This window comes from Gopherus evgoodei, chromosome 1, assembly GCF_007399415.2.
Source record: "Gopherus evgoodei ecotype Sinaloan lineage chromosome 1, rGopEvg1_v1.p, whole genome shotgun sequence".
Taxonomy (NCBI): Eukaryota; Metazoa; Chordata; order Testudines; family Testudinidae; genus Gopherus; species Gopherus evgoodei.
The window spans coordinates 254,821,537-255,109,894 of record NC_044322.1 but is presented as its reverse complement, the minus strand read 5'-3'; the positions used below and the strand labels follow the sequence as shown (position 1 = coordinate 255,109,894).

Below are 288,358 nucleotides of genomic sequence, written 5' to 3'. Positions count from 1 at the left end.
CTATTCCAGAGCTTCACTACCCTTATAGTTAGAAAGTTTTCCCTAATATCAAACCTAAATCTGCCTTGCTGCAGATTAAGCCCATTATATCTTGTCTTGCCTTCAGTGGACATAGAGGACAATCAATTATCGTCCTCTTTATAGCATCCCTTAACATATTTGGTGAATGTTATCAGGTTGCCCCTCAGTCTTCTTTTCTCAAGACTAAGCATGGCCAGTTTTTTCATCCATTTGTCATAAACCTTCTATCATTTTTGCTACTCTGCTCTGGACTCTCTCCAATTTGTCCACATCTTTTGTCAAGTGTGGCGCCCAGAACTGGACACAGTGCTCCAGCTGAAGTCTCACCAGTGCTGAGTAGAGCAGGCCAATTACCTAGCGTGTCTTACCTATAACACTCCTGTTGATATACCCCAGAATTATAACAGCCTTTTTGGCAGCTGCATCAGATTGTTGACTCTCATTCAATTTGTGATCCACTATAACCCCAGAAGTTAAAATCCCGCATTACCATCAGGTCTTGAGTTTTGGATATTTCTGTTGTTTGTTCTAAAACTTCCTCATCCATCCCCTCTTCCTCATTTGGTAGTCTATTGACAACCCTACCGTGACATCTATTTTTACCTCTTTTATCTTTAACCAGAGACTCTCAGCTGGCCTTCTGGACCTCAGCACAAATGTATATGTTCTTGATGTACAATGCTACACCTGCTCCCTTTTTACTCTGCCTGTCCTTCTTGAACATGCTCTACCCCTTTATACAGTAACTCTTCACTTAAGGTCGTCCCGGTTAACGTTGTTTTGTTATGTTGCCGATCAATTAGGGAACATGCTCGTTTAAAGTTGTGCAATGCTCCCTACTAACGTCCTTTGGCAGCCGCCTGCTTTGTCCACTGCTTGCAGGAAGAGCAGCCTGTTGCAGCTAGCTGGTGGGGGCTTGGAACCTGGGTGGACCAGCAGCCCCCCATCAGCTCCCCACTCCCCTAAGTTCCCTGTGCTGCAGCCGCCCGGCAGGCTAGCAATTGCAGCTATCCCTCCCCCCACTGCCATGTGCTGCTCCTGCCCTCTGCCTTGGAGCTGCTTCCCAAGCCTCTTGCTTGCTGTGCAGGGAGAGAAGAGGGGGCTGTCAGGGTGTCCCCCTTCCACCCTGCTCCTGCATCCCGCTTACCCCTTCTCCATATAGAGCAGGGAGGGGACATCAATGGAGAGAGACAGAGAGCTTGGGGCAGCAGCTGCTGTCTCAATTTCCTGATCCACTTAAAAAGACAATGCACTTAAGAGTGAGTCAGCTTACTTAAAGGGGCAGTGTGCATCTCTCTCTCTCTCTCTCCCTCTCTCTCTCTCTTCCACACACAAGATGTGTGTCTGTCTCTGTCTTCTGTGCTGTCTCCCCTCCCTCCTGTTCATGCTGCCTTGTGTGAGAGGCTACATTAACAACAATGTGTTAACCCTTGAGGGCTCAGCCAAGTGCTAGTTCATCATTTAGCAGGAAGACATTCCCTGGGAAATATTACTCCCTCTTCCACCCTCTAACTTCACCACCTCAACCAAGCTTCACAATCATCATAGCTGTGAACAGTATTAAATTGTTTGTTTAAAATGCATACTGTATGTATGTCTATATAATACATAGTTTTTTGTCTGATGAATTGCTTGTATTTTTGTATTTAATTATTCTGTTTGTCTGTAATGCAAGGAACTTACAAGCCTGTATCCTGCATGATTAGCTTAAGGAAGTTAACATAAGTATGGTTAAGGAGGCTTATGAACTTTTGCCCTTGGGGAGGGATAGCTCAGTGGTTTGAGCATTGGCCTGCTAAACCCAGGGTTGTGAGCTCAATCCTTGAGCAGGCCATTTAGGAAACTGGGGTAAAAACTTGTCTGGGGATTAGTCCTGCTTTGAACAGAGGGTTGGACTAGATGATCTCCTGAGGTCCGTTCCAACCATGTGATATTCTGTAATATATAAATGGCCTAACAGTCACCCTTGTCAATTTTGGGAAACTAGACATGTTTACCTAAGAAAATCAAGGCTTAACAGTGACCACAGAAACATGGAAGTAACAATCAGAAATCAGTTCAGGCAAGATGGAACAGGTTTTGAGAATGAGCTAATTTGACCTTTCAGCTCTATTATTCACCATCAATCTCAAGCATTGAGGAACCTGGACCATCCCTCAGTTGGCATGCCAGGGATGAAGCTAGTCCTTTGTCTCTTACCACCAGTTCCCCAAGGAACTTCTGTAAGGGTAATACTATAGGTACTCCCAGAATTGTACTATTCCCTTTTGGTTCTGTGGTTTGGAACTTTGGTAACCTTTTCACTTATTTTAATAAAAGTCTCTAAGGCTGCTTTGTCTTCAGCTTGAGTGTTCTTGCCATAAACCCCAAGGGTCCTTACAAGATATAGAACACAGTGTAGCCTGATTCTAGAACAAGAACCTTATTATCTTCTGGTCAGATAAATTGGAGAGCTTATAACAATATACTGACCTCTAAAAATCAGACAGTGTGGTCCTGGAACCCGCCCCTTCATCTCTGGCCAGAAGTTCCTGCCTCTGCAGGATCTATGCAAGGCAGCACTTGTATGCTGATAAAGCAATTCTTCTGACATAAGAATTTGCCAGCTCCTCACCAATAAGAGAGAGGGAAAACGTAAGTTCTTACCAGTTGCAGAATTATCACTTTAAATTTGGCAAACCCATGCAGCTGCAGACTTCAAAGGCCCAATCTAGAAAGGCAGGAAGTTCTAAAAAGGAAAAAAGTTCCTAAGAAAGAAGTGCCATGCCAAGATACAGTACGATTAAAAGGCACAGTTTATACAATGGTGACTTGTCCTGGCAATGAGTGTTGGGCAACAAAGAAGAAATGTGAATGTTGGGAAGGATGAGTGGCGAAAATAAGAAAGACCATGTGAGGAATGTAAATGTAAGAGACATGCTCAAAGTAATATCCACAAATGAAAAAATGAGGGGGTGCAGGCTCAGTAGGTTTGGTCATGCAAAGTCCAGCAGTGACAACTACATAGGTGAGAGAGTCCAAAAGATCAAGACTGAAAGAAAAAGACAGAGGCCGACCCAAGAAGAAGTGGTGGCTGTCATAAAGGAAGTCTGGATAGCATGCAGTATGATAGAGGATATGGCACTGAACAGAGCACTTCAGAGAGAGAGGACTCATAAAGCAGACCCCATTTGATGGGATTAATACAAGGAAGAAGTAGTGGTGATGTCCTGCCTAAAGCCACTTTACCCCAGGTCAATGGGAAAGTTCATTTAAAAGAGGAACACAATATACCAACGCTCCCAAGACATGGTGCTCCCATTTTTCTACTTTCACCCCAAGCGCAATCCAGAAGACAGATGTGTAACTGTGTAACTAGCCTAGTCTTCTCCTCAGCTTGTTTACGATCCACTGCCATGCCCACAGTCTCTTTTGAGGCAGTTGTATTGACCAAACTTAAACAAAACTCAAATAAGCCAAATTCCTCAGTTCACCCTAGGCTACAATCCCCAGGGGACTTTTCCCCTTTACTAGTCGGCTTTCACTGTCTATCCTCCCAGGGGACTCTGGCAGTCCTGCTGCTTCCTGCAGCCTTTTTTAGCTCTGAATCACCTAGTGTCACTCTTCCTCAGCCCAAGTACCTGCTTTTAAAGCCTAATATGGACCAATTGATGCAGCACAGTTGCACTGATGTTAAAAAGGCTAGCACCATGCTGTACATGTACATCAACAGGACTAAGGGTATGGCTACACTTGAAATTTCAAAGCGCTGCCGCGTGTTGTTGGAGCTCCAGCGCTGGGAGAGAGCTCTCCCAGCGCTGCACGTAAACCACATCCCTTACAGGTGTAGCTTGCAGCGCTGGGAGCCGCGCTCCCAGCGCTGCAGCACTGATTACACTGAGGCTTTACAGCGCTGCATCTTGCAGCGCTCAGGGGGGTGTTTTTTCACACCCCTGAGCGTGAAAGTTGCAGCGCTGTAAAGTGCCAATGTAGCCATGGCCTAAGCTATTTTTATTCTCATTAATACATCCTAGTTGCAGGGGACAGAACGCTCACAAGAATGCTATATCCACCTGGATATGCATAACTGAATTACACACAGGAAGGAGATTTAAATCCCCCAGAGGAACTGCAGGCACACGCTGCTCTATAAAACTGTCACTTCTTGGGACAAAATAGCCTCGTAATTAGCAAAGGAAATTTGTGAAGCAGCCAGATAGTTCAACACACTTATCTTCACCAGACATTGAAAACTAGATTCTTATCAAATGGTGCAGCAGTGAGCAGGAACATTCTGTGGTAACCCACTAAGCTGCACACTGCTACACTGAATTTCTATGATCATCTCCCGGTTTATTTTGATATTTTATTTGGTTACATCTTGTTCAGCCTTTGAACACACATGCTTAACTTCCATTGGCTTCAATGGGACAGGGCGAGGGGCATCTGAGGGTGGAATATACCTGTAAGGCTTCTCCAAACTATGGGCCAGATTCTCAGCAGGAGTGAATTGTAACTAGGTGGACTTCAGTGGCCCTACAATAGTTTGCACCAGCGGAGGATCTGCCCCATTTTCCAATGTTCCATTTTCATACTTTATAAACAGAGAACACATTTCTTTTTTTAAAGACCATACTTCTTCTAAATCCAGTGTTAGCAGCTTTTGGAGAAACGGAGAGATCAGGGCTGGTAACTCCAGACAATGCTTGAGGTTAATCCATTGTTTTCTTGCCTTGTGGATTCAGGAAGTGAATATTCGACCACTTTGTGCAATTGACTGTGAATGCAGTGGCCTAAGAACTGAGGCCTCCCAGGGTCACCAATTAGCACTTTAGTTCCATGAGTCCTGATGCATTTCCTCAACCAGTGATGAAGACGGTTTGCAAGTTGTTCATCATAAAACATATCCCCCAAAACAATGAGGTCCCAGTTGTCCAGCTCTGTATCAATGATGTTCTTAGTTAGAACAGGGAAGGGGTTCACATTGTTCAGCTCACAATTTAATACCATGGCCATTCCTGCAACTGAGAACAAGCACAAAGTACATGAGAAGTGATTTAGAATTCTATACTTAAATGCCATCTGTAGTGGTAAACTCTTCTAATATTTTCACAAATTCTTTGTTTAGATAATCTCTTAAATATCAGTATCAGAGGGGTAGCCGTGTTAGTCTGGATCTGTAAAAGCAGCAAAGAATCCTGTGGCACCTTATAGACTAACAGACGTTTTGGAGCATGAGCTTTCGTGGGTGAATACCCATTTCTTCAGATGTATGTGGTGGAAATTTCCAGGGGCAGGTATATATATGCTAGCAAGCAAGCTAGAGATAATGAGGTCAGTTCAATCAGGGAGGATGAGGCCCTGTTCTAGCAGTTGAGGTGTGAAAACCAACTACAGAACCAGTTTCTCCTCTCTTGGTTTTCACACCTCAACTGCTAGAACAGGGCCTCATCCTCCCTGATTGAACTGACCTCGTTATCTCTACCTGCCCCTGGAAATTTCCACCACATGCATCTGATAAAGTGGGTATTCACCCACGAAAGCTCATGCTCCAAAACGTCTGTTAGTCTATAAGGTGCCACAGGATTCTTTGCTGCTTTTAAATATCAGTGTTATTCTATTAGGTATCTATATAGCCTTCATTAAGGTAATAATTTAGTACCTCCCAATCACGGATGGATTTGATTCTCATACCATCCCTGTTAGGCATTATCCCCATTTTACAGATTGGAACTGAAGCACAGTGCAGATGAAGTGACTTGCCCAAAGTCACATAAGGAATCTGTGGCAAAGCGAAGAATTGAACTCACTAGTGCAAATCCCAGTTCAGTGCCTTTGCCACTAGACAATACTTCCTCCCTAGTCAACAGAGAATGTTAAGTACAATTAATAAGAATAAATCAAATGTAAAGTGTGCCAAGGGGAAAACAAGTAAAAATAACATGTAAATTGCTATTAGCCACTTAATCAGAAAATAATTATTAAAACATGTAAATAAGGGACAAATCATTCTTGGTGTAACTTCCCAGAAGTCAGAGTTACCCCAGGGATGGAGACGGGATCAGTGTGGTTTATTCAAAAATAAAATCCATAAAATAAAGCTCATTAGTCTCTTTCCCTAAATAAGGCAACTAAAACCACAGGCCAGTTGTCAAAATTGTGGATGTGCAACCCCTTAGAAAATCAGCTCACTCACTTAAGTGCTGAAATATGGATAAAGTGCATAAAAGTTAGGAATCAGGAGCTAAATGCTCAAAGGTAACAGGGCCTAATGTCAGAGGATGGGTACTCACATCAGTCCTTTAAGGTGTCTCAGACTGGACACCCCAAAACTGAGACATTCAAAATCAATCACTTTGAAAATAAATCAAGCCTTAAAGTATAAAAATGTAGTTCTACATTTCCTATGTAAAAAGTGTTAATTTTTAAATTCCTCTAGAAGCTGTGTGTGTGTTGGGGACAGGAGGGGCATGTGTGTGTAATCTGGCTTTAACTTTAATTTCTTGATGATTGAACGTTTTTTTGTTACAAGTCCAAAGCAGTGTAATCCTGCCGACTGAAGAGTGTGGGGAACACTTTGGTAGTCATAATCAGCAGTCATCTTTCAAATATTAACTTGGATTATTTGGACATACTTTAGAAATCAAGTCTGGGTTTCTTTGACCTAAGTATGAAGAACAAATTGTTAAGGACAAGACTTATCCCATCCTATAGGTGATAACAGGGCCCGCTCTAGCCATTTCGCCGCCCCAAGCACGGTGGCACGCTGCAGGGGTGCTCTGCTGCTCGCTGGTCCCGCGGCTCTGGTGGACCTCCCTCAGGCATGCCTGCGGACGCTCCACCAGAGCCACAGGACCAGCGGACCCTCCGCAGGGATGCCTGCGAGAGGTCCACCAGAGCTGCCTGCCGCCCTCCCGGCAACCGGCAGATTGCCCCCCCGTGACATGCCACCCCAAGCACACGCTTGGCACGCTGCGGCCTGGAGCCGGCCCTGGGTGATAAGCTGTTTCAAAACAGATACAGAAAATATTTGATTAAGACAGTATAAAGATAAATACTGAATAGACTGTTTTCAATAGAAATTGGAGAGAATAGATCTATTTCTTTACCAAAATGTATTAGCAAAGAAAGGTTCATAAATGCAAGTAAACCTGTTGACTGACCACCTAGGTGAAGTCATTTAGCTGCTAACCAATGGTGTATAGTGAGTGTGACACAGTATTGAGTTCAGATACATGACTGCTGCTACATGGAAGCTGTGGTTAAAAAGCTGCATATCCAAGTTACCAAGGGAATGCAGACATTTAGGCAAGATTTCCAGAAAATAGAAGCAGAGACTTGCGAAGGTATGTGAGGTAGGCAGGGAGGCTTTTTGGCATCTCTTATAAAAGAAATCACCATCCAAGTATCTGTCAGGTTTGAAGGTGACTCTGTGAGATAGCTGAAAAAATATATTAACTCTGACATTTTTATTGTTACAAGAGGCCTTGAGCAAATTCACAGAGCCAGTTTTGCATCAAGTTTTAATGCTGCAGAAGACATTAAAGGCATCACCAGTTTTGATGTGATCCAGGCTGTTAAAGACTTATACTTGTTATCCCATGACAGATAGTTGCAAGGGCCACTGTGAAAAAATAATGCGTGTTTATGTGTAAAATTACTGTGCACTTTCAGCCAGAGAACTCCAAGAGTTTTACAAACATTAAGCCTCATAGCACCACTCTGATAAATATTATCCCCATTTTTACATCGGGGAAACTGAGACACAGAGTAGTTAAGAGACAAGGTCAATGTGCAAGTCAATGCTAGTGCTGGAAATGGAACCAAGTTCTCCTGCTAATCCTATGGTCTATCACTAGACAGCCTTCCACTGCAGTCCAGTTCCTAGTGACTTGGTGCCCACAACACAAAAAGCACCACTAAAATTTGCAGGCTTGGCAGAGAGGTCAAGGCCTGATTTAGAAGAGAGACTAAACTACCCACTTCCCCTGGAGGGTCTTCCAAAACAGGAAGCCATCCTGCTAGGACAGTACATTAGAAAATGTGCCCTCCCATTCATTTCAATGGGCATGATCACAGAGTGAGGTACTACTTAGGCCATGTCTGCACTACCACTTATGTCGGCAAAACTTATGTCACTCAGGAGTGTGAATATTCCACCCCCTTGAATGACATAAATTACGCCGGCATGAGTAGTAGTGTGCACAGTGCTATGTCGGTAGGAGAAGCTATCACCGCTCATTGGAGGTGATTTAATGATGCTGATGGGAGAGCTCTCAGCATAGAGCTCTACATGAGAGATCGGTACAGCTGTGCCACTGTAAGCTCTGTAGTGTGGACATGGCCTTAGTCATGTGAGTAAGGATGACAGAATCTAGTCCTTAATTTTTGCCAAAGGTGCTAGAACAGTGGTTCCCAACCTTTTTCGTCTAGCGGGCGCCAGACAACGAGCCACTGAGGACTGTGGCCAAGCATCCACCAAAATGCCACTGAGAAGCGGCAACGTCAATAGGCGGCACCACTGAAATGCCGACAAGCATCATCATCCAGAGAGGTTGCTGCCAAAAAGCGGCATTTCGGTGGCGATGCCTCTGGATGACACTTCTTCTTGGTGGCATTTCAGTGGATGCTCGAATGCCAGACAGTACACAGGCACACACAGATGCCCTGGCGGGCACCATGGCACCCGTGGGCACCACGCTGGGGACCACTGCGCTAGAGTGATAGTCAGGGCCTTTCCTATGGGGGGCCCGGGGTGGAAGTGATGTCACCAGAAGGGACCGACCACACTGAGGGCAGGTAAGGGAGGCTGAGGGAAGTGGTGCCTCCCCAAAAAAACAGGCGTGGCCCTGTGTGCACTCTACCCCCATAGGGCCCCTTTTTGGCAGCACTGCTGGGCTCCAGGGGGCTGGAGCCACGGTGCCCCACCACCACGCGCTCTCTTCCTCCCGGTGCGCTCTCACTCTGGTGGAAGGGGCGGGGCTGGGGGAGGCAGTTCATCTACCACCTATGTGGCGCCAGCCAATCACACGGACCGCGGGCCCCCAAAGTGTGGTGCCTGGAGCAGTCTCCCCCATTCGCTATCCCCTAGGGACAGCTCTGCTGATAGTGTTGTAAACTGAAGCATTGGGCAGGACCTGTGTAACTTTTGTGCTTCCTTCTAATTTTATTTGAAACCATGAATTTCTCCAAACAACTGAAAGAAAAGCTACTCCTCAAATGTGCTTGAAAAATGGCCTTTTGCAGGGCTTGGAAAGAAGCGTCTTACTGGGGTCAATGTCATTAGCCTGGACCTGTGATGCACCACTCATCACAGCAGCGATTGCTGTTGCTCCGCATCCACTTCCGAGATCTAGTACTGATCCCATTCTGACAGCATCCGGGTTATCTAAGATATACCTGAGTATAAAATGAAAACTGTGTGAGCGTCCACTTCATAGATGTAATGATACATGATATTAATTCAGAAGATATTCCATGTATGCCCTTGCACACAGTCTCTCATGCAAACCAGCATGTCTGTGCTAATAACAAAAACCACCAGAGGGTGCACGCAGTGAGATAATAGCAACAAGCTACAGCCTTCATTTCAATCAATCAGATCATTCTCTCTGTTTAAAACATGGAATGAACAGGTTAAAACTGGATGGTGGCTATGAAGTTTGACACTAAAAGCAGGAAATGGAACAACTGTAGTTGATAGTAGTGAAATTACAGTTACAACGATCAGTACAAATATGACTGTTTAACAGCAAGGTCTGGATAGTTTGATGCAGCACTCAGCCTCTGAGAGATGTAAGTTCTATAACTGAAAAGCAACTCACTCACTCATGTCTTACCACATGATTTATCTGACAACTTGCAACAAGAGCTCCTTTTCTGGTTTTTAAGAGCCACATGCTCATATTCCACTGAAATACGACACAAACAGGAATGACTGGAAAAATAAGACTAACGATGAATGTGAGATTATGCTAGGCACCACGACAGCCAGAACCATCCTGCTGTGAAGAATCAGCAAACAAACAAATACCTCTAACCTGGAACTGAAGAGGAAAATCCTAAAGACTATATAAGAGCTAGGTATTATTATTATTAAATACAGTGTGTAATTTGCTCCCCTACATGCGAGGGATCTGATGAAAGTTGTCCTAGCTTCATAGGAGCTATGACAATATACACCAGGTGAGAATCTTCCCCATAGGTTTCTTCAAACTATTCTGCCATGGGGATAGGGTTTACCAACCATCCTTCCCTTATTCCATAAAGTGGGCAGGCAGCATAACCCTCCTAATGTGCAGATGTTCTGAGATCCACAGGGATATTCTGTAGATCAGAGGGCACCAACAAAAAAGGCACTGGAATTTATGTGGTGGCCCAGTAGCTCTATTGCCTGGTACCCTGGGCCGGATTAACCCATGGGCTAAGAAGGTTATAGCCTTAGGCCCTCCTAGTTTTAGGCCCTATTTTAGGTCCTAATTTTTAGGCTCTCCATTCCATATTGAAGTAACAGCTAAACGATGGTAGAAGGGCCATCGGAAATTTTTTCTCATTCAGTATTGGTCCGTACAGATTAATCTATCAAGATTGTGAATTCAATTTATGGTGGTTGTGATTTTGTCTTTGTGGGCTAAGCAAGTGTTTGTGGGCCCAAGCAATATTGAACTTTGTACACAGTAGGCGTACCCTGGACAATAGAAACCATGTCGAAGAAAGGAGGATGGCAGAAATTGAAGGAGGGCAAAGAAAGATGGCAAAGACAAGATGTAGTACTTAAAGGTATTCCTTCGCTCCTAATGTTTTTTTCTCCTACTAAGTCTGGTGGTGAGGAAATCCAGGAGAATACCAGTCCAAGTGAACCTGCTGGGCCTGCCCTTGATGAAAAGGAGCAGCCTACTGTGACTTCTCTAGCTGCAGTCTCTCTCAAGACTTTCCCAGTGATAGTAATACAAAAAGAACAGGAGTTCTTGTGGCACCTTAGAGACTAACAAAAGCTTTCGTGGCCTACAAATATGCTCAAATAAATTTGTTAGTCTCTAAGGTGCCACAAGTACTCCTGTTCTTTTTGCAGATACAGACTAACAAGGCTGCTACTCTGAAACCTAATACAAAAATATCCTTCTCCAGCCATCTGGGCATGTGGGACATAACTTCTCAAGGTATCATTGCATATTGGACTGAGAAGGGCTCACAGAAATGCCAGAATCTAGATACTGACTTGTCACTGACAAAGAGAGAGTACACCAATGAGAGTCATTATCTGATCAAATCAATGTTTGAATATGTGAAGCCTAACAAACAGATTGGCGAGCGAGAATGGCTCATCTATTCGCCTTCTAAGAAAAAAGTGTACTGTTTTTATTGCGGTCTGTTTTCTGATACCAAAAAGTGGGGAATGTTCTGCAAAGGCTTCAGTGGTTGGAAGAATACTGCATACATTACCAATCATGCAATGAGTGAGCAGCATACATTGTCAGCAGCTACCATGCCCGAAAGGAAGTTAGCGGCAGAATTGATACCCAAATGGAAAACCAGTTTTTGGAAGCTCATGCTTTTTGGAAGAATATTCTCAGATGCGTAATTGAAACCATAATTTTTCTTGCAGAGCGTGGTCTGCCATTCTGTGGCTCAGATAAGACTGCTGGATTGAAACACAATGGCAATTACCTTGGTGTTCTAGAGCTAATTGTTAAGTTCAACCTTTCTTAGCTCAGCACATTAATGAAGATGCAAATTGTGGAAAAGACCATGCATCATATTTATCAAAGACTTTGCAATAAATTCATTGCACTGCTGGCAAAGAAGATTCTATAAGACATGTAGATGAGATCAAAGATGTGGGATATTTTTCAGTATCTGTTGACTCAGCACCAGATATGTCACATGTAGATCAGCTGACTGTCATCTTGCATTATGTGCTACCCGGCGGACCAATTGAGCTTTTCATGACCTTCATAAACATCATCGGCTACACAGGGGAGAAACTTGCTCATACCTAGTCAATTTCCTCACCGAAAATGGGATTGACATCAGCAGTTGTTGTGGCCAAAGCTGTGCAAGTAATATGAGTGGCAAATATTTAGGGATGCAGGCAAAGATAAAAGAGCACAATGCTTTTGTTGATTATATACCATGTGCTGCTCACCCACTCAAACTTGTTGGCCAGTCTGCCATGGATTGTTGAGTTGAAGTAGTTTCTTTTTTTGGATTTGTCCAAGAATTATACAATTTTTTGCTCTGCATCAACCGTCGTTGGATGATTCTTAGAGATTCACTACCAAAGGGATGCCCAGTGCCCAAATCACTCTAATGGACATGGTGGAGTGCCAATGCTGAAGCTGTGAATGCAGTTGTTTTGGGATACCCCAACATCCTTGAAGTGCTAGACAGCATCAGGGATGATGAATCTCAAAAATCAGCAACAAGAAAAGATGTGAAGATCCTGAGTGATGCAATGCACACTTTAGAAACTGGTATTTTGTGTGAGGTCTGGAATGATATACTTCAGCCATTCAGCAGGTGCAGTCTAAGCTTGCAAAGTGCTCAAATTGACCTTTCCACTCCTGTAAACCTAGTGAGGAGTTTTGGAACTGTTCTTCAACAAATGCGGGATAGTTTTAATGAGTATGAAATTCAGGGGGCTGCAAGGACTGCTAACCATGAGTATAAATCATCCAAATGCTGCAAAAGACAGAAGACAAACAGTGATGCAACTGCCCACTCATTCAGTGATAAGGAGGCCTTCAGAGCCAATATCTTCATCACAATCATCGACAAACTGAAGAGTGCACTAGAACATCAGATCAAGGCTTACAAAAATATTGACAAAAACTTGTTACTGACAATTGACAGTGTACTGACAATTTTTTTGCCTAACATTTCAAGTTCCAAAGTCAGTGAAGGTATCAAATGTTTGTGTCAGAAATACCCAGATGATCTCCCCATAGATTTTACTAATTTGTTGAATTCCCATCACTCTCGGATATATAGAGAAAAGATGATGAAAGCAAATCTATTTGGTTGTACCAAGTTGTCACTGAATTCAATATGATAGAATGTTTTCTAAATGTTGAAAATGCATTACGGCTGTATGTGTCACTAATTATCACTAACTGTAGTGAAGAACGTTCCTTCTCTCTTCTAACCAGGGTCAAAAATGTCCTCTGATCCACCATAACTCAAGAGCATCACAGTGCTTTGTCCCTCTTGAGCATTGAGAATGAAATTGTCAGGTTGTTGAATTACAATGACATCATTCATGACTTTGCCACAGCTAAAGCTAGGGGGAAAAAATTGTTTGTTTGAATAATTGAGTGTCGTGAGAGTAGAATAAAATTGTTAATTTTACATAAATAAATAATATGTAAATACGTATGTAGATAAATGTTTGATGACTTCATAATTGTTTTTGCAATACGCAGTTCATACTTAGGCCCTTCCCTCCCATTAGCCTTAGGCCCCTCATAACCTTAATTCAGCCCTGCTGGCACCCTTTCCCCTATGGCAGCCTTGCTGTCTCTCAGATGAACCCATAACTTATATATGGAGGGGATTCATAAAAAAGGAGGAGCATGCAGCAGAACCCTGCTTGGCTCTGAAATAATGCAAGTAGAGAGGGTGATTGTGCCCAGAATATTTTTAAGTACCTTGATTCCAACTCAATGTTTCTCAGATTGGCTGTTATATTGATGTTCGCTTCAGAAGTTCAAAAAAGAGTTGGGACCTAAATGCCCAGCATGGAAATAGATTGCCTTAGTGCTGGAGCCAGTTGTCTGCAAGGCTAGATTAATAAGGTAGCTCAGGTTACATTGTGAAGGGTACTCTGAAACTTTGTCATAAGAGAGCTTAGATGTTGTGGAAAATAGTAATTGTGGAAAGAGCATTTTTTTCCCCTATGCACCATCCATTTTTCTTTTTTTCAGATTATGCAATTAATTACTGAAGTTTTCAAGTCAGCAAAACAGCAAATAGATGTTAAATCAGCTGGTGAAATGCCAGAGAATTAACTAATGTTGCTAACCGCATGGTTAGTTGGAAAAGGCACCATTAGATAACAAAACATGGAGATGAAATTAACTACAGTACATAATTGACTTACTGTTTTTAGCAGCACTTTATTTGTGTTGAATGTCAGTTTAATCAACTTTCATAATTTAGCTGTGAGAGACTTCTTTTTTCCAACTTAAAAAAGCCTCTGATTTTTGCTTTTTTGAAGTGAAAAATTAAAAATATTAAACCCCCAAACCAACCCCAAATCAAACCTTTCCCTTTTAACTCAATGGGAGATGGCTGAAGGTTGGCTGTTTGCAGTAATGACTCATGACTTTTTATGCTGTTAGGTATGAGAAGGTACTTCTGGGTGATGTAAGAACATCAACAGCCCCTGGGAATCAGAGACAGCATCTGCATTTTGACAGCATACTGTCAGAAACAAAATATGGCACACAGTTTGTAAACGAGTGCAACACTATCAGATGAATAGAAAAGAATCCTGTCTATGTACATCTCCACCCCCTTTTTTAGGATTTTAGAACCAATCTGGATATAGGTTAGGCTTTGTCTACACTCAAAGGTTGCACCAGCAGAATTCTACCTTTTTCAGTGGACACAGATGTGCTTCCATGAGCATGTTTGTCTCCTTCTGGAATAACCCTGAGTTATTGTAAACTAAGTATTCCCCTCTTGAAGTGACACTAAATGATGTGATTAAATACCCTGCAATATTTTTGTGGAAAATGCAAAACTTTCCCACGCATCCAACTTCAGTCCTGGTGTAAACACATGCTACTCCATTGAAGTCAACAGATTTAACAGCCAACCGTTATTCTACATACAGCAGCTTCATGGACTTCATAGTCATCAGCAGACATAGTACTTGGGACATAGTACTTCTATTCCAAAGCCACAGGCTTCTATCACTTGAGCTAAAGGAGAATCTGTGTTAGGTGTAGTTGTGCTAGGGCTTATATACTCTTTTGGCTGCAGCCACTAGGGTGCAGTACTATCACAAGCAAATCTGGTATTCAATGCAGCAGGGAGTGATAGTACATATTTACTCTAGTCGGTCACTGTGCACTGTACCTGGACAGGGCCTGGCCTCCTGGCCAGTAGATTGCCCAGAAGGGGTCGCCATAGGGCCACAAGTCAGCTCTTTCCTGCCAGAATCTGCAGCGAGGTGTCAGAAGTCGCAGTCGTATCTCTGGTGTGAGGTGCCCGCTGTTACTGATTTCAGTGTTCTCCTCCAGAAACGCTCTCATCTCAGGATCTAGGAAACTTCCTGGAGTCCTGTGATAGCAGCATCTCCATATCAAAGAGGTGCTTCTGTTACTGCTCCTTGAAGCTTTTGAGAGGACAGCCCTACTGCCAAAGCCTGTAAACCACTTCAAGCGGCAGAACACCATGCCTCCCCGTTGGTAAAATCCTTCCTGATCTGAATTCAAACCAGCTGCACAGCAAAGGTTTATCTTGTAAGTGTGTGGGGAGACGTGTTTGAAACCAGCTCGGAAGCGGTTTCGTTTTGTAGCAATGGATAGCAATTCCTGAAAGCAAGAGCAATGTATTAATGATAAAATATCTATTTCAAGGTTAATAACCGTCAATGCTGTAAGAGGCAGCAGCTGGATGGGAGTTGCTGTATGTTGATGAAAGGTCTCAAGTTTATCAGGCCCATATTTCCCCAGGTCACAGGTCTACAATGTAGTTCCAGAAAAGGCAAATCCTACACTGGGATGGAGAAACTTGGAGGATAGTGGGGCGGGGAAAGGGGTTGGGGGGCGGGTTTTGGATGGGAAGCAACAGTTCATGTGGCAGGTCATTACTCTAGTTCTGTTATGGCAGGAAGAGATAAAGTCAACCCAATGGGCCAAACCATGGATCCACTAAAACTCTTACTGACTTCAGTGTGACTAAGAAGTGGCCCTAAGGAAACATAAATACGCACTGTGCATAAATTACATCACATATTGTTACTGCTGGGCTTGCCATTTAGATGGATTTGACTTCTAATTTCAACTTTAGACCTTGGATGGCAACTGGTACAGGCATGTGAGTTGTGTCTCTAAATCTAAGGCCTATGCTACAAACTTTTACTGGCATAGCTATGTCAGGAAGGGGTGTGAAGGTATAATCTCTGACCGACACAGCTGTGCCAGCAAAAGTGTAGATGCAGTTATACAGTAAAACTGTGAAAAGAACAGGAGTACTTGTGGCACCTTAGAGACTAGGTGCCACACGTACTCCTGTTCTTTTTGCGGATACAGACTAACACGGCTGCTACTCTGAAACCAGTAAAACTGTGGTTTTGCCAGCATAGCTTATTTTACTTCAAGGGTGCAAGTGAGGGAGCTGTGTCCAGTACAGTATGCTAGAGTAGCTATACTGGCCGAGTGCTCTTAGCATTGACTTGGTCTAAGCCTCAGCTACTAATCTCACATTCTGCAGCAGGTATTTCCATTGGGAAGAAGAGAAGGAAAGAGAAAGTGGAGGATGACACAGAGAGTGAACATTAAATGGCACCTTTGCCTGAAAAGGTTTGGGGAAGGGTACTACTTTTAATTGTGCTCTACAGTGCCTTTGGATACTTAAAATAAAACCCATGACAGTGGTGGTAGTGTTCAAGGGAATGAGCCATTAAAGTCAACAAGTCAGGGAACTGCATATGGGGAAATGTCTCAAACACTTCCAAGGACATACAATGCCAGTGGTTGAATTGAGATTTGAAGATTAAATACACACATTTTTTAGCATCTGCCTCCCTGCTCCCCACAGATAAACACAACAGCAGGATGGTCACACTTAGTGCTTTCCAGTGAATGTTTAATTTAAGCAATTATGCATAGGCATAACAGAGAGCCGTTGTTGTTAAATGTGGCCTGAACTTTAAAGTGACTATAGAAATGCTAATTAAAGGTCCAGTGGCTGCTTTGAATTTCTTTAAGATATTTATATTGCAGTACTTAACTATCTGCTCTCCAGGGGTGAGTAAGAAGTATTCCCGGGCAAGTGGGAGGGATTAAACCATCAATTTCTGATGACTTTAAGCTTTCCCTAAAACAAGACTGGGTTTCAGCCACATGTGAGCTGTAGTGCAGTCTGCAAAGGGAGGGCTTCAGCACCTGTGCTGAGGCTCACAGCTTTACCAAGCAGTAGCAGAGTGCAATTAACAACACTGGGCACCTTCATTGCTGCCACTCAAAACATGGTGGGCAGCAACAAACTGTCATGACTCCAGTCAATTTCACACTGCTCCTGGGGGGGGGGGGGGGGGACAGAGATGAGCTACTCACTGGAAGGAGGACCCTAACAAAAAGCCTGTGCTTCCAATTCATTGATGCCCCACAACCACCTTACACCAGCTCTGCCAGCAAAGTGGCCAAAAAGCTGCCTTGCTGTCCCCTATGGAATTTCCCCAATGTAGAGGAAGTCCCTGGCAGGCATGGGATAAGCATTAATTGACCCAAAATGTACCTGTAGTGCATGATTATGCATTTCTTGTGCACCCAGGAGCCAAGGGGTGCCACTAGAGTGCAGGACTGGGCCCTTAGTGCATCCTAATGCATGCCTTAAACTTTTGTAACCTCTTGTCAAAATCAAATCCGAAAACTAATGAGAGCAATGACTAAGCTGTTATCACTTAGCTCACACCTCTGCTGAAAATTTGTGCTGCCTTTGAAGTTGATGGAAATATATGGTCTCTCTTTCCTCTAATTTTTGTCATTCAAGAAGAGCTCTGTTATTGACTCTCCTGTGGATTTTGAAGTAAATGTTGCTTAAAATCCTGCACTGGGCTGTCAAACTGTGGGAACAATCTGAATGAGCAAGACATTTAAAGTCTCTTAATTTTAAAACTGAGTAACTATAGGCCAGTGTAAAGGAAAATTAAGTAGACCTAAACACATTTGCAACAGCCAATTGTGCTTAATGTAACTGCAATAACTAGTGTTAGGAAAGCCGTTAACCACAAAAGAACAACCTATGACTAACAGTAAAAGCTTGTTTATCTGTATTTCTAACAAGGGGAAATATTAATAAGGAAGTATGTGTAACTAAATGTGGTTTTGATCTATATAAGCTTCAGTGTTCACTTTTTCGGGAGAGCAGCCAGACTGGCATTAAATATAAAATCACTGCTGATAAAATTTGCAGATAACACAAAATTTAGTGAAGCGCTAAATGACGACAACAAGACAATAATACAGAGCCATCTGGATCACTTGATAACCTGGGTCCATTCAAACAAAGTATGCTTTAATACAGTCAATGCAAAGTTATATATCTAGGAACAAGGAATGCAGGCAATGCCTACGGAATGGGGGACCTTGTCCTGGAAAGCAGTAACTCTGAGAAGGATTATTATGGGATAGTAGTGTACAAGCCACTGAACATGAATGAGAAGCTATGGCAAAAACAACTAATGCGATCGTCAGATGTATACATAGGGGAGTACCAGTATTGCCAACCCCAAATGGTCCAATGTCATGAGTCAGGCTCACCAAAAATCATGAGACTGGCTTTAAAATAATGAGATTGTGTAACAATAATAGATTTGATGTCCTTTTTATTTGCCTTCTGTTTTTTGAGCCCTTAGGATGCAGTGCACTGGGGTCACCTTTTGACGCCTTCTCCATAGCCACGAGGGCTAGAAATGTCCTTTTTCTTTAAGAATGAAGGCTGAAACCATCACATGTCCACCTGAATCCAGGAGCTGGGGCTTTAAGGAAAACAATTACTATCATGAGACCCATGACAAAATTATGGGAGTTGGCAACACTGGCCTGTACTGAGATCTAGGGAGATAACTTTACCTCAGTATAGACAAGGAAGTAGTAAGGAGCAGGAAAGTGATTTTACTTCTGTACACATTAGGGGCAGGAAAACTTTTTGGCCCGAGGGCCACATCAGGTTTCGGAAATTGTATGAGGGCTGGTTAGGGGAGGGGGTCGTGGCCTGGCCCCCACCTCCTATCTGCCCCCGCACCCCCAGGACTCCTGCCCCATCCAACCCCTCCGTTCCCTGACCGCCTTGGGACCCCTGCTCCATCCACATACCCATCTCCCTGTCCCCTGACTGCCCCCAGGCCCCTGCCACCCCATTCAACCCCTCCTCTCATTCCTGATTGCCCCCAGAACCCCTCTCCTGACTGCCCCTTGCCACTCCATCCAACCCCCCCTCCTTCCTAACTGCCCCCCCAGGACCCCTATCCCCATTCAACTCCCTCTCCCCCCCAACTGCCCCGACCCCTATCCACACCCCTATTCCCAATCACCACGCCAAACTCCCCTGCCCTCTATCCAACCCCCCCTCCCCACTCCCTTACCATGCTGCCTGGAGCACTGGTGGCTGGTGGCACTATAGCTGGGCCGTGCTGCTGCCACCATGCAGCACAGAGACCCAGTCAAGCTGGGCTCTGCAGCTGCGCTGCCCCAGGAGCTCACAACCCCGTTGCCCAGAACATTGCACCAGCAGCGGAGTGAGCCAGCTGAGGCTGTGGGAGAGGAGGGACAGAAGGGGAGGGACCGGGGGCTAGCCTTCCGGCCCAGGAGCTCAGGGGCCGGGCAGGATGGGCCGTAGTTTGCCCACCCCTGGTATACAACATAAGGGAGATGCATACTGTGTACATGTCCAGTGTTCACATTTAAAAAAGAAAGTAACAAAATTGAAGAAGATTCTGAAAAGAGCTGCAAAAATGGTTTGAGGGCTAGAGACTTAAATAACCCAATCCGTTAAGAATATCAAAAAGAAGATTGAGAAGTGAGTTGATTACAGTGTATAAGTATCTTCCTGGGGAGAAAATACCAGGTACCAAATCAAGAGGAGAAAGACATAACAAAAACCAATGGCTGGAAGCTGAAGCCAGGCAGATTCAAATGAGAAATTAGACATATTTTTAATAGTATCAGGGGGTAGCCACGTTAGTCTGGATCTGTAAAAGCGGCGAAGAGTCCTGTGGCACCTTATAGACTAACAGACGTATTGCAGCATGAGCTTTCGTGGGTGAATACCCACTTCGTCGGATGCATGTAGTGGAAGTTTCCAGAGGCAGGTATAAATATGCAAGTGTCATGGAAAATGACCACCACCGTGTTGAGTTGATCAGACAGCCTGAGGCTCCTTTATTGATTAATCAGAGAATACATGCATATGCACAGAGAGACGACAAGTCCCCTTGCAAGGGGTAAGTCGCTCTACCTTACAGCAATGATACCTGTGCTTATAAAGCCTAAAACCGCAAATTATCATATGAGCTTATACATCCGTCATTACCTTATTTGGCTAATATATGACATCTTTTCAAAACAATTGCTATTAATTATTTTTATATATTGCAAAAAGAGCTAAAAATTGCAAAGCTTGTTCTTTTCTACTTCCTCATAGGAAGTTCTCGCAATTGCCAAGACCTTGACACTTCGGTTACCTTTTACTTGCGGTCATGCAGCTGTTACTTAAGCTTTTTTGAGGAACTTGCCTCCAAAAATACATATTGTTTGTTCTGTTAGCCAAGTTATTATGAGTTATATTTTATGCTTACATGAGCTACTTAATAAACTATAATGACCTAACAGCTGTTAGTCTATTCCGGCAGTGATGGATTGGTTATTTAAGGGATTTCATGTCAGTTTAACCCCTTATAGCAGCATTTTATTGTTTAGCAGCATTTAATAATATTATGATAGTGTTATGATAGTAGTGTTATGATAGTGTATACTAAAATTAGAGAGTGAGCCTCAGGTGAGTTAGTAATTGATTATTTTCCTTACTCTTCTATATGTTAGTATGATTGAGGCCTATGGCCTTGATGTAATTATTAGCTTGATCAAGACCCGGCTTTTGGGCCTGGGGTTAGTTTTCTTTATCACAAGCAAGAATCAGGCTAGAGATAACCTCATTTATCCACTACATGCATCCAACGAAATGGGTATTGTCAAAGTTAGACTCAGGACTCACAGTTTGTCAGACCACTCTGTTTTATTAGCACAGCGCTCTGCTAATAACATCCAGATAATGTGAGCACCATGCAAGACACAAACTATCTTATTTATACAGATAAAAGAGCGGGAATTAGACAAAGGGACAAAGAAAGCAAAACAGTAAAATTCACCTGGGGCACAGCATGCATATCCTACTTCCTTACTAACTCTTATTGATCTAGGGCTAATACTTCACCAATTGCCCTTAAACGGTGCAATTGTTCTATATGAATGTCTGTATTCCTGACACCTGGATTGCAGCATTCCAACAATTTTGCTTAAAGGTACAGACAACATTTCTTTAATCCTTTCTATTTTCACAATATAATTCATTCTACTTTCACAATCCCTCCTTTTGGTCAAGCGCACACCATGACCAACAATTACTGAGTTCCACAAATTAACCGTTCCTTATCTCTTTGTTCATCAGTGATGTTCAAAATCATCATATTAGCACTCTGTTTTGGGGCAGTCACTTGGGTGACACAATTCTGGATACAACAGGAGATCAACTGAAAGCATACAAAAATCACTAAGATTCCAAACAGGATAGTGAGGGCTCCCTGAAACAGCCAGTTTCCTATGCCAGAGAAATTGAACAGGTTACTTAGCCACCTCCATAAAGAACTCGGCTCTAATTGGGGAAGATATGCAATTTGTTCTAATTGGCTAGCGCGATCTATTACCTCATTGGTATCATCAGGTATACACAGACAACATTGTTTTCCAATGAGAGCACAGGTCCCTCCTTTGGCCACCAGCACTATGTCCAATGCCTGACGGTTATGGAGGGCCACCTGTCGGATCGCCCCTGTTTCTTTGGCCAGGGCTCTTAGAAGCATCATTACCATTGTGAAAGTAAAATAAATTATATTGTAAAAATAGAAAGGATTAAAGAAATGCTGTCTGTACCTTTAAGAAAAACTGTTGGAATGCTGCAATCCAGGTGTCAGGAATACAAACATTCACATAGAACAATTGCACCATTTAAGGGCAATTGGTGATGTATTAGCCTCAGATCCATAAAAAGTTAGTAAGGAAGTAGGATATGCATGCTGTGCCCCAGGTGAATTTTACAGTTTTGCTTTCTTTGTTCTTTTGTCTGATTCCCGCTCTTTTATCTGTATAAATAAGACTGTTTTGGCCTTGCATGGCCGCTCACATATTCTGAAAGTTATTGGCGGAGCGCTGCGCTAATAAACAGAGTGGTCTGACAAATTGTGAGTCCTGATTCTAACTTTGACAATTTGGAAGTTCCACCGAGATGGCAACCATCTTCACTGGGGCTGTGTGATTCCTGACTGTTTTTGTGGGATGACCGTGGCAGCCGGCACCTGGGCATTTGGCCCAAGCGGTCCCCCACTAGAGCGGAAAGGTGCACAGCCACAGTGAGGTCTACGCCATCGAACCTGTTGGTTCCCACTCTGTTCTGGTAGGGATCCCGGGATCTGACATCAGGAATCTGGTCAGGTAATTATTTCTGTGTTTTGTCCGGACTGAGGACTGTCCTGTCTCTGTGTCTATCTGTCCTCTTGTGGAGTGTTTGAGTCTGGGTGCCGTCTCTGTCTGGGGATCGGCCGACCAAGGGGTTCCTGTCCCTGCGGTCTGAGTGAGTGAAATCTGCACAATTGCAGCCGCACCACACCTTGGGTAAAACCCTTAGTGTGAAAGCAAGGGCAATTGAGGCAGTAGCCTGTGGGCTCCTTTTATGTGTTGCAGCAGGCATCGCTCTGACAAACCTAAATTTCCTTCTTGTGTGATTGGTGTGTGAAAGTCCTCCTGTACTGGTAACCAGACGTCTAAGCCGGGACAGTTCCCTAAATGAACGCCGGCTCATTTTATGTATTTAGGATGGGTCCAGACTCCTGTAAAAAGGGTCCAGACTCCTGTAAATTTCTGGGAAAATGGTCTAGGCTAACTCAGGAGGATCCCAAAACTCAGTGGCCACTGTTAAAATCTTGGAACAAAGACTGAGTGGACGTCTTAAAGGACAAACTCGGCCAACCTAAAACTAAATTGGCTAAAGGAGAGGTTAATTGTTTCATGCAGTGGTGGGAAGAGGCAAACCATAGGTGGACAAAATCAAAACTGGCCTCTCTCACTTATTCAAATAATAAGTTTAAAAGCTTTATTAAAAGCCTCCTCTCCCACCACTAGACCGAGCGCTCCCCTTTACCCCGTTCTCCAAACCCCGGATCGATCCAAACCCCTTCATACTCCCATCTCATTGTAAAAAGGACAAAAAGTCCCTTATTCTGTTCCCCTTTGTTGTCTGCCTCAGAAACTGATTCTTTATAGTGTCCCACTACCAATTCAGCAAGGTTGGGGGCGAGGAGGGGGCTCCTCAACTAGCCCCCACCCTTTCTGGTCCCTTTCCTTGAACATTTCTTTCAAAATTGTAAAATTACCACAATATCATTCACAAACGGTTCATTGAAAAAAGCAGGATCGGGCCCAGACAAGCAGGCAAGCAACAGAAAAGAAACAGGTTAAAAGCCCTAAGGGAATAGTGTCAGGAGTAAAAAAAAAAAAAGTAGTAAGTGCAGGCATGAACCCCTGGAACAATACTTAAAAGGGTGAAATCTAAGGTGATAAAGGTGTCATTTTGAAACATAAACAAGTGCTTTAAGAAAAGAGAGTGAAAAGTTAACTATAGAGGCTGGAGAGAATTAAGCAGTTAAACTTTGTGGAAAATGTTAAAAAGGACCATGTTAAAGAGAGAGAATTCTTGGTTTCTTTGCAGACATTCTGAAGGGAAAATGGGCCCTTTTCCAGAAGAGTGCCTGTAAATAATCCTTATATATATACAGCTATGCAAAAACAAAGCAGTGTAAAAAAAATGTTAAGGAAAAGAAAATGTGTATGTATCTATTTGTCTGTGTATGTAAAGTTCTAAGAATCTAAACCAACACATCTGGTTTGTAAAACTACTGTTTTGTAGGTGTAAGATAAATTGATTTTGTTTTTGTTTTAATGCCACTAAAAATTCATTTGACTCTTTGATTCAAAGTTGCAAAACTGACAGACCTTTTTGCAAGACACAGGTAATTAGTGTTGTTTGGCTTTGGGATTTAGCATTTAACCCTTAAGGGGTAACTTGATTCTTTACAAAAATTAAAATGTTTTTAAATAAAGACCAAGTCATGGCTGCAATAGGGCAGTCAAAATCAGGAGAATAGGTAAAGATTCTGGAGTCTGTTTGTTTGTTTTGTTTTTTTGTAACAATAGCAGATAAGAGCTGTAGTAAAAGAATAAGAAATTAACAGTAACCCTCTGAAGCAACAACAGAGGTGAGGTGCACAAAACAAAAAGAAGCAATATTAAGAACACTGAGCCTTAAAATGGCTCTGTGGAATCAGACTGTCACTTTGATAAGAATACATAAAAACTCTGTAAGAACAAAAGAGACAGTTATACCTTATGTAAAAATTAATATGGCTAATGTTTTTAAAAAGTTATAGTATAGAAAGAATGTGCATTTTCCGTAGGACATGTGCAGCATATATTGTAGAAAGGGATGTAAAAAAAAAATGCAAATAAAACATGCTGCTGAATTAAAATCCTATTAGAGCTCCAAAAAGAGCCGCAATAGGCTGTGTTTTTCTTTTTCAGATCCCTGTGTGTTAAGACAGAGTCTCTGAGCTCTGCTGATGGCTTTGAATCCAAAAGCCTAGCCTGTGTTAATGCAAATTACCTAACTGATAAAGAAAGGTGAGAACTACCAGCACAAAAGAAGCTGCAAATAAAAAAACATACCTGGTCAGCACACAAACTGCCTACATAAAAGGCATGGTATAACAAGATACCTTTTATAAATTTGATGCTAATGTTACTGTTAATATTAAACATTAAAATAACTTTAATGTTAGTAAGTACCCCTGTAACAACTTGTAGTGTGTATGATTTTTGAAAAAAATCCTTTAAAGTAATATGGTACTGATGCTTCCCAGCTATTACCTGTAAATAAACTTAAAGCTTAACACAGCAGAAAAAACATTACAAACTTGGTCTGCTATATAAGAGGCAAAACTTGAGGTACACCACCTCATGAATTTAATAACTAAACAGTGAAATAATTCTTGCATAACCCTTAAAATGTAGAAGCCATTAAAACCTGGCCTGCCTATTTAAAAAAAAAAAAACACACAGGAAAATATGGGGGTAATTCCTCTGTTTTGCCTGCAGTCAGGAAGGGTATTTGTAAAAGAATGAAATCTTTAAGCAATAATCAATGCCACCCCAAAAGGGGTAGAAAACTGTTCTTTTTGTCTTTCAGATAATCCAAAGTACTGTATAATGAACTATGTGTATGTGTTAATTCTTGGGGAAAAGTGTTTAAAAAGTGCTAGCAACCCACCAGAAGACAAATGTAAATGTAATGTAAGTACTGTGTTTACCAATAATCACATTTACTATTTGCCACAACAACAACAACAAAAGAGTCTCCGCTTACTTACTGTAAGCACTGATTTAGCTGAGTTCTCTATCAACCTTGGCATTAAATGGCAAACAGTTACCAATCATCTGTTAAAAGGTAAAAAGGTAACATGGCTCCTAAAAAAATAAAAACAAAAATGTGGAAAACTGAACTATTCATATTATACACGCAAATGGGAACATGTTAAAAATTGCCACTGCATAAAAGCATAACAGCTTACCATTGGTATAACATTTTCTGGATGGTCTCCCACAACTACTGGCATACTAATATTACTACCCTAATTGTTTTTGGTTTTACATTGTATGTGTTTAATTGAAATGTTTAAAATGTGCTGGTGGATAAAACAAATGTATGTAAAGCTAAAGCCACAGGCCCAAATCACCTCCCAGTATTTTCTATTACGTGGACTAAATAAGAAGTGACACTGGCGATTAATAATCTTAGTGTCAAAAGAGGGATATGTAGGAGCAGGATTTTATAATATCCCATAAAAATTAAAGTATAATTTGATTTCATCCTGCTAGTCACTATACTATTTAAAAAATAGCAGAAAGAAATGACCCCCTGGGACTATAGGATTCTGTTTTCCCATATGCATTACAAATTGGGCCCTCTCTAACTCTTTGTTTTAAGATTTAGGTAGTAAGAGACAGGATTCTCTATTGTGTCTGTGTTAAGTAAATTAGAGAAACATTGAAGGCCTGGGTCTCAATGTAAATTGTCTTAGTTATCAATTGTAAAACTTAGCAAGGTTTAATTTGCAATGTTTTTTTTGTTCAATATAAAATAGTACTGTTTGTATTCTCAAATCTATTTGTGTGAATGAGGAATGTATGCATCAGGAAAAGATAAGGTGTGAAGGCCATTGTTACAGCCAGAGTCAAGGGATGGCTGTTAAACTGTCTGGCATATCAGAGTGGATACATGCTTTGCAGTGTAAGAATGCACAGACCCCAGTGAACCAACCACCACCTCAGGACCACGCAGAGTCAATTTTTTTGACTCCAGAAGAAGACGTAGAGGAACAGCCTGCAATACCTTACAATCTACGCTCTCGAAAGGGTTGCCAGAAGCAGATGACTACATAAAGCAAGGCCCAAGAAGAAGCAGTAGTGAGCCGAGCGCCTGCTGCCTGGTGAACTTAAAACTGTGAGTGCAGTTCCCTCAGTTGAGGTTGTCAGAACCAGAAGGGCCTTGCCTCCAACATGCAGCTCTGGTAGCGCCTGTTCCTCGGCTGCTGGTATCTTAAGGTCTGGGGTGCACACAATGACAATTCTTTTATCCAGCAGCAAGTGTGGATAGCTCAGACCCTTATTATTTCTAAATGCTGGGTCTGCAGCCACATCCCAGCCCACTCTCAAACTGGTGTTCCTGTCCTGGCTATCCCACTCAATTACCCAGACCTCACTGGAGGACCTTGTCTGTTTAACACAATATGGAACAGTAATAACACCTGGTGGAAGGTTATTGGCAGTTCCTTTACCCCACTTGGGGGAGCAATACACCAGGCAAAAAAGGCTCCTAAGTAGTTAAATAATGGCAAATAAAACCAGAGAAAGTTTAAGAGCCCTGGCCAAGGAAACAGAGGCGATCGGACAGGTGGCCCTCCAAAACCGTCAGGCATTGGACATAGTGCTCGCGGCCAAAGGAGGGACCTGTGCTCTCACTGGAAAACAATGTTGTATGTTTATACAATACCAATAAGGTAATAAATCGCTATAGCCACTTAGAACAAATCGCATATCTTCCTCATGAAGAGCTGAGTTCTTTATGGAAGTGGCTAAGTAACCTGTTCAATTTCTCTGGCATAGGAAACTGGTTGTTTCAGGGAGCCCTAACTATCCTGTTTGAAATCTTAGTGATTTTTGTATGCTTTCAGTTAATCTGTTGTATCCAGAATTGTGTCACCCAGATGGCTGCCCCAAAACAGAGTGCTAATATAATAATTTTAAATATCACTGATGAACAAAAAAATAAGAAACGGTTAATTTGTGGAACCCAGTAATTGTTGGTCATGGCGTGCGCTTGACCAAAAGGAGGGATTGTGAAAGTAAAATAAATTATATTGTAAAAATAGAAAGGATTAAAGAAATGCTGTCTGTACCTTTAAGAAAAACTGTTGGAATGCTGCAATCCAGGTGTCAGGAATACAAACATTCACATAGAACAATTGCACCATTTAAGGGCAATTGGTGATGTATTAGCCTCAGATCCATAAAAAGTTAGTAAGGAAGTAGGATATGCATGCTGTGCCCCAGGTGAATTTTACAGTTTTGCTTTCTTTGTTCTTTTGTCTGATTCCCGCTCTTTTATCTGTATAAATAAGACTGTTTTGGCCTTGCATGGCCGCTCACATATTCTGAAAGTTATTGGCGGAGCGCTGCGCTAATAAACAGAGTGGTCTGACAAATTGTGAGTCCTGATTCTAACTTTGACACCATATTACTTTAAAGGATTTTTCCAAAAATCATACACACTACAAGTTGTTACAGGGGTACTTACTAACATTAAAGTTATTTTAATGTTTAATATTAACAGTAACATTAGCATCAAATCTATTAAAGGTATCTTGTATACCATGCCTTTTATGTAGGCAATTTGTTTGCTGACCAGGTATGTTTTTTATTTGCAGCTTCTTTTGTGCTGGCAGTTCTCACCTTTCTTTATCAGTTAGGTAATTTGCATCAACACAGGCTTGGCTTTTGGATTCAAAGCCATCAGCAGAGCTCAGAGACTCTGGGTATGGCTACACTTGGAGATGTGCAGCGCTGGGAGTTACAGCTGTATTCGTACAGCTGTGTAGGGAAAGCGCTGCAGTGTGGCCACACTGACAGCTACCAGCGCTGCAGTGTGGCCACATTTGCAGCATTTGCAGCGCTGTTGGGAGTGGTGCATTGTGGGCAGCTATCCCAGCGTTCAAGTGGCTGCAACGTGCTTTTCAAAAGAGAGGGGTGGGGTGGAGCGTGACAGGGAGCATGGGGGAAACAGAGAGAGTGGATTTTTGGAGCTGACACTGTTCTCAGCTCCCTGCCTTGCAAGTTCTAAGGACTGGAAGATACACAGCACCTACCTTCAATCATTTTAAAAGTTTTGACCTTTCCCCCACCTGTCTCTTATTCACTAAATGCAAATTATGCACTCCTAAATAGTCTTTAGACCATATAAGCAGCTGCTCAACACTACCCCTCCCCTCTCTCCTCAAGCAAACAGCTGTGAACATTCCAAAGCAATTCCCCTGCCTCCGCTCGCTCGCTTGCTGGAGCAAAGAGCAGCTGTGTTTGTTTTTTAGCTAAGTAGCTATGGGAAGATCGGGGAGATCGGAGTTCAGCCATTCTTCTGGTTTGTTGTGGACAGGAATTCTGGGATACCTCCTAATACCCTGGAGGCCAATAACAGCGCTTTTGGTGGCTACACTTGATGACCAGCGCTGCATCACCAGCGCTGGAATTGCTACACCCCAAGCAAACCAGGTGTACAGCCAGCACTGCAACCAGGGAGTTGCAGTGCTGGCCGTGCTTTGCAAGTGTGGACACAGAGTGAGTTGCAGCGCTGTAATCCCATCACTAGCGCTGCAACTCTCCAGTGTAGCCATGCCCTCTGTCTTAACACACAGGGATCTGAAAAAGAAAAAACAGCCTATTGCGGCTCTTTTTGGAGCCCTAATAGGATTTTAATTCAGCAGCATGTTTCATTTGCATTTCTTTTACCCCTTTCTACAATATACACTGCACATGTCCTAGGGAAAATGCACATTCCTTCTATACTACAACTTTTTAAAAACATTAGCCATATTAATTTTTACATAAGGTGTAACGGTTTCTTTTTTTCTTACAGAGTTTTCATGTACCCTTATCAAAGTGACAGTCTGATTACACAGAGCCATTTTAAGGCTCAGTGTTTTTAACATTGCTTCTTTTTGTTTTGTGCACTTCACCTCTGCTGTTGCTTCAGAGGGTCACTGTTATTTTCTTATTTTTTCATTACAACTCTTATCTGCTATTGTTACAAAAAAACAAACAAAAAGACTCCAGAATCTCTACCTATTCTCCTGATTTTGACTGCCCTGTTGCAGCCATGACTTGGTCTTTATTTAAAAACATTTTAATTTTGTAAAGAATGAAGTTACCCCTTAAGGGTTAAATGCTAAATCCCAAAGCCAAACAACACTAATTACCTGTGTCTTGCAAAAAGGTCTGTTAGTTTTGCAACTTTGAATTAAAGAGTCAAATGAATTTGTAGTGGCATTAAAAACAAAAACAAAATCAATTTATCTTACACCTACAAAACAGGAAGGAGTTTTACAAACCAGATGTGCTGGTTTAGATTCTTAGAAGTTTACATATTTTTTACAGACAAATAGATACATACACATTTTCTTTTCCTTAACATTTCTTTACACTGCTTTGTTTTTACATAGCTGTATATATATTTGGATTATTTACAGGCATTCTTCTGGAAAAGGGCCCATTTTCCCTTCAGAATGGCTGCAAAGAAACCAAGAATTCTCTCTCTTTAACATGGTCCTTTTTTAACATTTTCACAAAGTTTAACTGCTTAATTCTCTCCAGCCTCTGTAGAGTTAACTTTTCACTCTCTTTCCTTAAATCACTTGTTTATGTCCCAAAATGACACCTTTATCACCTCAGATTTCACCATTTTAAGTATTGTTCCAGGGGTTCATGCCTGCACTTACTGCTTTTCTTACTCCTGACACTATTCCCTTAGGGCTTTCAACCTGTTTCTTTATCTGTTGCTTGCCTGCTTGTCTGGACCCGATTCTGCTTTTTCCAATGAACCGTTTGTGAGTGATATTGTGGTCATTTCACAATTTTGAAAGAAATGTTCAAGGAAAGGGACCAGGAAGGGTGGGGGCTAGTTGAGGAGCCCACTCTCCTTGCTGAATTGGTAGTGGAACACTAAAGAATCAGTTTTTGAGGCAGACAACAAAGGGGAACAGAACAAGGGGCTTTTTGTCCTTTTTACAATGAGATGGGAGTATAAAGGGGGTTGGATCGATCCGGGTTTTGGAGAACGGGGTAAAGGGGAGCGCTTGGTCTGGTGGTGGGAGAGGAGGCTTTTAATAAAGCTTTTAACTTATTATTTGAATAATTGAGAGAGGCAAGTTTTGATTTTGTCCACCTACGATTTGCCTCTTCCCACTACTGCATGAAACAATTAACCTCTCCTTTAGCCAATTTAATTTTAGGTTTGTTGCAGGGGGCAACAGTTGATCATTTACAATTCATTAACTACCGGATCCTTTAATTAACTACATCCTCTACCCACACTACAACCCCCCCTTTGATTAATTACATCTAATACCATAAACAAAAGAAAAATAATAAATGAACACATGTACTCATGCTAGCTTCAAAGGAACATATTGATTAGCGCGAGGGGCAATCCGAGGGCAATCGTAGGCCTGAGAATGTAAACTTTTGACCCCACGCCATATTGCCAGTTACTTGGAGCCTTGCCCCCCCCCAACAGGTTGGCCGAGTTTGTCTTGTAAGACGTCCACTCAGTCTTTGTTCCAAGATTTTAACAGTGGCCACTGAGTTTTGGGATCCTCCTGAGTTAGCCTAGACCATTCTTCCAGAAATTTACGGGAGTCTGGACCCTTTTTACAGGAGTCCGGACCCATACTACATACATAAAATGAGCCAGCATTCATTTAGGGAACTGTCCCGACTTAGAAGTCTGGTTACCAATACAGGAGGACTTCACATATCAATCACACAAGAAGGAAATTCAGGTTCATCAGAGCGATGCCCGCTACAACACACAAAAGGAGCCCACAGGCTACTGCCTCAATCGCCCTTGCTTTCACACCAGGGGTTTTACCCAAAGTGCGGTGCAGCTGCAATTGTACAGATTCCACTCACTCAGACCGCAGGGACAGGAACCCCTTGGTCGGCCAATCCCCAGACAGAGACAGCACCCAGACTCAAACACTCCACAAGAGGACGGATAGACACAGAGACAGGACAGTCCTCAGTCTGGACAAAACACAGAAATAATTACCTGACCAGATTCCTGATGTCAGATCCCAGGATCCCTACCAGAACAGAGTGGGAACCAACGGGTTCGATGACGTAGACTTCACTGTGGTCGTGCGCCTTTCCGCCCTAGTGGAGGACCATTAGGGCCAAATGCCCAGGTGCTGGCTGCCACGGTCATCCTACAAAAACGATTAGGAATCACACGGCCCCAGTGAATACGGTTGCCATCTCGGTGGGACCTCCAAATTGTCAAAGTTAGACTCAGGACTCACAGTTTGTCAGACCACTCTGTTTTATTAGTGCAGCGCTCTGCTAATAACATCCAGATAATGTGAGCACCATGCAAGACACAAACTATCTGATTTATACAGATAAAAGAGTGGGAATTAGACAAAGAGACAAAGAAAGCAAAACAGTAAAATTCACCTGGGGCACAGCATGCATATCCTACTTCCTTACTAACTCTTATCGATCTAAGGCTAATACTTCACCAATTGCCCTTAAACGGTGCAATTGTTCTATGTTAATGTCTGTATTCCTGACACCTAGATTGCAGCATTCCAGCAATTTTGCTTAAAGGTACAGACAGCATTTATTTAATCCTTTCTATTTTCACAATATAATTCATTCTACTTTCACAGTATTCACCCACGAAAGCGCATGCTGCAATATGTCTGTTAGTCTATAAGGTGCCACAGGACTCTTTGCCATTTTTAATAGTGTGTGTGATAAACCACTGGAACTAACTACCAAGGGAAGTGGTGTATCCTCCATCTCTTGCTGTCTTCAGACCAAGGCCTTGTCTACACTACAAAGTTGCAGCGCTGGTGAGGGGGTTACAGCGCTGCAACTTAGGATGTGTACACACCTGCAGGGCATTACCAGCGCTGCAACTCCCTGTTTGCAGCGCTGGCCGTACACCCGGTCGTGCCTCGGGTGTAGAGGATCCAGCGCTGGATCACCAGCGCTGGTCATCAGGTGTAGACACTCACCAGCGTTTTTGTTGACCTCCGTGGAATAAGCAGGTATCCCAGCATACCTGAGGAAGCCTCTCCGGTAATTAAGCAAACTCCACTGCCCTCCAAGCAGGTCTCCTTCCCCGCGGTGTGCTCTGGCATTCCCCGACCCCCCCTCCAAGCAGGTCTCCTTCCCCGCGGTGTGCTCTGGCGTTCCCCGACCCCCCCTCCAAGCAGGTCTCCTTCCCCGCGGTGTGCTCTGGCGTTCCCCGACCCTCCCTCCAAGCAGGTATCCAGCCCCGCGGTGTGCTCTGGTGTTCCCCGACCCCCCCCTCCAAGCAGGTCTCCTTCCCCGCAGTGTGCAACAGCGCTGCAGCGTGGCCACATCTAACACCACTTGCAGCGTAGGTTGCTGTAAGTGTGGCCACTCTGCAGCGCTGGCCCTATACAGCTGTACTAATATAGCTGTAACAACCAGCGCTGCAAAATTGTAGATGTAGACATACCCCAAGACTGGATGCCCTCTTGGAAGATATTCTTTAGTCAGACATAACTTATGCTTTAGTCAGATACAAGTTATTGGGCTCAGGATAAAGGTAACTGGGTGAAAGTTGACGGCTCCTATACTGGAGGTCAGACTACATGACAGTATGGTGCCTTCTGGCGCTAAACTCTGTGAATCTATGAACCTAAGAGACATTACAGAACTATGGGAAATTCTGTGGTTTGTGTTGTACAGATAGTCAGACTCACTAGGTGATCTAATGGTCACTTCTGTCTTTAAAATCTTTGAATCTATCAAAAGGGGGGTGGAATTTTCAGTTTGTATAGTGCATTTGATAGCACTTTGTTTTATGGTCAGTTTCATGACTTTCCCTGTTTAGTCAGTTTTCCTAGTTGTATGGATTTTTCCTACAGCAACAGGAGAGAAAAAAAAATCTGTTTTTAAAAATAAATGTGAGTGTAAAAATACATACACTCATAGAAGGACTCAAATGCAGGTATAGCACTACTCTTTTTTTTTCCTTTTTTTTAGATTTCAAATTAATTGTGTTCTTTGGATAAAATTAATCCAAACATAAGGGATTCTTAAAACAGCCTTAAAATTAATCCAAAAGAGTGAGACTTGCCAGGTCTGCATCACTGACCATGTACCTCTCTTCCCAGCCTCTCGTAAAAACCTCATGGCTTCAGCCTGCTACTCAGCATAGCTTTGTACAGTGTTCTAATCCTGTTCCATCCCTGCCTTCGTTGGCCAGGGGAGCAGTGACTGAGCTAGTAAACACCGTCTTTGTTAAGAAAGTGCTGCTAACATTGTGCTAACGTTAGTGCAGAAAAGATTTTAACTTTTACTCTTTTTTTAAAAACCTACCTTGTTTATTACTGTGACAGCTTAACCTGGAGTCTGTCTGCACAGTGAATTTGTCCTTCTCCGTTATTTTTTTTGCAATTTGTGTTGTTGCTGAGATAGCAAATGGCATTTGCCTGGCTTCTGTTTCCTGTTTCACGTGCACCAGCACAGTGAGATCATCAGGCTCGTGATCTGCTCTGGAAGCCACGCGCATGGTTTTTCCTTTACATCCCTTAAAGGGGGCAGTGTTTGATATTGTAGGACTGCTGCTGGATTTGCCTTGAGATGCCAGTGTAAAGAAAAAATCCTGCGATGGCAGGGAGACAGCTCAGACCGGCTTTTTGCCATCTCTAAACTTCTGCGATTCTTGGTGAGGTTAGATTAGGATTATATATAGGAATAGTCTGGCTAAAAATCATATTTTTTTAAAAAGCCAAATGTTCTTCCTTATGTGAAAGAGAGCAACTCAGATTACAAAATCATAAACAATCCTTGCAGTCTAATTTACTTTTCACTCCTTACACGGATTGTTCACTCTTTGTGTTCCTCTCAGCCAGGACAGTGAAAATAAATTTGTCAGTTTCATTTTCAGGGTCTCATGCCCTAGCACAATGGTGCAATGTCTGGGGTGCCCATGTGTTGTTGGTTTTTTTGAGACTGAAATTTGTAAAATTCCATAGCCCTTCATACTTACTGATAACAATTATTTCCCACACTGGTGTTCTAATTGGTTTTTAGTTCTGCATTTGAAAGTAAAGAACAAAATGAAACAAAAATAATTAGTATGATCCAATTTATAGTTGATATGATCCTGTGGGGGAAAAAAACACATCAATTCTTAGTTATCAGTTATGTGGAAGAAATTCAAGATGTTAGATAAAAACAGTGATAGAATTTGGTAACTGAAAACGATATTATTTTGAGATTGTTTTGCTCTGTGAATATTGGCTTCTAGGAAGTAAAACCCTAAAGCTCCAATCCTGCACTCACTACAACAGAACTATTCACAAGGTGAAAACCTCGCCCCATCAAAGTTATTGGGGGTTTTGCCACTGACTTGGGGGTGGCGCAGGATTTCAAACACAGTGCATCAAATTCAGTATGTGGATAATCTTTAAAAGATCAGGGCCTGAATCTTCAATGGCTGGTACAGGCTTTAACCACACTGTCATGGACTGTAATAGGAGTTATCCATCTAAATTCTATCAAACTCTGAAAGAGGAGTGGAAAGTGTAACCTAAATTAATGCAAATGAAATATCTAATTGTTTAATGATACTGTATTTATTTTTGTTGCTATTACTATGTTCTTGTGTATTATAAGATATCTATATTCATAAAACTCAAACTCATCAGCACCAAATTCAATAAAATATAGTATCATTTTCTTAAATATCTATCTGTCATACAGATATGAGATGAAACTTCAAGAATGGACCTAACCAGGGGCAGCAGGTTATATGGGCTCGTGGTGCCCGAGCACCAGGAATATTCAAGGCTAGGGGCTTTGCTCCACCAATATTTGGAGCTGGGTTTCTCCCCTGGCCCTGCCCCCTGCCCCTCGGAGCTTCCCTGCCTGGAAAAAAAAACCAGCCTGTGCCTCTCCCTTGCTTGTGCTGCTGGCTGCCTGCTGCTGCTTCTGCCTAAGGCTATAGAGAGCAGCGGCTGTTGGAGCACCTCAGGAGGGGAAGAGGGAGAGGGAGAGAGGACGGGGGAGGAGGCATGCACGTTACGAAGTGGGAATGTTCTTAATGTTTTCTCTGAATACTGTGTGGGTGCCTCAGTTTCCCCTATGCATTTCTCAAGGATCTAAATGGTGGTGTTGGCCAAATAGGGCCCGTTTCCCCCTGGAGCTTACCTAATTACACCAAGGAGGCACGGAGAACAAGAAGACGGGTACCACACCTTTATTTTCGTTCAGCTGAGCGGGTGTTTCTTCCCGACTAGTGCCAGAGAAGAACACACCTTACATGGGGGACGTGAGCCCCTTTTATAATCAGTAGTAAACAACTTTAATATACGTCATGATATTGACCTATAGATAACAGGTCATACAGAATACATGGATAATTATGGGGAGGGGGATATAGGATACATCTGTTGCGGATACATTCATCATTTTGAAGGGAGTGTAAGGTACATACCTTGACCTTTGATATTAAGTATCTTTGAGAATACATGAGAAAATACATGAGAAAACAGCTGCATATACTTTTGTGCCAAGCGGACTAATTAGTGAATAGCTGACACGGTTAAATGTGAGACTAGATACGTGTCCTGTCCTTGATTTCTAGATTTTGTTTGTTATTCAAATCCCTAGGCCCATCTTTGAACTGAAGCCAGGAAAAGAGAAGATGATACAGGCCTGAGAAGCAAAGGAAAACACAAGCCTAACAGGCCTAAGCCTGTGAAAGTTTGGGCCTTTTCTATCAAGTTTCCCCCCCTTAAAAACATTTTAAGAGCTTATGGGCCTTGCGCCTCAATGTTTTCAGTTTTAAACATTATCATCATTTGCTGGTATGTAACTTGACCAACCAGCTTGCGAATCGTTGCGATTAAGCATGGAGCAAAGCAAATAATGGTTAATAGGACAGTGATAGAGAGTATAAGGAGGGGGAAACCCTTTCGCAACCATCCCCACTGTGGTAGCCAGGAGGTAAACCAATCTGTGTCCCAACCGTTCCAGGTCTGTACTGGGACATGGGTTATTTTTCTCATTTCTTTGGTTAACTGCTTTACTGCCTGGCCATTATCATCTATTTGTAGGCAGCAGTTAGATTCATTTAATTTTGCACAGAGTCCCCCTTCCTCTGCTAACAAATAGTCAAGGGCTATATGATGCTGAAGAATTGCATGCCTCATTTGAGTTGATTGATCGGCCAAGAGATCTAGCGCTGCGGCTGTTTGGTTAGTTACTATTTCTAAAATAGCTTGGAGCCGAATGATTCGATTTAGATTATAAATAGGTTCTCTGGCCCCGGTTACCAGTTCACTGGGATTCCAGGTGGCCGGTCCATAATGTTTAATAATTCTTTCAGGGGGCCACTCTTGAGCTCCCCAATTTTGGGAACTTCCGGCTGTTAAAGTGGAGTCTAGAGATCGTTTTTCTCTGACCAAATCATCATAAACTTTAATTCCCAATTTATTTCCTTGAGCTTGAGGTAAAAGAAAGAATAAAGGTCTAATATATCCTATGTAACATATTCCTGACCAGTTTGGAGGCAATCTACGATAGGCATAAGAACCACAGATCCAATAGTGACCCTTTAACGCCCATATTCCATTAGCGAAAGGGCCATCCCAGGTCTCGGGAGAGTCGGCGGGGCCCGGCTCTTCATAATAGAGAGCGTTGCCTGATTCTATAGGTCCCCCCAGAAAGTGGTCTACATTAGGGTTACAGTAGTCGCATTTCCATGCTCCTGCTCCTGCCTTCCAAACACAGTTACATCCAAATTTTGGGTTATTGGTACTAGCCCAGAATTGTCGAAAATGAGTAACTCGGGTCCCGTTAAGGTGTTGCCATGCCCATTGATACCATCGTACCACATGATTTTTGTCAGTGGAATTGTCTCGCTGGCAGCTTAGAAAGAGGGCATCAAAGTACCCGTCTAATCCAACTGCTTTACAGCCATCACCTCTGTGATTCCAGTAGGAACACTTCACCCAGCTGTTATTAGTTAGCTTTACATGGGTAAGGTTCCATCGTCCTTGGTACTTTAAACAATCATATGGGCGACAGTGGGGATCCCAGCAATCAAAGCCCAAAGATAGGGTCCATTCACATTTGCTTTCCCCCATATACTTTCCTTCACGTCTTGTTCGATTAAGACAAAAGACACCTATTCCAGCAGAATAGAGTCGCCAGGGACCCTGGTTTTCAGTCCACCTTCCCGTTCCCTTATGTACTATGCTCAAGCTACTTAACCACCATTTGGGCTGTACTGGCTGAGCCACCCAAGGCCATTCATTTAATTCTCCCGGACCGCCACACACCCAGCAATTAGTAAGGTTAAAAGAATCTGCTATTAATTCCCCTAATTGCAGAAATCTATTTTCCCAATTATATGCATAAGCAAGCATACAGACCAGAAACACAACGGATGGTTTCATTATTTTTGTCTTTTAAACAGTCCTTTCAGTCCTTCCAATCCTTGGTATTCCCAGGTAGAGTTTTCGCCTGTGTCTCTCCGGGCTTCCGGAGCCGGAGAGGACAGAGGGCTGATGTCCTCTTCAGCTTGGCTGTCTTCTGAATCAGAGTTCAGGAACCGCTTTACTCGGGAATGATGCGTCCACTTGTCGCTCCCAAGAACCTTAACAGCTGCCTGACTGATGAGCGATACAGTGTGCGGACCGTCCCACCGTGGTGTGAGTGGATCCCGCTTCCACTTTTTAACGAGGACCTGATCGCCGATCTGGAAGGAATGCACCGGTTGTTCCAAAGGAAGAGTCTGGAAAGGTGCTGCGTATCGGTGTAACTGTAACAAAACAGATTGCAGCGCAGAAACCTGTTTCCATAAAGAGTCCTTCCCTACTTCCCAGTTTGTATCCTCTCGGTAGCCCGGGATAAGTACTCGGGGAGGAAACCCAAAGACTAATTCGAAGGGTGAGAGTTTTAAACCCTTGCGCGGGGCCCTCCGAATGCGAGTAAGGGCCAGTGGTAAAGCATCAGGCCACTTTAGCCCAGACTCTGCACATAGCTTTGTGAGAGTGTCTTTAAGAGTTCTATTCATCCTTTCCACTTGGCCCGAACTTTGTGGTCTCCAGGGCGTGTGCAATTTCCATTGGATCCCAAGCGCTCGTGACACTTGCTGAACTACTTGGGAAATAAAATGACTTCCCCGGTCCGATTCAATCACCTCCGGGAGGTGGAAGCGGGGAAGAATTTCATGTAACAGAGCTTTGGTAACGGCTCGTGCCTGACAATGTCGTGTGGGGTAACACTCCACCCATCCAGTAAATTGATCAACAAAGACAAGCAGGTACTTATAACCCCTACAAAGGGGGACCTCAGCGAAGTCCACTTGCCATCTTTGAAAAGGATAAGCAGCCCAAGGCCGACCTCCCATTGGGGCAGGTGGACCGCACCCTTTTTGGTTCGTTCGCTGACAAATAGAGCAGTTATTTACAATTCTTTGGGCTTCCATGTGTGCACCTATTCCCCGTATGGATCGGGTGATTAGGTCAACCATGGCTCCTGAGCCCAAATGTCCTTCCTTATGTAGTGATTGGAGAATCTCCTGAAGTACTGGTCTAGGCACAAAAATCTCCCCTCCCGGCAACTTCCACCACCCAGTGGGAGTTAATTGGGCCCCTGCAGCTTGGGCGTAAGACACTTCCTCTACTGTATAATGGGGAGCAGGGGTTTTGGCTTCTGTATCTTGGACCCAGAGAAGCCATATAGCTCCTTCTTGTGCTGCTTCTTTGGCAGCCTGATCAGCTAATCGATTATATTTCCGTTGTTCAGTCTCAGGGGCCCTCCCATGTGCACGCACGTGTATTACTGCAACCCGGAGGGGAAGCATCAATGCCTCAAGTAGTGCCTTAATAAGGGCCCCATGGGCTATCTTCTGGCCTGAGGCCGTAATGAAACCCCTCTCTTTCCATAGGGTTCCATGGGCATGCACCACCATGTACGCATAACGACTGTCAGTATATATGTTAATAATCTTTCCAGTTCCCATCCGGAGAGCCTCAATAAGAGCCACCAGTTCCGCCGCCTGGGCAGATAGGTTGGGGCTTAGCTTGAATTTGTACACTTCTCCTTCTTTAACTATGACAGCTGCTCCTGTAAACCGCTTCCCTTCTTCTACATAACTGGATCCATCTACATAGACCTCAATATCGGGGTTGGGCCAGGGTAAATCTGAAAGGTCAGGGCGGGGTTTAGTTTCTTGCTGTAAAACCTCAACACAGTCGTGGGTGGGGCTAGCCCCATAAGGGACTTGGGAATCTGGCAGTAAGGTAGCTGGATTGAGAGAACTAACGGTTTTAAAGGTTAGGTTCGGGGCCAACAAAAGTCCCACCTCATATCTAGTATGCCGGCTGGGGTTTAAATGTTTTTCCCCGGCTCCTGTTCCTAATACCTGGGGTATTCCATGGGGTACCACAACCTCAGTATCCCCACCCAAGGTCAGTTTCTCAGCTTCTTGTACAAGGAGAGCAGTTGCAGCTACGGCTCGTAAACAGGCTGGCCAGCCCTTGGCGACCGGGTCTAAAACCTTAGAGTAATAACCCACAGGTCGCCAGGCTGGTCCCGATCTCTGGCACAGAACCCCGGAGGCTACCCCTCTTCTTTCATGAACATATAGGGTGAACGGTTTCCGGGGATCTGGGAGAGCCAAAGCGGGAGGCTGAACTAGGGCTTCTTTAAGCTCTTGAAATGCTTTTTCTTTTTCCTTGGTCCATTCCCAGTTTAACAGACCCTCCTTAGTGAGGGACTCGTATAGTGGTTTAGCTTTCCCTCCGTAGTCAGGGATCCAAAGCCGGCAAAAACCAGTCAACCCCAAGAAAGCCCTTAGTTCTCTGGGATTTCGAGGTTGAGGGCTTTCGAGTATAGCCTGAATCCTATCTTTGCCTAAGCTACGATGTCCCTGACGAAGATGATATCCAAGAAAAGTAACCTGCTGTTTAACCAGTTGAGCTTTTTCCTTAGAAACCTTGTACCCCTGGGCCCCAAGAAAGTTAAGGAGTTCTATCGTATGTTCCTTACAAGCTGTTTCTGTTTCAGTACTTAGGAGTAAATCATCACAGTACTGAACTATGTTACATAAGGGATGTTCAGCTAGGAACGGGGCCAGGTCTCTTTTTAGCTGGCTACCGAAAATCTCGGGGGCACAAGTCAGTCCCTGGGGAACAACAGTCCAGAGATACTGAGCCTTATAATGGGTATCTGGATCTTCCCACTCGAAGGCAAACAGTTTCTGAGACTCTTCATCAAGGGGTATGGAAAAGAAAGCGTCTTTTAAATCTATCACAGAGAACCACCCGTGATTTTTGGGGACCTGGCTTAAGATAGTATGGGGATTTGGGACAACGGGATAGGGGGCTTCTATTAACTTATTAACTTGCCTCAAGTCTTGGACCAATCGATATTGTCCATTAGGTTTAGGCACTCCCATTATTGGAGTATTGTATGGAGAGGTGCCTTCCCTTAACCACCCGCACTGCAAAAACTTTTGTATTAAAGGTTTAAGTCCAATCTGAGTGGTTAACTTAAGGGGGTATTGTCGAATTCGGACTGGGCGGCTTCCCTCCTTAAGGGAGATGTGTACTGGCAAAGCGTTGCGAGCCCGAGCAAAACCTCCCTCCTCAGCCCAGACCTCAGAATTAACCCCTGGTAGTTGGTTCCTCTCACTCTCCGGCTGTGCCGGGGGAGGATTTTTAACGTTTAAAAGGGCCATTTGATAATTAGAAATTTGCTGTTTAGGAAGCCTAACCTCCAAAGTCCCATTATTGTTGAACGAGATTTCTGCCTGCAGTTTAGTAAGCAGATCTCGTCCTAGCAGCGCAATGGGACAGGAGGGGCTACAAACGAATTGGTGGGATATATGGCAGTCTCCTACTTTTACTAGGAGAGGAAGGGATTTTTCCAATTTTATATTTTGCCCCTCTATCCCTTGGACTACAGCACATCCTTTTGCCCTTCCCCGGGGAGCCTCTGCAAGGGGAAGCAAGCTAAGGGCGGCTCCTGTGTCGATCAGGGCTTCAATTGGGCGGCCCCCTACCTCAATTATTACCGTGGGATCCAGGCCAGCGGGTTGCGCCGCTAGAAGGGGCCGCTGGGTCCCTCGGCCTCCCTATACAGTTGATTCATCGTGTGCCTCGTTATAGAAAACGGGCACAGGTGGGATTCTATTCCTGCTTCCCTCCCTCCTATTATGTCGCTGGGGGCACTCATTCTTCCAGTGCCCCTCTTCCTTACAGATGGCACACTGATTTCGTCCCAAACGGGTGCCTCTTCCCTTCTCTTGTGATCCTGTTCGTCCCTTTGCGCTGCTCCCCCCTTTCCCAGTTTCCCCCTTTAGGGCCATTGCCAGTAGGCGGGCCCCCTTCTTCCGTTCCTCATCATCCCTGCGATCATAAACTTTTAATGCAATCTCCAAAAGCTCCTCTATATTTTTACCCGATGCTCCTTCTATCTTCTGCAGCTTTTTCCGAATGTCCTCATAGGACTGCCCGATGAAAAGGGGAATGAGTACTCGCTTTCCATTAACATCCTCTGGGTCTAGGTCTGTGTATCTTTTACAAGTGTTACACAGACGCTCGTAGAAAGCGGCTGGGTTCTCATTCTTTTCCTGTCTAATATTATACAGCTTAGCCCAGTTTGGGGTCTTCCTAATACAGCGTTTCATCCCTTGAACTATAGCTAAGGCATATTTGCGATGGAGATCCCGACCTACGTCACTAGTATGTGGCCAATTGGGCGCAGCCTCAGGGAGCACGTTGGGTATGTTAGCTACGTCCTCTCCTCCTGCCACCAATGCCTCCTTAGCTTTGGAGAAGACCAAGCGCCTTTCTTCTGCAGTTAGTAGGGTATTAAGGGCAATTTTCATGTCACCCCAAGTGGGGTTATGGGCGGAAACCAGAGTTTTGAAAACTGCTGTTAACGGGGCGGGGTCCTCTGAAAATGAGGGGTTTTGGTGCTTCCAATTATACAAGTCACTTGTAGTGAAAGGAACGTATATCATAGTGAGGCCACCCTCAGGACCCACGGTTTCCCTGAGGGGTAGTTCACGCACCGGGCCTGTCTCGGCTGGGGTCTTTTTTACCTCAGGGCTCTTAGTGATAGCAAATTTTGTATTTCCTGGAGTACCCACTACTTGCCAGTCCCCTTCGAGTTTCGTACACTGCCTCTGCTTCTGCTGCCTCGTATTGTAGGCTATCGGGGTGCTCTCGGAGTATGTAACTGGGGTATCAGTTTCCTGACTACTACAGTCCTCCCCGCTACTATCTCCCGTGTCTGGGGTTGTTGATTCACGGGAAGGGGAACTGTTTTCTGGGGGAGGGGGACTGCTTTCTGGGGTAGCCAATACTGAGGGAGAGGGTTGTGCCGGAGAGGCTGGGAGGCCAGGGGCTGGGAGGCCAGGATACACTGGAGGAGGGGGCATAGGATCAGGGGCGGTAGGAATTACAGCTGGTGGACAGGGCTTTTTCACGGGGGGGCGATCCTGACGCTGGCCCGGAGTCCGAGCCATTAAGGCCCGAATGGCTTGGGCTCTACACTCTCGCAACCAAGGGGGAGGATTAGCTGTAAGATCCTGCCAGATATCTATATAGGGATACTGGTCCCAGTGTCCATCCCTAGTTACAACGTTATGCACAGCTTGCACGGTTTTTAATTTTAGTGTTCCCCCAGCGGGCCACTCCACCCCGAATGTTGGCCATTCTATGGTGCAGAATTTTATCAAATCATCCTTACATAATGGTGTTCCATAATCAGCCTGACGTCTAAACGCCTTCCAATTATTCAACATACATTCTAAAGGTGTCCCAGCATAACTGCTTTGGCCGGACCCCATTTTGCTTATATGTAATGAAACCTGGTCACGGGTTCGACCGACCCCCCTTGCGATTGAGATATCCTGGTCACGGGGTTTCCCCTCGCAGGAGTCTCAGGGCGGCTAGAGTCGGTTTAAGTCCTAGACCTGGTTATTACAATTGTGGTTTCCAATATATCATTAATAGGAAGAAAAGCAATACTCCCCCCAGAAACAGAAATAAGCCCTGGGGCTGTTCTATGTCCCAATAGTTGTCTAGTACAGCCCACGGGCTTGTGAAATTAGTGGAATTATTCATCAACGATTTGCCTGGCTTAGTTAGCGTGACCTTTAAACACCCACAAGATCCTTCCACACTAGGATCACTTATAAGGTCCAACTACACTGCGGGGGCGTTATATCCTTTAAACCCAAGAGGTAAAACGCACTTACCACCCGGAGTGGCCGCGTCCGGCTGTTGGACCTTCCCCTCCTTCTGGCACCGTCTCGCCTCCGTGTCGTTAGGAATTCTCTTTAGAGAGGACGCGGCCGCCCCGACCGATCACAACGCCCCGAGGCCCGAGCGAACCAATAGCTCGAGGTGGCCACTCCTCGGAATCGCCCTCGGTCGTCGGTCAGCGCCCTCTACAGGGAGAGAAGTCCCGGCGGAGTCGCCAAATTGTTGGCCAAATAGGGCCCGTTTCCCCCTGGAGCTTACCTAATTACACCAAGGAGGCACGGAGAACAAGAAGACGGGTACCACACCTTTATTTTCGTTCAGCTGAGCGGGTGTTTCTTCCCGACTAGTGCCAGAGAAGAACACACCTTACATGGGGGACGTGAGCCCCTTTTATAATCAGTAGTAAACAACTTTAATATACGTCATGATATTGACCTATAGATAACAGGTCATACAGAATACATGGATAATTATGGGGAGGGGGATATAGGATACATCTGTTGCGGATACATTCATCATTTTGAAGGGAGTGTAAGGTACATACCTTGACCTTTGATATTAAGTATCTTTGAGAATACATGAGAAAATACATGAGAAAACAGCTGCATATACTTTTGTGCCAAGCGGACTAATTAGTGAATAGCTGACACGGTTAAATATGAGACTAGATACGTGTCCTGTCCTTGATTTCTAGATTTTGTTTGTTATTCAAATCCCTAGGCCCATCTTTGAACTGAAGCCAGGAAAAGAGAAGATGATACAAGCTTGAAAAGCAGAGAAAATACAGGCCTGAGCCTGTGAAAGTTTGGGCCTTTTCTATCAGTGGGATAAGGGGGTGTGATTGTTGTAGGGCCCTAGAATGCCAGTGTGATGCCGTCTGCACAGAGAATGGCCGAAACCCTGTCTCCGGGCAACTGATGGCCTGGGCCGCTCTCCTGCAAGGTGCCAACTGAAGGTGTTGGAGAACAAAGAGATCAGCTGGCCTCCTACTGCCTGGAAAAGAGACAAAGGCCAGAGGAGGGAGTGTCCAGTGCCTGTGTGGACTTCCAGGAAGCACATGGTGTGGAAGGGGATGCTGGGATGCTTTGGAACTACTCCATACAAAGCCAGTCAGGACTCTGGGGGAGCTCCCTCTCTCTAAGCATACTGTCTCCAGGGCAAGAAGCTTACATCTTCCTGGGTCTGACCTCGGAGCATTCAGCATGCCTTTCCACATTGTACGCTTTCTGCAGCTAGCTTGCCCAGGCAGGTCCTGGGGCAACCAGAGGTCCCTGCACCCCAACTCTGCAGTCAGACATGACTCTTAGCCAGCCAGTGAAACAGACGGTTTATTAGATGACAGGATCACAGTCTAAAACAGAGCTTGTAGGTACAGAAAACAGGACCCCTCAGTCAGGATTTCCCAGCCTTTCTATAACAGCCCCTTTCAAAAGGATTTACTGAGACCATTCCGTCCCCTTGCAAATAGATACTGTATCTGTCCCTCAAGCAAATTTGCAGTATGCTTCCCTCTCACAGATCCCCTCTGCTCGCTGTCTCCTCCACAAGGTCACTTTTGTCTCTCTCACCTATGTGTTTTCCTCCTGATGGATTTCCTCTGCCTCAACACCAATTTTCCCTCAAAACCCCTCATCTGATCCTCTGTCCTTCCCCACCTCTTTTCCAGCACTGCCTTTACACTTTGAGACTGGGAAGAGGGTGGTGTCAGGAATCAGGGTCTGCAGCAGAACCAGTCTCCAGGCAACCTAATGGGCACAGCTGGCCTGTAGTAGGCTGCCTGATTGGCTACACCACGTGACTGGAGGGAAGAGTCAGCAGATCAGCTTTTCAGCCCAGCAGCAAGCTGGCAGTTGCTCATGTCTGTGATAGTGCTTGTGTTGTGACACAGCGCTGCTCCTGTCTTCATTCCAAGTAACCTTGCTCTGACTCCTGATTGCTGCTCCAGTTCTGACTCTGGGCTCCTATTCCTAGTTGCTGACCCCTGCTCTACCCACAAGGCCCAACTGCCCACATCCTAGTTACTAAGAGGCAGCAGGCCTCTCTCCTCTCTTCCTTCCCCAGTCAGTCCAGGCAAATCCCCTTGTGTGCAACCAGTAGGGTGAAAGTTGGACTCTTGTCTATTGTTCCCCATGCTGACTGAATTTGGTGCTGCCTCCTTTTGTGGCTGATCAGCAACCCCCAGAGGAGCATGGAAGGAGTGGTGTTGCTGCTGCACATCAGGACCCTCTTGAGGCTATGACATGCCTTTTTATACCTCTCTTCACACATGTGCATGGTCCTGAAGCTCCCTGGTGATATGCTTTGGGAGTCTCAATTGAGAGCCTAGGAATCAAGGGCCTACATTATAAACTGAGTTGCTGAGTACAAAAGCACAAGTCTCTTGTTCTAGAATCCTTCTGACACTCAGTATGAAATTTAGCGAACAGCCTTTTAAAGGGGGTCTTGCTTGTCCTCTGAAGTGACAGCTATAAATCCCAAAGCTTTTAAAAGTAAGGCTGGTAATCGCACAACTTCCTAAACCTAGATGTTCCCGATTCTCTTAGGTTATGAGGCCATCTAGTGATCAGCTGGTTTAGTACAATTAAAGTATACTCTGATGTGAAAGCTTCTTACAGACTTTCATTTAAACATGGATGATCCTTTTGGATATTTTGGCAGAATATGGCATGTCCTTACTGCATCTCACCTCCATCTACTGTGCCTGCAGTGAAACACAAAATGAGCAATTTACGATTGAGGCACTTCACCGCAGATGTACCTGTACAGACAGATCTCAACGTGCAGGTCTGCTATTAGGTGTCGCAAGTGAAGAACTATAGTAAAAATTAAAAGAACCAACATTCACAGTAAAGTAAGATGTTTAGCCACACACGAGATATGATCTAAAAATTCCTAAAAGCATCCTTATAAGGAATAATACATTCCTACATGATACTATTCATTCTACAGCTGAAATGAAACTGTGGCATTTTGTGTCCAAGCTGCTGAAGATGCTGCCTGACAATGCAGAAAGAAATTTGACAAGGAAGTCTTGTCCGTTTGCTCAAACAAGAATAAAATGAAAAGAATCAGACAACTTCTCAGGTACAATCATCCTAAACTTCTGACATGAGGCTGCTAAGCTTCTGTCTGAACCTTGGTGAAACATTTTAACATCTAACACGCTTCAGTAACATGTTGTGTGAATTCAAAAATTCTTCCACAGTCACTATCATCTCTGTGATTGGTTGATTGAGGAAAAAGAGGATTGATGACACAGCTTCACAATACCGTCCGGAACTCCCAGAAAGATTGTGTCTCTACATTTATTAATTTAGGCTTCTGGTGTGATATAAATAAAACATCTAGCACACAATTTTTTTAAAAATATATTAAAATCATAAGCTAATCAACTGATGATCTCCAATAAAACTTAGCTACTGCATAAACACCATTCCCTATTAAATTTGTCCCACTCCAAAAGCTCAAGTAAACTGATTAGACTTTCAGGGCATTAGACTGAAAGGCATTAGTCCTGGATTATTTGGAACCAAGGTGAGGAGCAGGTTTCAAAACTGATAGGCCCTCATTATCAGTCCCTTCTCGCTTAAACTGAGAGACTTCATCTTGAGTGCGAGCGTCTCTGCTGATCACAGCTGTCACTGTATTTCTATTCAAGTAATGTAACTATGCTGAAATTTGCACTAAGGATGAGGAGGACTTTGATCAAAACATTGCATAAACTTCTTACGTCAAGGGATGATACCAAGAGATACTAAATTTACAAAAGCAATTGAAGGAGGTTTCAGAGGGATTTGTTGGATTATTGGCTGACGAGGAAATCTAGCTCAAGCTAATTAACAATTCTAACATTTAAAACTGGAGATCCAGTTTTGTATCTGAAATCTATGTTTGCAAAGAAGGTTATCACAGTTTATTGCATCACAAGAGTAAAAACAATATGGGAGTAAAGTCACGGGGGGCAGGAGAGTTGAATTCTGAATGTTTCCAATTTTTAACAGACTTGCACTCTCATCCAGCCAGCTCTGAATCAGTCAATTGTGTTTTTAGCATATTAGGTTCAGTTCAAACTTCATAGTAGGTTAGATGCTAAAAAAGCAGTAAATTTGCAAAACTGTACTGGTAGCTAAACACAAATACTAAATATCAGGGACCTACCTAACTAGTTGGTAGACTAGGACTCTAGATTCTTAAGTTTCCTTTCATTTTACTTACAAAATTGCAAACTCTACACTTTGGACAATATGTGCCTTTGTGTGTTTTTGAGGAATTAATATTTGACACACTGAACCACACAACACATGATTCATTTCATTTGTGTTTCATTTCACAAAAGCGTTGTGTGTTTTCAGTATGTTTCATGCCTCCCCCACCCCCCGCCAAGAAAATAACAAATGGATTCTAGTAGGTTGTGAACATTCACAACAACCCTTCTGCCTGAAAGTCTGAAGCAGCAGGGAGGGAGGGAACTTTTAGGATATGACTACACTGCTAAAACCCCCGCCTGTGGCAGCGTCTCAGAGCCCAGGTCTCTCGGGGCTCATGTCTCAGTGCTAAAAATAGCTGTGTACATGTTCCAGATCAGGTCTCGGAAGCTTGGTAGGGGGTGGGTTTCAGAACCCAAGCAGGAATGTCTACATGGCTATTTTTAGCACTGTAGCATGAATCCCACCAGCCCAGCTCTGTAGAACTAAGCTTTGAGATATTGCCATGGTTTTTTGTTTTGTTTTTTTTCCAGTGTAGCTGTACCCTCAGTGGGCACCAGCAGGGTCTACATTGCCAATTAGTGCACAACACGTTGATGAGCATTAGACTTTACCTGTAGTGCTAATTGCTGCATCAGGTAGACTAGCTCTAAGGCACTTAGGAGCCTACATCCCACAGACAGTCAATGACATTTAGGCTCTTAGGCACTGAGGTCACTTTAAAATGGAACTTAGGTTCCTAAATCCCAGGGGGGCTTTAGCCCATTTTATCCGCAGTCCCATTGGAACTTGTGGCAACTTGCCAGCATGACTTTTGCCTTCCCTTGGGCTGACCATGGAGAGAAGAGACCACAGAAAATGATCAATCCAGGCAGTCAGGAAGCACTTTCCTGGTCAGCCAGACACACTGGGGCCTGTGTCCTTTCAAAGAGGCTGCAAAACATACTCCAACCACTCCTACGTGAATTTCTTCCAGCTGTGGATGCAAAGAGCTCTCAGCTGCATGGGGCTGTGGCTGTCAAGGGAGCAGCTGCAGACTGAGGGCTTGGCTACACTGGAGAGTTGCAGTGCTGTAAACCCACCACCAGCGCTGCAACTTACTCACCGTCCACACTTGCAGGGCACATACAGCGCTGCATCTCCCTGGCTGCAATGCTGGCTGTACTCCTGCTCTGCCTCGGGTACAAGGATTGCAGCGCTGGTGATGCAGCGCTGCTCCGCAAGTGTGGCCACCAAAAGCACTGTAATTGGCCTCCGAGGTATTCGGAGATATCCCAGAATGCCTGTTCAACCACTCTTCCGGTTTGTTGTGAATTCTGGGCTCCCGGAGCTGCTTATCTGAAAAACAAACACAGCTCCTGTTTGCTCGAGCAGAGCCAGGCAGGGGAATTGCTTAGGAAAGTTCACAGCTGTTTGCTTGAGGAGAGAAGCAACAAGGCAGGGAGGGGGCGGGGAGGGTCCGTTTTAGAGCAGCTGCTTATGTGGTCTGAAGGCTATTTAGGCATGCATAATTTGCATTTAGTGAATAAGAGAGAGGTGGAGGAAAGGATCGAAACTTTTAAAATGATCGAAGCTTGGTGCTGTGTATCTTCCAGTCCTTAGAACTTGCAAGGTAGGGAGCTGACACAGTGTCAGCTCCAAAAATCCACTCTCTCTGTCTCCCCCACGCTCCCTGTCACACTCCACCCAACCCCCCTCTTTTGAAAAGCACGTTGCAGCCACTTGAACACTGGGATAGCTGCCATAATGCACCACTCCCAACAGCGCTGCAAATGTGGCCACACTGCAGCACTGGTAGCTGTCAGTGTGGCCACACTGCAGTGCTTTCCCTACACAGCTGTACAAAGACAGCTGTAACTCCCAGCGCTGTACAGCTGTAAGTGTAGCCATGGCCTGAGGCTTAGCCACTTCCATGCCAGATAGCTGCTTATACTGCTATGCTGAGAGATTACACTAGGAGAGTGAGTGCTAAGTTGCCATCTGGCTTCCCCTGAATGTACCTGTCCTAGTTGTATGGATTACCCAGTCAGGCCTCCATCTGACTTCATTTTGGTCTCCTGGGTCATTTGCAGACGGTTCCCGTCCATCAGGTTCATACTGGATGCCTATGTATCCAGGAGTTGCAGGAGCATTTACTGTCACAGCAGTCTGCAGGAAGCAGCTGTGGGGTGAATGTACAAACTGTAACACCCCCGCCCCCTGCCCTCACCAGATGAACACCAGTGTCCTAAACAAAGCAGCTCTAGCTGGAGCTGCAACACATGAAGTGGAGGTGGCCTCTGGAGCTGGGCTAGGGAACAGGGGAGAAGAGTCTGGGGAAAGAAAGAGGTCTTGTAACTCAAACTCAGTGACAGGAGGTGACTAGTGCAGTAGCAGCCACTGGCTCCTGTGTAAATAGTACAGCACAATGCTGTGGCTGCAGCCACACCAATGCTTCAGCAGCATGATCTGTCTGCACTGCTCCCGCAAGAGGAGCCGTGCCCCTTAGGAGGCCCCTGAGGAAGGGAGAACCTCTGGATCTTGGTGAAAGTAGGGTGTCTAGGGGAAAGGAACATCTCACTGACATTGGAGCACCTCCAACTTGGCCTCCAGCCATGGACTTGCCACCTGGCTTCCAGTTTACATCTGGCTGAAACGTTCTGAAATTTAGCCATAAAAACGTCACTATCTTTCAGTCTGCTCTACTCCATGGTCTGTCACCAGGGGTGCCCACATGGAGCACAGCCTGGCACTAACCATCCACAGCCTATATGTTCTCTTGGCCATACATGAATGGGGCCACAAACTAGCCTATACCAGCACCTTGTCTGCAGGAACAAGCCCATAACCACAAAGAGTCCATTTTCAGTGGTATACCTGTCAATGAGCCTGTAGTAAGGAATGCTTTCTAGGCCTTTGTGTTACAGATTTTCAGCCATGCCTTGTGCCTAGCGAGTTTCTAAATATTGTTGATTCTCTCTCCTATTTCCAGACAGAACAGTTACCTCCAGTTGGTTCAGGAGACAGAGCGGAGCCTGAAGCAGTGTGGGAGACTCCGTGCACATCTTTGTGCACAAAGGTTCATGGGGTTTGGGTTCATGACTGCTGTCCTTGGCTCCAGGAACATGGCAAGCATCTCATGTTGTCTTTCAGAAGTTTTACCAATTCTGCGCAAAAGCAGATTTACTTCATAATTGGCCAGTGCCAGAGAAATACGTGGAATTTTTCAGTGCTTTTCTAGCTACATAGGGCCTGGCCACTCAGTGCTCACCTGACCACTTGGTTTTACCTTCACATCATGGGCTGGCAGCTATTCTGACCCTCATTGGGGCCTTAGGGCACAGAAAATGATAAAGGGTTGGGCCAGATGCAAGACAGGTGACACCCAGTCAAAACAGAATTATTAAGGTTACTAGGCCTTGTCCACGGTAGCCAGTTCTAGTACCAAGTGTCTCCTTTGTAGGACTGTGTTCACTGGTACATTGCTGGAGGCCTTTGAGGTGGGCAGTTTAGCTGCAGGCCCATGAGTCAGGGTTATGCCATGCCAGCGGCTCTGCTCTTGACTGATTTTCAGTGGAGTCCAGAAAGCATGGACTCTGATGATGCTACTCTAAAGATGACAGAATGGCTCTGTAGTGTCGCCAAGCCAGCCTGCTTGGCAAATGCCTTGGAACTTATTTTCAATTTAACCAAGCATGGAAGGGCTGCTGTTCATGTACATAGAGCCATGCGGGTAGCCCTCTGACGTTCTGTTAATTTTCAGTGGTATTTTGCAAACCATTGACTTTTCTGGGGGGTTCGCTCTCTCTCGTATGCACATCCCCTCCAAAAATTAATTTAGCACACATTACTCAAGGATAGGGGCAGCTACCTCAGCCTTATTAGCCCGTCTCAATGATGCACATGTCCCATATCCAAGCTAATAGGAAGTGCTTTTCAGACTGCTGAAAGCTGATGTACACCTAGAGGACATCTGACCTAAGCATCATATCTTATGTATGTGCCTCAAATGTTCCAGAAGCTTTTATTCCAAAAGAAACCCTCCAGTTCAAGTATGGCTATGTAGTCATGGTATTGTTTTCTGGACATAAAAACAAGCAATGGAAAGGAAGCAGGGCTCTTAGAGGTGGTTTTGAATTCACACTCTACATCTTCAGATGCATGCACTGAGAATATTAGATGTCACTGGTGCACCATGTGAGGTTGCACTGCATCTGTCCAGGCTATGACTGTGCGTGCCAGTGAAAACCAGCAAGGACTTGGAATGAGCATCCCTTGAGAAGGATTCATGGGAGCATGTTGAATGACCACATCTAGTCTCAAGGGCTGTACTGTATTCTCCAGCCTTCTTCTCCAGCAAGTACAGCCATGTGCCAGGAAACCAGTGGCTGCTGGGAAATGAAGCTATTTGCATTTGAGCGTGGGTGGAAGGTTCTGGACCATTGGAACATTATGTTAGAGTATCTCAAGCTCTTCCATCCCAAAGGAGTGCATTTGTGAAAGACTGGTTTGGACTTGTTCAACCTCAACCTTCATTTGTGGTTTAAGGAATTCTTAGCAATTGGTTTGGGAGAGGATGCGCTGGCTGTCTCCTTTTGAGTGTAAACCTTGCAGATTGGTCTGCTTGGTCTACATTACAAAGTCATAGGCTTGGTCTACACTACAAAGTTAGGTAAATATAAGTTGCCTTGCTTTGATCTGTACATGCGTATGTCTACACTTAAATTTGTCTCCAGCCAACATAAGAGTCCTGTTACAGCAACACGAGACAACCATCTCCTTGCACAGTGTAGAGCCATGGTCAACCTACTTTGGTCGACACAATGTAAATGTAGACACTGCATGACCTATGCTGACCCTAAAAGTTCTTCAGCCATAGTCCCACAATGCCCCAGTCCTGTGCCAGCAACAGCTCTGCTCACAGCTTTAAACACCAGTGCTTAAGGTCACAGTAACTAGGAGCCCCTCTCCACCTTTAAAAATCCTACATGTTTTTGTAATGTCCTTTCCTGATTGCCCACCATGGCAAGCACTCCTAGTAACTGAGCCTTGACTATAGTTGAGTGTGCAACTGCCCAGCCAACTATGCCAGTTCCATGCATTGAAACATGCTCTTGCCTGGAGCACACAGAAAGTATTAGATCTCCTGAGCCTGTGGGGAAAACAGTGCAGGCACAGCTATAGACCAGCTGCAGAAACATGGACATCTATGAGCAGATTACACAGAGGATGCAGGAAATGGGGTACAACAGAGCTCAACAGTAGTGCTGCGTGAAAGCAAAGGAATCTTGCCAGTGATATCACAAGGCAAGAGAGGTCAATAAGAAATCTGGTGCTGAGCCGCAGACCTGCCTCTTTTACAGTGAACTGCATGCCATACTTGGCAATGACCCCATCAGCACCCTACAGACAAGTGCGGATACCTACAAGGAGACCTAGACCAAGACTCCTTGCTCTGAACAGTGAGGAAGAGGAGGAAGGGGGAAATGCAGTGGGGGGCTCCAACCATGCTACAAACCAGGACCTGTTTGAAACTGTGCAGGAGTCTAGCCTGTCCATCGAGCATGGATGAGCCCTCTGATGAAGAAGCTTAGTTAAGTATGTACATGCAATTTTCCTTACGTTTTATTTGTTTTTCTTTCTTCCCTCTCCCCGACATTTAAAGATAGCACCTGGTCAATCCCCAAGTTTACAAGACAAAGGTATCAACCTCATTGCTTTACTGGTATATTGTGAGAGACTAAAAAGTTAGGAAGCAAATTCAAAACAAATTATTGACTCCTAGTAGGGCAGTCCAGTTACATGATCTGCATCATTTCGATGTCCTGAGCTCAGGAAGAGGTAGAGTCAGCATCTGCTTTTCATTCCCTTGTTGGGCTGGGTGATGGAAGGAGAAGGGCACTGGGAGCACTTTGTTTATGTGAACAGGGATATGCCTTTTATCCTCCTGAGACATCTCCATTCAGCTTCCATGAAGATATTCTGCAATCCTCTCCCGAAGGTTTCTAGGGATGGCAGCTTCCTCTTCTGTGGTAGGACACTTTCCCATGCCCCTCCAATGAGTTTGGCTGGCACCATTGCAGAAAATAGGCTAGCGGCATATGGGCCCAAGCAACTTTGGTACACCAGTAGCAGCTGGATTCTCTGTGCCTTTGGGACCCCCAGGAGTGAAATATCAGCCAACATCACTTCTGCCTGTGAACAATAGTGCCAGTATTCACTGCTGTTGCCCAATACTCGTGGCTATGGAATAGGGGCCAGAATTTTATAGCTTCATGCAACAGAAAACCCCACCCACTGTCATCAGACTGTGTTCACCATGGGTAGAGCTAGAGTGTGTTGCTGAAATGTCAATAGGCATTTCTTATTTAAAGTATTTATGGGAGTACAGGAAGGGAATTTTGTAAATTACTTTTCCCTTTCCGCTGTGACTGTAAATCCAGTGATAAGTCTGTCTGTTTTTATCAGAAGCTTCTGGCACGTGGCCTTATGGAGGGCCCCCTCCACACCCACAGAATGCTTGGCCCTGATGAGGGTGAGAATGAAGAGGACAAGGGAGGAGAAGTTCTGGGAGTTCCTACAACCCAGTGCTCTAGACTATGCACAAAGGACCGATATGATCAACAGCACTGAGAAAAACAGAAAGGACAGGCAAAAGGCCTGAGAGTCCCAACAGCACAGGAGGTGCAAATGCACAAGGACGTAATGGGTCCTCTTAAGCAGCACACCCAAATGCTGCAGACCCTGGCTGATATACAGGTCCAAAAATCCTAGACTGCCCACCTGTCGAAGTCCTTGGAGAACTCCATGCTTGCTGCTCTCTACATCACTCACAGCATCACAGAGTGCATCCTTACCCCTACCACTCCATGCCGGGTGGGGAGAGGGGCAACAAGGAAAACCACAGCTTCACATACACGGACTTGTGAAAACCATAGATTGGTATATGTGTAGCCACAACAGACTACATTGGACTACCTTTTTGTTTACACAAATGGACATCAATATTTACTTACTTTTCAATAGGCATGTTAGTTCATGACATCATTATGTTAGAAGTTTGCATGACCTTGTACATGTTTCTTTGCACTTTGATTTTGTGCACTGAATTTTTGCTCTCCAAATACCTTTATTAGTTCACAACAAATATTACAGAATGCATAGCAGCAGCCACAAAATGAAATGGTACTTATAAAGGCACACCAAGCACCACAGACTTAATCACATCAGGAAAACACCCAGCCATCTTCATAAATGTAAAGCAAGTGACCTCACACAATTCAGGGCAGGAGGAAAAGTGCCAGGCCCAGCAGTATTTATCATTTGCAGCAGGCACAACAAAATAGCTACAGCAGGGAAACCCCCCCCCCCCAATACATAATTTAAATTATACAAGGCAGACACTATCTCTGAACAAAATGACTCTGGAATATGCTTTTGTAGAGTGAAGTGTCGCTAACATAGTTTACTCACTAGATTAGATCTCAGCAAGAAAAACATCCCAATAGTTTTAGCTGCATATTGTGTACTGCATAATACATTCTGCACCTTCTGAGCCTAGAGTTGAAGCTTTCCTTGGTGCTGTCCACATGGCCAATGCACAGCTTCATGAGAGAGCGGAGAAAGGGATAGACTGAATTTAGCATTTCCACATTGCCAATGATAATCTGCCTATTGGGGAAGAATTTCCCTGCATACAGCAAACACTCATGATGAGTATGTGCAGCGCTGATGCAGGCAAACAAGTATGCACGACCCAGAGTGATATGCCAATTTTGGTGGCTACACGCTGCTGTAACTTGTGTCAACCAAAGTTTGTAGTTCAGACATGGCTGCAATCCACTGTTTGAAGGTTTGAGCTCTAAAGAGCTGACTACTGATAACCCAACTCTGAAATCAGGGCATGAATTAATTAATCCAGTACCGAAAGTGGAGTGCAGTTTGAATTGCAATTGACAGTACACTAGGAGAGAACACTAACCAGCAGGTATTTTGGGGCTGTTCTCCTACAAAGAGCATCCAGATGACTTGGTATGGAATATGAATGGCTAACCTGATAGATATTAAATTATTAGGCTATTGGCTAACAAACCATAGCTCTGATAATAGAAGGGGGAAGGGGTTGTAGAGTTTGTCTTGGGAGTTTTTTCAGGAAGGAGTTGATGATATCCTTAAATTCCTGGGTGAATTGTGGTGTGGGGTCTTCTTTGAGTTCTTTATAGAAGGTGGTGTTGGAGACTTGTCAGTTGGCCTTGTTAACACAGTCATCACGAACCCATCCCAGGGATATTCTGCTTGCTTCCCAAGATGCACAAATATGGAAACCCATGCTGACTCATCATATCTGACCATAGCACTCTTACAGAAGAAATATCATTCAAGACTCAAAAATAAATAAATAAATAATCCTTAAACAACACATCACACAAAGATTCAACTTCTTCCAGGACACAATTGACTTCCTCCAGAAACTCCACAAAGTTAACAACCTCCCTCAGAATACCATCCTTGTCACTATGAATGTCACTTCCCTATACACCAACATGCTTCACAATAATGGCATCTCTGCCTGCATCAAATATCTACAAGACAATGGACAACACTCAGCTATCCACCCCAGACACATCACCGAACTCATCCATTTCATCCTTACCCAGAGCAATTTTACATTCAACAACAAACACTTTGTCCAAACCATGGGACCACAGGGATACTGGGATGGTTCCCCAGTACGCCAAGCTCTTCATGGACCACACTGAGGAAGAATTTCTGGGAAAACACACTACAAAACCAATGTTATACCTGAAATACATTGATGATATTTTCATCCTCTGGACAGATGACCTAAACTCCCTCACAGATTTCCACCACAACGTTAGCAACCACCACCTATCCATCAAACTCTCTTTAGAACACTTCCACACTGGCATCAACTTCCTGAACACCATGATCAGCTTCAACAATGGAACACTACCGGCAGCTATATTCAAGAAACCCACAGATCACAACACCTACCTCCACAGATCCAGTAACTACCCCAAACACACCAAGAAATCTGTTAGCTATGGTCAGGCACTCAGATACCACAGAATATGCTCCAAGGAGAAAATCCAGAATACACACCTTAACACACTCAAACCACCTTCACCAAACAAGGACACTCCACCAGAAAAGTAGATCACATCATGCATGGGTCACCCAAATACCCCAAGAGAACTCGCTTTAATATAGGGGGAAAAAAAAACCTCTGACTGCACACCCTTAGTTGTCACCTTCCACCCCACACTGAAACGCATATGGAATATAATCAAACAATTACCACCCACACTTGATGGGGACCACATCGTGAGAGAAATCTTTCCTGAATGCTCTCTTCTAGCTTTCAAACCATCCTCCAGTCTCACCGAGCTCGTCATCAGAAGCAAGCTTCCCACTCACTAACTCAAAACAGCACCAGACTCTGCCATAACAACCAATGCAAAACCTAACTCCACTGCTACCATGATCAGTACCCTCCCCTGCCCACAAGATACCTTTCAAGATCCATGGGTCTTACACATGCCTACCACAATATGTGGTGTACCTCATTCTGTGCACTAAATGCCCCAATAACAACTATGTGGGTAAAACCAGACAATCAATATACTCTCAAATTACATCACACCAGAAAATTATAAAAGCCAAAAAAACAAACAAAAAAAAACAACCCACCAACCCTGTGGGCGAACACTTTTCACAACATGATCACCTATATCTCTCAGTCCTCATCCTCACAACCCTTCAAAAGATGAGCCTGGGAGCGTATATTTATAACTTTGCTAGACACTAAAAAATCATGATCTTTATAGACACTGAATGTGTGGCTTTTTACAGCAATCAGTAACCCACTAACCCCTCCCTCCCTTTTTTGTCCTATGACTGCCAAGGTGTTAAAGGCCACTTGACTTTGAATGCTCACTTACAATATGTGAGAGACAAGGTGGGTGAGATAACTTTTATTGCACCACTTTCTGTTGGTGAGGAAGACAAGCTTTCAAGCTTACACAAAGCTCTTCTTCAGATCTTACAGTACGTGTTAACTACCTATGCTGAACAATCTGTCAGTCTGAGTGCTTTTCCTAGAAAACCTTGTCTCTCTCACCAACAGAAGTTGGTTCAATAAAAGTTATTACCTCATCCACCTTATCTCTCTAATATCCTGGCTACAACACGGCTACAATACGGCTACAACAACACTGCAAATAGCTATGACAGTACAGTTAGAATGGGACATAGAGGCCCCAGAAATCTTTTATCTGCCAGGATTATCTCTAGGTTTATAACAGTGTTGTTACAGTGATTTGAACATGTGTTTGCCAATTATGAAACAGAATAAACAATGGCCTTCTGCCATTCGATTAAAAATATCATGTTAAGTATTCATTTCAGTATGTTGTTCAGAAATTTCATTCATCTCATTTTTGTGTATTCACTATAGATTCTGGGACTCCTTAGCAAACCTATTATGCTTTGTAACTGTGCTGTGTTGCTCTGTAATGTAGATGTCTGGCACTTCTCCTTGAAATCAAAGTGCACCAGTGGGAAGCCTGATCACAAATGCTGAAATCACACTTCAGTTCAATTTGCATCAAGACAGATTGCACTGAGGAAGTCAATTTTTAAAAGTGCCTTAGGAGACCTTCTGTGTGACTCTGACTTATTTTGTCCAAACTGCATGATACTATTAGGCTGAATGCTGCTCCCGCTAATGTCAGTGTATGCAGGATAGGGACTTTCTTTGAGGATAGCAGTATGGAAAAAACATGTTTTAACCAGCTTGCAACACCATGTCTTTGCTCAGCTCTACATGAAGGCTAGAATGAATTTTTTGTTATTTTAATCCCAGATACCCATATTGGCTGGCCTAATTCTGTCAAACATAAGTTGTCCACCGCCAAATATAAATTGTCTGCACTAAAGCTTGGCTTAGAATTCTCATTTTGATAGTGGGGATACTGCCATACTCTATTACTTCAATCTGCAAAAATATGCATCTCTTAGTTCTTGTGTCACAATACTTCTGGCACATTATTACTTTGGACCTTTCCCATGAAACAGATTCTTTGACATCAATGCTAGGAATGTCCTGAGGCCTTGATGTCAGAGATGTCAATGGTTATCTGTTTCCAGGCCTACACCGACAGACACGTGCCATAGGTAGTATACTCCTAACAGAAAACACGTGATCAGTTTTGGCCCAGATAGTCACTGGACTGGAGATTCAGTATCATAACTAATAAACCTTAGTGCATCCTAAGTCCAGCACAAGTTTACCTTCATCAGTCTGCAGCAATGCTGAAATGCACCTGAGGGCCCACACTGGAATGACTCAGCAATGTCTGCCAACACCAACGTTTAACTTAATGCCAAGTAAGAGAAATGTCTGCATCGTGGTCTGACAGTCACAGGGTTTGCTTTATTAGTAACTGTGCAGTGCACTTACACGGCACTTTATCCGCAGATCTCAAAGCAGCTTCCAAAGGTGGATAAGCGTCATTATCTTCATTTTACAGATGGGATAAGAACAAAGAGCTTAATGGCCTGATTTATGGGAGCTGAGTGTGCTCAGTACTTCTGAAAATCAGGCCTAAGCGACTTGGCCAAGGTCACACAGCAACTCAGTGATGGAATTACCAGAGTGTGGGTGGTTTTGCTTGACGCTCATTGAATAATGTTTCCATTGGTATGTGACAATGCTAGTGATCCATCTAGTCAGCATACTTGCAGAGAGTTTGTCTCACCAGTGGTCGCAAAGGACTTTAAATCTCCCATGACCTGAGCATAGGCTGAATACCTTAACTGTCCTAGAACAGCACTTTGGTTTCCATGATTTGGACACCAACTCTATTGGAAAAGGCCATTGGTCTCACGTGGCTTCGCTCTTGAGTCCACTGTGTTCAACCAGCGAGTCCACTCCTGAGGCAGTGACAAGAATGCACTGCGCAGGCATATCCGATTCATTAATCCTCAGCACACTACTACTATAAGTACTACTGCAGTAGCACAAATCATCCTAACAGCAATCTCAGCTAAATAACATCATGCAAATATTACTGGATGTGTCTGAAATAAACAAAATGCAATGAGCTCCAACCGGTACTGATTTTTATGAATTTGTCATACGTGGAAAAAGCCACAGAAACTCTGGCAAGATCATTATAGTGTAAGAGATGACAATGGTAAATCAGATAGAATAGTAATATTTTTTGAATGCATGATGTGTAGCATTGTTCAATGAATAATTATGCCAGAGAAAAGCACTATGTTTCTATTCAAGTTTAATCTTTTACACATATGAGGCTGGTACTGAAGATAAGCCACTCACTTGATTGGGATTATAATTTGATTTAGTTTAGAATATACGCCTGCAGTATCTGCTTTCTCAGTAATTGTGAATTTGCGCTAGGGGAAAACCTATTAGTTGTGTGGTATATGCCTACCAACTTGGCTTATTCAGTTTTAAACGCCAAAAGCATACTGAAGTCTCCAATCTATTATTTTTTAAAAGTGCGTTTGCTTCATGCACTTTGCCAGCTGTTCTTCTCTTGCTACTTAATTTGTCTCCTCCCACTTTTGCCTTTGTGCTTTTCTTCTTCATCCTTCCCCCTGTGCTTAGAATGATCTTACTGTCTTTAAATTCCTCCTTAAAACCAACCCACTTCTTTCAGATAGCTCTCCAGTTAACTCCTACACTAGTGTGATCTATTTAATTTTCTTATTGTCAAATCTAAAAATCTGTTCGTTCAAGCTTTATACACATTTATTTGCATCTTATTTTCTGTTAGTGTTGTCCCTCCATCCATTCCCTTATGGCACTATCTAACTGTTTAGATAAAAATAATAAAGACTTTAAATGGAAAATCAACGTGGCCTTGGCAGATGCTGAAAATTCTATGCAGGAAATTTTGGACCAATGTGAGAGATTAAAGAGCAGTATATCACCGGGAACAGATGTCTTTCATTGAAGGATTCTGAAGCAAATAAAGTGTGAGAGAGACAGCAGTGTCACTGACAAGTCTGTGCAATATATCCTTACAACAGAACATTTTAAAAACCTTTCTCTGAAGCACTGGCCACTGGCAGAAGTAGGATGCAGGGCTTGATAGAGCAACGGGCTGATTCTTTATACAAATCCTAAGAGGAAAAACTGAAAAGTGGTGTTAGCATTTGACCCAGTTTGAAGTGACAGATTTTGAAAAGTAAGACTTGCTATGAGATTAAGGAAAGTGCAAGTAAGGAAAGCAAGAAATGGTAATAATTTTAAACTGCTCAGAATTATCCATTGCTCGCAAACACAACTAACTGGGGAAAAGAGTAAGCCTGCCCAGCCAAAAACTTCCCCTCTGACTTCCCACAAATAAGAGAGAAGCTGGTAGTTGGACAGAGCTGTCACTATAGGAATGTGGATTAGGTGGGGGAGGGTTCCATATTCTTCCCTGGGCCTGGTTTTCTATTGCCTTTCCCCATGTGTAGTCATTTATGCCCGTGCAAAGTGGGGGCAAAATGCTACTAGTGATTTGATCATATTGTACAGTCACTGTGCACAGGTGTAAATGACAACACATAGTGCAATGCAATAGAGAGCCAGGCCCAGGGAAGAATACAGAAAAGACATGCTGGGCATAAACTGAATCTCCAGGCCAGACACTGAAGTGAAAAAGGCTGTTGTCACAAGAGCTAAGGAAAAGTGGGTATAATTAGTACCCTGCAAATTGCTAGCTGTGCTTGCTACTGAATATTTTGCTACTGTTCCTCATCAAAGATCTTCCAAAAAAAACACAGACTCCTGTTAGGAGCCAGGGTGAAGAACAACAAGTAAATCATGAAAAATAGCAACTTGCTGTATCTCAAACTAGACCAGTCTGGAGGGAAAGAATCAGACTGGATAAGAACAACTTACACGGGGGGATTTGGATAAGAAAAATCCTGCCCAGAGGGGGCCATGTCACTACCTGCTAGTTCACAGACACTTGACCTGGTGAAGTGCTTGTGAGGCAGCTGGGTCTGCTAGGGTTACTGAGGATGAATTGAGTGATTTTTGTAAGGGACAATGCGAGGCCTGGGGCTTCCTCTTTATTAAAAGAAGAAATGAATACTAGGGTGAAACTCAGAAGGAAGTACCTGGCTCTTCTGTTGGTTATGTTGGAGCTATGCTTACAACAAGGGGAGGGGTGGTGGAAGGAGGCATGACCCTAAAGGTAGATCAAGAAGAGTAATGGTGACAGAAACCTGTATGTGTCAAGAGAATAGGTCTGTTGGATATTTATAGTAACAGTCTAAAGGGTTCAGTTTTACTCCTGTTTTAAAAAGTTATATTTATTATTAGTGTAATTGAAATGTCTCTGTACATGAGTATTGTATTTGAATTAAAAATATTGCTCTGTGTAGGAGATGGCTAAAACACACCAATACAGAATTGTCCCTTACATAAGTGAAAAGTCAGAACTGAAAAGTTAAAGCTTTTGAGTACTTCTTTTGGGGAGGATCTAATTCATATAGCTTTAAATACCTTGTATTTTCTGCTTTTCAGGGATGCCATATCATATACTCATCTCCGGCAGAGAAGCCTGCAACAAAGGAACATGATAGTATTATCTCAATAAAAAACAGTTTGGTTTGGATGAAAGTGAGGGCCTGAGTGAACTCTAGGCATGTGATCTAGAGCTGAAGGGACAAACATTGGAGGGGAGAGAGGGCCCAGTGGTTTGCATGTTGGCCTGCTAAACCTAGGGTTGTGAGCTTAATCCTTGAAGGGGCCATTTAGGGATTTGGGGCAAAAATCAGTACTTGGGCCTCCTAGTGAAGGTGGGGGGCTGGACCCAATGACCTTTCAGGGTCCCTTCCAGTTCTATGAGATAGGTATATCTCCCTATATTTTTATGGGGGGAGGGATAGCCTCCTAAACCCAGAGTTGTGAGTTCAATCCTTGAAGGGGCCATTTACAGATCTCAGGTAAAAATCTTTCTGGGGATTGGTCCCTCTTTAAGCAGCAGGTTGGACTAAATGACCTCCTGAGGTCCCTTCCAACCCTGATATTCTACGATAAGTTAATAAACACACCAAAGTACATAAAGTAACCTAGCTCTTGGTGAGATGTAGGGAAAATAAAAAGCCACTCAGCTGATCCTGTTTACAACTGGCAAAGATCCTGCTAAACTCCATGCTGCAGTCAGAGAAATGACAAGCAGATTTTAATTTTTTTCTGTTTATAGAAAAAATATCTGTTGACAATACATCAATGCAAGTAAGTTAAAAGCAAACAAGGGTGAGCTGGAATGCCCACCATTGAGATATAGTTTGGCATTGGGAGCAGGCATAACTTGTGGTCATTAAAAAAGGCCACTGTGATTTGGGGCTGCTTATATAGAAATACCACATCGCAGAGCAGGAGAGTATGGCTTTCTCCACATCTCCCTCTGCCTATGGCTCTAGTGCTGTCACACCTGTAATACTGAGTTCAGTTCTAGACACCTCATTGTCAGAGAGGTTGCTAAACTTGAGGGAGTTCAGAGAAAAGCACAAGAAATGATTAGGCAGTTGGTGGAGATGGTTTGCAAGGAAAGATTAAAATGTCTAAATGTAGAGAGCTTTGCTAAGTGAAAACTGAAAGGGGACATAGTGGTCACCAAATAATTGAAAGGTTTAAACACCAGGATGGGAGAATATTTATGATGATACAAGGATCATGAGTAATAATGGGATGAAATGAAGAAAGGTAAATTATATGTTGAGTAGTGGGAGAAACTTCCTTACAAATAGATTGTTTAGATGGGGGAATGGTTGTCTAAGACACATGATGGAAGCCTGACATTTGGGCAGGAGCGGCGCCAGGGTTTTTGGCGCCCTAGGTGCAGGGCTGGCTCGCCGGTCCAACGGCTGCAGTGGACCTCCCGCAGGTGTTCCTGCGGACAGTCTGCTGGTTCCGCAGCTCCGGTGGACCTGCCGCAGGCGTGCCTGCGAATACTCCACCGGAGCCACGGGACCAGCTGACCTTCCGCAGGAACGCCTGCAGGAGGTCCACCGGAGCAGTCTGCCACCCTCCCAAATCCTGGTGCCCTAGGCGACCACCTAGGTCGCCTAAATGGAAGCGCCGGCCCTGCATTTGGGATATTTTAAATTCAACACAATAAAATTCTAGAAAATATAGTGTAGGAAGCAGTCCTGCAAGAGTAAAGAGTGGGGCATATCACTACTGATAATGGGTCCTTCAGTAGGTATTTTAATCTCTAATGTCTTTGAATCTCAGATTGCATCATCCAAAGTAGGATCTGAACAATTGACCTTCCTAAGATTTTTCAGCTATCATGTAATACTAAAACGAGGGGATTAAGGAAATGGGGAGAAAAACAGACTAAACTCATTCCTGGAACACATCAGAATGCCTATAACCCTCACTGCCTTCACAGCAAAATATAAAACACTTCTTCATTCTCACTCTTTGGCAATAACAACGCACGTAAACAAACCAAAAAATTCCCTCCACCTAGATTCTATAGGCCAGATCCTCTGCTAGTGCAAATTGATGTAGCTATGTTGAAGTCAGTGGAGCTAAGTGATTAAAACGGGGTTGGGCTCTATTGCTATGCAGTGTTGCCAATCCCAAGCATTCAAAAATAATGAGTCAGGCTTAAAAAAAAAGAAAAAAAAGAAGTGAAATCCTGGCCTTTTGAAGTCAATAGGAGTTTAAACAATCACTTCAATGGGGCCAAGATTTCATCCCATGTGACTGGCTTACAAAAATCATGAGATTTTTAAAATAATACCATTTTTTATCCTTTTTGCTTTCTGGTTTTTGAGCCTTTGGGGTTCACGTGTTCAAGCCTGTCATCTCAACTATAAGGAATAAAAATGTATTTTTTTATATATTTGAATGAAAGCTGATCCTCTTAAACAATCACAGGAGTATAGGAACTGGGACTTTATGACAAAACTGGGAAAACTGTCTCATAAAATTTGTAAGGCATTCAAACACTACAGTGATGAGCATACTATAAAACCCTAGATAAGAAAGAGAAATTAAATAAAAATGTATCTTAAAATCAAATGTTTCAATAAACCTTAATTGTAATTTATAATCTGTGCAATCCCACAGAGGGTAGAGCACCACTTTTAAATGCAGTCTTTTCTCGGGTGTACATGAGTACATCACCATTCTACTATGATTGCAACCTCATAATTATTTTTGTTTCTAAGTCTGTACACAGTAAAAGAGATGTTTTGCCAGTATCCTACCTAAATTTTAATTTGGATAATTACATTCTACTGGTATACAGTAAATACCTCTTTTCTTCCATATGGCTCTGATATTCTTCCCTTCCTTTCTCACACTATTGGGCTGCTGTGTGCTGCTTAACAATTGCTACAAACTACCACCCTACAGATGACTATTTTTCAATGTCGACCTTAGTAATTCCTATGTACATGGGGGACTACTGTGCCACAAGATGAGTGAGGTAATATCTTTTATTGGACCAATGTCTGTTGGCGAAAGAGGGAAACTTTAGAGCTACTACTGAGGCCTAGTCTACACTACAGTTAGGTTGATGTAAGGCAGCTTACCTGGACCTACTTGTGTCAGTGTCTACACTACAGCCCTGCTCCCGCTGATGTAAGTGCTCTATTACACTGACATCTATTACACCTCAACAAGAGGTGTAGGGCTGATGCTGGCATAGACACTGCATTACTTACATCTGCTGTTGGCTGTCATTCTTGTCAATTTCACGGCTCCCTGCTGGAGCCGTGAAATTGACAAGAAAGGTTGGTAGGCTCCCTGCTGTGAACCCGGGGCCTGGCTCACAGCTCAGACTGTCACCCTGCGGACGGTGGGGGGCTCCTTTAGAGCCTGGCTCTCCCTCAGACTTCCCGACCCAGCCGGGCTGCTGCCCAAGCTCCCCACTGTTTGGTCAGCGTGGCAAGCTCAGCTGAAGAGGTAATGATGCAGTCCCAGAATCGCAAACGAGCTTCAGCATGGAGCAAATGGGAGACATTGGATCTGATTGCTGTACGGGGAGAAGAATCTGTGCAGGCAAAAATCCAAACCAGCAGAAGAAATGCTGATATATATGCCAAAATTGCACAGGGCATGGTGGAGAGAGGCTACACCAGGGATACGCAACAGTGCGACATGAAAGTTAAGGGGCTCAGGCAAGTCTACTATAAGACAAAGGAGGCAAATGGTAGCTCCGGGTTAGAGCCCCATACATGTCGCGTCTATGATCAGCTGCATGCCATTCTAGGCGGGGACCCTACCAATACCCCACCACTTTCCGTGGACACCTGCAAGGGGAGAGTCTCATGCAACATGGAGGAGGATTTTGTGGATGAGGAAGAGGAGGAGGAGGAGAATGCAGAGCAGGCAAGCATAGAATCCGTTCTCCTCGGCAGCCTGGACCTTTTCCTCACCCTGGAGCCAATAATCTCCCAGGGGGAATTGTTCCCGGACCCTAAAGGCGGAGAAGGCACCTCTGGTGAGTGCACATTGGTATCTACACTACAGTGGTTAAAAGCAATTATGTTTATGTTTGATTTGCCCTGAAGAACTGGGATGCATTCACAGCCAGTACAGCTATTGGAAAAGTGTGTTAACATGTCTGGGAATGGAGCAGGAACCCTCCAGGGATATTTCCATGAAGCTCTCCTGGAGGTACTCAGAAAGCCTTTGCAGAAGATTTCTGGGGAGGGCTGCCTTATTTTGTCCTGCACGGTAGGACACTTTACCATGCCAAGCCAGTAGCAAGTAGTCTGGAATCATTGCAGCACAAAGCATGGCAGCGAATGGTCCTGGGTTTTGGGTGAATTCACGCAACATTCGGTCTTTATCTTTCTGTGTTGGCCTCAGGAGAGTGATATCATTCATGGCCACCTGGCTTAAATAGGAGAAGTTTTGTAAGGGAACAGTAATAGGACCTTGTTCATGCTGAGCTGGTTACGCTTGGCTAAAAGGGATCATCTCGGAGAATAGCCAGGCGGTGTGGGGAGGTGTGTGCTGCACATCCACCCCAAAACCACAGCCCCTCCTTTTAAACGGCAAACCGAACCAGCATTGCATGCTACGGGAAAGGAGGATGCTGCAGTTTGAAAACATTCCCACATGTTATGAATGCGGAAGAAGTCAATCCCCCATGGCTGCCTAGAAACTGAATTCTGTTGCCCAGCCTTGTGTGATGTGTCACCATACTGGCAGGCGCTCAATATAAAAGGCAAAGTGCAACCTTGTACCTAAAACACCAGTGCTGCCTGCTGTGAATTGCTTGATTCACTGTGAAAGAGTCTCCTTTTTGTTCTCAGAAATGTATTATCTTAAATTGTACTCTCCCTTTTTATCCCTCCTGCAGGTGCGAATGTTTCTATACTCCCCATATCGACTCCATCCCTGAGGTTATCAGATTAGAAGGTGAAAAAAATGCACTCGCGATGACATGTTTTCAGAGCTCTTGCAGTCCTCCCACACTGATAGGGAGGCATTCAGTGGCAGAGGCCAGGAAAGCATACAGTTGAGTGTGATCAGACCATGCTGGAGGAGATGCTGAGGCTAATAGGGGAGCAAACGGACATGATCAGGTGTCTGGTGGTGCTGCAGGAAAGGGAGTTAGAGCACAGACCCCCACTGCATCCATTGTATAATTGCCTGCCCTCCTCGCCAAGTTCCATATACTCCTCACCTAGCCACCCAAGAACACGGGGCGAGGGGAGGCTCCTGGAATCCAGCCACTCAACTCCAGAGGATGGTCCAAGCAACAGAAGGCTGTCATTCAAACAGTTTTGATTTGTAGTGTGGCTACAATAAGCAATGTGGCCTTGTCCTTCCCTCCTCCCCCACTCCACCCAGGCTACCTTGTCAGTGATCTCACTTTTTTTTTTAATAAATAAAGAATGGATTCAAAACAATAGGGACTTTATTTCCTTTGCCAGCTGTGGTTGAAGGGAGATTAGTGTACAGGGAAGTACATTCAACAAAGGGGACAGTTTTGCATCAAGGAGAAGCACATACCACTGTTACACGGTAGCCTCGTCAGTCATTAAACTGTTTTTCAAAGCCTCTCTGATGTGCAGCGCACCTAGCTGTGCTCTTCTAATCGCTCTGGTGTCTGGCTGTTCAAAATTGGCAGCCAGGCGATTTGCCTCAACCTCCCGCCCCGCCATAAACGTCTCTCCCTTACTCTCACAGATATTATGGAACACACAGCAAGCAGCAATAACAATGGGTGTATTGGTTGCGCTGAGGTCTAACCTACTCAACAAACAGCGCCAGCGGGCTTTTTAAACATGCAAAGGCATGTTCTACCACCATTCTGCACTTGCTCAGCCTATAGTTGAACTGCTCCTTATTGCTGTCCAGGCTGCCTGTGTATGGTTTCATGAGCCACGGGAGCAAGGGGTAGGCTGGGTCCCCAAGGAAAACTATTGACATTTCAACATCCTCAACAGTAATTTTCTGCTCTGAGAAGTAGGTCCCTTCTTGCAGCTTTTCAAACAGCCCGAAGTTCCTAAAGATGCGAGTGTCATGCACCTTTCCCAACCATCCCATGTTGATGTCGGTGAAATGTCCCTTGTGATCCACCAGTGCTTGCAGAACCATTGAGAAGTATCTATCCCTAGCGGTTTATGTACTGGCTGCCTTGGTGCTCCGGTCCCAAGATAGGGATATGGGTTCCGTCTATCGCCCCACCACAGTTAGGGAACCCCATTGCAGCAAAGCCATCTACTATGACCTGCACATTTCCCAGAGTCACCACCCTTGTTAGCAGGTTATTGATTGCCTTGGCTACCTGGATCACAGCAGCCCCCACAGTAGATTTGCCCACTCCGAATTGATTCCCAACCTACTGGTACCAGTCAGGCATTGCAAGCTTCCACAGGGCTATCGCCACTAGCTTCTCAACTGTCAGAGTAGGTCTCATCTTGGTATTCCTGTGCTTCAGGGCGGGGGAAAGCAACTCACAAAGTTCCATGAAAGTGGCCTTACACATGTGAAAGTTTTGCAGCCACTGGGAATCATCCTAGACCTGCGACACTATGCTGTCCCACTAGTCTGTGCTTGTTTGCCGGGCCCAGAATTGGCATTCCACTGTATCTTCCCCACTGCCGCCATGATGTCCCAATTGCCACATCCTAGGCTTTGAGGAACATTTGTGTCCATGTCCTCCTCAAAATCGACCTTGCGCTGGTGGCTTCTAGCCAGGCTCTGCACATACTGCAGGATAATGCGCAAGGTGTTTACAATGCTCACAACTGCAGTGTGCAGCTGAGCGGGCTCCATGCTTGATGTGGTATGGCGTCTGCATGGATAACCCAGGAAAAAAGGTGCAAAACGATTGTTTGCCATTGCTTTCAAGGCGGGAGGGAGGGAGGAGAGACTGAGGACATATACCCCAACCACCCACAATAATGTTTTTGCCCTATCAGGCATTGGGAGCTTAACGCAGAATTCCAATGGGCAGCAGGGACTGTGGGATAGCTACCCACAGTGCACCACTCAGTAAGTCAATGCTAGGCACTGTATTGAGGATGCACTTCACCAACCTACTGCTCTTAGTGGGGACATACACGTCTGGCTGACTGTATAAAATCGCTTTCTAACGATCAACTTCTATAAAGTTGATCTAATTTCATAGTGTAGACATACCCAGAGTGTCATAGCTAAACAGAAGGTGGAAAGATTGTTTAGCATAAGGAGTTAACACATATTGTAAGAAACCATTCAAAATCAAGTGGCTCTGCAATCATAGGACAAAAAAAGAGGGTGTTAAAGAGGTTACAGATTGCTGTAAAAAGCCAATAATTCAGTATCTTTATTAAGACCGTGATTTTTAGTGTTTAGCAAAGGTATGAATATAAGCTCGCAGGCTCATCTTTTGAAGGTGTTGTGTCGGTTTCTTTTGAGGACGAGGACTGTGAGGTCAGATACGGAGTGATCGTGTTGTGAAGTGTTTGCCCACAGGTGATATGTTTTTTTTGTCCTTTATAATTTTTTTGTGTGAGTTCATTTGAGAGTGTAGTGATTATCTGGTTTCACCCACATGGTTGTTATTGTGGCATTTAGTGCACTGGATGAGGTACACCACATGTTGTGAGGCCACGTCTACACTACAGCATAAAATCGAAATGATTAAAACCGGTTTTATAAAACTGGTTTTATAAAATCGATTTTACGTGTCCACACTAGGGCACATTAATTCGGTGGTGTGCGTCCATGGTCCTAGGCTACCATCGATTTCTGGAGCGGTGCACTCTGGGTAGCTCAGTAAAAGAATGAAACCAATAACTTCGATTTCCATCCACACTAACCCTAAATCGATATAGTAATATTGATTTTAGGGTTACTCCTCTCGTTGGGGAGGAGTACAGAAATCGATTTTAAGAGCCCTTAAAATCGATTTAAAGTGCCTTGTAGTGTGGACGGGTACAGCGTTAAATCGATTTAAACTGCATTAAATCGATTTAACGCTGTTTAAATCGATTTAACGCTGTACTGTGGACCAGGCCTGACTGTCATGTGTAGGACCCATGGATCTTGAATGGTTTGTTGTGGGGGGCATTGATCATTGTAGCATTGGAGATATTGTCTACAGGTTTTGATCTGTTGTTATGGCAGAGTCCGGTGCTGCTTTGAGTTGGTGTGTTCTGGTGTTTGAGGTGCTTGCTTCTCATGATGAGCATGGTGAGATTGGGGGAGTTGTTTGAAGACCAAAAGATGGGGGTCAGGAAATGTTTCTTTTATGATGTGATTCCGCCCAAAAAGATAATTTCACTCACCCTGTCTCTCTAATATCCTGGGACCAACATGGCTACAACAACACTGCAAACTATGGTTAATAGACCACAATAGTCCTGAAGTGAATTTATGGTAGTACTGTGCAGTATAGATTAACAGGGTTCCTTACTTAGTCATTTGGCAATGACTGTAGTAAGGAGACTTGTAGGCACTTCCAAAGGCTACCCCTTACAGGCTTTTCTACACATACAGTGCTGCAGCGATGCAGTGGCACCAATGCAGCTGTGCTGCTGCAGTGCATCTGGTGAAGACTTTCTATGCCGATGGGAGAGAGCTCTCCCAGCATAATAAAACCAATTCCACGAGCAGCAGAAGCTGTCAGTTGGAGAAGCTCTCCCACCAACATAGCGCTGTCCACACTGGTGCTTATGTCACTCAGGGGGTGGTTTATTCATATCCCTGAGTGACAAAAGTTCTGCCAACATAAGCTGTAATGTAGACATTGCCTTGGAAGGAGGTGGTGAAGCAGCCATAGACTGTTAATGTTTTCGTGGAACTTGTGCTTATGCCTTATGGGTGCCAAGTGAAGGAGGATTGGTAACTCACCTACTGATTTTTGACAGAGACTGGTCAGGTATGTTTTTATACTGGCCATAGTTTCCATAAACAGTTTATGAATTTTAAAGTAAATATTAATAGAATCCAAAATAATCTATTCCTCTTCCAATTCTAACCAGTATTATTGACTTTAGTCTGCCTTATATTTTTAGAGTGTCTTAGAGTAGTTTTGATGGCTTCTGGTATTCTTATATCTATGTTGATTAAATTTACTCTAGTTGCCGCTGGAGCCTTCTATAATATGGGGCTCTCTCCAGCACTAGCAGTTGTGCAGTTGAAACAATGGTAGTATTGGTGGGAATTTTTCCTACCATTCTCCAGGACAGACAAGTCTCAAGGCACGGATTGCATCTTCCTCTTTGTTTACCCAGCATCAAACACACTGTCTGGGCTGTGCTCTGTACTCACCCCTCCCTTCTTTAAAATTCCTTCTGAAAACATACTTTACTATAAGCCTCACAAAAACTAAGGCTCATCAGTGTCCTGTGTACTTCGCAGCTGGAGGGACACACATTCTGGATCCTGCAACACTTTAGTGGAAATTCTGCAAACTAAATTTTAAAAATAAAACTTTTATGAAAGTTGAATAATACTTTCATAATTTTTTATTATTTATTTTTACATTACAATACTTTATAAAAACACATTTTCAGTTTTTCACTATGCCAAATATTGTTACCTTTAGTTCCCGAGTCAATGGCTAAAATTCTCAAAAGCACCTCAATGACTGTAGTGTAGACAAATCTAAGTCATTATTGAAAATGGGGCTTAGGGTTTGTGTACACTACAGATGCTACAATGGCAAGCTATGATGCTGCAGTTGTACCATAAGAGCATTGTAGTGTAGACACGTCCTACAGCGATGGAAATCATTTTTCCACTGCTCTAGTTAGTTCACCACCTCTAGAGATGGTAGCTAGGTTGACAGAAGAACCTAATTCACAGCTTCTGAGTGACATAGCTAGGTCAGCCTAAGACTATTTCCTTATTAGAAATGCTGCAGTGGCACACACCACTATAGCGCTTTGGTGAAGACTCTCATTACAGCAATGGGAGCAGTTCTCCCCATCACTGTAGTTAATCCATCCAGAAGTCTTTTGTTGACCTAGCACTGACTATACCTGCACCTAAGGCTATGACTACACTACTGCCTATGTCAGCAAAACTTGTCACTCATGGGTGTGAATATTCCACTCCCTTGAGCGACATAAGTTACACCGACATAAGTGCCAGTGTGCACAACGCTATGTCAGCAGAGCTCTCCCGCTGACATAGTTTCTGCCTCTCGCAGGGATGGTTTTATTATGCAGATGGGCGAGCTCTCTCTGGTCTGCATAGAGCAGTGGTTCTCAACATGTGGCCAGCAGGCTGCTTGCAGCCCAAACAGCACAGAGCTGCAGCCCATGTGACATCCTCAGGACCATAGAGGTAGTATTTTATGTGGCCCACAATGGTAAATAGGTTAAGAACCACTGGCATAGAGCGTCTTCATCAGATGTGCTGCAGCTATATAAGTAGACATGGCCTAGGTTGATCTAAATGTTAAGGCTATGTCTACACTGGCAATTGAATGACAAAGCTTTTGTTTTTCAAAAGATGTTTAAACCTCCCTCCTCCCCAGAAGACAAAAGTTTTGCCAATGACAAGTGCCAGTGTGAAGTGCCAGAAGCAATATTTGGCACTTTTTAAAACATGGGCTCCTATTACCCCCATCCCCATCCTGATTTTTCAAACTTGCTGTCTGGTCACCCTAGCCAAAGGTCTAAGTGGCTGAATGGAGCAGCTGGCACCTCTGGAGCTGAGTGCACACCCACACTGCACTAGCTGCAGCGGTTATAGGGTTGTTTTCCCTACCAGAAGATCTTGCCATAGACTTTTTCTAAAACGAAAGCTGAGACTACGGAGCACAACCGGGCAGCCAGAGGCGAGCTCCAGAATTAGGCAGCAAACTGGGCCGTGAGTCTAAACAAACCACGCTCCGCCTTTACCTCGCCAGGCTCTGCTTTGGAGTCCTGCTGGGGGAGACCGCAGCCCCTCGGGGCCACGTTGTTAACCGTGACCTGCGCAGAGAGCTGCGCGCCGGCGCCGCAATACAGCAGCCTCGAGCTTGGGGGAGGGGGAGGGCCGAGTGTGCCCGGGCGGTACCCGCCCCCCACTCCGGTGCAGTGATTTAAATGTCCCGCTGTGCCCGCCCTTTCCCCTCGCTGTGACTGGCTGCTGCAGCAGGGAGGACGCTCAGCCCAGCACTTGCCCCCGCCCCCGCTCAGCTGACAGCGGCTGGGGGCATTGCAGCCGCCTGAACACTCGCTGCTGGCGGCGCGAGCCCTTCGCTGCGCTCTAGTGCCCGGCGGGGTCCTGCCCGAGAGAGCCCGGGAGCGGCGCGAGCCGCGCTCACCCCCCCACCCCCGCTTCCCCGGGGACCCGCGCGAGCCCCTGCAGCCGGGGATGGAGACGCCGCTGCTGTGACCAGCGGCAGGAGCGCGAGAGCCCGGCCCGGCCCGGCCCCCGCGCGCCGGCGCTAGCGCAGAGCAGCAGCGGCTGCGGCGGCTACAGCAGCAGCAGGGATGAGCGGGAGCGCTGCCCCCGGGCCCGGCTCGGCCCCCTGCCGCTTCGCTCACTACTTCGTGGTGTGCGGGACCGACGCGGACAGCGGGCTGGAGCCCGACGAACTGGCCGGTAAGCGGTGGGGGGGGTGGGCGCTGCGCTGCAGCGGGCAGGGGACGCCGGGTGGTTCCCAGGCTGCATTTCATTGCCCCTTCACCCCTGCTGCGATCTTCTGCCGTGTCCTCCCTGGCTGCGCCCTGGAGCCCCTTTCTCTGTACCCCAGGACGGCGGTAGCGTTTGTTTGGCCTCGCTGTCATTGCGATGTGTTCTCCGTAGCGTTAGCAGGCGGGGGGTGCCTGGGCGGGTGCGTTTGAGCGCTAACAGGTTAATAGCGACTATTAATATCCCGGCGAGAGCAGCGCACCCAGGGGATGCGAGGGCTGCCTGCCTGTGTCTCTGCACGGACCCTACAGCAGGCCTGGGCACTCTCTTCCCTGCACATCGAGGTGCACAGGCTGTTCGCCCTCTTCATTGTGTTCATAGTCCGCTCCCAGGGAGTCGCTCCCAAAGGATTTTCCTGGAGGGAGGCTGCTTCTGAAATCTTATTTGGTAATTTCTCCTTGTATTGCTCGAACTCTTCCCACCCACCCAAGAAGCCTGAGTTCCAGCCACTAATTGCAGCAGTAGAAACCAACTGGATGCAAAGCACGGTTGCGTTCACCCTTCTCTGAAAAGGCTTCCGGCTTCCCTCTGCCCACCGCCCCACTTTCAGTGGCGGTGCTTTATAGAAACCAGCTGCAGTGGCTAGGACTGGTTATGTCAGTGGCAGTAAGCAGATTACATTTAGATGTGCTGCTGTAATCTTATTACCACTTGGACTTTATCCTTTAAGTTTAGCTGCATTTGCCTCAGAATTCAGAGGTTGCTGTGAAGATGTAATCATTCAGAAACATGTGCATTTAGCAGTAACTTGAGCTCAAAGAGCAGGAAAGCTACCTTTGTACCTTCTGGCACTGTGAAACAGGCTGTTTCTGGCCCTGCCGTGGTTCTCCCTCTTGAAGGTTTGGGTTTTCCGCCATTAGTAGAAAATCGAAGTCAATTGTTTCGGAGGGTGTGAAGCACACTAGTATTTCATCACAGGTCTGAGGAGAGGGTAAGAGAGGTAACGGTTGGGAGGGGGTAACTCATGTAGAAGTAGGTCTCAAACTTTTTTTACTGGCAACCCCTTTCACACAGCAAGCCTCTGAGTGTGACATTTATAAATTAAAGACACTTTTAAAAAAAATATGTATTTAACACCATTATAAATGCTGAAGATAAGCAGGGTTTGGCATGGAGGTTGACAGCTTTCTACCCCCCCATTTAATAACCTGGTGACCCCCTGAGGTGTCCCAACCCCCAGATTGAGAACCCCTGAGGTAGAGGGATACAGGGACATCCAAGAGGCCTTCTCCAAGGTGGTGAACCAAGAATCTTGGGCTGCGTTGTATTTTAAGTCCTCCAATGCATTCAGCCTCAAACAGAAAAGGAAAAGTGTTTGAGGGTACTGTTAACATCAGTCCTCCTTAATCAAAATGTTTTACCTCTTCTCCCCCTCTCCCTCCCCTTTTTTGGGAGGGGAGTGGGGGGGATGAGAAAGTGATTAAAAGTATCTTTTTAAAAAATTTAACTTGTCCAGCCAGTGTGGAGGTGGTAGAATTCGGTTAGAAACCGGTTTATGTGAAAGCACTTTAAATGCTATTTCCAACTCAATTTGAAGGCCAGTGCAGAAATATTAAAAATAGGGTGTTTGTTCATGAATCTTACTGATGAAAACCAAAAAGTCTGCATTTATTCACTGCTGGTCAGTACATGATAAACATACAGTGGCTGTTCTTCACCCAGTGTGGTGGGATTCCCTTAGATGGACACTGCAAAAGGAGAATGTTGCAAATATAAAAATAACTGAATGTTCTATCAAATGTGAAAACCCCCTCACCAATTTAAGTCTGGAATAAAATAAATCTAGGGGGATTGGAAATTTTGAATAGTGTAATAAAATATTGGAGGGAGGGGGTTGTGAAAGAATAGGTGAAATAAAGAATACTTTCTTTAACTATTTGAAAATTTTGGAGAAAATCCTGCTTAGAATCCAGGAGGGACTATCCCAGTGTAAGAGTGACAAAATTTACTGCAGATTTCTAGAGACCCAAATTTTAACTTTCTGAAATAACTTTTGGAGATGAGGTTACTCATACTTGTTCTTAGCATTGAGTTGACTATTTTGGGAAGTTAATAGAAAATCCATTCAACTGTATTTCAGGATTATACATTGAAAGGAAGGCAGGTGAAGTTTAGGGAAGAAATCATTAGGAAGTTATTAAAAATTGAATTTTTCTTAAAAATACCAAAACATTAAACCAACCACAGCTTTGTCTGAGGTTTAATTGCACAAAGTCAAGAAATTCCACACCAGAGCCCTAATTCTGCAAACTGTTATGCACGTGTATAACTTGACTACTCACGTGAATAGTCCCCATTGCTATCAATGGGACTACATACTTGAGTAAAGTTACCCATGTATGTAAACATTTGCAGAATCAGGGAGTAAGGTAGGTGTGGGAAGCTTAAATCTGCCTGGTAGCATGCATCACTGCAGTAAGGATTGTCATTATGTGATGGATCTTGACATAGTGGACAATAATAGAAAGATCTTTATTTTCTGAACTTTTTTTGTAAGACTGACACAATTTGAGTTTCATTCTCTTGTCTAAAATACATTAATCTAAGATTCAAAATAATTGCATCTGTCCGTTTGTATTAATGTAAATTGAGTAATCAGATAATGAAAGACCTTGTGTGCTGTCCACTAGGCACATAGATAAGGTAATGCTGGGACTGTTAATTTAGAATTTCTTGTCTTAAAATGATAGTTTAAATGCTTAAAAAGGTGTGCAGTTATTGTGTAGCATTGCTTTCATTTGTTTATCTAAATTCTGCTAGTTTCAGTAGCAAACTCCTGGCTTATGTGGCATCTCACCACTGAAGGTGAACAGTGTACTAAATCTGATTTGCATAATATAACCTTTTAAAGGTTTTAACACTTGTTTCTTATTCCTGTTTCTGAAAATAACTTGATAGCCAACACTGTCTTAAGAAGAGTTTATCACCACTTCTTGTATGAATTAGCTGATTTACTATGTGAAACAGCTTAAGCAGAAATTGTAAGACAAAATGAGGACTGTGGGTGAACATAAACATACTGTACTTTTTTTAAGGTTTCATTTCACCTGTTAATTTAGTGTCTTCCGTTCAGCAGTTCTAACGCCACTACAGTAGTCAGACTTTTTTTTTTTTTCAGTAGGAAGAATTGGCATTGTCAGATCTAGGACAAGGGGTGGGTGGGTGTGGGTGTGTGTGTGTGAACCTGAGGAACTCATAGGGGATGTATTAAAATATTTGTTGAAAAATAAATGACATGAAAGCGTTTTTTAAAAAAGTTGTCTTTAACTCTGTTGATAAAACAGGCATTAGAATAACTCAAGTTTTAACGTAGTCCAATTCCAACAATATGGCTTGAGTATGTACATTACACATTTTGCTGTTCAACTTAGTAACAATCATATAAAAGTAATATACTTTAACTCAATAATATGTTTTACAGTAACACTGTAAAAACATCCTAAACTTTCCCTCCTTCCCTCTCCTGGTATACCATATTAAACAAAATTGTATGGCTAAGCAATAGATGTGTTGCTTATTGTGCTTGTTTGTCCCACTATTACCTTGACCTTCCTCTGCTTATTTGTTGCATCTACCTGTTTTCTCCTGTCGTATTCTTTGACTGTAAGCTCTTTGGTGCAGTGATTTTCTACTACATCTGTGCATAGCATCTAGCACAGTGTGTCCCAGATCCTCAGTTGGGATCTCCGAGTGCTGCAGCAGTACAGAAAAATATTATGTAAACTGATCAAGGTTCTTATTGGACCCTTTGCATCTTACTATAAAGGTGTAATGAGAGCACAGTAATAAGGATAATGCATCTTATTGCATTAAAATAATGTAAATTACTCTTGACATTTTTAATTAGATTTATGGTACTGGAAAAATATTGCAAAACCAGCAGCATGGACATTAGTCTGATTACAGGTCTGGGCAACAGTAACAGCTTTCTTCACTTGCCATTAAATCATAACCAAGGAAGTGGCTTGTTGACTATTATATGATGGAGATAGAGGGGGCCTGGACAGCAACTTTCTTTCTTGTTCATACAACATAAAATGTGTGGACTGGCCTGGGGCTGTAGTATAAATTAGACCTTTGAAGCTGTTAAAGAGAAATATATTCATATGTATCTGTATAGAATGTCATCGTCTCTGTGTGTTTTTTTAAAAAATAATGAAAAAACTAAATACTGGCATAATGGCATTTATGTAGCTTCGATAGGGTTCCCATCTCTGTCAGACTGCAGTGAATCGTAGGCTTCCAGGAGGACAGTTAGTCCAGTGACAGGGAAACTCTGTCTCCCAATCCAGCAAAGTAATTAAGCACATGCTTAACTTTAAGCATGTAAATTCTGTTGTAGTCACTATTCACATGCTGTTAACCACATCTGTAAGTGCCTTGCTGAACTGTGGTCTTATTAGAATTGAGTTACAGTTGGGAGCGCAAAATATGTCAGAAATTGGAAGAGGTTAGCTCTCCTGCTATGTAAGTAGTACCATATTTTTTTCCCTAATAAATTTTGAATGGAAGTTAGATTCCTCCCCTCCCCCCCCCACACACACACACTCATTTTGGGATCAGCAGTGAAGCACAGACAACTTCACTAAGTCATGGGACTTACTGACAAGTTGCCAAATGAGTCAGCATTCCAACATCAGCTGGAATTACATGACCTATGTGTTCCCTTTCACTAGGGATAGCCTTTGTAATACACATTTAAACATAAATTGGCCATGTGTGTGAATTGTGCTTAATTTTATGGAGACAACCTAGTGACTTATTTTGTAAACAATGAGTGTTTTATAAACAGCTGTCCTTGTAAATTAAATTTGCCATCACAATGCAACACTGTCTTTTGTTTAGTTCCTCTGTGCTCTCTTTAATGTAATGTTAGTTCAGTTTGAGTGCTTATTTATAAAATAGGAAATGGATCCAATGCCATAATATCCAGTTAATATTTTTATCTTAAGGGTAATTCACTGGCAGTTTAATTTACTGAAAATATATGTCTGGTTACCTGGCCTTTAATGTGTTGTAATGTAGAGATATGTGATTTCAAGCCAAGAAACTACTTGGCGCTACTATAAAACTGGTTTAGAGGCTGGAAGAAAATGTCTTATGGTGTGTGAGAAAAAAGAGAGAATTCAAGCTTGTGCTGGAGCTTAATAGCTAGTTGGCATCGGAAGAAGAGCAATATGTTTGATGTGACCTGTATCCTGAAGAGCATGAAAGTTCAGTATTTGTTTTTGTGTCCTATTGAACTCTATACTAAATAGCATGTGTGACAACTTTTCTCCCGTGTCCTGAGATGGAAACACACAGTAAATTCAAGTTTATTTTTCTTTAAGCCTTCTACTTTCAGATAGAAACTAAAGCGGCTATTAAACTGTCAGCTTCAGATTTACATGGCTATAAAATGAATCCATCCTAGTAAATACTGGGACTTGGCCCACGGTGTAAAAGGCAAACCAACAGTTCAATTTGTGAAATTTATGGACATGAATTAAATAAGTGTGGGGAATTTTAAACTTTGAATACTAACTGTACTTTGAAGATAGTGTTTATCAAAAATGTTGTACTTCAACTTAATTTTTATACCTTATTGCATTTAATTATGGTACTATGTAATGCTGTTGTAACCATGTCAGTCCCAGGATACTAGAGACAAGGTGGATGGGGTAATATCTTTTATTGGACCAGCTTCTGTTGGTGAGCCGGACAAGCTTTAGAGCTACCTAAAGCTCCTCTTCAGGTCTGGGAAAGGTACTCAAGGTATGGCTACACTTACAGTTGTACAGCACTGGGAGTTACAGCTGTCTTCGTACAGCTGTGTAGGGAAAGCGCTGCAGTGTGGCCACACTGACAGCTACCAGCGCTGCAGTGGCTTCATTTTGCAGCATTTGCAGCGCTGTTGGGAGTGGTGCATTATGGGCAGCTATCCCAGCATTCAAGTGGCAGCACGTGCTTTTCAAAAGAAGGGGGTGAGGTGGAGTGTGACAAGGAGCGTGAGGGAGACAGAGTGGATTTTGGAGCTGACACTGTTCTCAGCTCCCTGCCTTGCAAGTTCTAAGGACTGGAAGATACACAGCACCTACCTTTAATCATTTTAAAAGTTTTTACCCCTTCCCCCATCCCTCTTGCATTTAGTGAATAACAGTTATGCACTCCTAAATAGCCTTGGGGTATGTCTACATCTACAATTTTGCAGCGCTGGTTGTTACAGCTGTATTAGTACAGCTGTATAGGGCCAGCGCTGCAGAGTGGCCACACTTACAGCAACCAGCCCTGCAAGTGGTGTTAGATGTGGCCACACTGCAGTGCTGTTGGGCGGCTTCAAGGGGGGTTCGGGGAACGCGAGAGCAAACCGGGGAAGGAGACCAGCTTCGCCGCGGTTTGCTCTCGTGTTCCCCGACCCCCCTGCAAACCGCAGGGAAGGAGACCTGCTTGCTCGGGGATTCGGGGAACGCGAGAGCAAACCGCAGGGAAGGAGACCTGTTTGCTCGGGGATTCGGGGAACGCGAGAGCAAACTGCGGGGAAGGAGACCAGCTTCGCCGCAGTTTGCTCTCGTGTTCCCCGAACCCCCCTGCAAACCGCAGGGAAGGAGACCTGCTTGCTCGGGGGTTAGGGGAACGCGAGAGCAAACCGGGGAAGGAGACCTGCTTGATTACCAGAGGCTTCCTCAGGTATGCTGGGATAACTGCTTATTCCACGGAGGTCAAGAAAAGCGCTGGTAAGTGTCTACACTTGATTACCAGCGCTGGATCACCAGCGCTGGATCCTCTACACCCGAGACAAAACGGGAGTACGGCCAGCGCTGCAAACAGGGAGTTGCAGCGCTGGAGATGCCCTGCAGATGTGTACACCTCCTAAGCTGCAGCGCTGTAACCCCCTCACCAGCGCTGCAACTTTGTGATGTAGACAAGCCCTTAGGAACACATAAGCAGCTGCTCAACACTGACTCCCCTCTCTCCTCAAGCAAACAGCTGTGAACATTCCAAAGCAATTCCCCTGCCTCTGCTCGCTCGCTGGAGCAAAGAGCAGCTGTTTGTTTTTTAGATCAGTAGCTCCGGGGAGCTCAGAGTTTAGCCATTCTTCAGGTTTGTTGTGGACAGGAATTCTGGGATACCTCCTAATACCCTGGAGGCCAATAACAGCGCTTTTGGTGGCCACACTTGATGAGCAGCGCTGCATCACCAGCGCTGCAATCGTTACACCCCAAGCAGACCAGGTGTACAGCCAGCGCTGCAGCCAGGGAGTTGCAGCGCTGGATGTGCCTTGCAGGTGTGGACAGTTACTAAGTTGCAGCGCTGCAAACCCACCACCAGCGCTGCAACTCTCCAGTGTAGCCAAGCCCTCAGTGTGTCACAGCTAAATACAAGATTGAAGAGAGAGTTTTAGCATGTGTCTATCTCTTAAATCTTGTATTTAGCTATGACACTGTATGTAAACTGCATTTAAAAAAGTGTCAACTTTAGAGCCTACAAGTCCACTGAGTCCTACTTCAGCCAATCACTCATATAAACAAGTAGGTTATAATTTGCAGGAGATAATACAGCCTGCTTCTCGTTTACAATATCACCTGAAAGTGAGAACTGGAGTTGGCATGGCACTGTTGCAGCCAGCGTTGCAAGATATTTACGTACCAGATGTGCTAAAGATTCATATGCCCCTTCATGCTTCAACCACCTTTCCAGGGGACATGAATCCATGCTGATGACGAGTTTTGCTAGATAACTGTCCAAAGCAGATCAGACCGATGCATGTTTATTTTCATTATCTGAGTCAGATGGCACCAATAGAGAGTTCATTTTCTTTTTTGGTGGTTTTGGGTTCTGTCGTTTCTGCATTGTAGTGTTGCTCTTCTGAGACTTGTGACAGCATGCTCCACACCTCATCCCTCTTAGATTTTGGATGACACGTCAGGTTCTTAAACCTTGAGTTGAATGCTGTAGCTATTTTTAGAAATCTCACATTGGTACGTTCTTTCCGATTTGTCAAATATGCTGTGGAAGTGTTTTTAAAATGAACAACATGTGCTGGGTCATCATCCAAACTACTAACATGAAATATATGCAGAATGCGGGTAAAACAGGACAAGAGACATACAGTTCTCCCCCAAGCAGTTCAATCACAAATTTAATTAACACATTATTTTTTTAACGAACATCAGTATGGAAGCATGTCCTCTGGAATGGTGGCCAAAGCATGAAGGATCATACTAATAGTAAATCTGGCATGTAACTACCTTGGAATGCCAGCTACAAAAGTGCCATGCAAATGCCTGTTCTCACTTTTAGGTGACATTATAAATAAGAAGCAGGCAGCAGTATCTCCCACAAATGTAAACAAACTTGTTTGTTTTAGTGATTGGCTGAATAGGACTGAGTGGACTTGTAGGCTAAAGTTTTACATAACTGCACTCAAACGCAAAACAATGTAACAAAATACATACGTTTATAAGTTGCACTTTCAAGACAAAGATTGCGCTACAGTACTTGTATGAGATGAATTGAAAAATGCTGTTTCTTCTGTTTATATTATTTATTACAAATATTTGCATTGTAAAAATGATAAAGTGAGCACTGTACATTTTGTAGGCTGTGTTTGTAATAGAAATCAATATATTGGAAAATGTAGAAAAATATCAAATATTTAATGTCAATGGTATTGTATTGTTTAACCGTGCGATTAATCATAATTGATTTTTTTGAGTTAATTGCGTGAGTTAACTGCGATTAATCGACAGCCCTAATTGTAAGGTGAGATATTTTAGTAAGAAAATTGACTTGATGTCTTGTAGGAATAGATGTTAGATAAATGGAAAATTTTTCCTTTACTCTATGGGTTGTCAAATTGAGTAGGGAGTCATTAAAATTCTCACATAGGCTTTTTCTAAACTGGGAAACTTACTGGCCCTACTATAACATAATTTCACAATTCATTATATTGGTATTCCCCATGTGGACTGTCAGTTTCAGAATAATAGTGATCTTCTTTCAGTTTACTTCGTTGAAATATAGTGTTATAGTAGTAATGCTGATTAACTTCCTTGTGTAGACAAGACCATGGAAAGGGGTCTATCTTCTCATGGTTGCAGTTCCTGTTCCTGACTTTTTTTTTCTTCTTGTTAGAATTGTAAATGAATGAACAGCCAAAGGCTTTATTTAAAAAAAGGTTGGAATTAAGGCCATGGCTACACTGGCACTTTACAGCGCTGCAACTTTCGCGCTCAGGGGTGTGAAGAAACACCCCCCTGAGTGCTGCAAGATACAGCGCTGTAAAGCCTCAGTGTAATCAGCGCTGCAAGCTACACCCGTAAGGGATGTGGTTTACATGCAGCGCTCCGACCACACTCACACTTCAAAGCGCTGCCGTGTAGCCATAAGAGTCTGGGGCCTTTGTAAATTTGTTAACATAGGATTGTCAAGGTAAACCATCAGGATGTGACTCTGGAAAGGACAGAGAAGCTGGTTACTGACGCCATACAGGTCAATGAACTTTTTCTTGCCTCTCAAGAGTGTGGGGTTGTGATGGAATTGTTTGGGGACCTGGAACTCAGTCAGAGCTCTTGGAAGTGACGGAGTTTTAACATCCATCACTCGAACAGAAGGGGATGCTTTCTCAAATTAAATGCTAGGAGAGAAGGTCTGTAAGAGGGGTAATGGGTCATTTAAACAGGTTTTACTGAGTCATAGACTCCATGTGGTGTACATATGGATGGAGAGAGTAGACTTACTATTGTAATAGCTGATAAAGACAAGCTGGAGTTTCCATAATAAAACACTATATGTACAAGAAAACATGGGGAAATGTATATATGGAAAATGATGTTCCTGGTATGTTTAAAATATCTGTCTTAGATTTTTATCAGTGTAGATGAGAATTGTTGTTTTTTTTATCTTGATCTACTTATGTGACCTGTCACCCATCTAGTTAAAGGGAATATGGTGATCCTTTTCACTTTCATCTTCTTGTGACAGTGCTACAAATAGGACATAAATGGGATAATTATGTTCCCCCGAAACAGCTTCAAGCTTGAGGGTAGATGATGGCAGTAACACCTTGTTCTGTAACTTTTAATAGCCAAATCTCCCCCTCCCACCACCAAAAAAATATATGGGTGCGATAAGCAGATGCCCAGACCCAATGAATCTAAGTGAAAATACTTGGGCATTTAATGATTCTATCAAATGTAAAGAGACCATCAAATAGAATGAAATTAATTTGAGCCACAAACTCCAGTCTCAAAAATGACTTCTTTTCTTACTGGCCAGTAGCCAGTAACTAATTCCTGAGTTACTGGGAGTGTCCTATGTCAATGTATTCCTGGTATCATGTGGCAGCTCATAACAAGAGTTAACAATCTCAATATCCTCTGACCCCAAAACCTGCCTATAATATGTTTTTTGATAATGAGACCAATAGCCAGTTTAAAGTGGAAAAATTAGACGACTTTTTTTGTTGCAAAATACACAGTCATAGAATTAGTATATAATAGAAAGTCAGTGCACTGCTTATAACTTTCTGAATTACATATTAAAAATATGCTCCCCTAAGAAAACTCTTGATACCAAAGGAATTAAGGCATCCTTTGCTCATATTTGTAAATGTTCTTTATTAGTGGAGAATCCAGCTACAATAGTCTCCAATAAGGAGACTGACTTGTTGGTTACCCAGCTAACTTATCACTATTGATGTCACTATTTGTTGTACTGTATTGATTTATTCTAACCATAACAGTGAGTTCCTTATTTTCAGTTTTACATACTGTAGATTAACTCTTACAGTGTTTGACCATGTTATTCTCTGAAACAGGCTTAACCACTCACTTGCATTTGCCTATGAAAATAAATGCCTCCTACACAAATAACTCCTAAAAAAGGAGAAGCTAAAAGTAACCTGAAATCATTCACACTACAAAAAAAGAGAACTTAATGTACTTTTCACCTGCTGCATTTCTTCTTCAGTCTTCTTACTTCACTCGGCACTGAAAATGAATAAGGCTAGTATCTTCATAGTCCAGTTTATTTCTGCTGCACTAGCACAGTAATGTAGTGGTTTGTGAAAAATCTTGTAGAAGAACGTGTGACGGACATATTTAAAAGAACACTGTCTAGTAGTAACGACCTGGAATGTAGTTTGTATAAAGGCTGGGCGGGAGGGGAGGAATGGCAGGGACAGACTTACAGACATTCACACCCCAAAATTAACTATGTTTTCATAAAAGGCTTTTTTAACTAGCCTAGGATACTGAGGTCTTTGCTAGGATCCATATAAAAAAGATAGCTCAAGGATTGTTGACAGGCTGAAAGAATAGTAAATGTTGTACCCTATCTGATATGTCTTTTTAATGTACCATTATTCAAGAGCTTGTTTACAAGGACTTGACTGTGTTGCTAACATTGCTCAAGATCAGGTTCTCTTTGGCACCTGCAGCAGACAGTTGGAAGTAAGGATTCATCAAGCTTTTTCATTCCTGCCTTGTCAACAGCGATGTTCAGGTTGCATAGCAAATCAGGGCTTGTCTACATCAGAAAGTTGCAGCGCTGGTGAGGGAGTTACAGCGCTGCAACTTTGAGAGTGTCCACATCTGCAGGGCATCACCAGCGCTGCAACTCCCTGTTTGCAGCGCTGGCCGTACTCCCGTTTTGTCTCGGGTGTAGAGGATCCAGCGCTGGTGATCCAGCGCTGGTAATGCAATGTAGACACTCACCAGCGCTTTTCTTGACCTCCGTGGAAGGAGGAAGCCTCTGGTAATCAAGCTGGTTTCCTTTCCCGGTTTGCTCTCTCGGTCCCGGAGCCAGCCAGCAAACCGCAGGGAAGGAGACCTGCTTGCTCGGGGTTCCGGGACCGAGAGAGCAAACCGGGAACGCCGCGGTTTGCTCTCTCGGTCCCGGAGCCAGCCAGCAAACCGCGGGGAAGGAGACCTGCTTGCTCGGGGTTCCGGGACCGAGAGAGCAAACCGGGAACGCCGCGGTTTGCTCTCTCGGTCCCGGAGCCAGCCAGCAAACCGCGGGGAAGGAGACCTGCTTGCTCGGGGTTCCGGGACCGAGAGAGCAAACCGCGGCGAAGCTGGTTTCCTTTCCCGGTTTGCTCTCTCGGTCCCGGAACCCCGAGCAAGCAGGTCTCCTTCCCCGCGGTTTGCTGGCTGGCTCCGGGACCGACAGAGCAAACCGCGGCGTTCCCGGTTTGCTCTCTCGGTCCCGGAACCCCGAGCAAGCAGGTCTCCTTCCCTGCGGTTTGCTGGCTGGCTCCGGGACTGAGAGAGCAAACCGCGGCGAAGCTGGTTTCCTTTCCCGGTTTGCTCTCTCGGTCCCGGAACCCCCCTTGAAGCCGCCCAACAGCGCTGCAGTGTGGCCACATCTAACACCACTTGCAGCGCTGGTTGCTGTAAGTGTGGCCACTCTGCAGCGCTGGCCCTATACAGCTGTACTAATACAGCTGTAACAACCAGCGCTGCAAAATTTTAGATGTAGACATGGCCTCAGTGACCTAGTTGGAAACAGATGTCTCTTTACTATGCATACTAAAAACATCTGTTAGGTCACCTCTTAATGTAAAACTAAATCTTATTACTCATGGATTTAATGTAAAAACTTTTGCATTTCAAAGTGGATATTTGACTTTGAATTTTTGAAGGAACATTCCCTGATACAGAAGTTACTTTCTAAAAAATAAGCTTAAAAATCTTTTAGATCTGAAATAACCCTGCTCTGAGTGATGGTATAAAAGTTAAGGTAACTTTAATCAGAATGTACTTTATGGATCTGCAAAGAATATATGCTTTTTGACTATAAAAATAATCTTTTAAAAACTCATATTAAAATATTCTTCTAAAAATAAAACAAGAATCAATATGACCCGTCTCCTAAAACTCTCACTGAAGAAAAAATGTATTAGTCTTGGAATATGTGTGCTTAATTTCCATTAATTAGTAGCTTGCTTGTCTCCTTAAAAATAAAAAAGGGGGGGAGATGACTGAAATTATGGTGTGAAGTATCTAGTGCTTGCTAATTTAATTTAACAGGTTTTAATTCAGCCATAAAATGCGCCCTGCGTCCAGACAATCTGCATGATATTTTCAGGGCTTCAGTGAACCTTCAGTGGGCAAGCCAGAATTACTCCCCTCATCTCCTCTCCAGTTTTTTCCCTATTCACTTCAATCCTGTAAAAGGGAGAGATGTGGGGAGGGAGGAGGGATTTAATCTGCAAAGCCTTATAAAACATAGTGACAGCCATTCTACGTTGTTGACAATAGCAGAATTTTTCCTTAATCTGAGGTGTCATTTTATATACACCGGCTGCTGCAAATAATTTTACCTGCTAGTGATGTATATAATTTCCATTATTTTAAAAAGTAACTTTTTTGTGCTTATCTATGCATTCATGCATGTTAATATTTTCTTGCACAAAATGGCCAGCTGTGTGTCTTAACTGCACGCTTGTGCATACAATTGCATGTCTGATTTCTATATGCTATTCCTACAATCGCATATCTCTAAAATTTGGGCTGTCCAGCAATAAAATCTTTGGGATTCTTATCAATGAAAGGCAATAGATGTAAAGGGTTTATAGTAGAATCATGAAGCAAAGCATTTAATTTACTCTACTACTACTCATATCAATGAAATGTACTAAGGTATTTATAACTTGGTTGGGGAATAAGCTTTGAATCTCTCCATTGAAAAGTGGGAGACATATGGAGCCTGCTGCAGTAGTGTATGGAGAACACACATTAACTCTTCTCTTGATTAATGATTTGGGGCCTTTTGTTTTCCATCACACGCTAAAATAAGACAAATGAAAGTAGCATGTAATTGGATAAATCTTTTTTGCTTTTAGTTGTGAGTGGGTTCCAAGAAAGGACATGCTGAGCAATTATTTGATCATGTGATTAGTATATTTTTCTCTGCAATCTCTAACTACTAATGACTTTTTTTTTCTTCCATACGAGGTGATGGTATTAAACAAGTTGTAAAATGTTAGTTTTCAGAATTTTGTATAAATCTGTTTCCTTATTTTAATATCTCAGAAGCTAGCATTACAACTAAATTATGAGTGTAGCCGGTCCCCATATATGAAACATTTTTTATTTGTCTGTATAAATATTAACTCCCACAAGTGAGTCCTGAAACCGGGCAGAACATTCAGAAACAGTACAATACTGAGTAAAATGAGATGTTGATGGATGGAAAGTGAAAGGATATTTGGAAGAAATACAGAGTAACCATTTTTACAGATTATCAGGAATGTTTTTTTCCAAGTGGTTTTCAGTGAAAACAGATGCTATCTCTGTACCTTTAAAAAAAAAAAAAAAAAAAAGCCTTAATTTCTAATAGTGCATTCTTGAGTGGCTTATTTCATTATATTAAATAAGAATTGGTATGAACAAATTTTTAAATATACATAATGCACCACTTTTCATTTTGTGATCTTTGGCTGCAGTCACTACAATTATCATTCAACTAAGTGTTGGTCTACAAAGATCATAACAACTGACAACTACTCAGCACGGATGGATTGTGTGATCAGCCTTTTCCCAAGACAATACTACTTTGGGTGGATTGTCTGCTCTATTAATTGCAGATATGTAGACTTTTTCAGGCTTTAAAGATGTGACACCAGATGTTGTGCAATTTTAATCCAAGCAGAAACATTCAAATTTAATATTTTATTTTTTAAACCAAGGAATGACTAAGATCTAAATATTCTTTGTCTAAGGAATGTTACTAAGCAGTCATTCCTTTAATAATAATTATTAATAATAATAAAGTGGAATTCTGTGTTGGGTGGGATAAAACACTTCACTTCATTTAGTTATGTCCTATATATAAACAGAAAGTGCCTGAAGAATGTCTCGTAAATCTTCTATCAGAGTAGTGACTTTTTAACCATATTGATCTTTAACCATAGCACTGCAAGATATCGAGTACATCTTTGGTTTCTTGTTTCATCTTTTCCTTTTGAAGCTCATAAAGTATTGTGCAGTAGCGTGTTCTATGCCATGAAATAGTTTTCTACTCTTGTATGTAATACAGGAGGTCGGATGTCTCATAGAAATAGTTTTCCTGAACTACTCCTGTCCCTTCTTCTGTGCTCTTTGTCCTAACCAGCAGGTGAAAAAGAGCTGAACTTTCTGATGAGGTTGCCCTAATCATGACCTCAGAAAGCTTAGTGCCCTGATTTGTTCCTGCTGGCTGCACAAGAGCTGAACAAGAGTGAGCCAATGTCTTAAGTGGTGGTTTGCAATCTGGATGTATGCAGATTTCCACACCTCTTTCCAACAGAATTAATGCAGTTGAGAGAGCTGGTATAGTCTTGGAGCAGGGAAAAAAAGCGCCCACTCAGATCTCTTCTGTGGACTCTTTTTTGTGCTTCTAGGAGTTGCCAGTTCCCTTGCAGATGCTCAAGTAGAAATTGGCTAAAACATGTCAGTTTGGTATTTCTAACTGCTCTATAACATTTGGAATTGTGATAATCAGTAATTTCTAGGGCTGTCAAGCCATTAAGAAAATTAATTGCATGATTAATTTCACTGTTAATCAATACTAGAGTACCATTTATTTGGAATATTTTGGGATGTGTTCTACGTTTTCAAATATATTGATTTCAGTTACAACACAATACTAAGTGTACAATGCTCACTTTATATTTTTGGTTACTAATATTTGCACTGTATAAAAACAAAGTAAATAGTGTTTTTCAATTCACCTAATACTAGTACTGTAGTGCAATTTTTTTATCATGAAAGCTGAACTTACAAATGTAGCATTATGTACAAAAAACCTGCATTCAAAAATAAAACCATCTAAAATTTTAGAGCCTGCAAGTCCTGCTCAAAGAAATTTGTTTACATTTGCAGAAGATAGTGCTGTCCGCTTCTTGTTTACAATGTCCTCTGAAAGTCAGAACAGGCATTTGCGTGGCACTGCTGTAACTGGAGTCGCAAGGTATTTACGTGCCAGATGCGCTAAAGATCTTATGTCCCTTCATGCTTCAACCACCATTCCAGGGGACACGCATCTATGCTGATGATGGGTTTTGCTCAATAACAGTCCAGAACGGTGTGGACTGACACATGATCACTTTCATTATCTGAGTCAGATACCAGCAGCAGAAGGTTGATTTTTTTTTTCTTTTTGGTGGTTTGGGTTCTGTAGTTTCTGCATCATAGTGTTGCTTTTTTTTTTAAGACTTCTGAAAGCATTCCCTACACCTTTTCCCCCTCAGATTTTGGAAGATGCTTCAGATTCTTAAACCTTGGCCCAAGGTTTGTAACTATCTTTAGAGATCTCGCATTGGTACCTTCTTTGCATTTTGTCAAATCTGCTGTGAAAGTGTTCTTAAAATGAACAGCATGTGCTGGGTCATCATTCTAACATTAAATATATGGTAGAATGCAGGAGAAACAGAACAGGAGACATAAAATTCTCCCCCACAAGGAGTACAGTCACAAATTGAATGCATTATATATTTTTTTAACGCGCGTCATTAGCATGGAAGTATGAAGGGGCCTACAAATGTTTAGCATATCTGCAAGGTATTTACGTGCCAATATTGACTATAAAAGTGCCATGCAAATGCCTGTTCTCACTTTTGGTGGTGATATAAATAAGAAGCAGTTAGCATTATCTCCCATGAATGTAAATAAGCTTGTTTTGTCTTAGGAATTGGCCAAACAAGAAGTAGAATTGAGTGGACTTGTAGGCTCTGAAGTTTTGCATGGTTTTGTTGAGTGATTACATAACAAAAAAATCAATATTTGTAAGTTGCACTTTCCCCACAGGTTGTACTACAGTACTTGTATGAAGTGAATTGAAAAATACTATTTTTTACAATGCAAATATTTGAAATAAAAGTGTATATTTTTATTACAATTACAATATGGAATACTATATAGAAATGTAGAAAAACATCCAAAAGATTTAATAAATTTCAAGTGGTAGTCTATTGTTTAACAGTGCGATTAAAACTGTGATTAATCGTGATTAATTTTTTGGGATTAATCATGGGAGCTAACCGATTAATCGACAGCCCTAGTAATTTCCTCTTGGATTTCAGATACTGGTAAATATTTTCTGTTCTAAATTCTATGTCTCTGATTTTGAAGGAGTCAAGTGTATTTGTACTTTTGGATGCAAAGTGGCCACCATAATGGGGGCTGTGGGAAGTGGCGGTCAGCACATCTTTCAGCCCACGCTGCTTCCTGCAGCCCCCATTGGCCTGAACGGTGAATCGCGGCCAGTGGGAGTGCTGATCGGCCAAACCTGTGGATGCTGCAGGTGAACGAACCATCCTGGATCGCCAGTGGATTTCCTTGATGGGCCGTGTGCCAAAGGTTGCCAATCCCTGGTCTAAATAATAAAATGGGAAACTAAGACTAAACCTGAAACCAATGCCTTTTTTTAAACACTCCAGTATCCTCAGCAGAAACCGGGAGTATTCTCCTCTTTCTCTTTCCCTCTCTCTTCTCCCCTCCCCACCCTATCCACAATATTTTAAGGGAAAAATCTTTTGTCTTGCTGTGTGTCCTTAGTAACTTCAGTGGGAGCCACAAGTGTCTGAGACCACCTGAAGTGTGACTTCATTCAAAACAAATTCTTAGGACCAAAGTCTCAACCCTGGTGTATATTTTGGTAAATCAATGAAAGTGTTGCCTAAATCAGGCGGCAGTATCCAGCTCAGTAGCTGGTTTCTAACATGTACTAAGTGTGGTATCCATCTTGGTGCTGATAGCTTCTCATGCATAGGAAGTGTTTATTGATGCATCATCAGAAATGCTGGAAATAATTTTTGTAATGAGCTTACAAAGGTTTTCCATGACTCAGTTTCCACACAAGCATTTCTTCATTAGTCTAAAGGACACTTGGTGTTTTAGTTACATCCAAACTAAAGTACAGGCATATACACTTTATACTGTATTATTGCTGCCATATACAGTATAACTGTTGGCCAAAATACTTACAACAGGATCAGGCCTGTCAGGTACCTTCCTATCATGGTGCCTCATCAGAGGGGTAAATCAAAACTCTGACAAAGAAATCCCTAAAAACCTTGCCTATTATACACTGTAACTTTCAAGTGATGTCTTTGCTGGTTACTGGGCTTTAGCTAAGGCCAGGTGAGGCATTTTTTAAAATAAATATATTAAAAACCCTATGCAGTTACTGCACAGCATACCCAATTAACAGTGTTTTTTAATTTGTTACCTCAGCCCAAACCCTTAAATAAGATAATGCTGGTATTTCAAGGGACACTAGAAGTTTAACAAACCATTTTCTCATGATTTCACTTTTTTTAGTTACGTGCTTTCAGCATATTGTGCGAACATCCAAATTGAATTAAAAACCATAGTTCACTCGGAACTCGTGTAGGCTTATATTCCTACAGTTAGCATGCATGGTGCTTTATAAATGCAGACAAAGATCCTTCCTTGAAGAACTTACAATCTTGAGCCCTGATCACACAAGCAGATCCACAGAAATCAAATGGGGCTCCAGGTGGGCACAAGATTCTTCCGTTCCTGGATCTGCTTACACAGTTAGGGCCTAAGTTAGAATGCATGGCTAAAGGGAACTGAAGGCAATATGACCAAAGATTTGTATTTTAAGTAGTGTATGTATAGGTGCTTTACTTCAGGTGTGTGTGTGTGTGGGTCTCAAGCCCTTGATTAGAGGCTTGTCATTAGCAGTGTCTGTTCAGCCTGCTCAAGTACTCTAAACAACTTTATGCCACACTCCAAGGGTACATGGGGCTGCATGGGTCAACTGCCCTCAGTTTCTTCTGTACCACCTCAGCCTGAGACTGAGCTTTAGCATGTCTGCCTCATGAGTGCCTCAGTATGCGGTGTGTGTTGAGAGGTTTCAGGTTTTTCCTCCTCCCCAAGATTGCAAGCTGCAACCTTTTGTCCACCTCCCTGCTCATGAAGGCTTTTTTTCCCCTCCTCTTCCCATTTCTAATAGGCCTAGGAGTGTATTACAAGAGATAAGTGAAGGAGTGTATTACAAGAGATAAGTGAAGCATGAATGGTATAGCCCAATGTTTTATAGCCTACACTTCCCTGTCCCTCTTCAGGGACCCCTCTCATGAGACTATACTGAGTCAAGAAGTATGCTCCCTCCTTTGTTTAGGAGCAGTAGAGCCAGACCCATCCCCTCACAGGCGGAAAGGGTTTTATTCAAATTATTTGTTCCAAAGGAGGATGGAGGGCAGGGGTGCTGGAATGGGGGGATGACCAGGGAACCATTGCTCTCCATTTTTTTTATCTGCAGTAAGGGCAAGCAATGGGGGGAGGGCATGGAGAAGAGCAAGCCCCTCAAGAGGGGAAGGAGTGGCACTGGAGGGCTGGGTCACAGTTCAGGTGCCAGTGGCCTCTCCACTTCTAGGGTGCTGCTGCTGCTCCTGATGGAGGATGGAGACCGACCTTAGATCTAAGACAACTGAGCAAATTTTTGAAGTCTTAAAAGTTTCATTTGGTAACTCTGGCAGCTATAATCATTTTTGTAGAGGCAAGAGAGAGGTGTTGGGCTGAAACCCAATTTCCATGTAGCGATACATCCTCCACACAGGAGAAAGCTGTGCTTTGCCATGGGCTGGGATCATTTTCAGTACAGAATACTTCCCTTCAGCCTGTCTTCATCCCCCAAGAATGTTCTCAAAGATTTTAGTGGTAGTAACTGCTTAGAGAAGCAATTTTAGCCTTCCCGTAGCTTGCTGAATGACTGCTCAAGGGCTGATCTGACAAAGAGGGACTAACTTCCACCCAGATCATGCTCTAACTTTTCTAGGAGTTGGATCTTGTCTAACGTGAAGAAGTCCAAGTTACTCCCTGTACAGAGAATATAGTTCATAGGAGCATATTCGTTGGCAGACAGGGCCTCCCTTCCCACAGAGTCATAACTTTGTCAAATCTGGTCAGGGCAATTCAAGGAAGACCTGTATTGCAACAAGGTGCTCTTTGCAGCTCCTGGGTCATGTTGCAGCTTGCACCTTCATTACCGAGCATGCAAGATGATGCCTCAGCTGGTTCAGAAGGACCTAGTCCTCAAACAGGTTATGGTTCTCCTCCAGGTCAAGAACTCCCTTAATTGGTGGAAAGATAAATAAAATGTTTACATGACCATCGCTATTAGAGGGGAGCATACTTCAACATATTGACAACTCAGGTTACATGATCACCTCAGGAAACTTGTCTCCATATCAACTTGCTGGAACTCAGAGCAGTCAAGAATGCCTGCCTTCAGTTCCTACTCCTCAAGGGCAAGTCAATAAGAATCATGATGGACAATGTGGCTTGTGTGTTCTATATCAACAAATGTGAGGAGCAAGATCCCACTCTGTGCACTGAAGCTATACAATTATAGAACTGGTGTATAGCCCATCAGATTCAGATCTCTGCCTTCTACTTTCCTGGAGTCCAGAATATCAAAGCCAATATACTCAGCAGGTGAGTCATTTGCAGCCCTGGGAGAGAATTGGACTCTCAGATCTCTTCATGGGATATTCCAGAGATGTGGACTTCAAGAAGTGAACCTATTCGCCACATCCAGTAACAGGAAGTTCCCCTTTATTCTTAAGAGGAGGCTTAGGTCCCCTCTCTTTGGGAGACTCCTTTCCCCTTCCTTGGATAAAGGGCCTTTTCTATGCATTCCCTCCAACACTGCTAATTCTAAAAGATGAGGAAAATCAGGCAGGATAAAGCCACAGTTATCCTTATAATACTGACCTGACTGAGGTAAGTTTGGTATCCTTACCTGCTTTATCTGTGTGTCCAACTGGTGCTCCAGAATACTTTGTCCCTCATCTACTGTCCCAGGACACAGGTTTTGTGTTTCACCTTAAACTAGGCGTTCTCCTTCCCATGAACCTGTGCTTGGAGATGGAGGTTAGAATCCACCTGCTTGACTGACTGGAATACAACGATGTTACTAAACAGTAGAAGGGACTCAACTCCAATTACTTGCCTTCAGAAGTGGAAGAAGTCCAACCACTGGTGTCACCACCACCATCTTGTGCCTGAATCTTTTCTGCTCCCAGCCATCTTGGATTATCTGCTGGATTGAAGCCTGACTGTTTTGCACACCCTGTGTCCTCAAGATTTATTAAGGGTCTGTGGAATCTTTATCCCAGATTAAAGATCATACTCAGACTTGGGGGGGTCTCTTCTTAGATACCTTTGTTTGAACCTATGACAACCTGCTCCTTGCTTCACTTATCTGTGAAGACTTCCTTTCTAGTAGCTATCGTGTTAGCTCGCAGGGATGGAGAAACTGTAGCCTTAGTGGCACACCTCTACCCCTCATTTATGATTCTTCCCCCCCACCCCCACGCAACCCCCAAGGACAATGTCTCCCTAGGTTTTACGTGCAAAGTTCTTACCTAAGGTGGTGTTGGATTTACATCTTAACCAGTCTGTTAGTTCACTGGGATTTTTTCCTAAACTATGTCAGTCTCAGCAGGAGACTTTCCTTGATATGTTAGATGTGTGGCAGGCTTTGACCTTTTATCTTGATAGGAGCAAGCAATTTCGGAAATCACTTGGATGCTTTGTCTCCATCACAGAAAGATCCAAGGGCTCCACGATCTCTTCAGAGTCTGAGATGGATCTCGGTTTATTTACTGTTCGGTATGATGCAGCTGGTGCTTTGCTTCCCCAGAGGATTATAGCACACTGCCAGATCACAAACAGCTTCTACATCATGACTCAAACATTCAAGTGCCTGAGATGTTCAGAGCAGATACCTGGATTTCAGTGCACACCTTTTTCTAAGCATTACACTTTTTGGTCTATACCATCAGATCTGATGTAGAACTTGGTTCTGCTGTATTATCTTCACTCTCGGACTTGATTCTGAAGTGCCCTCCTTCCTGTGAGGATACTGCTCAGGAGTCACCTGAAGTGGAACACCCACAGGGACACTACTCGAAGAAGAAAGAAAGAAAAGGTTACTCGCTTTGTGCAGTGACTGTTTGTTCTTAAAGATGTGTCCCTCTGGGTGCTTCACTACCTGCCCTTCTTCCCTTTTTGCTTTGGACTATTCTTGTTGCATGTTGGGATAAAGAAGAAACTGAGGGCGATTCACCCATGCAGCTCTCTGTACCCTCTGAGTGCAGCACAAGGTTGTATAGAGCACATGCGTGGGCGGAACAGATGCTGCTAAGGGCAAATCTCTGATCCCAAGCTTGAGGCACATGTGCACCTGAAAAGGGAGCATCTATAGAGGGACACATCAGGAAGAACCACAGTTACTATATAAGGTGAGTAACCTTTTCTTCTGTTCTGAATCACTATTATATTTTTTAAAAATTCTTTTAATTGTAGGCATATGAGAGAGAGAGAGTGGAAGGGGAGCTGAGAAGTGACTGGTAGGAGGCACTTGAATGGTCTCACTAAGGCAGTGGTTCTCAGCCAGGGGTATGCATAACCCTGGGGGGTATGCAGAAGTCTTCCAGGGGGTACATCAACACATGTAGATATTTGCCTAGTTTTACAGCAGACTACATAAAAAGCACTAGTGAAGTCAATACAAACTAAAATTTCATACAGGCAAAATGAGAGTATGCAAATTTTTCAGTAATAGTGAGTATTTTTCTGATTTTTGTAAACGAGTACTTTTTAAGTGAGATGAAATTTGGAGTACGCAAGACAAATCAGACTCCTAGACTACTGTAGCCCTTTCAGAAAGACTGAGAGCCACTGCCCTAAGGATGGGTGGGTGTGTAACTGGCTCAGATTTAAGTGAGATCTGAAGGATGCAGTAAGGTGGGAGGAAATAACTGACTATATTTCATGGGCCAAGATGAAGCAGGGAACAAGAATGGCTACACAGCTACCAGTGATACTGTAGGTTTTTATCTAATCCTGCATCTAACTAACTCACTGGAAGGATTTAATAAGGTGATGGAAGACAGTATTGTGCTCACAGGAGAGGGTAACTATAAGAACATAACCCTCAGTTTGATAGAAGAAATTTATTTTCAGATAAGCTTGTGATTTGAAAACACTGCTCAAAAATAAAACAAAGGGTGTAGAAATGTTTTGTGCCCTTTCCTTCAAACCACACCCCCCTCCCCTAACCAAAAACACTTTACTATAGTTTTACATGTAGTCCCTAGAAAAACTGTTTTTCTCTGACTCTCTCAAAAGGTCAAGAGTAAAAATTAATATAATAGGAATAGCTAAAGATTGCTAAAATTTTAACAAAGTGGCTTCAAGTTTGTGTTAAGTGCATTATTTACTTAGAAAACTGAGTTTCCTAGTAGAAAACATGAAAGTGAATGGCTAATCATGCATTATATATTTTCTAAATAAATGGCAGTGTTCAACTGAATTTGTTGACTGAACTAGCCTTAAAGATTACAGCCTTTGAACATTTAATCAAATTGTAGTACAGTAGGATATTGGTGATTCACATTTTTACTAATCCACAAACTTCATAATAGGTGTATCCCAAAATAAGTCTTACCATTTTACTGCAGAGCTCAACAGATGAGTGCAGTAATGAACTCACAAATAACTATGACTACATTTAATTTGACAAATATTATCCCTTTTCCTACATTCCGACTGGCATGAATGGAACCTCATGCCATGTGATTCCCCCATTGAACCCAAAGGGACATTGTAAATGGGCAAGGGTCTACTCCATGTGGATTCAGTCACAGAGACTGAAGCCTATATTGCTGAACATCTACTAGTGTAACTGAAGAATTATACATTCAAGCTTAGTTATGCTAGATGGACAAACAAAAAAACATGTAATTTGTCAAATTTTGTAAACTGCTATGGTTGTACCAGTTTTCAGAGTGAATTTGTCAAGTTATTTTCAACATTTACAGTAGATCTTAGTTGCCTATTCTGTTTCACTACTTCAAAAACTTGGTTTGTATCACACAATTTGTATGTATAAAATATTGAAAAACATTTACATATTTTTCTTTTGTGAATGTCACTAGCTGGGCAGCTGCATATTCTGCCTTGTCAGAGACCTTGAATTGTGGGTGTAAGCAAAAAGTCAGGGAAGTTCAGTTAAAACAGTCTAGTGTACTGTGCTTACCAATACTAAAATGTCTGCTAATGCATTTTTAAATTGATTTGCGACTCCTATCTATTTGTCTTGAAGCATGGCTCTGAGGGCTTGTCTATGCTTACCAGAGGATCGACATTACAGTGATCGATGCATTGGTGGTCGATTTTTAGCAGGTCTAAATCGACCACCGATTGCTCTCCTGTTGACTCCTGTACTCCACCTGCTCGAAAAGCATAAGGGGAATCAATGGGAGAGCATTGCCTGTCAATGTGTAGTGTGGATCCTGTTACCCAAAATTGGGGCAGCCAGTAAGCTTAGGGAGGACTAATGACCCACCAGAGTTAGGCAGAAAGCAGCACATTTATTATATTGATAGCTAAGCTCAAAAAAAGGGGATGGAGGTGTCACATTCACACTCCCATGCTCACACTCCCAGGACAGGCATGGCACTAGAGATGTCAGGATCCTTCAACGTAAGTGTCCCACAGCACAGCGATGGATGGTGTGATGAAGGCACGTCTTCCCGAGGCACGATGGAATGCAGTGCAGCAAACCACTGGCCAGGCGGTCCGGGTGAAGGGCCTTCATGGGAGGTACAAGCTTGTGAGTGCACTCCTGGGCACATAGCCCCTTCCCCTTTTAAGGACCTGCTCCTCATGGCCTGCAACTAAAGATGACTTGACTGCGTTTGGTTTAGGGTGACCAGATGTCCTGATTTTATAGGGACAGTCCCAATCTTGGGGTCTTTTTTTCTTATATAGGCCCCTATTACCCCCTCACCCCATCCTGATTTTTCAGATTTGCTGTCTGGTCACCCTAGTTGGGTTGGTCACTCCACCTCAGCCAGTGTCCGTGCAGTGTCCTTGCATTGAGTGTGTGACTGCTGCCTAATTAGTGTCCCAGACACGTTGTCTGTCTGGGAGCTCTTCTGATCTTCTAGCTGTTTAAGCAGCCCATTAATCCCACAAGCATTCCAGGAGGGGAGGGGTGGGGAAAAGCCACTTCACAGGTATTCAAAGAGGGAGAAGAGACAGGGTGGTGGGAAGAAGTGTAACAGACCTTTTGAGCATACAGGTTATACATAGTATACAGACCACTGCTGCTCCTACAACAGACCCCGCGGTAAGTAGATCTAAGTTAAATTGATTTTGAGTTACGTGAATAGCATAACTCAATTGTGTAGCTTAGATCGACTTTTCCCTTTAGTGTAGACAAGGCTTAATAGTTTCATGCTGAAGCAAAGTTCCTTAAAATAGTCTCCTAAAATAGCCCCTTTCAAATCACTAATTGTAGCATATTTAAATTGCATAGCCTTCATCGGTGGGATTTTGTATGGTGTGTGTGTGTTTGGGGGGGGGGTGTTAAATCTCATTTCTCCAGCTGAAAATGCAGATTTAATCAGATGTGAGAGACTGAGATTACCATCAATTGTCATTCATAGACTACTTGGAATCCTCATAGTTTAAAGAAATGAACTTTCTGAAGACTTTGTTTTGGAGAATTCCTTTATTTCATAAATTGTGGTAATTTTCTGAAGTGTCAGATGCATTGAAGTAAAACAAGATCTCTTATTTATTTAAAAAAAATTAGAACTTTCACTGTATGGTTATTTAAATAGGTTTTCAGGACTACTATACGAAAACATCTATTGTGTAGTTTATTTGATGTTGTGACGATGTGGTTCTGGTGGGACCCAACTGAGACTGCCAATTCAGGACCAATTGCTTAAACAGGACAGTCACAGCCCAAGGCTGGGGTTTTTCCACCTCTAAGACAAACCAAACCAGCCAGACAAGAATGACTTCGGTTTCACCCCACTGGCTAACCACAAGTCACACAAGCAATTTCCTTAGACACTCCAGTCTCCCAATATCACCACCAGTGCCACTCGTCCTGAGGATGAATGGTTATGAAAACCAACACCCCAGTAAAATAAAAAGGTTCTCTCGATCCCAAAGGACCAAGCCCCAGACCCAGGTCAATATACACATCAGATCTTACCCACAAATCATGCTGTTGCCAATCCTTTAGAATCTAAAATCTAAAGGTTTATTCATAAAAGGAAAAAGATAGAGGTGAGAGCTAGAATTGGTTAAATGGAATCAATTACATACAGTAATGGCAAAGTTTTTGGTTCAGGCTTGTAGCAGTGATGGAGTAAACTGCAGGTTCAAATCAAGTCTCTGGAGAACATCCTCGCTGGGATAGGTCATCAGTCCCTTGTGTAGAGCTTCAGCTTGTAGCAAAGTCCCTCCAGAGGTAGGAAGCAGGATTGAAGACCAAATGGAGATGAGGCATCAGCCTTATATAGGCACTTTCAGGTGTAAGAACACTTTTTTGTTTTTGTTTGTTTGTTTGTTTTGTTTGTTTGTTCTTACTGAGGAAAATTACAGCAAAATGGAGTTTGGAGTCACATGGGCAAGTCCCTGCATACTTTGCTGAGTCACAAGGCATATCTGCCTCCTCTCAATGGGTCAATTGTGTAGCTGATGATCCTTAATGGGCCATCAAGCAGGCTAAGCAGAGCTAACACCAACTTGTCTGGGGTGTCACCCAGAACTACAGCACCAATTTGGAATACAGACAGTATACAGTCAATACTTATAACTTCAACTACATAATGATACAGACAGCATAATCATAACCAGCAACCCATAACCTGATCTTAGACACCTTGTATGACCCCCTTTACATAAGATTTGGTGCCATTACAGGACCTTGGTTGCAAACCATGTTTTATATGGTCCCAGTTTATATCAATAACGTCACAGATGTCACCAGTTTAACATGCTGTTTAAAGTGGAAACTTAAGTCTTTCCTTCTGTCTACAGCTGCAGTTTTAAATAGAACATCATTGTCATGTGATGAGTATGGATGTCAAAACATTTGAGAGTAATTGGTAACCTGAACAGTTCCTGTATATTAAATATTTATAAAAGAAAATGAACTCCAGAGCACCCTGCTATGCAGGCAGTTATAAACTGTTCAGATACACTGCTGTGTTGGTAATAACATGAACATCCAATATGGATTTAGGAAGAACATAACACATAATTGTTCACTTGTGTTCAGTTTTAATGGTGTACCTTTCATGCATCTAAAAGCTGACATATGAAAGCTTATAAAAAGGGAACTGAAAAACATCCGAAACTGTAGAGAATCATTTGGCCTTAGCCAAACTAATTGCTAGTCAGCTGCCACAGAAACAGTCCATTATCTTTCCTTTCCAGTTCTCTGGTAGGAGAGCCATAGTGTAACCTTTAAATAAACAATCTCTTGTATGTCTAGGCCTGAGTTCCAGCATATCTCTGTTTCACGTCCTCTGGTGCAAGCAAGTTGTAAACTACAAAAGAAAAGATAATGAAGGGCAAGCCATGTTAACTTAAATCTAAAATTGGATTACATTAAAAATTTATTATGCTAGACTCTTTCAGACTAATGCACAATGGCCATGATTAATAAGACTTGGTTGTACAACCTTAATTTATGTAATAAACTTCTTGTCAGACAGGTAATATAATGCAATGCTGTGATACAAGTGTCAAATTCACGTTTGATTTAAATGTCTCTTAATTTCAGCTTCATTGTTGCAATTTCCATATTAAATCAATTTAATGCTTAGGAAATCCAGTAGAGGGAGTTTAATTTCCAAATGAAATCTGTTCGCTTTAGTGGAGGAGTCTGGAAAAAAGGTCCAGCCAGTACATTACTGTGAAAACGTGACACACTTGTTTGTTTTAATATGAAAGCCTTAACTATCTCGCCATTGGATCCCTTATGACCTGGCTTATTTATGAGTATTAACAGACTCTTTTCCTTTACAAATTAGTTTTCCTTTCTGTGATATGGATGCAGCCAGTACAGATGTTTTGGGTATTCCCTTGTCAGTCAAGTGGTAACAAACCCAGATAGAGCATTTTCATGCCAAGATTACTTCTTTGTTTCTTCACTCTGCCTCCAGTCCCCACTAGCTGGTTTCCATGTTTCTTCCTTCATTGTTTGGAAGAAACAATGCCTTGAGGCAGTCACCATCTCTTCCCCCCCCTTCTCCATTTTAGTTTCAGCAGAGTTAGAAAAAGATGGGGAGAAAGTATTCCATCTGTTAATTTTCTCTGCAACTCTTTATAAAGAACATTGACCTTTATGAATTTGCTGCCGAAAGCTTATGCTCCAATACGTCTGTTAGTCTATAAGGTGTCACAGGACTTCGTTGTTTTCTGCATATCAGTGCAGCTCTGCTGCAAAACTGGGTGGGAGGGCAGAGGCTAGATGTTTAAATGGGTCTACTGTGCTTTGTAGTACACTGGGCCTTGCCTTACAGCTCTGGATGTGTATGCTTGACTAAATGGTCAGTATGGTTGACATACATCGTGCAGCTTCGTTAGTCAGTAGGGCTTCATAAGAGGTAATCTGTTTTAAAGCATCTGTCTCAAAATAGTGTATCATTCCTGCCTAGCCGTGCCTGAGTGTGAGCTTGAACTGTCCTTCAGTGAATGATCTGTTAAGAACAATCTGCCTTGTAGTTTGGGGGTATAGAAAATCCTTCCCACTCTTTCCCATTGTCTGACTCGCTTGTCTGGTTTAGCATTGTTGTAAAAATAAGCATAATGGATTTGTTAGGGTCAGTGCTTCACAATGTGACCATTGACTTTGATGGGCAATAGAACCTAGTTAGCCACTCTCTCTAGACAAAGGATTTGTAGGTCTTGCAGACTGCCATCTGTTTCTGGAAACAAGTGTTTGTGCGGAGTGATGCAGTTTGCATGCAGAAAGCTTTTGCTTGAGGTGTGGAAAGAACTGCTGAGCTTTTGTATTCAGGCTTTTCATTTCTACATGAAACTAATCCAAATTTATTAAGGGGGAGAGTTTTTTTTTTAAAAAAAGGCAAGTTGGACATCCAGCTCCACTGAATACTTTCTTAATTATCTGTTAAAGTATCTGAAACGTTTACCTTCAAATAGCTAGGAAAAGGGATAAAACAACTTAATATGTAATGTCAGATTAGACTCTGTCTTCATGGTTTGGTTTATTGTTGAGCAGGAGCTCTGCATCCTGCTTAGAGTTTCCGGAGAGGAGGAGAGAGATTACATGCTCTGGAAAGTAAGGTAGATATTAATGATACCTAATTATGCCAGCGGAAGCTAGACATATTACACTGGCAAAGTAACATCTCCATGTATTATAAAACTCTAACTATAAATGAATGAGGGATGCACACAATCTTAATTTCTATTTTTCAAAATGTATAGTCAGTTGTGTTGCAGCTCTCATTAGCTGAGCATACCACTGAAGTTTTCCTGCCTTCTTCTGGAAATAATGGACTCTGGAAATTAAGCTACTTGGTATATTTCAATATTTATCTTGTAATCTGTTAACGTTGGGAAAATAAATGCTAATGTCCCCAATTTGTTAGTTTGAATTTTTTAAAGTATATCAAAATGTCTTGCAATACCATATGTTGCAGAAAATTAGAAATGTGTGGTCCTTGAAAACATTGCCAATAAGTGTGTGTGTGTGTGTGTGTTTTCTCTGCTCTTGGATAACAGTTGGGAATAATGTGCATGCCAGTGGACAATTGGATGTGATTGATATGTCAGTAAACTTTTGAAGTGACCCATATGCTGGTCCTCTTTTCTGTGATTGGATTTTGTCTTTTGTAAAACAAAAGAGCTGCTTATTCTCTTACCTAATTGCTTTTAAACCTCATCTAGTTTGGATTACTTTCCTAAATTGACTTTTTGTACTGTAAAGACTTGTTAATAAAATGGCCTGCCTATATGTAAGGCTTAAATAGATTAATAAATGAAATAGTCACTTCATACTATGTATAATCTGGCTGCTAGTGGATTGCATTTCTTTGCATAGCTACTCTAAGTAGTACAGAGCTGTGATGCCTGGCCTGCGTTGTGAGAGAGATTCTGAAGTCTAGGGTCACAGACTTTAAAAAACAACTATACAATGAATTTATTAGAGGCCCTACAATTCTTATTCTCTCCAAATAGAGTCCTGCCAGAGGAGAATGTGTCTACAGGGCTCTAGCTCTATGCATGCCCCTCTCTGCAGCTTAGCCAGCTGTGGGCCTGATGGAACCATGTGCCCAGGAATGGCTTTTAGGCCACCCTGTGGCAGGGCAAAGAGAAGCTGAGTTCAGGCAGAGTTGAGGCCACAGTTCAAATGCATTTAAACTGGGGCATGGATGAGGTAGGGGTTTGGAAGGTCATGCTCCTGTTCTAAAAGGAGGGGGAGTTACCCTCTGCTTTCCCTGGCTTGGCTGAATAGACCTTCCCCTCCTCTTTGGTTCATGGGGTGAGAGCTTCTCCTTAGTTCAGACTACTTAACCACTAGATGCATCTTTGTAAACCTGTCTCATGTTTTTATCTAGTATGGTTCTTACATGACACTATAGGAAGGAGAAGGCATTCTGGTGGACAGAGGCCTTTGCATCTTTGCTTACTTCCACATACGCCCCCAAGCTGCTGGTCTAGAATTGCCTTTTTTGTCTGGTGAGCAGTGCTGCTGTAATGAACTAGTATCTTAGTGTAACAGGATGGTAGCATTGGGGATCCAGGTTGGAGCTGGAAGCAAAAAAACATTTTTGGGGGGGGGGGGGAAGAAGGGCAAGTAAATGCCAGGGGGTGGTGGGGAAGATCGCAAGAGAGGTCTAAAAAACAGGGCTTCAACTTTCAGACCGGTATCTATGCTGTTACTGTTGCAAATGTGACCACAGTAACTTTGTACAAATGCATGGGTGTGTGTGTTTGATGGTACAGTACATGGTATGATATTAAAACACATTAACTTTAGGGTGGCAGTTGAGTTTATATGCTACCAGTGAATTTAACTATCATTGTTAAAACAGCATTTATAGCTAAAAGAAATTGCCATCTTTTACTTGGCCCCAAACACAAAATTAAACTAAAGCCCTAGATCCTGCCGGAAGCTTCTACCTCTGACAATGATTGGCAATTAGCACATGCCTGCAAAACATCATTTTCCGTCTACAATTTTTATTTCTGTTTCTGTGAGTTCCCCGTAACTGGTAGAAAACTGGTAGTGTCTCTTTATTCTCATTGCCCATCTAAGCATTCTATTTTTGGTCCCTTTGCATTACTCTTTCTTAATATCCTCCTTCCTCTTCACCTCTTCCCAGGTGGCATTCACCGACTGTTCTCTGTCTGTGTATAGTTGCCTTCTTGTAAAGAGTTGAGGGGCATTTAACTGTAAATCCCATATATGATGGAAACCACTTCAAGCCAAGGATTGCAGCAGCACCTCTCGTTCCTGCACTTGTGCATTTAAACCTTTCTCCGGTCAGCAAGTTTCTAGCCAAATGGAGGGAGATGTAATCAGCAGGTGACTGGGCCGGTCCACAGCATTTCAGCACCTGAGATGGGGAGCTCAAATGACACCCCCGTGCCCCCTCATTGGGGCCAGAACTTTGAAAGGTCTCAATTCTGCCTTGTTCCTGTTCTACTCCTCTCATGGTACTGCTCTATCTACCCCAATAAAGGAGAACTAAACTTTAAACGCTTTGTTCAGAAATTTTAAGTAACTCTTACATTTGCTGTTCAGACCTTTTGAAAGTGAACTTTTCTTGTCTGCATAGTAAACACTAGCATTTTTATCTGTTTCAATAATCAAAATGATGCTTTCCATGCTTTCTTGGCTGCAAAGATTTGAACTGCTTCCTGATGAAGGTCCACAGTCTGCGCCAGCTCATGATCTATTAAAGTGGTTTCAATGCTGACCAGCCTCTCCTGTGTCATTGTGGAGCGTAGATGTATTTTTTATTAACTTCAGCTTGGAGAAGCTGTGTTCTCCACTGGCAACTGTTACCGGAAGTGTTAGGGTACATCTACAGTATGAAACTAACTTGAAGTTTTTATTCGAATTTCCTGAATCGAGTTGATGCATTCAATGTTGTGTCCCCACTAAAGTGTGTGAATTCGGTGGAGTGCGTACACAGTACTGAGGCTAGCATCAAATGGCGGAGCATTGCACTGTGGTAGCTATCCTACAGTTCCTGCAGTCTCTGCCGCCCATTGGAATTGTGGGTTAAGCTTCCAGTGCATGATAGGGCAAAAACATTCTCGTGGGTTTTTCTGGGAGTGTGCCATCACTCGCTCCTCTCTCCGTGAAAGCTACAGCAGACCCCATGCTGCCAGCAGGTGGTGCAGCACGGTGCACCGCCTGTCTCCTATTATGTTGAATCCACTTCCAATGTTCTTTCCTCTTTCTATCCACTCTTTCATCTAACCATTTCCCACCATTTCTCGGCCATCATGAACAGAGCTGCACAGCTTCCACCACTTTTTCCATGTTGTCTGTCCTGGGCTCCCGTGGAAGCTACAGAAGGCAACAATTCCCTGCTGTTTCTTGGCTATTGTGAACAGAGCCACACAGACAATCTGGAGAAAGTGGCAGAAGCTGTCTAGGCTCCTGTGGAAGCTACAGAAGACAATCATTTACTGCCTTTTATCGGTCATCTTGAACCGAACAGCTCATTTCACGCCCTTTTTTAAGGATTACCTGTGCAGGCGCCATTGCGCAGCAAACATGGAGCCCACTCAGATCTCTGCTGCAGTTTTGACCGTTGTAAATACCTTGCATGTTATCCAGCAATATGTTCAGTACTGGCAAAACCAGGCAAGGAAGCGATGACAGTGTGATTACAATACTGACGAGGACATGGACACAGACGTTCCTAGATGCATGGCATGTGGCAGTTGGGAGATCATGGTGGCATTGGGCCAGGTTCATGCCGTGGAACGCCGATTCTGGGCCCGGGAAACAAGCACAGACTGGTGGGATTGCAGTGTTGCAGGTCTGGGATGATTCCCAGTGACTGCAACTTTCATAGGCGTAGGGCCACTTTCATGGAACTTTGACTAGCTGTCACCTGCCGTGAAGCTCAAAGACACCAAAATGAGAGCAGCCCTCACCGTTGAGAAGCGAGTAGTGATAGCACTGTGGAAGCTTGCAGCGCCTGACAGCTACCGGTGAGTCGGGAATCAGTTTGGAGCGGGCAAATCTACAGTAGAGGCTGTTGTGCTGCAAGTAGCCAATGCAGTCATTGAGCAGCTGCTATCAAGGGTAGTGACTTTGGGAAATGTGCAGACCACTGTGGATGGCTTTAATGCTCAGGGGTTCCCTAACTGCAGCAGGGTGATAAACGGAATGCATATCCTCATCTTGGTCCTGGCACACCATGGCAGTCAGAACATAAACTGCAAAGGGTACTTTTCCATGGTGCTGCAAGCACTGGTGGATCACAAGGGACGTTTCACAGACATCAACGTGGGATGGCGGGGAAAGGTGCATGATGCTTGCATCTTCAGGAACTCTGGTCTGTTTGAACAGCTACAGGAAGGGACTTACTTCCCAAACCAGAAAATTACCGTTGGGGATGTTGAAATGCCTACAGTTATCCTTTGGGGACCCAGCCTACCCATTAATGCCATGGGTTATGAAGCCGTACACAGGCACCCTGGACAGTAGTAAGGAGCAGTTCAACTATAGGCTGAGCAAGTGCAGAATGGTGGTGGTGTGTGCTTTTGGACATTTGAAAGGGCACTGGCGCAGTTTACTGACTCGGTTAGATCTCAGCACAACCAATATTCCAGTTGTAATTGCTGCTTGTAGTGCTCCACAATATCTCTGAGAGTAAGGGGGAGACATTTTATGGTGGGGTGGGAGGTTGAGGCAACTCACCTGGCTGCCAATTTCAGACAGCCAGACAACAGGGCGATGAGTGCAGCAGGGCGCACTGCGTATTAGAGAAGCTTTGAAAGCCAGTTTCATGACTGACCAGGGTACGATGTGGCAGTTGTGTGTGTTTCTCCTGAAGTTTCTCTCTCTCTATAGATCTATATGGAAATAAAGTCAAAATTGTTTAAAAACTGTTCTTTATTATTTGATGCACAATGCATTGAGAGAAATTAGAAGGTAGCCGAGGATGGGGGGGAGGGTTGGGTTGGAGGGGAAGAGGAGGGAAGGACAAGTCCAGAAACCAAATCAAAAGTTTCCATATGCCAGCAATCCTCTGGGGTTGAGTGGGTGGGTCCCTGTAGCCTCCTACCTCATGTTCTTGGGCGTCTGGGTGAGGACGCTATGGAACTTGGGAGGAGTTTGATTATACAGGGGCTGCAGCAGAAGTCTGACTTGCTGTCTTTCCCACCGTACAGCGGAGCATGTCAGTTTGCTCCCCCATGAGCTTGATCATAGGGTCCTGCCTGCTCTCATCATGCGCCTCCCTCCTCTCTTCGTGTTCCTGTAATGCTTTACGGGACTCTGCAGTTGTCTGCCTCCATACATTCAGCTGGGCTCTGTCAGTACAGGCGGACTGCATGAGCTCGGCGAACATGTCGTCCCAAGTCCTTTTTTTCAGCCTTCTAATCTGGACCAGCCTCTGGGACAGAGTAGATAGGGGCCATGTTGAAACATTTGCACCTGCAGGAGAAGAAAAAGGGAGGGTAGTATTTTTTTAAAATACATTTCAGAGAACAAAGGGGGGCACTTTGGTATGAGTAAACCATCACACATAGTCAGGCAAAAGAATTCATCTTGCAGGCAGCTCCTAGGGGCACGCAGGGTTCTGCATCTTCTACATTCATTTCAATGCTTTCAAACTGCTGGGCCCCCTTTCCCACAGCAAGCAATGCCTTGTGGGTTTGCCATATAAAAGGAGGGCCTGTGGGCTCTCTGGGATGATCACTGCACACAACAGCCACCCGCCCTCCACTCCCCACTGTGTGGCTCCCATCAGGCTCTCACTCGCCAGAAGTACCTTCTCCAGGGTCATGGTCCTGGAACCCGCCTTGGGAATAGGGGGAGGCTATTGGATCCAGTGTTAAGATTAGTTCCTGGCTAGAGGGGAAAAACGGATTCCCCACTTGCCACCTGTGCACTGTCCTCCTCCTTCGTCCTCCAATATCTCTTCGTCCTTGCTCCGTGCAACTCCCACCTTGCAGGTGTCCATGGACAGTGGTGGGGTAGTGGTGGCATCACCCCCAGTAATTGCATGGAGCTCACTGTAAAAGCAGAATATATGGGGCTATAATCCAGAACGCCCGTTGGCCTCCCTGACTTTTTGGTACGTTTGCCAGAGCTCCTTGATTTTTGTATGTCACTGCCCTGTGTTCCTGGAGTAGCCTCTTTCCATCATGGCCCTAGAGACTTTAGTGTAGGCATTTGCATTTCTTTTTTTTGGAACATAGTTCTGCCATAACAGACTCATCTCCCCAGCATGCGATAAGATCCAGTACCTCCCGTTCAGCCCATGCTGGGGCTTGTCTGCAAATCCAGGACTGCGTGATCTCATGTGATGATGGACTGTGCTGATCGTCACCTCTCCTGCTGGTGACCAAACAGGAAATGAAATTCAGATGTTCCCAGGGCTTTTCCTGACCACCTGCCTAGTGCATTGGATTTAAGAGTGTTGACCAGAGTGGTCACAAGGGAGCATCCTGGGATAGCTCCCGGAGGCCAATAACATTGAAGCGCGTCCACAGTACCTTTAACCCAGGATTGCAATCTCTATTTAAGTGCTACTCCACTTGCAGAGGTGGAGTACAGAAATCAGATTAAAGAGATCTTTAAATTGAAGAAAAATGGTTTGGTCATGTGGAGGGAATCGTTGTTTTTTTTGTTTTTAAATAACTCGGCTAATTCCAAAATAACAGGCTAGTGTAGACCAGGCCTTAGAAGTATGTGCACAGCAACAAAAGCATTTGGGAAGAGAGTGGTCATGTTATGTTTGCACATATATTCCAGAACAGCCTTTGGGGTTGATCCTGCTGAAATGTATCTTGAAAGGGCTTTCAGTTCATCACCTAAATCACTTGCATCAATATTACGCATGTCATCGTGTGTCAGCACTGTCTCTAGTGTCCTGCATTGCTGGTGTAGGTCGTCTTCAGGTATAGTGAGGAGTTTTAGAATATCATACAACATCCCAAATATACTGCTGTTCCTTGGGCTGCATGAAACGTTCTTTAACTGACTGTATTGCGCAATCTAGCACCTGGTTAAAGAATTCAACTTTGAGTTGTTTGGGGTCTCTTATGTGCCTTGTAATCAAAATGTCCTCGTCTTTGGTGACTCTTGTATTCTTGAATGGGTGGGAAAATAGCTTCAGTGTGAAGTTCCTCTGCCAGCTTCTATGCACTATTCAGAATGTTTTCAAATCCCTCATCTGACCGGTAAGACTGTAGGTATGACTTTGCTTTGTCCAGTTGTTCCACTGCCCCAGATACATCAAGGTCAACACCTTGGAGTCTCTTGCTTACAACATTTATTTCAAACAGTATGTCATGCCACAACACTAAGCCACACAGAAATTTGAAGTTACGTATGTTTCTGGTTATTCCCTTTCCCTCTGCCACTGTTCTCTCACAAACAGTTCCTGTCATAGCATTATCCTCCCTAATGGCAACTATGGCATCATCTATCGTCCCAATTTGGTGTTTGTTAGGCTTTATCGCCTCCACTAGTGTGGCACTCAGTGGTTTCAGTGTCAGAGGATGTTCCCAGATGTTGCTTCAAAATTTGCCATCGATGAGTTGATGCAGAGAAAAATACATAGATGCTTTTGAATTGCATTAAATTCAGCAGTATCACTAGAAGCTGATGCTGCATTACTGACCATCAAGTTCAATGAATGAGAGCTGCATGGGACAAAAAGAGCTTGAGGGTTTAACCCTCAGATCCATGTCGACACTCCTCGGTTTTTTCCTCTCATGTTGGTACCATTATCGTAGCCCTACCCTGTCATGTCAACTATCACAATTCCTGTATCTTCCAGCTTTTTAAGAAGCTTTTGTGTTATACTGGCTCCTGTTTGTTATTCAATGTCAATAAATTCTGGAAAATGCTCTGACAGTCACCATTGTGGGACATTTTTGCTAGGTTCTGTACAAAACGCACCATTAAAATCATTTGTTCTGTATGGCTGATGTCAGGTGTGCAGGCCAGAATAACAGAGTAATAACTTGCTGACTTCAGATCTGCCACAAATCTGTTTGACTTTTGTTGCCAGTAACTGTGTGATCTCATTTTGAATTGTTTTTCTAATGTGGTGGTGCATGTACATTTCTTGGGTGGTGATTCTTCTTTGATTCTGTACTCCAGGGACATGTAACTCAGCCATCAGCTCCACAGTTTTAAGGACGTTTCCGTTGTTGGCACATGTAGCTGATCTGAAGTGCCACACGGTGCTGTTTTGGGTAACAAGAATTCTCACGATGGCAATGAGCCTTTTCAGAACATTTTGCTAGTAAAGGGACTGATGCAATCTTCTCTTGATGCTGATCTGTGGTGGCCTCTAACCTTTAGTCTCATGTCAAGCTCTTTTCACCTATGGCATGCTCTCTGGTGATTTGCTGCCTTCTCATGACACACCAGATTTTTCCATTCCTTTTTGTTCCTATAGAACCCAGTGTGGCTGGAACATCAGAATTGGAGAGTTTGCAACAAAAACTGTATGCAGCATTCTGGGTTTTAGAATGCATAAGCCATGGCCTCTCCACTTTGTCACCATCGGGGATTTCACACCAGTAATGTGTGGGATAGAAACTTCTATTTTCATTGCCCTTGGGGAATATGAAGTTTTTCATTTGCTGTGGCCCATGCAGTACAAGGAAGTCCCTCAGGTTACTGCTCAAGTGGGTCGACAGTCCTGGATCATCAAGACTTAAGGAACTAACAGCAGCAGCTGTTTCTTGCGCCTCCACCACACTCTTCTCTGATCTACACTTTTTTTTTCTTCAGGAATGTGCATAGTTACATCCATTTGAGATGGAGATATGGATGCTGCAGTAGCTGCCAGGTCACCTGCACTCTGACTAACTGGAAGATCAGGCATCTCCTCAGCACTCATATCCTCACTGGGGCAGGAAGGCTCACTGTGAACATTTGTGTCTAAGTATCTCAGGAGAGCTCCTTCCTGCTTAGATAGAAAAGCTTCCTTTGATTGCTTTCTTTTTCTGAATGCTGCCCCAGAGGAGCATTTTATTTCACTCATGACTGCTATTCTGTGCCAGCTATAGTGGCTCTCAGCACTCAGTTGAAGCAGACAAATACTCAGGCTGGTAGCAGGGCCTGAGTGAAGGAAGATATCCGCATCTTAAGGGCCTAGTTGGCTCCTACTACTTCAGTAGACTGCCTGTTCTCCTCAATTGGGTTCAGGGAAGCAGCAGGAAACAGGAAGCTCCCTGAGAAGCTGGTGTTAATCAGTCCAGGCCCCTGCGGATGCTTAAGAAGTACATAAGAGGCAGCTTCTCCTCTCTCTCCCTGCAGCTCCTGCTGCTTTCTATTATTCCTTCTTACCTTTTCTCCTGTCTTCCTATTATGTCTCTTGTGCCCTCCTTCCTCCAGCACAGCACTCCACCATCTCTGTGCATCTAGAGCAGAGAGAATAGGTACGCACCAGCAGCAGACACACTTTTCTACACTCAGGGTCCTAGTGGCACCCCTTTTTCCCCCTCCCAGTCTGGCACCTGAGGCAACTGCCTCAGTTTGCCTCATGGTAAGGCCAGCCCTGGCTGGTGAGCAGCAGGACAAGCTCTAATTCTATACCCTGGCTTTGATCAGTTTTTATAGATGTTTTTTACACCACTACTCAAGTAGGGAAGGATTCTCCCACATGCAGGCACAGCATGGATGGTGGAGGACTTAATCATTTCATTCCTTGAGAATTTCCAGTGGAAGGATTTCCCTTGATGTAACTAATTGTACACTACACTCTTACTAAGCGCTCTGCATGACAGCCTGTGAATAACAGTTTCTGTAGAGCTGTCCAGGGAGTAGTCTGTCATTTAATGAGGCTGATTCAGAGACATCAGTTACCACTTACCTCCTTTGTCAAAGCCCCCAAGCTTAAAAGGATTTCTTCCTTATGTTTATCCATCTCTTCACGTCTTAAGTAACTCCAAGAAATATAGATGCTGAGTTCAACTTCAGCAGCAATTGTCCTACCGAAGAGAGACAACTCGCAGGTTAAGTGTCTGGCAGCTCTGGTGGGGGAGACGCAGTGTTCACTGTGGAATTCAAAACCATGACCTTTGAGTCAAAATCCAAAAGGCAACATGCCCAGGAAGAATCCAAACAGAAAGTGAAGCACAAAGCCGAGAAAGATGGCATCTTGGTGAGTAGGAAAGCCTGAATGAGAATGAATGAAGGAATAGTTTCCTCCTCTCCACCCACCTCAAAGGACAAAACTCATGTCAGGTTTATGTGAAATTAGTAGTTTGGGCTCGATCTGATTCCCAATGGACAGACATCCCCATAACAAAACTGTTCTCGCTCTCAGTGACAGCTCTTGGAGAGAGGAGTGAACCAGGGACATTAAATAATCAGACCTAGGGAGAGGTCCTGCCAGGTGAGGTGAAACCTGCTGGCTGCCCAGCATGGGGAAGCTTGCACTGCCGTTGCACTTGCTGCTTTGTCTGATATAGATTATGACGTGACTTCTCTGAACTGTCAGGTGCCTTTTTAGGAATGTTAAATACATAAAGTTTGAAGGGGAGGGCTGGTATTTTGATGAAATATCATCTTTATTTTACTTTTGCACCCAAAATAACACATCAAATCCTGTCCTGGCAGATGGGGAAGACTCATAATTGAAGGTAAATATGTTAAGGGTCACTGTTGTGCACAGTGGAAAGTTTGATATCCATTTATTTTGTGGAGGATAGTGGAGAATTCTTTCCCGAACTTTTAATAAGATGCACTGTAGTTTAATCAGTCGGTTTTTAAGTCTCTTGATAGTTTGTGTTTATTAAGCACAGTACTCAAATATGGCACTCAGTCCTAGTTTGAGAACATCCAATTAAACACTCGGAAGGACTTGATGTACTACCTTTAGTTGTAACAATGCTGATTAAAATGACAAAGGTTAGGATTTTGTCCTGGGTATTTTTAGTAGAAGTCCAGGATAGGTCACCGGGTAATCAACAGAAATTCATGGAAACCTGCGACCTGTCCTGGGCCTTACTAAAAATACCTGAGGGAGAGGGAGGATTAACATTCGGAACCTGGCCGGGAGCTGATTGCTGGCTTCTGCTCCAGTCCTGTCCACTGGGAGCTGCAGGGAGAGAGAGGAGGAGGAGCCTCTAGCGCTGATGGCAGCTGGGGTGGGGAGGGGGGCTGGAGCTGAAGATGTCAGAAAGGTCTGTGGAAGTCACTTAATCCATAGTGTCCATGACAGAATTGGATCCTTAGTTTTAACTCTTATGAAGTCAATAAGACAGCTCAGGTACCGTTTGATTGTGTCCTGTGTACACTCAGTAATACACATACTACAGTCTGAGAGCCACTGACTTATGCTACAGTGCCACCTACAAGGGTTCCAGTGTTTTTAGACACTGCATACACAATACTGTCTCTGCCTCAAATACCATATAAACTGTACGTATGATGAGATACAAAAGGTGGATGAAATAATTAACTGGGGAATGGACAAGGAAAACCATGAAACAGTGATCATTCTAATAAGCAGCACCTTAATTGGTTTAGCCAAACAACCTTTGGACACTAGACCCTTTCTAGCAGTTTGGGTAATCGAATTTTCCAAATCATATCTGACTACCAGTGGCTTAACGGTTTTAACATGTCTCTGCTAGTGAACAGCTCTTCACCTTCCTCTGAAGCTTCAGGATGTAGGTACAGCATTGCTCAATTTTCCTTATGCAACAGTCATTATTGGGAATGACTTCTTAACACTAGTGCAATCTGCTTACATGAACACTGGCTTCTTGTGACAGCAGAATCTGACTACGTTGCACACTGACTGTAGCTGACTTTGCCAGTTGTGCCCCAGCAATCTCTTTTTCTGCTGGGTTTGATTGGATGTGAGCACAAATTGTGTGAAGTTCAAAACTAGCATGACTGAATTTTTCATTGAGAAGGTTTTGGGGAAGAGGAGGAAGAGTTTTTAATGCTTCTGAAGGAGAGGAATTGGGGTCTGGAGGAATAAGCACATCGTTTGGGGCATGAAACCTGAGTTCTAATCCTAGTCTTGCTATTGACTTGCTTATGTGGCTTTTGACATATCGCTTTCACTTTCTACTTCCAGTTCCTTGTGTGTGAAACAGGGATTCTTGCTCCTCTGGCAGGGATATGCTGAAGGTTAATTATTTTATATTTGTATAGTGCTCTGAAAGTGTTAAGCGCAATATAAATGTGAAATATTAAGTATTGCAATTTGTGTGCACAGACTTTTTTTCCTTTTTTGGTGAGGTATGCTTACATAAGTACCTTGAGACCTAAAGTAGTGTAGAATACTGGGAACGCTACCACAACAGTGGTTGTTTCACATTATATTACCTATTGTATATGCAGTAGGCAAATTAGTCTGGGGCCTGTATGCATGAATCCATTTCAAGTGGACGCATTTGGATTAGTGGACAAAAAGAACTGATAAGTAAGGAAGAAGAGTGGCTACTTTTCTGCCTGATGAACCTATCCTATATGATAGGAAAGGAGCAGTTTGGCTCCAGGCCAGGAAGAAAGTCTTTTTGATGCCTTTTAGATAAGTTACAAATATGCATCTTCCGTGAGAAATGTATTAAATGTGACTCTAATACCTAGAATGACTGCTGCTGCTCTAATTTAAAGGTTAATCTGTTAATTTATTTCAAAGTACTGTGTTCCTCAGTGTCTGAAAGATTTTTGCACAGAAAGATTGTATGCAGTGAAAAACTTTTGGTTAAAATTAAAAGGCTAAACCAAGCAGGAAGGGAGTGGATCTGTTCCTCTCATTCATTCTTGTCTTTTTTTTGTTTTGGGTCGGGGATTTGGATTCTATTTCTATGTACATGCTTGCTTCCTTTGAGGGAAATTTCATTTAACTGGCCTAATCTGGCACTGTAAGTAATGTTTACTAGCAAGATTCTACTTGTGTGTGGCATTTATAATTCACTTGGTATGTTAGGAAACTGAATCAAGACGTTTTACTTTACAGCAGTAAAATAGCTGTACTTACTTTAAACAACAAAATCCTCAAAAGCTTTTCACTTCATAAAACTGAGCTCTTAAATCACCTAGCTAAATATATGTGCAGACTTTAAAACTGTAAAATTATTTCCTCTGTCACTTACTTGCCAAGTCCAGCGTTCATGTCCTCTGGTCTTTTTTTTTTTTTTTTTTTTTTTCTTTTTTCTCCTGCATAGCTAATGTCAGTAATGCCTGAGGCAGAAATGTAGCTTTTTTGATCTATTTTTAGGTAGTAATTCAAATTGGGGGCGGGGGGGGGGGGAACAAATTGAAGTGGAGAAGGAAACTTCAAGGCTCAGATTGAAGTCTTGTTAGGAAAGACTTTTCAGTTACCTTGTAAAATGCATGTTGGTACACCTCTACCTCGATATAACGCTGTCCTCAGGAGCCAAAAAATCTTACCGCATTGTAGTGAAACCATGCTATATTGAACTTGCTTTGATCCACCAGAGTGCGCAGCCCCGCTCTCCCTGGAGCACTGCTTTACCGCTTTATATCCAAAATCGTGTTCCATTGGGTCACGTTATATTGAGGTAGAGGTGTATTAAGAGAAGAGTTGGAAGTGTATTTTGATCGTTAGCAGTCTGTCTGCATGTTCAGCCAATATAGATCAGCCATCTTTTTGCAGAGTTAAGCTAAAACTCGTTATGTGAGTCACATGGAAGATTATATAGCTTCCCCATGAAACTATACACAATTTCTCCTCTGGATTAGTGTTTCCACTCTCAATGCTAGAATTAGAAATAGAATTTTCTGATGATGTTAGTCAAAATACTTGTAGGTCAAACACCCTGGTACTAGTGATCTGGAAAAATGTAATACTCTTCTAAACCACATTTTTAGATAGAGGCATAGTAAGAAATAGAGACCGAATTCCTTTGTGGATAGGCATGAATATGTCCGTCTGGGGTTCCCATTTGGCAAAGTGGGAAGTATACATGATTGGGGTCCATAGGAAAAGACTTCTTGTTGTTTTTTAATGAGCAGTTGACTGAAGTGAATGAGATTTTGAAAGTTAAGAATGAGTGGACATATGGCAGTCCTCTTCTAACTTGTACCATTTTTTAAAATTACTTAACTGCACATTCTTTGTTTTAAACTGGATAGATAGGGAACTGAACATTTCAAGTACAATATAAAATTGAAACACAGAATAGAATTGGAGAGCATTGAATGCTTTTCAAACCAATGTTTCCTAGCCTAGGAAGTAAAACCCAGTCAGTACATGCAGGAGAAAAAGTACTCAAAGAATCTGGCCAGGGTTTACTGCTACCAATAGGCATGCTGTATAGAATTTTACCGAGCTCAGTCCTTCTATTCCACCAAAGATAAAGGGGCCCTAAAGACCATTTCTGATGTAATGAAGTTTTTGCATGTTCTCAATATTGTATTGGCTGGGATATTCACAGGGGTTGAATATTCCAGCTCCTACTTTATTTTAATTTTTTGTTTAGAAGCGCCAGTTAATAGTGGGGGGGCAGAGGGTTGGGAAATTCAGGTGACAAACCTTATTTAGCAAATGTTTAGTGTTTTATTTTGGAGCGTATTTCTTCAGAAGTTATGAAGTCTGAGTAACAGGATGTGTAACTGCAACGTTCCCTTATCAAATCTTAAAGGTTAACACCTCTCTTGGAAGAAATGGATTAGAGAAGTGGGAATTTTTGTTGGGGTTAATGAAGAAACTTCACAATATAGTATTGTTGTTTTTAATTTTATTTTAAAATTTTGAATTCAGATAGCAGTAAGTGGGGCCATAAATGAGGTCCAAATGTATTTGATACTGAGCAAATAATGGCTTCCTCATATGCATAAATTTACTCCATTGGAACCCTTGGATAATTTAATTTAATTTAATTTGATTTAACGCCAGTGAGTGTGGAGTGGGCCTCCACAATCAGAATTTCCAGAGGCAGGTTTCTATCAACCTTGCAGCGCCGTTCACTTATGTTACTAAAGGATGTGGACATGGGAGACCAGTTTCATCACTTTATCCTTCAGTTGTTATTAATCAAAAGTTCATGGGTGAGTGTGTGGAACTGCTAGGGGTGCTGGAACAATTTGTATAGCTGGGGTGCTGAGAGCCATTGAACCAAACTGAACTCTGTATATGATGGAAAACAGTTCAAGCCAGGGGGTGCGGCAACAGTCCCAGCACTCATAGCTCCCGCACCTCTGGAAACAGGCTTTTTCAGGTGATCAAAATTTGGTCACTGTTTTGTAAAATAAGACACTGTGCCCAAGTCACTTTCTGTGTTTTTGAAACTCTGTTCATGGTACCTCAAGATAACATTCTTACCTTAATTCTTTCAATACAAGATAAACATTTCTATCTTCATGCTAATAGGTGAAAAAATAAGAAAAGGCAAACGTGAAGTTGCTCTTGCCAAATGTTTCTAAGAGGGTTTGTCTAGGTAGGTGTGGTACGCTGATTACCCCATATGTTAATGCTACTTGACAGACTAATGCTAAATCTCTAGAGTAGGCTGCAATATACCGTAAGTCGGGTTCTCAACCTTTTTCTTTGAGGCCTTTCTCTCCCCCCCCCCCCCCCCAAACAACATGCTATAAAAACTCTGTGGTCCGCCTGTGCTACAATAATTAATTTTCTGCATGTAAAAGCCCGTGCTGGCATTAGGGGGTAGCAAGCAAAGTAATTGCTCGGGGCCCCATGCCACAGGGGACCATGCAAAGCTACATTGCTCAGGCTTAAGCTTCAGCCCTGGGTAGCTGGACTCAGGGCCCTGGGCTTCAGCCCAATGCTGTGGGGCTTCAACTTCCTGCTCTTGGGTCCTAGTGAGTTTACTGCTGACCCTGCTTGGAGGCCGCCCTGAAACCTGCTCATGGCCCCCTAGGGGGCCCTGAACCCCTGGTGGAGAAAACCACTGCTCTAAGTGAATATAGAACTTCCATTTCTCAATGGTAAGAATGTTTTTTGGTTTTAAGTTTTGCCAAAACTTATTTTACAAATGATTCGTTTTCTGTTTGTGAATGTACAAGTTCTACTGATCAGTGCTGTACATCACCCAAATGTGAAGTAAACTTTAAGAGTTCAAGGGACTCACGGTAGCCTTGGCTTTTAAATCAATAGATATTTTACCATCAACCAAACAAGTATAGCTTTTCACCTCCACATTGGCCATGACACACACAAATAATCTCCATAGTGTCATATGGTTTGTCAAGCCAGGCCATTGTGAGACAAAAAGTTGGTCTGAAATAATGCCAAGGCTGCTTATGAGTTGGCCTGCTGTGGTAACCTTTGCCAAAAGGACTGAATCACCCACTGCAATATCAATGTATTGTAATAAGTGTCGTGGTGGCAGGCCTAATATCAGTTCACCAATGGTAAATTATAATTGATTATTAAAAAAAACCATGAAACTTAGTCTTCCCACGTAACTAGTCAGGAGTGGTCAGGCTAATGATTTGTGGATATCAACGATCTTCATCTAAATAAACATAGCTATGAAATCTAGCCTTAGGGAGGTCTGTATGGATTCTGACATTCTTCTGAAGGCTTGGGTTCTGAAATCGATGAATGGATTTCTTTATTCCATAAACTTAGCATTTAAAATACATTGACTGATCACTTTAGCCTTTTACAGAACCTCATCATATTGGAGAATGTGACAAAATGGAAACTGATCGTATAAGGTAGAGGGAGATGGGGATATTATGTCTGGACTCTCATGACATGGCATCTGGCTGATCTGCTTTGGAATATCACCTTGACTGTGACTGGCCAAAGCTTAGATGGAATGCCTTGGCCAAAAACACCATGGCATAACATGTTTTTCATGTCCCGAGAACACCTCCTAAAATACTAATAAATGTTGTGGTTTGTATTGATTGTGTGGTGTTACTGGGTTAGATGTATTTAGTCAGCTTAGTCCAAAATTAGGCTATTACATTTGTCTGAGTCCGCAAACAATTAGGTCATGCCTAGGCTAGGAAAATAGACCGTCTGTTTATACCCTAATGTAGGTAGAGGTTTTTAACACAATTTGTAAAATACATTTAGCTAGTCACATTCAACGCATTGGCTTAGTATTTAGCAGTTTTAAAGTCCATCTGCTTGGGAAAACACTACACTGCTTTCATTAGCATTAGCTGTGAAAGGATGCAAATATAGTAAAAACAATGCGGGTAGTACAGCTTGTTCGTATGAAATAGTTGATGTTAAGCTGACTTCATAGTGAACTCTTTTTATCATGAGTGCACACACACTCACAATATGGGCCTGACTAAGGACTGGTTGCCCATTTCATCAAATAAAGTCAAGGGGAACTCTGGGTATTCAGCACCTCTGAAAAATCAGATTCAGTGTGTAATTGTAAACCTAGGGTGACGACAGCTACTATATTTTTACAAGTCTCAGTCAAAGACAAAGTTAGTTAGCTATATTCAGCATTATTTTTCTGGCAAAAATGTGCACCATGAACTTGCATGCTATAATTTATTCCAAAGTGCTGTATCACAGAATACCAGAAGGAACTCGTTCAAATGTTAACGAAGTAACCCACCATCTGTGCGTGCCCCCACCTCGCGTTTTCTCCTTCTGCTGAGAACTGCAAAAGTAAGTCATCTTCCCCTTAAAATGGAAGAACATCGCATTATGCTATTTTGGAGTTGTTTGAAATGGTACACCGGTTTCTGAACACATCATTAGTCATGCCCAAGAAGCCAGAGCCTTTCAAATACAATAGAGAACTTTAAACAACGTAAAAAATCAGTAGGCTGGAGTTTAACGTAAGCACTGCATAAATCAAAACTATCCTGCAGTTTAGCTTAAAAATGAAACAAAATCTCCCAAAAGGTAATGTTAGGATTTCAATTCCATTGACAATGGCTCTGTCAGTATTTGGTTCATTGGTGTATTAATTTTGTCTAACTTGCTTATTTTCTCTTGACTTTGATTTTTAAAAGCTTCTCTGCTTTTTCCCCACTACAGAGTCTCAACCCTCAGTTGAGGGACACCTGTCTACTGAGAAGATAGCTCAGTCTGCTTGTTAGTTTAATTTTTGATCATCCTGTTGAGCCTTCCAATAAAATGTTAAGATGGTTGCATCTGTCAGGCTTGGATGGCTATAGAGGCAAACTTCCTGGGTGGCCCCACAAAGACCCCTCTGCACCATAGCAAATTAAATGGAATCTATGCTTAATCTTCGGTTAAACATCTTGGCTAGCGGAGGGTCCAACAGAATTTTATCCCATAGTTGGGATGTGAGGGACCACCAATGACAGAGTGAGGTCAGAGGCATCAGAATTGGGGAAGTCACATAAACTTCCTCTCCATAGCACCATCTTGCTACTAATTTCCCTCAACCATATTTTTATAACCTTCCACACGTGGATGTCAATGTGGACTACTCTATGAAGTAAGGGGCTGCTAAACAAGTGACAGAATATAGGAATTTTGCCTTTTGTGAGGATTGTACTGAGTGTATCTTGAGAGAGGGGAAAACTTGACTTGCTTAACTTTCTGGGGAGGGGAGGAGCAAAGTTTTATATTTAGGCCAGTGGTCCCCAAACAGTGGGGTGCTCCCTGTGGCAGGCAAGCCCCCATGGGCGGGTGGGGAGGGAGCGCCCCCTGAGCTCTGCTCTGGCTCCTGGCTGCAGCCCCTGGCTCCCAGCCCAGCTGCAGCTTTGGCCCCAGCCTCATACTTCTGTCTGTGAACCCACCTCCCCAGGGGCCATGGCCTCACTCATGGGCCCAGATCCCAACCGCTGCTCTTGAGGGGGATGTAGAAAGTGGGGGATGGGGGTGGCATGACTGGAAAAGTTTGGGGACCACTGACTGACCCTACTCTGAATTTTAAGGGATCTCTAGTATTCTCTCTCCGTGAAAGTGCACTTTAAGTCACACTCAGTTTAATATGATCCACAAAATTTTTTGTTCAGGCTGTTCCAGCTTTGGAATCTGTCTGGCCACCTACCATAGGCGGGACTCGCGTGATGTGGTACTTTAGGGTGCATCCAGACAGCAGCTGGGAGATGTAATTCCCAGCTTGGATAAACATGCATGCATTGATACTTCTGCTCTAGCTAGCACCAAAAACTAGCAGTGTGGCTGTGGTGATAGGGGTGGTGGCTTGGGCCAGACTACAGTCCCACCCTACCCTAGGTAAGTACTCATGCAGCTAGCCCAAGCTGCTGCCTCTTCCACCATGGCCATATTGCTATTTTTAGTTAGTGCATGTACATCAGTGGTTCTCAAACTTTTGTCCTGGTGACTCCTTTTACATACCAAGCCTCTGAGTGTGACCCCCTCCTGCCCCAATACATTAAAAACACCATTATAAATGCTGGAGGCAAAGTGAGGTTTGGGGTGGAGGGTGACAGCTTGCGACCACCCCCCCAGTGTAATAACCTTGTCCTGACGGGTCCTGACCTCTAGTTTGAGAACTCCTGAGGTGGGAATTACACCACCCAGCTGATGTGTTGATAGACCCTTTGAATGACTGCTCTTCAAATTGCCTTGCTTCCTGTGCTCTAAATACATAACCTTTCTTCCTGAAATATCTGCAGTCTAATACTTCTCCCTCCACTCATTTCAAAATAAATACTTCATGCCCAATACTGAAGGTTGAGTATAAGCTATTCCTGAACCCAAGAGTGAAATAACAATAAGCAAACTTAGTACTGAAGGCCAAGTTCTTCTTGATATGTAGAGTACTGGACATTGTGTACAACTTAATCTTTTATTTCTTAAACCTGAATAGTATTGTTAAAATAGCCCCCCCCCCGGGGGGGGGGGCGGGCGGGACGGGAATGAATTGTATTCTATTACTGGTTTGAATGTATCCTGTGCCTTGCATATGGAAGGCTATCTTAGGTTAAGTAGGCAAACTGGAAGTCTAGAAGTCTGTGTAAGTACTCAGTTGCATATAACTTCATTTATATATTACACCCTAATAGTTTTTTGAGCAAACCATGATAATGAGAAATGAAAGGGATTCAGCAGAAGTGATCTTCTGACACTAGCTGATGTTAAAGAAATGGTAAATTTATTAGGCTAGTTTTTAATTAAGTTAAAATTAACTTGCTTAGACTGAATATGAATGCCTAAAAGGCCACAAAGCTTAGTTGATGAGCTAGTGCATGAGCAAAGAGATGAAGGAATGGAGAAGAGCAACATTTCAGGTAAAACTGTCCTCTATCCTTCAAAAATACCTACACCATCTCTTCCCTGGAATGAATAGCTCTGTCAGGTGACCAGGTCTAGTGGGAACAGCTGCTTCTCAAAACAAGTGATTAAAGTTTACTTTTTGTCCATTGCTTACCCCTGAGTTACAAAAAGTGCTAACGCAACATTCCAGAGAAGATATTGTACTCATAGTCCTGATGGTTCTCCTTCTGTTCCTTGCTAGATTCAGTACTGTAGAGCTCAGTTGAGCATGCTTAGAAAGTATTTAGCTGACTTCTTGTGATGGATATCATTGGACAGTATTACCTGCACAGCATTTTGCTCCAGAGACTTTTCATCTTTCCTTTTTCAAATGACCTTTTTGTGTCTGTATCCTCTTAACTTCACTGTAGAACTCACTGTATCTCAGTGGTTCACCATATCCTCCTTCCTGCCTTCTGACTCATCTTCTGCGATGGCCCCTCAGTACTTTGTTCCAGTGATAGGCTACTTTTTGTTTCTCATTGCAGACAAATCTGTGAGATGATAGCCATAAGATTTCTTATAAAGCATTACTCCGTTACCTTTCTCACTGAACTGAACCCCTTCTGCTGAACGACCTTCATAGAGAATTTCCTGTACCTCCGTTATTTGCTGCTCACAAAACTGGAGAATGTTGTCTCAAATGTGAGGCTGTAGGGTGGTGATCCAGGTGTTATAGAAAGACGTATCTTGGACTTTCATACAAAACTTTTTGGAGGACTTTCTCAGTTTGCTTAACTGTGTTTGCTCCTCCCTGACCCTCTCCCTCTTAATTCTGTTTCCAAAAGCAAAATGTTCCAGTTTTATAATAGTTACTCTGATCTTGTAGTAGATGTTCTTTGTTTATAGACAGACTGTTCAAAGGATGAGACCTTCCTATGATCTTTGGCTACCTTTTTGGAGAATTTCAATAACTGGCTCTATATAAAAACTTTTTTCAAGCTGGGCAAATTTGCTTTGTTCTGGATTCAAAAATACCTGCCGAGTTTTTCTTCAGTTCACTGGCTAGTACAGTACATTATGAAATATTAAGGTTGAGCCTAAAATCTTTTTATAGAAAAAGGTTCATTAAATTTAATTTAAAACTAGCATAGCTTGGAGTTCAGACGTTTTAATGAGGTAGCTGTGTGCCATGTGCTTAACACAGATAGCAGTAGATCATGATGAAATATCTACAAATTGTCATAACCTTCCTCTTTTCTCCTCCTGTATTTTTTCTGGGGGGAGTGGGTGTGGTGGGCGATAAGAACTTGGTAAAATATTAATAGTGCCAGTTAAAGGAATTCCACTGTTTTAGAGTCATTTAATTATTTACATACTACATGGCTTATTCAAGCATGACTTTCATTACCAGAATATTGTCATTGATATGTTGGTGCATGAAGTAATACATAATTCCTTTATTGGAGGCTGTCAAAGACTTTTTTATAAGAAGATTAGGCTTCATGACATCCACAGTTATCGATCCCTATTTGACAGATGAGCTGTGGCTCAGATTAAGAGTCTTGCCTGTTTCCTTGGGTTAATCTCCTAGACCACGCTCTCTCTGTTACCTGCACAAAGTTGGTAGGCCTCCTCCACATGTGGTGGCTGGCTTTCTTGAGCAACCTCACAATAGCAAAGCAATGTGTATGTGATTAAAGGTCAATATTACAGTTGACTCACAGATGTTTAGCATGCAAATTTAATAGGCAATCCTGAATGCTTGTCATTTACCATCTGTAAATATAGCAACTGTGGAGCTTCTCACCAGTAAGGAGACTAGTCGATCACAATAAGTGTGAAAATGTGAATATGGAGCAGATGGAAAAGAGGTTCATTCATGGAACCATTAATGGAGTAATCTAATTGATTTATCAAATAGAAGGTTAATTGGAAAATAAAATGCTTTTTATGAGTTAAATAAGGCATGGAATGACAAGAAATGGAACGGAAAAATGAAAACTGGCTTTTTCAAAAATTCTGAATTTTTGAAAATCTTGGAATGGGAAAGCAAATCAAAACTGTATTTAACAATAACTCAGTTGGAAATATGTTCATTGCTTGGTGGCTGCCGTTTTGCCTGTGGAAAAAGATAAACTGTGAATAGGATCTTATCCCATTGACATCTGTGAGTGAGAACTCTTAAATTCCAAAACACTGATGTATTGCTTCACTAGTAACTTGTTATAAGCTTATTGACTATTGGTATTATAGTGCTGCCTAGGGGCCTCAATCAGAGATCAGGGCCTCATTGTGCTAGGCATCGTACAAACACACACAGCTGCTTTGAAAAAAACTGGATTAGAACCAGTTAGTTGCAGGATGGGTGAAAAGGTTAACCTCGATAAGGTGGTAAATCTGGTACTCTGTGATCTAGTACTGTGTGACTTTAATTGAGAATAGGAAAGTTACAAGTATTCCACAAAACACTTACCAAAAAATAATAGGAACCTGACCACCTATACCTCTTAATGTTGAATACAGACATTCAGTTTTTCTCTCAGGCTAGAGAGAGAGTTATCCTAGCAAAGCTCTTTAGAGCTGCCTTTGAGATCAACTTTATACCACTTGGAGGTAAACAATATTGAAGTCTATTGATCTTAGGTCAGACTTTCACAATATTCAGCACTGCAGCTGGGCTGGATTTTTCGGAAGAGCTTAGCATGCAGCCATCTTTGATGGGATCTGCTGGTTGCTGAGCATTTCTGAAAAGATTGGCCCCTTGATTTGAGATGTTTCTAGAAGTTAGAGATAAGAGAAAATGAGTCTCAGTGACAAAGCTCAAGAGTTTAGTCTTAAAGTGAACCTACGTGATGGAAACAATGATCAAACAGCTTGTCTGGGCAAAAGTTTCTCACCCCTCCCCCCAAACTGCAAATAACCTGGACAGTGATATAAAAATTATTAAACTAATTGTAAGCAAGATGAAAACTGATTAGTGCACTAATGTAAGGTTTAGAATAGTTTTGTCAATTTTTGAACAGGTTTGGAGAGATGGGTACTCCACAACTTTTTTTCCAGACGTACCTTGAGAGCAGTGACATGGATGCCACAGAAGATTGTACCCACTTTTGCTAAAGCTTCACCAGTTTAGATCGCCGCTTGCTTTTAGATTCCTTGTCTCATAATTTCAAGGTCCATTACATTTAGAAACCATTTCAGATCTTATTTCAACACTTTACATGTAAATTGTTTTGGTGTGTACAAATGTGTATATTTAAAGATGAATATAGAGCAATTATCTGTATTCTTTTAGCAATCTGCATATACTGTAAAACTAGAAGTATTAGCTTTAAAGTAACTGCCATTATATTTATCTATAACCTCCGAGAATGAGGAGTGTTTCTAATGGACAAGCAATAGCCTTTGCTGGCAGAGACTGGCTGGGGGGCATGAATGTGTGGCCACCTCTCTTGCACTATAGTACAAATGTGTAGTATTTTTTAAGAAGTTGTTACTGGATAATCTATATCATGTGTTAAGTCTTAAATATGCTTTTTGACAATTCTTACTGCTTTGTGTTTTAAAAATAACTACTATAAGTAAAAATAAGCAAAAGCAACTGGAATTTAGTGTTCCCTATTTATAAAAGTTCTATTTATGGGATTAACACCTTTTTCATCTATATACTTTATTTAGTTTTCATTAAAAATTCTAGGCTCTTTCACATATTCTTTATAAAATACTTATAGGTCATAGTTGGTTCTAGTTCTTTAGTGTACTATCCATTTAGTATGTTTCTCTTGTTTTCTTCTGTAACTTGCTTCGTACATCATACACTAATTTTTGCCTTAAATCCACACACCAACTTTTCTAACAGAATTGCATGGTATACCTTTGTCAATTGTGAAATATAGTCATTTTAAATCTTTTACCATATAGCATTTATGATTGAGTGCTAAATAGGTTATAATAATTGAATGTAACAGTCATGTTACCAGAAACTTGCTCTATCTGTATTCTTGCTCTCAGTCCCTCTCCCTTCCCTCTGCAATATTTTACAAAGCAATTAAAGGGTAGCTATGATAGTGAATGATCTCTCTCAAACTCAGAATTCTGTGCTGCTCACAGTTTTTCTATCTCTTCTACAAATTGTGGTTGTGTTGTGTTGTGTTGTATTTATTGTGCCTGCTTGTAGAAACCTGTTGTGGATTCGTTTTTGTTGGTGAAATGGCTTGAATGGGATTTGTCACTCTCCAACTCACTCTTGTGGCAGTTGATATAATGGGATAGACAGTATGTTCTCCTCACAGATGTCTGCCTTCTGTGGTAGACTCCTTCAGTTAAGTCTGATCTTTCTGGTGCTCTAACAATATTTGACTGTTAATATTCTAGCCCAAATGCGATCTCATAATTTAACCTACCAGCAGAAGTGAAGACTCTCTTAAATTAGACTCTTCATTACAGTTTCTATGGTTACATTAGAGGAGAAATCTACTAAATGCAAGCCAGAAGGGCATAAAAAATGAGCTTTGGTAGCAGTTGCTATCATTATTGTAGCTTTACAGTTTCCAGTCTAATTCCTTAGTTTCTCTTTAAAATCTATTCCATTTAAGTGAGAGTCTGTATTTCTGAAGATTAGCTGCCGCTACTTCAAGAAAATATTATCAGTGTTAGGATTTAAGTTTACAAACCAAACTGAGCATCTCTGACTAGTAAGAGCTATGGCAACAAAGATTTTGTTGTACTTTTTGAATAGACATTTCTCTAGCTGTCTCTGTAAACGATAGTAGACTTGACTTACATAAAAAAGCAGTTCTCAATTTATGATTGAATTACTGATCCCGACTGAGAGCCAATTGTCTTTTTATGCTAATTAAACCTGGTTTGTCATTACTACACAAAACACCCTGTAAAACAAATTAGTCCATGTTATATCCACATAGTTTGTTGCTTGTATTTGCTAATGCTAATATTTAATTTTTAAAAATCAGTACCTATCTCAGTACACACATCTGCTTGAAAATTGGCTTTTTGACTCTTCTCCTGGTTACTGTTAGATGTTGCCCTCACTAAAGTGACCTGTGGTGACAGGATTCTGAAGACACTTACAGATCTCATAAGGAGCAGAATGTAACCAGGCACTGATAAATAACAATAGCAAGAACAAAATTAAAATGAAGTGTTTTTCTCCCCTAGTTGCTTTGTGGATATGGGAGGAAAGCGGCCCAGTGGTTGAGGTACTGGTGTCAGATACGGGAGACCCAGGTTCAGGTCCCTGCTGTACCACAGACTTCCTGGGTAACCGTGTGCAGGTCACTTAGCCTCTCTGTATCTCCATTCCCCATCAGTAAAATGGGGATGATAATGCTTCCCTACCTCACAGGGGTCCTGGAGAGAAGATGGGCACTGTTGGGATAAAAAGACTGCCCGCTGAAAGGTCGCAACATGATGCTGCTACAGCTAAGTCACTAATGGAATTTATAAACATAGGTCTATGGCCACTTCTTGTCTGATTTGTTCTGTCATTGGACTATGGGGTTGCGGGGAGGAGGGAGACAGATACTGGGTCATCATGGAGAAGCAAAGAAAATCAAATTATTTTGTATAACACACTTTCTTTCTGTGACTTTTTTTTGTCAATAGTAGCTAACATGAATAAGCACATGGTAAGACTTCTAAAGCAGTGATTCTCAGTCAGGCCGCCACTTGTTCAGGGAAAGCCCCTGGTGGTCTGGGCCAGTTTGTTTACTTGCTGCGCCTGCAGGTTCGGCCCATCGCGGGTCCCACTGGCCGTAGTTCACTGCTCCAGGCCAATGGGGGCTGTGGGAAGGGTGGCCAGCACACCCTTTGGCCTGCGCCCCTTCCCGCAGCCCCCATTGTTGTGGAGCGGCGAACTGTGGCCAGTGGGAGCTGCCATCGGCCAAACCTGTGGACCTGGCAGGTAAACAAATTGGCTGGGACCGCCAGGGTCTTTCCCTGAACAAGCGGCAGACTGGCTTTGAGAAGCACTGTTCTAAAGCATAAGAAAGGGAAAAACATTGTGTAATATTTTCATAAGGTGGTGTGGTTTGGGGGGAGTACAAACTGAAGTAAGGATTTCTGCCCTACTCCTTTATTAAACTAGCGCTGGAAATAATCAAAAGCGGCAGCAGACTTCATTTTAATCTGCCAGTAGTCCTTGCTTCTATTTATGTTACCATGCAAAGAATAACTATGTTGATCCAGGAGTATCAAAAATGGCAATAAATAGCCAATGGGCAAAAATCTCTATGAACCAAGCAATAGAGATGGCCAGGTCTACATAATTCAACATCATTTTGAATTTAACACTAAGGGCTTGTCTACATCAGAAAGTTGCAGCGCTGGTGAGGGAGTTACAGCGCTGCAACTTTGAAGGTGTACACATCTGCAGGGCATCACCAGCGCTGCAACTCCCTGTTTGCAGCGCTGGCCGTACTCCCGTTTTGTCTCAGGTGTAGAAGATCCAGCGCTGGTGATCCAGCGCTGGTAATCCAATGTAAACACTTACCAGCGCTTTTCTTGACCTCCGTGGAAGGAGGAAGCCTCTGGTAATCAAGCTGGTCTCCTTCCCCAGCTTGCTCTCGCGTTCCCGGAACCCCGAGCAAGCAGGTCTCCTTCCCTGCGGTTTGCAGGGGGGTTCGGGAACGCGAGAGCAAACCGGGAAAGGAGACCAGCTTCGCCGCGGTTTGCTCTCCCGTTCCCCGAGCAAGCAGGTCTCCTTCCCTGCGGTTTGCAGGGTGGCTCCGGGAACGCGAGAGCAAACCGCGGCGAAGCGGGTCTCCTTTCCCGGTTTGCTCTCTAGTTCCCGGAGCCCCGAGCAAGCAGGTCTCCTTCCCTGCGGTTTGCTGGGTGGCTCCGGGAACGCGAGAGCAAACCGGGAAAGGAGACCAGCTTCGCCGCGGTTTGCTCTCCAGTTCCCCGAGCAAGCAGGTCTCCTTCCCTGCGGTTTGCAGGGGGTTCGGGAACGCGAGAGCAAACCGCGGCGAAGCGGGTCTCGTTTCCCGGTTTGCTCTCTCGTTCCCGGAACCCCGAGCAAGCAGGTCTCCTTCCCTGCGGTTTGCAGAGGGGTTCGGGGAACGCGAGAGCAAACCGCGGCGAAGCTGGTCTCCTTTCCCGGTTTGCTCTCTCGTTCCCGGAACCCCGAGCAAGCAGGTCTCCTTCCCTGCGGTTTGCAGGGGCTCCGGGAACGCGAGAGCAAACCGCGGCGAAGCGGGTCTCCTTTCCCGGTTTGCTCTCTAGTTCCCGGAGCCCCGAGCAAGCAGGTCTCCTTCCCTGCGGTTTGCAGAGGGGTTCGGGGAACGCGAGAGCAAACCGCGGCGAAGCTGGTCTCCTTTCCCGGTTTGCTCTCCCGTTCCCCGAACCCCCCCCTTGAAGCCGCCCAACAGCGCTGCAGTGTGGCCACATCTAACACCACTTGCAGCGCTGGTTGCTGTAAGTGTGGCCACTCTGCAGCGCTGGCCCTATACAGCTGTACTAATACAGCTGTAACAACCAGCGCTGCAAAATTTTAGATGTAGACATGGCCTAAATGTTTTTTTGGGCGGGGGGACAGAGAGGGGACACTATGCTACTGAATGCAGGAACAGCAGACCTTGAGATATAAACATTATGTGGATTAATACAAATCTATTTCAATGCCTGCTTCTTAACAGAGATGACAGAACCCTAAGTAGACTGCTAGTCCTGTATTAAATTTGAGATTTGTACTGTGAATAATAACTTTTTGGCAGAAGTGACTTTCAAATAAATGCCAGTGTAGTAAATAATTCCATAGCAACAAATTCACCATGGAGTCAAATGTTTAATTGTGGCTGATTACTAGATTGTAACTGATATTGGCGTCTTTCCACTCCCCAACCCCCTTCTATTTTGAATCGGCAAATTGTCATTCCTGAAAGGTGGTGGTGGTTGATTTTGAGATGTTTTAAAATCTTCCACAGTACTTGATTTTATATCCTTGATAAATTTGTATTGGATATAAAGTTGGAGAGTTTTTCCGTGACAACTACACAAAGTTTGCAAACATAGAATTTAACTGCAACTTGGAGTCCAGGTAAATTTCTCTGTTTCTGTGCTTTCTATACAGACACCTAGGTGCTCACTCTGATTTGCTGTGTCTATAACAGAACTTGTGGCTTAAGATTTTTATTTGTCATCTTTCTAAGATGAATTTCTTCTCCTTTCATTCTGCATGAGTGGAAGGGCTGGTCTTTTCTGTGTGAGTAAAATTGTCCAGCAAGAAGGTTGGGTGGCAGAAGGTATATTCAGTAGTTCCTGAGTCATTCTGCCCTCTCTGTGCTGCTAACTTGGTGCCTCCAAAGCTAACTTCAAATGCCAGATTTCTTTGCTCCATAGCACCAGGCAGAGGTTTGAGGATATAATGGAAAATGTCCCAATTCTTCTCCTTCCTTTCAAGATGTAAATTTAGGGCAGCACTGTTCGCAAGTTGGCAAGCAGAGAACTCTGCCAAACTCTCAGTATCAAAATTTTCAGTCATACCTCGTTAGATTATAATGAACCCCCAAGGGCCTGTGTGATCCATACAGTTGCATTGTCAGACCCTTGTCCACTACCTTGGATAACTTCACCAAATCGTGACCTTCTTTCCTCCTTGGTGGACACCCAAAGGCTGGAGTGTTGAAGGGAAAAATATTGGCTATCTTTGTAGACAGCGTGGGTGAGTTAATATTTATTGGATCAACTTCTGTTGGTCAAAGACAAACTTTTCTGAGCTAAACAGATCTTCAGAATTTTGCGTAAGAGTGCAGTGGATAAGACTTTATGCTTGATCCCTCATGTACTGTGTTGTGATGCATTTGACACAGCTCCTTAATTTATTCAAAGACTCGAATGATAATGGCTGAAGATGAAGAAGCATTGAATTATCCTCAGAAATGACTGATGCCTGCTGATTGAGGGGGAGGGGCGCCAGAGTGAAGGCAGCCAACTTCAGCAGTGTTACAGTGGAGTCGTATCTTATGCGGGGGTTCAGTTCTAAAGTCAGCGTGTAAGGCGAAGATCGCGTACAGTCAAAATTACTCTTGAAAATCCCTTAAATGGCACATAAAGTACAATATACTGGACATGATTTTGTCTATACAGCCCAGTACAGTACTGTATAATGTATACAGTAATGTACAGTATATAATAGAGTACATATGCAAAATATAACTTTACAGGGGGTAATCAGGGCTTGATGTTGATCCAGGAAGCAGAGATGATGGAGAGCTTGGGTGACGGAGAGCGAATCATAGACGAAGTGGCTGGCTCTAGTTCAGCTCGAAGTTGATTGCATAAGCTTATCTACTGCTGGCTCTTTTTCCTTGAAAAACATGGTTATCGGCAACTGTCACTGTCTCTTGAGCTGCTCAAACATTTCTTGATATGGTCTCAAATAGTCTGTAATACTATATGTGATTTTTGAGGCTTCGTTCCACAGAGGGATTGTATTCAGAAATTTAAATCATTCAAGTGTTTCACTGCTTGGAACACTGCAGCAAATTTATGAAGATTCCAACTTGCTGGCTTTTCCTGTTTGTCGTCGTCATCTTCGTCTTTTGTAGATGATTTTATCAGTTCCTCTAACTCTTTGTTAGTCAGTGTTTCTCTATGGCTCTCAATAAATTCTTCAATTTCTTCCTCAAGGATGTCGACAAAGCCATCACCACTCACTTGCCCAGCCACTTGAAAAATGCTTTCACTTCTTTGTCAGTGGTCGGGAAACCCTTAAAATCTTTCACACATTGTTTCCATAGGTTTCCCCAAAATGCATTGACTGTTTCAGGCTTGATTGCATCCATTGCTTGTTTAATATAAGTGATGTAATCAGCAGTGTTGAAGGACTTCCAGCACTCAATCACATTAAGATTGGGATCAGCATCCATAGTGCTACGTATCTGTGAGAACATAAGCCTCATGTACATGGCCTTGAGACAGCGAATCACACCTTGGTTGAGAGGGTGGAGGGATGGAGGTGGTATTTTGGGAGGGGAGGGGAAGAAGGACGACTTCAGCATTGTTATGTGCAAACTGGAGTACCACAGGGTCACCAGGAGCATTGTCTACAATCAGCAACACTTAGGGCTTGTCTACATCACAAAGTTGCAGCGCTGGTGAGGGGGTTACAGCGCTGCAACTTAGGAGGTGTACACATCTGCAGGGCATCACCAGCGCTGAAACTCCCTGTTTGCAGCGCTGGCCGTACTCCCGTTTTGTCTCGGGTGTAGAGGATCCAGCGCTGGTAATCAAGTGTAGACTCTTACCAGCGTTTTTCTTGACCTCCGTGGAATAAGCGGGTATCCCAGCATACCTGAGGAAGCCTCTGGTAATCAAACTGGTCTCCTTCCCCGGTTTGCTCTCGCGTTCCCCGAACCCCAAGCAAGCAGGTCTCCTTCCCTGCGGTTTGCAGGGTGGTTCGGGGAACGCGAGAGCAAACCGCGGCAAAGCTGGTCTCCTTCCCCGGTATGCTCTCGCGTTCCCCGAACCTCCATGCAAGCAGGTCTCCTTCCCTGCGGTTTGCAGGGTGGTTCGGGGAACGTGAGAGCAAACTGCGGCGAAGCTGGTCTCCTTCCCCGGTTTGCTCTCGCGTTCCCCGAACCCCCCTTGAATCCGCCCAACAGCGCTGCAGTATGGCCACATCTAACACCACTTGCAGCGCTGGTTGCTGTAAGTGTGGCCACTCTGCAGCGCTGGCCCTATACAGCTGTACTAATACAGCTGTAACAACCAGCGCTGCAAAATTGTAGATGTAGACATACCCTTAGTCAAGTCCTTTCTCTTCGAGGTACTGCTTGACCTCCGAAATAAACACTTGTGGAACCAATCCAGAAATAATGCTGCCATCACCCAAGCCTTTTTATTTGATTGCCAGAACACAGGCAGGAGATTTTTGTTCCTGCCTTTTAGGGCACGGGGATTTGCAGCCCTGTAGAGCAAACCCAGCTTTATTAAACGCCCAGCCACATTGCCACTAAACAACACAGTCACATGGTCTTTAGCTGCTTTCAAGCCAGGGGCTTGTCTTTCTGATTTTGAAATGTAAGTGCGGTTGGGCTTTTTTTTTTTTTTTTTTTTTTTTTTTTTTTTTTTTTTTTTCTAGAAGAGCCCAGTCTCATCAGCATTAAAAACTTGGTCTGGAAGATGGCCCTTTTCTTCTATGATTTTCTTTAATTGCTCAGGGTAGGCTTTTGCTGCCTCTTCATTGGCAGTTGCAGCTTCACCAGTAGTCTGCACGTTTCTGAGGTTGAAGCGGTTCCTAAAACTAATAAGCCAACCTTGGCTGGCTTTGAATTATTTCTCATCAGAAGGCTGTCCCTCTTCAGCAGGAGATTTGAACAGTGCGTTGAGGATAAGAACCTTTCTTGCAACATGTTGCCATCGATAGGTATGCATTTAGGATTCGTGTCTTCTGGCCATAAGTTTCATAAGGCCATAAGCCTTTTCAGTCTTCACTAAAGTCTTATCACGCACCTGGCTCATCACCTTAGCAGTTATTGGAGCACTTGATGCCATGGCTTGATGAATTTCTCTCTCTTGAATCTTGATGGGACGGATGCTAGATTCGTTAAAGCCATATTTACGCACCACGTTCGAGACTGACATACCGTCTCTCAATAAGTCCAACACAGCCAGTTTTTCCTCTACCATTGGAACAGATTGCTGTTTCTTTGGTTGAGCACCAGATGAAGTAGTTGGCTTGCGTTTAGGGGCCATGTAAAAAAAACAATGTATCTTTAAACTCTAGAATCATACTCAGCGTGGCAAGATGCTCACACTATGAGAGGCTCACGAATCTGCTGTTCCTTCAGTTGATGGCAGTTCCCATGTCTCCCATCTCGCACTCACTCCAGGGCATACACTCATTGAGTGGAATCGCCCACACTATTTACAGGTATCTTGTTTTTCTTTTTTTGAAGAGCATATATAGTTGAATTTGCATAAGTTAAATGTGCATATGATGCGACTCGCTTGTACTTCTTTTTCATAGATTCCAAGGTCATAAGAGACCACTGTGATCATCTAGGCTGACCGCCTGCATAACACAGGTCATAGGACTTACCTGAAATAATTCCTAGTTGAACTAGAGCTTTTATTTTTTAAAAAAGTCCAGTCTTGGTTTTTTAAAACAACCAGAAATGGAGAATCCATCCTTATTAATTTGTTTCAGTCGATAATTGCCTTCAATATTAAAAACTTGCAACCTATTTCCAATCTGAACTTGTCCAGTTTCACTTCTCAGCCACTAGATCTTGTTCTACCTTTTTTTGTCTGGCTGATAAAATGAAGAGTCTGTTACCAAATATTTTTACTCTTAGACTAATCATCACCTCTTAACTTTCTGTTTGTTAAGCTAAACAGGCTGAGTTCCCCAAGTTTCACTATAAGGCCCATTTTCCAGTCCTTTAATTCTTGAGGCTCCTGTTTGAACTCGCTTCAGTTTATTAACTTATTTCTTAGAACCGGACAAAGTGTTTTGGCACTAGTGCAACCTTTGTGGAACAAGGAGATAATATGACTTCTCTCTTCCTACTCAAGATTCCCCTGTTGGTACATCCAAGGATCATGTTAGCCCTTTTGGTACAATGTTGCACTGGGAGCTCATGTTCAGCTGATTTTGGCTTTTCCTGAATACAGAAGAAAAATATTTTTGTTTTTAAATTCAACCACTTCCATCAAGTAATGAACAAATACCATTGTTAGTATTCTACTTGTCCCTAAAAAATTAAAAAAACAAATTTCTTCTTGTCCTTCACATTGATGGCCACAGAGTTCTTGATGTGTCCTCTTGCGTCCCTTATCAATTTTCCTCAGTTCTTAGCTTCTGACTTACATTTATTGCTGTAAACTTCCACATGCTTTCATCTGCTATATATTTTTATTTTATAGCTGCATTTGCTTTCTGTCTAAGCCAGGTTGGTCTCTTTTTTAAATTCAATTTTAAATCATTTCTAATTACCATATACATTCCCCCCCCCCCATTTAAACTCTCTTCTCCAGTGGATCTGGCTCATAATTTTTGGCTGCTTTGTGGATCTGGCCCTTCTAAAGCAAGTACACATTACCACTTTGATCTTTATTTCTATTTGCACATAGTGTGATCAGTTAATGATCACTTATACCTAAGATCCACTAATTTTAATTTATAGCTGAAGCTGTGACAGCCTGTGCTTAGTGTAATTCCACCTCTGCTAGGGAACTTGCTGTATTGTCACCTGGAATTTGTTCCATGTTATCTCCTAAACTCTGCAAACTAGATGTGGGTACCTTATTTTATGTGGCCTTCGGCTACAGAGTGCATGCGTTAGTAATGTCTGCAGAGTAGGCTTAGTATGTGGTTTCTACTCAAGATTTCGTTTGGTGTTGCTGCCTAGAGTCTAGGGGCTTGTCTACATCAGAAAGTTGCAGCGCTGGTGAGGGAGTTACAGCGCTGCAACTTAGGAGGTGTACACATCTGCAGGGCACCACCAGCGCTGCAACTCCCTGTTTGCAGCGCTGGCCGTACTCCCGTTTTGTCTCGGGTGTAGAGGATCCAGCGCTGGTGATCAAGTATAGACACTTACCAGCGCTTTTCTTGACCTCCATGGAATAAGCAGGTATCCCAGCATACCTGAGGAAGCCTCTGGTAATCAAACTGGTCTCCTTCCCTGGTTTGCTCTCGCGTTCCCCGACCCCCCGAGCAAGCAGGTCTCCTTCCCTGCGGTTTGCAGGGGGGTTCGGGGAACGCGAGAGCAAACCGCGGGGAAGCTGGTCTCCTTTCCCGGTTTGCTCTCGCGTTCCCCGAACCCCGAGCAAGCGGGTCTCCTTCCCTGAGGTTTGCTGGGTGGTTCCGGGAACGCGAGAGCAAACCGCGGCGAAGCTGGTCTCCTTCCCCGGTTTGCTCTCGCATTCCCCGAACAAGCAGGTCTCCTTCCCTGCGGTTTGCAAGGTGGTTCGGGGAACGCGAGAGCAAACCGCGGCGAAGCTGGTCTCCTTTCCCGGTTTGCTCTCGCGTTCCCCGAACCCCCCTTGAAGCCGCCCAACAGCGCTGCAGTGTGGCCACATCTAACACCACTCGCAGCGCTGGTTGCTGTAAGTGTGGCCACTCTGCAGCGCTGGCCCTATACAGCTGTACTAATACAGCTGTAACAACCAGCGCTGCAAAATTTTAGATGTAGACATGGCCTAGGTGTCCATAGTGAAACTTATCTTGAATCTTCATAATTTCTTCTAATTTGTTCCACCAATGTAAACTCTTCATGTTTTGGGTTATAACCAGTGGTTTTTGTCTTTTTATGATGTGGTATTGGGAGTTGATGAAATTGTTCTGTTCTTGCTAAATGAATATTTGTGGGGGGATGTGCATGTCTCTGGGAGACAGAGTCCCTGTAGCACCAAATCTTACTGGTTTGTGTGCCTACACGTCCATAGTGCAGAACCTGGCTTATTATTGGAGGAAAACAAACCTAGGAGTATAAGGCTAAACTTCCTCTTAAGGTTTTTCTCAATTATTAGAAAGTGGAAAACCACCTTTCATGATAGCACTATTGAGCTTAGAGTAAAAGGGTTAAGATTGCAGTTACATAAAGTGTGCAGAGGATCTGCTTGCTGGCTTGCAAGATGTACATAATCTAAGGAAAGTAGCTTTTATGGTGCATGGCTATTTTCTGGGTTTGCAGTTTCTAGATATGCCCAAAGAACAACTCATCCATTAAATTGATTAGATGGGAGAAGTTCTTCAATAAAGCCCCTCTTCTCTGCTTCTGCTAGGCAGTCACATTCTGCTGTAACTGACTGGGAGGTAGCCATATTTCTTGTGACTGGTTGAGTTTCAACTCTGCATAAATAATTTCTTCCAATGAAATGAGAGCGATAGGAGAAGGAAGAGGAGTCTCAGAAACCCTTTGCCTGCAAATAAACAAATGACTATTTGCCTACCTGACAAAGTGTGCATTCTCTCTCTGACCCTAGGAAAACTGCAGGATTACTACCGAAGAAGAGAATATGCTGCTAGAGTGAGCTATTCTTGTACAATGTGCACAGATGGAAGGCTTTATTGGCAAAGAGGTTAAATTTGGGGGTTTTATCTTAAGCAACCATAAAACTAAGTGGGTTGAGGATTTTTTGTTTGCTATTTCATGAATGACCTGAGCTCGCATGAAACTGGTGAATTTAAAATATTAATGCATAATATTTTTGTTTTTTCCTGTCTATTTTTAACTAGATCCGATGTATCTGCAAATAAATATCAGTCATTTTTGTGTTCTCCACTCCACACTGGGGCTGCCTTATTGCTGATAAAGATGTGAATAGATATAAAAATCAGATGTAGCACGTTTGGTTTGTAAGTTGTCAGGGTGGCTCATTTTGCCTCAAATTTAATCACCCTGTAAGGTGAAGGTCTCCATAAACAGAAGTCTTCCTCACTCCCATGTCACACATTGTGGAGTGAGTCATGAGCAAGAATACCAGCCTCAGGGCAGATAGTTAAGAGGCAGGACAACCTCCCCCCTTCCTCACCACCCCTAACTGTTTGAGTTTTGTGCTTAGATTTCACCAACCAAATAAGTGTAAACTTCTCAGGCACTATACAGCTTTAACATGGAGTCAGACTGTCCCCTTGGGCATTCCGATCTGTCTTGCCACCCAGGCAATATTGACTCGGATAGATGGTCACTTTATGCTAAAGATCACAAAATATTTTGGTTACTCCTACCTCCAAAGCACCAGTCACTTACCTCTAAGTCAATTTGCCCTTTAGATTTTGCTCCAAAGAAACTGTTTGTAGTTACTCCTGTAACAAACTAACTAGAGATTTATTAACAAGGAAAAAGAAATAAGGGAGTTATTTACAAGTTAAGACAGAAATGATTGCATTTCATTTATGTGTATACTTAAGTGGAAAAGGTAATAGAAGTTTCTATAATAAGTAAGCTTTTATGTCCTTGGGTTTAACCCAAGCCAAACAACTTGGGGGTCTCTTGCTTATGTTTAGGTTTCTTTGCCCCTTAAAATCTAAACAGCATAAAAAGACCCAAATTCCTTCTGGTCAGGGATTTGTATCACTATTTTCCCTAGAGCCCAAGCTGATAGGCTGAGCGCTTCTGCACATTATCTCTTTTCATGGGTAGGTGAAGGGGAGCAACTGACATTCTGTACCACAATGGGCTGTTCGGATTCAATTGTCTTTTTGAGAGGCAGGAGATAACACCTTCTGTAGGAATCCAGCACTTTGTGTTATGTGACTTATTTCCCCCCCCCCCCCATCTTTGAGTTAATCTCAGAACAAACATTTTACCGTTATAGAGCAAACACTGAAGTGTTGCCTTTATAGCATGGGATTCACATACTAGAATTAGGATTAATACATACAACATTCTACAAGCATTCCATGAAATCTAAACAGTCTCAGAGCACTAATATCTATTTTAACTATACTAACCCACTGGTAAGCCAGACTGATTTCCATCTATGCCTTTTTTTAGTGTTCAGTGAGGCTTGGGGCCTTAGCATGACCTAGCACCTGCTCTGCCAGCATCACATTCCCTTTCTTCCCTCCTGTTTTGAGGGTCATTTGGTGCATGATTGACTGACTTCAATAAACATTGAATGATTTTCTACCTCCTCTGCAGACTGATATAAAAATTTACTAATATGCTATGCAGGTTAACCCTTCTTTCCCCAATTGTTTTCGAGAGTGCTGAGGGGAGAAATCTGGGAGCTGGAAAAGTGAGGAAATGAGACCACTACAAAGAACAGAAGAAGGGGAATAGGAGGAAAAACAGACTGCCAAGCAAGTGCTCAGCTGGAAGAAACCAGCTTAGCGTTATGGGATGGTGGGAGAAGAGGTGAGCTTGTTGGTGAACAAGGGAGCGGTTAGTTGCCAAAAGGGCTGCAGGGGTGTTCGTGATGCAAGGACTCAGTGCTTTGAGCGTCAATGGTCTTTTGAGCTGCTTTTAACATGATGCACTGGAACTAAAATACTATAATGCTGCATCTGTGCAAACATGCTACAGACATTAATTTAAGACAATTAAAAGATCATATGGTCTAGCTGTCTCATCCAGTTGCATAATCCTGACACATTAATTGGCCTAACAGTACTATAAACTGCTGTTTGTGTCATCCCAGTATATGACTTGGGAAAACTGAAGAATTTTAGCCACTTATTTCTCTGAAGAGTACACCAAGTTAGGAAGGATTGTGTTATGGAACACACACTGCTTTGGAATTCTTATATATCAATGATAACTGGGTCAGCAGGGGGGAAAGCTTCATCATAGCGGTCATGGATTTTATGTTGTAGTGCACTTAAGCTTTTTGAAGTGCTAAAGAGAGAGGCAACAGAATCTTCCACTTGATATATACTGCAGTAGACTGGGTAACCTCAATCATTTTTTAAAGCTTACTTTGCTCATGCAATTTGGGTGTGCACATGTGAATGCAGACTGTAAAGACTAAATCTGAATGCAGTAGTGCTTGAATTATTGTAATATCTAAAATCAAAAGATCTCTGCTTCATTTCATAATTCAAATAACTATCTCAAAGGTAATATTTTATGCAACTTCAGAGCAAAGAGTGTATTTTAAAACTAAATATTTTACCATATTTGAGTCATTGTATCTGTTTAGGCAAACATATATCCCTCGTCACATGTCTGAGTGTCTCAAAATCATTAATAGCTTTTATCTTCTCAGCATCCCTCTGATGGAGAACTGAGGCACAGCGTAGATTAAGTGACTTCCACCAAGGTCACATAATGAGCATGTCTTCACTACCAACTTTGGTCGGCAGAACTTACTTAATATGGCAGTGTTATGCTGGTGTATGTCGTATGTGCTGCGTGTAGTCACCAGGAGTGCTTGTGTTGATACAGAGCGCAGTGCATTATGGATAGGTATCCAATTGTGCAATACAGTTTGACATATTTTTGCAATGCCATTATGAGGCTCACACAAGTTTTGCCTTGGGACTGGAAGCAAGGGATCAGATTCCCATGATGGACATATTTGCCATTCCTATCCCATAACTTTCGTGCCTTTTTAAAAAACAAAACAAAACCCTATGTGGCACTTGTTGCTGTCTGCCATCTCTGACAGAAGCATAGAGCCAACACAGTTTTGCACTGTTGTCATGAATGTTGAAAAGACGGGATGACAGGAAGTACAGCACAATAGGGGAACATGACAATTTCTTTGAGAGCAGATTGCTAAGGGACATAGTAAAAAACAACAAAAAGCTTGTTTGGTAGGATTAACAGAGTAGCTACACGTGGTCAAGTACTGCTTCCGGGCCTGAGCAATGACTGGTGAGATTGCGTCGCAGTGCAGATTTGGGACAATGAGTGATGGTTGCAGGATTTTTGGATGTGAAAAGCCACATTCTTTGATCTGTATGCTGAGCTCACCCCAGTCCTTCAGCATGTAGACATCAGAATTAGAGCTGCATTGACAGTGTGGAAGCAAGTGGTGATTGCTCTGTAGAAGCTTGCAGTGCTGCATTGCTACCTATCAGTGGGAGATGATTTTGGAGTAGCAAAAACCACATTGAGGGCAGCTGCCCTTCAAGTTTATAGGGCCATCGATTTGTACTCTGTTAGGCAGGAATGTGACTCTCTGCAATGTGTAAGAAATAGTGGATGGATCTGCAGCGATGTCCTTCCCAAAGTGTGGTGGGGTGATAAATGGCTCTCACATCCTCTGTTTTTTGGTACCAGCCCACCTTGTCACAGAGTAAGTCAACAGAAAGGGCTACTTTTCTATGGTTAATGCAAGTGTTGGTGGATCAGCAGGGATGCATCAGATCAGTATGGGCTGGTCAGAGAAGGTGCATGACTCTCTCTCATCTTTAAGAAAACACGTCTGTTCAGGAAGCTGCAAGCAGGGACTTCTTTTTCCCCGAGGGGCAGATTACCGTGGGCGATGTTGAAATGCCAGTAGAAAGCAGAGAGATTCAGTTACCAGTTTAGCAAATGCAGAGAGAAAGTTGAATGTGTTTTTGGCATATAGAAGGGATGCTGGTGGTGGTTACTTGCTAGATTAGATCTCAGTGAGAAATGTATCCAAATGGTGTTAGTTGCCTGTTGTGCCCTGCATACTGTGTGAGGGAGAGAGGAAAAGTTTGCTGCCAATTAGCAGAGGGAAGTGGAGCAACTGTTTGCTGACTTGGAACAGCCAGACATGGGCCATTTGAAGAGGTCAATGCAGAGCTATGTGGTTGAGGTAGGCCTTGAAAAGACTTCTTTAATGGTCAGCCACAGTAACGTGATGTGGTGAACTGTGCTCTCTGGCCCTGAAGTTTTAGAGCTTGTTCGGAATTGTACAATGTTTAGTGTACATTTATGAATATCATATGATCTCAAGAAACCTATGAACTATGCTGTGCTTATTGTACACTTATTACACTATTTTCTGTGATTCTGTTGTATTAGAAGCAATGCATACTTTGAGTAGTGCTGGGCATTCTGCAATATGTTTTAATGAAATTATTTTAAAAAAATTGCATACCAAAATGGTACATAACATTACTGTGCAATTAAAAACCCACTGTGCAAACTTATAAAAGTAATGAAGCAAAGTTTTAATCTTAAAATGAGAGAGAACATGTCCATTTCAGCTAAATATAACACTGACCTATGAGTGCCACAGTTGGTGATGTGAAGCTGTGGTTTTCATTACCATCCCCTGGTGTGGAATGGTAATTGACAGAATGCACCCCTGTATTCACATTTTACATACTATTGTAGTAATCTTTGTACAAAATATGCTTTAGGGATCATTTGAAAACTAATAACTCACTGGTCAATAGTAGGGGGGGTGTAATAACATCCTATGTAAAGTTATAAACATGAGCTGAAATTAGGTTTGAAATGTGTTTACCAGACAATTCTGGGTAAACCAGTTTCTCAAAGACAAAGGACAAGCTGATGCCTCGGGTGTCCTCAAAGTGGATGGGTAATCATCTATCAAGTGGCCATTCTTTGGCAAGGAAGGGTCAAAGAATGACCAAAGAAACAGTCTTTGGACTTTGGGGAATTTGCTCAGCAGTTTTACTGGGAACATGTAGTAAGGGGACTTCATCCTGAACCAAGCTGAAGCTTTAGCACTAAGAAGCATTCTATCTTCATTTCTCTTGTGACCGTTTCTGACGTTAATGCCTTATATTTGTTCTCTCTTAAAATCTGTCTCTTTATAGTTAAACGTGTTTTATTCTTTAATCAAAACTAATCTAGTGTTCTGTTTTAAATGGAGTTACCCACACAATTCAGTTAAAAGTATCAAACTGTTGGCTCTCAGTCCACTTAGAGAGGCAACAGGCCTAATGTATCTCTACTGTCCAGGAAAGAGCCAGACAGTGCAGAACACACATTTTTGGGGGGAAATTCAGGACTGGGAGTGCATTTTGGAGTCACTCGGCAAGTAGTAGCCAAGGCTGGTGGAAGCCAGTATGGCTGGGGTATTTGCTTGGCAGGCTTTTGGGGTCAGAGCTGCTGGACCAGGACCGCAGCTATACACAGCACTCAGGGTGTGACCTGCGTCCTGTTTGTGACAGACTCAGATTGGAAGTTATAGCAGCAAAGCATTGAGGCACCCCTGATAGCAGGGCAGGGATAACGCAGCCCATTGCTCATCTGGATTGCACCCCAGAATGCCACAGTAGGGGTAGGGATGTGGCCCAGGATGTCATATGGACTGTTGGGGAGAGGGGGCAGAGTGAAGGAAGCTACTGAAACTTAGTTCTCCAGAGACTGCAAAGGGAGGTGAGCCTGTGACTGCTCAACCTGTAAGCATTCCTGTGTGCTGCCTGAGAAGCCCCATTATGTCCTTATGCATTTCCCTGCCCTTTTCCTATTGGGGCTCCTGGACCTGTCTCTTATCTGCTCTTTCCTTCTCCAGCCCATCTGCCATATTCACTCCCCAGGCCCTCTGTTCATGGTCTGATGCAGCAGTAACTTGCAGGATCTCAGTGAACATGTGTCCCTAGCTCATGTCTTTCTCCCTCTCATCAAGTTTCCAATGGCTCTTTATAGATAACACACAGATTCTCTCTGGGTTTTGCTGAAAAACAGGAGACAATCCTACAGGAGGATTCCACACCTTAGCATTGCATAGCTGGAAAGAGTAATTTCTCTAGTTGTGGAGGAGGCACTTCTCAAGGCTGCAATGGCAGCAACTACAGATGTATTATTGTATTTAGAGAGACAACAAAAACTGAAAGATAAGCTTCAGAACTCCCTTCTTATTCCCAGAAGAATAACTAAGACATGCTTATTGACACTTTAGCCTTGGAGCAGAGGAACTCCAAAGTATGCCTGATACACTAACTGCACCTAGAGTTGTCCAAATGATTCCCATTGGCTACTGCCAGCTCCATGAAAACAGAGGGAAGGTGGTGTGGGCCACCTCCCCCTTTTTTTGGTCCTTCAATATGTTAAATAGAATGCTGAGGGTTGTAAAAGGAGATGAAGAGCTTGTACATTTCAGCAGCTGTGGGACTGGGTATGTGTTAACAAGACTTTGAAAGGGGCGTGTAAGGTTGCATGGGCAACCTTAACTGCATTTCCAGTCTTTCAGAAGTTTGTTTTGCTCAACTCAATGTTATGCAAGGGGATGACATCCCACCTGAACTCTGTATTAATGTAGTTTTTAGTCACTGAATTTCTTAGGGTTTTTTGTTTTTTTTAAAACAGGAAAGGATACATTGGTAGGAGTTAAGTTATTTAGGCAATTGTACATATCACGACCTGCGTACTAAGACAGCCACCCCTTTCTTCCCCGCCCTATTAGCTGGGCCCCACCAACTGTGCTGCTGCACACTTTTCAAGTCATCCCTTGAGCCATTCACTGCATTTCCCCCCTCCAGTCTGGATCCTCCCCACTATTGTAACTAGGCCGCACCCGCTGCAAGCGGTATGTGCATCTCCCTGAAGTCTTCACTTTCTCCTTTGTGTTTGTTTGTGTACACAAACATTTCTATTCCTGTTACTTCCCCTGCCTCCTATAACCTGACTCCTATGTAGCGCCTGGAGTGAAGGACAATCATGTTACAGTGGAATTGTGTTCCTGCTTGTGTTTCAGAATGGTTGCAGGGTGGAGTTTGTGGCAGGGCTGGCAAGAGAAATCACAGTGTTTTCTGTTCCGAACGACTGACGGTTTTGCTTGTCTAATAGGGGGGTGTGTGTGTGTGTGTGTGTGTGTGTGAGAGAGAGACTGACTGACTGACTGTTTACATTTTCCCGTCAGCCATGAAACCTCCAATATCCCAATTTTTTTCCCAACACGTAGTAACTTTCATACTGTCACTGTAGCAATTGGTCTGCTCAGCCAAATCGGAGAAAACTATCATAGCTCCTGGAAGCAAATATCTGACATTTTATGAGGTGTGCAGCAGGAATAAGGCCCAGATAATTTCAGCCCAAGTGAATCCCCGCAATGTCTGGTAGATCACAACCTTTTATGTCACCAGTTAGGTGTTGCAGAGTGGGCAAAACATGATACCAACACGGACCACCTCTCTCCACCCAAATCAGCCTGTTGTCAGCAATGTCTGTCCTGTTGTACTCCTTGCTGTCCCGTAAACTTCTGCAACCTCATGATCCAGGAATCAGCCGGAACCCCCATGCTGGCAGTACACACATTTCATTTCCCTAAGCAAACATCCCCTGTGTGTCTTTGGAAACCTCACATTAATCTGCCCTGAGATCAGGAAGTAGCCACTTGCTGCCCTCTCCCCTCCAACCCCAGGGGCTAGTAAAATGCATATATTTCTCAAACAGGCAAGCCAAGGCTTGCCTACTACCAGCCTTCATTTCCTGCTTCTGCAATCCCTCTCCCTGTCATAGTCCCTCCACTTCTTGGTCTCCACACTGATGCAACAAATTTTTTTGACTGGTGTTCACAGTAAACCTCCCAATAAAATAGAAACACATTTTAATAGAGACTTGTAGCAAGCCATGTCAGTTATTAAATCTTTGCTGCACAGGGGTACAATGCTTCAGACTAGAAATGGCCATGGCGGGGTGTTCACCGGTGTAGTGGTGAACATTTCCTTGAACTACCCTTGTGTTTTTTACTTTATTGGTGCATGCACTCTGTAATCCTCCCAAGCTACACGCTATACAAGTGAAGTGAACAAGTTCTTAAATATTATTCTCTTTCGGTCTCCCAAAGATTTAGTGGGTACCATGCAGTTCCTTGTGTACAGCTTGACAGAATGAGACCATTTTTGACCTTCATTACATCAGTAGTTAATTCCTAGATCTACATTAAATTAAATAAATAAAGAAAACAAAACAAACACAAACCCCTCTCCTGGAAACTTTTAAAAATGGCTCTTCTGTTCAGGGCTTATTTCTATAACCCATAGATGGAATGACCCCAAATTTGAGTCTCTAGTGGTATTCTTCATCTGACTCTGGCATACCAAATTTCAGAGGAATCAGACTAAGCATGTTGAATTTAGAGGACTTAAAATTGTTTGTTTAAACAGAAGTCATGGTGCAAACTTAAGCACAGTGCACTGCTGCACCACTATAATTTCCCACGATATCTTGGGTCTCAAATTTTGGCATAAGACTTTCTAGGTAGCAGATCCCTTCAATTATGCAAGACTCAGTCTTTCTTATCCTCCCTCCCTCATCTTTAAAATGTTTTTAATAAATATCTTGAATTCTTCAAAATCTCAGAGCAAGAGAAAGCAATCATCCATATATCCTATTAAATCAAACTTCTCTTGCATTTTTTTTCCCAGTTGTGATTATCCAGCTCTTTCTGTGAGCTCTCCCGGCACGTACAGAATATTAGTAGCATTAGCGTCCCCATTGGAGTCTGGTATAGACTCCAGTGGTTTACTCTGCCCCAGGCTGACTAAAGTCTCTCCTCATTAATATGTAGTTTCATAGTTAGGTATACATTTTTGTGTTTTAATACTCTGGTATATCTTTAGATAAAATACAGACTACATGTGCCTCTCCATGCGTGGAAGATGCTCCGATATTAGGGTGAGGGGTGCTAGTATAAAATGCTTTGATAGATGTTTTCTTAGGCTGGAGCCAGCCTGTCACTTTCCACAATATTTATAGTAGGAGAAGAGGGGGAATCACAAGACTAGTGTGCTTATGGCATTATGGGGGCCTGTGATGCATGGTGGAACTGAACAACTGGGCCTATAAAGGGAAAAGGAAACAATGTATGCTTGTAGTAAATCGTATGCTGCAAGTCACTCTTGCTTTGATAACTGAGGGCATTCCACACATAACTGATGCTGAGTTTTTGTTACACTTGCAAGTCCTCTTTAAATAATTTAGGAAATAAAATGGTTCCAATTTGAGGGTGCGTTTGAAACAAAGCTTTTGAACATGCATTTTGTACTGCTTACCCTATGGTTTATTTCAACCCTAAAATGATCTCTTCTTCACACCATATCCTCTCTCACACCTTTAGACTAAGCTAGTGTAGCTGGTTTTTAGAAATTGTTTTGTCCTTCTGTCTCATGCTGAGCTAATTTAGCCTCATCTTGGTAAACAAGAAAATGGTTTTCATTCAACAGATTGAGCTGGAGTGACTGCAGCTGTCGTCTGGCCTGTGTGCAAACCAATTTTGTTCATTCTTTTGCCTGGCAGGGAGCCTGCACCAGAACTGTGTCAGGACTAATCAGCATTAAACCAATGTCAGGATAGCTGCAGAAGCTGCCCTGCAGTGAGGCAATAGAAACAAGGCTTTTCAGACAGGATTAGTAGGAACACTACCTAGGCTGCAGCTGTGTACAAAATCTCTGAGGTATTTCACTCATGACTCATGGTTAGGGATTCCTAGCCGGCCACAGAAATATGGCTGTCCAGTGGCTAATACACTAAGGAATCTAGCATGATCTACAGAAGGGGGTGAGAAGTGCTGCAAGACCTATAAAATACAGAGCGATTGTTTTGGAACTTGGATCAGTGGGTTTTTTCTTCTTGGGAAGGAATTCAGTTCCTGGTGTCTGGCCAAGGGTGGTTACTCGTAATGCTCATCCTCATCTTGTACTGGGTAGAAGTACCAATCAGCTTTGACTCAAAGGTTCTGTGATCTCTCCTGAACTGCTTGGATCTTGCTTTACCAGTTGAGTCAGCGGTCCCCAACCATTTTGTGGCCAGTAGCACATTCATGTTTTCAGAAAAGTGTGGTGGGCGCCAACAATTTTTCAAGGCTTATTTTGTATTTGTACATTAAATAATATGAAAAACATCATATTTAATATACATAATATATGAATCCATAATATAAAAGGGTAATTTGAATTAATACCTTTTTATATGTAAATTACTCTGCAATTACTCTTTCACCTTACCATGTGAATTAGCTCTTTTTTATCTACCTGTAAGAAAAATTTAAGGAGCTTTTACAAAATAAGTTTTTCATCCTATTTTTAAAAAGTTAAACCTTGTTGAACTGCTGGTCCAAATATATTTTATTTATTATTCTTACTTTAACATAGAATGAAGCCTGCAGCCCCAGAGATCTCTGTCCCCGGCAGGCACGGGCCTGTGGCTTCTCTCCCCTGCTGGGCACTAGGCGGGCGCACATAAATGCCTCGGCAGGCACCATGGTGTCTGCGGGCATCACGCTGGGGACCACTGAGTTGAGTAATGCATATTTGGGCTCCTTCCTTACTTTGGTGGGGAGAGTTGCTCAGTAAGGGCTAGATTCACAAGAGTTCAGGTCCCATTTAGGCAGAAAAATGGGTGACTAAATTGTCGAAAGGAAAAAGGCCTGTAGACAAAGTAACTTCTTGTTTTTTTTATGGCTGCTGGCTCCAGTTCCCGTCCAGAGTGAAGAGAGACCACCTCAAGAGTGATTGTTTAAACAAGCTGTTTCTCAAGGCCTCCATGTCAAAAGTTAGCTCTAGTGAATCTGTCTCCACTATGCAAAAACCTACGGACTCAGCTCATTCTGGACTCCTGATCCCTATTGCAAATGGAGAGCACCTGACGCTAAGACTTTTTCCTTCTTCCCGCTAAGACCAAGTTCTTTACAGGCTCTGAGCTGCAAAGTGGTAATGGTAGATCCAGTACAGAATATAGACTTTTTCCAGCGGCCTCTTGTGCTGGCAAAGTCCCTCTTTACTAGAGAAAACAGCTGCATACTTTCCTTGGCCCTCATGGTACTGGGTACTTGTGAGAGAGTAATGATTAAGAAATGAGGGTTGGGGCTAGTTAGAGCCCAGATTGGGACCTTCAAGAGTGACATGCCTAATGTGATGACAGGCTTAGCCCACGTCTACTGGGCTCTACAGTGACAAGCCTACAGCACTGTAGCTATGCTCCTGTAGCACCATAGTCTAGACTTTCTGCAGTGACAGAAGGAGTTTCTCTATCGACGTAGCTAATCCACTCTCTCGAGTAGCTGTAGCTACATGGAATTAAAAGAACTCCATCAACTAAGCTTCCTCTACCCTAAGGTCGGGTGGGGTGAGGTGAGGTTGACAGGTCAATATAGTTATGGTAGCTAACTTTTTTTTTTTAAATGTATTCCAGGCCTTAGATACTTTTGTTTTTGATTTGTGGTGGAGTGCATATTCGCCTGCTGTATTATGCACATTCATTATGCGCAGTAGCTCCCCGAATTATCCTGAAACTGATAGCAACAGCTGGTAAGCAGGTATGACCTTGTACCTTAATTGAACAATTAACAAGTTTGAGGATGGCCCTTGTGGGAAGTGCAGGTCGCAGTTAAATGGACACTTGCATGATTTCATTTTTTTCTGGCCTAGTGGTGAACCAGGCTTCAGTCTCCCACATGGAACTTATTGAACAGAATCTGTTTCAACAGAGCAGAGAACAGACTCGCTTACCACTGGTGAAATTGGCAAAGATTAGTCACTATGCTGTCATTCCAATCCCAGCAATGCAGTACAGACTGAGGGTTTCACCTGTTGACTCTTGATATCCTGCCTTGAGGTTATGTCTTGGCTCACTTCCACCCTGAATCTCCATCTGTTTACAAAGCTGTCTAGAGTCCAGCTATCAAGCATTAGGCGGGCCCTTTTTCATTCTTCTCCCTGTGCAAGACTGGTGATTTTAAACAGGAAAGTCTCCACTAAGGAATCTTTGTGCAACATGAACATCCATGCCAGTGTATTGGAGTGGAGGGAGGGGGTTCATTTAGGGTGAGGGATGATGCAGGGAATAGGTCCTTTTTTTCCTTAGAGGAGGGAGACCTGTTCATGCTTTAGACCTCAAGGCTGTGAGGAATGGGCTAGACAACGTGATTGTAAAATCACCGTAGCTTCTTAGGGTCGGTTTACCCAAGAAAGGTAAGTTGACCTTATTAGATCAAGGTACATGTCCACACTACCCTCGTAGGGTTGATGGTGCGCATCCTCATCAGGAGCACTTCCACCAACCTAAAAAGGGCAGAGTGGTGACCTGTGGGCCCAGTCTCAGCTCCCGGCTGAGAGCACAGCTGCCTCACAGGCTCTTGGTGGGCTGCCCCCTTCTCTGTTGGGGGTGGGAAGGAGAGAAGCCACCTGGGGTTTATCCAGCACCTCCCAGGAGTTGGGCGGCCTTGTCAATTTTATGGCTCTCTGAGCTGTGACATTGACAAGTTTGCCTGGCTGAGAATGGGATTCAGCCTGCCGGGCTCCTCACCGTGCTCCCAGGCAAGTGGAGCACCAGGCCTCTAGCTGCCCAGCTTTCTTGTCAAAGCATGGCTTCTGCCACAGAATTGACAAGACAGCCAACAGCATATGTAAGTAATGCAGTGTCTACACAGAAACTGCATCATCCTGATTACACCAACATAAGCCTTATACATCTCATGGAGGTGGATTTCTATGTTGGTGTAGTAGGCACTTAACATCAGTGGAAGGAAGGCTGTAGTGTAGACACTGACGTAATTAGGTTGTTGTACGCTGTCTTTTGTCAGCCTAAGTATGTAGTGTAGACCAGCCCCCAGTCCTATATTCTGCCACAGCTTCCAGTTACAGGTCCCATTGTCACCAGTGTAGATTAGTCAGTAATGGTTCTCAAATTCAACACAGGAGTAAATCTAGCTGTGAATATACCTCCTTTTTTTTTTCCCCTCAGCGGATACAGTGAAAAATAGAGTAACTTGCATATGCTGCTCTAGTTGTTTGGGTATTAATTCATCACTGAAAGAAAAAGCTCTTCAGGAAAACTTGATCTAATATGACTCATCTCAACTGAATTCCACACTTGTGTCTTTTATGCATATACAGCTCACACAGAATGAGGGGGGGAGTGATGGGGAATACAAAGCCCGTTCTGGTACCGTAAGATCTTGAGGTGTTAAATACTTGAATTCTTAAGTCTTTATGTAGATGTGTGTGTGTTTTAAAAAAAAAAAAAAAAAAGTGCTGAAGGAAAAGCTTTGTTACACTTACTGTACTAACAATATTAGCATATAGCTTTTACATCTTCCACACTCTAATGTTACTTAACCCTCATTTTCCCCCTACTCATGAGTAAGAAAGGTAAGTAATAACATCCCAGTTTCTCAGAGAGGGAAGCCTGTAGAGTAGTTAAGTGCCTTGTCTGAGACCACCTAGTGTATCATTGGCAAAGCCAGGTTCAGGATTTGGGAGTCCTGGTATCTTAGCCCTCACTTAATCCCCTACACTTATACAGTCTCATTTTAATGTTTCCCAAATGTATGTTAGCACTGGCTCAGTAACACCTGCTAAGGTTAAGGTTGCAAAAGTTGCAGGGGAGGTTGTACCATTTTTTAAAATCTTCCCTCTTTCCCTGTTTCATTAGTTACTGGAGTAGATCACTTTTAGAAGCCACTGGGATATCCTTAAAATAGCGCCTCAAATATATCTTACTGTTACTCTTACGTTTCAGCCTTTTTGTTCTGTGAATACATTCCTGACACAACATATTTAGTGAACTAGGATTGCCTAGATTACAATACTCTGACCATGACCTGGCTTAAAAAAGCACTGTTTCTAAATTTACTTAATAAACTGAGGATTAAGGAGGGAGGAAAGCAGTTATCCTTAAATAAGTTCCAGGGCCGCCCAGAGGATTCAGGGGACCTGGGACAAAGTGGGAGAGTGGACATGAAGAAAAAAAAAAAGGCACCACCCACTGTGGCGCTTGTACTCACCGGGTGGCGCTCTGAGTCTGTGGCAGTGGCAGCATATCCTTCACTCACTCCGCGTCTTCAGCAGCACTGAAGGACCCGCTGCCCAATACCCGGAGCGAGTGAAGGGCCCCATGCCAAAGTGCAGCCGAAGACTCCGACCGCCACCGAATCAGTAGCCAGAGAAGGGATTCAAAGGCCAGGATTTGCGAGGCCTGTGTGGGGCCTGGGGCAAACTGCCCCACTTGTCCCTTCCTCCCCTGGCAGCCCTGATCAGCTCACCTACTTAAGAAATGCTTTTGATTTGCTAGCTGGATGTGGGGTTATGATTAAGTGCTTTTCAAAGGTTTGATATAAAATACAAGAGTTTTTTTAGGTGAAACATCATTTGGTAAGTGGTTTCTTAGCTGCTATTCTTTTTAAGCAAATCACCTGAATTTGATCCATCTACCTGCACTTTGAAGGTATGTCTCCCCACGCTTCATTGTTCCCCTACACACAAGAAACACAAAACGGACAGAGACAACAGGCTGCTCCTTAAGGCAGCATGGCACAATTCAGCCCACCTTCCTTTTAAGCTGACTCTTTCCGTTCTGTCTCTGCACACTTTATTACAGAGCCCCCTAGCCTGCAAGCATGACTAGAAACCTCTTTCTCTCCTCCTTCCTGCCCCATACACTGAGTGATAGCTTGGAATTCCAACACAACCCTCACAATCCCATAGTTAGTTATGCTGCAGGTAAAATGAGCTGCTCCATGATTTTCCCAGTGAACTGTAGGCACACTTGTCCATTTTGGTCACATGGAGGGAATTGTGGGGAGGCATTGGAGGACTATCAGCAATTGAAAGACTTATTCTGTGCCAACCTACCAATTTCTCAGTGAGATCAGCCCAAGGGAAAGCAGCATCGACACTCTAACTAGCACTCCTAGCTATGCCAGCTAGCCTGGGTGGAAGCACCACTTAACTTGGGATAGAGGTTCTTGTGTGTGGACATACCATGACCTTGAGAGGCAAAACTGCAAGAGAATGTTTCCTAGTCTCCTTACCACTTGGTTACCAGGCACCAATGCAATGCCAGAGAGTCACATGGCATATTAATGTAGTAAGTCTGATTTACTGGAATTAAGCAACTCAGGTTCATCTACGAAACTTAGCGATTGGTGGAAAATTGAGCATTTTGGGGGTTAAAATGTACGGTGTATGTAATCATATACAGTTTTTGTTTTTAACTGGTGTGAGGACTGTGAATTTAAAGTCTAAAAGGGATCACTCCCTGTAGCTGTTAACAAGCAACCTCATTCAAATATTAAAAAAAAAAAAAATTACTCCAAAGCTTAACTGGTTTTGGTTCAGAAATAATAGTTTAGCTATAGAGTTTAGTAGAACTCTAAATTCCATCAAGTCTCGAGTTTTGTAGTAACAAGCATTCATTTATGTAAGTGCTCAGATTTCTTCATTATAGTAGGGACATATGTGTCCTTCCCTATTTTTGAAATGGGAATTCTACTCCCGGTATGCACTGTCACAAATTTGCAAAGGCATCTGACAACCTGATCTCATGACGTTTTTCCATATACCTGTGGAGCCCTTAATATCTTACTTTGTAACAACTTGTGGTAAACTGATATTTAATTTGTTCCCTTCCATTCTTTTTACCAAAGCTGTTAGCAGCCAAATAACGAAGGGATGGACGTGTTCTCAGTGTCTTTCAGTCCTTCTGTCAACTAGCCAGTTCACTGCTTGTTTGTCTTAAATACAACAGAAGAGTTGCAGATCCCAATAATTTCACAGCTGTGTGTCTGTTACCGTTGCTGTCACTGACAAATATTTATGGTCTGAGACTTCCCTTTGATGTGCCTTTTAAAAAAACAGAAGGGGAAATCCCTGCGTAAGTATCTATATACAGAGTACATTCATTTCTTCTTTTTACAGTTTAGACACGTACACAGGTGCATATAAATCTTTCCTTTTTTGTATTCAGAAGAGCTGGTATGTCAGGGGACCTTTTTGGTTTTTGTATATTGCAGAGTAGTGAATAATAATAAAATACTGTTTCCCTGCACAAGTATAACTCTGCAGTGTGTTATCAACTGGCTGGTAATTTTATTATGTTCATATTATAGAAGCATCCTTACTTTGAGAGTTATAGAGCAGATATTACAGACTGGAGAACCTTGATTAACTGGCAAGGATGATAATTTCTTGACTCATTGAAATGTTCCATTAGTGTCTGTATTTTTGGGTGAGATGTATGTGTTAACTTGTGCGTGTAAGATCCTACAAAAAGTGGAAATGAACTAATTGCTAAGGAGGAGTACAAAAGATGGCACAAGCATGTACGGCCAAAATCAAGCTAAGGCACAAAATGAGTTATACCTAGCAAAGGACATTAAAGAACTTTTCTTACTGCCTTTTAACACATTTGGAGCAAAAGAGAGACCAAAAAAGTATAGTCCCACTGCTTCGGGGGGGGGGGAAAGAGCTGATGACAGCAAGAAGACTGAGGTGCTAATATCTGTCCTGCTCCAATCTTCACTAAAAGGTTAATGGTGACTATGTACTCACACAATTAACATTAACAGCAGGAGGGAAGGAATGCAAGCCAAATTAGGGAAAGAACAGGTTGAAGACTATTCAGGTAAGTTTGAAGTAATCAAGTGGGCAGGGCCTGGTGAAATGTATCCTAGAGTACTTAAGGACCTAGCTCAAGCAATCTCAGCTCCTTTAGTAAATATCTTCGAAAACTCCTGGAGTACGAATGAGAGGACTGGAGAAGGGCAAAGATAGTACTTGTCTATAAAAAGGGGAACAAAGGACTTGAGGAGTTAAAATAACTTTGGTTCCTGGAAAGGTACCCAAACAAAGTATTAAACAATCAATTTTGTAAGCATCTGAGGGTTAAGTAATGGCTAGAATGGATTTATCAAGAACACAGACTCAGGCCTGGTCTACACTATGCGTTTAAACCGAATTTAGCAGCGTTAAACCAATTTAACCCTGCACCCGTCCACACAACGAAGCCCTTTATATCGATATAAAGGGCTCTTTAAACCGATTTCTGTACTCTTCCTCAATGAGGGGAGTAGCGCTGAAATCGGTATTGCCATGTCAGATTAGGGTTAGTGTGGCTGCAAATCGAGGGTATTGGCTTCCGGGCGGTATCCCACAGTGCACCATTGTGACTGCTCTGGAAAGCAATCTGAACTCGGATGCACTGGCCAGGTAGACAGGAAAAGCCCCACGAACTTCTGAATTTCATTTCCTGTTTGCCCAGCATGGAGTTCTGATCAGCACAGGTGGCGATGCAGTCCAAAATCCAAAAAGAGCTCCAGCATGGACTGTACGGGAGATACTGGATCTGATCGCTGTATGGGGAGACAACTCTGTTCTATCAGAGCTCCGTTACAGAAGACGAAATGACAAAGCATTTGAAAAAAATCTCCAGGCTATGATAGTCCACAGCACAGTGCTGTGTGACAAGCGTAACGGAAAGCCAAAGAATGAAATGGAGGGAGAGAAGGGGTACTGAGGACTCCAGCTATTCCATAGTCCCCACAGTCTCCGAAAAGCATTTGCATTCTTGGCTGAGCTCCCATGCCTGAAGGATCAAAAACATTTTTCCGGGTGTTTCAGGGTCTATGTCATCAATTTACACCCTTCCCCACCCCGAAAGAAAAGGGGGAAAAAGTTTCTTGCCTTTTTTCAGTGTCACCATATGTCTACTGCATGCTGCTGGTAGATGGGGTGCTGCAGCGCTGAACACCAGCATCCCCTTCCCGGTGGCAGATGGTACAATATGATTGCTATCTATCATCGTCATCAGCCCATGAGTGCTCCTGGCTGGGCTTGGTGAGGTCAGCCAGGGGCGCCTGGGTAAAAATGGGAATGACTCCCGGTCATTCCCGGCAGATGGTACAGAATGGCTGGTAACTGTCCATCATAGCAACTGGAGGCTGAGCTCTATCAGCCCATCCCCCCTTCATGTCTAAAAAGATTCTGTCCTGCTTGGACTATCATAGCAGCTGGAGGCTTCCTCCCCTCACTTTATCTCACTAAAAAGTCAGTGTTTCTTATTCCTGCATTCTTTATTACTTCATCACACAAATGAGGGGACACTGCCACGGTAGCCCAGGAGGGTTAGGGGAGGAGGGAAGCAACAGGTGGGGTTGTTGCAGGGGCACCCCCTAGAATAGCATCATTTCTGCGGAATCTCTGGGGCTCTGACCCGGAGTGGTTGTGCTCTCTGGTTCTGTAGTACGCTTGCCCCATATTCTAGGCAGGACTGGCTATTTTTAGACAAAACATAAAGAAGGGAATGACCCAGGGAGTCATTCTCATTTTTGTCTATGCGCCCCTGGCTGACCTCAGCGAGGCCAGCCAGGAGCACCCCATGACAGCAGCAGACGGTACAAAATGACTGATAACCATCATCTCATCACCAATTTACAATGGCAGACTGTGCGATAGGGATGGTAACCGTCTCTGCTACCTTGCAGAGGCAAATGAATGCTGCTGTGTAGCACTGCAGTACTACCTCTGTCAGCAGCATCCAGTACACATACAGTGACAAGGCAAAACGGGCTCCATAGTTGCCATGTTATGGCATCTGCCAAGGCAATCCAGGGGAAAGGGCGCGAAATGATTGTCTGCCGTTGCTTTCACGGAGGAAGAATTGAGTGACGACATTTACCCAGAATCACCCACGACACTGTTTTTGCATTGGGATCTCAACCCAGAGTTCCAATGGGCGAGGGAGACTGTGGGAACTATGGGATAGCTACCCACAGTGCAACGCTCTGGAAATCGACGCTAGCCTCGGTATATGGACGCACACCGCTGAAATAATGTGCTTAGTGTGGCTGCGTGCACTTGATTTTTGTACGATCCTGTTTTACAAAACCGGTTTATGTAAAATCGGAATAATCCCGTAGTATAGACATACGCTCAGACTTGAAAGCTGGAAGGGACCGTTCTGATTTATCTTGGGTGACCTCCTACACATTCCAGGCCACAGAACCTCACCCACCTACTGTAACAGGCCCATAATCTATCTGAAGAAGTGGGTTGTTTTACCCACAAAAGCTTATGCCCAAATAAATGTTAGTCTTTAAGGTGCCACCAGACTCCTGTTTTTGTGGATACAGAGTAACATGGCTACCTCCTGATACTTAAGGTAAGGAGAATCTGCCATTTAGTCTAGTTTTAAACCAGCGATGGCCTGTGCCTCATGCTGAGGAGGAAGGTAAAAAACCTCCAAGGTCTCTGCCAATCTGACCTGGGAGGAAATTTTTTCCAGACCTCAAATATGGCGATCAGTTAGACCTTGAGCACCTGGGCAAGACCCATCAGCCAGACACCTGGGGAAGAATTCTTTGTAGTAACTTTCCTATCTAGTGTCCCATCTTTTATGAGGTCCTCACAACTTATCAGTGCTAAATCTAAACTAGGTTCGCCTCTTGTTGGTTCAATGACGATATGGTGAAGTGACTGTCAGCTATCGCTTCCTGGAATATGTGGGCCCTACCATTATTAGTAGCACTTGTCCTTCAATCTATATCTGAGAAATTAGTCTCCATAGTCAGTGACATAAATACTACTGGGAATTGTATGAAGATATTAGAGGTTTCTCTTCATATCCAAATTGGATCCTGGGTGCCTCTAAAAGACCAAGCACTATCCCAGTGCAGCCTCTAATGCCTGTCTTCCCCCAAAGTAATTTTGACCCAAGTAGTCTATTTTATCCATTCCATTGTTTTTCTTTGCTTTCCAGTCTACCTCATCACTAATATACAAAGCTACTCCACCACCTTTACCTTCACTTCTGTCTTTCCTGAACAGCTCATACCCTCAATATCTGTATGCCAATCGTGCCAACTATTCCACTGTTTCCAGTATCCCTATAATCATGGGCAGCCAGTGACCTGGCTGTTGGGGGGAGGCTAACCCTGGACCCCTCCCCTTGTGCTGAAGACCCCGCACCCACAGGAGCCCAGAGCACTCCCACCATGGCCCCCAGCCCCTTGTGAGCAATGGCCACATTCTTTGCACTTTAGGAAGATACCTCTACAGAGCTACATGGTCATGACTGATATCTTACAGTAACTTCTACAAACCTCAGTAGATGCAGCCTTCAGGCAAAGGGGCACTGCATGCAGTAGTCCCTCAGTGGACCAGTTTAACTTTAAAGAAGGGTAGTGGTTTGTCTGTATAGAAATTAACTCTCGTCCTTAAATTTCTCTCATGGCTGATAAGATCCCATTGTTATCTGTGAACCTCAACTTACTGAGGAATACGGAAAAATTAACTAGGCTTTTGTGGAGATGGGGCTATATTAACTCAATTATATGATATGAGATGTTGTATTGATGGGGTATGTTGTTTGGATGAAGACCAAAAGAATATGCTGCTGGGTGAAGAATGAGAGTGAGTTGGACTGCGGATTGAAGTCCGTCCAGGCTGCTTGTTTGGAACTGAGGGGCTGAATTTAAGGGGCGGTCAGTTAGCTCCTGAGGCAAGAGGAAGAAAGATCACAAAGAGGGCCCGGGAGCTGGATTGTGATCAGGAAGGGAAGTACTGCAGGAAAAATTAGGCTTTCCCTCTGGGAGTAAGAAGTAGAAGGGTTACTGAAAGCTATTGTGTTTTATTTACTCTGATTAAATTAAAAGTAGAGTGGGTTTTCAAACCCAGCAGTTGAAAACGTAGACCATCAGTGTGTTTTGATGAGTTCTGTGGGACCCCCAAAATAGTTAGGAAAAGCAGTTAGGATTGCCTGATACTCACAGGCAAATGTCCTAAGCAGAAGCGAGGGGTTAAAGGGCTGGACTAGCGACCCAGAGAGGCTAGTGTTGAACAAGGCATATGGGCAGGAAGAGGCAGATTGTGGAGAACCTGAAAACTCACTCCCTCTCCTCAAATAGTCACATCTGATTCACTCTGGATGAACTCACTTTTTAAAAACTACACTTCTTATAAGACAAATTTTTAAAACTTGGATTTATATTTCCATGGCTCTATTCCTGGTACTCTCAGCAGGAATTTTAACCTTGGTCACTTTATCACATCTGAAACCAAGAGCTGCTGAAGTGTTTTTTCAGAATTAAGCTCAGTTCTATTCATGTAAAAACTAGGAAAAATTACTTATCTGTGCTAGAATTGAATGGTAAGAATTATACTGTTTCTTTGGTATGAGGGGAAGGAAGTGCCCAAAGAGAACCAATTTTAAACTGGAGTCATCCTTCAAAACTTAAACAGGAACATTCCAAGCCTGATACAGTACAGTGAGAAAAAATGTCAAGCCCACACTTACCTCAACTCTGTTTTTTCCAAGAGAAGCAGAGGTGGGCTTCAAAGAAAGGGAAAACAACTATTTGGATGTCTGGCAACCTGTATCAGGCATCTTTGTACTCTGTGTCTAATATTCATTAATTAGAACAGGGCTTCTCAAACTGGGGGTCAGGACCCCTCAGGGGATCACAAGGTTAGTACATGGGGGTTGCAAGCTGTCAGCCTACACACCAAACCCTGCTTTGCTTCAAGCATTTATAATGGTGTTAAATATATAAACTGTTTTTAATGTATAAGGGGGGTTGCACTCAAAGGCTTGCTTCGTGAAATGGGTCACCAGTACAGAAGTCTGAGAACCCCTGAATTAGAACCTTGGAAATAAAATCCAGCACAAATTTAAGCTTCTCTTCCTTGTAGTCACACTTAAACATATTGGCAGAAGGTGTTTGCAGTTAATTTGTTTCCATAATAGCAGAATGTGAATAGTCTCAAGTTTTCAGTAATAAAACACTTACCCAAAACCAGCTGCCCTGACTGGCAAGTGTGGAGGTAATACATATAATTCAATCTCACGACTGGAGAATTGCTAATATAGTGTCTATTTTTAAGAAAAAGGAGAGGAGGGGAAAGTGATCTGGGAAATTTTAGGCCTATTAGTTTGACCTCAATATGCAAGGTTTTAGAAGATTATTTTGAAACAAAGTAGTTAAAGACATAGAGGTAAACAGGAATTGGGATAAAAATCCAACCTTGTTTTATAAAAGGTAGATCATGCCAGATCAATCTGATAGTTCTTTAAGCTAACTGATTTCCTTTTGTCCAAAAAAAAAAAGTGATTTATCGAATATACCTGGGTTTCAATAACAGTGATACAGTTGCACATGGGAAATTATTAGTTAAATTGGAGAAGATAGGGATTAATATAAGAATTGGTTAAAGGGGAGACTATAACAGGTCATGGTGAAAGGTGAGCTCTCGGGCTGGAGGGAGGTTGCTAGAAGAGTTACTTAGGTCCCAGATAAGAGAGGGATTGGTCTTAACTTTTTTATTAATGACCTTGCCACAAAAAAGTGGGAGTGTGCTAATGCAATTTTGTGGATAAAACGAAGTTGAGGAGGTATTACCAATATGGAGGAGGACCAGAATATTATACAGGATCTGAATGATCTTGAAAACTGTAGTACTGTAGTAGAAATGGGATGAAATTTAATAGTGCATAACTTTGCACTAAAAGAATTTTTGCTATAAACTGGGGATTTATCAATTGGAAGGGACAGAGAAGGAGAAAGACCTGAGTGTATTGGTTGATCACAGAATGACTGAGTTGCCAATGTGATGTAGCTATGAAAAAAGGCTAATGCAATCTTAGGATGCATCAGGCTAGGTCTCTGAAACCTCATCTGGAATACTGTGTGCAATTCTGATCTCCCATATTTAAGAAAGATGAATTCATGCTGGAGCAGGTGCAGAGAAGGGCTACTAGGATGATCAGAGGAATGAAAACCTACCTTATGAGAGGAAACTCAGAGTTTGGCTTGTTCAGCCTAACCAAAGGAAGGTGGAGAGGGAGCTATGATTACTCTCCATTAGTACATCATAGGGATGAATAACAGGAGAGAGGAGTTACTTAAGCACCATTGTTGATACAAGAACACATGGCAGTAAACTGGCCAGCAACAAGTTTAGGCTTGAAATTAGATGAACCTTCAGAGGAGTGAAGTTCTGGAACAGCCTTCCAAGAGGAGTGGGGGGGGGGGAGGGGGGGAACCCAACTGGCTTCAAGATTGAGTCTGATAAGTTTCTGGAGGGGATGGTATGATAAAACTGCCCACAATGGCATGTAGCCGATCTGTGACTGCTAGTAGCAAATATTTCTGGTGGCTGGTGATGGGAAGGGTTCTGAGTTACCGCAGCAAATTCTTTCCCAGGTGGTGAGTCTTGCCAGAATGCTCAGGGTCCAACTGACTGCCTTAGTTTGGGTCAAGAAGGAATTTTCCTCCGAGTCAAACTGACAGAAATGCTTGTCTTTTTTGCCTTCCCTCTGCAACATGGGGCACAAGTCAACTGCAGGTTTAAACTAGTGTAAATGATGGATTTTCTGTAGCTTGAAGTCTTTAAATCATATTTGATGACTTCAGTAACTCAGCCAGAGGTTATGGGCCTATTGCAGAAGCGGGTGGGTAATGTGCAGGATGTCAGACTAGATGATCATGAAGGGTCCCTTCTGGCCATAAAGCCTGAGTCTATATCAATATCTGCAGGATAAGTACCAAGGCCCTTGAAATATCCAAATGAAAAAAAACCACCAAATGAGAATTTCATTGAGCTGATGTATTAAGATGTGTGAATTTAACATTGTATTAAAAAAAAAAAAAGGTTTTCATTCCAAGTGCTGGACAGCTTTATTTCTTATTGTATAAGTCCACACTTCTACTACATTTTTTTGCTTTACGGCTTTTTTTGTATTACAGTAACTCTTCACTTAACGTTGTAGTTAGGTTCCTGAAAAATGCAACTTTAAATTAAACAAGGTTAAACAAATCCAATTTTCCCATAAGTTTTAATGTAAATGTGGGGGGTTAGGGTCCAAGGAAATTTGTGGGGGGGGGCAATCAAAAGGCATTATATACTATACAGTGGTGGGGAGGTGCCCCTGGCTTACCCCTCGGGCTCAGGGCTGGGGGTGTGGGGTCTGGGAGGGAGCTCTGGACTGGGATAGGCATGAAGTGCAGAGTACTTACCTGGGGCAGCTCCTGTTTGGTGCAGGGGGTGTGCAAGTGGCTCTGCGCAGCACGGCAGTGCCCCCATGGCCGTAATTCTGAGAGCTGCGATTCTGGGAGCTCCCTCCCCCCCGGCAGGCAGGGCCTCCCAGAACGCAGGGGTTTTAGGGGCTGCAGGGCCCTGGACTAAGGGGGCCCCGGCCTTCTAAAGCCCCTTTTGGAATGCGGCCCAGGCAGCCAGCAGCTGGAGAGAAGCCGCGCTTTCCCCTTCAAAGCGGCGCTTCTCTCCAGCTGACTTTGAAGGGGAAAGTGCTGCTTCTTTCTGGCCTCTGGCCGCCCCTGTTCCTCCTCAGTCCTCTGGCCCGTGCTCGCAGGGTCGCATTCCAAAAGGGGCTTTAGAGCTGCAGGCCGGGACCCTCTTAGCCCAGGGCCTTGCAGCCCCTAAAGCCCCTGCGTGCCGAGTGGCCCTGCCCGGGGAGAGGGGAGGCAGCTTCCTCACTCGCTCCCTCCCTGCCTCCCAGAGAGTCCTAAGCACTGCCAAACAGCTGTTTGGTGGTGGGGGAAGTGCTGGGAGGGAGAGTGGGAAGGGAAGGAGGCAGAGAAGAGGAACTTGTGCAATGCTCCCTTGCAAAGTCAGCCAAACAACGTTATAAGGGAGCATTGCATAACTTAAAGCGAATATGTTCCCTAAAGGAGCAGCAATGTAACTTTGAAATAACATTAAGCAAGAGGATGTTAAGTGAGGAGTCACTGTACAAGGAAGACCTATTTCTTCTCTCTTCCACTTGCATGAAATACAAAGCAAAACCCTTTCATTGTAGAAGACTTTAGCAAGATTTTCAAATAGGAGGAAATATTTTCTTATTGAATTTTCCCATTTCCCTTTTAAATGTCTTTTAAATGGATGCCTTTAGAAATCAGGAAAGCAGATCTTGAGATAAAGCACTTAAAGCATGACCCAGTGCTTATAGAAGCTTGATTCTTAAATATTTAGTTAGCTCCTTAAGTTTGTTGGCAGTTCCAAAAAATGAACTTGGAGTATTTCTTTACATTTAACCCAAACAATACCACTTTACAGTGACCAAATCAAGAGCATGACTCATCTCTTGTTGTAAGGTAGAAAGACCAAGCATCAAACGAGTACTGTTCAAAGTTCTCTTATGCATCTCTTCACCTTATCAACAGCAAATTAAAAGTTTCAAATTGCTTTTTTTAAAAAAGAAAAAGCTCAAGTATAGCATGTTAATATTAAGACCTAGTACTTAAATTTCTTGTGCTAGTTCTTGCATAAGAACAGCCATACTGGGTCAGACCAAAGGTCCATCTGGCCCAGTATCCTGTCTTCCAACAGTGACTAATGCCAGATCCTTCAGAGAGAATGAACAGAACAGGTAATCATCAAGTGATCCATCCGCTGTCCCCCATTCCCAGCTTCTGGCAAACAGAGTCTAGGGACATGATCCCTGGCTATAGCCATTGTTGGACCTATCCTCCATGCACTTAACTAGGGTTTTTGTTTTTAAACCCTGTTATAGTCTTGGCCTTCACAGCATCCTCTGGCAAAGAGTTCCACAGGTTGACTGTGCGTTGTGTGAAGAAATATGTCCTTTGTTTGTTTTTAAACCTGCTGCCTATGAATTTCATTTGATGACCATTCTTTATATTGACTCTGACCTGAGTTGGGAATGAAGAAGGGAGGGAGATAGTGAGGTAGAGGACAGAGCTGTAATTGTCAGGCAACAGAAATGCTATAAGTTGAGTAGACCCTTTGCATGTTTAACTTACATATTGCAGAATAGGCAGTATCCTGTTGGAGCTGCTAAAATTCAGTGAAACACTAATTCCTTGGTTTTAATTAGTCTCTTTGGGTTGATTATAATTGGTAGCTTACTTTGTAGTATTGTGCAATGCTGAGCTTCTAGGGTTTCGGATTTGGGGGCTTTTTTATGGGCTTTTTTTGTTTGTTGTTGTTACAGCTTTGGGTATAGTGATTGGCAACAGAGTGATGTACAGATGCTGGGGACCTGCTAACTTCTTGAACTTTCCTTGATAAGCCAACGTTTGTTCACAAATGAATTTTGTTGTGCGCATTTTCTAATATTTGCATATCCTTTTTGTTAGCCCAGCAACAGAAATCATGTATAGTTGTTTCAGCTGTGACTTTATCAAGCTCTTTTATGTAGGGTTACTGGCCAAGACTTTTCAATGACTAGTGATTTTCAGGGATTCAATTTAAGAGTGTCCAATTTGAAACATCTTGAAGAGGCTTGCTTCCCCCACCCCCCAGGGTTTAAGTACATCCCCTCCCTCTCTTTCGCATGTCCACCAGAGGTTAGGGTGTCAATATAAAGAACAATAATAGTCACTAGCAAGAGAAATGGAAGTACCTTGTCTTTACGTTAACATGCTGCACTTTAGCTCTGTTTTCTTCCCAAGGTGTCTACATCCTCTACAACATGATGATGAAGCTACTAAATGCTGTACCAATCCACCATACTGAAAGTGTATTTTATGTTGTATCAAGAAGTATTTGAAAAACCATCTTTCTTCCACTGAGCAGCTAATCTATTAGCTAAGGGACTTATTTTGATACCCCTCACTCCTGCCCTTTGATATTTCTGTTCTCCAGGACACTTCAGTGATGCTTCTCATGGTAAAAGGGGCTGTTCAAGGAGAAGTAATTGTCAGAATCCGATCCTGTATTTGTGTATGTTTAGGCTCGTGAGACATGGATGGGAGGTCAGAGTAAATTATGGACTAAAGATGAGCATGGACTGAGGAAAACATTGAAGAACCAACTTAAATCCCGTTGGCAAAATCAGTGGGACTAAAGCATGTGCTAGAGAGCTTTTCTGAAGCAGGGACTAAGATGGCAATCAGCATCTATTTTAGGGAGTTGATCAAGTATGTAAAGCATGTGAGGCTAAATCCTTTTAGTGCAATATGCAGCTACTTAAAAATAGTGTGGTGTGCTGAAAGATGTCAGGAGAATGTATTCAATAATGGTGTATGACACTCAAGTTAAAAATGCACTTAAATCTATCACTCAAACACTGCTCTTCAAGCTAGTACAGATGCTTATTCTTTTTTTGGTTTTAAGGATTCAAAATGCTCACAAGCATAGGGGTACCACAAGGGACAAGAGTGGCACTTCTTTGTTGTTGGTTGTTGAATGGGACAGATTAAAGATCTGTGTCAGGATGCTGCCTATAAGTAATGGGAAGTTGTGGATTGGAATCCTGTATTTGGAAAGCTGTTTTCTGTGACCGAAATTCAACTTGGCAGCAAAACAGCTGTGTCTTAGGCCATGTCTACATCAAAAATTTTGCAGCGCTGGTTGTTACAGCTGTATTAGTACAGCTGTATAGGGCCAGCGCTGCAGAGTGGCCACACTTACAGCAACCAGCGCTGCAAGTGGTGTTAGATGTGGCCACACTGCAGCGCTGTTGGGCGGCTTCAAGGGGGGTTCCGGGAACGAGAGAGCAAACCGGGAAAGGAGACCAGCTTCACCGCGGTTTGCTCTCGCGTTCCCGGAGCCACCCTGCAAACCGCAGGGAAGGAGACCTGCTTGCTCGGGGTTCCGGGAACGAGAGAGCAAGCCGGGGAAGGAGACCAGCTTCGCCGCGGTTTGCTCTCTCGTTCCCGGAACCCCGAGCAAGCAGGTCTCCTTCCCTGCGGTTTGCTGGGTGGCTCTGGGAACGCGAGAGCAAACCACGGCGAAGCTGGTCTCCTTCCCCGGTTTGCTCTCTAGTTCCCGGAACCCCGAGCAAGCAGGTAAGGAGAACCGCTTGCTCGGCGGTTCGGGGAACGAGAGAGCAAACCGGGAAAGGAGACCAGCTTTGCCGCGGTTTGCTCTCGCGTTCCCGGAGCCACCCTGCAAACCGCAGGGAAGGAGAACCGCTTGCTCGGCGGTTCGGGGAACGAGAGAGCAAACCGGGAAAGGAGACCAGCTTCGCCGCGGTTTGCTCTCTCGTTCCCGGAGCCACCCTGCAAACCGCAGGGAAGGAGGAGAACCGCTTGCTCGGCGGTTCGGGGAACGAGAGAGCAAACCGGGAAAGGAGACCAGCTTCGCCGCGGTTTGCTCTCTCGTTCCCGGAACCCCGAGCAAGCAGGTCTCCTTCCCTGCGGTTTGCAGGGTGGCTCCGGGAACGAGAGAGCAAACCGCGGCGAAGCTGGTCTCCTTTCCCGGTTTGCTCTCTCGTTCCCCGAACCGCCGAGCAAGCGGTTCTCCTTCCCTGCGGTTTGCAGGGTGGCTCCGGGAACGAGAGAGCAAACCGCGGCAAAGCTGGTCTCCTTTCCCGGTTTGCTCTCTCGTTCCCCGAACCGCCGAGCAAGCGGTTCTCCTTACCTGCTTGCTCGGGGTTCCGGGAACGAGAGAGCAAACCGGGAAAGGAGATCAGCTTGATTACCAGAGGCTTCCTCCTTCAACGGAGGTCAAGAAAAGTGCTGGTAAGTGTTTACATTGGATTACCAGCGCTGGATCACCAGCGCTGGATCCTCTACACCCGAGACAAAACGGGAGTACGGCCAGCGCTGCAAACAGGGAGTTGCAGCGCTGGTGATGCCCTGCAGATGTGCACACCTTCAAAGTTGCAGCGCTGTAACTCCCTCACCAGCGCTGCAACTTTCTGATGTAGACAAGCCCTTAGAATTCCATGCGTGTTTGTTGCAGAGAAAATGGAGGCCTGAGAGTTAAGAACGACTGTTGCCCATATCTAGAACTGTGAAAAGACCAGTTTTACACTTGATGTTACTTCCTGCTGACTGTTGTAAGCCTTTGTTGAGTAAAACATTCATATAACAGCACTGTGCTCTTTAGCAATGAAGCTGAATTAAGGGAAATATGGAAATATTTAAAATATGTATTCTGTAGCTAGCTGTCTGAATGCAATAGTTAATCTCTATTACAAAGACTTTACGTAAAGTGGAAGTTCTTAATTCATTGGAAATGTTATGAGTGATTTAAACTATATTTCATAATTATTGCCTGAAGGCAAGGAAAAAATATTTATATGTAAAACCACTCCAGGTCACCAAAACTACTATGGCTTCAGTTTTCTGACATTGTGCAGTTTAAATAAAATAGATTTAATCTGTTTCACGTTTTTGTTTCCGTATGTAGTGAAAAGTTTTTGTTGATCTGTTGGCATCTGGGAGTGGAGCTGTATTACAAAACAGACACTGTTGATATTGTATAATGTTATTCTGCTGACAGATAGTGGATATATTTTAATCAGGTCAAAAAGAGTGGATGATGGGTAAAGTGAATTGCTAGGGTCCGATTATTTAGCTTCTTCCTTTTTTTTTTTACCCCTAGAACTATGTTAACTTTTAACAAAAACTGCACTGTTGTTTAAAAGCATTTTTTCAGTGCCAGTTTTTTTTCACAAGCGTAACTATTTAGTGATAAACCATAGGTTCATACCATAATTTTTTTCTCTGATTTTTATACTGACAGGAATTATACTGTACAATATTATCTTGTATCTGCACACTTACTTCTTCGTTAATAATCCTCTGCCTTTTACATATTAGTACAGGGGTTTGCGTAAGTTGTGTAGCTGCTTAATCATCTGATTACCTAAATCTATGCTTTGGTTATACACTCCAGTGTTTCGATACATGTGTCCACAGCACATTGGGCTGCCCCATTTTCCCTGTTATCCTATGTAACTCCATTTTTCTTGCTATCTCTTCCTGCTGAAGATAAGGCAGATTATGGTAGTTGAGAGCCTAACTCCCTTATGTCCATAGGGTTTGGGGTTTGTTTTAGTGCTTAAGTTAAGAGTTTTGATGGTGGTAGCCAATTAAAGCAGATACTTGTAGAGTCACTCTGGTTATTTATTAGTGTACAGTGATTACTCATCTTGGATTTAACCATGAGAGCTTGGAGCACTGGGAATTTCATAACTGAGAGTGGAGTGTGGTTGTGTCTGCTTGGACAGCCTCCTTTTGCTGTTACTGGAAGAGACCATTCCTTCCTGGAATAATTGAGTTTTTAGAAGAGGCAAAGTACTTCCCCTCCCCCCGATGGAATCTACTACCACTAAAGAGGGGGAGCTTCTGGGTGCAAGAATTTAAGGTTTCTGGAGTAGAAAACCATTGCTTTGCAGGTTGAAAGCGTAACCAGTATGCTGTAACTCATGGAAAGAATTAGAACCCACTGTCAATCCAAGGAACAAGAAGTTTTCTCCTGAAAACCAAAAATTCCATTCTTAATCTCTTTATTAAAAGCACTTATCTCAGTCATGTGCAGAAGAATGTCTTTCCAAGTGATAGACAATTAGAAGAAGTGCTTATTCATGGATAAGGTTATCAACTTGCCTATTTTTCAAAACCAGACATTACAGGCTGCCCCCATAGCTCACGTTCCACACTCACACCCCAAATTGCTCACTTCTTACTCAGCTGCTGCTTGCAGAGCTGGGCTGAGCAGAGCGGATACAGAGCCTGCCTGCCTGCATGGGGTTGGGGTAGCTTGGTCCCTGGAGCAAGGGGCCAGAGAGAGCCGGGGATGCTGGGATGCCTGGGATGCTGAGAAGGCGGGATGGGCTGTCATGGCTGGTGAGCCAAGCTGCCGGCCTTGCTCCTCAAATGCCACATGCAGTCCAGATCCTGCCTCCTCTATCAGCAGCTGCTCTTTCTGCCTTCCCAGCAGTAGCAATCAATTGTGGTTACTGCTGTAACCAGATTTTTTTGGTGTCCAGTCAGCAGTGCTGACTGGATGCTGCACAGGTCACCTTTTGAACGAACTTCCTGGTCGAAAACTGGACATCTGGCAACCCTATTCATGGATTATCTTAAGTTCTTGGTGCCATAGACCATTGACCAGCAAGGAAGGCAGTCGTGTGAATCTATTTTAATTCACTCTTTGGAGTCTGTAGTTCAGTACTGTAATAAACTGTAGATCAAATCCACACAACTGAAATATAAATTGTCATTTATCTAGTGCCCTAGCATGTGGTGATCTGTGTTCTCATCTTGATTTTTATTTCTGGGGTTTCATCTGTTTTTACCTGGGACATGCTACTGTATCTTTAAAGATTTTGCAAACATTTTTCTATGGAAGGGTAACAAAACATCTGCTGTGAGAGAGAAAATTTCAGTTAAACATCCTGTAAAAACTTCCAGAGAAGGGCTGAGAAGGAAAGATTTCTTCTACTTGACATTTTTCTGAGTTTTGTGTATCTCTTTTGTTTGTTCATACATGCTTTTTGTTTTTGTTTCTGTTATGTTATATAGTCTTATACCAGTGGCTAGAAGCAGATCGCCATGGCAAGAGCTCAGATACTGCAAACAAAACCTCAGGTAAAAAGGGAGTTTAAAAATCAGAACTCCAGGCCCTCTGCCTTTTTTTATATATATGTTCTCTATCTTACAGCTTCCCTTGAATTGACTCAAATTAAGAATCAGAATTAAATATTGCACCTTTAGTCTATAACTTAACTTGAATCAATAGCTATTAAATTTTATTCTTTCCCTAAAGCTCTCTTGGCAAATATGCTTCTCTCTTAGAAGAGAAACTTAATTTCCTCTGAAGTCCAGTGGTAGAAATCCTTCCATGTATATATTAGGTATATTTTGTCTGCTTAGTGACAGAATCATGTAAAAAGTGTTTAGAAGTTACCGTATCAATAGATACTTTATCACAAACTCCAACTCTGCCTAATATGCAGGTATAAAGCAATGTTTTCAAGTGCTGTCTCTGTTTTCCCACTAATTCCTGCTACAGCAGCTCATATGGGTTTTTTAGATCTACTTTGAAAAATGTGCCTCATTAGATCACAGGAAATAGGATGTTTGAGGTTAAGAGTTTAAAGCTTTCCAGACAGACTGATAGGGCATCTGACTCTCGAAAGAGTTGCTTGTACTCAATTAAATCTGATATTTACGTATTTCTATCAAACATTGGAGAGTAAGGGTTGCACTGAATATACAACCCCACCTACACACAGGCATCCTGTTGAATAAATTCATTTTATATTTTTAATTTTAGTTCTAGAACTATTTTTCATCTTCCATGGCCTCATCTAGAACAACTACAAAGCAGTAGTCTAATGGTAACAACAATATGTGGTAGGGGAGGTGCCCAATAAGTATTCTTCCTGAATATTGAATGGTTAATGGCTTGTCCCTAAATATAATGTTAAGAGGCTGTGTACTGCTGTTTTCCAGCTACATCTGCTCAGTTCTAAAACCCAGCAATTAACAGCATAGTTGCTCCTTTTCCAAGCATGACTCTTCCCTGCTTCCGCCCTCTGTTCAGCATTCTGTGCACTTAATATCTCATGTAGTGTGATACAATTGTCCAGTAGACTTTGGTTCTAAAATTCATTCTACTGGGAGATAGCATGATCGTTAGGAAATGCTGAGCCAATTTAATTAGAAATGACAGCGAACGATAAAGGTTGTAAGCATGATGTGCAGTATTGTGCACGCTCCCAATAGGGGGTCTCTAAAGGAGTTAGAAGATATTTTTATTTCAGTATTCACATTCCATCATTTGTAATCAACTACACATAGTTAAAATTTGTCAGGCTACAGGGTGTGGAATGAGGGGACTTTGCCAGTTTAATATGCATCTACATATGCCTTCTCTACCTGAGAGAGCTAATATTTAAGTGTTTGTTTAAAAGTTCAATACTCCTTGTTTTAGTTTTTGAGCAATCACTCCAGAAATGAGACTGATCATGGATGACAGTCTAAGAACTTTTTGCCCTTTACCCAGGTAATTTTATCCTGCACCCTAACTGGACAATATTTTATATAACAGCTTCATGAAGTCTATATAACATTCTAAAATTAAATTAGCACAGTTTCACTTTATTTAGCAGCAGTGTTCATCACCTAGCCATTCACTTGTAAATCTGAACTAAACTGCGTTTAGCAGATTTTTTGTTTCTAAGCTAAAACTTGCAGCATTATAATTCTGATATAAGTATCACTAAGTATAATTAAGTATCCGTTTACAGTGAAATTTAATCTGATATATTATCATTGATTTGAAATATGCAAGATACTATAAATATTAATCTGATTTACTAACCTAACAGTTTAAGGGCTAGATTGCTAACCTTACTTACTTGGAATAGTCCCTTAGTCTGAGTTTGAAGTAAATGGAATCCATTGTGGAATACCATGCAATTAACAGCATCGGTATCTGGTCCCTAGTGATAAGAAGCTGGATTCCATTTTAAAAGTGAAGTCAGGTTCAAATATAGTACCTTCTGCTAATTATAGTTTTGGAATCTCTCAAGCAAACATCTCTAAAATTTACATGCTAATTCGATTAAATCATAATTCACTTAGTGCCTGAAAATACTGTCAAGTTAGTGTCTCTCCATGTTAGGTGTGACTCAGCAGTCCAATACCACCAATGGTGGAAGTTCCTATCATAAAGAGCATTTGTATTCAGATGCTGATCTCTTCATGTTTGCCAAGAAGGTTCTGCTTGCTGTGACTTGCCTTTCCCATTTTCTTTCCAGAGTGGATTTGATTATTCGGTCTTTCTGATTCTGTCGTATCATTTTGGTGGGAGTTCTTCTTGTAGGTTGACTTCAATGATGACATTTCACCCTCACAATAAAGAGCTTTATTGTAAGGCACAACCCCAGATGTGCTTCTGTTGTGCCCTCCTCACCTTAATTGAAGTTGCTTATAAATGTCCTTGTTCAGTCTCTGGTGCTCAGAACAGCCTTTCGTGGAGGGAGCAGTGTTCTATGCTCTGTCTTGCAATTGATCAATCAATGAGAGATTTTGGTGTGGCTTCTTGTCTTTTTGTCTTGTCAACTTCCTTCTGTCTTTCAATTACTGGCTAAGTAAACTGCATGTTTCTTTCCTTTTTTAAAAAAACAATGCTATCCTAATAAATTGTAGGCATTACAGACTTTCGGTAACGGTAAGTTTTATCTGTGCCATCCATTTTCCTGGGTCATATGGCCTCAACGTCTTCAGTTTCTTAGCATTTTTATAGCTGCTGACTTTTTGAGAAACTAGGCTTTCATACACACAGATGGCTTTAAGAAACTCAGGTTTTGTCAGCAAAAATGCTAGGCTTCCTCATTGCTATGAACATGTAAACTCTGTAAATACTCACTGGATACACTGGTTTAAAAAATCCTAAACTTTCATTATCAGCTTGGTTTGGACAGAAACAAATTAGTATTACCCTTCTCACTAGCTTCTGATTATGTTGGACTATTGTGTGCTTCAGATTGTGGAAAGGAGAACTTAAAACAAAAACCCCAAACAAAACCTATGGTTCATCTTTGCTGTTGAGTCCTTCAGACCTTCATGCAAATCCTCAATGACAGAATCTTTGTTTATTTCTGAAATTAAATTGATAGCTATGTTTGTTTTCATTTGTTGAGTGGGTGATGGTAGCTTGATAATTTTTTTGCCACCAAAGAAGGAAAGAATATGGGTTTTGTTCTGGCTTTTTGAAGGAGGAGCTGTCTGCAATCGTATTCTCCACCTTCAATGAGGTCCTAATGTGGCTCTTGCCAGCTGAGGTGTTGAGTCCACAAATGCAACATTCAATCAGTGCTGGGGTAAGCATTGGCCAAAATAGGATTTGATAGTGATGCTAGTTGCCTTTACAATAAAAGCTTGGTCACTTGGCTTAGGGTCAGAGCTCAGATCTGTCTAGTAGGGAGTGCCTGAGGGAAATGAGTATTACCCTATATATTGTATTTGTCAGATGGCTTTAAGTAGATAAATAGACACATAGGAAGCCTTCTACCTGTAAAATGCCTTGATAAACTTACAGATAAGCTGCTTCAGAAGTGCTGTGTATTGCTCTTTGCTCCAGGACTGGCAGATGTCAAAGTATCAATGGTTCATTAACATAAATCTCTCAGCTACGGAATTTGGAGGTACGTAACATCTAGTACAGAGTGTATCTTCTCTTCTAAATCCAGCTCTGGCTCTGTTGATGAAATGGTTAGTCATGTGTGGCCTTTTCTTGTAAGTGACAGATCCAATAGCCTTACTAGCAGGATGCTTTTGAGTTACTACTCAGAATCTCCAAGGAATTTACATATATGGTTCTGCAAGATACAATGGATATTAAAGCTGTCACTTTCTGTAGCACAGACAGGGGCGGCTCAAGGCACCAGCATGGTAAGCGCGCGCGTGGGGCGGTGAGCCGCGGGAGGAGCTCTGCCGGTCGCCCTGAGGGCGGCAGGCAGACTGCCTTCGGTGGCATGCCTCCAGAGGGTCTGCTGGTCCCATGGCTTCAGCGGACCTCCTGCAGGCTGCTGCCGAATTCGCGGGGCCAGGGACCTCCCACAGGCAAGCCGCCGAAGGCAGTCTGCCTGTCGTGCTTGGGGCAGCAAAATGCTTTGAGACGCCCTCAAGCGCAGATCAGGGAAACACTGTCACAGTGCAGAGAATGGGCTGAAGATGGCAGATGATAAAGGACCATTTGAGGAAAACGTAATCTGATCCTAACTGTGTTAATAAATTGTATATGTGAGCATCAGTTTAATGTGGCTTCTCTTATTTCCATGTTTTCATTCCTGTCTTCTAAAGGCTCTGTCACATGGGCCAAGGGTTTCTAATTCCTTCTACTTGTGGCAAATTCCCTTTATAAAAATGTTTATACGCTTTCATTAATGACTATTACAGGAAACACTCTATTAAATGTTAAACAAATTTCTCAAAAGATACAGGGACTGATCTTTCAGAGGTGCTACAGGCCAGTAGCTCCCATTTTGAGTCAGTGGGAACTATAAGCGCCCAGTACCTCTGAAAATCAGGTCCAAGTTTTTTGGATTAAATTGGCATAATAATATGGTCTGTATCTGCTGAATGATTTGGAAATCCCCAGTTCAGTATGGCCCAAGGAATGGAATGGAGATACTTGGATTGCAAGATGTTGTGGCCCCAGATTTAATACAAATAAATAAGTTTCTGTATTCAGAAGTAGTTTCCTCCAGGTATTACTGCTTCTTGTAAGCCCAAAAGTTTCTTTCAGATGGCATTTAATGCAACAGGAAGTTGTTGTAAAATAGACTTCTGCTAGTGGAAAACTGCTGTGGCTCTGTCCTCCATATACCCTACTAGGACTAACAAGATGACTCAATGCAGTGTCGTAACTGAGTATTTTAGCACCTGGGGCGAGCAAACATATTTGCATCCTTCCTGGTTTTTTCCCTCTTTTTTTTTTTTTTTTTCCTGCCTCATTTTCCCTCCCCTGTGGCTTTGCACCTGGGCAGCTGCGCCACTCACCCCACCCTAGTTACTGGCCAATAGGAGTGAACACTTTCCTTTCAATAGACCTAGCCAAATGCTGACCATATGGGAGTCCATTCCTTAACAATGAACAGAAAGCTGCAATACAAGATATCTACAGATTAGGATTTAAGGTTCCTATGACACCCTGCTCCCTGGATTAGTTATTCTACAAGTGATGTTTCCTCTGTGGTTCTTTTCTGTCTGAATGGAGACATTTTTCCAGGAGTTAGTTTCTTTGTATATTTTTTCCCACCTTTCGCTCCCTCTTCAATCTTGTCTGTCTGATGAAATGACGCCATGTGGCTAGATGCAGCAGCATCTTTGCTGGAGGTATTTAGTGCATTGGACAGATGGGATGAAGGGACCTACAAGTGGCTGCAGATGTGGAAAATGTACATTTTTCATTCTCAGTAGTTTCTTCAAGATTTAATAGTACATTTGACAATGTCTGTGATTCCAGTGTACTAATACGTCTTCGCCAGCAGGAGACTATTGTCCATCACTTTTGTTGAGGCTACAACCATGTCCATATCTTGTTAAATCGCTGTGTTCTTTCTACCATCACTCCTTTCTTTTGAGGACCAATTTTGTCACCCAGATTGTCTGCGAAGGACTGATTCTGCCACCTGTACTCCCGCTCATTACTACCTCATTCCACACATAGTCTTGTTAGTTTCAATGGGATTACTTCTGTGTAAAGTATTACTGAATATGAGTCAAACTGGCAGTATACAACCCATTGCAAACAATCAATTTAATTCTACAGATTGTGTTAAGTACTCCCTAGTATGTGGAAAAAAAATGTACTTGCCTTCAACAGCTTCCATTTTTTAAAATTGGTCTAGTGGGCTGAAGCCAAACAAATTTTAATCTTAAATATTTGACATGAGATTTGCTTGTCATCTTAATATAGTCATCTGAGATGCATGTACAGTGACTAAGATCCTGTAGCTGCAGTTCTGCCATTCACAAGTCTTTGTCAAGTAAACCATGTTAGGTGTCTCAGGAGGATAAGGTGCTTAGTGTCCAAATAAGACACACAATATCATGGGATATTAACTTAAATCACACAAGCACATAAATCATTGGTTGATACTACACATTAAGAATAAAAATTGGTAGGCATGTTTCAGTGTCAACTTGGAGAGAGAATTTCCACTCTATTTTTAGTGTGTGAAAATTTCATTTTGTAAAATTCTAAGATACAGTGGATAACATGTATAAGTTACTCCAAACATCTGCAAACCTCTTGTGAGTAATAGCATGTTGCAGCAGAACTAACTATCTTAGAGGCAAATTCTCTGCTTTTATGTACTAACATGGCAGGGTAACTTGAAAAGAATCTTTTAGCACTTGTGCTAAGGAAAACTAAAGCAGTATTTCTCAAAACTGGAAAATGTTCTGAGCTAGTCTGCTAAACACTTGCATGTTTTTTTTCACTCTGTCCAACTTAGCTGACACCTTGAATTTCCTGCATGGAGTTTCTACCTCATGCATGTTTTTGCTGGGGATTGGCTTGGCCTGAGAGAGCCCAAAGGCAGGCTATCTGGCTCCAGTCAACGCCCATCACAACTTACATCCAGAACTCCTTCCTCACTTGTAAATTTGACTGTTTCATTTGTCATACCTACATCTTCTAAGGCTTTTTCTACACAAGTGCAGTAAGTGCAAAACAAAAACTCTGGTGGAAACCTTAATTTCACATTTTTCATTGAGGATCTTGTTTTTCATGGCAAATAGTCAATTTTGTTTGCCATGAAAAAGTGTTAATGAAAATAATAGAGCAGTACTGATTAACTATTCAAGGTACCTAGATGCCACTCTGATGGGTGTACTAGAAATGCCTAAGTAGCCGCTTGTCTCTGACATACTCTTGGAAATGGGAACTTTCTATGGAATAATGCTTATCCACATTTTTAAAATCACTTTGAGTGGGGAAGGGCTGTCAAAGAACCAATTATGACTCCATGATTTTCTGCCTATCCCCTGGGACTACTCAGTTTCCTTTTCCTGACAAGTCTCTTTGTCAAGGGTGGGGGAGTTGGGAGAGCCAGTGATGCCAACACTATTTGGCGGAAATCCCCCACGTTGAAGGGATTTCAAGCTAGGTGTTTGTTAAATCTCTGCTTCCTTTTGTGCTGCCAATGTGGGGCAAATGCAGAACAGCTGCCTCTGCACATGCCAACTGGTTGAGCGACAGTAGAGCTATTTGAGAGTTGGCAGCTGTCCTTGGGCCAGTTTCATCAAATCTGCAAAAACTTTAAGTGACTGCTTTGCAATCTAGAATCCTGTCTTTACATGTAACTTACACCTCGAATGCTGCATGTGGGAAGAGCTTTTTATTACATGTATAATTTTAGCTACTTTCCCTTTTACCATTATTTCTTTAAGCTGATTCTACACCATTTTTTTTAAGAGAGGTCATTAAGTAGTTAATATTTTAACCCTAGTTCTGTTCTGGAAATTGACATATGGGCCATCTTAATTATTTAAACATGTTTCTTTCCTTGACGCATCTTAAAGGTTCCTTGTACACTTAATCATATTGTTAATTAAATTTCTCTTTAGTATGAATCTAAGTACCTATTTTCAGAGAGTCACTTTATGTAACTAGTTCTCTGCATGTCACATAGTGCGTTGGTTGAAAAGGACCAAATGGAGTTTATTTGGAGGGGTTGGGAGAGTGTTCATACAGATTATATGCCTCAAGGTATACAGGGTGCAGACCTGATTATTGGTGCAACAGAAGGCTTTAAGCTGAATGTAACTCTTCAGCTGTTTGTTGTGGGTATCTTTTACCTGGGCAACATCTTGTCCTTTCTAACAATTAATTTGAGCACCCAAATCTTAAATCTAGATTATACTGTCACAGTCCACAATGCCTTCATAAAAATCTAAGTGAAAGTAAGTAACTTATGTTTTCATTTCTCTTGTAGGAATAGATAGTCTCCAGTAGAGCTGGCTGAAATTAAAAATTTTTTTCATCCAAAAAATTACATTTTTCCAAAACTAAACTTTTTTTGTGGAAAAACATTCTATGCACTTTCCCCTATATTTAAAAGTAAATTTACAAAAACAGGTTTTTGTACAACAAAACGTGTAACTTTCAGTAACATTTTGATGTTTTTGATAAATATTTTGAAAACATTGAAAAACTGCAGAATAAGTTTTGTTTGTTTGTTTTTGAACCCTTTGGAATTTAAACAACCTAAAAACATAACTTTTTTTTCTCCCCACAGATAGTTAATTTTTCTTTCAGCCCTTGTCTCCCAGACACGAGAGAGAGAATATTTACCTCAATATCAGCTGTTGGATGTTCATAGCATCCTAGAAATGTAGGGCTGGAAGGGACTTTGAGAAGCCATCAAATCCAGCCCTTGTCCTGAGGCAGGACCAAGTAAAGCTAGACCATCCCTGACAGGTGTTTATCAAACCTGTTCTTAAAAACATCCAATAATGGGGATTCCACAACCTCCCCTGGAAACGTATTCCAGTACTTAAATGTTCTATAATTAGAAAGCTTTTCCTAATATATAACCTAAATCTCACTTGCCTCAGGTTATAAACCCATTACTTGTCCTACCTTCAGTGGACTGAGAACAATTGACCACTGTCTTTTTTCAAATAGCCCTTAACATATTTAAAGACTGTTTCAGGTCCCCCCTCAATCGTCTTTTCTCAAGACTTAATTTGTCCAGATTATTTTAACCTTTTTTCACTGGTTAGGTTTTTGAAATGGTTTTTATAAGTTTTGTTGCTCTCCTCTGGATGGTTTCCAGTTTATCCACACCTTTCCAGAATTGGTCACAGTATTCCCACTGAGGCCTCACCGCTGGTGAGTAGAACAGGACAACTATCTCTTGTATCTTTCATATGATATCCCTGTTAATGCACCCCAGAATGATATTAACCTTTTTCACAACTGCATCACATTGTTGACACATACTCAGTTGGTCCACTATAACCCCCCAATCTTTCTCAGCAGTACTTCCACCTAGCCCAGGGGTCGGCAACCTTTGGCACCCAGCCCATAATGCTAAATCCGCTGGCGAGCTGGTTTGTTTATCTGGAGTGTCCGCAGGCACGGAGCCCCGCAGCTCCCCTTAGCCACGGTTCACCAGGCCGAGGGACGTGCTAGCCGCTGCTTCCCACAGCTCCCATTGGCTGGGAACAGCGAACTGCGGCCAGTGGGAGCTGCAGGGCTCCATGCCTGTGGACACTCCAGATAAACAAACTGGCTGGCCCACCAGCGGCTTTACCCTGACGGGCTAGGTGCCAAAGGTTGCTGACCCCTGACCTAGCCAGTTGCTCCCCATTTTGTAATTGTGCATTTGATTTTTTTCTTTCTGAAGTGACGCACTTGTCTTTATTGAATGCCACAGTACATCTCCTTGAATTCAGACCAATTCTCCAAGGTGTCAGTCATTTTAAATTATAATCCTGTCCTTCCAAAGTGCTTGCAACCCCTCCCAACTTGGTGCCATCTGCAAATTTTATGAGCATACTCTCTACTCCTTTATCCAAGTCATTTTAATAAAAATATTGAATAGTACCACGCTCAGGACTAAGCGTTGCAAAATACCACTAGATGCAACCTTCCAGTTTAACAGCAAACCATTGATAATGACTTCTTTCCACCAGTTGTTCACCCACCGTATAGGAATTTCGTCTAGATCATATTTCTCTAGTTTGCTTCTGGGAATGTCATGTGGGACTTTCTGAAAATGAGTTATGTGCCAAAATATGGATTTAGGAGCTCAACTTTTTAAGCTTTTTAGCTTTTAAAATCTTCAAGAGCTAGTGCTAAAAATGAGTATCACTTTGGAAGAGTTGAAAATCATTTCATCTGGGAAATTAGTGCTAATTTCCTCAATCATTTTCTTAATTAGTTTATTGATTAATTATCTCACTACAGGTATATTAACCATATTTCTGTAATGAATTAATCTTTTTTGATTCAAGAAGTAAGGGGTTTTTGGCATTAGACCTGATGTCAGGAGTTTGAGGGAGCTGTACTGGAACTGTAATTCATAATCTAAACAAATCTTATTTAGATGGAATTTTGTTGCTTACACAGTAGCTTTCCCCTGATGCTGTGCTATAACTCCCTTGGCAAGTACAGCATGACACTTTTATTTGTAGTCTGTTAAGTTGGCTAGAATTTACTAAATTACTAGAGGTTTAACTTCAATCTTGATATTGATACGTATGAAACTGTAGCAAAATCTGTCTCTGAAGTTTGACATGTAAGAAATAAAGACGTGATCTTCATGTGTCACTTGTGTGATGGTAGGAAAAATCCTTTAAATTGATCCCTGAATAGTTTTAATAGCCTTGAGGTGCACACACCTTTTTCAATAGCAAGAGGAACTCAAGTGAAATTTTTTTTAGTATTTTAGTAATAGCTGTCAGGTCTTACTAAAATAGATATAAAAGATTGTAGGTTCGATTGTGTTGAGTTTGTTGAAGAAAAACCTCAAGTAGTAATTCTAAGAACTCTAATACAATTTGAATTCAAGGCAATAAATACTACGTTATGTATTATGTTTGCACGTGCTATGTTTTTTTGTAATACAAGTCTTGATCCAAGATAATGAAGGTAAGGTTTTAGTCTCCCATTCAAAATGTCTCTTCTGCTTCTCTTAAAAAGTGAGCTTATTAAAATGAAAATAGTCTATTTTTTCCATAACTGATCATTCAGTTGCAAAATAAAATGGCACAGACAAATTATTTTGAAATGACTTTAATTCTGACCAGCTGGTGCTTCCTAATCTGTTCCAGGAGAAAACTTTGACCAGAGCCCCTTAAGAAGAACTTTCAAGTCCAAAGTTCTGGCACACTATCCTCAGAATATAGAGTGGAACCCCTTTGATCAAGATGCAGTGAACATGGTATGTATGCTGACTTTTTCTTCATAACCTCTTAGTTTCTGGATGACTATATTTAAGTCTGGAACAGCCCTCTCATTTATTAAAGCAGCACACATAATATGGAGAATGCTGGCCAGCAAAGAATTTGAGAAGTAACTTGCTAAAGATGCAAAAATTAATAGTCAGAATTTTAAGTACTTCAGAAGTAGGAGTTCTGCCAAACAGGCAGTGGGGCCAGTAGATGACAAAGGTGCTAAAGGAGCATCAAAGAAGTCAAGATCATGGAAGAGAAGCTAAATTGGTGATGGTTTGGGGTTTTTTGCATTCATCTTCACTGCAGAGGATGTGGTGGAGATGCCCAAAAACAATAGCTCTTACGCTGGACTTTACTTCAGATATGTTGCCATCACTGACGTGTCAACAGAAGAGGTTTAGAACAAATTGATACATTAAACAGTAATAAGTCACCAGGACCAGATGGTATTTATCCATGTATTCTGAAGGAACTCAAATATGAAATTTGTAGAACCTAGTAACTGTCCTATGTAACCTGTTGCTGAAATAAGCCTCTGTATTGGGTGACTGGAAAGTAGCTGATGTAACACCAATTTTTAAAATGAGCTCAAAAAGCAATCTGGAGACTGGTGAGCCTAACTTCAGTAGTGGGCAAATTGATAGAAACTACTGTAGTAAAGAACAGAATTCTCAGACACCTAAATGAACACGATTTGTTGGGGAAGAGTCGTCACTGCTTTTGTAAAGGGAAATCATGCCTCACCAATCTATTAGAATTCTTTGAGGGGTCAACAAACATGGGTGCTAGCATACTTGGATTTTTGGAAAGCCTTTGACAAGGACCCTCACCAAAGACTCCTTAGAAAACTAAGTAGTCATGGGATAACAAGGAATGTCCCCTTCTGGATCAGTAACAGGTTAAAGGAGAAAACAAAGGGAATAGGTGGTAGGATTTCACAATGGAAAAAAGTAAATATTAGGGTCCCCCAAAGATCTGTACTGGGACCAGTGCTGTCCAGCCTGATCATAAATGATCTGGAAAAGTGAAGTGGCAAAGTTTATAGATAGTTATTCAAGATAGTTAAATCCAAAGCTGACTGCAAAGACTTACAAAGAGATCTCACAAAACTGGGTGACTGGGCAACAAAATGGCAGATGAAATCCAGCATTGGTAAGTGCAAAGTAATGCACATGGGGGAAAAAATAGTCCCTACTATATATACAAAATAGTGAGGTCTATATTAACTATTACCACTCAAAAAAAATAGATCTTGAAGTCGTCGTGGCTAGTTCTCTGGAAATTTCAGCTCAATGTGCCACCTCAAAGTAGCTAACAATGTTGGGAACCATTGGAAGGGGGAGAGAAATAAGACTCGTAATTCAACATTCAAAGTTGACCACTTTTTTCCCCCCCTGAGACTATCTAAAAGATGAAGAGGGATCACTGAAAATTCCCCAAATCTGGTACTCCAAGGATTTCTTCATGGTGATCAAAGCACTGTAAGATGCTATTGATAAATGTTTCATATAGAAATATCCTTTGGTAAGAACTAGGAGTTTGTTTTTATTTGAAGCAAGCTTTCCTGTGAAAAGAAGTGTCCTTCTGTTTTAAAAATAGAAAAATGTTACAGGGTTGTAGGGTAGCAGAAAATGGCTGTAACTAGGGCTTTCTGAGGCTGCATGTTTGTAAGGCAGAATCGTGACGCAATATCCTGCAGAGATGTGTCTAATTAACCCTTCTATTACTGCTTACTGGTATTGGTTGTGCTTGCTAAAGTTAAGCTTCTGGAATGCTACTAGTAGCGGTAATTGTGTATTCTTCTATTTGCTTCCTCCCATACCTTCTCCCTGTCATTTTTGCGGGGGTGATGGTAGGTAACTTAAAATGTGAGTACCATGGTAGCAGTATCGCCAATGCCAACCATTCAAAAACCATGAATGAGGCCACAAATTCATGAGATTGAGCCTTTAAACTACACGTGTTTCTCTGGAAACTTCAGCTGAATATGCAGCCTCAAAATGGCTAAGGGAATGTTGGGAACCATTAGGAAAGGGGTAGAAATAGGATAGAAAATGTAATACCACTAAATAAATCCATGGTTTGCCCACATCTTGAATACTGTGTCCAGTTCTGGTGGCCCTGAGAGATTAAAAAGTGAAGTGCTGTTCAGCTTAGAAATGAAATGCCTGGGAGGGGGTATGATAGAGGTCTATAAAACCATGAATAGTGTGCAGAAAAGTGTTTGCATTTTCACACAACACAAAAGACAGGGGTCACCTGATGCAATTAACAGGCACAATGTTTAATAAAAACAAGAAAGTACTTTTTCACTCAGCCCATGATTACCCTGTGGAACTCATTGCCATGAGATGTGATGCCAAAAGTATAACTGGCTTCAAAAAAGAACTGGCTAAATTCATGGTCCATCAATGGCTATTAGCCAAGATGGTCAGGGATGTAACCCCATGCTGAGAGAGACCCTAAACCTCTGCCAGAAGCTGGGAGGGGTATACAGATAGATCACTCCAATTGCCCTGTTCTGCTCACTCCCCCTGAAACTCTGGTGTTGGCCACTGTCGGAAAACAGGCTACTGGGCTAGATGGGCCATAGGTCTGGCCCACTATGGCTGTTACGTTCTTGTTGATCTACAGTGGCTTAATACTTTTGTTGGCTCATTAAGTATGCTAACTGAAGGAGATTTCAAAAAATCTATTGAAAATTTCTTTAAGAACAAGAGTGAAATAGAACCTTTGAGTGAGAGCTACTAATTTTAAACTAGCATCCAAGCTACTAATTTTAAACTAGTCTGCCCTATAGTGTAGTGAACCGTCAGAAGGAAACTTACTCATCCACGTTACATATTAGCAGGGGGGAAAAGTCTTAGAGAGAAATGATCTAACATCATGAAAATGACTGGCTTTCCAGATGGACTACATGCAAATATTACTTTATTTAAAAAAAGGTAAGAAGCAAATTCTTGATAAAGGGAGAAGAATATGGTGAAATGGCATGTCAGCCACGTGGAGAGGAGGAATCCTTCCTAAAGGCTGTATGGTAGGAGTGTTGCAGCCGATAGAATGTTAGAATTCTTAATGGCATCTTCTCACAGGGCGCACCACTCACCTCTGGTCTGGCACCGCCTCCTGGTTCTCTCTGGGGATTACCTCGAGGTGTTTCCAGGAGCTGGGGTTTTAAGAAAAATACCAAGTATGCAAGATAAAAATGACAGGAGTTGTCAACACTGATACCGTGCTAGCAACTGTCACTGTTAATACTAAACATATACAGACAGACATGAGACTGATGATGCTACATTAGTTGTCTTGCACACGGTATGTGAATTTCAGTAACTGCTCAGCTCCTAAATGCCGAGCAATGGGAACTATTTACAGTAGGTCTTCGCAATATCTTGCTTCTGCATTAGATTGAAGGAGTCAGGACAGTTTGGCCTTGGCTACACTGGAGAGTTGCAGCGCTGGTGGTGGGTTTACAGTGCTGCAACTTACTCACCGTCCACACTTGCAAGGCACATACAGCGCTGCATCTCCCTGGCTGCAGCGCTGGCTGTACTCCTGCTCTGCCTGGGGTTTAAGGATTGCAGCACTGGTGATGCAGTGCTGCTCCGCAAGTGTGGCCATCAAAAGCGCTGTAAATGGCCTCTGACATATTCAGAGGCATCCCAGAATGCCTATTCAGCCACTCTGCTCATCAGTTCGCACTCTACTTCCCTGGCCTCAGGTGACCTGCCCTTTAAGTGTCCCGGGAATTTTAAAAATCCCCTTCCTGTTTGCTCAGCCAGGTGTGGAGTGCAATCAGTGAATCTTTCCAGGTGACCATGCCTCCACACGCCAAACAAGCCCCAGCATGGAGCAATGGCGAGTTGCTGGACCTCATCAGTGTTTGGGGGGAGGAAGCTGTGCAGTCACAGCTGCGCTCCAGCTGTAGGAATTACGATACCTATGGGCAGGTATCAAGGGCCATGCTGGAAAGGGGCCATGACCGGGACACGATGCAGTGCAGGGTTAAAGTAAAGGAGCTGCAGAGTGCCTACTACAAAGCCCGCTAGGGAAACCGCCGCTCCGGTGCTGTCCCCACGACCTGCCGTTTTTACAAGGAGTTGGATGCGATACTTGGGGTGACCCCACTGCCAATCCAACGACCACGATGGACACTTCAGAGTGGCGGGGGAAGGAGGGAGGAAACAGAGTGAGGGTATTGGGGTGGGGGAAGACACCCAGGAGGCATGCAGCCAGGAGCTCTTCTCAAGCCAGGAGGAAGGTAGCCAGTCGCAGCAGCTGGAACTTGGTGAAGGACAGGCAGAGGAGCGGGTTCCCGGTAAGCAGCTTTTATTTTCAGGATGGAAATGTTTCAGGAGAGGAGTGGGGGTTGGAGCTGCGTGCATGCATGCCTAGATGTGGAATAGCCCATTGATGTGGTCTATCACATCGCGGTAATCGGCCTTGGTAATCTCTTCAGAGGTTTCAGCCAGAGCGTGGGCAATGCGCTTGCGCAAGTTTATAGGGAGAGCCACTGTGGTCCTTTTCCCAATCAGGCTAACCCGTCCGCACCACTGTGCCGCGAGGGGTGGGGGGACCATTGCTGCACACAGGCAAGCTGCATAGGGGTCAGGGCGGAATCCGCATTGCTGTAGAAGACCCTCCCGCTCTTCCCAGGTGACCCGCAGCAGCAAGATAACTTGCAGGATCAACTCCTGTGGAGAATGTTGGGAGAGTGTTTAGTGTAGATGCCCCCTGCAGCAGTTTGCTTTACCCAACGCACAGAAACCCCTGCACATCCCTGAAGCAATCATTCCCCCTTACTCACCATTTCCTGCCTCCTGTGGGTTAGATGTGCTCTGTTTGGTATGGGGAAAGTATGCTAAAGTGAAGACTGTAAACTCCTTCACTGTGTGGGAATAACTGTCTGGGTGAGATTACAAACAATGGCAGCCTGTGTCAACTGTTGCCATTTTTGTCTTTCGAACAGTGTCCTTGACTACTGGACTGCCCATATCATCCATTGGCCAGAGGCTACAAAACCTCAGAAAGAAGCCGCAAAAAAGCAAAGAAGACATGTTGAAAGCAGTTATGGATCAGTCTGCCAGAGAGAGTAAAAAACTGCAAGACTGGAGAAAAAGGGAAAGCCGGCTCCGCCAGAGAAACGCAGCGGCTAAGAAGCACAAAACAGCTGATAAGCATCCTGGTGCCCCAAACAGACTGTATCCAGTCACTCGTAGCCATGCAGGCAGAGCACTACCGGGCCGTTTCCCCCCCCCCCCCCGCCACCCGTCCCAAAGCTCTTTCCCTTGTGCCCCAATGTCAACTCCAAACCCCCTTCCACAGCATCCAGGTTCTTACCACCACCAGCTGCCCCCAACACCTGTACGTTCACCAACCAGCTTGAGAACTACGACCCTTACCTTCTGCACTCAACCCCCATCACCATGCAGTATTTTCATCCTGAGGTGCAGCAGTCATTGCACAGCACTCCAGACAGGACATATTCAAACCTGTGACTGTACAGTTCACCACCCCACCCCCCTGCCCTTTTAGGTTCCCAAACTGTTGTGTGTCTGTCAATAAAGTTGTTTTCTTTTCCATAAATGAATTCTTGGCTTTGAAAACAGTCTTGATTATTGCAGAAAGTGAAAGATAACATAGCCCAGGAAAGAAACAGGCACTGCAAATCATTTTAGGAAAAACAGATTTCTACTAACATTGTAACCACTGCACTTCACTCCCATGCAAGGCACCAAACATTTACTGTTGGTTTTCAGCCTCAAATTCCTCCCTCAAGGCATCCCTAATCCTTGTAGCCCTGTGCTGGGCCTCTCTAATAGCCCTGCTCTCTGGCTGTGCAAATTCAGCCTCCAAGTGTTGAACCTTGGAGGTCCGTTGCTGACTGAATGTTTCACCCTTCCCTTCACAAATATTATGTAGGGTACAGCACGCGGATATAACCACAGGGATGCTGCGCTCTCCCAAGTCTAGCTTCCTGTACAGAGATCTCCAGTGCCCTTTTAAACGGCCAAAAGCACACTCCACAGTCATTCTGCACCGGCTCAGCCTGTAGTTGAACCGGTCCTTGCTCCTGTCAATCTTCCCTGTGTATGATTTCATGAGCTAAGGCATTAACGGGTAAGCGGGGTCTCCAAGGATCATAATGGGCATTTCAATGTCCCTTACTGTGATCTTCCGGTCTGGGAAAAAAGTCCCTGCCTGCAGCTTCCTGAACAGGCCACTGTTCCGAAAGATGCATGCATCATGCACCTTTCCGGGTCAGCCTGTGTAAATGTCAATGAAACGCCCACGGTGATCCACAAGTGCCTGGAGAACCATAGAGAAATACCCCTTCCGATTAATGTACTCGGATGCTAGGTCAGGTGGTGCCGGAATAGGAATATACGTTCCATCTATTGCCCCTCCACAGTTAGGGAAACCCATTTGTGCAAAGCCATCCACAATGTCCTGCATGTTCCCCAGAGTCACGGTTCTTCTTAGCAGGATGCGATTAATGGCCCTGCAAACTTGCATCAACATGATTCCAACGGTTGACTTTCCCACTCCAAACTGGTTCCCGACCGATCGGTAGCTGTCTGGAGTTGCCAGCTTCCAGATTTCAATAGCCACCCGCTTCTTCACCGTCAGGGCAGCTCTCAATGTCGTGTCCTTGCGCCGCAGGGTGGGGGCGAGCTCAGCACACAGTCCCATGAAAGTGGTTTTTCGCATCCGAAAGTTCTGCAGCCACTGCTCATCATCCCAGACTTCCATGATGATGTGATCCCACCACTCAGCGCTTGTTTCCCGAGCCCAAAAGCAGCATTCCACAGTGCTGAGCATTTCCGTGAATGCCACAAGCAATGTAGTGTCATACGCGTCAGGTGACCTGATATCATCGTCGGACTCCTCACTGTCACTTTGGAGCTGAAGCAATAGCTCAACTGCCAAATGTGATGTGATGTGCTGGCGACACTCATCAGCAAAGTCCTCAGCAGCTCGGGCTCCATTTCCCACAGAAATCGCGCTGCACAGAAACCGTTGGAAGACTCTCAATGGCGTCAAATGTGGACAGAAAAACAGTGACTGCTGGGATGTGAAGCGATGCACCACGGGGCGTTGGGACAGTAAGCAGAATGACCTGTACCCTTCTGTCCCCTTCCCACAACCCACGGCGCCAAAACGGGATGAGGTGCTCTGTGGGATAGCTGCCCACAATGCACCACTCCCAACAGCACTACAGATGCTGCAGATGTGGCCACACTGCAGCGCTTTCCCTACACAGCTGTACGAAGACAGCTGTAACTCCCAGCACTGTACAGCTGTAAGTGTAACCATGGCCTCAGTGTAGTAATACCTAAGCTACTGCATAGGCCGCTTCTGCCAGCCAATTTAGAGGAAAGATTGTTAATGTTCATCTCTGAGTAAGCAAAATATGCAAGAAGAGGCAATGAAAAATATTATCAGACTATAATGGATATTTGTGAGAGAGCTGTAATGCTGTTAGTGTACAAAAATATAATACAAATTATGTAGACTGATGCAATCTCCTTATAAGCGCTTGGTTAAAACAAAATAATTGTACAAAACAATCTTCTGGAAAAAGTCATTTTCAGAGCACATTTACCACACATGTTCTGACAAAAGCAGCAGTATTTACAAATAGTAGGAATACTCGCTTTCACCTTATCCTTTGAAAAACTTTATCATTATTTGACCCAAAATGTTACTTAAAGTAATATTTTTTCCTCCTCCTAATAACTTGAGCCAATTATTTGCCTACTTGATCTCTCCTTTTGTTTGTCATCCTTTTCCTCTGTCTGCTTTATATAAGCTGCAAGAGGCAATTTCCTTAGAGGAGAAAAAGCACAAGCCTTTGAAGGCTAATCTGTGAGAGTATTCTGTCATTGCTATATGCTTAAGGAATTACAATGCTTTATGAACATCATTTTTAAAAAAAGGCAAAAAGCCAAACACTCCATAACTATACCATTCTGCCTTGGCCAAACTTTTTGGCCCGAGGGCCACATCTGGGTATGGAAATTATATGGTGGGCCATGAATGCTCACAGAATTGGGGGGTGGGGGGTATGGGAGGTCTCTGGCTGGGGGCATGGACTCTGGGGTGGGGCTAGAAATGAGGGGTTGAGGGTGCAGGAGGGTTCTCCAGGCTGGGACAGAGGGGTTTGGAGGGTGGGAGGGGGATCAGGCCTGGGGCAGAGGGTTGGGGTGCAGGAGGGAGTCAGTATGGCAGGCTCCAGGTGGCGCTTACCTCAAGCAGCTCCCAAGTAGCATGTTCCTCTCTGGCTCCTATGTCGAGGCACAGCCAGGCGGCTCTGCACGCTGCCCTGTCTGCCGGCATTGCCCCTGCAGCTTCCATTGGATGCTGTTCCCGGCCAGTGGGAGCTGCAGGGGGCAGCGCTTGGGGTGGGGGCAGCATGCAGAGCCCCTGGCTGCCCCTACATGTAGGAGACAGAGAGAGGTCATGCTGCTGCTTCTGGGAGCTGGGCAGAGTGGAGCTAGACCCTGATCCCGCTCTGTGGCTGGAGCACCAGAGCAGGGCAAGCCCCAGACCCCACTTCCTGGCAGGAGGTCAAGGGCCCAATTAAAATGTCTGGAGGGCTGGATGTGGCCCAGGGCCATAGTTTGCCCATCTGTGCTTTAAATCAAGTTTCCTTTCCAATACTGAATAGTAAAGACAAATACCCTTTGTTTTTTCCATATTCACTGCTTTCTGTGTTTATCCCCACCTAAAGTCTTAATCTTCTCTAGCACTTCCTCAGCATCCAGTTTTGATGTTACAATCTGGTGGCTTTCAGGCTGAAGTTTTAAGTACAGATGACCGTGAAAACTTAAATACCTTGCTGAACTGGGCCCAAAAATAGGAGTTGTATTTCTTAAGTGCATGTATAGCTCCACTGAAGACACTGGGCCTCCTCTCATGTTTAAAGTTAGACATGTGCTAAAGTACCTTGCTTAACTGGGGCCTTAATGTAAATATCCGTAATAAGAAAAGGAAAAACAGACTGAAAGGCAGAATCACTTCTAAATTATTTCACTAACAATGGGTATATTAAAAATGCTTATACAGGTAGCAGAATTTATTAAAAAACCAAGAACACGTCCATTGTGCTTTAATCTTAGATTCTTGCATTTTTGTACAGACCTGCAATAAAGATATTAGACTCCCAGAGAAGAAAGTCAAGATGTGCTGCCATATATAGTCTGTTCATATGTCATTGGCAGATCTTTAAACAAAGAACTTTTATTGAATGTATTTGTGAACGTCAACTGAAATAATTACATGGTTTTACGGCCCTGTTCATGTACTTGCAAAAACTGTGCTTGGAAAGGAATAGTGAGGAGCAAAGCTTTCTCTAGACAGTTTCCCTTTATCTTGTGGTGACTTGTCTCTGGTATGCCCAGGGCTGGTGCAAGGAAGTTTTGCACCACTCCCCCCACCCAGCTTACCCCCACCCGCCACCCTCCCTGTGGCAGCTAAGCACGCCCACCCAGCCCTTGCAACAGAGGAGCCACACCTGCAGCAGCTACCCCCTCCTCTGCAGCTAACCCCGCCCAGGGAGCCCCCATTCCATGGCAGCTAACCCCGCCCAGGGAGCTTGCCTCGGCTCACCTCTGTTCCACCTCCTCCGCAGAGCATGCTGGCACCACTCTAATTCTCTTCCTCTCCCAGGCTTGCAGCGCCAATTTGGAGGAGAATTAGAGCGGGGGCTACATGCTCAGCAGAAGAGGTAGAGTGGAGGTGATCTGGGCGGGGAGCGGCTCCCCTGTGCACCCTCCCCCCCTGCCCATGACTGCGGGCGGCCCTCCCTGTGGCCCTCGCCTCAGCTCACCTCCACTCCACCTCCTCACCTGAGAGGTGCTTTGAAGGCGCCCTCAACCACTAGGCGCCCTAGGCGGCAGCCTAGTTCACCTGGTGGTTGCACCAACCCTGGGTACGCCAGTCTTACGGGTGTATTCCCATAGCACTTATATATCCATCTGTCAGCTGGACCTTGTTGACTGGGTGATGTTGCACTGAAACAATATTAAAGCTCTGCCTTTTGAGTGGAAATACTTATGTAGGGACAGAGGGCTTTGATTTCTTAAGGTTAAAGAACACTTCAGTGTAGACCTTCTGGCATACACACAACCCAGAATAGTTTCTTGTTTGAAGAAAAAGCAGGTCCATATTTCTTGGCCAAATTCTATACATTGGAGATAATCTCTGGCTTTCTTCTGGTTTTTCCCAGTCCATTTTCTTTTGGAACAGATGAAAGTGTGATCTCTTTTGTGGCTGCAATATTTTTTCTTCCAAGAGCGCCACTATCATATGAAGTTCAGAGGGTCAGAGTTCTTGCGCATTATGGGTTCAGTCAACTGTAGCTTGATAAGTGCTGGATAAAATGTTCTGTTGGCTATTTTTTTTAGAGTTTCCCTTAGTACAGGAGAACCTCAGAGTTATGAACACCAGTTATGAATTGACCAGTCAACCATGCACCTCATTTGGAACTGGAAGTAGGCAACCAGGCAGCTGAGACCCAAAACAACAAAAACGCGCAGTACTGTTCAGTATTTGCAAATGTAAACTACTTTTAAAAAAAAAAAGGTGGGGGGGGAGTTCTTTTAAAAAGAAGATTTGACAAGGTAAGGAAACTGTTTCTGTGCTTGTTTCATTTAAATTAAGATAGTTTAAAAGCAGCGTTTATCTTCTGCATAGTAAAGTTTGAAAGCTGTGTTAAAGTCTATTCAGTTGTAAATAGGGCTGTGAAGTGATTAATCACAGTTAATAGAATACCATTTATTTAAATATTTTTGGATGTTTTCTGTATTTTCAAATATATTGATTTCAATTATAACACAGAATACAAAGTGTACAACACTCACTTTATATTTTTTATTACAAGTATTTGCTCTGTAAAAAAAAACAAAGGAAATAGTATTTTTCAATTCACCTAATACAAGTACTGTAGTGCAATCTCTTTATCATGAAAGTTGAACTTACAAATGTAGAATTATGTACTAAAAAGCTCCGGACTAAAAACGCAAAAGTTGAGTCTGCAAGTCCACTCAGTCCTATCTTCTTGTTTGTCTGAGCGATTGGCTGAACAAGCAGCAAAGAGTCCTGTGGCACCTTATAGACTAACAGACGTTTTGGAGCATGAGCTTTCGTGGGTGAATACCCACTTTGTCAGATGCATCACATGCATCTGACAAAGTGGTTATTCACCCACGAAAGCTCATGCTCCAAAACGTCTGTTAGTCTATAAGGTGCCACAGGACTCTTTGCTGCTTTTACAGATCCAGACTAACATGGCTACCCCTCTGATACTTGGCTGAACAAGTTTGTTTACATTTGCAGGGCATAATGCTGCCTGCTTCTTGTTTAGTGTCACCTGGAACTGAGAACAGGCATTCACATGGCACTGTTGTAGCCGGTGTCACAAGATATTTACGTGCCAGATGTGCTAAAGAGTCATATGTCCCTTCATGCTTCAATCATCATTCCAGGGGGCGTACATTCATGCTGATGATAGGTTCTGCTCGTTAACAATCCAAAGCAGTGTAGACTAATGCATGTTCATTTTCATTATATGAGTTAGATGCCACCAGCAGAAGGTTGATTTTCCTTTTTGGTGGTTCAGGTTCTGTAGTTTCTGCATCAGTGTTGCTCTTTTAAGACTTCTGAACGCATGCGTCACACCTTGGCCCTCTCAGATTTTGAAAGGCACTTCAGATTCTTAATTCTTGCGTCCAATGCTGTAGCCGTCTTGAGCAATCTCACATTGGTACCATCTTTGCATTTTGTGTAATCTTCAGTGAAAGTGTTCTTAAAATGAACAACATGTGCTGGGTAATCATCCGAGACTGCTATGAACGTGAAATATATGGTAGAATGCAGGTAAAATAGAGCAGGTGACATACAGTTCTCCCCTAAGGAGTTCAGTCACAAATTTGGTTAACACAATTTTTTTTTTCCAACGAGCATCATCAGCATGGAAGCATGTCCTCTGGAATGGTGGCCGAAGCATGAAGGGGCATATATGGCATGTAAAAACCTTGCAGTGCCAGCTACAAAAAAGCCATGCAAATGCCTATTCTCACTTTCTGGTGACACTGTAAATAAGAAGAGGGCAGCGTTATCTCCTGTAAATGTAAACGAACTTGTTTCTTAGTGATTGTCTGAACAAGAAGTTGGACTGAGTGGCCTTGTAGGTTCTGAAGTTTCACGTTGTCTTATTTTTTGAGTTCAGTTATGTAACAAAAAAATCTAAATTTGTAAATTGCACTTCCATGACAAAAATTGCACTGCAGAACTTGTATGAGGTGAATTGAAAAACTATTTCTTTTGTGTATCATTTTTACAGTGCAAATATTTGTAATAAATATACACTTTGATTTCAAATATAACACAGAATACAATATATATGAAAATGTAGGAAAAATCCAAAATATTTAATAAATTTCAATTGGTCTTCTATTGGTAAACAGTGCAATTAAAACTGCGATTAATTGCGATTTATTTTTTTGATTAATCGCGAGTTAACTGTGATTAATCAACAACCCTAGTTGTAAACTTTTGAAAAAACAACTCTGAACAAAATATTCTGGTAGTTTATGAACAACCTTTATTCCTGGGAGTGGATAGTAACAACTGGGGGTCTACTGTATAATTAGTTGTTTTAATGCTCCCTCAGACGCATTCAGGAGGTAGGCAGCTCAACAGTGCTGCATCATCTGGTTTAAAACAAACAAGGAAATTGTTCAGGTCCCACCTCGGAAGAGTCTTTCACCATTCTTCTAGTTCACTCGAACCTATTTTAGAGTTGAATGTGAATTCTTCTCTTCAAGAACCTTTCTTTAGGATCTAGACCAGGAGTCGGCAACCTTTCAGAAGCGGTGTGCCAAGTCTTCATTTATTCACTCTAATGTAAGGTTTCATGTGCCAGTAATACATTTTAACATTTTTAGAAGGTCTCTTTTTCTAAGTCTATAATGTATAACTAAACTATTGTATGTAAAGTAAATAAGGTTTTTTAAATGTTTAAGAAGCTTCATTTAAAATTAAATTAAAATGTGGAGCCCCCCAGACTGGTGGCCAGGACCTGGGCAGTGTGAGTGCGACTGAAAATCAGTTTGCGTGCCGTCTTTGGCATGCGTGCCATAGGTTGCCTACCCCTAATTTAGACTCTGTGCTTTGTGATCCATATGATAAACCTGGATGAGTGTATGATACTGACTTTCAGGGTGCTTGCCTTAATATAATATCACTGTGCATCAAGACCACAACATGTTTAAGGCTTTTCTTTTTGGATGAATGCTAACATTTGGCCCTGCCCTTTTGGCTTATCTTTAGGGTTTTGCAATTTAACAGTCCCCTGGTGAGCTCTTCCCTCATTGTTAATCTTCCTGTCCTGCCCCTCTCCTTTATCTTCTGCTCCCTTTCCTCCTATCCCATTCCAAGACTAATAATATTTGCTGTGTGTTGGCACTGTATTTTGCCTGTGTTTTGCAACCACTGAGTTGACGTGTTGGCTTACTGTGTGCTGTAGACCATGCAAAAGATAATGAAGTTTAATAGATTTTGATTGTGGGGGAAGGTTCTCTACTGGAGGATTTCAGAGAAAGAAGTGTGGGCAGGGAGATGCTTAAGGGTCGTACAGAGGTAATTTAAACACCATGTGGTCAAACTTGATAAAGCTGTGCCCATTGTCTCTAGTGCAGAAGCCCAGTTTTCAGAATTTAACATAGTTTGGCACAGACTATCCAGTAAAAGTTGAGATGCATATTATGGAGCCTAAATTCAATAATTAAAACATAAAATAGGGATTTTACTCCTACTTTCACAGAGAATTTGAATGTAGCTATAATAGAGCTACTATTAACACTCCCATAATAATACTGCAAACCTTTTGAGTTAATATGTGGCTGCTGTTCAAAAAGTGGCTTGAGCTACAATTTCATGGTTTGTCAGGAACGCCCATCAATTGAATTAAATCCTTTTATTGACTCTAGGCCATTTATTACCCCAAGCATTAACTTTTACAGCAACATATAAAAATGAGTCTGGATGATGCATGGGATTGCTAACTGGATGTGAAATCAGGCTTCTATGCCATTGATCTGAATCCTGCTCAGGTCAGTTGCAGCTGAATCTTGTTGCAATCTAACTGTTCAGTAGTCTTTCAAAGTGAGCTGGTGTTGATTAGGAATGGATGTGGCCACACTTACAAAATTATCCCTGTTTATCTCTTCTGACAGGAGAAGTGATTATTCCTGGTCCAGGGGATGGGCAACCTGTGGCCCATCAGGGCAATCTGATTGTGGGCTGCGAGACATTTTGCTGATGTTGACCATCTGCAGGCATCCCCCCCCCCCCCCCCCGCAGGTCCCAGTGGCTGTGGATGGTCAACATCAGCAGAATGTCTCCTGTGTCCTGGTGGGCTGCAGGTTACCCACCACTGGTCTACACTGTCACTTTCTAGTCAGTTCTATGTTATGGCTAGGCACTGATCCTTAACAGCGCACCAAGCCAGCCTCTTGGCTTTCACTGCTCTCTTTGAAAGTTCCTTTCCTTTCTTTGCACCTTCCATTTTAAAAAGTTTTAGTTCTTGTTTTAAAAATTGCTTAGATTTGTTTTGAGCATAATTTGGTTTCATGCTGTAGCATGATTTAAACATGTTTTGCAAAATTGTTCACTATTTTGCATTACATGGCTGATTTTCCTAAAAAAAAAAAAAAAAAAAAAACTGGAAAGTGCCTTGGGTTATCATTCTAGGGCTGCATTTCAAAGAAGTACTTATGTAAAATAGAATCACTGTAAAATAACTTGGCTGATTAATCAAAAACTAGGTTTACATTGAATTCCTCCCCCTTCCCCAATCAAAATAGTGTTTTACTGTTTAGGCAAGAAAATAAACTCATACAGGAGAAAGTTCATTTGTTAATGGATTATTATCAGTTATTTATTCAGTTTAATTTTTTTTATTTAAAGATAAGCATATAACAAAGAATCAAGTTTGGTTTTGATGGTATGTGATTTTTTTTTGCCCATTTTCATTGTGCACTTCAGCAAATTAAAAGTGATACATCACTGAAAGCAAAAACTGAAGGCATTTATGTGATTGATGTATTATTCATTATTAAGAATAATTATGGTGCTTCTGACTTGGTAAAATAAAACCAAGTCTAAAAAGATCTTTCTTTAAGCAACATTTTTTTTAGTTATGAGGCCAGACTCTTCGTTCTCAAATTTATTTTAAGAGTACATCTTTTAATTTAAACAGTTCATAAGTTAGAATAATTGGCGCATATACAATTTGATTTTGTTTCATTGCCTGATCTGCTCATGGAAGAAAAAATATAAAAATCTTAATTTTTTTCAGATTAGATACTGATATGATTCTTTTTCTTATACAGCTGTGTATGCCTAAAGGGCTATCTTTCAGGACCCAGATTGACAACAGAGACCTGCAGTTCCACTCATTTATAATCACCAGGGAAGATGGTTCTCGTACTTATGGATTTGTGCTCACTTTCTACGAGGAGGTCACAAGCAAGCAAATTTGTACAGCCATGCAGACGCTTTACCAAATGCACAATGCAGAGCAATACAGCAGTGTCTACGCCTCCTCTTCTTGCAGCATGGACTCCCTGGCAAGCAGCATTGATGAAGGAGATGCCACTTCCCTGGCCAAGATCCAGCAGTACAACTCGTATGACATCAGCAGAGACACATTATACGTATCCAAATGTATATGTCTCATCACTCCTTTGCCCTTCATGCAGGCCTGCAAGAAGTTCCTTATCCAGCTTTATAAGGCAGTTACCTCTCAGCAACCCCCACCTTTACCGCTGGAGAGCTATATCCATAACATTCTTTACGAAGTGCCCCTTCCACCCCTAGGGAGGTCGCTGAAGTTCTATGGGGTTTATGAGCCTATTGTTTGCCAGAGACCTGGACCCAGTGAACTTCCGCTGTCTGACTACCCTCTTCGAGAAGCCTTTGAGCTGCTGGGATTGGAAAACCTTGTCCAAGTTTTTACTTGTGTTCTCCTGGAGATGCAGATTCTTCTGTATTCACAAGGTAGGCTATCTTTCTGGATTTGTGTCTGATCCAGTCAGACAATTCCTGAACAACTGCAGTGCTGAGACTACTGTGAACTATTTGATTTCAGGGGATTAGTGAGACACAGTGTAATAAAAAGAAATGAGGCTTTGCTAATGAAAGGGCTAAGTAATTGTTTCCTCTAGGCATTCTAGGTGTCATTTGTTTAATTATGCATCATATTTATCATTCATGACAGCTAGTGATAGAATTGACTTAATTGTCATTTTTAAACTGCCCTTGATCCACTTGCAAGACAGCACAAAACTAATCCTCCCTTCTGCAGGACATTATGACATTAGGTAATATGTCTTGCAGAAAACTCACATTTTCTTTTTGATGTTACAAATTTTATTAAGATGTTGATGTTCTAACCTTTGAGGCCAAACTTTGAAATTTGTCCAGGTGTTATAAGAAGAAATGAAGTTGTCTCCTTATGGGCCTACTGGCATCTTGAAGTAATTTCATGAGGATGTAATTGGTGGCTTCTGCTTGAGACACCTTGGGACTGTACTCGAAGGGCTGCTGCAGGTTAGATATGTTAAAAAAGCTGTCAGAGGCATCATGCACAGATCCTGCCTACTTGTAATGTTTTAATGAGCTTTTGGGAGTTAGGTTTTTCAGGAGAGAAAGTTCAACACTTCCCATTGACTGTACAAGCACTCTGACACAGGTTTCAGAAATGTCTAGTTCACACTGCATAGGCTACAATGCTGGACCATTGCATCTTGTATACTACAGGGCTGTTGACTAGGGCCCAGATTTACAAAGCTGTGGTGGTGCCTATGATGCAGATACTCATAATGTGATTTACTTTTGATGGGAATTAGGTGCCTCAGCTGCTTTTGGATGATTCTGTAAGTTGTACTAGATACCTGTTTGCAATTTCAGCCACCTAAATACCTGAGTTGAACTGGCCCTAAATAAAAATATGTATTTTTGAGAGAAGAGAAGTTGCGGCAGGTTTACATATGAAGATGACTAAAGCTGGGCAACTAAATAGGTGGCTTATGTTTTTTTAAGATGCTGAATGTCCACAACTGCCTCTAAAGTTAGTGAGAACTCCAGGTGATCAGCACCTCTGAAAATTGGGCCATGTTTGCATGGGCAGGGAGGGAGGCTGCCTGAATATGGATATAGATGCTGAATTTCACTTTGTCTAGGACAAAGGCAGCATTTTCAGACTTGATGCATGAAAGTTAATAAACATTTAAATAGCGACACCATTGACAAAATACCTTTTAGGTATACCGGATGGGGAAAAGTGACACTGTCACCTTAAATACTTTGAAAAAGATGAAATTCAAACAATTTTTGATAGAGCATCTGCAATGAATGTTTTTGTTTCTTCCCCTCCTCTCCCATCCCCACTCCCAGAAAAGTCTTAAGAGATCCTTGACCCAGCTTTGTTCGCTTTGTCAAGAATTCGTCTACATGAGTGTGTGTGTTGGTGGGGAAGCTGCACAGTAGGTTGTGTTTGACAAATGAAGCAATTGTGCAATTATACTGCATCGTAATTCAGATTCCTAAAGGTGCAGAGTTGAGGCTAATGTGCAGCTTACATTTTGGTATGTTTGACTTTTTGTAACAGTTTTCTCATATTTCCAGGAGTTCTTTAAAAAGAAACTGAGATTTATTTTTTTGTTTAAATACCACTGAACCTCTGTTGTACTAAGCTCTTGAGATGTAGCAGAGAAAGCTCCTCTCCAATAAACTGCTGTGCAGCTTTTAGCTTGAAAGAAGCTCTTGCCTTGTTGGGGGTGTCTTCTTACAAAATAAACAGTTAAAGTGCAGGGTTCATGCAGATCTGTGCACTTGCCAGTGCTTTTCACTGTGCAAATAAATGAAGCCACACTGTGCGCATATGCATGGCTTTCTTTCATCTGCAAACTTCACAAGCTCAGCCTGAGAATCCAGTGCCAAATATATTTCATGTGCACGTGGCGCAATTATCAACAGGACCTGTCAACTCAAAATCAGTTTTCACTGGAACACCTGAATGTATTTCTCAAGGGAGGTTATTGGTATGTCAGAACTTGCCTTTCGGCTCCCAACCATTTCAGAAGTAAAGCTGTTGCTATATACCAGGGATCAGCAACCTTTGGCACGCGGCCCATCAGAGCAATCCTCTGGCAGGCTGGGACGGTTTGTTTATCTGCAGCATCCGCAGGTTCAGCCGATCGCAGCTCCACTGGCTGCAGTTTACTGTTCCAGGTGAACAGAGGCTGCAGGAAGCGCCGGCCAGCACGTCCCTTGGCCCACGCCACTTCCCTCGGCCCCCGTTGGCCTGAAACAGCAAACTGTGGCGAATGGGAGCTGCAATCAGCTGAACCTGCGGACGCTGCAGGTAAAAAAGCGACCCAGCTGCCAGCAGATTTCCCTGACAGGCCACGTGCCAAAGGTTGCTGATCCCTTCTATATACCTTTAAAACTGATTTTTTTTTTCCCTCCCACTGTCCTCACAAATGTCTGAACCTTCTTTTTGTTCTAACTTGCCAAAAAGTCAATTCGATTCATTTAAGTTACAAGGGAACCCTGAAAACTTGAGCCTGGAAAAGGAGTTTGGGACAGTTAAGTAATGTAAGGAACCTGCTAGTTGATTATTGGGCACTATAATCCCCCAGTTAATCTAACAGCAGAGAAGACCATTACCTCCAGAGTTGAGGCAAGAAGTAGTACAACCTGAGGTCGGAAGGGCACAGGGTAAGAACAAGTGCTACAGTTGGAGAAGGCAGCAGTTTGGGAGCTGGCTGCAGAGGAGAGGTTTGTTAGGTCCTCCAGCCCTAACTTCCAGATGAGAGCCCACCAGAGATGCACCCAGTATCTGGCAGAGACCAGTAGTAGCTGTGACAGGAGGACAGAGGATTTAACAAACATTTTAATTTTGTATTGGACACACACAAATTATTAAAAGTTGAGACCTGATATGTTGGCTTAATTATTGGAGGCCTGGTCTACACTATGCATTTAAACTGATTTTAGCAGCTTTAAACCGATTTAACGCTGTACCCGTCCACACAACAAGGCCTTTTATATCAATATAAAGGGCTCTTTAAATCGGTTTGGTATTCCTCCCCAACGAGAGGAGCAGCACTAAAATTGGTATTACCATATCGGATTAGGGTTAGTGTGGCCGCAAATCGACAGTATTGGCCTCCGGGTGGTATCCCACAGTGCACCATTGTGACCGCTCTGGACAGCAATCCGAACTTGGATGCACTGGCCAGGTAAACAGGAAAAGCCCCGCCAACTTTTGAATTGCATTTCCCGTTTGCCCAGCATGGAGCTCTGATCAGCACGGGTGGCCATGCAGTCCCAAATCCAAAAAGAGCTCCAGTGTGGACCATATGGGAGATACTGGATCTGATCGCTGTACAGGGAGACAAATCTGTTCTATCAGAGCTCCGTTTCAGAAGACGAAATGACAAAGCATTTGAAAAAAATCTCCAGGCTATGATACAGAGTTCACAGCACAGTGCTGTGTGACAAGCGTAACAGAGAGCCAAAGAATCAAATGGACGCTCATGGAGGGAGGGAGGGGGTACTGAGGACTCCAGCTATCCCACAGTCCCCAGCAGTCTCTGAAAAGTATTTGCATTCTTGCCTGAGCTTCCAGTGCCTGTAGGGTCAAACACATTGTCCGGGGTGGCTCAGGGTATAGCTCGTCAATGTACCCCTTCCCCCCCCCCCACCCTCGTGAAAGAAAAGGGGGAAAAAATCGTTTCTTGACTTTTTTCAGTGTCACTCTGTCTACTGAATGCTGCTGGTAGACGCGATGCTGCGGCAGTGAAGAGCAGTATCCGCTCCCTGCCCCTCCCCGATGGCAGACGGTACAATGACTGCTATCGGTCATCATAATCAGCCCGTGAGTGCTCCTGGCTGGCCTCAGGTGAGGCTGGCCGCGGGCGCCTGGGTAAAAATAGGAATGATTCCTGGTCATTCCCAGTAGATGGTACAGAACGGCTGGTAACAGTCCTCATCGTAGCAACTGGGGGCTGAGCTCCATCAGCCCCCCCTTTCATGTATAAAGAAAACATTCTGTACTGCCTGGACTATCATAGCAGCGAGATGCTGGGCTCCTCTCCCCCCACACCGCTTAATGTCCTGCCGGGACTATCATAGCAGCTGAAGGCTGCCTCCCCCACATTTTATCTTACTAACAAATCAGTGTTTCTTATTCCTGCATTCTTTATTACTTCGTCACACAAATGAGGGGGACACTGCCACGGTAGCCCAGGAAGGTTTGGGGAGGAGGGAAACAACGGGTGGTGTTGCTGCAGGGACACCATCTAGAATGCCATGCAGCTCATCATTTCTGCGGGATATGACACGGAGCGGCTGTGCTCTTTGGTTCTCTGGTACACTGGTTCTCTAGTACACTTGCCCCATATTCTAGGCAGGACTGACTCTATTTTTAGATACCATAAAGGAGGGAATGACCAGGGGGTCATTCCCATTTTTGTCTTTGCATCCCCGGCCGACCTCAGCCAGGGGCACCCATGACAGCAGCAGACAGTACAGAACGACAGATAACCGTCTCTGCTGTCATGCAAAGGCAAATGAATGCTGCTGTGTAGCGCTGCAGTATCGCCTCTGTCAGCGGCATCCAGTAAACATACGGTGACAGTAAAAAAAAATAATAAAATAAAAAAATAAATGCTGAACAGACTCCGTGGTTGCTGTGCTATGGCGTCTGCCAGGGCAATCCAGGGAAAAAGGGCGTGAAATGATTGTCTGCCGTTGCTTTCCTGGAGGTAGGAATGACTGACAACATTTACCCAGAACCACCCACGACAATGATTTTTGCCCTATCATGCACTGAGATCTCATCCCAGAATTCCAAGGGGCGGGGGAGACTGCGGGAACTATGGGATAGCTACGGGATAGCTATCCACAGTGCAAAACTCCAGAAACCAGCGTTAGCCTTGGACGATGGACGCACACCGCCGAATTAATGTGCCTAGTGTGGCCGCGTGCACTTGACTTTATACAATCTGTTTTACGAAACTGGTTTATGTAAAATCAGAGAAATCCAGTAGTGCAGACATACCCTTAGAAACAAGTGCAGCTCTGTGCTTCCTATCATGCTGCTTCTCTATTATACTCTGAATACAGATATAAATACAAGTGAAGGCTGGGGCACCAATTGTAACAATGTCATCTGCTATTCCCAGGCACTTCTAGCCATTAGGAAGAAAGCAGCTCACACGAACTCAGGTTAAGGCTTTCTGGATGTTGCAATTAACCGTTTCAGTGTTGCCAACCCCAATCCTTTTAAAAATCATAAGCAAGATCCACCAAAATCATGAGACTTAAAGTAATTCTTTTACGTGCCTTCTGTTGTTTTAACATTTAAATTGTGCTTGAGTCACATTTTTAAGATGTTCTCCACAACCCTGAGGACTAGAAACTTGGATTAAAAAAAAAAAATTAAAGCTGAGATTCTTGTATTCACATGCCTTTCAGGAGCTGGGGCTTTAAGAAGCAAACCAAATATAACAAGACTTGGGAAGGGGGGGAAAAGTGAGTTGGCAACACAACTCTTCTTCTAGCTACTGAACTAGAGAGAAGATGTAAAGTATATAGCTAACACTTGCATTTTATAATACAAGACTTTATGCAAAAATTTTCTTCTTTGAAACAGACATTGCTATAGAGTCTCTATAGTTTAGTAAATCAGATTTGTCTCAGTACTTTATTTTTACTTTCCTTTGTGACTACAGAGAGGCAATAGTATGTGTATGTAATGTATGGGCTTCCAACAGTTTCCAAGTAAATAACATTGTCAACCTGCCAACCTTAAGCATATTCTCACCAGCAACCACACACCACACCATAGGAACTGTAACTCAGGAAGCGATTCATGCAACAAACCTCGATGCCAACTCTGTGTCCACATATCTACACCAGCAACACCATCGCAGGACCTAACCAGATCAGCCACATTACCACCAGTTCATTCACCTGCACTTCCATCAATGTTATATATTCCGTCAGGTGCCAGCAATGCCCCTCTGCTGTGTACATCGGCCAAATTGGACAGTCCCTACATAAAAGAATAAATGGACACCAGTCAGATATTAGGAATGGCAATATACAAAAACCTGTAGGAGAACACTTCAACCTCCCTGGCCACGCAATAGCAGATTTTAAGGTAGCCCTCCTGATGCAGCAAAAAAACTTCAGGACCAGACTTCAAAGAGAAACTGCTGAGCTTCAGTTCATTTGCAAATTTGACAGTATCAGCTCAGGATTAAACAAAGACTGTAAATGGCTAGCCAACTACAAAAGCAGTTTCTCCTCCCTTGGTGTTCACACATCAACTGCTCGAAGATAGCCTCATCCTCCCTGATTGAACTAACCTTGTTATCTCCAGACTGATTCTGGCCTGCATATTTATATCTGCCTCTGGAAATTTCCATTACATGCATCTGACGAAGTGCGTACGAAAGCTTATGCTCCAATATATCTGTTAGTCTGTAAGGTGCCACAGGACTCTTCGTTGCTTTTTACAGATCCATACTAACACAGCTACCCCTCTGATACCATTCTGTGATAGTTGCTGTAATTTCCCAAGGATCAGTAACAAAATGCAACTCATGTAAGATCTCTGCTGGAGAGAAATGAATTAAATTATGGGCTCTGCAGAAACCTAGGCAATCCATTTTGTACATTTGCTTTCCAGGGGATTTAAACATGAGAAAATGTGGACAAAACAAAGATTAACTTCTTTTAGCTCAGGTGGTTTCTGCTCACTGTAATTTTGAACATTTCCCAAGTTGTTTTTAGAAGGATTTGAGTAATTGCTTCTCAAAGATTAAATATATTTTTGTATGTTTAAGCTTGGGGAAATAATTCTGAAGAACAAACTTACGTGTGTATAACTGTGGCCTAAAAGGGATCTAGGTTCTCAGTATACGGTCTCTGTGGTCCAATATATATTAATCTTGAGCAAACAGAAGAACGGCCATACAAGATCCGACCAAAGGTACATTTTAGCCCAGTAGCCGGTCTTCTGACAGTGGCCAATGCCAGGTGCCCCCAGAAGGAATGTATAGAACAGGTAATCACCAAGTGATCCATCCCCTCTCGCCCATTCCCAGCTCTTGGTAAACAGAAGCTAGGGACGCCAACCCTGCCTATCTTGGCTAATAACCATTGATGGACCTACCCTCCATGAACTTATCTAGTTCTTGTTTTGAACAAGAACTAGATAAGTGACCTGCATGAAAATCAGTCCAGCTAGGATATAGCTTGTAGTACTGTTCAATAAAATACAATTTTCCTTTTTTAAAAAAAATTAAGAGAGTTCACTAAAGTAACTGACACACTGTAACTTGCTGGGTAAAACAAATTTTACATAGAACACAAATCTGTATAAAATATTTCTTTTAATTCAAATACTGAGAACAATTTCCAGGAGGAGTGTGTGAATGTTCCCTTCCATCCACCAGGCCTGTGTTTTGCTGATCGGGCACTTTAGTTGTTTTTTTTTCCCCCTCTTGCTGCTACTACTTACTGGAAAATGTTGCTAACTCTGGTAATGGTTAGGCTAGTTACCAGGTCACCTCTTTGTTTTATTTAAACAACACTTTCCCTCCCAATTAGTTGTGTACAAAATCTGTCCAGAATGTCCAGTGCAGCAGCTTTAAGTCTGTAAGACCGCTGTACACAAGCAACAGAAGAAAACCCAAATCTCTGAATCTGCCCTTCCCCCATACTCCCAGAGTGGAGACAGTGGCACTCTTCCTGTGAAGGCCTGTCATTTCACCTATCAAGACTGCCAAGCCTGTTCACAGGTTCCGTAGCTTAGATGTACCCTAAGTCTTTTTACATAAGATTGGCATTTTCTACAGCCCTTAAATTTGACCTCTAAAACTTGTATGATTATTAAGTGTGTGACGTGCCTGCATAATACTGCACTTGGTATAGAAAACTACTTGTGATTTATCAAGAGGCTTGACTGAGTTTTACTGGTAGACTAAATATTACAAGTTACTGTTTTAAATGCTTCTTAACACAATAGACACTGGGAATAGAGGAAAATTTACTCCAGACATATAAATATGTATCTTTGTATGGGTAGACACTCCCAAATAGGTGCGCTGTAAATATGCCAGCTCCAAACTTGTACTTTGTGAAGTGTGTTGATAGGTAAGGTTTTGAGACTCAAGCCGATAAATATTTTAAGACATTCTGACTCTTAGCAATACGGAATGAAAATACGCTTTTGCCAGCCAGGTGACCCTCACCAAAACAAGGCTATTTTTCCACAGATGATGTCATCAAGAAGAAGAAGAAAACATTATGAAGTTTCAGATTGTATTTCCATGCTTATTCATGCGTATCATGTTAGTGAGCTCCCAAAGCCAATGCAGTCTCAGGGTGGCAGTACTTCTGATACAATTGTGAGACTTTTCGGAGTCAGTGGTTGGCTTATTTACCAAATGGCACTGACCAGAGTGGTGACCTGTCTGCCCACAATCAGTGTGACTGTAGGAGAGGTTTTACACATGACTGAGAGATGGGGGGTTGAGGGAGTCTGAAGTGAAGAGAAGAGATACGAAATTAACTGAGCCTGGCACAAATCTGAGGCTGGTGGCAACAGGCTTTTTTGACTGTACACTTGAAAGGATTTTTAGTTGCCTATTGTTTCCTTATGAGAAGACATTCTTAATTAAGTTTTGTCATGGGTTTCCATGTTCTTATAAGGAAAATTCTATAAAAGTACAAAGTATTTATTTGGAAGTTGCTGCAATCTGGGAGAGGAATAGGCTGTTTAATATATTATTAATGGCTCCCAATCCTGCTGGAAAGGTATAACAAGGTATAACAAATGGAGTTCCGCAGCGGTCTGTTTTGGGACCGGCTCTGTTAAATATCTTCATCAACGACTTAGATGTTGGCATAGAAAGTACACTTATTAAGTTTGCAGACGATACCAAACTGGGAGGGATTGCAACTGCTTTGGAGGACAGGGTCAAAATTCAAAATGATCTGGACAAATTGGAGAAATGGTCTGAGGTAAACCGAATGAAGTTCAATAAACACAAATGCGAAGTGCTCCACTTAGGAAGGAACAATCAGTGTCTCACATACAGAATGGGAAGAGACTGTCTAGGAAGGAGTATGGCAGAAAGAGATCTAGGAGTCACAGTGGACCACAAGCTAAATATGAGTCAACAGTGTGATACTGTTGCAAAAAAAGCAAACATGATTGTGGGATGCATTAACAGGTGTGTTGTAAACAAGACACGAGAAGTCATTCTTCCGTTCTACTCTGTGCTGGTTAGGCCTCAATTGGAGTATTGTGTCCAGTTCTGGGCACCGCATTTCAAGAAAGATGTGGAGAAATTGGAGAGGGTCCAGAGAAGAGCAACAAGAATGATTAAAGGTCTTGAGAACATGACCTATGAAGGAAGGCTGAAAGAACTGGGTTTATTTAGTTTGGAAAAGAGAAGACTGAGAGGGGACATGAGAGCAGTTTTCAGGTATCTAAAAGGGTGTCATCAGGAGGAGGGAGAAAACTTGTTCACCTTAGCCTCCAATGATAGAACAAGAAGCAATGAGCTTAAACTGCAGCAAGGGAGATTTAGATTAGACATTAGGAAAAAGTTCTTAACTGTCAGGGTGGTTAAACACTAGAATAAATTGCCTACGGAGGTTGTGGAATCTCCATCTCTGGAGATATTTAAGAGTAGGTTAGATAAATGTCTATCAGGGATGGTTTAGACAGTATTTGGTCCTGCCATGAGGGCAGGGGACTGGACTTGATGACCTCTTGAGGTCCCTTCCAGTCCTTGAGTCTATGAATCTATAGTTTGATGGCTCTCATGAGTCAATGGCCCGTAGTTGGTAATGGACAACTTTGCAGGTGAAGATTTTCCATAAACATTGCAAATCCTTTGATACCAGCATACACTCATTACTACACTGCACAGCTTAGATCAGGGGTCGGCAACCTACGGCATGTGTGCCAAAGGTGGCACGCGAGCCAATTTTTCATGGCACGCGGGGCAGGCTGAGCTGCTCAGCCAGCTGCCAGCTCCCAGCTCCAGTCACCTCAGCTGCCGATCTGGGGTTCCAGCTGCTGACCTCCTGCCAGCCAGTTATCAACTTATAACTCAGAAACCTGTGTGCCGCTTAAAGTATCTAAATACGTGCCACCAGACATGGGAAAACTCTGCAAGGAAAAGGAAGGGCAAGGATCACACTAAACTAATATCTACATTTTAATTTAGTTTTAAATAAAGCTTCTGAAACATTTTGAAAACCTTGTTTACTTTACATATAACAGTAGTTTGGTTATATATTATAGACGTATAGAGAGACCTTCTAAAAAAACATTCAAATGTATTACTGGCACATGAAGTCTTAAATTAGAGTGTATACATGAAGACTCAGCACACCACTGCTGAGAGGTTGGCGACCCCTGACTTAGATTCTCATTTATATAATGGATATCTAGTGGCATTAAATTAATCACTTTGTTTTAATATTAAAGAAAATAACTTGCTATTGAAGTTTAAATAGTTACCAGCTTTATTTTTAAAATGTGGTCATGGATTGATGACTTAAAATGAAATTTTTTTACTTGAATTAGTGCACAAACCTGTCTATATGGACATGAAGAGTACACAGGACTAAACTCAGAGTACAGAGAGTTATGAATTTGGAAAAGAAACAGAATATTGATGTGCTGCTTGCACAGAATGTTTGTCTGAAATTTTAATTCACTAGAGGTTTATCCACTAAGATTTTACTTAAAAACAGTTGCCGGGCTGAGTTAGCATCTGGAAACTACTGTTAATGTGTGATCTAGATTTCTCTCTTGGAAAATGCTTGAAGAAACTGAAGCAATTGTGAGTGAAAAAGGAATGAACAGTATGGAAAAATTGCTGTCAGATCCTTTCTCCTCATATCTCCTGCACAAAGATTATGCTGTTATTGAACTGGACCAAATCATTTTTTTCTGCTGTGCTATGATGAGCAGTCCTTTAGTGAACTGGTTTTGATTCAGGTCACGGTGGAACAGATCTAGATAAAATATCAGCGTTCTGTGTGCAACAATTTTTTGCTGGGATAATTTTTTTAAAAATGTGTATTTTTAAAATGTTTCAGTAAAGAGTGTGGTTTATTTAAAATCAGATCTGTAGCACTGCAAAATTATACTTAGTTTTGTGGAGATGGGGAGCTAGAAAGCAACTTGATTTCAAATCTTAAAACCAAGAGCTACTTGAATGCCTTTTTTCTTTCTCTTTAGATTATCAGCGTCTGATGACAGTAGCAGAGGGGATCACCACACTGCTGTTCCCATTTCAGTGGCAACATGTGTATGTTCCCATCCTTCCTGCCTCTCTCCTGCATTTTCTTGATGCTCCTGTCCCTTACCTGATGGGTCTTCAGTCTAAAGAGGGAACTGACCGTTCCAAGCTAGAACTTCCTCAAGAGGTAACTACTGCATGGAATTGTCAATCTTTGTGTTTTACTAACCCAATTTAAAATATTTAAACATTATTGACTCTAGTCCCCATTGGAAAGCTGCCACAACATAAACAAATGCTCACAATCACTTTGGCACAGGTAAGTCTCTGCTTAGGAGAGGCTCTAGGCTGGAATCTTGCAGGACTCAATTAAGAGATGCTGTGGGAAAGCCTGCACAAGTACTAGTCCACATGGGATTGACTTCAACAATTGCTGTTAATCCCTTTTAAATACCAAACTCTCTTGTCTTTGCTCTTCCAGAGAGACAGACTTACCAAAATAATAAGTCAGTGATCACAGTAGAAAAGAATGTTCTGACAATCTCTTCTCCACCAGCTTGTGGGTATGGAGAGAGGATGGAAAAGGACTTTTGCACCTCTGAAGCTCAGAAGGTTCCTCATCTTCTCTGCTTCACATGCCTCCCCTGTAATTATTTATCACGGGCACAATCCTTGATGGAATTCCTTTTTAGGGACAATGCAGTAGAATTGATGCAAGAATTGCTGTTAAGTGGTACAGGGCCTTTATGTGCCCTTTCCCACTACAAGATGGAATATGCTAGCTGTTTCCTTTGTACTGCCAGACCCTACCTGCCCATGGATGAGCTTTTGGGAATTGAGGCTGGGTCTGCCACTAGGCCCCCCGCCTGGCCTTAAATGAGTTATATTTTTAGCTAACGTCTCAGCAGGAGTGCATGTGTGAGTACTTTTAAAAACATTTATGTGAACTTATTAACTATTATAGGTTCTTGAATTGCAGCTTTGCAGACAGAAGATTTCTCTGTGCAATACATCGTGGAAAGTGCAAACTCCCTGCTGCCCCCCACCCCACCTCGGTGCCCTATCAATGTGCCGCCTCTGATAGTGAGAGAGTGTACTTGCTCAGACTTTGGCCTCTGAGACTGCTGGCTAGTGAGTTCTTCATTGACTGTGATGGTAGAAAGGGAGTGTCTGAGTAAGAATAGGACTGAGACCACTACATTCATTTCAAATAAGCTGCTGGACATCCATCATAGTGAGCCATATTTGAAGTGGTGATCAAGAAGTGAATGGCAGTGGATTACAGAGCCTGTCTTCTGAATTGTCAATAGGCTTTATGTGGATTTCCTTTCACAATAAATATTTTTTTTCTAAAGACTTATTTGTGTTGCTGTAACACCTAGTCACCTTCATGCTATTGTACCAGACACTGTACAAACGTCTGTGGGGTTCCAAAGAGGATAGAGCTCAGCTGTTCTCAGTGGTGGCAGATGTCAGAACAAGGAGCAGTGGTCTCCAGTTGCAGTCTAGGTTGGATATCAGGAAACTCTATTTCACTAGGAGGATGATGAAGCACTGGAATGGGTTACCTAAGGTGGGAACTCCATCCTTAGAGGTTTTTAAAGTCTGGCTTGACAAAATCCTGGCTGGGATGATTTAGTTGGTGTTGGTCCTGCTTTGAGCAGGGGGTTGGACTAGATGACCTCCTGAGGTCTCTTCCACCCTGATATTCTATGTGATCAATAGATGGTTCCTTAAGTGCTCGAGGATGTGTACTTCAGTAAGAAGCCAGGCAGGAATGGGCCTGGGAAATGTTCTAGGCAGAAATTCTGCACTGAACCGGAGGCAGAGAAATAGTGCTGGGATGATAATGCTTTATAATAAAGATCCTTGTTTAGTATTAAGAGAAAATGACTTCGATTCTTTTACATATGATGATAAGGTTGTTGTCAATAAGTCTTCTTTTAAATGAAGTGTCCTAATCATGTGAAACTTGCTGTGTTTTAAACACGAAGCAGTTATCTAGCCATGCTTTTCAATAAGGTTGTGTTAATACAGCATAATTATTGTGCTGTCTTTAGTTATCAGATAAATTAAGACAATTACATCTTAATGTAGTGGCCTGGTAATACTAATGGTATGCCATGTTAAATGTCTCCAATATAAGGAAAGTAATAATTGGGAGGAAAAACTAACTGTTAATCAACTTAATTGGAAATGCCAGCTGTTTATAAAAAATATAGATATATACATGCCAAAAACAGTTGTAAAGCTGTTCCTTCATTTTTTCTAAATATGTACCATATATTTTGGGGAAGTACTGTATTAAAGGGTATTTTTTTTTTGATGCTTTATTATGTTCTCCCATCCTATATGTGGGCAATGGTTAATCTTGTTTGAAAAATGGTTACAGTACATGGCTGATACAGTATGTCATAACGATTATGGGGGAGAAGAACCTTGAATTTAATAGAGAAGATTTTGAATCTGGGCTTCAAGCAGATTAAAAAAAAGAAGGGCAGAAAATCTTCTAACACATGAGTGATGATGAAATACTGTTCACTTTATTGTTCAGGCCAAGGACCAGCTTTTCAAGCCCTTGGTCTAAATATAAACCATTTGTGCATTAGAGATAAAATTCTAACAACTGGCCTTCATGCCTTCTTAAGGTTACTAATCTCCCTGCATTTACTTTAATCATCAGATGTTTTTTGAAGAAAGTGAGCAGGACACCCTAAGGGATTTCTGAACCCGAATCTCATTTTAAAATTTTGTAAATCGTGTGCAGAGCAGAAATTAAAAAATTAAAAAGCCTTTGAAATGCAATATTGATTGATAAGACTGTCTTTGAGCTAAGAGCATAGAAAGAATTGTGCTACTGCAGGTCATTAACCGTTTCATAAATATATATGTTAAAGAAAAGTAGATTGCTTTATACTGAGCAATAATTTTATTTGCATGTATTCCAACTTTATTATAGTGCATTATTATCATGGTTTTCTGTTGTAACCAGCGCATTTTAATATCACAAAGGATTCATGTGTAATTAATATCAGACATGTCCTTGAAAGAATTTCTGAAGTAATTCTAGGGGTTTGGTTTTATTTTTGGTTTGGTTGATTTGTTGTTGCATTGAATGTTGTCCTGCTGAAAATTAACGCTTCAGAGAAGAAGAAAGTTAATTTCCTTGACCTGGTTTGGGGATTAGCCTGTAATATATACAGTAATATAATTTTGTTAGAAGTGGAGTGGACATTTAGGATGCACTAGAGAAACCAAAGGAGTCTTGGTAACGAATTAAATATCAGTTCAAAGCCTAACAAGGACATGTTTCTGTTACCTTGTGAATATGTAGGTCTCTTGTTCTGTAGATTTTACGTCAGGCTGGAACATTTTAGAACACAATACCCTTGAGAAACTGATTTGTTTTAGCACTTGCTTTATTCAGCACAGTGAATTCACAAGCAGTGGATTTCAGATGCCAGCTGCTCTTCAGGAGAAGAAAATCAGTTACTGTTTTTATTGTTCCATTATTCCTTAAGGTGCACTTGAGGTGTAACTAATTTATATATAGGATTTTCTCCCTATGAAGCGTCTGACATAAAATGTCTACTAGAGTAGACTGATAACTGCACACATTAAAATCCATGGGCGAAGATCATCCCTGTGCTCTAAAAGCGGTGTGAGGGAAATAGAAAAATCTCCATGGGGAAATCTTCATGGAAATTTCCCTGCATGACACATTGAGAGCCAAATTTTGTTCCTCAGTGGGAATGCTGCCATTAATGTGGCAGATCCTCGAGGGTCTGCATGGAGGCCCTATACTCTCCTATTGTGGCTCTGATCCCAGCAGGATCCTCTCCCAACCCCTGCTTCTTGGTAGTGTAGCTCCAGAGGCTCCTTTGGGCGGAATGGCTGCCAGGGAGACTCCTCAGAGAAGTTGTTAATGCCTGAAGCTACGTTGACTCCTGTGGCTAATGTTCATGTGGGCAGAGGAAGCAATGTGATTCTCCCCCTCCCCCCTTCATAGACCCTATGGGGGGACTCTCCAGCAGTGTCTGGGGGGAGGGGGTGTCCCTTTGTACCACATACTCCCCAAGCCCTTTTCCACATGGGAGACCATGGCCACCCCCCCCACTCCCATGGAACTAAGGCAGTACAGTCTACCTCCTTGATTTATAAAGTCTCACATTAACTATTGCCATCAGTTAGTCCCTAGATTTATTTCCATAAGGCCATAAGCTAGTGGACTGCAAGTCACTTTCCTATATGGCTGCTGCTCTTATGTAGCACTAAAACCCAATAAATATAGTAAGAATGGATGTCACCAGCTGGCGACGTGGGAATAATTCCTCCCTCACTCTTGATATGTTTTTTGGTTGGTTGGTTCATTTAAAAATCAAGTTAGAAGAGACAAACTAAGATCTGGGATTATTTTCTAGAGGTTGAGAAATAAATTTGGAGCCAATTTCCCATTTTCAAAAAGGTATATGTAATTATTATTATTATTATTGATTATTATTATTATTATTTATTTTCTTTTCAGGCTAACTTGTGCTTTGTGGATATTGATAATCATTTCATAGAGCTGCCAGAGGAACTTCCCCAGTTCCCAAACAAGCTGGAGTTTATTCAGGAAATCTCTGAGGTTCTCCTTCGGTTTGGAATCCCTCCGGAGGGTAACCTGCACTGCAGTGAGAGTGCCACCAAACTCAAGAATCTTGTCCTTAATGACTTGGTCAATGACAAGAAGAATGGAAATATACCCAGTAACACCATCAACATGTATGAGTTGCTAAAAGGCAATGAAACCATCGCCCGCTTGCAGGCTCTAGCAAAAAGGACGGGAGTGACGGTAGAAAAAATGACCATCACAGCTCCTGTGGCAGAGAAGGAAAGGGACGTAAAACTGCAGTGTGAAGAAGAGGAGCTGAGGGACTATAAACTAAATGTGCAGCTTCGTGAGGTCTTTGCCAACCGCTTCACTCAGATGTTCGCCGATTATGAGTCCTTTGTCATTCAAGCCGCACAGGATATGGAGTCATGGCTGACAAACAGAGAACAGATGCAAAACTTTGACAAAGTAAAAACAACCAGGAGCATTATGGTTTAGCTGACTGCTGTTGGGTGAAATAGCTACAGTTTAGTTATTTATTCATCACTCATCCACTCCACAGAGTCCAGTGCCTTTTGATATACAGGACCAGAACCTCAGTTGGTGTAAATTGACATAATTCCATTGAAGTCAATGGAGCTATCAGCGAGGGTCTGGCCTGCAGATGCAAATATAATTCTAGCTGATGGTTAAGCAGTTGATGGAGCATTACCTGTGACTTTGTTCAAAGCATAGTGATATAAAAGCACCTCATACTGTGGAAATAGGTGCATTCATGAAACTTAAAATACAAATCCTCTCATTGTGACCTTTTTTAAAGCAGTACTTCCCTTGCTTTCCATCTAGACTTCCTTTTTTCTTAAGCGGCTTTGCAGTGAAACTTACAATTTTTTTTTTCTCTGCAATACCAAACTATGGAAAGAGAGATGTCAGACTCCTAGCATTGTAACTTGACCGTTGTGAAGAATTAAAAGTAGGCTGAGAGAGGGTGGGGAGTGGGTGAGGAAAATCTGACATGTTTGTAAAAAAAACATAGAATGACTGGTCACATCACTTTATTTCAGTGTGGCTTTTTAAAGCAAGCAGTAGTGCTCCTATAGCGTCAGCTTTGTTTTTTATATCCAAATCCTATGCTAAGTATGACACTAGGAGGATTAATATCAGAGAAAAAACAAAAAGATGATTTTATGTCAGGTTTGACAAAAAATAGAAATGCTGCCTCTATTATGTTTAGCTTATCAGTATTTGTCACAAGGGTAGCCTGTTCCACTGCGCAGCAAAAAAAGTGTGTTTTTTAACTAGGCTAATTTCTCTAGCATTTCTACAGATGCTGTTTGTTTGTGGATTGTCAGATGGAGATTTTCTAACCTGAGTAGAGGATTTAGCCACACAACTCAATTTTAACTGAAGTTGTGCAGAGAATTCCCTTAGTCAGGTTTAAAAACCCTAGCCTAGGTGTCTTTTCTCTTTCCTTTCAGCCTGAGATTGCATAAATGTAATCAGGAGCTTAACCTAACCTTTTATCCATGTATCAGACAGTTCTTTCCTTGTCTCTAATAGATACAGTAGTAGGTGGGTGCTAATTGTCTCCTTGTCAGCACACTCCTGTGTTTACAAGGCTAAGGATATCTGAGGTTCCCCAACTATATGACTTGATAGTGGTCTAGAGGGAGATGAGATGTCATGTGATGCTGGCTCTTCCTGTTCCCAGATGCTAAATTGCCCTAAAAGATGCTAAACAGTACACTAAATACTTCTCCACACAAGTAATTGCTGTAGCTATCAGAAAGATGTCTGGATCCACGCTGTGAGTATGTTTGGGAACCCTTGGATACATGAAGTAGTAGGTCTTTTTTTGTGTCTGTTCTATAGCATAGGAGGGGGTTGTTTAATAAGTGTCAAGACAAAAAATAAGGATCCAACACTAATTAACTATCCCTTATTGCAGGCTTCTTTTCTGTCGGACCAGCCTGAGCCTTACCTGCCATTCCTCTCACACTTCATTGAAACCCAGATGTTTGCAACCTTCATAGATAATAAGATTATGTCCCAGTGGGAAGAGAAGGATGCTTTTCTGCGGGTGTTTGACTCCAGAATTGAGAAAATTAGGCTGTATAACGTAAGGGCTCCTGCACTGCGGACGTCTATATACCAGAAATGCAGCACTTTAAAAGAAGCAGGTATGTCCAGAGCTGTCAATGCTCAACTTCAAAAATAAAATTCAAGGGTACAATGGAGAGAATGAAAACAAATTCATTTAAACAAATTAATTTTCAGCCATTTGAGAGAGAGATGAGCGGCTTGTTGAAGTGAAAGCAGTACTGAGCAGTATCCCTGTTTTGGCTACTGACGCTTTTTTTAGACATTAAAGATGTAGAGAGAGTAGCCCATGCCGCCCTCCTCTCCTCCCTGACTTTATTTCATGGGATTTTAGAATGAGTTTCAGATTTCTGTGGTCCCTGTCTCTTCCTGACTTCAAACAGCTTTTGGTATTGCTCAGATAAGCTGACGGGCAGCCACTTTCAGGAGCAGCACTGGGTAAAAAGGCTGAGTTCCTGGGCCTAGGTCTGTGGCAGCATCCCCACCTCCATCTACTCTCATAAGGAGCCAGCTTTGGACGGACTGAATCACAAATTCTGTTTTTGGGTGGGGTGAGGGGGCCCAAGAATCAAATGGGGAAATGTTACTAGAAACAGTTACAAATTGAGCCTTTGGTTGCTCTGGTGATGTCATATCACTCCACAATGTGCAGTGCGCTAGAGGCTTTTAAAAAATTCTTTACGTTCACAGTGCACACTCCCTCCACCCCGCCTCCCACCTCCCAAAGTCCTACACAGGGATTTAGCCATGCAGCACCCATTGTCTGGGGAATTTGTGTGGCTAAATTCCACCATATCACTTTGGAAATGTATCCCTAAAACTATTAGGATGCTAGAGATATTACTTTCAATGTGTTTTTATTTATAGAAAGCTTTTTAACTGTTGCTAAAACTCAGCATTATCCTACCTTTTAGAAGAACAGTAGAAATGTCTTATTTGATTAAAAACCGTTCTAATTTGCAGGTTGGCTATCTATCCAACGGCTCATTTCTGTTGATATTGTGGCACCGGAACCTCATGTTCTGTATCGTGAAAGGCAGCAAGATGATAGTAATAGCAAGTCTCCTTCATGTTTGTCGGTCATATGAATTGTGAACCCAGCACCAATCACTTGTTTCTCTAACCAGCCATTTCTGGAACCCTCAGAGCAGGCATTTAATCTTCCATTCTTGTGCCTCCCAGTATTTTGTGCTATCAACGATAGAAGACACTAAGACTAAGTGAAAATAAAGATTAAAAAAAAACTGTTTTTAATACTGAGGTTCTCAAACTTTTTTGCTGCCCCCCCCCTTTTTGAAATATTTCAGGTTGTGACAACCCTCCCTCCCCCAAAGTGATAGTAAATTACTGTACATACTCATAGTATTGCCATCGTTATTTTTGTGCAGCTGCTGGCAGCAGCCCTGCGTTCAGAGTTGGGTGGCCAGAAAGTGGAGGCTGCTGTACCAATTAGCTCTCCCTGGCAATATTTTTTGTGATCTCATGACCTCCCTACGATAGCCTTATTACCCTCCCTGCTTTTGGATGGGGACCCCCAGTTTGAGAAACGTTCTAATAACAAAATACCAAAAGATCAGCATATTTTCCATCACAGCTCTCTAAAGTAGGATAAGGACTGTGGGATGTGCTCTTCACAAAACAGTCTAGGTCACAGCTGTAATTTTTCCATCTTGCATATTTATTCATCTTTAGAATCATTGACTTAAAAAAACACTTACTTTAGTGTAGAGGCTGTGGAGAGCTGAATAATCAAAGTAGTGTTTGGCAAATACAAATTTCTCCATTCATGTTCATTGCTTATTGTGACCCAATAAGTTTAACTGGTTTGGAATTTTTGGTCCCGTTTTGCTGGAGACTTGGGATAAAATCCTGACTTCATTGAAGCCAATGGCAAAATGCTCATTGACTTCAATGGGGCCTCAGTGTCACCCTTTGTTTTCTGGTGAGTCTTTCTGCCTCCCTGTCATAGCCTTGAGGGCTCCTCATTTTTTCCCCTTCATTACACTCCTCACTCTTCAGGCCCCCTGATAGTCACCAATGTCCCTTAATCCTTATGAGGATTGGGTAGGACTTTCTTCAGAAGTGGTTATCCGTGACTGTTTATTTAGATTCAGGAGAATGACTTTGTAATCAGAGGACACTTTCAAGACCAGAGTGTGGCCTCCCAGGTCCTGCCTGCCCAAGGAAATAGACTGAGAATACAACCTGGGCTTCTGGTGTAATAACACAGCACTGCTAGCCTTTAGGTGACTGAGCTAGTCTTAGAATAAAAAATTTTAATGATAAAGATGGTTAAATCTGACCCATTGACTTAACCCACAGGTTAAGTGATTGTTCCTTTTCTCAGCAACAACAAAAAAGGGGCTTTTCCCATAAATATATTTTTGTTACCAGTAGTCTGCACTAAATGCCTGCTTGTTTCATTTTTGTCAGTAGTAGTTTTCCAAGATCTAAAGCATTATTCTAACAGACCTGTCCATGTACTAATAACTGTTAGGGTGACATTAAATGAAATAACAGCACAAACATTGCCTCATTTTTCATAAATGAAGCATTTGAGAGGGGTTCTTGTGATCACACTCTGCTCCTGCCCATCCCACATATAAAATGTTGTCATTAACTATCAGTCTGTGTATTCGTGAACTCCATCCTTGCTCTGCAGAATGGCCAATAGGTTGAATAACCTAGTGTTGCACTTCAGTTTTAGAACTCTGTTGATGCCACACTCTGGGTGTTAATTTTCCCCAGCTGACATGACTGAGGCCTGGTCTACACTACGTGTTTAAACCAATTTTAGCAGCATTAAACCAATTTAACACTGTGCCCGTCCACACAACGAGGCCTTATATCGATATAAAGGGCTCTTTAAAAAGGTTTCTGTACTCCCCCCCCCAACAAGAGGAGTAGCGCTAAAATCTGTATTACCATATCGGATTAGGGTTAGTGTGGCCGCAAATCGACGGTATTGGCCTCCGGGCGGTATCCCACAGTGCACCATTGTTGTCCAGAGCGGTCACAATCCGAACTTGGATGCACTGGCCAGGTAAACAGGAAAAGCTCTTCAAACTTTTGAATTGCATTTCCTGTTTCCGTGGCGTGGAGCTCTGATCAGCACAGGTGGCCATGCAGTCCCAAATCCAAAAAGAGCTCCAGCGTGGACCGTATGGGAGATACTGGATCTGATCGCTGTATGGGGAGACAAATCTGTTCTATCAGAGCTCCGTTACAGAAGACGAAATGACAAAGCATTTGAAAAAAATCTCCAGGCTATGAGGCTGGCCAGGGGCGCCTGGGTAAAAATAGGAATGATTCCCGGTCGTTCCCCGTAGATGGTACAGAACGGCTGGTAACCGTCCTCATCATAGCAATAGTTTCTTATTCCTGCTTTCTTTATTACTTCATCGCACAAATGGGGAGGACACTGCCACAGTAGCCCAGGAAGGTTTGGGGAGGAGGGAAGCAATGGGTGGAGTTGCTGCAGGGACACCCCTTAGAATGCCATGCAGCTCATCATTTCTGTGGGATCTGACACGGAGTGGCTGTGCTCTCTGGTTCTTTGATACACTGGTTCTCTAGTACACTTGCCCCATATTCTAGGCAGGACTGACTCTATTTTTAGATACCATAAAGGAGGGAATGGCCCTGGGGGTCATTCCCATTTTTGTCTTTGCGCCCCCGGCCGACCTCAGCCAGGGGCACCCATGACTACAGCAGACGGTACAGAACGACAGATAACCGTCATCTCATTGCCAATTTACAATGGCACAGCAGACAGTACAGAATGACTGATAGCCATCTCTGCTGTCATGTAAAGGCAGATGAATGCTGCTGTGCAGCACTGCAATATCACCTGTCAGTGGCATCCAGTACACATACGATGACAGTAAAAAAAAAAAAAAAAAAAAGGCTGAATTGGCTCCATGGTTGCCATGCTATGGCGTCTGCCAGGGCAATCCAGGGAAAAAGGGTGCGAAATGATTGTCTGCCGTTGCTTTCCCGGAGGAAGGAATGACTGACAACATTTACCCAGAACCACCCGCAACAATGATTTTTGCCCCATCATGCACTGGGATCTCAACCCAGAATTCCAAGGGGCGGGGGAGACTACGGGAACTATGGGATAGCTACCCATAGTGCAACGCTCCAGAAATCGACGCTAGCCTCGGACCCTCGATGCACACCGCCGAATTAATGTGCTTAGTGTGGCCACGTGTACTCGACTTTATACAATCTGTTTTACAAAACCGGTTTATGTAAAATTGGAATAATCTTGTAGTGTAGATGTACCCTGAGAAGTACTGCAGAAGGAGGATGCTTACACTGTGACAGTTATGTTCCTCTCATCACTCCACTATAGCAACTCTTTCCTTTGAGCACTCCCATAGAGTCAGCTGGGAAAGCTGGTCTTGGGGCTGTGTGGAGTGGGGGAAAGGAAAATTGTCTCTAATTTAGTGGTGGAGAGGGAACTCTTCAGAATGCATGCAAGTCCTTCTCTACATTAATATATACACATGCTTTAGAAAGTTAACTGCTTGCTGTAACTAAAATGGTCAATTAATTCATTGTAGAACTTGCACAAAATCAGAGCATGGTTAAGTTCCCTGCTGTGGCGCATGCTTTAGATTAGGACACTAAAGTAATTATACATGTATGCATATCTTTTGCAGCCCAATCCATTGAACAGCGGCTAATGAAGATTGATCACACTGCCATCCACCCACACTTACTTGATATGAAGATCGGTCAAGGCAAATACGAACAAGGGTTCTTCCCAAAGTTGCAATCAGATGTGCTGGCGACAGGACCTACCAATAACAAGTAAGCCCCCTCATTATTTCCAGGACTACTGAAGATGTTTTACTAACCAGGTTTCTCTTTCGATTGACTCACTCTATGGACAGAAGCCAGGAACTACGTGTGTTTCTTTCCAGTCCAGTGAAATTGGGGCAGCTTTCACCATTTCTATCTTCTCTGAAGTGGCAACTTTTGAGTTTACAGCTAGCTGACAGCTGGCTCTTTAAGCTCTGGCTAATCCTCATTTTTGAGATGGATACTCAGTGATCTTCTTTTTTTTTTTTTTATTCTGTCACATGTGTTTTCAGTCTCAATTGATTGTTGTAGCTCTGTAACATAAAGCTTGATGCATGAGATTAAATATGACCAAGGAAAGCATGCATCAAGGATGGGAATGTATGAGCATCAAAGCAATTTGCAGAATGAACAGTGAGTGCCTACAAAGAATAACTGAATGGATTTTGCCACAGAGACTCTTCTGTCCCCGTTCCCTTTCCCCTAAAGAGAGTGGTCAGTGATAAATGTTTTGCTTACATGTTAATTGTCGTTCCTCCACTCTACATGTTTGGCCCTGTTTCTCCTCTCTTCTTCTCCCATATCTCTCATTCTCTTATCTTCCACCATCCTTTCCTCATTGGTCTCTGGTCTGGTTTTTCTTCCTGCACCACTTCCAGCTGACTTCATGCTCTTATCTCTGCCTCCTACTTCCTATGTTACTTTGTGCGCCCCTTCTGTAACAATCCTAGACAGAGGGGTAATCCAGCAATTTGTGCAGCGGCCCAGGAATTGGAATCTTTTTTTGTTACAGGATCAGCTTTGCCATGGTCTTACAAACTTGGTGCCTCAATTTTCCTGCCTTTAAAATAGGTATACTGCTTAATTACTCATCTCACTAGTATACTGAGGTTTAGTTAATGATTGTGAAGATGAGAATTGCTAAGTAAGTACAGAGTATTATCCTCTGCCTAGTTTCTTCTTGGTGAATAGTCTTTATTCTGGTTTTCTTAAACTAAGTTTTGTAAGCCTATTGGGGCAGAGATTATGTGTTCTGTATATCACTGAGTGCTCAAGAAATATTAATGTTTCCTTAACTTCCCTTTCCACATGTTAATAACCACTTTAAGGATGGTGGCTTGTATAAGGCCTTTTTGAAATGACCACCTAAGCAGCTGCATTGTCACTTTGCAGAGATGCCCCATTCTATGCATTGCATTTAAGTAAAAGGCAGTGAGGATCCATCAGCCTGAAATGCAGATCTTGTGTAACTTATATTAAAAAAAAAAAAAAAAAGAACCCATTTTTTTCTATTTGAAGTGTAAATAATATATTTCAAATGTTCGTTGGATACTTAATATGGCAGAGCAGTGACAAGTAACAGGAATGCTCTATTTCAACGATGTATTCAAATGCTTTTCATTAAGACTAGAATTTGGCTTATTCTGACTAGATGTGTGCAGTCTGACTGAAAGTGAATCAGAGGTTGGAACTGGATGGTTTAGAGGATTCAAAACCCAATACTTGAGCCTTTTAATTTTTGCTCCCTCGGTCAACCCCAGTCTGAGAGCATTATAATGATATGGTGCCTCTTGTTCTACCCTTTGAGAAATGGCTAGATCTACATTAATAAAGTGGCTTGTAAAATGTCGTGCATGCAGAACTAAAGTTGACATGAAAAATATGCATCCCCATTCCTACAGTGTCCCACAGCGCCATGTACTTATTATGTCTATACCGTGTATGTGGTGCTTCTGTCACCTTACAGACAAAGATCCTGCCTTAAGGAGTTTGCAATCCAGACACCACATGGGAGAAATGATTTAGTACTGAATCTAAGAGAAAAGTGGTAGCTGTGGAATTGTCATCACCACTTCCTGCAGCACTAGATTGTTTTGTCATTTCTCCAAGTCATTTTCATTTATATAATCTGACAAGATTATAGTGCAAAATAGAATTGCTGCAAGTCATTTTACTTAGCTTTCTCTCCATATTAGCTATTTAAAAGATCTGTTACCACCACAGCAATGAAGTCACCAAAAAAAAAAAAATCTATTCTGCCCTGTAAAAAATCTCAGCTCCCTTTATCTTCCAGAGAGTTGAATGTAGAAATCTGCTATAGAAATCTAGTACAGAACACACCTCATGCCCCAAATTGTCACCAAAGCTGCATATTGCAAGGTACTGATCTTGGTTTTGATCTTCCATTCGGTTCCACTTTGATTTGGCGGCTACTAGAGCTTTTGTTCTGTTTGTTGATATTCTAACTCTGTATAGAAGTATATTAAACTGAGCAGATCAAATGCAGAATTGTTTGCATATACATCTCTCTCTCTCATACACACCTATACTGTATATGTATGCATGCCTCCATTTGTTCTGAAGGTATAATTAATTTCATTGCTAGTAAATGAATATAAAAGCTGGAGAAGTTGATAGATGGTCACCAGTTTATGGCACGATAATGCTGGCAACAAAAGATGAAGCTATTTCATGCACATGAGAAGACTTAAAACATATGTAACTTGTTGGTAAAAGGTGAACTGCCAAGGTTTGTAGACCTAAAAATTAATCTACCTTGGCAGCTGCCCTTCCTCCAAGGGATTATCTTCTATGCTATTGGTGAATGTATTTCTTGTCTCCTTCCTCTCTGTGTTTTGAGTGTGTCCATCTTAGTGGTGGTGATGGGGAATGTTGGTTAAATGAACGTGTAACCTATTAAGTTAACATTAAATGCAGTTGCTTCATGTTCTTGTGCCCTGTCAATATGTTAGGTATATGCTGCAGCACGTGCCGTAACTATGAATCGTAAACTACTTCCACTCACTCACTCCCTTCCTCTTTTCATCTGTTGGAAAGGAAAAATATGCCTGACTGCAATACTGAAGTTTAGTCCTTGTGTATGTGAGAGAGCTGTATAAGTATATTTGTTTTTATGCCGATCGACCTTGACTTTCATGCTATTTTATTAGGGATTAACCACCTTAGATATGTTCTGTTTAGAAATGGACATTGTTAATCCCTTCCCACCATGCGCATGTACACATCCTTACCTAAAATTAGTTTAAAGTACTGAAGAGTAATTTATTTACTTTCTACCTGCCAGGACACCCTAGTCAATAGACTTCTTTTCAGGGTCTTGCTCATATGATTCCCCATGTTTGAGTGGAAGAATCCTTGCTCTGGCTCCTCATCTGAAATAATACGCTGACAGGAGCACTTCCTTCATGAATACTGTGGAAGTGAGATGACAGGAGCATACCAAAGTGACCTGTTATTCCCTACTCATATTTACCGTCTGTTCCAGGGCATTCCATGTGATGGTCCTCAGAAGCTACTACTAATATGGTTCTAGTCACATTTTTTTCTTTCTGAGGAATAAATAAAATTGGTCACTCATAGATACAGAAAGTATGAGGTCAGTGTATGTATGAAGAGAGAGAGTTAATTTTTAAATCTAATCGCTACCATTAAATATTAAAACAGCTTAATTTTTCTGCAATGAGATTTCAGGCAAGACCTATGTGGCCCAAGAAGAAAAAGGCTTAAATGTTCTAAAATTCCTTCATCTTCCCTGCTTATCTCCTGTTAATTCTTCACAAAATGTTCCAGCTATCTCCCCCAAGAGATTCAAAGTCCTAGTGGGATGCTCAGACTCTTTCCCCTCTTCTCCCTCATTAGTCATCAAGCTACCAGGAGTCTGCAGTCTAGCTGTGGTAGACCGGTAATGGCACCAGAGGCATAGCTGAGCTATGCAGAGTAAATACCTTCTGATTTCGGGCAGGTTTGTAATGTGCACAGCCCAGCCTCTGCCACCAGTGCTACAGTGGTTTCACTGCTATTTAGACTTGTGCTTGATGAGTGCCCGTTAGTCTGTGCACAAGAGAAGGGGAGTCTCACCCATAACTTGTAGTGTCGACATAGCCTTAGGTGCTCACTCAGCTCAGGCATGCACCATCTTGACCAGTTTGATTTTCCAATAATTGGGGTGGGGGGCATGAATACATACAGGTGGAAGGGAACCAAAGATTTGTCCAGAGTTCAGACTAAATATTAAAAGTTAATTGGGGTTATAAAACGATAATATGAAATCCTCTAAAACTATAAATCTTCAATTCAGGCTGCACTACTGTAATTTTGCTGGTGTGCTATGCTTTGTGTCCTGTATACAACTTTACACAGCATTTTTATTCATCTTGGCCTATAAAGCTTGTTAAAAACATGCACAAGGACAGATAATATGGAATTCAACCCTCATGCCAATGTTGACAAACAGGTTAATTACAGAGGAGTGGCATACAAATTGAATGTTCAAAAACTTCAAAAAAACAAATGTTTTTGGTTAAGGTAAATAAATACTATTTCCGCATGCTCTGATTTATATATCATAATCTGTACACAGTCATCAGCCAGACACTATTAACTTGTGCTGTGTTACATGAGACCCTGGCAAGCATTTGGCATCCTGTTTTCTTGAGGCTCGCTGGTTCCTAATCTGCCATGAAGCCTTACCTTTACGGTTGTCAGAAATTCATCAAAACTAATACGCATTGTAATTCACAAATTTTTAGGCAGGCGTGCTTCTTGAAATGCATAATTCCTTCAGACTTACTGCAACTACCGACAAAAGCACTCCTCTGATTTCTCTTATTTCATAATTTCAGTCGGTGGGCCAGTCGAAGTGCCACAACACAGCGCAGAAAAGATCGCCTTAGACAACATTCAGAACATATTGGACTGGACAATGATTTAAGAGAGGTAGGTGATATCTGCAGGCACCAGGGGACTTCAGTCAAAGAACACAGACTTGAATCAAAGTGTATTTTGCTGCCTCCGGCAGTGTTTTAATACCACAAGGTTTCCATTCATCTTTGTGACCATTACATGATGTACATATCATTTATATATAGTATGTAATTAAGATATTCAAAACTGTGTACATGCGCTGTAGAGGTTTTGTATTTTCTAAATTGAAGAACTGTAAAGCAGTGTATTAGTGTAGATTGTTTAGACTACTATTGTAGCTGAAAATTCATGAACACATATACTGCAAAATGCAAAGGAAAGGGGGAAAAGTCAGGCTTATTATTTTACACCAATTTTTCCGTCTTATAACAAATCAGAGTTTTTTAAAATACTAAACTCTGAGGCTCTGCATTGTAATAAAACAGACTGTTTGTTTGCCATAAACAGACTTTTTTTTTGCTAATATAGACCTCAATCCTACAACTGTACTTATGCACGGAGACTCATTTGTGTAGATGGAGTTGGCACTCTGGGTCCAATAAAAAGTGTGAGTTTTTTCAGAGAGGTTATGGTAAATACTGACCACTTACAGACAAAAAGGAGGAGGATTTATTGTAAGCATTCTTTTGTGTTGCATAGATTAGAAGTTTTTACTAATTAGCCTATTTAAAGGGAAGTGTTTGGTGTGTTGTTGTTTTTTTAAACTTACTTCTGCACATCTTGTAAACCTCAATTACTTGTGTGCTTTCTCCTGTCTTTTCAGTTTCTCCTTTTGATTGTTTAAAAAAAACATTTTCTGCCATGTGTGACTGTAGTTCTTGTGCTATTTTTATCATTAGCGAAAAAAAAAATCCACAAAACATTCATACTGTTTTGCCATTGGCCTTACTGAATAAACTTTACCAATGGTTCTGTTGGAAATTAAAACATTAAGTAAAATTGAATTCTTCAATCACAACTTTAAAATTCAGTTTAATTGAAACAAAGCAAAACAGCCTTTAGAAAAGTTTATTTTTGTTAATGTGACTTTGTAAATATAGTTTTAAACATTGTGTTGTGTATATCTCAGCATAACCCTTTCAGTGCTTCATCGTCTATTTAATTTTTTTCTTTCTTTTTTTGTTGTTGTGCCTCATATGCATGCTTGTTTTGCTTTGTCTCCTCTCTTTCGGGCTTTTCTGCCATTGGTATATCTGCCTCCTCTTAGCCATCGGAGGAGCTTTTGATTCGTCAGAACTCAATGGCATTCTGGGAGTGGGATCAGGGGCCACCCCCTCCTGCACGACCTCCTAAAAAATCCTTCTCTGAATGCTGCCTGGTATGTGGTTTGGGTTTGGTTTTGGTTGGTTGTTTAGGTTTGTTTTGTTTTGTTTGTTTTTTTTTCCTGAAAGATTCTTTGAGAGATCTTACTAGAATAAGGAATCACTCTCCAACATCACTTCAATCTCTCTTTTTTTTTTTTTTTTTTTTTTTTTTTGGACATACACACACCCCTGTAGTTACTGAAGTGTGGTTATAGTCAGAAAAGTAACACTGAAAATGAAGTCATGGGATTTCATTTTAACCCTCTGGCTAAGTTTATCCTCCCAAAGTAATTTTTTTTTTCCCCACTGCTTAGGATCTCAAATACAAGCATGTCCTTCTCAGCTGTGATTTTTAAGCCACAAGTGAAGATTCTGCAGTGAAAGCTTAGGTAGTGATGGTAGTTGGTTGATACTGATGCACAGGCAGAATAGAATCCAACTCGCTCTCTTTCTATAGCAGACTTGCTCTTCTCTAGAACTTTCAGGACCAATAGTTAGCAGGACTGAAAATGTTTGCCAGTATAATACATTATCATTTGATGACATGCTAAGGAATAGAGTACAGTTGTCTAAATTTTTTCACTCTTCAGACTATATGACCACACTTGGATCTATTTTCTTTATCCCTTTCCCTTTAAAGAGAAGTTTGAATCTATCCCTATTAGCTATTCCCTTTTCACTGTTTTCATGATGTTTATTTTGGCACAAATTGGATGAAACTGCTAATGTGAGGCTACCAGTTGTTGAACAGAATATTTTCATTATTGCCTAAAACAACTTTTTAAATGTTTTTATTTCTTTGTCATCTTATTTATGCATAAGTGTTTGGGGTTTAATTAGAGATAACCAGGCGTACATGCTCCTCTCCTGTCAGATCTATTGAACAGGCTGTGAGCTCACTTGACCAAATTTTGCATTCTGCCATGATCTTCCACCATTTCTTTTTTCATGCTCAAGTAATTTTTGTTCAATTTACAGTGACACCAGTTTTGGATTTTGTTTTCATTAAACAAACTAGTTCAAAATGATCTTCTCTCCAGATAGGGAAGGTCTGAAAGTGCTGCAGAGACAGCATGCTCAATCCCTGTGCATTGTCTCGCTCTAAAGTAAGCCCTGCAGCCCAGTTAAACAGCAGGATTATCTCTCTGAAGGAAGTACCATCCAGTCCTTCTGTGGGGCCTCAAGTGCAGAAAGAATTAATGGATGAAAACAAGTGGGGAATTCTTGAATCTTATATGGGTGAGAGACAACACCTACCCATAGCGGGAGACAGTTCATTACAATATGGGGACAGGAGCATCATACTGTTTTTTAATTGTTTAATTCAACAACATTCCAATAGAATATCAAACTTGTAATCATCAGACCTATTTTTAGTACTTGCCTGCTGAGTTTAACAAAATTTTATTTAAAAAATGAGGGCCTAAAGTTAGGCTCTTAACTCCACCTGTGGTCTGACTTTTAGAAGCGCTAAGCACATAGCGCCCTCTCTAACATGAATAGGTGTTCAGCACTTCTGAATATGAGATCACAGATTTAGTTGAACTTTAGGCACTTATGTTTTTAAAACCTTGGCTGTTCACTGTTTGTCTGTCTGTACCTTGCATTAATGCCATTTTCCAAAATGAGTCCAAAAATAGAGTTTTGTTTAAAACAAGTCTAAATTAATAAACTCCCTAGTGATTAAGAAAGTTTGTCAGTAAGGACAAGGACCAACTTGTCACATGTCTTTGTTTTCCTCAGCCAAAATTCTTTGAAATCAGTGAATTCCTCTTCCTTCCTCTTCCCACATTGTTTTTCTAGTTTCTTTCAAAAGTATTTTCATTCAGCTCCACACTATGTTCTTCAGATTATTCAGTTGGCTTTTTCATCCCTTTTACTAGTGAAAATCAAATAACAATGGAAAGAAATGTTTAATGCAGGTTTGGACTGTTATGCTCACTGAAGGTATCATTTTGGCTAACTCTGGACTACTAGCTCATAACACAATCCACTGGCTAGTTCTGTTTGACGTTTCAATTGCACTTACCACATGGGAAGTTTTTTTTGTTGGCCTGTGGGGTGTTACACTTCTCCACTCCTGTACTTAAGCTTCAGATAAATCACTAGAGTGCATAGATTGACATGCTCTGAGTCCTTTTTATATCCGTGCTTGTCTGTCAAGAGTTAAGGAAGCCAGGGAATCGCATATTAATACTAATTCTGTTTTTTAGAAATACATGCAGGAGGCAAGAAGTTTGGGGAAAAATTTAAGGCAGCCCAAACTGTCAGACCTTTCTCCAGCTGTAATTGCTCAGACAAACTGGAAATTTGTGGAAGGGTTACTGAAAGAATGTCGCATGAAGGTAACTTTTTTTTTAAAACATGTTGGTAGAGATTTTATGGGATCGAGAATGGGAGAGAAGAGGTAGTTTGCATGATCATGAACTGGAGAGAAGGTGTTCATATAAACTCTCTATTAAAATGTTCACACACTGACAGGATTTTGGGAGCCTCTTCCAAAAAGGAGCAGTCCACAGAGTATAGTGACCATTGTGTATGCGACCCATCAAGTCCTTGTTTCTATTATAGAGCACCTCTTCTGTGAACAATAGAAAAGCCCTCCTGTGTAGCTGAAGAAACAGTTTGTTGACATCTGAGTATAATTGCATCAATCATAGTTTAATGTAGTATCAAATTCCTTATGTTATGCATTATATAGAAACTTACCTAAAATTAATAGTCTTTTGACTATAGACATTTTGTAATCAGAATTGGCCAAGATTCAAGATTAAGTGGCCAGATTCAAGTTTACTAATCTGTAGATTTCACAGCTTGCTGGATGACATACTCTTTAAATCTTGCTGTCTTGTAGACTAAACGTATGTTGGTGGAGAAGATGGGCCATGAAGCAGTAGAGCTGGGACATGGAGAGGCCAACATAACAGGTCTGGAGGAAAATACATTGATTGCTAGTCTTTGTGACCTGTTGGAAAGGATCTGGAGCCATGGTCTACAAGTCAAACAGGTTGGTAACTTGAAACTTGGTCAGGAAAAAGCACTTGTACACAGTACAATTTAGCACATATTAAAAGTATTTTCTGTAATCCATCTCTTTAAACTATTTATTGGTTACACTCAGGTCTATTGAGAAATTATATATCTAAACACTTCAGGCACAGCTATTCATTTCCTAAAATTTTTGTGAGGCTTTCAAGAGAAGCCTTTCCACAAATTGTAATAACAAAATAGCTTTTTTCATCCTCAAGCGAAGTGAAGGACTGGGGAGGGAACACTGAGGAGAAAAACAGTGACTAGAGTTTCATGATCACAGGAAATTACTTGTTCTGTGAGGGGGTCCTTTCCTGTTTTCTTGGTTTCATTGCTCAGGAGCAAAGAATTGAAGCAAGAACCGAAAGTGACTTCCTGGATTCACTAAACCACCAGGCTCTAATCCAATATCTAGCTTTTTAATTTGGCTCCTTTCTTATTTATTTTAAACTTCTCCTACATGTTCTATTTTCAGGGGAAATCTGCTTTGTGGTCCCATTTGCTTCAGTACCAGGAAAGGGAAGAGAAGCAAGAACATATGGCAGAATCCCCGGGTGAGTATTCAGGAGTTTGCTCTCCGTATACAGTCTCTCAGACTCAACAGTAAGCAATCTTGGTTCTGGTTGGCCTAAGGCCGCAGCACTTCGTGGTGTATTTTATTTTTTATTTTCAGTGTGTCAGTGATACGGACATCACACTTGTAATTTGAGTTATTTCAAATATTTGATCTCTGGACTAAACAAATGGCTCATTTGCCTCAAATGATGATGCTATAACTGTTACCATCTTCTGGAAAATCATGGGATATGTCATTTTGCTTAGTCTGTTCCATTTCAGCTCTGACTAAGCACCAAGTAAGGTATGAAAAGTCCATATGTTTTGTGAAGTGGTTCACAGAAATGTAGGGCTGAAAGGCGCCTCAAGAGGTCAAGTCCAGCCCCTTCCTCTGAAGCAGGGCCAAGTGTACCTAGACCTTCCCTGACAATGATAAAGGGCATTTTGTAAGTACTAGACAATATTATAGTGCGCCAGACTTCAGTTGCATCCAGCTGGATTTCTTAGAGACATGAGGCTCAACTTGAGGCCGCAAATATTCTTCCATCAGTGAGAATGGTCTGTCATTGCTCAAATAAACAGATGTACAAATTTTTATTGTTATCTTCTATAAATTATTTAGAAATCTTAAATCTTTTTTTGTACAAATCCATTAAAGCTGTTGAAACTTCAGTGCAAACATTCACGAAGCTTTCCTTGCATCAATAACCTGCTGGTTACCCGTCCTAACTTGAAGATTGAGTATATTCAGGATAAGCAAAGGACAGACTTTGCTCTTCTAGGATCATCTGACTGTGATGGAATTTATTGGTCAAGAACATACCAAATGTATGAGCTTTTAATTGATAGGAGACAGATTTTGTAGACTATTTCCAGAAAAGTAAATTATTCTCAGAAAAGTGATGTACAAAAATCCCTCCTTGATCTAGGTATCTGAGGGCATATAAATAGGAACATTAATCTGGCCTCTCATGTCTAATAGAATTATTTTTGATAAATTTGGTATTCATGCCTATTAATCTAGATCATTATACTTCAAACAGCAAGGTTGGAATTCCATGACGTGTGGCCTATACAAGCAATCTCAGGCTGGGAGGGAGTGAAGCAAACACTACATTCAGTAGTTATGTAGAACTGATCCTCGCTCGTTGGCCCAGGCTCTCAGTTCTTGCCTAGTGGGAATTCTCTTTGGTTTGTCATTCTAAAGGCATTAAACTACCTCACTGATATGTAATACATGGTTCTTTTGGTATGGCATTGAACTCCGCTGCACTGCAGCTGTTGCTCAGCATTGTTTTCGTAAGACTTTTAGCTGAATTAGATGGTCTTCCTGCGTTTCCTCCGATTTGTTTTTTGAATGTAGCAGATATCACTGGGTATTTCCAGTTTATGCTGATAGCAATGTTTATATATCAGGAATTAATTCGGGATTGTGTTTTGGACAGGCATAAGGATTTCACAAAATTCATTTGGTGTAAATATGCTACTATGACTGCAATGAGTGTGTATGATTCTTCCCTCTCTCTCAGCAATTGGCTAATCATGGGGAGCGTTTTGGCAAGGATTCAACACTTTCTCGATGCCCCCATTCAAAGTTCTTGCTTAAATCCCTATAGTAGGATTTGAGAACTCAGAATCTCACAGGATCAGGCCCCAAGTGTATATCTATGGATAAACTAGTCTTTTGAGTCATGACAGCTTTGTAATAAGCATCTATGACCAGAGACAAGTCGTCATGCACTGCAAGCCCCAGAATTAAACGTGGTCCAACTGGTGGCCCCTGAGATGATTCCATTTGGCCCTAGAACTTGCACGGGGGATACCATTTTGTAGAACAAAATAGCATCCTCTGTACAGTGTGACCTTGCACACACTATGTGCGAGATCATGCTGCATGGAGGACACCATTTTGTGGAATGTCACTAAAAGGCATGTAAGTGTAGAACTGAATACATAATAGCAAGCCCCCTTAAAACCTTATGCAAGTGAAGAGGAAAACATCTCTTTTGCATGACTCAGTGATTCAGTAATTATTGAGACATTATGCCTTTGTACATTTCTGGCAGATGATTAACTTAAGTGTGCCATAGACAATTAGCATAGCTCTTTGAGATTTGCATTCTCGTACCATATATCTACTAAAATGTCATCACACATGCGGCTAAGATCTAATAGATTATAGCTATATGGACACATTGGTTGAGTTCTTAAGGTGAATTAATTTAGTGCATTTCTGCATGAAGGACTGAAAAAAGGCATGCAAGTGTAGAGCGGAGTTGTCCATGAAAGATCAGAGCTAGCGGCGCAAACTCTTCATCAGGGTGGGAAGTTTTAATTGTAATCTAAATAGTTGTTGCATGTCTTACTAAAAATGTCGCTGCATGCCACTGTCTATGACTAATAGACAGCCACTAAGCAATCTGACTGATATGCATGAATTCCAGAGTGCAAAATATGATCTGACTTTGCCATTACAAAATACTAGAGTGCAGAAACGCTTGATATTCCTAATATCTAATATGCTAGTTTTACTTCCTCTACATTTATCAAGTGGATTTCAGTTGTTAGAGATTTCAGTAAAAATAGTTTTATCAAGTGTCCTGTTCTGATGGAACAGATTTACGTATATGTATTTCATATGCAAAGAAGGATGCATTTGATGAATCATGTGAAGTCTCCAAGCTTAACCTTGAATTAGCTAAAGGAAAAAGGAACCTAGATTACATATTAATGTGGAAGCAGGTAAACTGAAGAACACTTTGCCTGGTACTATTCCTGAAACTGCATATAACTGTTGCAATTTTCAGTGTTGTATGATTTCTTCTGCAGATGTGTAGGTGAATGTACAACAAACTACTGGAATTTTTTTATTCTTTTAATGTTATGTATCTTTTTCTATACAGTTGCCCTGGGCCTGGAAAGAAGGAAGTCTGACACAGGAATTACATTACCTACACTGAGAGTCTCACTTACTCATGATATGAGGTACAGTATTTTTACTCTTAAAGCATTTATTATGGCTTTAATAAGGATCATTACACAGATTCACATTAACACAAATGCTTTGTATTTATTTAGGTTGAGGAGAATTCGTCATTTTTCTCCTGTGTAAGGACCACCTACTCAAATCCACGTGGTTTACCTCTAAATACATTTTATAAAACCTTTAATTTTGCATGCTGCTTTGTTTTACTTCAGCTAAAGTGTCATGGAAAGAAAATTTGTACGCCAAATGTTGAAAGTGGTTATTGCTGATATGATACTTTTAGGTAGCAAAAAATATTTTAAGTAGAGCTGCTGAAGTACCTGGTACAATATTTTATTTGTTGAAACAGGAAAACCTAAGTTTGCAAAGACAAAACAGAAAAATTAGAATCTACATGGACGTAAAAATCTGCCAACAATGGCTGAACTATATTAGTTTCTAAATGGATATTTCATCAAAAATTGCTATTCAAATGGTAATAAGACTTTGAAAACATATATCGAGCAAGCACAAATTTTAATGATTGCTCTTAGTGAAATATTATTCCTGACATGTGGATTTATCAGTAAGCTATATAACAATATCTACTGTATTTTTTGAGAAGCAAAGTGTAACATTTATAAGACAATTTTTTTTTGTTTTTTACAAAATTAATCAGCTGATAGAAAATTACTAATTCGGTTTTTGTATTTTGTATAACACTTTATATTCAGGCAGCCCAGAAGAACTTAAGCCATGTTAAGTAATTTGAGGGCTTGGATGACTCTGGGACCAGTAATGAGCTTTAAGAGTTTTTACTGCTAGGTCACAAGTTTGGTTTCAGTTCAGGCTGGTAGTGACCAAAAGTTGTTCTTGCCTAATGTCAATTAGTCTGTCCTCCCCCCTATGAACAAATATTCACATCATGAATAATACCATTACTACTACTAACTAGCAGCCTTGTTAATGTTTTTGTGTTCAGAAAGGTCAACGGCTGAATGGGCCACAGAGACTTGTACCATCTCAGATGTGGAGGTGCTCCTTCCAGACCAGAGTTCAGACACACTGACATAGCCCATGTGGAGGTACAGCTTAGCAGCTTCTGTGCTTGCTGTCTATGCTGTACCTATTCTGTGAATAAATGGCTTCAGTCTCCAAGGCTCTTTCACAGATGAAGAATTTACATACCCTGTGTTCGTGTACATGTTGGGCGTTAACTGTGAACACTTAAACAATAGCTTCAGATCCAGAGAGATCCCCTGTGCAGATGAGACAGTGGTAGGGTGACCAGACAGCAAGTATGAAAAATCAGGATGGGGGTAATAGATGCCTATATAACACACAGCCCCAAATATTGGGACTGTCCATATAAAATCGGGGCATCTGGTCACCCTAGACAGTAGTGTTGTCTCCATGGCTCATTCAGTCTTTGGCTTCTCTGAAGACACTGGCAACAAAGTTGCTAGTTACTACCATTGTGGTGGGTTGTGACGTGGACATCTGTCAGTGAGACAAGGATGGAAATTAAATAATGGTGTTTGTACAATTGACAAAGCACATGCCTGATTTTTTGTTTTGTTTTTAAACAACTAAACCTATTTAGCTGCTTTGCATTTTTTGGAGACTCTTGTGTTACTGCATATGTTGGTGACTTTTAATTGTTCAGTGGATTAATTGTTTAATTTTTCTCTGGAGAGATCAAGAGTCAAAGTAAATTTTATATCCCTAGTAATGAGGGATTTCATCACTTCAACGGGATAGTTCTGGCCAAATGTATGAATAACCAAGACTACAAAGAAAGGGTTCTTTCTAACAAAGGCAGATCATATGTTGCCCTGAGGACTCAATTGCTGCTTGTACATTTTTTTGAAAGGGATCTCAGGATGGTGCTGGGCTGTTAATTTCTATTGGAATCCTACTTTCTGCTCCTGGTGGATTACCACTTCTCCAATTCATTGCTTTGAAGAAAGTAGTAAAAGGTAGTCAATGTAGTTGTTGGACTATTCGTCTTAAAACTGTCCCTTTTCTTCTGGAAGGCTTGCAGATTGACTGATCTTTGGCAGGTCAGTTGCTCTTTTAAATCATCAACCAGTCAGCAAGTCCAGAAAATAAGCCCAGCAGTGGCTACCATGTATCTTTTATGTTACTGAAAGGACTTTAAATCCGTGCCACTCTTGTTTGACCAGTGGTATAAACTGACCTCATGGGACAACTGTCAAGCAACTGACTGCATCGTGTTCATCAGTTGTAATGTGGTGAGATCTATTTTGCAATAGCTCCAATAGAAAACCAGTCAAGAGGTAACTCTAAACAACCCACAGCTTAGTATACATTGTAGTCCTTTTTTTTCTAAAGCAGTTCAGCTACTGACAATAAAAGGAGGCTTTCCCGGTCTGTATTGAGATTTATTGGCAGTGCTTTGTGTCATGAATACCCATACATTTTTGGGGGGGTGGAGAGGAAGGGGAAGGAAACTTAAGGAACTTAGAAATTGAAGTGGAGATGATATAATACAAAGATACTTAAAAACTGAGCAATTGACTTACTTTACTGTCTTGCTGTACTCCAGTGGGTCTCACTCATGTAGTAAAGTTTGAAAACCTTTAGGGAACAAGAAAGCTTAGAGGCTGAGGTGACTTTGCCAGGCAGTTCCTCATAAGGGAATGTTTTCATTTGAGGTGTTAGGGACTGTTCTGACTAACTAACTGCTAGTTCAAACCAACCTTTTGATGTTTTAGCTGACTTCAGTGAGAGTGTTGGTGTCAGAAAAGTACAATAACAAAGAGGATAAAAAGATGACATGATGATGGCTTTCCTGGAGGGCTGCCACCAATTTACAGATAGAAGAAGAAAACTGAAGTGTCTTGCAGAGTGTTTCCCTGTCCATTATAAAAGCAAGACGTAGTCGGGTATTAGCTAACTGCATTTATCTGGCAAAAACAGGCGGTAGAAACATGAATTACCAGGTGACTATTCAGAATACTTTCCAGTGATGAGATCATGTAGTTCAGTCAAAATAACACATTTCATCTTACCTATAGTACATAGTTAAATTGTTTCACTACTTGTATGTGGTGGTGTTGTAGCCACGTCAGTCCTGGGGTATTGAAAACAAGGTGAGTGAGGTAATGTCCTCACCCACCTTGTGTCTCATGTTTCACTACTAATGTTAAGGGGCAGGGAATATTTACAGTACATTTGGTGGGTATGGTGCTTTACGAGCAAAAGGAAAAAAGATGGTGCCTGTGTAGAGGGGCTTATGCTCCAAGTTAGAAAACTTGATACGCCACATAGAAATAAGATGACGGATAAAGGAGTGGGAACACTGAACAGGAGGCAGACTTACACACTATAAAGTAATGAGGTTACTTGTTTTTGTATCAACGTGTCATGTTAATGTCTGTCACACTATGGATGCTGTCATATGTTTGTCTAAATTTAGCTCTTAAGTTGGCAAACATGGAAAGAGTCAATGACTATTAGAATGGGTTGAAGTACAAGAGACTTGAAATGGAAGTTTGCATGTTGTACAGGCAGGTTATTTCAGGCATAGGAGGCAGCCTGGTTAACACTGCGTGCATGATTTGTGTCTTCCAAACGATGGCAGAGTTGACTAATGAAAGCATCTCCTAGCTATGCTGCTTGAATCATGTGATCGCTTCCTACTCCATGGGAAAAATAATTGAAGCAAAATGCCCTGTTCCGCTTCTGTACACCCGTGAATATACACAAATATACCTGGTCATACCACATGCTAAAGTCTGGATGATAAATTTAATCTAACGTACATAACCCTTCAGCATGCTTTCCTCCCACCATAAGGGAGGTGTGAAGTTGTGATTAATGGCTTAACTACACACAAAGGTTTATGCTGACACGAATTATTCATCCTTTTGAAGTGCTACTGAATGTCATATGGCACTAAGGATTTGTCTTCACATACAGCAGTGCACGTCAGTGAAGACACTGCTATGCTGATGGGAGAGCTTCTCCCGTCAACACAGTTAATCCAACTCCCCAAGAGGCAGTAGCTATGTCAACAGGAGAAGCTCTGCCATTGACACAGCTCTGTCTACACAGTGGGGTTGGTTGGTATAACTATCATCACTCCGGTGTAGATTTTTCACACCACTGTGCAACATAGTCCTACCAATAGAGGTCTGTAGTGTAGACCTGGCCTGAGTCTACTAATGGGAAATAAATCTAAGCAGTGCCCTAAGTATTGCCTGTTTTGATAGTTATACGGTTATGTAAACACCTTACAACGATTCAGCCTCACTTTCTATCACTTTTGAACAAGGTGATGGTTATTGCACGTGTCCAATATTGTGCCCACTGCCTCCTTGGCACAAAGTTGTGCTTTAAACAGAATAGGGAGCCAAAGGCAAAAAGCAATTTTAAAATCTGTTTTGCTTTATAGAAAAAACTGTACACCGTTCGTGCCTGATAAACCTCTACCTCGCTATAACACTGTCCTCGGGAGCCAAAAAAACTTACCGCGTTATAGGTGAAACTGCGTTATATCAAAGTTGCTTTGATCCACCAGAGTGTGCAGACCCTGCCCCCGAGCACTGCTTTATATTCGAATTCGTGTTATATCGGGTTGTGTTATATCGGGGTAGAGGTTTATATAGAGAATGGTCTAAGAATGTGGTAGGGGTGGTCTCTAAAGGATAGGCTGTTGGATTGAGAATCAGGAACTGTGTTCTCTTTTCCCAGCTCTGCCATTGCCCTGCTGTGATACCTTGGGCAAGTCTCTTCACCTCTGTTCGCCCCTCTAGCCATTCCCACCCTTTCTTTTGTCTGCTTAGACTGTAGGCTCTTCAGGGGAAGGCATCTCTCACTGTGTGTACAGCACTTAGCCCACTAGAAGACCCCATCTGAGTTGGGGAGTGTAGGCTGTACCACTACCACCAGCTGATTTATAGTAAACCAAAATGAGTGTAAAAGGGTAGCTTTTGTTTCTGAAATGTTACTGGATAGGTTAGAAGCCATTAGCAATATCTCCACAGTAAATCTTCTGTGCAGTGTTCTTCTGACAATAATGAGAATAAGTATTTATGCTGGGCAATGATACACATATGCCCTTGTTTTTAACTGATATTAATAAATTGTAAGAGCTAGTCAGATTCCCACAGGTGCAAATGAAATAAATTGGCAGCAAAGTCCCGGAATATTCTGTTTTACTTATTACAGTTTGCTTTTGTTAACACCAATATTGATTACTGAGCCTTTTTATATTTCAGGTAGGCTGTATGTTTTTCAAGGGTGCAATCTATGCAAATCCCTGAACAGATGTCTGGTTCTGCTACAGAACCAGACAGCTATGATGTACACAAGGAGAATAAATTAAGGTTTAGGTGCATATCTATATGAATTTTCTCTTAGGAAAAGAGTATATTCTATTTAGTGTTTCATATTAGAGGCAATTTAAAGTGAGCACTGAAGGGGGAAAAAAAAGATTCTGTGCTTTGATCTTCTCATCTCAAAGGACTTAACAGCAGTGTGCACCTCAACATGCTGTGGAGGAGTAATGTGTGCATCCTATTTCTCAAGGACTTCTGATTATATGCCCAGTTATCTGTGTGCGAAGTCCTAACTGATAGCTGTCAGTCTGATACAAGCAAGGGATTTGCTTCACACAGTGATTACTAGTTCCAGAACAGGATTCAAGTGATACAAGTCAGTGTTGAAAGAGGGAAGCCGTGAATGTGATAATAAAAGGACAAGACAGTATATGTAACATTAGTCTACTTTTTGCAGACAGGCGGGGAGTTATAATTAATCAGACTGTAAAAACATAGTACATTTAGACTTGGGGGTCTATGCTGGTATAAAAACATTGCTCAGGGGTAGAAAATCCACACCCCTGAGTGATGCAGTTATACCAACCTAACTCCTGCTGTAGACAGTGCTGTGTTGACAGAGTTTCTCCAGTCGACATAGCTACCGCCTCTTGGGGGAGATGGAGTACCTATGCCAATGAGAGAAGCCATTCTCTTTGGTGTAGGTTGCATTTTCACTAAGCAGCCTCTACAGCCTTCTCTGTTTAGACAGGCCCTTAATCTTGTCCCTCTTTAGACCTGTTCACATTTCATAACATGAGGTTGGAAAATTTTCTTTAAAAATTTTTTTAAAAGGTTTTAGCTTATTGGGTCTTGCAGTCACAGGGCATTATTTTTTGTTTGTATTGTGGCAGCAGCTACAAGCCCCAGCCCTATTATGCTAGACATTATATAAACATAGCACACTCCCTTGCCTGAAGAGCTTACAACCCTAATTTGGGGGGTGGGGAGACTGCAGGGGCAGAATACAAGGTAATAATGAAACTATCCTAGTTAGCATAATAAGCAGCAGTTGCAGCACAATTTCATCAGTTTTTTGGAGTAAATGTCAAATTTCATAACATGGGACATTTTATAGAGCACATGGGGCCTTCAAGGGTGTTACGTGAGTTAAAAAGCAGGTGTTAACAAAGCTCACTTCAGTCATGGTGGATGAAGCTTAGAGACTTACACAAAGGGATGGAACTGCCTGAATTGCCTGTGCACTTAACATGCAAATAGAGTGAAAATTAAAAAGTTTCCAGCCACTTTTTCCATGCACTGAAAACCATTATTCATTTTTCCTTGTAGTTATTTTTTTAAAAAAGGCTACAATCTGCCATGCCAGTCTTTTTCTGCTCTAAAGCTGCTTGTATTCTTTCCAAGTTGGAACATGGAAAGATTAAAAAAAAAAAAAAAAAAAAAAAAACTGTTCAGAATTGCTCTGCTTTCTTACAAACAAACATGTGGAAAACCTTCTGGGCTTGACTGTCATTTACGCAAGGCCCTTTTTGTACTTCTCTGGAAGTGTGAAGGGGTATTAGTGTAAATATCTGGGTGGAGAACTAGCATTTTAGATACTAACTGCACTGGTGAAAACTATTTTTGTTGGTCTCCGTTATAACACAATAGTCTCCTGACAAGGTTAACACGGGTAGGTCTAACAGCGTAGGTAGGTCTGAGTCATGTGTTCAGTTCTCCTGGAACATGTCAGATCTCTGTTGGCTTTGTCTCCTGTAGACTTCTTCCTTAAATTGCCGTCATTGCCACCGCCAGTGATGGCTACAATGGGCATGTCAGTGGCAACTGGCATTTTAACTACTGTTCATCTAGACCTGCTTTTGGACTATACCATAGTTTAGGAGTGCAGATGCTACCTTCCAAAACATACCGTATTTGTTAACGCTATCAAGGGAGCTACTGTGGCATAACTGGGTTTCCCAATGTAACTGTATTTCTTTTTTGAAGTGTATTACTGCCTTAGGGTACGTCTACACTATGAGATTATTTAGATTTTACATAAACCGGTTTGTAAAACAGATTGTATAAAGTCGAGTGCACACGGCCACACTAAGCACATTAATTCGATGGAGTGCGTCCATGGTCCGAGGCTAGCGTCGATTTCTGGAACATTGCACTGTGGTTAGCTATCCCGTAGCTATCCCATAGTTCCCGCAGTCTCCCCCGCCCCTTGGAATTCTCGGTTGAGATCCCAGTGCCTGATGGGGAAAAAATCCATTGTCATGGGTGGTTCTGGGTACAGCCTCACCCCTCCCTCCGTGAAAGCAGCAGACAACCATTTCGTGCCTTTTTTCCTGGGTGAACTGTGCAAACGCCATAGCACAGCAAGCATGGACCCTCCTCAGATCAATACCGCAATCGTGGACGTTGTAAACACCTTGCGCATTCTTGTGCAGTCTATGCTGAACCAGGACCTGCAAAGCCAGGTGAGGAGGTGGCAGCGGCTACGGCAGCGCGGCGACAAGAGTGATGAGGACATGGACACAGAATTATCTCAAACTGCGGTCCCCTGTGCTTTGGAGATCCTGCTGATAATGGGGCAGGTTCTAGCCATTGAACGCCGATTTGGGGCCCGGGAAACAAGCACAGACTGGTTGGACTGTGTAGTTTTGCAGGTGTGGGACGATTCACAGTGGCTGCGAAACTCGCATGCGTAAGGACACTTTCATGGAACTTTAAGACTTGCTTTCCCCTGCCCTGAAATGCCAGAATACCAAGATGAGCAGCCCTCACAGCTGAGAAGCTAGTGGCAATAGCCCTCTGGAAGCTTGCAACACCAGACAGCTACCGGTCAGTCGATCATCAAATCTACTGTGGGGGCTGCTGTGATGCAAGTAGCCAAAGCAGTCATTAAGCTGCTGCTACAAAAAGTTGTGACTCTGGGAAACGTGCAGGTCATAGTGGATGGCTTTCTTGCAATGGGATTCCATAACTGTGGTGGAGCAATAGATGGAACCCATATGCCAATCTTGGCACCAGAGCACCAGGGCACCCAGTACATAAACCGCAAGGGGTACTTTTCAATGGTGCTGCAAGCACTGGTGGATCACAAGGGACATTTCACTAACATCCATGTGGGATGGCCAGGAAGGGTTCATAATGCTTGCGTCTTCAAGAACACTACTCTGTTTAAACGACTGCAGCAAGGGAATTACTTCCCAGACCAGAAAATAACAGTTGGGGATGTTGAAATGCCTATAGTTATCTTGGGTGACCCAGCCTACCCCTTGATGCCATGGCTCATGAAGCCATACACAGGCAGCCTGGACAGTGGTCAGGAGCTGTTCAACTACAGGCTGAGCAAGTGCAGGATGGTGGTAGAATGTGCATTTGGCTGTTTAAAGGCACGCTGGCGCACATTACTGACTCGCTCAGACCTCAGCCAAACCAATGTCCCCTTCGTTATTGCTGCTTGCTGTGTGCTCCACAATCTCTGAGAGTAAGGGGAAGACATTTATGGGGGGATGGGAGGCTGAGGCAAATCACCTGGCCGCTGATTACGCGCAGCCAGACACCAGGGCGATTAGAAGAGCACACCAGGAAGCGGTGCGCATCAGAGAAGCTTTGAAAACGAGTTTCATCACGGGCCAGGGTACAGTGTGACTGCTGTATTTCCCCTTCATGAACCCACCCCCTTTATTGACTCCTTCCCTGTAAGCAACCCACCCTCCCCTTTCGATTACAGCTTGTTTAAGGAAATGAAGTCACTATCATTTAAAAATCATGTATTCATTATTAAAAAGTAATTATAAAAAGATGCAGAGAACTGACAAGGTATCCTGGGTGTGGTTTGGTAGGAGGATAGGAGGGAAGGAAAAGGCCTTTAAACTCATTTCAATGTAATGACAGCCTTTTGGTTGGACTGTCCACGGGGGGTGGAGTGGGCGGGTGCACGAAGCCTTCCCCCACGCGTTCTTACACGTCTGGGTGAGGAAGATATGGAACATGGTGAGGGTGGTTACATGGGGGCTGCAGCGGCACTCTGTGACCCCGCTGCTCTTCCTGACGCTCCACCAGACGTCGGAGGATCAGTTTGATCACACAGCAGCTCCAGCGTTGCATCCCACCACTGCTGATCTTCCTGCCGCCACCTCTGCTCTCGAGCGTCCCTCCTATCCTCACGTTCACTGGCATCTTTCCTGTACTTTGCTACCACGTCCTTCCACTCATTCAGATGAGCTCTTTCATTGCGGGTTACTTCCATGACTTCCGAGAACATTTCGTCTCGCGTCTTCTTTTTCCTCCGCCTTATCTGAGATAGCCTTCAGGATGGAGTAGGGAGGCTTGAAAAACGTGCAGCTGCATGAGGGAGGGAAAAAGAGAGACAAGTATTTAAAAAGATACATTTTACAGAACAATGGTTATACTCTTTCACAGTGAACAACACTATTCACCTTACATAGCACATGTGATTTCACTACAAGGTCGCATTTTGCATCTTAATATTGAGTGCCTGTGGCTCTAGTGTTACAGATCTCACTGACGCAGGTCTGGGTATCAGAATTCAGTTTGCATGCGGCCACGGTAAGCCATTGTCTTTCGGCTTCTCCAGCCTTCATATACACAGTGCCCTCTGATGCTTCTTTCCTGTTAACATGCAGCAGCAGAAGCTAACCCCCCCCCATCCAATTCTCTAGGATGATTGCTTTACCCCTCCCCCCACCGCATGGCTGGTATCATGGAAGATCCCTGCTAGTCACTCCCCTTTCTCCCCCCACTGCGTGGCTGGTAGCTGGGAAGATTCCTGCTAGCCAAACACAAAAAAGCTCAGCGCTATCCTTCCTCCCCTCCCCCCGCTTGGCTACATACAAGGAAGGATTTCTTTTAAGCAACAGCCCAGTAGGAAAATGGCTATCTCTGTCCCCTTAATTAATTTCTTGAATTTCAACCAGGTTACTATGAACGATATCACTCTGCTGAGGATAACAGAGCGAGATAAAGAACAGATATTTCTTCTTCGAGTGATTGCTCATATCCATTCCAGTTAGGTGTGCGCGCCGTGCGTGCACATTCGTCGGAAAACTTTTACCCTAGCAACTCAGTGGGCCGGCAGGTCGCCCCCTAGAGTGGCGCCACCATGGCGCTTGATATATACTCCTGCCGGCCCACCCGCTCCTCAGTTCCTTCTTACCGCCCGTGTCGGTCGTTGGAACAGTGGAGCGCAGCTTAGCTGACCTCCACTTCCCTAGCTACTCGTATTTCTCGTATATAGTTATGCAGTTAAAACCCTTTTTTATATATATATTGTATAGTTATACATGTTTTCTTTGCTAACATGGTTAGTTTAGTTAGCGGGGTTCAGGAAGTAGCCCCTTCCATGATCCCGGTGCCGGAGCCCATGCATGGCTCACCGGATTTTAAAATGGGCCCGGCCTGCCAGAAGCCGCGGCCGAAGGGAGATCTACACGACTCCTGTTTGAAGTGCCTCAGGGAATCACACTTGACAGCTAAGTGCCCCATTTGCAAGGCTTTTAAGCCGAGAACAAAAAGGTGCGGGACTTCCACTTACCCCTCCACCTTGGGCGCCGAGCGATGTTCAAGCAGTGGACAGAAGCGCCTCCTCGGCACCGGACCCCGCCGGTACTACCAAGGCCTTTCGGCACCGATGTCGACTCGGCACCGCTCCCTTCCTCTGAGGTCGAGAGAGCCTACGATTCCTGCTGGTGCCTGACGGCTCCCCGGCACACGCCGTGGTTGAGCCCCCTGCTCCTGCTGCTTCCGTGCCACCTGCATCGCAGCCAGAGAGCTCGTCTAAGTTGGATTACCCGGCACCGACACCTGCAGAGGCACCGATGACATCGGCACCGTCGATTCCAGTCCCCCAGGGCCACTGAATCCGGTGCCTGGCAGCTCCCCGGCACGCGCCGTGGTAGAGCTTACTGCTCCTGCTGCTTCCGTGCCAACTGCACCGCAGGCAGAGAGCTCGTCTAAGACGGATCGCCCGGCACCGACGACGTCGGCACCGTCGATCCCGGTCCCACGAGGGCCGTAGAATCCGGTGCCTGATGGCTGCCCGGCACGCGCCGTGGTTGAGCTACTGCTCCTGCAGCTTCCGTGCCAGCGGCACCGCAGCCAGAGAGCTCGTCTAGTCGGATCGCCCGGCACAGACACCTGCTGCGGCACCGACGACGTCGGCACCGTCGATCCCGGTCCCACAAGGGCCGTAGAATCCGGTGCCTGATGGCTCCCCGGCACGCGCCGTGGTTGAGCTACTGCTCCTGCTGCTTCCGTGCCAACGGCATCGCAGCCAGAGAGCTCGTGTAAGTCGGATCGCCTGGCACCGACACCTGCTACGGCACCGACGACGTCGGCACCGTCGATCCCGGTCCCACAAGGGCCGTCGAATCCGGTGCCTGACGGCTCCCCGGCACGCGCCGTGGTTGAGCGACTGCTCCTGCTGCTTCCGTGCTGACGGCACCGCAGTCGGACAGCTTATCTAACTCGGACCGCCCGGCACCGACACCTACCGAAGCTCTGACGACCTCGGTACCGTTGATCCCGGTCCCACGAGGGCCGTCGAATCCGGTGCCTGACAGCTCCCCAGTATGCACTGTGGTTGAGCCTGCTGTTCCCTCCATGCCGGAGACGTTACCAACGGCGAGGGCTCTCAGTGCCATGACAGAGTCGATGCTGCCTGACCCTGACACCGCCGGTGCGGGTAATACGGTCTCTTCAGGTGACCGTCCTCTGTCAGCACAGCAGAGCGGCACCGTTCATGATCACGGTCCCGCAGACGCTCCAAGTCCTGTCGGCACGCCGGACACCACTGGCAGTCCCGGTGCTGTTTTCCTCATCGGTACTGGTCGCACTCGCTGCACCGGTCGGTATCCCGTTCGCCGACCCGCTATCGGCACCGTTCCGACTCCCGGCACCGCAGCAGGTGCCTTGACTCCTGTAGCCTCTCCCCAAGCCTCGAGATCTCGGTCGACCTCCCGGCACCGTTCTGGTTGCGGATCTGGATCTCGTTCCAGGTACCGATACGCCTCCCGGTGCCGGTCCCCGGTGCTGAGTTGGGCAAGGTCCGAATGAGTCAGAGACTCTGCCTGTGCCTTCTTTTAGGACCTCCATGGCCGTCCGGACACGCATCCGTGTCATCCCATATGCGCAGATTTTATGCTCAGGACCACGATTCTGATATGATGGCCAGCGGGCGCCAGCCCCGAAGCAGAAAGAGGCTTGGCGAATGAACCTGCTTGGCCGCCAGGTGTACTCTGCAGAGGCCCTGCAGCTCTGGGTAGCAAAGCAACAAGCCTTGCTTAGCTGCGATAATTATAGCACCTGGGTGAAGGAGTTTCTCCCTCAAAACTCCCACCAGGAGTTCGCTGCCGTCTTGAAGGACGGGGGAAAGAAGGTTCCCAGAGCGTCCCTCCAGGCCTCGTTGGACGCAGCAGACTCTGCGGCCAGGACTCTGGCCTTGGGTGTCGCCATGAGGTGCATTTCATGGCTTCAGGTTTCATACCTCCGGCCGGAGCTGCAGTATGCCATTCAGGATTTACCCTTTGCTGGTAAAGGCCTCTTCGCGGCAGAGACAGCCCCAGGCTGCGAAGCCTGATGGACAATAAGGTCCTAATGCGCTCTCTCAGCATGCATACGCCAGCGACCAAACGCAGGCCTTTCTGGCCCCAGCCGCCATACTCTGTACCTAGCCAGAGGCAGAACTCTGGAAAACGGCAAGGCCAAAGTGGTCGCAGACGAACGTCAGGACCCCTAAAGAGCCAAAGTCAAGGTCCCTCGCAATTACCACTGGGACCGAAGACGAACCTTCCAAGGTTCGCCTGAGGGCGGTGTACCAGTCACAGGCCGGGATCCCGCTTTCTCCTGGCGTGGCCCCAGTTACTTTCAGATCGCTGGGTCCTGCGCACGATGGAGCATAGGTACCACCTTTAATTTGCTCCAGCCCTGTCCCCCTTCAGCGGACGAAACGGGCAAGGGGTTTTACTCCCGTTATGCCCTAGTCCCCCACTCGAACGCAGGTCCCAGACCTTCCTGGTCCTGCACGGACTCAACCGGTTTAGGATAAGGTTGAAGTTCTGCATGGTATCCCTGGGAACCATTATTCCATCCTTGCCTCCTGGGGGCTACTATGCCGCCCTGGATATGAAGGACGCGTACTTTCGCAATGCCATCTTCCCTCCGCACAGGAGATGCCTCCGCTTTATAGCCAACTGTCAATACTCCTTGTTTACGGCCATAGTCGCCGCCTACCGTCGCTGATGTCGGATATGCGTTTTTCCGTATCTGGACGATTCGCTTATCCGAGGAGACTCTGAGACACAAACCACTCAGCGCGTGGGCATCGTCACGGTCTTATTCACAGGATCAAGGCCTGATGATTACTATAGAGCAATCCACTCTGGTTCCCACGCAGAGGTTGGGCTTCCTAGGGGCTATCCTGGTCTCCTACCTAGCCGGAGCCTGCTTATCACAACTGCGGTTTTAGGCGATGGCAACAATCATCTGAGGTCTGAAGGCTTTCCCAACGACCTCGGCTCGTTCTTGTCTCAGTCTCCTGGGTCCATGGTTGCCCGCAAGTTTGTAACCAAACACACCAAGCTCCGCCTCCGTCCTCTCCAAGTCCGGCCCACCTTGGCGTACCGCCCGGACAGGGAGCCAATGGTCATGGTAGTCACCGTTCCCTCGAACACCTTAGGCTCCCTAGAGTGGTGGCTAACTCCCTCCTTGGTGTGGACAGGGATGCGGTTTCATCCGCCCCAGCCCTCACTGCCCTTGACGACGGACGCATCATCTCTCTGCTCGAGTGCTCATGGTCACCTCCGAGCTTAAGGCCTTTGGTCTTCTAGGGAGCTGGCATTCCTCATCAATGCCCCAAAAAATGAGAGTAGTCCGCCTGGCGTGCCAGGGGTTCCAGCGGCAGCTGCGAGGCCGTTGTATCTCGGTGTTTACAGCCAACACAACGGCCATGTGCTTCTTAAGTATCCAGGGAGGGACAGAGTCCTCCCCCCTTTTTTGTCAGGAGGCCATCCATTTCCGGGTCTTTTGCATGGCACACTCGATGGAGCTGGCGACGTCCTTTCTCCCACGCTCACCGCGAGAGCAGGAAATGCCAGGTGCTCTGCTCCTTCCAGGGTCTCTCCTCGGAATCGATCTTGGACGCGTTCCTGATGCCGTGGAAAGGCCAACTGCATTATGCCTTCCCACTGTTCCCACTGGTTCATTAGGTCCTGCTCAAACTCCGCAGGGGCAGAGCGCGCATCATCATGATCACTACAGAGTGGTCCAGGCAGCACTGATATACCACGTTGCTCGGCCTGTTAGTAACAGACCCAATTAACCTTCCACCCCACCCAGACCTCATCATTCAGGGCAACGACAGGCTTCGTCACTCGGACCTGCAGCCTCTTCGCCTCACGGTGGCTGCTGCGTACCTGAGTCGGGGGTGACAGGCAGCCTTCCACCTGCTCAACGTACCGGGCCAGGTGGAAGCGTTTCTTCTACAGCTGCAATACGCTCGATCTTGCTCCTGCTGAGGTCTCGATCCCCCTCTATTTGGCCTGCCTCTGGCCTTCAGCGGCAGGACCTGGCGGTATCATCGCTGAGGATACGCTCAGCAGCCATCTCTACCTTCCAGCAGGCTAAGGTGGACGTTCCGTGTACTCACGTTCTATGGGTTCGAGGCCCCTCAAGGGCTTGGAGCGCTTGCACCCTCGGGTGCGCCGCCAGCCCCAACCTGGGACCTCAACCTAGTCTTGGCCAGACGGGTCTCCGAGCTCAGAGCTCTTACGGTGGTTCCGCCGTACATTAGGTTTCACAAAGACAAGGTGCAGTTATGACCGCACCCGGCTTTCCTCCCTAAGGTGGTTTCGGCCTTTTATGTTACCCACAGCTCAACGCAATGGGCACAACCATTGCACTCATTGGACATCTGTGGAGTGCTCGCATTATATTGTGCTGACAGAACCATTTCCTAAGGTGCCCCAGCTCTGTCCCGGTAGCGGGCCACAGGGAGGGCTTGCTTTTTCTCCTCTCAGAGGATCTCATCTTGGGTGATGGCGGACATCCCCACTTGTTATGATTTGGCTCATATTTCTCCAAGCCACATCACCGTGCATTCTACCAGGGCTCAGGCTTCATCTGCCGCCTTGCTGGCTCGTGTCCCTACCCACGAGATCTGTCGCAAAGCTCCTTTGGTCCTCGGTCCATACCTTTGCTTCGCAGTATGCCCTGGTTCAACAGTCAAGAGAGGCTGTAGCCTCTGACTCAGCAGTTTTCATTCTGCCACATTTCACTCCGACCCCACCGCCTACGTAAGGCTTGGGATTCACCTAACTGGAATGGATATGAGCAATCACTCGAAGAAGAAAAGACGGTTACTCACCTTTGTAACTGTTGTTCTTCGAGATGTGTTGCTCATATCCATTCCACACCCGCCCTCCTTCCCCACTGTCGGAGTAGCTGGCAAGAAGGAACTGAGGAGCGGGTGGGCCGGCAGGAGTATATATCAAGCGCCATGGTGGCGCCACTCTAGGGGGCGACCTGCCGGCCCACTGAGTTGCTAGGGTAAAAGTTTTCCGACGAATGTGCACGCGCGGCGCGCACACCTAACTGGAATGGATATGAGCAACACATCTCGAAGAACAACAGTTACAAAGGTGAGTAACCGTCTTTTCTTGAATGCCAGCAATCTGGGACCATATGCAGCTATGCTTTGTCATGCAATGATACCTGCTTACTTGCTACATGCATGGTGTGGTAAAGTGTCCTACCATGGTGGACGGAACAAGGCTGCCTTGCCCAGAAACCTTCTGCAAGGGCTTTTGGAGTACCTCCAGGAGAGCTTCATGGAGATGTCCCTGGAGGATTTCCGCTCCATCCTCAGACGTGTTAACAAACTTTTCCAGTAACTTTACTGGCCACGAGTGCATCCCAAGCCCTCATGGCAAATCAATCCTTAAACACTTGCTTTTAAACCATGTTTTTATATTTACAAAGGTCCACTCACCAGAGGTCGCTTCCATGGCTTCACTGTCTGGGCTAGTAGCTTGGGAGGGTAATTCCGTCTGGGTCACAAAAAGCTCCTGGCTGTTGGGGCTAACGGAGTGCTGTGTGCTCGCTGCAAGGTCGTCGTCCTTTTCCTCCTCCTTGTCCTCTTCCTCATCTTCCCCCTCCGCAGAATCTTCAGCCATGGCTGAGATTACAACCCCCACCTCGGAATCCACGGACAGGAGTGAGGTAGTTGTGGCGCAGCCGCCTAAAATTGCATGCAGCTCAGCGTAGAAGCGGCATGTTTTCGGCCCTGACCCGGACCTTCCGTTTGCTTCTTTGGTTTTCTGGTAGGCTTGTCTGAGCTCCTTAACTTTCACTTTGCACTGCACTGAGTCCCTGGTGTGGCCTTTTTCCATCACAGCCTTGGAAATTTTTTCAAATATATTTTCATTTTGTCTTTTGGAACGGAGTTCTGTTAGCACTGAATCCTCTCCCCATATAGTGATCCGATCCAGTACCTCCCGTGCGGTCCATGCTGGAGCTCTTTTTCGATTCTCAGGAGACTGCATTGCTACCTGTGCTGATGCGCTCTGTGTGGTCACCTGTGCTGATCAGACCTCCACACTGGCCAAACAGGAAATGAAATTCAAAAGTTCGCGGGGCTTTTTCTGTATACCTGGCCAGTGCATCCGAGTTCAGATCGCTGTCCAGAGCGGTCACAGTGGTGCACTGTGGGAAACTGCCCGGAGGCCAATACTGTCGATTTGCGGCCACACTAACCCTAATCCGATATGGTAATACCGATTTTAGCACTACTCCTCTCGTCGGGGAGGTGAACAGAAACCGATGTAAAGAGTCTTTTATATCAATATAAAGGGCCTTGTAGTGTGGACTGGTGCTGCATTAACTCGGTTTAACGCTGCTAAAATCTGTTTAAACGCGGAGTGTAGACCAGGCCTATGTCTCTATGCTATAAATTAGTGGTAGCCAGAACAGTGTTTAAAACATTTTTTTCTTAGCAAGGTGCTAACTGCATTCCTCTAGTCAGTGCAGGTAGGGCCAATGCAATTCTAAATGGCTTTGCAAAACTGTACTATAGACTTTCTAATAGGTTTTTAAACTATTTAAAAACTTTTCTTAACAAAGTTTGGCCCTGCCTCTATGCTAGCTTTCAAAGATAGCAAATATTAAAAAAAGGTGTTTTTAAAACTGACAGCTATGTGAACTCTGTATTACTTAGTTCTGGTAAGACTTCTCTAATTTGGGGGGCAGAGTGTGGGAAATGTGCATCTTGCAAGCAGTTTTAATTTCCAAGGATATTTTCAAATTAAATTCAAGTTCTGCAACATATGATACTGCTATTTTAAATGGGGCAGGATTTTGTGATTTTATTTATTATTTAATTATTTTCCCTGTTTCAGGCATATTCAGAACATGAGTGAGATAAAGACTGACGTGGGTCGAGCTCGAGCGTGGATAAGGTTGTCTCTTGAAAAGAAGCTTTTGTCTCAGCACCTAAAGCAGCTTCTCTCTAACCAAGCACTCGCTAAGTAAGGGTAACTTATTATTCTTAAAGCTCCCTTATCACAGTATCCTGATTAGGGTTCTAAGGTTGCCCTGTGAACCAAGCCTTATGAAAAGCTATCTGCCTCTGCAGCTGGTATGGGACTGGAGCTAGCTAGTGCCATTCGGAGAGAGGGCATTTCCTACATGGGTCTGGGCCAAGCTATTACTTGACACCCTCTATGAGGACCCTGTCAGTTTTTGGATTGCTGAGGAACAAATACCTCCCAAAACTAGAAGATTGAAGGGGAGCCACCCAGCATCACTTGCAGACCCTCAGCAGAGAAACCCAATCAGAGGACACAGTGGGAAGAAGGTTAGGACATCACCCTCTCCCCACTCCACAAAAGGGAAGGTGTGAAGAAAGCCTGAAGGATGAGAGGCTCAGATGAGGTAGCTGTACCTTTTGAATCGAATTAGTTCGTGTCCATTGATCTTAGCAGACTCAGCTAAGACCTCAGCTCACTTTAGCCCATTTGGTCTTGGTTACCCCAGTGCGTTTACAAATACTGACATATCAGACTTCACACACATGTCAACTTACAGTCAGTGGTTGAACTAGTTTGAAATAAAAAGGGAAGAGCTCTGGGTGTCTGCTGCAAAGGGGGTAGAATACCCTTCCCCCTCGCCCCCTTATTAGCTCTTCATATAGCATATATACAATATGTATAAAAACTGGAATTGGTGCACATCACCATTGGGATAACAGTAATTACTCACTTAAAGTCGTCCCGGTTAACATTGTTTTGTTGCTGATCAGTTAGGGAACATGCTCATTTAAAGTTGTATAATGCTTCCTTCTGATGTCATTTGGCAGCTGCCTGCTTTGTCTGCTACTTGCAGGAAGAGCAGCCCCTTGCAGCTAGCTGGTGGGGGCTTGGAACCAGGGTGGACTGGCAGCCGCCCTATCAGTTCCCCACTCCCCTAAGTTCCCGGTGCTGCAGCCGCCCAGCAGGCTAGCAATCAGCAGTTCAGCTGTCCTTCCCCCGACTGCCTTGTACTGCTCCTGCCCTCTGCCTTGGAGCTGCTCCCCGAGCCTCCTGCTTGCTGTGCGGGGGGTGGAGGAGGAGAGGAAGAGAGGGGCTAATGTCAGGGTGTGCCCCTCCCCCTGCTCATACCATCTTCCATAGAGCAGGGGACATACACCAGGGCTGCAGTCTCAGCAAGCTGATCTAATTAACAAGGCAGCGTACTTAAGGGAAATGCAGATATCTCCCTCCATTCCTGCGGCCTTATAGAGTGAGAGAGTTAACCCTTGAGGGCTCAACCAATTGTAATTCATGATTTAGCAGTAAGGGAAATATCCCACCCTCTGACTCCTCCAGCTCAACCAAGCTTCACAATCATCATCACCACTGTGTACTGGTATTAAATTGTTTGTTTAAAACTTAGTGTGTGTGTGCATGCGCGTGAAAAAAGTTGCCCTGGAATCTAACCCCCTCATTACATTAATTCTGATGGGGAAACTGGATTTGCTTAACATGGTTTCGCTTTAATTCACATTTTTCAGGAACATAACTACAATGTTAAGTGAGGAGTTCCTGTATCTGCCTCTGTATAGGAGTTTATTTACTGGTATTAAATACTTACAATTAGAGCTTTTGCTGGTGTAAATCAGCATACCTGCACTGACTTCAATGGATTTCTGCCAGATTACACCAGTGGCAGATCTGGCCCAAAATACTTTGTATATAGGTAGGTTAGCCCTTAGTTTCATATTCTGAGGGGTTCACAGACCTTTTAATGTTGGTTTATTGTCTGTTTTTAAAGAGACAGTAATATTTTTGTTTCTCACAGGAAACTTTATAAGCGTTATGCTTTCCTACGTTGTGAAGAAGAACGAGAGCAGTTCCTCTATCACCTTCTTTCACTCAATGCTGTGGATTACTTCTGCTTCACCAGCGTCTTCACCACAATCAGTGAGTTGGAGACTCAAACTTTGTCTTGAACGAAAAATAGTCGCTGTCTTGGTGACAGAGGAATGATCCTGAGACAGCACTTTGCTCCATGATCAGTGTATCTGGGCTCTTACCAAGAAGCCTGCAGTCATGGCTGCTGAGATCAGCACCTTTGGGTGTTGCTTTGGGTAACCAGCTAAGTGTAAGATCGCGTGTGAGTGCTTTGGATAACCAAACTGAATAGTAGAGGAGAATAGCATTCAGATAATATTCTAGCATTTAAGTGACCTAGTACAATTTCTATATCTCAGAATTATGTAGCCCTTCATCCTTTTTTTTTAACTCAGAAGTGCTCCACATCTCAAGGCTCCCCCATATTTCTCCACTATATGTACACCATCCTGGTAGCCTCTGAGAAATAGGTAGGACTCCTTGGGGCCTGTTAAGAGCACACTTTGAAGGATAAGGCACTTTGTGTCCCTTTTGTGTACACTATGTATGGTTGCCCCTTTTGACCCAAGCAGCTAATTGAGGGCTTTGGGGATGTTCCATCTGAAAGTAGAAATTGGGGATAATCAGGTATTTCTTCCATGCAGTTTCGGTTGTTTACAAGGAGTGTTTGAAGTCACATGTCTCTGAATGAAGAAGGAGACAAGAACAGAAGGAACTGTTTCTTAGCTTACGGCTCCCAAGCTTCTGTAGCCAACGCCAGACCTGAAAGTTCTCTCTAGCTTTTTGCAGGGTCACACTGTGCTTAAAGGCTCCTGCTTGACTTTTCTTGCCAGTTTTCCTCTGCTTCTCCCTCTGATTTTGTCTGTTGCCTTGGTTTCTGTGTGTTCTCTTTCTCACTTGCTCGAACATACCTGCACAAAGCAATACTCAGCTCAAAAACTCCTGGGTGGGTTCACACACACATCTTTGTCTTAGGTGGGGCTTAAGCATAGGCACCGAGTTTTATTTTCCCCTGGGGGTGCTCAGCCGCCACTCTGTCCCATCCCCGAAACCCCACCTCATCTCCACCCCTTCTTTGAGTCCCTACCCTCACCTCATGTCTTCCCCCTCCCCCAAGGCCCTGCCCTCACTCCGCCTCTTCCTACCCTTGCTCCAACCTGTCCCCTGAGGCCCTGCCCACCTGCCACTCGCTGCTTTCTGTCCTCCCCCAAGTGCCTCCCCCAATCACCAAACAGCTGATCGGCAGTAGCTGCCGGCATACCCACGGAGTCAGCACCTATGAGCTTATGTTTATAGTTCTGTTAACTGAAAGGTGAGTTCACACCTGTCAGCCACATGGACTTTAAACCCAGCAAGCTGTTTCAACATTTTCATTGACATGAACTATATGTGCAGTTGTGCAGCACCTCTCCAGGCCTTGTACAGAATCAAAATGGCATCCTCTGCATAATGTGACCTCACATGCATTTTATGTGCAAGGTCACTCCATGTGGTGGAAACCGTTTTGTAGAGCATGTCTGCTTTGGGGGCCCAATGGAATTGTCCCTTTTGGCCTCCTGTTGGACCAGTAGCCTTCCCCTTCTCGTTCCTTTTCCTTCCCCACATGACTGAAAGGCTTGTTTCCCCTCTTCTTCCTCCTCTCCTATATACTCGAGGAGTGACAACGTGCCAAAACCTAGACATGAACTTGTTTTCTCCTCCCTAACAGTGAGGAGTGCTACCAGTAGGTTGCTGTGTTGACCTTGGTCTCTACTTCACTGCCTAAAAAAATAAGGATGTGAAAATAAAGTGAGTTTTTACCTAGTCATCAAAGTTTGGGCTCATCTTCTACCTTTTCCTCTTCTTAAACTTTCATTAAGGAAATGAGTGGTTACAAAAGAATGCAGTGTTCATGGAGGTTTTACTGTATCTTGTTTTCTGGGCCATCAGTGTTGGCAACTTATTCCTTTGGGACGCAAGAGTGAATTTGTGGCATTGTGTGTACAGTATTGAGATGATGCATGCACCAGTAAAAAGGGATGATTTCCTTAATCAAAGGAAATGGCAGGTTTGCAAAACATCGGGAAAGCAACTCTTGCAGTACAAGCGAGTGTGATTCCACTCTGTCCGGTGCAAGTTGGGATGAGTGGCCAGCCCTGTTTTTCTCACTCAACTATGCATTAAGCATCAAGCCTTACTGAGATTCCCTTAGATTTTAAGTGGTGCTAAGAGAAGGATGTCCACTGAGAGTCTGCTTCATAATATTCCATTCAGCTAGAGGGTGAAAGCTCCAAATCTGTGTCTTCAGTCTGACAACCCCATATTAACAGCTTTGCCATTATTCTGATACATAGGGATATAATGATGTATTCGAATTATAATGTTCCACTTTTAAAATGGAGATGGGATGAAGCAGACATTTTCTGAAGTTCTTTATTGCTTTGAACTGGTTTTACTGCAAGGTGAATGCTCCTAGTTGCATTGTGGTACAACAGCAACACCTGGTGGTTATTCAGATCAATCTCATATATTGTTTATCACAAGTAAGGGAATGCCTCTCATCTCATTCTCTGACTTTAAATGTGGGAGACTTTCTGTTTTATACTGGTGTCCATTTTCATTGTTTCTGATGCTTACACATAATATTTGGCTCATTATACTCACTGAAAAATGTTGGCAGGTCTTCATTTGAGTATATTAATGCCAAATGTTGCAAGAGAACAGCAAAAATAACCTAAAGGACATTGTTTAAATTTGAAGGGCAAAATGCTCCTGGTCTCTTCTCCATGTGCAGATCTATGAGATCATTTTGTTTCCAATGACAGAGACTTAAGAAACTGGTACTTGAGGCTGCTCTTACAGACAAGTAATTGGTGTCTGTGTTGAAACCTACCCAAAGGCTGCTTTGCAGATAGCTTTATTTTAACATAATTTTTTTTTCTGTCTATAACTGAGCTGTCTAGACTTGAAATAGTTTTGTGACCTCTTTCTTTTATGATCAGAATATCTGTTTTCATAGTTGGTGCAAATACTGCATGCTGGATACTTTTAGAATTGTCTCATTTACCTTAGGTATAGAGAAGGATTTTTACTTGTAATGCTACTGAGGGTATGTCTTCACTACCAGCCGTATCGGCGGGTACTAGACGCAATATATCAATCCCCGAACGCGCTCCTGTCGACTCCAGAACTCCACCAACATGAACAGTGGCAGGGGAGTCGACAGGGGGAGCCGTGGACATCGATCCTGCGCTGTGAGGACGGTAGGTAACTCGATCTAAGATACTTCGACTTCAGCTGCGTTATTCATGGAGCTGAATTTGAGTATCTTAGATCGATCCCCTTCCCTAGTGTAGACCAGCCCTGAGATACAGCACAAGAGACAAGTCCTAATTATACTATATTGTGTAAACTATGTTTTAAAAAATGCAGTTTTAATTCTGGTTTGTTTTTTCTCATTTTAGTGATTCCATACAGGACAGTGATAATCCCTATCAAAAAACTAAGCAATGCAATTACCACATCAAACCCATGGATTTGTGTTTCAGGAGAACTAGGAGATACAGGAGTAATGCAGATTCCTAAAAATCTTCTAGAAATGACATTTGAGGTGAGCGCGCTCTCTTCTTTTTTCAGTACTCAGTATTGAGCACTACTACCAGAACATTTATTTTGCTAGTTTTTTCTGTGTGTTCAGAGCACAACTCTTTAACATCTGAGTGTCCAAGGTCACTATAGATTTTAAATGAAAAGCAGAAAACTAGTGCTTGTAAAGTTACTGTCCTCACTGATGGACAGAACATGTCACTCTCCTGTCGTAGCGTTTTCACTGGCGCCTGCTTACCAACTATGTCTAATTTATACTTCTTGTCCTCATCTGAACAGCTCTGTACAACTCGCCTCAACCCATATCCCTCGTCACATTTGTTACTGTTCCCTGCTTTACCTTTGCTCTGCTGGTGACAACAGCCTCACTATGCCACTCTTACCCCCTCTTCCATCTTCAAGCTTGTCTCCCTGCTGCCCCAGATCTATTTGAGCTCCCCATGCTGGATACTCAAGACTTGTGGAGGATCAAAATGCTGAATCCCACATGCCCTTAACCTGCGGGGACAGGGCGAAGTTTAGGCAATGTGCATGGCAGGGGGCTTCTAGGCATGCACTTCAGTCATACACCTTGTCTGACATTCCTCTTGACAGTGGGGACTCCATAGTCCAGTTTCCTAGGTCCTGAAACTAGTGCCATCTCCCCAAGCCTAACAGCAGCTCTTATATGTTCCCCAGAATCTCCCCAAAGGAAAGGTCTGCTGGTTTACAGTTTACCTCTTCAGGGGTACATGACAGTGAAAGCCACCACACACACACTGCACAGAATTCTAAAACACCAATGTTCTTCATTTAATAACAAAAGAAACACACATCTATACAAAATAGTATACCCCTGTATATATTTCTCTGCCTCTGGTTCCTCACCATTCTGGACAGTTCTTTTGGGTTTGGGCAGAGTCATCTGGGGTGTCTAGAATCCTTCCCCTAGAGTTCAAGTCTTTCCAGCCCAGCCGGCTTTCCCTGACCGTGGTTAGGCCACAGTTAAACCAACCCCCCTGCTAAGAGAGCCTGTCCATCTCTTCCACACTCCTGCCAAAGCTTCCTGTCCCTCCAAAAGCCTTTCCCCTTTTGCCTTCTGAGAGTCCTTTTTAAGTCCTCTGCTCTGTCCTTTTGTTCTGTTTGGGGATTTTCCACACTCTCCACTTCCCCTTGCTTGAAGACAAACTGGAGAAAGCAGCTTCTCCCAGTTCACATGCCCATTAAATCCAGAGGACAGTCATTACAGTTAATGACTCTTTGTTCCTGGTCTGGTAAGGTGTGTTGCAACCGATGTCAGCAAACAGTGCATTCCACAGCCACCTTAGGGTACTTTTACACTGCAGCTGGAGGAGTTGCAGTTCAGATAGCTCTGGCACAAGTGGCAGCTTGGGCTAACCACCCAAGTACAATCCCTTCTGATATCCTAGGTATATACTCAGGCAGCTAGCCCATGCCACTGCTGCTACACTGCTGTTTGTAGTATACTGACTCACTCAAAACCAGTGTGTGTACATCTCCCCGAGCTGGAACGTACATCTCCTGGTACAGTGCAGACATACCCCTAGAAACATTCTCTGCATAACTTCATGGTAGTTAATTAATACCTTTATTTCATCAATCAATTGATAATTATGGACTGATAAAAACATTGCATTTGCTACCAAAATGAAAATTTATCATACCAGCCTACTAACATTATTCTTTATGTTCTGGAAGCAGCTGCATTGTATGAAACAAACATCAGAAGGTTGGAGACAGTAGAAATGGAAGACTGAGGGTGTGAAGTGGAATGATTTTAAGACCAGTTATGTTAAAAAGAGAGTAGAATGTGAAATGAGGGTACTGGATTGACTCCAGCAACAAGATTTATGATGGTAGGGACACTGCAGAAGAGAGACAAATGATAGGATGCCAAAGAAAATAATGCAACCACAGGCAAGGTCAGTCTGACCTAGAGGCCAACTACTGACTGGATACTGAGGGCTGGTGTACACTTACGGAGGGATTGATGAGCAGCAATCGATGCACCAGCGGTCGATTTAGCAGGTCTAATGAAGACCTGTAAATCAACTGCAGATCCCTTTCCTACCAACTCCTGTACTCCACCAGATCAAGAAGAGTAGAGGGAGTTTACGGGAGCACATCTCCCGTCGACAGCGCGTAGTGTGGACCCTGTGGAAAGTAGATCTAAACTACATCAATTTGAGTTAGGCTATTCAAGTCACAAATTGCGTAGCTTAGATCGAATTTCCCCTGTAGTGTAGATAAAGCCTGAGATCCTGCATGGGGACATGACCAGACTAGGCTTAATGGAGGAACAGGCACTGGACAGGAATGAATGGTGATGTAGTACTTCGTCTTGTGTCGGCAAAGATGCTGTGGAATGAAAGACACAGATCATCCCTCCGTAAACACAATGATCTCCCAGTACATCAGACCTTTTATCCCTCGTCGCTCAGATCCCTTGTAAAGACCCCACCTCTTCTGCAATGCTCACAAATGTTTGTCCACGTTAGCTATAAGACGTTTGGGTGAATAATGTATTTAACCGGGGAAGCCTCTATGTTGATATCTAAAGCACTGTTCCAAAAAATACTTCACGTGAGTAGTCCCATTGAGTTTAATGGGTTTACTTGGGGGTGTAAAGATACACTCACGTATAAATGTTTGCAGGATTGGGACCTTAGATTGTAACTCCCTTTGGAGAAGGACCTGCCCTTTGGAGAAGGACCTGCCCTTTATAGGCTGTATAGCATCTCACAAAATGGTGTCCGGTCTTCATTGGAGCCTCTGGTCATTACTGTTATGTAAATATTAAATAACATTGCTCTGGACTTTGCAGTGTTTTCTACTTGTCTGTCTTTAGTGGTCATAAACTTCTCAGGGAGGGTACTTTGTCTTATGAAGGACTGAGTACATTGATATTTAATAATAATTGATGATAATGACTAGTTTCCTGCCACAGAATGATTCCTTATTCAAAATTATAAGATATTTTTGAGAAGCTGAACATATTGAAAACAAATTTCATAAATAAAAACAGCTTTCTTGCCTATTTAGCTAAAAACACAGTGGTTAACATGACTCATAATTATGTATCATAAGCTCTCACTGCAAAGAATATACATCTATTAATGAGCTATAAATTTTTAAGGTCCTAGCTGAATAAAATAGGAACAAAGAAACATCAGTTATGCTGGTTTTAGCTGCATTTGCTTAATTAAGAATCCATGCTTCATAAAGCAAATGAAATTAAACAAACTAGTGAACTAAACTGTTGTGGGCCATCTTTCTATAAAACTGAATAAAATCTGTTTTTTGGGGTTTTGTTTTCATTTGCAGTGCCAGAATTTAGGAAAGCTAACAACTGTTCAGATTGGTCATGACAACTCAGGATTATTAGCCAAGTGGCTGGTAGATTGCGTCATGGTGAGAAGTGAAATCACAGGACACACATACAAGTAAGCAACAAGTTTCAAAGTTTCTGACTTTCTAAATCTGAAATCCCTGCCTGATCAACAAAACCCTAGAGATCTCTGGTATCCTTTTTGGGTGTGCTGGACTATGATGCAGACAGGCGACTCGATTTAGGCTTTACAGATGGGGAATTTCAAATTGAAATTCTCTAGGTTTCAAAAACTACAGCTGACTCTGATTAGAAATACATGGGAAGGCTTGAAAATATGAGATTTTTAGTCTGCTGAGACAGGACAGACTGCATATTTTTAAAGTGTTTATCACTATTGCCTCTAATAGCCAAATTGATTGGCTTATGTCTGTCCAGAACATCTGTATACAAATAAATTCCATTTTTATTCCCAAAAGCTTGAATGGCAGTTTTATTTTAGGTAAATCTTTGTAATGTAAGTATGAACAATTGGTTTAAAAAAAGCCATTAAATGTCAGAATACTTGAACAAGAATACAGAAGTATAGCTTTCAAGAAAATGAGAGTTCTTCAAATGGCTGTAGATGTGCATACCACTCCATTGTGCATGTGCTTGGTGTACCAAAACCAGAGACCTTGCTTAGGAGTTCCCATCAGGGAGTCGCTTATGCTTTCTGGCCATTGTATTCCTTCCATGGCTATGTGAGTTGGCACCTCCCAAAACCAGGTCCTTTTCCCCATCCACAGCTTGATTTGGAGCATTCAGTGTGGTGTCTCACCTCATCTTCTTTGTCGCAGTGTTTTTTTTGTTTTTTGTGTTTTCTGTAAATAGTTTAGTACCTTAGGATTTAATTTAGCTTAATATATTTAGTAGAGTTTTAGCCCAGGATGATGTCTCCTCTGGGTTCTAAACATTGTCCATGTGGTGTTTCTCTCCCTACTAGTGACCCCACACGCACACCTGAAGTTCATTGTGCCTTGGTGAAGGGCATCCTACTTAAGACTGCTGTACTAATAAGTTGTTTAAGAAGAGAACACAGGTGGCAGGGGACTTGTTTGAAGGCAGTACCTTTGTGGAGAAAGCCAGGAGTCTCACTTCAGCTCAGGGAACCGCTGCAGATCATCAGGCCCTCCAGAGAGTGCCTGAGCTAGAAGGGACAGGAGCTCCATATCCAGACTTGGATTATTCACCCAGCAAAAAGAGGGATTGTTCTCCTTCCTCTGGCACCCTAAGGAAAATGAACCAGGGCAGCTTCAGCGTTCAGAGACATTCCTCCTCCTCATCTAGGAGGAGTGCAGACTGACACCCTGAGTCTTTTGGGATGTGGATAAAGCTGGTCCTTCAACCCACTCTCCAGTGCCAATGGCTGATCAACTAGACTGTACCATTGACTCTGGTACCTCTCTGGGGGCATCTCCTGAGACCGGCACTGACGGTGGTGTCCACACAGACACTGTCCACACCACTGATGTATCGGGCAGCAGCAGACTGCTATGCCTGTCAGTTCCGGACTTACCACTTAAGAACACTTGACTTTAGTGGCTTAATCTTTGGTGTCCTCTGCATTTCCTGGATTGCTGGCTGACTTATTGTCGGCACCTTCTCATATCCAGGGTCCTGAATTATAATCTGCTTCCTGTATAGTAGCTAGGGGACTGCTGACACAGATGCTAATCTTCAGTACTGATGACAGTTCCAGAACAGTACGTCTGCAGGTCTAGTACCCACTTCACTTTCAGTATCAACTGTCCGGTTCAGTACCAAGTGTGATGCCTTTATCAGCACTCAAAGTGCTTTTGACTATACCACGATTGGTGCCAATGAGGCTGTTGTGTTGGACTGCAGATGTTGTGTGCCATTTATTGGTCCCACCTGGAGTGGCTCCTACATTACTGCCAGACTACTTGGAAGGGTCTTCAAGATTAAGTGCCTTTGCCTTCATGATACTGCTATCCAAGATAGAGACCTCCTGAGGGTCACCATCGGTATCGTGATCAGTACTGCTCCCACAGTCGGCTTCCTGGCCTACCTCCTACTGGCCACCAATGCCACATCCACAGTGGCCTCCTTGGAATTCCTAGGAGGTTCCTTGTTTGAGGTCCCAATTGTCCTCTCAGTCCCAGGCTAGATCACCTGTTCCTCTGGTGGTTTCTCCACACGAGCCAAGTGTGCTTTAGCCATGGGCTGAGGAGCTGTCCCTGACTTGGTGGAGTTGAACCCTTGGTACAGTCAAATGCATTTCCACAAAAGCAGTGGTTCTCAAACTTTTGTACTGGTGACCTCTTTAACATAGCAAGCCTCTGAGTGCAAACCCCCCCCCAAATAGATTTTATAAAGTGATTTTAATATATAACACCATTATAAATGCTGAGGCAAAGCAGGGTTATAGGGTGGAGGCTGACAGGTCGTAACCCCCGCTCCCATGTAATAACTTCACGACCCCCTGAGGGTACTGACCCCCAGTTTGAGAACCTCTGCACAACAGATTACAGTGTTTCCAGTTCCCTTTTCTTCCTCTTCACCAGACAATGCTACCATGCCTGAATCCTCATCTCTGGTACCAGAAGACTTGATAGGATTTAAAGTCTTCCTGAGATAAATGGCATCTTCATTGGATATTCAGGCTGTGTGTTCAAGAGAATACCCATTAGTTAGTGGATGTTCTTCAATCCTCAGCTCCTAGGGAAGTTGCTCTCCCTCTAAATGAAGCAATATTGGATCCTTCCAAATTTCTGGAATACCCCAGTGTCTAGAACACCCATGGCTGTGCTTATTGACTAAATATTATGTCGCCATGGAAGGGTTTGAATATTTCCCATCCACCTCCGAATTCCCTGGTTGTAACTGTGACAAATCAGAGTATGACAGAGAAGGTATAAATCTACTTCTAATCAGAGTCTAAACATTAGATTGGGTGAGGATAAAAGTGTATTCAGCTTCCTTGTTACAAATGCGCATTGCCAACCTGCAAGCATTATCTAAATGTGACTGTAAATTGGGGCTCTATGTCCAAACTTACAGATAAATTACCAGAATCTTCCAGGGAAGAGTTTAAGGCATTTATTGCAGAGGCCTGTTTGGTGGCCAAGATGTGTCTACAGTCAGCACTGGATGTGGCAGATGTTTCATCCAGACACATGGCTGAAGCTGTGATAAGGCCCTGATGGCTACAGGACTTCAGTGTAGCTCCTGAAGTTCACCAGACCAAAGAGGACTTAACATTTGGTTAGTTTTTGTTTTCTGAGAAAACTGGCAACTTTATTTTAAGGACTCCCAAGCTACTTTAGTCTTTGGGATTTACACAGGCCATCCCCCTCATCTCACAAGTTATCCTCAAACTGAAGTTGGACCATGCAAAACTGATACTTATTGTGCTAGTGTGGCCAAAATAATATTCATTCTCCAACCTTCTCAATCTGTCTGACCTCCCAGATCTCTTCCTCTCCTTCCCGGCTTGCTGACTCAGCACCATGGCCATGTTGTTCATCCCATACTAAGCAATCTGCACCTCACAGTGTGGATGATACGTGGCTAGATGAAGAGGAAGGGCAGTGTTTGGAAAGAGTTCATAAAATCCTGCTTAAAGGTAGAAAACAGTCTACATATTTGGCTAAATGGAGTTTTTTTTTAGTTTGGTCAGTGTCTAAGGGAATTCAGTCTGTCAGCTCGTGTTCAGGACATTTGGGGATTATTTGTTACATTTGAAGTCCTTGGATCTTTGAGAGTTCACTTGGCAGCAATTTCATCAGTCCATCCTCTGATCCAAGGAAAGTAGTTTACCCAAACTCCATAGTGGTGAGATTTCTAAAAGGTATTTTCTACTTGCTTCTGCCTGTGAGGAAATGGTCTCTTTGTGGGACCTTAATACTGTGCTGGTCACCCTCACCCATCCTTCATTTGAGCTTACAACACCTGCTTGTTGTGCCTCCTTTCCAAAAGACGACAGCCTTTCTTGTGTCTATAGCAAGTCAGCGAGTTACAGCCCTTAAGGGCTTGTAACCTCCATAGTGGTTTCACAGTCTCATCTTAACCAGGTTATTTACTTGTGTATATATTTTTTCCTAAGCCGCACTCAAATGCAGATGAGCAGCATCTGCATGTGTTAGATGTTGAGGCAGTGCTTGGTGTTCTTTCTGGAAAGGCCTAAGCCATTTTGTTCATCGCCTGGACTTTTTTTATCTCCTGTGAGGACTGGATGAAAGGTCAGCTTGTCTCCACAGGCAGTTTCCAGGTGGATAACTTCCTGTATTACCACAGCTTATGGAGTAACTCAGACTGTGCCCCCATGGACATTATACACTCATTTGATAAGAGCCTAAGTGATATCAGTTGTGGTTCTCAGTGATATTACACATATGAGGGCTACGTTTTCTTCTGTGCATATTTGCATACTTCTACCATTACCACAACATTTCTGTCAGATGCAAACTTTGGGAAGGCAGTGCTATGGTCACTGTTGAAGTAAACTCAGAGCTCCACCGCCTACTGGAATTGCTTGTGGATCACCTGAATCCATGTCTGCAACCATGGATTCAGGTGACTCACAAACAAAGAAAATATAGTTATTTACCTGTATTGTAACTGTTGTTCTTCAAGATGTGGGTGCAGACATGTATGCCACAACCCACCTTCCTTCTGCTCAGCTTCAGAGTCTCCAGCATTGGAATCTGGGGCAAAGGAACTGAGTAGGGTCAGAATGGTGCCATTCTTGCAGAGCCATGGGAGGGTATATTGGGGTCAGAGGGTATAAGTGCGCCCCAATGAATAATGCTGAATTTTTCTGGCTTTGGTGTACTGGATGCGCACACACGAGTGGAATACATGTCTGCACCCCATCTCAAAGAAAAGTAGGTAAGTAATATAGGTAAGTAACTGTTGTCTTCATTGTGTCTTCTAATCCTGCAGTTGGGCTATACATGCTTTCATTTTGTATATGTAGAAACCTAAAAGAGCCCTATCAAATACTTTGTATAACACTTCTGTCTTCTACTGTCTAGTGCTTTCATACAGGCTTGAAGGTTATTTCCTTTTGATTTGACAAATGTAGATGTTTTTTCTTTGTTTTTAATGGGGCTAAAGTTAACATTGCTGTGTCTTAATTAGTTTTTGCTGTCAAGAAACATGGATGGTTAGCACTGCTCTGATCAAAGGGATGGCTTGTTGCGCAATCAACAGAGAGGGGTCTCAGATATGTAGATTGTAATGGATTTTTTTACCTTCTCACTTTTTCTAAGACAGATTTTTTTTTTTCCGTTTCTTAGAAGTAGAGGTGTTTGGTTTTTCAAATGGAAGTTTTTGACTCTAGAAATTTATTTTCCACTGCATAACAATGTTTAGGTGGGCCATAGAGGAGCCCTGAAATAGTTATGTCCCTTAACTTTGAATTCAAGTTAAAATGTTCAGCTAGTTGAAACTCTTCTGTTGGGTGGTACCACAGGTTCCCATGTGGACGATGGCTGGGGAAGGGAGTTGATGATGGCAGTCTGGAGAGAATTCTTATTGGAGAACTGATAACTTCAGTGTCAGATGAAGATCTTGGGAAGCAGTGCCGTACCCCCCCTCAACAGAAATCCCCAACCACAGCTCGCAGACTGAGTATCACCTCCCTTACAGGAAAAAATACAAGTAAGCCCCTGCCGTTTCCAGTGCTCACAGCTATAACATGGGGGTAGTGACTACTGGGAAATACATTTGTTTTATATTAGCCCTGTAGCATCTTTAACAGGATTGTAACTTGTAAAAGCTAGGTCCAATCTGAAGGAACAATGGTTTCTAACCCTGACTCTGCTTCTAATTTGCTCTGACTTTGGGCAAATGACTTTATCTACCTGGATTTCCCCATCTGTCAAATGTGGATAAAACCTCTTGCTTGGAGCACAAAATTTTGAGGCTTATTGTAAAGTGCTAAGTATTAAGTGTTTTATTTCAGTTACCAGTGTCTGTTTCTCTCTGGGTAAAACATAATCTAAACAGAGCAACATGAATCCAGTGTCACTTTCCATGAGTGTGGTTCCATGTCTGTGCACGTGTTCAGAGCATTTCCTGAAGGGTGGGGACTGCAAACCTCAGTGATTCAATTGCCTTTCAAGTCACATGAGGCATTACTTGGACATGTGGAAGGCCATCAGTATTTTAAACAAAAACACTGACTTGTATTATGATGAAAAATTGGCAAGCGTTTGGGGGGGAAAAGCTCAGAATGATTCAGTGTATTAAAGTGAGAGATTAAAGAAGCTCTATCTATTTAGCTTTTCAGAACAAATGTTCATAAATTACTCAATGACATGCTGTAAATACCTACATGGGAATATTTCTGATAGTAGAGAGCTCTAATCTAGCAAGATCCAATGGCTGAAAACCGGAGCTAGACAAATTCAGACCATATATAGGGCACTTTTTTTTTTCTTTTTTAAGCTAGGGTAACTGACCATTGGATTGACATTTCAAGGGATGCTGTGGATTCTCAGTCACCTTGAAGTCTTTTTAAAAAAAAAAAAAGACTTCAAGGTGACTGAGAATCCACAGCATCCCTTGATATGCCAACCCAATGGTCAGTTACCTTAACTTAATTTAAAAAGCATCCAATCTAGATTTAAATATATGCTCTAGTTCAGCAAGAAGTTGTGGACTTGGTGCAGAAATTACTGGGTGAAATTCTTTGGCCTGTGTTATGCAGGAGGTCAGTCTAGATGGTTCTAATTGGTCCCTTCTGGCCTAAAATCTGTGAAAAACTCCTATCAATAAGAGTGCCAGAGGTATATGTGATAGACAGAGCTTCATTAGTTGAAATAAATTATTTATAAAGGAAAGTCCTTGGCCTGTGCAGTTTTTCTGGCAATTAATTTGGTTAGTTTTGATGTTGTTCCCTGGACATTTATAACAGATTTGTAGATTTGCTTAATGCAAATAACTCTGTGCACTATTCCTATATTAAAGATAGAATGTTTGAACCAAATCTGGTAGTGTTGAATTTGATTAATGTGCATTGTCTTAATGTTCTTGTATTCAGCGACTGTGCTTTCCATTAATTTACAGAACCTAATGCAGGGCAGATACAAGAAGGAATTGGGGAGGCTGTGAACAATATTGTGAAACATTTTCACAAGCCAGAGAAAGAGGTACTCTCTATCATTAAATATACTGTAATTAGAAGAGAAAATATATGTAAACCTTTTTATAACCTGGAAAACAGGGATCAGTGTACCAGTAACAAGTGTTACACCTGGGCTTTGAAGCTTGTTGTACTTAAAAGAACTGTATCTTTTTGTTCCATAGAGAGGCAGTCTTACCATTCTGTTATGTGGTGAAAATGGCCTGGTTGCAGCACTGGAGCAGGTCTTCCACCATGGATTCAAATCAGCTCGGATTTTCCACAAGAACGTATTCATCTGGGATTTCATAGGTAAACTGATGTTACGTTGGGGTGAGAGGGGAGAATGGGTTAGAGGGAAATGGCCGCAAGTGTGCATACTTCAGATTTTAATAAGCTTGGGCTCCATTCAGTTTCTACAGAACAAACTTCGTCTCCTGATCTAACCCTATGTGAGTGTTTAAGTGCAATTGTGCTCTGTGTTGTGAAAATACACTCCCGGCCCTGAGCAGCTTTCAGTTTAAGACAGGCACAGATGAGATTATGTGAACTGGAAAACCCTGGTGAGGTGTTAACTTGGGATAGTAACCGTTTTGGGGTTTTTTTCCTTTGTCACCAACACATATGTAACATAGGGATGGACTGGGGAGGGTCTTTAACTGATGTGGATTAATAATGTATTTAGCCTTGTAGAAGAAGCGGGTGTTAGGAGGCATTAGAGGGGAATGGCTGGCACAGTTTGGGAGGTTACTCAAGCAGAGGGGCAGCATAAATGAAATCCCAATGATAGGAGTTGAAGAAGGAAATAGTGTGAATGAGGCCAGTGTCTTTTGTCAGTTTCCAGTGAATGGGGTGTGGAGGGGTGGGGATGGGAGATTTTAAATTTGATGTAGTGGGCAGGAGTGAGCCAGTGAAGAGTTTGAGGGAGGGGAGTGATCTGGTCTGCTCAGGAAAGGATGAAGATTTTAGTGGCTGCTTTCCCTACTCAGTGCCCCTCTCCACTATGTGGCAAATGGGGAGGCAGTACAGGAGCCACTTTTAGTAACCAACGGAGGAGAAGATAAAATTGTCACAAAGCAAAGGAAGGAAAGGTTGGGTTTTTTCCCATATGTGGCAAAAGAAGCAGTAACAAGACTTGATAATAGTCTGGATATATGAGGAGAGAGAGAGACAATAGTCAAAGATGACCCAAGAACACAAGTCTGAGCCCCACAGCAAGGATGATTATTGTATACAGCAATAGCAAAAGGCAGGAGTGGGGAAGACTTGCTGGGAAAAGCAAGGAAGAATTTACGTACAATAATTCCAGAGTTACATCTTCTGAGACAGCAAAAGATGAGAAGAAATGGTTTTAGGAAGGAGGTGACAAGGAGAAAATGTACAACCGCAGCATGTACTAGAAACCAGCTTTGGAACCACTTTTGGAAATGGGTTCAGATTCTGATCCAAATTAAACTTGGCTTCCCTCAAATCCAAATTTGTCCACTTCACAAGAACTGCTACATTGGTATATCTCCAATTATTATTAATCTCCTAGAACTGGAAGGGACCTTGAAAGGTCATTGAGTCCAGCCCCCTGCCTTCACTAGCAGGACCAATTTTTGCCCCAGATCCCTAAGTGGGCCCCCTCAAGGACTGAACTCACAACCCTGGGTTTAGCAGGCCATGTTTGACAGCCTTTTCTCAACAGACAGCCAAAACATGAAATGATAGAGGGTTTTGCTTCTCAGATTGAGACTTATTGATACAGACATACACTGCTACCTCGATATAACACCACCTGATATAACACGAATTTGGATATAACGCCATAAAGCAGTACTCCAGTGGGGCGGGGCTGTGCACTCCAGCGGATCAAAGCAAGTTCAGTATAACAGTTTCACTTATAACGTGGTAAGATTTTTTGGCTCCTAGGAACAGCGTTATTTCGAGGTAGAGGTGTACTTGTAGGGGTAGCTTGCATGCCACCTATTAGAAGTGCATTTTCATAAACAGTAATTCACTGAAATATTTTTGATAAGGAAAGGTGAAATTGCCAAAGAATTTTCCTAAGATACAAACCTAGTAAATGAGGTGTTGGGAAATGGCTTTCAACTACAATCTGATGGAAAGCGATACTGATTAGAGACTAGTCTTACTCAGTGGATGTTATACAGGTGATTATTTATTTGTCCACACTGCTCAGCCCTTGGGTCTCAAGAATATATTTTAAGGGAATAAATAAGTTAAGACTCTTAAGCCTGGGGATAGATCTCACCCAGGAAATCCATAACTAGTAGCTAATAACATTTATAAAATGGGAATAATTAAACTCTTTAGAGACATTTTTGTGGTCCTAATCACTAAACTAATTCATGATGCTAATTTAAGTTACAGTACACAGTGACCACATTTGCCAACTGTCACCACGCAGCGGTTTCTGAGACCACCACACTTTTATTTAGATAGGATGTATAGTAACCATGAGGTAGCTTTGGGCACGTGCTGACTTTCTGTTTTTTTTAAATAGCTTTCTTTGCATAATTGTAAGGTGCTGAGGTGGCTTCAGAATGTTTCATATTAATCATTGCATGGTTTTACTTTCTCTCCGCAGAGAAAGCTGTTGCTTACTTTGAAACCACTGACCAGTTTGGGGACAACGAAGAGGACGTCTTGCTTCAGAGATCATCCTGCAAAACATTCTGTCGCTATGTAAATGCGATCAGTACTGCACCAAGGAACATCGGGAAAGACGGCAAATTCCAAATCCTGGTTTGCCTGGGGACTAGGTACAGAGCAGCATTCTTCACTGTGGTGTTCTCTAGTGTTGGAATAGTCAGTTCAACACTCTGTGTCACTCTTATTAGGCACCTTAATTTACCAGCTTAAAATATCTTGGACATATAAATTGGCCAGTTCATACTTTTAAATAAATGTCCTTAAGAGCAGAAGAGAAATGTAAGTAAGATAGGTATTATTCCTGATGATTAGCATATACATTTCTGCAAGTCACTTTTTTCTGTTTTAATGCAATTCTGGGTATCTCTTTACATATTATACATGAAGTACAGGCCTCGTGAACTCAGGGTGCCCTCAAGAGGAAGCAGTCCACCTCTTCCTCTCCCAGCTCTCTTTTTAATAAGCCAAATGAAAATGGGCACACAGCTATTTCTGTCTTTGCTAAATCTGCCTTTCCTAATAGGATTTTGAGCGCTTCTGTTGATATTTTTTCCTTTTTCTCTTTTGTCTTTATGTATCTAGATATTTTTAAAACTGCATTTCACCAATACAGAATTCCTGGCCGGGGAATTCAACTGAATCTTTCCCTGTGGCATTACTCTGACTTCCTTGATCTCTTCCCTGCCTTTACTCTCCCATGTCAGTCCTCAAAAAAACGAAATCATTATACCACCTACAGTGTGGTCAGGGATTAATATTAAAGTAGGCTCTAGACGTTTTCTTTTTCTTTCTTTTTCCTTCTATTGACCCAAATACAACAGTGTATTTCTGTTTCTCTGAACATAAATAGGGTAGTAAAACAAATGAATTTTTATTACATGCTTGTGCAACATCTAGAACAATGTGGTACTCACCTGATTGGGCCTCTAGATACCACTGCATATAAATTATATAAACAGGCACTCAGTTATCATATGGGGAGCTTTTGAGTGCAAATGACACGCGTCACCTATGCAAAAATGGACACTGTGTTCTGGGATGTGCTAAAGGCAAGAGTTGAGATTAAGTTCTGCTGGACACAGCAGATTGCATTAATTCCATTCTTCTCTCGGCAGGGATCACTTCCTTCCTCAATGGATTCCATTGCTGGCAGAGTGTCCGGCCATCACAAGGATGTATGAGGAGAATGCCCTTCTGCGGGACCGCATGACAGTGAATTCCCTCCTCAGAGTCCTACAGACCTTACAAGATTTCAACATCATCCTCGAAGGGTCACTCATTAAAGGAGTGGATGTTTAGCATGGCTTTGATGAGAACTTCATGATTTCTCTGCTAAGCAAGCAAACAAAAATTGGGGACTTGTTAGAATTTGAATGCTGCGGGAGTGCGTCACTGGAAAGCGGAGCACCTTGTTATCGGATGGGAGTGGGAAGCCTAGTTCACACCAGATTCAGGACTGTTCTTAAGGCTGCAGACAAGCTAAAATGCGGTATTGTAGTTTATTTGAAACAGAATAAAGTAGAGTATTTTCCTGTGTTAGATGTATGTAAATATGCTATCTTCTTTAAGAAATTATATTACTCTTAAACTTTTCTTAGACAATGTTCTCGTGCTGAAAATAAGGAGCTTAAAACCCTGGGACAGCTGTGGGGGTTGGGGGGAGAGATGTTGCGGCTTGATAGCAAGGAAGAAGCCAATCAATGTGTAAATACAATGCAAACTCAGCAGGGCTTTTTTCAGGTGTTGCGAAAACACAGGAAGTATCAATATGTAGCCACTGCTATCATCTCATTCTTGGAAATGTTGTGAATGTGCACTGTTTACCCTACTGTACGCTGGTTCCCTTGTTTTATGTTTTAAAGATCCAAGCCCCTCCATGTATATATGCTGTGAGTTGTCATATTTAAGATCTTTTGTGTAATTTTTATCAATCAGCACAAGGTGAGGTGCAAATGAAATGTTTAAACACTGGGCAGGAGGAATTGTTGAACCTCCAAGAAAACCCTCCAGGACCTGATATGTTTTTAAAAAATCCAGTACAGCACCAGGCTGTATTTGGGAAATATCAGTAATTTGATTTGTCATTTTGTCTCTCTTCTGTCTGGGTTTTGTTCAGATGCTTTTTCCCCCCGTCTGCATTTGTACTGTGGATGATGACGTATGCTTCAAGAAGAGGTTGTCTGCTTCTATAGGTTTGTTGAATAACTTGGTTTAGAATATGAACCAAGCTCTGTTTCTGTTGTGTGGCTATAGAACCACAAACACTGACTTTGCTGTGCTACAGGACTGTTTCAACCAGTTGTAAAATACTGGCAAGTTACTAGTCTTCCTTTATCCTGGGGAGTAAGTGTTCCTGGGAGGCATGGGATCGCTTTGGTTTTGAATAATTCAGCTATAGAAAAGAAGTGAGGCAAGGGGAATTTGTGTCAAGGCTTCTGTCTCATACTGTTTCAAACTAATAATGTGTTAAAGAAACACAAATGTCACAGGCACAGAACTTGGAGAAACTGGGAGCTGCTGAAGTTCCACATGTTAAAATAAAAACTAAATCAATTGGGGGATAGCATGCAGCAAATATCTGGGATGTCATTCAGTTTTCCTTCCACTGAGATTTGATTTGTGCAAAGCTGGGGGCATGTTAACTCAGCCATTAGCCGCCTTTGGAGATGAATTTAAAATCCTTTTGTTTCACTGGATTAATCAATTTGATCACAATTTATTCTTCAGTGGTTGCCTGGGTACATCACACAGCTTGGTGTATATATAGCAATATTTGTTTTGGAGAGGCCCTTAATAAAATAACAGATTACATTGTAGGTCAGAACTGCAGTGCATTACAAAAGATTTTGGCTGAATGTTGAACATTGCTTTTCGTTATGTCTGGGAAGCTAGTGTCCCCCAAATAAATATAATGGAGAGGAACAAGATCCAGAGAAAGGGCTTAGAAATCATGTCTGTCTTTCCTGCTTGCACGTTGCCACCTTCAGAACAGTATTAGAAAACTGGCGTTTTAGTCACTGCTAGCCTATAGACAAAGTTTAGTATCTCCAGTGAGCTATGGTGAGGTAGGATGAGGGTAGTGCTCCTTCAAAAAGTATTTGAAAAAGATTAAGGGTAAGGGCAGGCTGAGGGAGATGAAGGCAAAATGAAAATTGGATAATACAAAAGTATTAAGTATTGATAGAAAGGAGATGGCACTAACTTTTGGGAATGATGGCAGTGTAAAGCACTGTATGGGATATCTGCAACAGAAGGATTCATGTCACAGGCTGCTGAAGGTCATGCATGTTGTGACGGTGGTATACCCTCTCCTTCTAAAAGCTAGTAAGAAACATCCACTCTGCTACTGCCCTCCAGCTGGGCAGTTCTTGTAATAGATTCATTTTGGTGTCGGGAAGGAAGTCCTACCTCATATCTCCTGGACAGATGACAAGCTGTCAGATGGCATCCATCTTATTTGAAGAAAGGGTTGTAGTGTATAAATAGAAAAATGCTGACCAAAAGCAGAGGAGCCTAGAAAGATACAAGGATCTCATCCAGACTATACCGATCTGTGCTCAGCAGAGCTATTTCAATATCTGAACATTTATGTGCAAAACAATCACTATACTGACATGCTATTCAAATTGCTATCCTCACCCTTGAGGTTGTCATGGGAGAGGTTCTGTGTTGCTTCTTGATTTAAGCAAGGCAGAGCTTTTACCAAATTGAAACGGTTCAGAATCTGTGAATCTGCTCTTGCTTGAATTGACCAATACCATCCAAAATGTTCTATGCAGGATGGCAGTATCAATATTGGAGTTATGGAGAACAGTTTGAGGGGCTATGAACAATGCAGAGGGTTTGTACCAAAAGTCCACATCTGTACATTGACTCTAAATTAATCTTTACATCTTCAGAAGGGTGTATTTTGGGATGGCCGCACCACTCCAGTTAAAGTCAATAGGCGATATGGCCCACAACTGAAAAGTCCAAAATTGAGTCTTTAAATGAATTGTAAACTAAGTATCAGAATCCATACAGCACTAATATGTGATACTGAGAGCTTAGAAAGTTTGAATTTTTATTATTTGCAAATCAATTTTATATCCTATAATTAGTATTAGTTCCCTGCCACCTGACATCCCAATCTTCTAAATGATCTTCATTACACCATGAAAAATGATCCATTTTGTCATTGATCTGTTGGCTTTTTGCATGTGGATTATATTTCCTTTCCAGAGGAATCTGCCCTCTGGTAGTTGTGCTTTGTTTTTCTGAATACTTATAGCTGATAAAGGAAGGTAGCCGTTACACTGGGCCACAGGGAAATTAAGTGGAAAATATATGTGGCTTAGGGTAGAAATGAAAATGGAGGCATCCTTAAAGGGCAGGCATAGAGGGCAAGGACTGTCCACAGAGGGCAAGTATGAGAGGAAAAGGACTTCTTAAAGGTAGTCTTTTTAATCTAAAGAATAAATCAAAACCTGACTAATTTAAACTTTAAATATGGATTTTCCCTTATAAAGTAGATGTAAAAACCCATGGTATTTAACTTAATATATAACTTCACATGGAAAGCGTTAACTTATGGGACACATTTATTTTGTCAGGTTCATACCACATGAATGATATGGGAAGAATATTATGTCTAAAATTCCCTTGTATGTAGTAAAACACTGTAGGTGCCCTAAGCTAAGGTATTTTGAAGCATGAAGCACAGCTGAGTGCCTCTCATCCCTAACACACTAGTTACTTGACATGCTTGGGGGTATGGTTCTTAGCAATGAAAGGTTATTCTTTCATTTATTTTTTTTTTTAGTAGATTACTTTGATAATTGGAAACTGAGTATTTTTTTTCTGTGAGGTCTACAGGAATTCTAGCCCTCTAGAATGTTGAGAAGCCGATCAGGATAATCTTAAGCTAACACAATTTATACTTCAGTATTAAAGCACCTTTATTGGTTGAGAAATGGAATCTTGGGAAAGATCAAAGCCCTCTGGCGCCTATTTTTACGAAGCAAACTCTTTAACCAAATATTGCCTGTTTCTAGTGTCTGCGTTCTGCATAGTATTACACTAACGTTCAGTATACTAGCTTGAAAGAGTCAGAAAATCAAATGCATCACTGAGTCTCTATAAAACATGTATTTATATTTCTCTGAAACTTAACTGGATTCCATTGTGTTCAGTGAAAAATCTGTTTATTCTGAGCTGACATTTGTAATTAGTTTTTGTTCAAAATGATCTCTTTAAAGTAGTTATGTGAAGGCATATTTAAGAAATTTCTGTCTTTCAGTCAAATGAAGGTGTGAATCTCATAGGGAAATGTTCTATGTTACACTTGAAATGTACAAATGTGCCCTGTATAGTTTAAAAAAAAAAACTTTGTCTCCATAGTAAGTTTATTATTATTATTATTATTATTATTATTATTATTATTATTATTATTATTATTATTATTATTATTATTATTATTATTTGTCTTTACATTATTACTAACTGAATCAGAACTGGATTATTTTCAGAAAGAAATTAGTAAAAAGTATTATATCAAGCACTTTAACATATAAACTGACATAAGTTTTTCAGGTTTTGGAGTACATTTAAATACAGCTTTTCATGCTATGTTCTTTACAAATAAAACTGTGAAAATAAGAATTTGTCATTTTCTCCTTGCAGAATAGCAACCAAAAGATGCCCAACAAAACTTAATGAGCTGATTGAAAACTGGAACACAGGTTCTGTAGATAGGACAGGTTGAATATAACAATTCTAATGATATCTTTCTGTGACACTGTAGAGAGGAGCTCCTGGGTATTCTGTGTTTGTATCCTTCTTGATATTTAGCTCCCCTGAGCAACAAAGTGTGACTGTGATCTTCATTTTGAATGCTGAGACTGAAATATTTTGTCAATCAGAGGAGAGAAGCTTGCTCATGGTGAAATTTAACTCTTCGAACAAGAGACACACGATGGGTGATGTAATATTGTTTATTGGACCAACTTTTGTTGGTGAAAGAGAAGCTTTCAGGCTACACAGAGCTCATCTTCAAGTCGTCTTAGAACAAGAGCCTTTTTTAGATTGCTATCTGAACTGACCACCCTGGGTTGTGTTTCCCTTCACATCTAGCCTTTGACTCTTTTTTGGATAATGGGATGCACCTTGACTGGCAATGTCCTAGAGGTTATATTTTGTTCCCTCTGGAGCTGGGCTGCCCACAAGCTTTGATCCAAAGTGCCACACATCATCTAGCTCCATCAGATATTTTGTATAAAGAATGCAGTAGTGTGAAAAGGGGAGATGGACTGTGAAAAGGGGAAGATGAGAAGCACTATGGAAAAAGGTGCAAAATAGTAGTGACAAAATTGTTCATTGTACTGTAGAAGAAAAAGATAAGGGTTGGATTTTCAAAAGCATTCAATGTTGGCTTAACCCTGCTTCAGCTGAAATTAATGACAAAACTACCTTTGACTTCGGTGGGAGCAGTTAGTGAATTCCGGGCGGTTCTGAAAATTGTACCCTTAAAATACACCTAACAATGTCTGTCTTTAAAACAATTTTTTTTATTTTATTTTTTGCCATTGGAAATGAAGAAACAAACTCTGCATCGCCGACTCTTAATTTTTTTTCACAGCACTAGCAAATTTGGGATATTTTTCCGTGTCTCAAGAAAACATCATGAATGGCTGAATTTTCCCTTATTCAAAATGGCTACCATCTATTACTGTCAATGGGGCTGAAAGCAGCAAGATTGCAGGGAGATGGCAGCTGTCTGCATGTGGAAGTGAAACTTCCCTCAGTAAAGTTGACTGCTACCTCCTATTGTTTTCAATTAGATTGAAGCCCTGTCCACTGACAAAATGGGTGCCCCACTATGGCTCGGGTACCACACTATGGTGTATAGCGTGTGGACTGTGAGAAGCAGTAGAGACACTGCAAAGTGAATGGGGAGTATGAGGTGAGCAGGCATGAGAGTGGTTCAGAAGGCTCTGTGGGAGATTCCTAGGGCTGTGTGGGAGACAGACCTGCCATGCCACTGAGCCCTGCCCTCATGTATGGCCCTAGGGCAGTGAAGGAGGAAGTTAGGCAGCAGTTGCTGCTTGATCTGGGTCCCAGGACCCAGAAGCACAGCTTCCCTTCTGATGCCTTGGAACATCTCCTTTATTTGGTATCCAGGCAGAGAAGTCCCAGAGGAGGCTGGGGAAGTGGTGCTGCTGGGTCCAGGAAAGCGGAGAACCCGATGGCCAGCAGGAGATAGGAGACATGGGGAGTCAAGTCAGTAGTAGGGGAACTGCCATCCAGTTCCTATTGTAGGGATGAAGTGAGGGTACATGGAATTTCCATCTGAACAGCCAGGGAGAGGAGTACATTTAAAGGTGGACTTTTCAACCTGAAATTCTCTCACTGGCAGAAGAATAGAGGGGGAAGTTAAAAAGCCAAATGACAGATTAAAAAACATGGTTTGACACTTAACTCATGATTTGTGAGGCCAGTCTCATGGTGTTTTGGGATCAGAGTTGTGATTTTTGATCTCTTGAGGCTGGCAAACCTGCAAACCCAATGAAAGGTTGAACCTCCCAGTAGGAACCATTTCTGTGAAAATCTCCAATAAAACATTGTTTTTAATGATCACTTCAACAGCAGGCCTGTGCTGTACACACCACACCTGCAGGATCTCATGAGGCAAATTTCAATAGAAGTGACAATATGTAACACTGTTTTCTTACTATATGTACATTTAAAACCAGACTCTGAGGGATCAAGGACTGCGAAAAGAGCAAAATGCAGCTGGAGCTGTTCCAATGCCATGTGTTCAGTGACCTTCCTCAGAAATGAGGGAGGAGAGAATAAGCAGTAGTTGGCAAAACTGTTCGCATCAAGAGCTTTTTGTTTTGAAGTAGGAGCATCGGTGCGATCTGTTCAAGGTCAGCTGCAGCATTATCTTCCTTGTGGGAGACGTTAACAATCCTCTCCAGTAACAGGACCAAGAATAAGCCTTTGCCATCTATGATAAGTATCCAGATCACAGATAGTGTAAGACAACTCCCTAAACACAGCATATTTTTATATGTAAAGCAGGGCTCAGCTCAGCCAGATGAAGTAGTGCAGATAACTTCTTCCCTCATACCACAGCCCGTGCTCTTATCCAGACATGCCCAAAGCCCATCTATATTGTCGGCAAAGTAGATGGAAGATTCTCTAAGAAACGCATTCTGGGAATAGCTAATGCAACAGACACTGGTTGTTTTCCAGCATTTTCAATAATTGTACTTGGTCAGACTTGGCAGTGAGAGAGAGAACGCACTTTTTTCCATCTGTTACCATCACAGCGTAAAAACTTAGTGACTGAAGTGGAGACAACTTGACACTATAGGTTTGGCTACACTTGCAGGTGTGCAGCGCTGGGAGTTACATCTGTCTTCGTACAGCTGTGTAGGGAAAGCGCTGGAGTGGGGCCACACTGACAGCTACCAGCGCTGCCGTGTGGTCACATTTGCAGCGCTGTTGGGAGTGGTGTACTATGGGCAGCTATCCCACAGAGCACCTCATCCCAATTTGGCACTGTGGGTTGTGGAAAGGGGGCAGAGGGGGCGGGTCATTCTGCTTCCTGTCCCAATGCCACGTGATGCATTGCTTCACATCCCAGCAATCGCTGTTTTTCTGTCCATGTTTGGCGCCATCTTGACTCTCAGCGGTTTCTGTGCAGCGCAATTTCTGTGGGAAATGGAGCCCGAACTGCTGAGGCGTATGCTGACGAGTCTCACCAGCACATCACGTTTGGCAGTTCAGCTGTTCCTTAAGATCCAAAGTGATGAGGAATCTGACGACGATACCGAGACGCCTGACGCGTATGACACTAAATTGCTTGTGGCATTCACGGAAATGCTCAGCACTGTGGAATGCTGCTTTTGGGCTCAGGAAACAAGCGCTGAGTGGTGGGATCACATCATCATGGAAGTCTGGGATGACGAGCAGTGGCTGCAGAACTTTCGGATGAGAAAAGCCACTTTCATGTCACTGTGTGCTGAGCTCACCCCCACCCTGCGGCGCAAGGAAACGACATTGAGAGCTGCCCTGCCAGTGGAGAAGCGGGTGGTTATTGCATTCTGCAAGCTGGCAACTCCAGACAGCTACCGATCGGTCGGGAACCAGTTTGGAGTGGGAAAGTCGACCGTTAGAATCGTGTTGATGCAAGTTTGCAGGGCCATTAATCGCATCCTGCTAAGAAGAACCGTGACTCTGGGGAACGTGCAGGACATTGTGGATGGCTTTGCACAAATGGGTTTCCCTAACTGTGGAGGGGCGATAGATGGAACGTATATTCCTATTCTGGCACCACCCCACCTAGCATCCGAGTACGTTAATCGGAAGGGGTATTTCTCTATGGTTCTCCAGGCGCTTGTGGATCACCGTGGGCATTTCATTGACATTTACACAGGCTGGCCCAGAAAGGTGCATGATGCACACATCTTTCGGAACACTGGCCTGTTCAGGAAGCTGCAGGCAGGGACTTTTTCCCCACACCGGAAGATCACAATAGGGGATGTTGAAATGCCCATTGTGATCCTTGGAGACCCCACTTACCCGTTAATGCCTTGGCTCATGAAATCATATACAGGGAAGATTGACAGGAGCAAGGACGGGTTCAACTACAGGCTTAGCTGGTGCCAAATGACTGTGCAGTGTGCTTTTGGCCGTTTAAAGGGGCTCTGGCAATCTCTGTATGGGAAGCTAGACTTGTGGTTATATCCGTGTGCTGAACCCTCCATGATATTTGTGAAGGGAAGGGTGAAAGATTCAGTCAGGCATGGACCTCTGAGGTTCAACGCCTGGAGGCTGAATTTGCACAGCCAGAGAGCAGGGCTACTAGAGAGGCCCAGCACAGGGCTTCAAGGATTAGGGATGCCTTGAGGGAGGAATTTGAGACTGAAAACCAACAGTAATGTTGGGTGCCTTGCACGGGAGTGAAGTGCAGTGGTTACAATGTTAGTAGGCATCTGTTTTTCCCAAGCTGATTTGCAGTGCCTGTTTCTTTCCTGGGCTAAGGTAACTTTGACTTTCTGCAATAATGAAGACTGTTTGTTTTCAAAGCCAAGAATTCATTTATTGAAAAGAAAATAACTGACACACACATTTTGGGAACCTAAAAGGGCGGGGGGGTGGGGTGGGGAACTGTACAGTTACAGATTTGAATATGTCTTGTCTGGAGTGCTGTGCAATGACTGCTGCACTTCAGGATGCCTATACTGCATGGTGATGGGAGTTGAGTGCAGAGGGTAAGGGTCATAGTTCTCAGGACTGGTCGTTGGAGGCAGCTGGTGTTGGTAAGAACCTGGATGCTGGGGAAGGTGGTTTTGAGCTGACATTGGGGCACAAGGGAAAGAGCTTTGGGACGGGGGGTGGGGGAAACAGTGCGATAATGCTCTGCCTGCATGGCTACAAGCACCTGGATAGAGTCCGCTTGGTGCGCCAGGATGCTTATCATCTGCTTTGTGCTTTTCTTCCTGGCTGCTGCATTTCTCCGGCGGATCCTGCTTTCCCTTTCCCTCCAGTCCTGCACTTTTTGATTCTCTGTGACAGAGTGATCCATAACTGCTTGCAGCAGGTCGTCTTTACTTTTTCGCGGCTTCTTCCGGAGGTTTTGGAGTCTTTGAGCTGTTGATAACACGGGCAGCCGAGAACTCCAAGGTTGCTTGTGGAAAGGCAAAAAAGGCAACACTTAACAGAGGCAGCATTGTTTATATCTCAGACAGTTATTCCTACACAGTGAAGGAGTAACATTCTTCACAATAGCATAATTTTCCCATACCAAAGAGAGTGCACATAACCCACAGGAGCCCTGAAAATGTGAGGTAAGGGGGACTGATTGCTTCAGGGCTGTACTGTCCTCGGGGTTTCTGTGCATTGGGGAAAGCAAACAGCTGCAGGGGCCATCTACACTGAACACTGTCCCATCATTTTCCACAGGGGTTGATCCTGCTGCAGGTCACCTGGGAAGAGTGAGAGGGTCTTCTACAGCACTGTGGATTCTGCCCTGGCCCCTATGCAGCTTGCCTTGTGCCGCAATGGTCCACCTACCCCTCGCTATTCCACATCTAGGTATGCATGCAGAACCCTCCCTCCACTCCCGAAAAATTTCCATCCTGAAAATAAAAGCCGTTTACCGGGAACCTGGTCCTCTGTTTGTCCTCCACCAAGTACCGGCTGCTGCGACTGGCTACCTTCCTCCTGGCTTGAAAAGAGCTCCTGGCTGCATGCCTCCAGGGACTCCGGGGTGTTTCCCCCCACCCCAGTGCCCTCACTCTCGGTTTCTTCCTCCTCCCCTCCCCCCCGCTCTGAACTGTCTATCGTGGTCCTCAGATTGGCGGTGGGGTCACCCCCAAGTATCGCATCCAGTTCTTTATAAAAACGGCAGGTCATGGGAGCAGCGCCGGAGTGGCGGTTTCCCTCGCAGGCTTTGCAATAGGCACTCCGCAGCTCCTTCACTTTAACCCTGCACTGCAGCATGTCCCGGTCATGGCCCCTTTCCAGCATGGAGCTTAATACCTGCCAAAAGGTATCATAATTCCTATGGCTGGAGCGCAGCTGGGACTGCACAGCTTCCTCCCCCTAAACACTGATGAGGTCCAGCAACTCACCATTGCTCCATGCTGGGGCTCATTTGGTGCGTGGAAGCATGGTCACCTGGAAAGATTCACTGATTGCACTGCACACCTAGCTGAGCAAACAAGAAGGGGATTTTTAAAATTCCTGGGGCATTTAAAGGCCGGTCACCTGAGGCCAGGGCAGTAGAGTTCGAACTGATGAGCAGAGTGGCTGAACAGGCATTTTGGGATACCTCTGAATACCTCCTGTAGGCCAATAACAGCACTGTTGTTGGCCACACTGGCGGAGCAGCGCTGCATCACCAGCGCTGCAGTCATTATTCCCCAGGCCAAGGTGGAGTACAGCCAGCGCTGTAGCCAGGGAGATACAATGCTGTATGTGCCTTGCAAGTGTGGACAGTGAGTGAGTTGCAGCACTGTAAAGCCACCACCAATGCTGCAACTCTCCAATGTAGCCAAGCCCTGTGTTTGCTTTTCTGCATCAGCACTCCTGCCTTCTCGCTTATCACTTCCTCAGTCAGTGACGAGCCTGGTTCATCTGAGCCAATGATGAGAAAGGAATAGATATGTGCCCCAATCTGTCATTCAGTGGTGGTTCCACTAAGTCACTGATAAAGCTGATCAATGATGGAAGAGAATAATCCTTCAGGAAGGTCTGGCACTCATCAGGTCTGACTATATTCTATGGCCCACCATTAAAGAATAGCACCTCCACTTCAACAAAAAGGGGGAGAGGGAGGCTAGGTCCTCACTTCTGCCGGAGTAGATGATGTGGTTATCACACTGACGCAAGATTTTTCCCTTTCCAGCTCTATCCCTAATAATAAAGATCTGAAATGTATCCAGAAACTTTTGGCTTAAAACCCTCCCAACAGCATTGTATTTGTCATGGTGGCCCAGAAGTCTCAAGTGAAATGTTAGCTATTCTGGCCATGAATCTCAAAATCTAGATGTTACTATGCTGATTTTTCACATGCAGAGTGCTTTCTGTCAGAAAATCTGAACATGTTTTTCACACTATTAAATGATGCCTCTGAGCACTCCAGAGTTGTCATGATGGTGAGATCCACCCTTCATTTAACTTCTCTATGCCACAATGGCCTGATAAGACTTGGATGAGTCATGTGTTCAAGGGTAGGAATAGAACCCAAAACTCCTCCTCTTTTGCCTTAACTAGAAGACCCATTGTCCACTTTCCAGTTTGGACTCATCCTTCTCCCATGATCCATTCAGTCTGACAAGAATTCCAAGTTAATGTCAATGAATCTCTTAGCGTAATGGAATGGTCCATACACCAAGATTCCTGTGTTAACATTAGGAGGACTCTACCTAAATGAACATATTGCAATGAGTAATATATATCAGTTTCATTTACAAAATACAAATGAGAAAAATGTACTACAGATTCATTTCTGAAGTGTTTAAATAGCTATTGCTGAGCAAGTACTTTACAAATAAAAGGCTATAAGCAACAGAAGAGGAAAATTTGCCAGTGATTTGTACCTCACAGTTACAGAGTCATCCAGAGAATTTAAGGCAGACAATCCTACATTCATGCAGCATATTTGGTCTTAAATTCTCACGTACTCCCATAACCATCTGACCAAGTCAACTAATTCAAAGCAAGTTTCTGCTAAGCTATTACCCAGATGTTAGGTTACATACTCTGCAGTCACTGCATTCTCCTTGTTTCTAAGAGCCCCAGACTATCTCATAGAGGAACCCGGAGTTACCCTCTCATCAATAGAAATAGTCGCTTAAGTCTGGGATACAGCATGCTGATGGCCTGCTGTAGTGAAGCTTGCCCGCATGTCGCCTGTGCCGTGTCTGTTCTGAGGATAGTGTTTTTAGTGCTGTCAATCACGCTGTTTGTCACAGACATTGAGGTGAGGTGGGGGGTTTCAAATGAGTCTATGGGCATTAGGTGCCCAGCTCCCCTTAAAACCCTGCCCTAAATGTTCTCATACAAGCACAGTGGTCAACATGTCAGTTTTTCTTGAAATGCAAAAACTGACAGTCCCTGGATGATTCAACCAAATTCTATGAGCTATGACAGACTTTTACTTCGCTTCGTAATGTACAAGGACTCTGAACTCTACAAGTCTAAAGGCTTCCTCCATTTGATGCGTCTGGCTTGGTGATGCATTACATATTGCACTCTCAAACTGTGCATTAAGTAGCTTATCCCAGCTTCCAACAACTTGTGGTATCCATGCTTATGATAAAGGGAGCTTAACAAAGTGATGTGAATTTATACTTTTTTTTTTAAAAAGTATCTCCATTTAGTTTCACAGGCACGATACTGCTATAGTCATGAATAGAAGTGACTCCTTTAGTAGACGTACAGTTATTGGTTCACATCCTTTTCAAATGCACACAAGTTGATCTTTGGGAAAGTCTGCTCTGGATGCAAACTTCGTGGCTTGAGCTCATTTCTGCTATTCCATGGTTGATACTACTTACGTATTGGTATGTCCCTTATCCACGGCAGGATAAAAGGAATCTGTAAGTTACTGAATATGTTTTGCACTCATGGTTCAGGTATTTGACAAATCGGAGATAAAAGATGGTCTTGTGAAGGCACTGAACTGGGACTCGGATGATCTAGGTTCAGTTCCTGAATCAGTTAAACTTCCTGTGTGCCCTTGGGCAAGCCACTTAGGCCAGATTCTTAGGTGCCTAAGTCCCACTGAAATCAATAGGAGTTAGGGACTTTAATACTTTTAAAGATCTGGACCTTAGTGTCTCTATTCCCCATCATAAAAGGGGGATGATAATTCTTCCTTTTCGCCACCCTGTGACTGTCTTGTCTATTTATATTGTAAGCTCTTCAAACCGAGAGCTGTCTCTTACTATGCGTTTGTATAGACCCCTAGCACAATGGGGCCCCAATCTTGGTTGAGCTTCTCGGTGTGACAGTGATACAAATAAACTCTTAAGAAGCCTCGAAGGTAGTTAATTTAGATTAAGATGCTCAGTGCTATGGTGATTAGCACCACGGACATGCCTATAAGCAACACACACTTAGCTGCTGCTTTTGACATCTGAGCAGTGGGTGAGCGTGGCATCACATGGGCAACAAGATAGAGTAGGGAGAGAAAAAAAAGCCACCACTGGAGACTGTTTAGGTAACTCCCTGCTCCTTGGCTTTCGATTGCTGGCCAGGGCTCTTCTAGGAGAGCAAGGGCTTTTTAAAGTTCAACCACAAGACTGTTGCTGCTGGGAGTGTGGAGACAGGCTGATAAGACCTGATGTGCCTGGAGCAATTCCCCTATTGGGATAGAGATGATAGGGAGGCAGGCAAGCCCTATCCACTGCCTTCCTCCCTGGCTGTTTGGCTGCTTTGCCAAGAATGGGGCACCTCCCTTGCTGCATGAAACCGTTTTAGTTTGATCCTACCTTCCCTTTGCCCCAAAACATCTGCTCAGCTATAAAGCAAAATCTGTTATCAGTGTGCCAGATATACACTGTTGTGTGCTCCATGCAAAGCATAATCTCTTTACTAGTGGTGCATCTTCTGTAATGCTCAGAACACCCACAATATAACTGAGACTCTTTTCCTTGGAAGAAACTAAGATGTTCCATTTAAAATACATTGCAGCATCATCCCAAACTCTGATCATCCCACAAAGAGAGTGAGTGCTGGTCTAGCAGAAGTGCTGTGGTCTCTGTAGCAAGTCCCTGGGGTCCCACAGGACAGTCACATTTTGGATGTTCCCTCCCCTTGTAGCCACTGAGGAATGTTCTCACCTGGATGAACTTTGCTGGCTTTGCAAGATTTGCAGCCTTTGAACTATCATTCCACATTGAAATAATTGTGTTGTGTTCTTCTAAATCAGACCATATAATATAAAACCAGCAGCTTGGCATTAGAGTTGTGGTTATGGGTTTGCTTGAGCTCCAGACATGCTATGGATGGGCTGTGGTTCCTGACTGTGTAAATAGCACCAAGTTGGCAGAGGGCAGGTATGGTTTATAGGACAATTTTTCCCTCTAAGTAAAATGATGATTTGTCAATGAATTTCAAAACTGCATTTGGTGAACTGAAACAACCAAGGGATTCTCTTTGCAAATACAGTGATTGCACTTAGACTATTTCTTTCCAGGTTTCAAGTTTTTAAAGGTGTGAGATATCTTGTATGTAGAATCTGTTTAAGTACATCCATTCGTTGCATATTTATAGACTCATAGACTCTAGGACTGGAAGGGACCTCGAGAGGTCATCGAGTCCAGTCCCCTGCCCTCATGGCAGGACCAAATACTGTCTAAACCATCCCTGATAGACATTTATCTAACCTACTCTTAAATATCTCCAGCGATGGAGATTCCACAACTTCCCTAGGCAATCTATTCCAGTGTTTAACTACCCTGACAGTTAGGAACTTTTTCCTAATGTCCAACCTAAATCTCCCTTGCTGCAGCTTAAGCCCATTGCTTCTTGTTCTATCATTGGAGGCTAAGGTGAACAAGTTTTCTCCCTCCTCCTGATGACACCCTTTTAGATACCTGAAAACTGCTATCAGGTCCCCTCTCAGTCTTCTCTTTTCCAAACTAAACAAACCCAATTCCTTCAGCCTTCCTTCATAGGTCATGTTCTCAAGACCTTTAATCATTCTTGTTGCTCTTCTCTGGACCCTCTCCAGTTTCTCCACATCTTTCTTGAAATGCGGTGCCCAGAACTGGACACAATACTCCAGTTGAGGCCTAACCAGCGCAGAGTAAAGCGGAAGAATGACTTCTCGTGTCTTGTTTACAACACACCTGTTAATGCATCCCAGAATCATGTTTGCTTTTTTTGCAATAGTATCACACTGTTCACTCATGTTAAGCTTGTGGTCCACTATGACCCCTAGATCTCTTTCTGCCATACTCCTTCCTAGACAAGAATAGAATGTCAGCATACGTGCAAATTAGTGTTAAATGTTGGCAGTGAGTAACTTTGGGGTGAAAGGTGTGATAACAGCTCTATGCTCAGTTGTTTATTTTTAATTGGGTGCAAAATTGCAGAGAGAGGTTTGCAATAGGTGAACCATGGATGGTCTCTCCCATGATGTAAAGCCAAGAAGAAGGTGCAGGCACACTTTAGATCCCAGATGAGGGGTAGAATCCAGCACCTGTCCTACAAGCTGCAGGCACAGCCTAACCCATCTTGGAGGTGAAATCTTGGCTCCATTGAAATCAATGGGAGTTTTGCCATTGATTGTAAATGTAAAAAGCAATGTAAAAAGAGCTATATGCACACACAGAGATATGTATAAATTAGCATGTCTGTGCTTCTCTTATCCAACCTGATTGGCAACCTCTCATTGCATAGCTGATATGATTATTGTTGCAGTCTGCAATGTATGACATTGATTAAGCCAATCCTACTCTTAGGGTACAAGAGTTTGCATTGCTTATAGCCCATTTCAGGATGTACTTCCTGAGCACTATTCTACATCCTCCTTTTCTGTTCTCCCCTTCCACTCAATATGATATTACTATGTGGTATTAGTTGACAGGTTAGATTCATGGCACTTAACCTATAAAAGGCCTGAGATTAATTTTCCTTCGTTCCACCTGGAGAAAGAACTCAAGACTCATTTACTTAACTGCTTTTAAAGACAGCTTGGTAGCCATGTAATACGATGGTTGGAACTTACAAAATAGGGGTTAAAAGTGAAGTTTAAAAGTGAAGTGGATTCTCATGTGGGGTCATGACCACCCTGCCTTTCCAGTATGATTAAAAGAGAGGGAGGTCCTGGCTCCCACCCCACAGTTGACAGTGAGCTGCAGGAAGCACCCTTAGTGTTGCTAGTTAGCCACAACGTGCTACAAGTTTCATTTACATTTGGACTTTGGTCAAAAGAAGCTTTCATTTTACATTAAAGACTAAATCAGGTTGAGGTGGTGAAACTAGCTATCGCACTTACCCAACTTGTTGTTAACCTGTTATCAAACTGAGAGACTCCTGGCTATAAAAATGAGGAGTCATATGTAGCACTTTCACATCCTTCCATCTTACCCTCTTTGCTGACACAGTTCAGTGTTCTGATGACAGCTAATGCCTCTGTGCATTAGCAGGAAGGGTGTTGATGGATCTTCTGTTGTGGTCTTCTAATGGTAAAATGAAAAATACTCTTGACCCCTTTAGTTGCATCCCTAATACTTGTCTACATTCCACCAGAGAGCAAGAACCTATGTTAAGACTGTAGCTGGAACACTAGATATAAAGCCAGACTTGGCTGTCAGGTGCAATCTGTTCTGAGAGCCTCTTGTAATGTCACACCATCTCTTGTACCAGAGTCACTGATGAAAAGGGGGTTTTGTTCACCTTCATAAGACAGAGCATTCATAAGACAAGGCGTTTGCGTCTTCCTACTAAGAATGTGGCTTAGGAAGGTAGGATAGAGGGAAGCTGATGATGCTCCTGCCTATGGTAGTGGGATGATCAGATCTCTGAGCAGATGTATTCATTGAAATTATGTTGCCAGAAGTGCCTTTTGCGTACAAGAAACAATAGCACCCTGGTTAGCAGTCCTAGAAGAATGTAGGTAAAGCACACTTACTGCTCCCAGATTGATAGACACTAGCACCTCACCCAGTAATATCCCCTCCTAGAGAGAGAGAGAGAGAGAGAGAGAGAGAGAAAAATCTCTTCTTAAGCTCTAGTTATTTCACCTGATAAGAGATCAGGCATTCCACATGAATGGCTTGGTCCTAATCAATTCTCCCACATAATTCCTATTTTGCTGGATTTCCCCCCTAACAAATAGCTAACTTCCATGAATAAGGTATTTCCCTACAAGTGGTTGTAATATTTTTCAGGGTTTTAGTTCCTTTAACAATTAGAAGCCTGACCGGGAAGTTCGTTGATAATAGTAGCTGGTCTGTTTGGGACCAGGAGCTCCCTGATACCTCACTTGCCCTGTTTAATAAACTGGAATATTTCAATAACATTGTGGTGTAAAGGTAAGCAGGTCAAAGCAATGTTGTGAAACAATTTCACATTATAAAGGGGAGTAGGTATGTGAAGCATAGTGAAAGCAGGTGCTTCCTTCATTAAAGTGTTAAGCTGTGAAAGAACAAAGGTGCATCTAATTAAAAATGCATACCACAAAGACAGAGGTCAAGGGTAAACAAATGGCAGAGACCACATTTGTTTGTACTAAGTATGAAGGCAATCAGAGTGCAATACAAGAGTGTTCAGCCCCAGGGATGTGGTACAAAAACAATCATTTTGCAAAAGTATGTTGCTCTCAGCACCCATTGTGAAGAAATAGAGGTAAAAAATGTATGCAGAACCATAAACCTGTAGGATAAAGCTTTGATGATGTCAAAACTGAGTTCTTTCTTGGGCCTTTTACTAAGATTGATAAAGCCAGGTTCTGTAACAGAGTGCTGTGTGACAGGAAATAAATGGACAAAAGGTGAATTTTGAAATAGATACTGGAGCTGTGTGCAACGGAAGGACAGCCAGCGTTTACAGAGATCAGTCATTGCCCAATGTTAATACTGAAATCTAAGCATGTTTCAGATAGCAGGCACAAAGCAAAGCCAGAAAGTGGAGCTACTTCCTCTCTCCATACTCGGCTGGAGATTTTCCATGACTTGTGGGTTTAATTCTACCCTAAGTGCAGTAATATAGTTCGGTTTGCAGTGTTATAGGAGCCATGTTGGTCCCAGGAGCATATTAGACAGTCAAGCTGGGTGAGGTAATATCTTTTACTGGCCCAGTTTCTATTGGAGAAAGAGAAGCTCTCCAGCTACACCGACCTGAAAAGCGCTGTGTTTCAGCTTTCATAAGGTTGCATGAAAACAGATTATGGCCCATCTTAAAAGTTAATCACACTGATCATTTCTTCTCAGAGTCTCTCTCCCTATGAGTGCTTGACTATAGTGTGTGTGCAGCCCAATGCACTCTCAGCCAGAGATTGTAAATAGCAGTGTCTAATGCGCCGTGCCTCATGCTCCTAGGTGTGGGCATATAAGGAGGCATTACCCTGCCAGCACTCTGGTTCCTTCTCAACCGCCTGTTGGCTCGAGCTGGAGCAACTGTGCTGTCCCTGCTTCTGAGCTGCTTTCCTGCTACCCTTACTTATTTACTCTTAGTTCTGTTAAGTTTTTCTTCACTGTAGCACCATTTTGTGTTTGGAGTGGTTCCCCCTTCAAACTTCTTGCCACCCCCCAAGTCTTTGTGGCCTACAGCACTTCCCTGGGTTATGACTACACTAGAAGTGCTACCTGGGAGTAGCTGCAGCACAGCTGGTGAAGACACTGTGCCAACAGGAGAGAGCTCTCCTGTCAGCATAATAAATCCACCTCTGAGAGATACAGTAGCTATGTTGGCAGGAGAAGCTCTCACATGGACATAGTGCTGTTCAGGTCAGTGTAACATAAACTCATGCAGGAGGGTGGTTTATTCGCACCTCTGACCAACGTAAGGTATACTGAAGTAAGTGGTAATGTAGACCTGGCCTAAGACTCCATGGTTTGAGCCTGCCAGGCCTGCCCACAGTAGCAATAGGCATGCCCAGCTGTCTGAGGCTCTGATGTCCCATCCACGTGCAAGGGTTTAAGGTCAGGTCCCACAGGCATAGAGAGGAGAGACTGAAACACCTCGTGAGGGAAGACTCCTTAGCTAATTGGGGTCCA

General features: G+C 43.0%; 2 protein-coding genes across 7 annotated transcripts; one reads left to right on the top strand and one right to left on the bottom strand.

Annotated features, from left to right (window-relative positions):
• Positions 1 to 3,964: 3,964 nt before the first annotated feature.
• ETFBKMT (electron transfer flavoprotein subunit beta lysine methyltransferase) lies at positions 3,965 to 33,917 on the bottom strand. Of its 2 annotated transcripts, XM_030543526.1 has the most exons (5): positions 33,738 to 33,917; positions 31,432 to 31,588; positions 15,082 to 15,539; positions 9,269 to 9,399; positions 3,965 to 5,024 (listed from the first exon to the last, which is right to left on the bottom strand). In XM_030543526.1, exons 3-5 carry the CDS (start codon positions 15,399 to 15,401, stop codon positions 4,681 to 4,683), a joined length of 795 nt encoding a protein of 264 aa, XP_030399386.1. In that variant the 5' UTR covers positions 15,402 to 15,539; positions 31,432 to 31,588; positions 33,738 to 33,917; the 3' UTR covers positions 3,965 to 4,680. The 2 variants fall into 2 exon arrangements, with proteins under 2 accessions (XP_030399386.1, XP_030399392.1); XM_030543532.1 differs by lacking the exon at positions 31,432 to 31,588.
• Positions 33,918 to 73,773: 39,856 nt separating this feature from the next.
• On the top strand, positions 73,774 to 273,545 carry DENND5B (DENN domain containing 5B). 5 transcript variants are annotated; one of them, XM_030543486.1, is made up of 23 exons: positions 73,774 to 73,885; positions 169,401 to 169,466; positions 180,177 to 180,286; positions 195,698 to 196,364; positions 207,649 to 207,836; positions 212,175 to 212,711; positions 214,192 to 214,423; positions 219,011 to 219,161; positions 223,796 to 223,889; positions 225,085 to 225,195; positions 227,395 to 227,526; positions 228,036 to 228,188; positions 228,687 to 228,765; positions 231,670 to 231,751; positions 249,442 to 249,570; positions 251,381 to 251,502; positions 254,877 to 255,022; positions 258,343 to 258,461; positions 263,826 to 264,013; positions 265,424 to 265,506; positions 265,664 to 265,790; positions 268,072 to 268,246; positions 269,252 to 273,545. In XM_030543486.1, exons 1-23 carry the CDS (start codon positions 73,774 to 73,776, stop codon positions 269,433 to 269,435), a joined length of 3,987 nt encoding a protein of 1,328 aa, XP_030399346.1. In that variant the 3' UTR covers positions 269,436 to 273,545. The 5 variants fall into 5 exon arrangements, with proteins under 5 accessions (XP_030399346.1, XP_030399318.1, XP_030399327.1 ...); XM_030543458.1 differs by lacking the exon at positions 225,085 to 225,195; XM_030543481.1 differs by lacking the exons at positions 73,774 to 73,885; positions 225,085 to 225,195 and adding an exon at positions 149,085 to 149,100.
• Positions 273,546 to 288,358: the final 14,813 nt, after the last annotated feature.

Bases quoted from the DNA above. Each gene is read 5' to 3' on its own strand.
- ETFBKMT (XM_030543526.1), bottom strand. From the start codon at position 15,401: ATGGTGTTCTGCCGCTTGAAGTGGTTTACAGGCTTTGGCAGTAGGGCT. The intron at 9,400-15,081 runs GTACAGTGCACA...TTTTATACTCAG, and splicing joins GGAGGCCAGGCCCTGTCCAG to GTATATCTTAGATAACCCGG. The intron at 5,025-9,268 runs GTAAGACGCTTC...GCTTGTTCTCAG, and splicing joins GGCTAATGACATTGACCCCA to TTGCAGGAATGGCCATGGTA.
- DENND5B (XM_030543486.1), top strand. From the start codon at position 73,774: ATGAGCGGGAGCGCTGCCCCCGGGCCCGGCTCGGCCCCCTGCCGCTTC. The intron at 214,424-219,010 runs GTATGTCCAGAG...TATCTTTTGCAG, and splicing joins CAGCACTTTAAAAGAAGCAG to CCCAATCCATTGAACAGCGG. The intron at 228,766-231,669 runs GTGAGTATTCAG...TTTTCTATACAG, and splicing joins ACATATGGCAGAATCCCCGG to TTGCCCTGGGCCTGGAAAGA.